At 41.1% G+C, this 241,116-nt stretch overlaps 19 protein-coding genes across 30 annotated transcripts; 6 read left to right on the forward strand and 13 right to left on the reverse strand.

Annotated features, from left to right (window-relative positions):
• Positions 1 to 265: 265 nt before the first annotated feature.
• Positions 266 to 14,898, reverse strand: LOC124997417 (transmembrane protease serine 9-like). The gene is made up of 10 exons (XM_047571090.1): positions 14,828 to 14,898; positions 13,029 to 13,049; positions 12,595 to 12,757; positions 4,956 to 5,224; positions 4,545 to 4,690; positions 3,920 to 4,445; positions 3,516 to 3,687; positions 3,105 to 3,358; positions 1,323 to 1,423; positions 266 to 1,231 (listed from the first exon to the last, which is right to left on the reverse strand). Exons 1-10 carry the CDS (start codon positions 14,880 to 14,882, stop codon positions 905 to 907), a joined length of 2,034 nt encoding a protein of 677 aa, XP_047427046.1. The 5' UTR covers positions 14,883 to 14,898; the 3' UTR covers positions 266 to 904.
• Positions 8,546 to 22,021, reverse strand: zgc:100868 (uncharacterized protein LOC554458 homolog). The gene is made up of 11 exons (XM_047571094.1): positions 21,952 to 22,021; positions 21,440 to 21,460; positions 21,084 to 21,246; positions 20,679 to 20,947; positions 20,260 to 20,405; positions 20,148 to 20,160; positions 11,362 to 11,646; positions 10,388 to 10,559; positions 9,988 to 10,241; positions 9,777 to 9,877; positions 8,546 to 9,615 (listed from the first exon to the last, which is right to left on the reverse strand). The coding sequence occupies exons 1-11, from the start codon at positions 22,004 to 22,006 to the stop codon at positions 9,280 to 9,282; spliced, it is 1,815 nt and encodes a 604-aa protein (XP_047427050.1). The 5' UTR covers positions 22,007 to 22,021; the 3' UTR covers positions 8,546 to 9,279.
• Positions 22,022 to 23,473: 1,452 nt separating this feature from the next.
• LOC124997418 (transmembrane protease serine 9-like) lies at positions 23,474 to 36,699 on the reverse strand. 2 transcript variants are annotated; one of them, XM_047571093.1, is made up of 10 exons: positions 36,226 to 36,699; positions 35,445 to 35,465; positions 35,012 to 35,174; positions 34,600 to 34,868; positions 31,308 to 31,453; positions 25,834 to 26,248; positions 25,431 to 25,602; positions 25,031 to 25,284; positions 24,820 to 24,920; positions 23,474 to 24,658 (listed from the first exon to the last, which is right to left on the reverse strand). In XM_047571093.1, exons 1-10 carry the CDS (start codon positions 36,278 to 36,280, stop codon positions 24,323 to 24,325), a joined length of 1,932 nt encoding a protein of 643 aa, XP_047427049.1. In that variant the 5' UTR covers positions 36,281 to 36,699; the 3' UTR covers positions 23,474 to 24,322. The 2 variants fall into 2 exon arrangements, with proteins under 2 accessions (XP_047427049.1, XP_047427048.1); XM_047571092.1 differs by lacking the exons at positions 31,308 to 31,453; positions 34,600 to 34,868; positions 35,012 to 35,174; positions 35,445 to 35,465; positions 36,226 to 36,699 and adding exons at positions 26,349 to 26,494; positions 26,759 to 27,027; positions 27,164 to 27,326; positions 27,431 to 27,451; positions 28,690 to 28,783.
• A 17,235-nt stretch (positions 36,700 to 53,934) lies between these two features.
• Positions 53,935 to 66,997, reverse strand: fus (FUS RNA binding protein). 2 transcript variants are annotated; one of them, XM_047572526.1, is made up of 15 exons: positions 66,847 to 66,997; positions 66,089 to 66,113; positions 65,696 to 65,871; positions 65,409 to 65,589; positions 65,011 to 65,204; positions 64,680 to 64,875; positions 60,306 to 60,340; positions 57,702 to 57,743; positions 57,138 to 57,247; positions 56,711 to 56,840; positions 56,512 to 56,610; positions 56,201 to 56,357; positions 55,925 to 56,022; positions 55,478 to 55,610; positions 53,935 to 55,091 (listed from the first exon to the last, which is right to left on the reverse strand). In XM_047572526.1, exons 1-15 carry the CDS (start codon positions 66,857 to 66,859, stop codon positions 55,052 to 55,054), a joined length of 1,629 nt encoding a protein of 542 aa, XP_047428482.1. In that variant the 5' UTR covers positions 66,860 to 66,997; the 3' UTR covers positions 53,935 to 55,051. The 2 variants fall into 2 exon arrangements, with proteins under 2 accessions (XP_047428482.1, XP_047428481.1); XM_047572525.1 differs by having other exon boundaries at positions 64,981 to 65,204.
• A 1,023-nt stretch (positions 66,998 to 68,020) lies between these two features.
• On the forward strand, positions 68,021 to 70,206 carry LOC124998111. Its single transcript, XM_047572306.1, has 4 exons — positions 68,021 to 68,228; positions 68,502 to 68,672; positions 68,878 to 69,070; positions 69,179 to 70,206. The coding sequence occupies exons 1-4, from the start codon at positions 68,097 to 68,099 to the stop codon at positions 69,283 to 69,285; spliced, it is 603 nt and encodes a 200-aa protein (XP_047428262.1). The 5' UTR covers positions 68,021 to 68,096; the 3' UTR covers positions 69,286 to 70,206.
• arl6ip1 (ADP-ribosylation factor-like 6 interacting protein 1) lies at positions 69,605 to 76,531 on the reverse strand. The gene is made up of 6 exons (XM_047572305.1): positions 76,360 to 76,531; positions 75,415 to 75,548; positions 74,581 to 74,700; positions 73,086 to 73,203; positions 72,589 to 72,673; positions 69,605 to 70,577 (listed from the first exon to the last, which is right to left on the reverse strand). Exons 1-6 carry the CDS (start codon positions 76,393 to 76,395, stop codon positions 70,459 to 70,461), a joined length of 612 nt encoding a protein of 203 aa, XP_047428261.1. The 5' UTR covers positions 76,396 to 76,531; the 3' UTR covers positions 69,605 to 70,458.
• Positions 76,532 to 76,963: 432 nt separating this feature from the next.
• Positions 76,964 to 84,958, forward strand: srrm2 (serine/arginine repetitive matrix 2). 2 transcript variants are annotated; one of them, XM_047571703.1, is made up of 14 exons: positions 76,964 to 77,156; positions 77,994 to 78,245; positions 78,393 to 78,488; positions 78,749 to 78,934; positions 79,109 to 79,192; positions 79,281 to 79,349; positions 79,439 to 79,471; positions 79,566 to 79,676; positions 79,780 to 79,918; positions 80,022 to 82,189; positions 82,934 to 83,635; positions 83,721 to 83,795; positions 83,891 to 84,013; positions 84,545 to 84,958. In XM_047571703.1, the coding sequence occupies exons 2-14, from the start codon at positions 77,998 to 78,000 to the stop codon at positions 84,597 to 84,599; spliced, it is 4,089 nt and encodes a 1,362-aa protein (XP_047427659.1). In that variant the 5' UTR covers positions 76,964 to 77,156; positions 77,994 to 77,997; the 3' UTR covers positions 84,600 to 84,958. The 2 variants fall into 2 exon arrangements, with proteins under 2 accessions (XP_047427659.1, XP_047427660.1); XM_047571704.1 differs by having other exon boundaries at positions 79,284 to 79,349.
• Positions 84,959 to 86,215: 1,257 nt separating this feature from the next.
• si:dkey-16l2.16 (ras-related protein Rab-35) lies at positions 86,216 to 94,057 on the forward strand. The gene is made up of 7 exons (XM_047571022.1): positions 86,216 to 86,374; positions 87,791 to 88,604; positions 90,649 to 90,699; positions 91,135 to 91,258; positions 91,357 to 91,481; positions 91,699 to 91,823; positions 92,987 to 94,057. The coding sequence occupies exons 2-7, from the start codon at positions 88,550 to 88,552 to the stop codon at positions 93,131 to 93,133; spliced, it is 627 nt and encodes a 208-aa protein (XP_047426978.1). The 5' UTR covers positions 86,216 to 86,374; positions 87,791 to 88,549; the 3' UTR covers positions 93,134 to 94,057.
• A 748-nt stretch (positions 94,058 to 94,805) lies between these two features.
• Positions 94,806 to 99,699, reverse strand: anapc2 (anaphase promoting complex subunit 2). The gene is made up of 14 exons (XM_047571019.1): positions 99,328 to 99,699; positions 98,584 to 98,833; positions 98,176 to 98,491; positions 97,958 to 98,090; positions 97,659 to 97,878; positions 97,444 to 97,563; positions 97,164 to 97,281; positions 96,855 to 97,033; positions 96,634 to 96,775; positions 96,433 to 96,508; positions 96,140 to 96,343; positions 95,767 to 95,899; positions 95,448 to 95,689; positions 94,806 to 95,356 (listed from the first exon to the last, which is right to left on the reverse strand). The coding sequence occupies exons 1-14, from the start codon at positions 99,424 to 99,426 to the stop codon at positions 95,147 to 95,149; spliced, it is 2,442 nt and encodes an 813-aa protein (XP_047426975.1). The 5' UTR covers positions 99,427 to 99,699; the 3' UTR covers positions 94,806 to 95,146.
• A 1,474-nt stretch (positions 99,700 to 101,173) lies between these two features.
• rnf25 (ring finger protein 25) lies at positions 101,174 to 105,211 on the forward strand. Its single transcript, XM_047571021.1, has 10 exons — positions 101,174 to 101,372; positions 101,633 to 101,704; positions 102,740 to 102,836; positions 103,078 to 103,145; positions 103,226 to 103,295; positions 103,381 to 103,452; positions 103,551 to 103,697; positions 103,795 to 103,884; positions 103,958 to 104,095; positions 104,219 to 105,211. The coding sequence occupies exons 1-10, from the start codon at positions 101,353 to 101,355 to the stop codon at positions 104,885 to 104,887; spliced, it is 1,443 nt and encodes a 480-aa protein (XP_047426977.1). The 5' UTR covers positions 101,174 to 101,352; the 3' UTR covers positions 104,888 to 105,211.
• Positions 105,212 to 105,864: 653 nt separating this feature from the next.
• kat8 (K(lysine) acetyltransferase 8) lies at positions 105,865 to 109,667 on the forward strand. The gene is made up of 11 exons (XM_047571020.1): positions 105,865 to 106,274; positions 106,744 to 106,818; positions 106,918 to 107,096; positions 107,176 to 107,229; positions 107,349 to 107,513; positions 107,758 to 107,847; positions 107,952 to 108,092; positions 108,204 to 108,297; positions 108,592 to 108,742; positions 109,181 to 109,335; positions 109,465 to 109,667. Exons 1-11 carry the CDS (start codon positions 105,932 to 105,934, stop codon positions 109,527 to 109,529), a joined length of 1,512 nt encoding a protein of 503 aa, XP_047426976.1. The 5' UTR covers positions 105,865 to 105,931; the 3' UTR covers positions 109,530 to 109,667.
• Positions 109,668 to 111,233: 1,566 nt separating this feature from the next.
• On the reverse strand, positions 111,234 to 139,970 carry LOC124998475 (xylosyltransferase 1-like). The gene is made up of 11 exons (XM_047572913.1): positions 138,650 to 139,970; positions 128,280 to 128,832; positions 126,654 to 126,820; positions 126,164 to 126,366; positions 122,754 to 122,834; positions 122,376 to 122,592; positions 122,042 to 122,218; positions 119,586 to 119,854; positions 117,641 to 117,836; positions 117,077 to 117,413; positions 111,234 to 115,005 (listed from the first exon to the last, which is right to left on the reverse strand). Exons 1-11 carry the CDS (start codon positions 138,935 to 138,937, stop codon positions 114,683 to 114,685), a joined length of 2,811 nt encoding a protein of 936 aa, XP_047428869.1. The 5' UTR covers positions 138,938 to 139,970; the 3' UTR covers positions 111,234 to 114,682.
• Positions 139,971 to 141,823: 1,853 nt separating this feature from the next.
• Positions 141,824 to 167,635, reverse strand: sun1b (Sad1 and UNC84 domain containing 1b). Of its 9 annotated transcripts, none has more exons than XM_047572073.1 (23): positions 163,856 to 164,157; positions 161,573 to 161,670; positions 151,794 to 151,997; positions 151,136 to 151,371; positions 150,684 to 150,935; positions 150,431 to 150,565; positions 149,872 to 150,000; positions 149,108 to 149,185; positions 148,375 to 148,485; positions 148,126 to 148,245; positions 147,939 to 148,032; positions 147,715 to 147,773; positions 147,149 to 147,339; positions 146,799 to 147,074; positions 146,626 to 146,718; positions 145,828 to 145,919; positions 145,588 to 145,732; positions 145,185 to 145,499; positions 145,018 to 145,102; positions 144,193 to 144,308; positions 143,946 to 144,113; positions 143,762 to 143,854; positions 141,824 to 143,667 (listed from the first exon to the last, which is right to left on the reverse strand). In XM_047572073.1, exons 2-23 carry the CDS (start codon positions 161,653 to 161,655, stop codon positions 143,551 to 143,553), a joined length of 3,192 nt encoding a protein of 1,063 aa, XP_047428029.1. In that variant the 5' UTR covers positions 161,656 to 161,670; positions 163,856 to 164,157; the 3' UTR covers positions 141,824 to 143,550. The 9 variants fall into 9 exon arrangements, with proteins under 9 accessions (XP_047428029.1, XP_047428028.1, XP_047428027.1 ...); XM_047572072.1 differs by lacking the exon at positions 163,856 to 164,157 and adding an exon at positions 162,044 to 162,598; XM_047572071.1 differs by lacking the exon at positions 163,856 to 164,157 and adding an exon at positions 161,932 to 162,598.
• Positions 167,636 to 168,503: 868 nt separating this feature from the next.
• LOC124998476 (centriolar coiled-coil protein of 110 kDa-like) lies at positions 168,504 to 177,319 on the forward strand. The gene is made up of 14 exons (XM_047572914.1): positions 168,504 to 169,002; positions 169,619 to 169,831; positions 171,253 to 171,381; positions 171,961 to 173,161; positions 173,427 to 173,548; positions 173,727 to 173,904; positions 174,218 to 174,327; positions 174,569 to 174,685; positions 174,782 to 174,883; positions 174,964 to 175,080; positions 175,865 to 175,938; positions 176,039 to 176,104; positions 176,211 to 176,270; positions 176,356 to 177,319. Exons 2-14 carry the CDS (start codon positions 169,667 to 169,669, stop codon positions 176,429 to 176,431), a joined length of 2,517 nt encoding a protein of 838 aa, XP_047428870.1. The 5' UTR covers positions 168,504 to 169,002; positions 169,619 to 169,666; the 3' UTR covers positions 176,432 to 177,319.
• Positions 177,320 to 187,656: 10,337 nt separating this feature from the next.
• Positions 187,657 to 196,722, reverse strand: LOC124997834 (nuclear GTPase SLIP-GC-like). The gene is made up of 18 exons (XM_047571843.1): positions 196,315 to 196,722; positions 195,586 to 195,667; positions 195,206 to 195,360; positions 194,062 to 194,091; positions 192,809 to 193,090; positions 192,079 to 192,306; positions 191,607 to 191,813; positions 191,324 to 191,493; positions 190,567 to 190,660; positions 190,406 to 190,496; positions 190,135 to 190,256; positions 189,726 to 189,899; positions 189,490 to 189,644; positions 189,260 to 189,377; positions 188,562 to 188,670; positions 188,285 to 188,418; positions 187,922 to 188,003; positions 187,657 to 187,831 (listed from the first exon to the last, which is right to left on the reverse strand). Exons 2-18 carry the CDS (start codon positions 195,650 to 195,652, stop codon positions 187,758 to 187,760), a joined length of 2,292 nt encoding a protein of 763 aa, XP_047427799.1. The 5' UTR covers positions 195,653 to 195,667; positions 196,315 to 196,722; the 3' UTR covers positions 187,657 to 187,757.
• A 668-nt stretch (positions 196,723 to 197,390) lies between these two features.
• Positions 197,391 to 207,302, reverse strand: LOC124998227 (nuclear GTPase SLIP-GC-like). The gene is made up of 24 exons (XM_047572475.1): positions 207,278 to 207,302; positions 207,046 to 207,128; positions 206,875 to 206,956; positions 206,476 to 206,588; positions 206,343 to 206,387; positions 206,194 to 206,232; positions 203,643 to 203,667; positions 203,446 to 203,523; positions 203,257 to 203,350; positions 202,483 to 202,699; positions 202,112 to 202,366; positions 201,540 to 201,746; positions 201,288 to 201,463; positions 200,483 to 200,570; positions 200,280 to 200,367; positions 200,059 to 200,174; positions 199,597 to 199,770; positions 199,361 to 199,515; positions 199,124 to 199,238; positions 198,820 to 198,928; positions 198,594 to 198,718; positions 198,255 to 198,336; positions 198,078 to 198,155; positions 197,391 to 197,959 (listed from the first exon to the last, which is right to left on the reverse strand). The coding sequence occupies exons 3-23, from the start codon at positions 206,939 to 206,941 to the stop codon at positions 198,082 to 198,084; spliced, it is 2,442 nt and encodes an 813-aa protein (XP_047428431.1). The 5' UTR covers positions 206,942 to 206,956; positions 207,046 to 207,128; positions 207,278 to 207,302; the 3' UTR covers positions 197,391 to 197,959; positions 198,078 to 198,081.
• A 2,010-nt stretch (positions 207,303 to 209,312) lies between these two features.
• On the reverse strand, positions 209,313 to 219,618 carry LOC124998224 (nuclear GTPase SLIP-GC-like). The gene is made up of 24 exons (XM_047572469.1): positions 219,602 to 219,618; positions 219,356 to 219,438; positions 219,185 to 219,266; positions 218,760 to 218,872; positions 218,568 to 218,612; positions 218,420 to 218,461; positions 216,639 to 216,663; positions 216,428 to 216,514; positions 216,239 to 216,332; positions 215,903 to 216,119; positions 215,572 to 215,835; positions 213,807 to 214,013; positions 213,513 to 213,688; positions 213,060 to 213,153; positions 212,873 to 212,954; positions 212,572 to 212,693; positions 211,759 to 211,932; positions 211,514 to 211,668; positions 211,251 to 211,368; positions 210,922 to 211,030; positions 210,695 to 210,828; positions 210,242 to 210,323; positions 210,064 to 210,132; positions 209,313 to 209,939 (listed from the first exon to the last, which is right to left on the reverse strand). The coding sequence occupies exons 3-24, from the start codon at positions 219,249 to 219,251 to the stop codon at positions 209,899 to 209,901; spliced, it is 2,517 nt and encodes an 838-aa protein (XP_047428425.1). The 5' UTR covers positions 219,252 to 219,266; positions 219,356 to 219,438; positions 219,602 to 219,618; the 3' UTR covers positions 209,313 to 209,898.
• Positions 219,619 to 221,401: 1,783 nt separating this feature from the next.
• On the reverse strand, positions 221,402 to 226,754 carry LOC124998228 (nuclear GTPase SLIP-GC-like). The gene is made up of 16 exons (XM_047572477.1): positions 226,670 to 226,754; positions 226,270 to 226,480; positions 225,928 to 226,161; positions 225,622 to 225,828; positions 225,348 to 225,523; positions 224,394 to 224,487; positions 224,120 to 224,207; positions 223,889 to 224,010; positions 223,381 to 223,551; positions 223,145 to 223,299; positions 222,878 to 222,995; positions 222,580 to 222,688; positions 222,365 to 222,498; positions 222,090 to 222,171; positions 221,916 to 221,993; positions 221,402 to 221,816 (listed from the first exon to the last, which is right to left on the reverse strand). Exons 1-15 carry the CDS (start codon positions 226,729 to 226,731, stop codon positions 221,920 to 221,922), a joined length of 2,037 nt encoding a protein of 678 aa, XP_047428433.1. The 5' UTR covers positions 226,732 to 226,754; the 3' UTR covers positions 221,402 to 221,816; positions 221,916 to 221,919.
• Positions 226,755 to 230,447: 3,693 nt separating this feature from the next.
• LOC124998226 (nuclear GTPase SLIP-GC-like) lies at positions 230,448 to 240,033 on the reverse strand. Its single transcript, XM_047572474.1, has 24 exons — positions 239,835 to 240,033; positions 239,665 to 239,746; positions 239,169 to 239,278; positions 239,015 to 239,059; positions 238,879 to 238,908; positions 237,686 to 237,715; positions 237,363 to 237,387; positions 237,174 to 237,251; positions 236,987 to 237,080; positions 235,795 to 236,011; positions 235,389 to 235,673; positions 234,791 to 234,997; positions 234,533 to 234,705; positions 233,906 to 233,999; positions 233,745 to 233,832; positions 233,540 to 233,661; positions 233,076 to 233,246; positions 232,830 to 232,984; positions 232,596 to 232,713; positions 232,230 to 232,338; positions 232,000 to 232,133; positions 231,680 to 231,761; positions 231,523 to 231,593; positions 230,448 to 231,319 (listed from the first exon to the last, which is right to left on the reverse strand). Exons 2-23 carry the CDS (start codon positions 239,729 to 239,731, stop codon positions 231,523 to 231,525), a joined length of 2,505 nt encoding a protein of 834 aa, XP_047428430.1. The 5' UTR covers positions 239,732 to 239,746; positions 239,835 to 240,033; the 3' UTR covers positions 230,448 to 231,319.
• Positions 240,034 to 241,116: the final 1,083 nt, after the last annotated feature.

A 241,116-nucleotide genomic window follows, 5' to 3' on the forward strand; every position in this document is an offset into this window, starting at 1 on the left:
CTCATGCAAAACATTATATTACTTCAACTACTACGCAAATACACTTTTTAGAGTGTTCTTTCTCTGCATATATTCAAACCACGCGGGGTTCTAATAGTTCATTCAATGCTTCAGTCTCGTTGTCTATATCCAAATGCCAAATGTTCATTTGGATGTATTTTCCAGAAACAGGGTCATGATTCTTTTTAATTAAACCCCCAAAATATTAAATCAGTGTCTCAGGTGACCAACACCAATTATTGTTTAAAAAAGAGACAAAAAGAAGTTTTGTTGAAACTATTGAAGGCGTTTAATCAACATGTTAGGTGCATATATATTCCCTTCTTTCTTGAGTCTGTTTGCTGATGCAAAATCAGCTGCGACTAATATAGATTAAAAGTGAATAATTTATAGGTTGGCCTTTGTTTAGTTTACTGTTGTAACCATTAACGTACATTAAACTAAGAAAGAAGAAATATGAATGGCAACCCTACACCATGAAATCTTGTACAATCCAAGATAGAAGCCAATGATAAGCAATATTCTAGTACAACAACATAATATTGTGTTTACAGTAAGTACAGAACATTTAACAGTGCGAAAATTTGACATTTTTGTCAAACAGCAGAGCAAAAGCCAAAGGGGCTCATGGTTAAGCCTACTGTCCTTCACACTAAAAAACAGCAAGGAATCACTCTTCCTCAGCACAGACTGAGCTTTAACAGGTATCTGTTGAGTCAACTGAAAAAGAACCACACAGCTACCCTTTGGCTCTTACTTTTCACAGCTCTGCTGCTAGTAGTCAACAGATAGAGGGACAGTCAAGTCAACCAATCACAGCTAGAGTTTTAAGTAACAATGCTTCTTCAAGTTTGCTCACATTCATTTGTGCTCACCACATTGTGTAAATCATTTAAAGACATTTCTATAAGAAGAGTTGGAGACAAGAAAAGAGGAAGAGGACATGGAAGAACAAGAAGAAAATGGATCGATTGGGTGTGCCCCCACTGGTAGTGACGGCATTGGAGTCAGTGGGGGCTGAGGTAGTGACGTTTGTGTTGTTTCTGCCTGAGTTTGGAGACAAGAACGTCCCCAGAGTCTGAGTCAGGAAGGACTCAAAGCGACTCAGTCTTGTGAAGACCATTGGTGGGTCTGCTCGTGTTCGACTGGTGGAGTTATTTTCAACTGATAAGACGACCGCCTGGAACCAAGAACCGTCTTGCTTACACATCAACGGACCCCCAGAGTCACCCTGAATAAACAGACAGCAATGTTGTTTTCAGGTATTTGACAAAATTCCACCAACAAAGTCAGGCATTATACAGTAACTAGTAATCATTTACCTGCTCCAGCGTGAAAGCTCCCACACAAATATCACTGTCACTCGTTGAAGCATTGCCACAGTCAACCACTGAGGTCTGGAACTCCTGCAGGACTTGTTCTTCTAAAGTGGAGAAAAATAACAAAACTGTAATGTCTAAAGCCTGGAAAGAGTATTGCTTCTCTGGGAGACCTCCTGCCTAGTTCCCATGCCCAAGAAGTCATCTCCTTCTGGTTACCATCAAGTGGCCCTTACGTCTCATGTGATGAAGGTGCTGGAGGGGTTGGTCTTGGCCCACCTAAGGCCACATGTGACATTGTCATTAGACCCCCTACAGTTTGCCTACCAGTCGTGTTTGGGGGTGGGTGAAGCTGTCATCTATTTGCAGAAGTTGACTCACTCACCCCTGGATGGTGGTGGAGGCTCGGTCAGAATCACATTTCTCCAGTGCCTTCAACACCATTGCTGGATGAGAAGCTGTGGTTGATGAGTGTTGTGTTCACGGTCTCCTGGTTCACTGACTACCTGACAGACAGGCCACATTTCGTGTGTTTGGGCCATGTCCTGTCTGATGTGGTTGTGAGTGGTGAGGGAGACCCACAGGGAACTGTACTTGCTCCGCTCTTGTTCCCTTATACACCACTGATTTTCAGCACAACTCAGAGTCATGTCACATACAGACAATTTCTGATGACTGCAGCTGTAGGGTGTATAAGTGGTGGGTGGGACAAGGAAGAGTATAAAGAACTGGTGGACAGATTTGTGAAGTGGGCTGGAAATGGTCACCTACTGCTTAATGTGGACAAGACCAAAGTGATGGTGATTGACTTGAGGAGCGGGGAACAGCTCCTCTGGCCTTCAGCATCCTTGGTAGGGACGTGGAGATGGTGGAAGAGTACAGATACATGGGAGTGAACATCGACAACAGACTAAACTGGAGGACCAACAGTACAGCTGTGTACAAGAAGGCCTGCAGCAGACTCTACTTCCTGAGGAAGCTGAGGTCCTTCAATGTGTGTATTAAGATGCTGGAGATGTTCTACCAGTCTGTTGTGGCCAGTACCCTTTTCTCTGCTGTGGTCTTCTGGGGGAACAACAGTGCAGCCAGTGACACCAACAGACTGAATAAACTGATCAGGGAGGCTGGCTCTGTCATTGGCTGTAGGCAGGAATCTTTTGAAGTGGTGGAGAGGAGGACACTAAACAAACTGTTATGGTGTGGAGTTTTTGCCTGCTTCTGTCCAGTCTGCCAATACCCTTACCGCTTTTAAAACCTGCATTAAGACCCACCTTTTTACCCTAGCCTTTGGCTGAGTGAGTCACCCATTTTGATCTTCTATCTTTATTACTTTACTGTTTCTACTGTTTTGCTTTTATCGTTTTTGTTGTTGATTATTTTATACTGTTAAGCACTTTGGTTGGCCATAGGCTTTTTAAATGTGCTATATAAATAAAAGTGACATTGACCCTCTCCATCTCCATCAGATAATAGACAGACAATGGAACACCTTCTCCAAGAGACTTAGACAATGTTGTCTCATAGAACACTACAGGAAATCTGTCCTGGCTCAAGCCCTCCACCTGTGCAATTCTTAATCTGTATGTGACAGATAAAACTCTGGACATTCTTTTTTTGTATTTACTTGTTACAATTCACTTAATTTATAATTCTTGTAAATATTGTATGAATATATAAATATATATGCAGTATGTATTTTGTTTATGCATGTGACGAGTACCCACCTATCTATAAAAGTACACTGGTTCAAGATGTGGCATTACCGCCACTGTGCTGTGGACTCACCCCCTCCTCGTCCGGAGCTCCATCCAGCAGCCCAGCATGTCACGCCCCCAGCGAAGGTCCGTCTGTTGTCCAGGCAGATGGGTTGGATGTAGTTGGACAGAGTGGGTTTGGTTGATAGATGCAGCACGGCAACATTGGACGCAGTCAGGTTGCTCAGAGTGACATTTATCACATTCACTGTCTCCTCAAACCGGTTGGCGCCATTCTGCTTCAAACGGCCCAACACAACAGTCCACTCAGACGCTACAGGGGAACTGTGGAGATTAAATGAAGTGAATTAGATGGTGTTGATTTATAAATGATGTCCAGATGTTGAGTCATTTCAACAGCTGTAAGACCTGAACTACCAGTTACTGGTTATCAAGTAAACAGTCAAGTCTAGTTAAAATACCATCACCCCAAGTGTCTTACCTTGAAAAACAATTGCTGTTGCTTAGCACAGAGTCCACACCCACCAGAGTCCCACCACACACATGTCTCCCATTCTTCTGTAAACTAGCCATCCATGGCCACACGCCATCTGTTGCCACCGAGCTTCCGCCAACAATACGAGAATTCAAGGGGGCTTCTCCACAGACCACCGCTGCAGAGAAAATCCAAAGGTAGATTATGATGAGACTTATTTTTTAAGAATGCATACAACTCCATCACTGCAGGTCCAGGCCAGACACACAACTTTAATTCAAGCTTCCAAATATGCCAGGCTGAATTTCAGGGAGGTTTGCACAGATATCTGGGATACGTGTGATACATCAGCTTCAACAGAAAGATGCTATTATGAATCTGAAAAGCATCTGGATATGACAGATACTCACGTCTTGGTGTGGTGGTTGGAGGGACGGTGGTGGTTGTAGTGGTTGGACGGAGGGTGGTGGTGGTTGTAGTGGTTGGACGGAGGGTGGTGGTGGTTGTAGTGGTTGGAGGGACAGTGGTGGTGGTTTTAGTGGTTGGAGGGAGGGTGGTGGAGTTTTTAGTGGTTGAAGGGACAGTGGTGGTTATAGTAGTGAGGGTGATCGTAGTTGTTGGAGGGAGTGTGGTGGTTGTAGTGGTGGTGGTTGTAGTGGTTGGAGGGAGGGTGGTGGTGGTTGTAGTGGTGGTGGTTGTAATGGCTGGCAGGCCTGTACAGGTGACACTGAGGTCACTGTTTGTCCCAGTGGATCTGAAGGAGATGAAGCCCGGCTGGTTGCTGCTGATTTGACTGTTAATCCATGAGTTGTACTGGGACACTCTGGTGTAGACTCCTGGGAAGTTAGGCTCAGCACAACCTTTTCCAAAACTCACGACTCCTGCCTGAATCCAGCGATCGTTCTGCTTGATCACAAGTGGACCTCCAGAATCTCCCTTTAAGACCGGAAACATTTAGTTGTAGAGTGGATGAGGAAGAAGAAAGAAGCTGTACAGGAGGTAAAACTCTGACACAAACACAGGTAAAATGATCACCTGGCAGGAGTCCTTCCCTCCTTCACGTAACCCAGCACACAGCATGTTGTCAGTGATGGAGCCCACTCCATAGTCGCAGTTACACTGTCTGTTTCCCACAATTGGGACGTTCACCTCCATGAGGTTTTGTGGGGAAGGAAGGGGAACTAAGATCACAGAAAAATGATAAACACACAGCTCATTAATGATAAAAGCAGTAACACCACCACCTTCAATCTGGTAGGTCAGGGACAAACACTAAATTCAAGTAACAAGACATTACTGAGCTCATGCTCTTTTGAGTGTTTACAGTGTCAACAGATAAAAAGGACCTAACTAACTGCTCTTAACAGATGTGACATATCTGACAAAGTAGTGCTGTAGCCAGGTCTTCTTTGAGCATAAATATATTCTGGTTTCTTTTTGACCCACCTCCACTTCCAATATTGCCCCACCCAGTGACCCAGCTGTTAACTCCGGCGAAGAAGGTGCTGTTTGTGGCTGCCAGGCAGACAGGTGAAATGTAGTTGGTGAAAGTAACCGGTGAGGAGAGTTGCAGTAGGGTGATGTCGTTGTCATTAGTGACGCTGTTGTAGCTGGGATGATTGATAATCTGTGTTACCGTCTGAGACACCTCGTTGGGGTTGGATCCCTCTTGTCTCTGACGACCCAGATACACAACCAGGTTGCTTGTAGAGGAACTAAATGCCACAAAAGAAACAAACATTACTCATTTTTTTCCTCACTTCAGTGATTGGTGCCCTGTGGCGACATGTATCTGTATTTCTATAATCCTGGTTATAGGTCTGGCTAAGTAGCATGATGGTATCCACTCACCTTGGGAAGCAGTGAGCAGCGCTCAGCACCCATTGATTGTTAATGAGGGATCCTCCACAGAAGTGACCTCCATTTCTGTGCAGATCAGCCTGCCAGGGCCAGCTGCCTACAGGGGCCTCCTGTCCTCCAACTATCCTGGTGTTGAGTGCTGGCTGACCACAGACTGAAGAGTATCATTAAAACACATGTCAGAACTATAAACTACTGACTGAAGACGCAGTGAGGAGAAGTTCAACTAATGTCAGTCAATTGTTTATTAAAAACTTCTTTTGTTTTTTAAGGCTATGACTCTGCTAGTATCAAACTGTACACATTTCTAAATAAATAAACATAAATCCCCAATTACGTGTTAAAATTGTCTCAAATCACATCAGGAAGGAAGTTAATAATTATGCATGGAAATCTAACTTACCAGATAGCTGTGACACTGACTCTGGAAAAAGAAAACAATAAAGGGTTGGTTCAGCAAAACAGTATTCATAACCTCTGTTGTTTTCACAGGTTCTGCAATAAAAGCAGAACAGAAAGTACACTTACTGAAGGTAAGGGGAGCTTACTTAGCTGGAGGACACCTAACACCAAGGCAAGGAACACCCCATAGCAGTAGCCATGGGGAGGTACATGGTCTGTGCCAATTTTAGGGTGGTGGTCTGTAACATCCACATAAATGATAGGCCCCATTGTAATGTTTAAGAACATTACATCATAATAAGATCATCAGTGTTCTTCACTTCACCAGCTGATGGCTTTAATGTGGTTGATGTTTATAGTGTAGCGTGTAGACACATTCAGATCTCATAATTAGCATCTCAAATACATAAAAATAGAAGTTAAAAAAATGCAATTGTTAATATTATTCAAAGCGTCTTACAAAACCTGGAGTGGTTTGATAGTATGAAGATATTATTTCACCATCAGTAAACCATTTAGTTTCACAGCAATTTTTACTCTGAATATAAGCTACTAAATGAAGTGAAATAACTTAAGTTCAGGATCAAGACCACACCTCAAATATCCGACTACCTGCACCTGTCTGTACAGGTGCATCTAACCTTTCCTCGCCCGTTTGGCTCGGTTCCATGTCCTACCTTTCCCTCCCCTTTTAACCTGATCAAGACTTGATCAAGTGTGGTCTTGGTAGAGAAATGTTTGGTTAAATTAAATTAGAGGTTTGTAAATCAAACAGCAATAATGTAACATGCTGTGATTATTTCACATATCTACTCGCAAATGTAATTAGTATTGTTTTTAGATTTCACAATGATCAACAAGTAATATCTAAATCTGTACAACATTTTCAAGAGCTCTTACCTTGTATCAGGAGAATCAGCACAGCAACAAAGACATGCATCTCTTTGTGGAACGCCATAATTGTTAAGTACACCTGTACAGATCTGTTCCAGTATAAATATCTTTCTTTACCCTCCCTGTCTTTTAAACACACCTCTTTGTTCCTCGCTATTCAAAGCTATTAAATGCAAGACTGAGCATGGATAATGCTGCTGCTCAGACCTCACATCACCCATAAGTGGACGTGATTATTTATGTTTTGTTTGTCTAGTATGTATTCTTCCAAAGTTTTGGTATTTTCATTCAGCCACATATTCTCCAATTGTAGCATGTCACAATTAACTATTAATTACAATCATGAATTATCACTTGTACATTGCAAAACTGTCTATTCAATGCTTCAGTGTCCTTGCTTATATATAAAAGCCAGTTCCAGAAATGAGCAGCATATTTTTTAAATTAAAGCCCCAAAACATTAAATCAGTCTGTCTGAGGTTACTGACACAGACATACTCTCTGGAGACAGGAAAATCAATGTTTTAAACAATCAGATTGTCATCCTCACCTGGCAACATTCCTGTACTGTCTTGAGGAATGCAACACTCTGTGACTGCTGCCATTTTCTGTCAGACACTTCAGTGTATACCTTGCAGGTGTTTTCATGTGTTGTCGTTAATTTCCACTTATTCTTATGGAAGTCAGATAAGATTTGAAACTTGCCATATATAAATAGTCATCATATTTAACATCAGACTATGGTCACGCAATTTAATTAGGTTTTCTTCAACTGAAGTTTACAAGTTAGATTAGCACTTTAAGTTCAAAATTTGAGTGCTCTGAAATCGCAGTTTACATTAATTGAACTTAAATTTAAGGCACATCCACTTAGAAATGTTTAATTTTTCTACTCAGTTATTTGTAAAATAGTGTTGCTTAACAGCCTGATAGTAAGGACAGGTTGGGACAGGGTGTGCTTCCATGCCTCCATAACATGGCACATTGCCTAAAAAAAAATCAGAAAAAAACGCCCTGACATCCGACACACAAAAATAAAACTGAAAGAAACTTATATCACACACTTGGATAAGAATAGAGTGTATGAAAGTGACATCACCGCAAGCGAAGACTCCAAGGTTACGGCCGCTGAGTGGCAAAAAGTGACATTTGAACAGGGAGATTAGCAGCATTAGTTTGAATTATAGGCTTTAATAGCATCTAAATTGTAAAACTGATTTTAAAAAAGCGAAGAGTTATTGCAATCAGTCAGTCATTACTAAGAAAACAACTGGAATCCAGGCACAGAAACCTGGTGTTGTGGTTCACATTTAGTGTCAGGTGATATGGTGGTAATTAATTTATGCTGTACTTTTTAATGAAGTCAACCCTTTTTTTTGAATTAAAGACTCAAAACGTTAAATCAGTGTCTCAGGTGACCAACACCAATTATTGTTTAAAAAAGAGACAAAAAGTTGTTTTGTTGGAACTGTTGAAGGTGTTTAGATGTTTGGTGCATATATATTCCCTTTTCTTGAATCTGTTTGCTGATGCAAAATGAACTGTGATTAATATAGACTAAAAATAATGATATTAAATGGTGACTGATCAAAATTAAGCACAGCAAGCCAGTGATTAATATTATTAAATTAAATTAAATTAAATTTAAATTTTTATTCTTTGACAGCACTAATTCTTATGTAAGATAAGATTTGAAACTTGCTGTAAATAAATAACCATCATATTCACTAACTTGTTTAGTAGACTACATCTACATCTATTTGAACCATTTATCTAGTAGCATACTGTTACATTATTAGCCTATGTTGGGTTAATTTTTTAACTAGTTATCTTTTTTCCTGTGTTTAGCTAAGTATCCCACTCGTTATCAGTAAGCATCCGTGTAGCTAACCATTTCATTCATTTGTATCTTTGCCAGTGTTTAGCTTGCTATTGGAACCATTGACATACACTAAGAATTTTATGAATTTATGGATAAGCAAAGTTTTTGCTACTTCAGTTTGTCCTTCACATTACTTTTAATAAGAATAACAACAAAAATGAAAAGCAACCCTACATGATACCCCCATGAAATCTTGTACAATCCAATAAAGCTAAAAATAATCCAATCCACTTAGCAATAAGCAATATTCTAGTATGACAACATAACATTGTGTTTACAGTAAGTACAGAATATTTAACATTGCAAAATTTGACACATTTTGTCTCTGTAGTGATTTTAAATCTTCATAATAACTAAATGTTTGAGTTCATCTTCATTTCCACACCCTTCAAATTAATTCCTTGTTGGCACATTGCAGCAGAGCAGTAATAAAAGGGGCTCATGGTTAGGCCTACTGTCCTACTGTCCTTCACGGTTAAAAACAGTAAAGAATCAGTCTTCCTCACACAGACTGAGCTTTAACAGATATTTGTTGAGTCAACTGTACAAGAACCACACAGCTACCCTTTGTCTCTTACGTTTCACAACTCTGCTGCTAGTGGTCAACGGATAGAGGGACAATCAAGTCAACTAATGGTAGATATAAATTTTAAGTAACAATGCTTCTTCAATTTAAGGTTTGCTCATATTCATTTGTGCTCATCACATTGTGTAAATCATTGAAAGACATTTCTATGAGAAGAGTTGGAGACAAGACAAGAGGAAGAGGACATGGAAGAACAAGATGAAAATGGATTGATTGGTTGTGCCCCCACTGGTAGTGGAGTTGGTGGAGGCCGGGGTGGTGATGTTGATGGTGTTGTTGACATTTGTGTTGTCGCTGCCTGAGTTTGGAGACAAGAACGTCCCCAGAGTCTGAGTCAGGAAGGACTCAAAGCGGCTCAGTCGTGTGAAGACCATCGGTGGGTCTGCTCGTGTTTGACTGGTGGAGTTGTTTTCAACCGTTAAGACGACCGCCTGGAACCAAGAACCGTCTTGCTTACACATCAATGGACCCCCAGAGTCACCCTGAATAAACAGAGAGCAATGTTGTTATCAGGTGTTTGACTAAATTCCACCAACAAAGTCAGGCAAACTCAGCTGCTAATGAGGATCATGTGATAGATGTATCAAAACATAATAATAGTAGTATAATACTGCATAATAATAGTAACCAGGTCCTCATTTACCTGCTCCAGGGTGAAAGCTCCCACACAAATGTCACTGGCACTTGTTGAAGCATTGCCACAGTCAACCACTGAGGTCTGGAACTCCTGCAGGACTTGTTCTTCTAAAGTGGAGAAAAATGACAAAACTGTGACGTCTAAACAACGTTGTTTTATCTGAAGATGTAGAATGATTCAAAGATGTGGCATTACCGCCACTGTGCTGTGGACTCACCCCCTCCTCGTCTGGAGCTCCATCCAGCAGCCCAGCATGTCACGTCCTCGGCAAAGGTCTGTCCGTTGTCAAGGCAGATGGGTTGGATGTAGTTGGACAGGGTGGGTTTGGTTGACAGATGAAGAACGGCAACATTGGACCCAGTCAGGTTGCTCAGAGTGATATTTGTCACATTCAGTGTCACCTCAAAGGGGTTGGAGCCATTCTGCTTCAAACGGCCCAACACAACAGTCCACTCAGACGGTACAGGGGAACTGTGGAGATTAAATGAAGTGAATTATAGGGTGTTGATTTAGAAATGATGTCCAGATGTTGGGTCACCTCAACAGATGTAAGATCTGAACTACCAGTTACTGGTACTGAAAGTCTAGCTGAAATACCATCACCCCAGGTGTCTTACCTTGAGAAACAGTCAGCGTTGCTTAGCACAGAGTCCACAGCCACCAGAGTCCCACCACACACATGTCTCCCATTCTTCTGTAAACTAGCCATCCATGGCCACATGCCAGCTGTTGCCACTGAGCTTCCACCAACAATACGAGATTTCAACGGGGCTTCTCCGCAGACCACCGCTGTAGGAAAAAATCCAAATTTTTAAAGACGTTATGTAGCTCCATCATTGCAGATCCAGGGCCAGACACACAACTTTAATTCAAGCTTCCAAATATGACAGGCTGAATTTCAGGGAGGTTTGCACAGATATCTGGGATACATGTGATACATCAGCTTCAATAGAAAGCTGCAATTATGAATTTTAAAAAAGTCATGACATGACGGAGGGTCAGTGCTATAGGGCTTAGAGCCCCTCCCAACTTAAAGATGTGAAGGTCAATAAAGATGAAGACAGCATCATTCTATTCGTGGACTGAACGGACCTTCGCCTCCTCACCTTTTTGTGCTTGACTCTCTCAACCACCTCTTTTCTTAGTGGACATCACAGCTAGGTGCGGAAGCCAAGTATGTTTAGCTTACAGGCAGTATAGGTCTTACACCTTGGCTTTGCCATGAACACATATGACTACTAAAAGCTTAACAACACAATAACTCCAATATTATCTATGGATAGCAAAACCCTAATGTACTGGTGCTCAGTGAGAAAGGGCTTCGTGGGGGAGGGAGGGGTAAATGAGAGAGGTGGATCTGCAATGTAAAGGGGTGCTGCATTTCCTTGTTTAAATATTATGTTTAGACTACATACTTTATACTATTGTGCTGATTTTTTTTTGTCATTTTATCATAGAGAAGTATTTAAGTGTTGTTGTTATGTATTGTTATATATATATTGATATAAATGTATATAAACAATAACCAAAAACATTTTATTTTTTTTCAATTCCCAATTTTTAGGGGTAGACGCCTATGACAGACACTCACGTCTCAGTGTGGTGGTTGGAGGAAGGCTGGTGGTAGTGGTATTGGTGGTAGTGTTGGTTATAATGGCTGGCAGGCCTGGACAGGTGAAACTCAGGTCACTGTTTGTCCCATTGGATGTGAAGGTGATGAAGCCCGGCTGGTTGCTGCTGATTTGACTGTTAATCCATGAGTTGTACTGGGACACTCTGGTGTAGACTCCTGGGAACTTAGGCAGTGCACAACCTTTTCCAAAACTCACAATTCCTGCCTGAATCCAGCGATTGTTCTGCTTGATCACAAGTGGACCTCCAGAATCATTCTTTAAGACCAGAAACATTTAGTTGTAGAGTAGATGAGGAAGAAGAAGGAAGCTGTACAGGAGGTAAAACTCTGACACAAACACAGGTAAAATGATCACCTGGCAGGAGTCCTTCCCTCCTACACATAACCCAGCACACAGCATGTTGTCAGTGATGTTGCCCTCTCCATAGTAGCAGCGACACTTTCTGTTTCCCACAATTGGCACATCCACCTCCATTAGGTTTTGTGGGGAAGGAAAGCACTCTAAGTTCACAGAATGATAAATACATAGCTCATTAATGATAAAGCCAGTAACAACACCATCTTCAATCTGGTAGGTCAGGGACAAACACTAAATTCAAGTAATTCATCTTCTGCAGCTGCTCATGCTCCTTTGAATGTTTACAGTGTCAACAGATAAAAGGGACCTAACCAACTTTACCTTAACTGCTCTTAACAGATGTGACATATCTGACACAGTAGTGCTGTAGCCAGGTCTTCTTTTAGCATAAATAATAATAATAATGATCTGGTTTCTATTTGACCCACCTCCACTTCCATTAGTGCCCCACCCTGTGACCCAGCTGTTAACTCCGGCGAAGAAGGTGCTGTCTGTGGCTGCCAGGCAGACAGGTGAAATGTAGTCGGTGAAATTCACCGGTGAGGAGAGTTGCAGTAGGGTGATGTCGTTGTCATTAGTATCGCTGTTGTAGCTGGGATGATTGATAATCTGTGTTACCGACCGAGACACCTCGTTGGGGTTGAATCCCTCTTGACTCTGACGACCCAGATACACAAGCAGGTCGCTTGTAGAGGTACTAAATGCCAGAAAAGAAACCAGCATTGCTTATTTCTTTCCTCACTTCAGTGATTGGTGCTCTGTGGCGACATGTATCTGTATTTCTATAATCCTGGTTACAGGTCTGGCTACATGGCATGATGGTATCTGCTCACCTTGAGAAGCAGTGAGCAGCGCTCAGCACCCATTGATTGTTAATGAGGGATCCTCCACAGAAGTGACTTCCATTTTCGTGCAGATCGGCCATCCAGGGCCAGCTGCCTTCACGGGCCACCTGTCCTCCAACTATCTTGGTGTTGAGTGTTGGCCGACCGCAAACTGAAGAGTATCATTAAAACACACATGTCAGAACTGTAAACTACTGACTGAAGACGCAGTGAGGAGAAGTTCAACTAATCATAGTCAGTAGTTTATCAAAAACTACTTTTGCTTGTTTGTTTTTTTTAAGGCTATGACTCTGGAGTTGTCCGAATATGAACAGAATCAAACTGTACACATCTCTGCCCAATAGAAAGAAACATAATCCCCAATTATGTGTTAAAATTGTCTTTGTCTCAGCAGGAAGGAAGTTAAGAATTATGCAACTTACCAGATAGCTGTGACACCGACTCTGAAAAAAGAAAACAATAAAGGGTTGGTACAACAAACATGTATAGAGTGATACTGTGTAGAGTGTTGACCCTTGTAAGGAGCATTGTAAGGCATTCAGGCACCATACTGACAGATGGTTAGGGACATAGTCAGAGGCTTAAAGAGGTTAGAGAAAGAAGGGTGAGCACAGCAGCTACCAGTGCTTTTCAATTGAGTTACCAAGAGTTGATTTAGCCTCAGTTACTCCTACTTACTTACAGTAAGTAGAGTAGTACTGTTACTTCTGTTAATAATTTTTGATTGTTTTTTTTTTGTTTGTTTGTTTGTTTAGCACTGTAAATAAAATGTCCACCAATTAGGGCTTAAGTTATTTGCATGTTACTTATACAGTCTGACAAAAATGGAAAAAAAAATTTACACTAATAATGCCATAGTAAAATATTTACTTTAACAATAATGATAATAATAATGATGTATTGGTTTTATATTGCGCTTTTCTATTTTTAGATGCCCAAAGCACTTACGATTGGATGCATTATTCAATCACTCATATAGTCACACTCTGGTGGTGGTAAACTACCTCAGTAGTCACAGCTGCCTGGGGGCAGGCTGACGGAAACATGGCGGCCAAACTGCTCCTACGGCTCTACCTCCTGAGACTACTACTGCCAAAACCAAACCTAACTAATTATACCCTGCGCAGTCCATCTAACCTGTTCTGTTGGGGCAAGGCCGAAACACCAGCATGTACTTTGTGCCAAGGAAGAATGCTGGAGCATGTTCTCAGCTGCTGCCCCAAGCCACTAAATGAAGGACACTATCACTGGCACCACAACCAGGTGCTGAAGGTGGTTACCGAATCCATCTGCAGTGCCATTAACCAGAGCAAGCACTTCCAAACATCAAGACACCAGATTACATTAGCGGGAGAACATCCCAAATGCCAACCAAAAGTTCAAGCTGGTCTCCTGGGAACGGCACATGACTGGCACATGAGGGTAGACCTGGGAAAACAACTAAGGTTCCCGCAAGTCAAATCAGAGTTGAGCCTTGTACAAGACATTGTGTTGTTCTCCAAGAAATCTAAACTGGTGGTCATGCTTTAGCTCACAGTGCCTTGGGAAAAGAGGATGGAGCGGGCCAGTAAAAGGGAGAAGGGGAAATATGCTGAGCTGACAGACAATTGGGCAGAGAGGGGTGGTGTGCATAGTGTTTGCCCATTGATGTCGGGAGCAGTGGCTTTTCTGAAGATCATTATGCAAGACCTACGGTCTCCTGGGTATCACTGGAGTATGCAAAAGAAAAGCCATCAGTAGAGCAGCGGAAGCTGTGGAGAAGGCTTTAAGATGGCTGTGGATTGGACGGGCCAAGGAATGGAGTAATGTCTCTTGGACAGAGGTCGGGAATTGGTCAGTCCGGGTCATGTCGTGTGGGTGAGTGGGTCTGAAGTTGAAAGACCCAAAACGCTCTATGATCCCAGGTACTTCAATGAAGATCTGTCCATGTGCATTAAGAGATGTATGTAACAACCATACCCGGTGTATTATTATGACTGTATGTGCATCAACTCGTGTTATAACTACAAACGTTATGACCACAATAAACATTTTCCAAAACCTGAAGTAGGGGTGCATTAATAGCCATTTTAAAAAGTGTAAAATACTCATCACTGATCATTTCAAGCTGCTTTCCAAACCTAACAAGTATTTAATGTCTTAAGTCCTCAGGACAAAAACAAACAACAGGTCCTGTCCAAATCAGTCCGTCTTTCTGTGCACCATTTTCAAGAGCTCTTACCTGGTATCAGGAGAATCAGCACAGCAAACACACAAATCGCTCTCTGGACAGCCATAATTGTAAGTCCACCTCAACAGATCTGTTCCAGCAGCCTTCTGTCTTCTCCCTTTCTCTCAAAACACACCTCTCTGCCTCAGTGACAGTCACCTGTCTAAATACACACCCAAAAAGTACACCTCACAGCATGATCTTTCTGTCCTTGTGTATAACATCAACAGCTCTTCTGGTGCTACTTCACTTCAGCTTCAATACACATGGAATCATTAGCTGGCTTTTTCTGACACCTATACTAAACAATAACTTTCTTTTTAGAATCATGAATTATCATTTGTACATATGAAAACATATTAGAGATGAAACCATCGTCTCTCTGGGCTCTCAGCCCATTTGTCTAGTTGGGCCTGTTCTCCACACCCACATCAAAATGTTTAATTTGTTTTCACTGTTAGAGAGTTACGTAAGGCAGTTATCCAACACGATAACGTATGGCTGTAAAAGTCATGTACTGTAGTAGTAGTTTGAGTATTACTGTAAAAATCACAGTAGACAAGAGTTATTGTGAAGAAAATCACTGTAGCCAGAATAGTACTTAAATAGTAATGTACTGCATTTTTACTTTATTGTGTGTCTCATAATATAAACGATGATTATCTCAGAATTTTGAGTTTTGATTTTGTTATCATAGGTTTCACCCTTCATATCATATTTATGTCTTCTTAGCTCATAATTGTGACTTTATGCTCATAGTGACTTATTATTGGACTAATAATTTGTATCAAGGCCCCCTTATACTGCTGCTACCCATTGGACAATGACTGTTTGGTAGCGTGCTTTTAGAAAGATCAAAGAGGATCAAAAGAGCTTTGAAACAGCCATGTTCAGTCGAACAAATCACATTGCTACAAAACCGGACACAAACCGTGCAGCCACAGCACCTTTAGTTCAGGGCAAGTGACAGTATAGCCCTGTCTGTGACTTATCGGTAGCACACAAGGCTTTGTCTTGTGCTTGTGTTTATTTTTGTGGTGTTTTCCATGTGCTTCCATAACATGGCAATTTTTTCCATAAAAACATCATGACGTCAGATGCACAAAAACAAAATCTAAAGAAACTTAACCGACACACTTTGACTTGAGTAAGAATAGTAGGTTAATCAAACTAAGTGTAATTTCAACTTGATGCATTCTTCTTGCTCTGCATATAACAGTTCATTCAATGCTTCAGTGTCGTTGTTTATATCCAAATGCCAAATGTTCATTTGGATATGTTTTCCAGAAACAACCAGCAAAGGTCATGATTCTTTTTAATTAAAGTCCCAAAATATTAAATCAGTGTCTCAGGTGACCAACACCAATTTTTGTTAAAAAAAGAGACAAAAAGAAGTTTTGTTGAAACTGTTGAAGGTGTTTAATCAATATGTTTGGTGCATATATTCCCTTCTTTTTTTAGTCTATTTGCTGATGCAAAATCAACTGCAACTACTATAGTTTAAAAGTGAATCATTTATAGCTTAGCCTGTGTTTAGTTTACTAATGTAACCATTTACGTACATTAAACTAAGAAAGAAGAAATATGAATGGCAACCCTACACCATGAAATCTTGTACAATCCAAGATAGAAGCTAACAATAAGCAATATTCTAGTACGACAACATAATATTGTGTTTACAGTAAGTACAGAACATTTATCAGTGCAAATTTTTGACATATTTTGTCTTCATAGTGATTTTAAATGATCATAATAACAACATTTTTCCAGTGCATCTTCATTTTCACACCCTTCAAATTAATTCCAGGTTGTTCGTACATTACAGCAGAGCAGTAGTAAAAGGGGCTTATTGTTAAGCCTTCTGTCCTACTGTCCTTCACAGTTAAAAACAATAAAGAATCACTCTTCCTCAGCACAGACTGAGCAGGTATCTGTTTAGTCAACTGAAAAAGAACCACGCAGCTACCCTTTGGCTCTTACTTATCACAGCTCTGCTGCTAGTAGTCAACAGATAGAGGGACAGTCAAGTCAGCTAATCACAGCTAGAGTTTACGTAACAATGTTTCTTCAATTTAAGGTTTGCTCACATTCATTTGTGCTCATCACATTGTGTAAATCATTTAAAGACGTTTCTATAAGAAGAGTTGGAGACAAGAAAAGAGGGAGAGGACATGGAAGAACAAGAAGAAAATGGATTGATTGGGTGTGCCCCCACTGGTAGTGACGGCACTGGAGTCAGTGGGGGCTGAGGTAGTGACGTTTGTGTTGTTGCTGTTGCTGCTCTTTGGAGACAAGAGTGTCCCCAGAGTCTGAGTCAGGAAGGACTCAAAGCGACTCAGTCGTGTGAAGACCATCGGTGGGTCTGCTCGTGTTCGACTGGTGGAGTTGTTTTCAACTGATAATACGACCGGCTGGAACCAAGAACCATCTTGGTTACACATCAATGGACCCCCAGAGTCGCCCTGAATAAACAGACAGCAATGTTGTTTTCAGGTATTTGACAAACTTCCACCAACAAAGTCCGGCATTATACAGTAACCAGTAATCATTTACCTGCTCCAGGGTGAAAGCTCCCACACAAATGTCACTGTCACTCGTTGAAGCATTGCCACAGTCAACCACTGAGGTCTGGAACTCCTGCAGGACTTGTTCTTCTAAAATGGAGAAAAATAAGACAACTGTAATGTCTAAAGCCTGGAGAGGGTATTGCTTCTCTGGGAGACCTCCTGCCTAGTTCCCATGCCCAAGAAGTCATCTCCTTCTGGTTACCATCAAGTGGCCCTTACGTCTCATGTGGTGAAGGCGCTGGAGAGGTTGGTTTTGGGCCACCTAAGGCCACAGGTGAAATCATCATTAAAACCAATACAGTTTGCCTACCAGTCGTGTCTGGGGGTGGGTGAAGTCGTCATCTATTTGCTGAAGTTGACTCACTCACACCTGGATGGAGGTGGAGGCAGGGTCAGAATCACATTCTTTGATTTCTCCAGTGCCTTCAACACCATCCAGCCTTTATTGCTGGGTGAGAAGCTGTGGTTGATGGGTGTTGTATTCAGGGTCTCTTGGTTCACTGACTACCTGACAGACAGGCCACATTTCGTGTGTTTGGGCCATGTCCTGCCTGATGGGGTGGTGAGTGGTGAGGGAGACCCAAAGGGTACTGTACTTGCTCCGCTCTTGTTCACCTTGTACACCACTGAATTCAGCACATCTCAGAGATGGTGATTGACCATCAGGAGGAGGGGAAAAGCTTCTCTGCCCCTCAGCATCCTTGGTAGGGACGTGGAGATGGTGGAGGAGTACAAATACTGGGAGTGAACATTGACAACAGATTGAACCGGAGGACCAACAGTACAGCTGTGTACAAGAAGGGCTGCAGCAGACTCTACTTCCTGAGGAAGCTGAGGTCCTTCAATATGTGTAATAAGATGGTGGAGATGTTCTACCAGTCAGTTGTGGCCAGTACCCTTTTCTCTGCTGTGGTCTTCTGGGGGAACAACAGTGCAGCCAGGGACATCAACAGACTGAATAAACTGATCAGGAAGGCTGGCTCTGTTATTGGCTGCAGTGGTGGTGGAGAGGAGGACACCAAACAAACTGACAAAGTGACATTGACATTGACCCTCTCCATCAGATAATAGACAGACAACAGAGAACCAAGAGACAACGTTGTCTCAAAGAACGCTACAGGAAATCTTTCCTGCCTCATGCCCTCCACCTGTTCCATTCCTCATCTGTATGTGACAGATGACATGCTGGACATTTTTTTTCTGTATTCACTTATTTCAATTCACTTACTTTGGAATTCTTGTAAATATTTTGTATATAGTTTTGTTGTGCTTTTTCTGTTATATAGTATGTATGTAAGTGTCAAGCACCTACCTACATACTTACCTATCTATAGATCTAGAATGATTCAAAGAGGTGGCATTGCTGCCACTGTACTGTGGACTCACCCCCTCCTCGTCCGGAGCTCCATCCAGCAGCCCAGCATGTCACGTCCTCTGCAAAGGTCCGTCTGTTGTCCAGGCAGATGGGTTGGATGTAGTTGGACAGAGTGGGTTTGGTTGACAGATGCAGCACAGCAACATTGGACCCAGTCAGGTTGCTCAGAGTGACATTTATCACATTCAGTGTCACCTCAAAGGGGTTGGCGCCATTCTGCTTCAAACGGCCCAACACAACAGTCCACTCAGACGCTACAGGGGAACTGTGGAAATTAAATGAAGTGAATTAGATGGTGTTGATTTAGAAATGATGTCCAGATGTTGGGTCACCTCAACAGATGTAAGACCTGAACTACCAGTTACTGGTACTGAAAGTCTAGCTGAAATACCATCACCCCAGGTGTCTTACCTTGAGAAACAGTCAGCGTTGCTTAGCACAGAGTCCAGACCCACCAGAGTCCCACCACACACATGTCTCCCATTCTTCTGTAAACTAGCCATCCATGGCCACATGCCATCTGTTGCAACCGAGCTTCTGCCAACAATACGAGAATTCAAGGGGGCTTCTCCACATACCACCGCTGTGGAGAAAAACCAAAGGTAGATATGATGAGACTTGTTTTTAAAGACAGCATGCAGCTCTATTATTGCAGATCCAGGCCAGACACACAACTTTAATTCAAGCTTCCAAATATGACAGGCTGAATTTCAGTGAGGTTTGCACAGATATCTGGGATACATCAGCTTCAACAGAAAGATGTGCCTATGAATCTGCAAAACGTCTGGATATGACAGATACTCACGTTTCTCTGTGGGGGTTGGAGGGATGGTGGTGGTGGTTGTAGTAGTGGTGGTGGTTGTTGTGGTTGGACGGAGGGTGGTGGTTGTTGTGGTGGTTGGACGGAGGGTGGTGGTGGTTGTAGTGGTTGGAGGGAGGGTGGTGGTTGTTGTAGTGGTTGGAGGGATGGTGGTGGTCGTAGTGGTTGGAGGGAGGGTGGTGGTTACAGTAGTGAGGGTGGTCAAAGTTGTTGGAGGGAGCGCGGTGGTTGTAGTGGTTGGAGGGAGGGTGGTGGTTGTGGTGGTTGGAGGGACGGTGGTGGTTGTAGTGGTTGGACCGACGATGGTGGATGTAGTAGTGGTTGTTGTAGGGTGTGTGGTGGTTGTAATGGGTGGCAGGCCTGGACAGGTGACACTCAGGTCACTGTTTGTCCCAGTGGATGTGTAGGTGATGTAGCCCGGCTGATTACTGCTGATTTGACTGTTAATCCATGAGTTGTACTGGGACACTCTGGCGTAGACTCCTGGGTTGTTTGGCTCAGCACAACCATTTCCAAAACTCACAACTCCTGCCTGAATCCAGCGATCATTCTGCTTGATCACAAGTGGACCTCCAGAATCTCCCTTTAAGACCAGAAACATTTAGTTGTAGAGTGGATGAGGAAGAAGAAGGAAGCTGTACAGGAGGTAAAACTCTGACACAAACACAGATAAAATGATCACCTGGCAGGAGTCCTTCCCTCCTTCACGTAACCCAGCACACAGCATGTTGTCAGTGATGGAGCCCACTCCATAGTCGCAGTTACACTGTCTGTTTCCCACAATTGGCACATCCACCTCCATGAGGTTTTGTGGGGAAGGAAGGGGAACTAAGATCACAGAAAAATGATAAACACACAGCTCATTAATGATAAAAGCAGTAACGCCACCACCTTCAATCTGGTAGGTCAGGGACAAACACTAAATTCAAGTAATTCATCTTTTGCAGCTTCTCATGCTCTTTTGAATGTTTACAGTGTCAACAGATAAAAGGGACCTAACCAACTTTAACTTAACTTCTCTTAACAGACATATCTGACAAAGTAGTGCTGTAGCCAGGTCTTCTTTGAGCATAAATATAATCTGGTTTCTTTTAGACCCACCTCCACTTCCAATATCGCCCCACCCAGTGACCCAGCTGTTAACTCCGGCGAAGAAGGTGCTGTCTGTGGCTGCCAGGCAGACAGGTGAAATGTAGTTGGTGAAAGTCACCGGTGAGGAGAGTTGCAGTAGGGTGATGTCGTTGTCATTAGTGATGCTGTTGTAGCTGGGATGATTGATAATCTGTGTTACCGTCTGAGACACCTCGTTGGGGTTGGATCCCTCTTGACTCTGACGACCCAGATATACAACCAGGTTGCTTGTAGAAGTACTAAATGTCACAAAAGAAACCAAAATTACTCATTTCTTTCCTCACTTCAGTGATTGGTGCCCTGTGGCGACATGTATCTGTATTTCTATAATCCTGGTTATAAGTCTGGCTACGTGGCATGATGGTATCTGCTCACCTTGAGAAGCAGTGAGCAGCGCTCAGCACCCATTGATTGTTAATGAGGGATCCTCCACAGAAGTGACCGAACGCATTGTGCAGATCAGCCTGCCAGGGCCAGCTGCCTTCAGGGGCCTCCTGTCCTCCAACTATCCTGGTGTTGAGCGCTGGCTGACCGCAGACTGAAGAGGACCATTAAAACACACTGTCAGGCCTATAAACTACTGACTGAAGATGCAGTGAGGAGAAGTTAAACTAATGTCAGTCAGTGGTTTATCAAAAACTTTTGTATTTGTTTTTTAAGGCTATGTGTTAAAATTGTCCCAAGTCTCATCAGGAAGGAAGTTAATGATTATGCATGGAAATCTAACTTACCAGATAGCTGTGACACTGACTCTGAAAAAAGAAAACAATAAAGGATTGGTACAACAAACAAACAGGACTGAAGGACTGAAGGTAAGGGGAGCTTACTTAGCTGGAGGACACCTAACACCAAGGCAAGGAACACCCCATAGCAGTAGCCATGGGGAAGTACATGGTCTGTGCCAATTTTAGGGTGGTGGTCTGTAACATCCACATAAATGATAGGCACCATTGTAATGTTTAAGAACATTACATCACAATAAGATCATCAATGTTGTTCACCTCCCCAGCTGATGGCTTTAATGTGGTTGATATTCTCACAACTGCTTTTACTCTGACTATAAACTACTAAATTTATAGTCAGACTAAATTAGAGGGTTGTAAAATCAAACAGCAACAATGTAACACGCTGTGATTATTTCACATATCTACTTCAAAAACCTAATCAGTATTTAATGTTTTTAGCTTTCACAACGATCAACAGGTCCCGTCCAAATCTGTACAACATTTTCAAGAGCTCTTACCTTGTATCAGGAGAATCAGCACAGCGAACACACGCGTCACTTTGTGGAAAGCCATAATTGTTAAGTGCACCTGTGCAGATCTGTTCCAGTATAAATAGCTTTCTTTACCCTCCCTGTCTTTCAAACACACCTCTTTCTGCCTCGCTATTCAAAGCCATTAAATGCAAGACTGACCATTGATAATGGTGCTGCTCGGGCCTCACGTCATCAATGACTACACAAGCTTATTTATGGTTTGTTTGTCTAGTATGTATTCTTCCTAAGTTTTGGTATTTTCATTCAGCCACATATTCACCTATCATCGCATGTCATGGTTAGAATCATGAATTATCAAATCGAAAATCAATGTTTTAAACAATCAGATTTTCATCCTCAACTGGCAACATTTGTGTACTGTCTTGGGGAATGCAACACTCTGTGACTGCTGCTGTTTTCTGTCCAACATCTTTGTGTACACCTTGCAGGTGTTTTCAGGTGTTGTCCTTAATTTCCACTTATTCTTATGGAAGTCAGATAAGATTTGAAACTTGCCGTGTATAATCATATTTAACGTCAAACTATGGTGAGGATGTATTATCAGCAAAAGAAAAGAAAAATATAGCCTCTAGTTTTGCAGATTTACTGGCAGTAAAAGAAAAAATAGTAGGATGATGCCACTTGTAATGGAGAATGTTCATGATGTTGATAGTTTTAGACTAAAATGCTTCACTGAAAAAAGGAAATTGTTGCATCAACTTAAAAAAATGACTTCAATTCAACGCAATTCAGTATGTTTTTTCAACTTAAATTTACAAGTTAGATTAGCACCTTAAGTTAATAACTTGAGTGCTTTGAAATCAACAGTTTACATTAATCCAACATAAATTCAAGGCACATCCACTTTCTACTCAATTACTTGCAAAAGTTTTCTGATATTGTTGCAGCCTAAAAGTATGGTTTCAAAAAAGGTAACTTTTATAGTCATCAGAGTCCACAGGGCAGGGCTAACACAGAGACAAGTAAGAATCACCAATCAACCTAACCTAACCTGACAAACATGTCTTTGGAGGTGGGAGTAAACTGGAGTACCCAGAGATAACCCATACAGACACAGGTAGAACATGTAAACGACATCCAGAAGGGCCCAAGTCGGACTAGAACCCAGACCTTCTCGCTGGGAGGCATCAGTGTTCTTAAATTAAATATAATGCCCAAACTTCTGTATTTGTTTCAGTACATCCCATCGCCACCCCCTGTTGATTTATTCCCACTCCTAAAGAAAATTTTTGTATGTTTTTTGTGGAATAATAGACGACCGAGGCTACGTTTATCACTCATGTACCTACCATATGATCGAGGAGGCCTCAAGTGCCCCAATCCACTTTGGTATTATTGGGCAGCCCAACTGAGGACTATGATGCATTTTTTTACAGATAAGTCCCTCCCACCTTGGATGAATATTGAAAACTGCTCAGTCCCTCTCCCTCTTCCTCAGTACATATACTCAAAAAACATCGAAATGGCAATAATGCTGGATGTCTTCTTTGATGTGACAGTACTCTTATCCGTGTTTATTTATGTAATTGGAAACATTTTGAAAACTCAATGAAGATAATGTTGGGGGGAAAAAATGGTTTTCTTTTTTTCCTGTGTTTAGCTAACTATCCCACTCATTATCATTTGGCATGCTTGTAGCTAACCATTTCATTCATTTGTATATTTGCTGGTGTTTAGCTTGCTATTGGAACCATTGACATACACTAACAATTTTATAGATTCATGGATAAACAAAGTTTTTGCTACTTCACTTTGTCCTTCATATTACTTTTAATAAGAATAAAAGCAAATATGAGGGACAACCCTAAACCTTGAAAACTTATACAATCCAATGAAGCTAAAGATAAGCAATATTCTAGTATGACAATATAACATTGGGTTTGAAGTGAGTACATAATAATTAACATTGCAAAATTTGACACATTTTGTCTTTGTAGTGATTTTAAATCATCATAATAACATTTTTCCAGTGCATCTTCATTTTCACATCCTTTAAATTAATTCCTTGTATATTGCGTATTGCATATTACAGCAGAGCAGTAGCAGAGGGGGCTCATGGTTAGGCCTACTGTCCTACTGTCCTTCACGGTTAAAAACAGTAAAGAATCAGTCTTCCTCACACAGACTGAGCTTTAACAGGTATCTGTTGAGTCGACTGCACAAGAACCATGCAGCTAGCCTTTGTCTCTTACTTTTCACAGCTCTGCTGCTAATGGTCAACAGATAGAGGAACAATCAAGTCAACTAATGGCAGAGTAAATAATGTTTGTTCAATTTCAGGTTTGCTCATACTCATTTGTACTTATCACATTGTGTCAATCATTTAAAGACGTTTCTATGAGAAGAGTTGGAGACAAGACAAGAGGAAGAGGACATGGAAGAACAAGATGAAAATAGATTGATTGGTTGTGCCCCCACTGGTAGTGGAGTTGGTGGAGGCCGGGGTGGCGATGTTGATGACGTTGTTGACATTTGTGTTGTCGCTGCCTGAGTTTGGAGACAAGAGCGTCCCCAGAGTCTGAGTCAGGAAGGACTCAAAGCGACTCAGTCTTGTGAAGACCATCGGTGGGTCTGCTCGTGTTTGACTGGTGGAGCTGTTTTCAACTGTTAAGACGACCGCCTGGAACCAAGAACCGTCTTGCTTACACATCAACGGACCCCCAGAGTCACCCTGAACAAAGAAACAGCAATGTTGTTATCAGGTGTTTGACAAAATTCCACCAACAAAGTCAGGCAAACTCAGCTGCTGATGAAGATCATGTGATAAATGTATCAAAACATAATAATAGTAGTATAATACTGCATAATAATAGTAACCAGGTCCTCATTTACCTGCTCCAGGGTGAAAGCTCCCACACAAATGTCACTGGCACTTGTTGAAGCATTGCCACAGTTGACCACTGAGGTCTGGAACTCCTGCAGGACTTGTTCTTCTAAAGTGGAGAAAAATAACAAAACTGTGATGTCTAAACAACGTTGTTTTATCTGAAGATGTAGAATGATGCAAAGATGTGGCATTACCGCCACTGTACTGTGGACTCACCCCCTCCTCGTCCGGAGCTCCATCCAGCAGCCCAGCATGTCACGCCCTCTGCAAAGGTCTGTCCGTTGTCCAGGCAGATGGGTTGGGTGTAGTTGGACAGGGTGGGTTTGGTTGACAGATGCAGCACGGCAACATTGGACCCAGTCAGGTTGCTCAGATTGATATTTGTCACATTCACTGTCACCTCAAAGGGGTTGGCGCCATTCTGCTTCAAACGGCCCAACACAACAGTCCACTCAGACGCTACAGGGGAACTGTGGAGATTTAATAAGGTGAATTAGATGGTGTTGATTTAGAAATGATGTCCAGATGTTGGGTAGCCTCAACAGATGTAAGACCTGAACTACCAGTTACTGGTACTGAAAGTCTAGCTGAAATACCATCACCCCAGGTGTCTTACCTTGAGAAACAGGCAGCGTTGCTTAGGACAGAGTCCACACCCACCAGAGTCCCACCACACATATGTCTCCCATTCTTCTGTAAACTAGCCATCCATGGCCACACGCCAGCTGTTGCAACCGAGCTTCTGCCAACAGTACGAGAATTCAACGGGGCTTCTCCACAGACCACCGCTGTAGAGAAAAGCCAAAGGCAGATATGATGAGACTTGTTTTTAAAGACAGCATGCAGCTCTATTATTGCAGATCCAGGCCAGACACACAACTTTAATTCAAGCTTCCAAATATGACAGGCTGAATTTCAGTGAGGTTTGCACAGATATCTGGGATACATGTGATACATCAACTTCAACAGAAAGATGCTATTATGAATCTGAAAAGCATCTGGATATGACAGATACTCACGTCTCGGTGTGGTGGTTGGAGGGACGGTGGTGGTTGTAGAGGTTGGGGGGAGGGTGTTGGTTGGAAGGACAGTAGTGGTTGTAGTAGTTGGAGGGACGGTGGTAGTTGTAGTAGTGACGGTGGTCATACTGGTTGGAGGAAGGCTGGTGGTAGTGGTATTGGTGGTGGTGGTGGTTGTAATGGGTGGCAGGCCTGGACAGGTGACACTGAGGTCACTGTTTTTCCCAGTGGATGTGAAGGTGACGAAGCCCGGCTGGTTGCTACTGATTTGACTGTTAATCCATGAGTTGTACTGGGACACTCTGGTGTAGACTCCTGGGTTGTTAGGCTCAGCACAACCATTTCCCAAACTCACAACTCCTGCCTGAATCCAGCGATTGTTCTGCTTGATCACAAGTGGACCTCCTGAATCTCCCTTTAAGACCAGAAACATTTAGTTGTGAAAGTAGATGAGGAAGAAGAAGGAAGCTGTACAGGAGGTAAAACTCTGACACAAACACAGGTAAAATGATCACCTGGCAGGCGTCCTTCCCTCCTTCACGTAACCCAGCACATAGCATGTTGTCAGTGATGGGGCCCACATCATAGTCGCAGTTACACTGTTTGTTTCCCAAAATTGGTACATCCACCTCCATTAGGTTTTGTGGGGAAGGAAGGGGAACTAAGATCACAGAAAAATGATAAACACACAACCCATTAATGATAAAACCAATAACGCCACCACCTTCAATCTGGTAGGTCAGGGACAAACACTAAATTCACGTAATTCATCTTCTGCAGCTGCTCATGCTCCTTTGAATGTTATAGTGTCAACAGATAAAAAGGCCGTCACCAACTTTAACTAAGATGTGACATATCTGACACAGTAGTGCTGTGGTCAGGTCTTCTTTTAACATATGTATAATGTGGTTTCTTTTCGACCCACCGTCACTTTCAATATAGCCCCACCCAGTGACCCAGCCGTTAACTCCGTCGTAGAAGGTACTGTTTGTGGCTGCCAGGCAGACAGGTGAAATGTAATTGGTGAAATTCACTGGTGAGGAAAGATGCAGTAGGGTGATGTCATTGTCACTGGTTACGCTGTTGTAGCTGGGATGATTGATAATCAGTTTTATCGACCGAGACACCTCGTTGGGGTTGGATCCCTCTTGACTCTGACGACCCAGATACACAACCAGGTTGCTTGTAGAGGTACTAAATGTCACAAAAGAAACCAAAATTACTCATTTCTTTCCTCAGTTCAGTGATTGGTGCCCTGTAGCGACATGTATCTGTATTTCTATAATCCTGGTTACAGGTCTGGCTACATGGAATGATGGTATCTACTCACTTTGGGAAGCAGTGAGCAGCGCTCAGCACCCATTGATTGTTAATGAGGGATCCTCCACAGAAGTGACCGAACGCATTGTGCAGATCAGCCTGCCAGGGCCAGCTGCCTACAGGGGCCACCTCTCCTCCAACTATCCTGGTGTTGAGTGTTGGCCGACCGCAGACTGAAGAGTATCATTAAAAAACACATGTCAGGACTATAAACTACTGACAAAAGACGCAGTGAGGAGAAGTTCAACTAATAATTATGCATGGAAATCTAACTTACCAGATAGTTGTGACACTGACTCTGAAAAACGAAAACAAAAGGTTGGTACAACAAACGTGTATTTGTAGCTACTTTTGTTTGTTTATATTCAAGACCAACAAGACCAGCACGAAAAGTACACCTACAAATTCAAAAAGTATTAGGAGCTTAGAAAGTTCTGTATTTTTTAAATCTTCCATCTGGCTCACATCTCCTCCTGTCTTAAACATTGTGTTGTTTTTTATTGCCACAATCTGCATATTGTTGTCTTCCAACAGCCATTTTACATACCAAGAAAGGTATAGACGTGAACCTATAGGATTGCATTAGTGCCAAAATCCACGCGCATAAAAACCATTATCGGCGTGCATTAAGGTCACTCTCTGTACGCACTCCCTGAAACTTTCTGTGCCTTCTATGTGCTCGGCTTTGCTGGCTTTTGGGCACTGAGTAGAGCAACGCCCCTCATTTCTGATTACTTTAAACGCTGCTGTCTCCAGGTCAGAGCCAGTCTGAGGCACAGTAGAGCAGGTCATCATGGCGGCAGAATGACGTACTCATTTACTTCTGGTGTCATCCTGTTTAGTGTTTGATTAGTGTTTCTCAATGTCGCTACCATGTCTCTTCCAACAATCCAACAAATACAGCTGAGTAGTAGTAGCTTTCAAACATTTCCAACTAGGCGGAAATGTATTACCGCTATCCCTCAAAATACTTCACAGTCAGTCACCACATGTGTTTGTAGCTAGTCTGCATCAAAGATACCGTCCCTCCTGACCAAGATTATGTTTCATCTTCGGGTCCTGCTGGGTCCCATTGTAATGTTTAGGAACATTACATCATAATAAGATCAATGTTTTTCACTTCACCAGCTGATGGCTTTAATGTGGTTGATATTTATAGTGTAGTATGTAGACATATTCAGATCTCATAACTATTAGCGTCCAGTTACAAATACGTAAAATTAGAAGTTGAAAAACTGTTAAAATTGTTACAATTGTAAAAAAGTATCTTATAAAACCTGGAGTGAGGGTCCATCATAAAGACATGTCACCATCAGTAAACCATTTAGTCTCCCACCTGCTTTTACTCTAACTATAAACTACTAAATGTTCAGTTAATTTAAATTAGAGGTTTGTAAAATCAAACAGCAACAATGTAACACGCTGTGATTATTTCACATATCTACTTCCAAACCTAATTAGTATTTTATGTTTTTAGCTTTCACAATGATCAACAGGTCCCGTCCAAATCTGTGTAGTATTTTCGAAAGTTCTTACCTTGTATCAGGAGAATCAGCACAGCGAACACACGCGTCACTTTGTGGAAAGCCATAATTATTAAGTACATCTATACAGATAAGCTCCAGCATAAGTATCTTTCTTTTCCCTCCCTGTCTTTCAAACACACCTCTTTCTTTATCACTATTCAAAGCATGCAAGACTGATCATGGATAATGCTGCTGCTCAGACCTCACGTCACCAACAACTGGACATAACTATTTATGTTTTGTCTAGTATGTATTCTTCCAAAGTTTTAGTGTTTTGATTCAGCCACATATTCTCCAATCCTAGCATGTCACAATTAACTATTAATTAGAATTATGAATTATCACTTGAACATTTCAAAACAGTTCATTCAATGCTTCGGTGTCCTTGCTTATGAAAGAATGCCAGTGTTTTTCCAGTTCCAGAAACAAGCAGCGATGGACATGTTTTTTGTTTGTTTGTTTGTTTGTTTTTAATTAAAGCCCCAAAACATTAAATCAGTCTGTCTCAGGTCACAAACACTAACAGACTCTCTGGAGACAGGAACCTGGCAACATTCCTGTACTGTCTTGGGGAATTTGAGTGTGACTGCTGCGATATTCTGTGCCGTATAGTTATCATATTTAACATCAGACTATGGTGAGGATGTATTATCAGCAAAAGACAATAAAAAATTTAGCCTCGAGTTGTACCAATCAATGGAACAAACATGTCTTTGGAGGTGAGAGGAAAATGGAAAAACAAAACAAAGCCTAAAGAAACTTAAGTTACACACTTTGACTTGAATTAGAAAAGTAGGTCAATCAAACAAAGTGTAATTTCAACTTGATGTAATCCACAAAGGTGCACTGCCATGACTAAAGCAGAAAACTGAGTGAGACTCATGCAAAACATTATATTACTTCAACTACTACACAAATACACTTTTTAGAGTCTTTTTCCCTGCATATATTCAAACCACGTGGGGTTCTAACAGTTCATTTAATGCTTCAGTGTCGTTATTTATATCCAAATACCAGTTTATTTGGATGTGTTTTCCAGAAACAAGCAGCAAGAGTCATGATCTTTTTAATTAAAGCCCCAAAATATTAAATCACTGACTCAGGTGACCAGCATCAATTATTGTTTAAAAAAAAAGACAAAAAGAAGTTTTGTTGAAACTGCTGAAAATGTTTAATCAACATGTTAGGTGCATATATATTCCTTCTTTCTTGAGTCCATTTGCTGATGCAAAATGAACTGTGATTAGTAAAGATTAAAAATGAATCATATTTAACTGTGATTGATCAAAATTAATCCACAGCAACCCTGTGATTAAGCTGGTTAAAAATTTGAATTGTTTGACAGCACTAATTCTTATGTAAGTAAAATAAGATTTGAAACTTTCTGTAGATAAATAATCATCATATTCAATCAGTTGTTTAGCAGGCTACATTTAGCTATTTGGACCATTTGTCTAGTAGCCTACTTTTACCTGTATATAAACTGTATTAGCGTATTTGTGGTTAATTTTTCAACTAGTTGTCTTTTTGATTGTGTTTAGCTAACTATCCCACTCTGTTCTCATTTAGCATGCTTGCAGCTAACCATTTAATTTATTTATAGCTTAGCCTGTGTTTAGCTTAATACTGCAACCATTTATGTACATTAAACTAAGAAAGAAGAAATATGAATGGCAACCCTACACCATGAAATCTTGTACAATCCAAGACAGAAGCTAATGATAAGCAATATTCTAGTGCATAATATTGTGTTTACAGGAAGTACAGAACATTTAACAGTGCAAAGATTTGACATATTTTGTCTTCATGGTGATTTTAAATCTTCATGATAACATTTTTCCAGTGCATCTTCATTTTCACAGCTTTTAAATTAATTCCTTGTTGACACATTACAGCAGAGTAGTAGTAAAAGGGGCTCATGGTTAGGCCTACTGTGCTACTGTCCTTCACACTTAAAAACGATTAAAGAATCACTCTTCCTCAGCACAGACTGAGCTTTAACAGGTATCTGTTAACAGGTAACTGAAAAAGAACCAGGTAGCTAGCCTATGGCTCTTACTTTTCACAACTCTGCTGCTAGTGGTCAACAGATAGAGGGACAATCAAGTCAACTAATTGCAGCTACAGTTTTAATTAACAATGTTTCTTCAATTAAAGGTTTGCTCACATTTATTTGTGCTCATCACATTGTAAAAATCATTTCATTTAAAGGCGTTTCTATGAGAAGAGTTGGAGACCAGACAAGAGGAAGAGGACATGGAAGAGCAAGAAGAAAATGGATTGACTGGGTGTGCCACTGCTGTTGTTTGTACAGGTGACATTCAGGTCACTGTTTGTCCCAGTGGATGTGAAGGTGATGAAGCCCGGCTGGTTGCTGGTGATTTGACTGTTAATCCATGAGTTGTACTGGGACACTCGAGTGTAGACTCCTGGAAACTTAGGCTCAGCACAACCTTTTCCAAAACTCACGACTCCTGCCTGAATCCAGTGATTGTTCTGCTTGATCACAAGTGGACCTCCTGAATCTCCCTTTAAGACCAGAAACATTTAGTTGTAGAGTAGATGAGGAAGAAGAAGGAAGCTGTACAGGAGGTAAAACTCTGACACAAACACAGATAAAATGATCACCTGGCAGGAGTCCTTCCCTCCTTCACGTAACCCAGCACACAGCATGTTGTCAGTGATGGAGCCCACTCCATAGTCGCAGTTACACTGTCTGTTTCCCACAATTGGCACATCCACCTCCATGAGGTCTTGTGGGGAAGGAAGGGGAACTAAGATCACAGAAAAATGATAAACACACAACCCATTAATGATAAAAGCAGTAACTCCACCACATTCAGTCTGGTAGGTCAGACTATTCTTCCAGACACCATATACATGGCCTAGTCTGCAGCAGGAGGTAATGAGAGGTGGTGGGACATGCGACTACACTTCAACCAACACCGCTCCCTTCTGCTGGATTAGAAATAGAACACTAGACCAGACACCAGCTAACTAGCCTAGCCACGGAAATAAAACATTAGAAAGCACCAGCTAAATAGCCTAGCCATCAGCAGTAGGTAAGAAACAATGGGACATGCAACTATACTTCAATCAATATCCCTCCCCTCTGCCAAGATCAGAAATGATACACAAGAAAACGCCAGCTAACAAGCCTAGCCAACAACAGTAGGCAGTGTTCGGATGCCAGCTCCGTGTATCTATCTCTCTTGCACTCACTCGCCTCCTCAACTCTGTCTTCCAACGGGACAGTTAATTCCACAAAATACACTTTCCTTTCGATCTCGGACCACAGCAGCAAATCCGGTCTAAATCAGACCTCAGCTCCCAGCCTCCGCCCACACTTAGCTGCCCCACACTGTGCCTGATTCTCGCTGGTCTGGCCTTATCTCCCTCCCGAAGAAAACATAATATGCCTATTCTCCTTTCTAGCAGATGAGGAATTTGCTTCAATCCTTTTTACCTCAATTGCAGCTGCTAAGCATTTCAGAACCTGGTTGTGATGCAAGGTAGAGAGGGAGAGGTAGGCCCTTGAGAGAGGCTAACCCTGCAACCTGTCACAATGTGGCTAAGCGTATACACAAGAACAAAGTGGGCAGGCAGCATCCTCCCCTAACCACTGGTTTAGGTCCTGGGGAGATGGCAGCACATCATAAATAGCCCCTATCATAAACCTAATCCTACTAGCCTCCATGCTTCACAGCTCTCCAAGACAATTTCCCTTTCTCTACACTCTCCCAGTTCACCCACTGTCCTTGCTTAGCCTTAATGATATATTTAATAATAATAACACATTAGAGTTTATTAAATGTCACTTTTATCATATTACTGATGTTTTACTAACAAAAACATATTTTTTTTCTTATCCTTACATAAGCTAATAATTAACGTAAGCCTTAGAGATACATTTAACGTGTTCATAACAGTCAAATAACATAAAACATCTTCTCACTTGTGAAATGGTATTCCCTGTTGCGTGGTGTTTGGTGTTTCTTTCATTGGCAGATCCGTTAACGACACAAAAGTCTGTCATTTTAGTCAGTCAGATGCACTGAATACAGTCTGACCGCTGGTAACAACCCCTGCTCAAGATGGCGGCCGACTACCTTTCCTTTAACAACTGAGATACTCCGAGACTTACTCGGCTTCACTTTCATTTTAGCCCACAGCAAGTTACTGTTTAACTTATCCAGCAGTCTGCTACTAAATGGAGCAGTTGACATCACAGTTGTCATGTCATCCATGAAGGCCCTAATTGGGCGGAGACGAAGCCCTCCATGCAGCTTTTCTCCACTTACCACCCATTTTGAGGCCCTAATAATCACTTCCATAGCCAGTGTAAAGGCTAGTGGAGAGATTGTACACCCTGCCATGATGCCCACCTCCAGCTGCTGCCATGCTTTAGTGTACTACGTTGTAATAAAGCAGAGCTGTATATCTTTGACCTTTGATACTGCCTGGGACTCATAAAAAAAAAACTTCCCATAAAGCTTCCCATAACATCTAACACATACATTATTTGTTGTCTATTTGTCTGTGTAAAATTCAGGTGATCCAGATTTTGTACATGAGATGAAGAACTAGACTATCAGGACTTCAAATCTGGACAGAGAACACTTTGAAAGTCATCACTAAATCACCAAATTTTATTACAGCTCAAATGTGAAATGTGACTCATAACTTGTAACAGAACTCTAACTCTAATATATAATTAAAATTAAAGACATTAATCTCTAAATCATAACTGTATTTAATGTGTTATATATTATATTTTAGTATGGACAATAGCATCAAACCAGGAGCGAAGGCACCGTGTTAGCCGGCTGCCAGCACCTCGGATAGCAATTAGCCTAGCTACCCCAGCAGCGCCAAGATGGGTGGGTGGGTTTCAACGTTCAGGCTGATTTAGTCGCCCAACAGTACCCCATTAGTCGTCAGATCCTACAGTGTGGACCGTAGGTAAACTGCTCAATCCAACCCTCCTACCACGGGACTACGCCCAGACTTACTCGGCTTCATTTCATTTTCAGAATCCACGCAGTTACGTTAACTTATAGAGTTTATCAAAGATTACATCAGTTGTCAGTATCCTGGATGGCAATGCATACAGTCAATGGTCTCATACCACCATTTGCAGGCCTAATACTCATAGCATTGAAGCAGTGGGTTGTTACCCGCCTGATGTCAGTGCTCTGCTTATGACTAAAATAAACAGACTTTTCTTGCCGTTATATGCCTGGACCATAAAAAATTTAAACTCCATAACGTATGCAACAGAATACCATTTTAGTGAGAATTTTTTGTATTATTGTGATCTGTTATATGAACGGTATAGACTTAATCTGGCAAAACCTTTGAAGTCAACTAAACTACCAAATTTGTTATTAAGCTCAATGTAATGGACTATAATGAAGAACCAACAAAAATATATTTTTTGTTAGTATATGTATTAAATAATTATAAATGGACATTCATCAAACCAGAGTCGTATGTCTAGTTTGATTAGCGGCAATTCCTGCTTTTATTGTTAATATCAATCAGTTTTGACAAATACCTACAAGCCTTTCAATGGCGTTGCACATTATCTGTATTTTTAATTCAGACCAACCCAACAACTTTTTATTTTTAACTGTGTGTCAACTTTGATTCCTCAAGAACAATAGCACTTAGAGTGATTATGACTTTTGTGATAGAAACTCTAGAGTCTTAGCTTTCCAAAGAGACCAAGACCATGAATGAGCTCCAAACTGTTGAACAGCATTCAATTTACTTTGGGTATGTCCTAAATAGGCGTTTTTCTGAGAAAAGCCCAGAATGTAAAGGGGTTAACAGATAACAGAGTGACATATATGACACAGTAGTGCTGTAGTCAGGTCTTCTTTGAGCATAAATATAATCTGGTTTCCTTTTGACCCACCTCCATCTCGAATATTGCCCCACCCGGTGACCCAGCTGTTAACTCCGGCGTAAAAGGTGCTGTTTGTGGCTGCCAGGCAGACAGGTGAAATGTAGTTGGTGAAAGTCACCGGTGAGGAGAGTTGCAGTAGGGTGATGTCGTTGTCACTGGTTATGTTGTTGTAGCTGGGATGATTGATAATCCGTGTTACCGTCCGAGACACCTCGTTGGGGTTCAATCCGTCTTGACTCTGACGACCCAGATACACAACCAGGTCGCTTGTAGAGGAACTAAATGCCACAAAAAAAAAAAAAAAACAACATTACTAATATCTTCCCCCAGTACAGTGATTGGTGCCCAGTGGCGACATGTATCTGTATTTCTATAATCCTGGTTACAGGTCTGGCTACATGGCATGATGGTATCTACTCACCTTGGGACGCAGTGAGCAGCGCTCAGCACCCATTGATCGTTAATGAGGGATCCTCCACAGAAGTGACCGAACCTACCGTGCAGATCAGCCTGCCAGGGCCAGCTGCCTTCACGGGCCACCTGTCCTCCAACTATCCTGGTGCTGACTGCTGGCTGACCGCAGACTGAAGAGGACCATTAAAACACACATGTCAGGACTACAAACTAGTGGCTGAAGACGCAGTGAGAAGAAGTTCAACTAATGTCAGTCAGTGGTTTATCAAAAACATCTGCTATTTGTTTTTTAAGGCTATGACTCTAGAGTCATGTGAACAGAATCAAACTGTACACTTTTCTGCTCAATAGAAAGAAACCTAATCCCCAATTATGTGCTAAAATTGTCTCTAGTCTCATGAGGAAGGAAGTTAATGATTATGCATGGAAATCTAACTTACCAGATAGCTGTGACACCGACTCTGAAAAAAGAAAACAATAAAGGGTTGGTACAGAAAATGTGTATTTATAACCCATTCTAATGTTTAAGAACATTACACCATAATAACATCATCAGTGTTCTTCACTTCACCAGCTGATGGTTTTAATGTGGTTGATGTTTATAGTCTAGTGTGTAGACACATTCAGATCTTACAATTATTAACATCTAACAAGTTACAAATACATAAAATTAGAAGTTGAAAAACTGCAATTGTTACAATTTTTAAAAGTATCTTACAAAACCTGGAGTGAGGGAGCATTATGATTTTTACCATCAGTAAATTTAGTCTCACAACTGCTTTTACTCTGAATCTCTCATCTCATCTTCCATATCACTTAATCCTCACTAGGGTCACGGGGCTAACACAGACAAACAACCATTCGCACACACTCACACCTAGGGTCATTCACCAGCCTAATGAGCATGTCTTTGTAGGTCGGAGGAAGTTGGAGTATCCGAAGAGAACATGCAAACTCCACCCAGAAAGGCCCTAGCTGGACTTGAGCTGGGATGCATCAGCGCTAAACACCGAGCAACTGTGCCACCCTCACTTAAAATATAAACTACTAAATGTTTAATTAAATTAATTAGAGGTTTGTAAAATCAAACAGCAATAATGTAACATACTGTGATTATTTCACATATCTACTTCCAAACCTAATCAGTATTTAATGTTTTTAGCTTTCACAACGGTCAACAGGTCCCGTCCAAAATTGTACAACATTTTCAAGAGCTCTTACCTTGTATCAGGAGAATCAGCACAGCGAACACATGCGTCACTTTGTGGAACGCCATAATTGTTAAGTACACCTGCACAGATTTGTTGCAGTACAAATATCTTTCTTTACCCTCCCTGTCTTTTAAACACACCTCTTTCTGCCTTGCTGATCAAAGTCCAGGAGTAAGCATAATGCTGCTACTCAGACCTCACGTCACCAATAACTAGACGTGATTATTCATGTTATGTTTGTCTAGTGTTTATTCTTGCAAAGTTTTGGTATTTTCATTCAGCCACATATTCTCCGATCCTGGCATATAATTAGAATCATGACTTATCAGTTGTACATCTCAAAAAATTACTTCAATTCAACAGGTAACATGCACTTTAAGTTTTTTCAATTTAAGATTACAAGTTAGATTAGCACCTTAAGTTAATAACTTGAGTGCTCTGAAATCAACAGTTTACATTAATCCAACATAAATCTGAGGCACATCCACTTTCTGCTCAATTATTTGTAAAGGTTTTAGAATACTGTTGCTTAACAAACTAATAGTATATTTTCAGAAAAGGTAGCTTTTGACCAACACCAATTATTGTTTAAAAAGAGACAAAAAGAAGTTTTGTTGAAACTGTTGAAGGTGTTTAATCAGCATGTTAGGTGCATATATATTCCCTTCTTTCCTGAGTCTGTTTGCTGATGCAAAATGAACTGTGATAGATTAAAAATTAATATTTCATAGTGACTGACCAAAATTAATCCACAGCAACCCTGGGATTAATCTAATTCTAAGCACTAATTCTTATGTAAGTAAAATAAGATTTGAAACTTTCTGTAAATAAATAATCATCATATTCAATCAGTTGTCAAGTAGGCTACATCTAGCTATTTGGACCATTTATCTAGTAGCCTACTTTTACCTGTATATAAACTGTATTAGCATATTTGTGGTTAATTTTTCAACTAGTTGTCTTTTTGATTGTGTTTACCACCATGAAATTTTGTACAATCCAAGACAGAAGCTAATGATAAGCAATATTCTAGTATGACAACACAATATTGTGTTTACAGTAAGTACAGAACATTTAACAGTGCAAAGATTTGACATATTTTGTCTTCATAGTGATTATAAATCTTCATGATAACATTTTTCCAGTGCATCTTCATTTTCACATTAAATTAATTCCTTGTATATTGCATATTGCATGTTACAGCAGAGCAGTAGTAAAAGGGGCTCATGGTTAGACCTACTGTCCTACTGTCCTTCACACTTAAAAACAACAAGGAATCACTCTTCCTCAGCACAGACTGTGCTTTAGTAGGTATCTATGGAGTCGACTGCACAACAACCACTCGGCTAGCCTATGGCTCTTACTTTTGCTGCTAGTGGTCAACAGATCGCAGCTAGAGTTTCAAGTAACAATGGTTCTTCAATTTAAGGTTTGCTCATATTCATTTGTGCTCATCACATTGTGAAAATCATTTCATTTAAAGGTGTTTCTATGAGAAGAGTTGGAGGCAAGACAAGAGGAAGAGGACATGGAAGAGCAAGAAGAAAATGGATTGACTGGGTGTACCCCCACTGGTAGTGGTGGACGTAGTGGTTGGAGGGACGGTGGTAGTTGTTGTAGTGGTTGGAGGGAGGGTGGTGGTTGTCGTAGTGGTTGGAGGGATGGTGGTGGTTGTTGTAGTGGTTGGAGGGAGGGTGGTGGTGTGTCGTTGGGAGGGTGGTTGTGAGGGTGAGGGGGTGGTGGTGGTCGTAGTGGTTGGAGGGAGGGTGGTGGTTGTAGTGGTTGGAGGGAGGGTGGTGGTTGTTGTAGTGGTTGGAGGGAGGGTGGTGGTGGTCGTAGTGGTTGGAGGGAGGGTGGTGGTTGTTGTAGTGGTTGGAGGGAGGGTGGTGGTTGTTGTAGTGGTTGGAGGGAGTGTGGTGGTTGTGGTGGTTGGAGGGAGAGTGGTGGTGGTCGTAGTGGTTGGAGGGATGGTGGTGGTTGTTGTAGTGGTTGGAGGGAGGGTGGTGGTTGTTGTAGTGGTTGGAGGGAGGGTGGTGGTTGTGGTGGTTGGAGGGAGGGTGGTGGTTGTTGTAGTGGTTGGAGGGAGGGTGGTGGTTGTTGTAGTGGTTGGAGGGAGGGTGGTGGTCGTAGTGGTTGGAGGGAGGGTGGTGGTTGTTGTAGTGGTTGGAGGGAGGTTGGTGGTGGTCGTAGTGGTTGGAGGGAGGGTGGTGGTTGTTGTGGTTGGAGGGAGGGTGGTGGTTGTTGTAGTGGTTGGAGGGATGGTGGTGGTTGTTGTAGTGGTTGGAGGGAGGGTGGTGGTGGTCGTAGTGGTTGGAGGGAGTGTAGTGGTTGTGGTGGTTGGAGGGATGGCGGTGGTGGTTGTAGTGGTTGGAGGGATGGTGGTGGTTGTTGTAGTGGTTGGAGGGAGGGTGGTGGTTGTGGTGGTTGGAGGGAGAGTGGTGGTTGTTGTAGTGGTTGGAGGGAGTGTGGTGGTTGTGGTGGTTGGAGGGATGGTGGTGGTTGTTGTAGTGGTTGGAGGGAGGGTGGTGGTCGTAGTGGGCGGAGGGAGGGTGGTGGTTGTTGTTGTGGTTGGAGGGAGGTTGGTGGTGGTCGTAGTGGTTGGAGGGAGGGTGGTGGTTGTGGGGTTGTGGATGGTTGGAGGGTTGGAGGGGGGGTTGTGGTGGTTGGAGGGAGGGTGGTGGTGGTGGTAGTGGTTGGAGGGAGGGTGGTGGTTGTAGTGGTTGGAGGGAGTGTGGTGGTTGTGGTGGTTGGAGGGAGAGTGGTGGTTGTAGTGGTTGGAGGGAGGGTGGTGGTTGTTGTAGTGGTTGGAGGGAGGTTGGTGGTGGTCGTAGTGGTTGGAGGGAGGGTGGTGGTTGTGGTGGTTGGAGGGAGGGTGGTGGTTGTTGTAGTGGTTGGAGGGATGGTGTGTGAGTGGTTGAGGGTGGTGGTTGGATGGTGGAGGGTGGTGGTGTGTTGTAGTGGTTGGAGGGAGGGTGGTGGTGGTCGTAGTGGTTGGAGGGAGGGTGGTGGTTGTTGTAGTGGTTGGAGGGAGGTGTGTGGTGGTTGGGGGTGGTGAGTGGAGGGAGTGGTGGTTGTTGTAGTGGTTGGAGGGAGTGGTGGTGGTGGTAGTGGTGGTGGATGGGTAGGGTGTGGGTTGTTGTAGTGGTTGGAGGGAGGGTGGTGGTGTGTTCGTAGTGGTTGATGGGATGTGGTGGTTGTGGTGGTTGGAGGATGGATGGCAGTGGTTGATTTGTTGATAGGTGTGTTGTTGTAGGTTGGATGGTGTCGTTTAGTGGTGTTGTTGTGAGGTTGGAGGAGTGTGGGTTGTTGTAGTGGTTGGAGGAGGGTTGAGTGGTTGGAGGGTTGTAGTGGTTGGAGGGAGGTTGTGGCTGTCGTGAGTTGTGTGGGGAGGAGGTGTGTGTGGTTGTATGTAGGTGGAGGGTGGTGGTGAGTGGTGAGGGTATGGATGGATGTGTGGTGTAGTGGTTGGAGGAGGGTGGTGGTTGTTGTTGTGGTTGGTGGGTGTGTGGTGGTTGTGGTGGTTGGAGGGAGGGTGGTGTGGTGTAGTGGTTGAGATGTGGTGGTTGTGAGTGGTGGAGGGATGGGTGGTGGTTCGTATGGTTGGAGGGATTGGTGGTGGTTGTTGAGATAGTGTGAGGAGGAGTGATGGTGGTTGTGTGGTTGGAGGGAAGTGTGGTGGTTGTGTAGTGGTTGGGGAGAGAGTGGTTGTGTATGTATGTGGTTGTGATGGGAGGGTGGTGGTTGTTTGTGGTTGGGGGAGGGTTGGCTGGTTGTTGTAGTGGTTGGAGGGTGAGGGTGCGTTTGGTTGGAGGGAGTGGTGGTTGTTGTAGTGGTTGGAGGGATGGCGGTGGTGGTCGTAGTGGTTGGAGGGATGGTGGTGGTTGTTGTAGTGGTTGGAGGGAGGGTGGTGGTGGTCGTAGTGGTTGGAGGGAGTGTAGTGGTTGTGGTGGTTGGAGGGATGGCGGTGGTTGTTGTAGTGGTTGGAGGGATGGTGGTGGTGGTCGTAGTGGTTGGAGGGATGGTGGTGGTTGTTGTAGTGGTTGGAGGGAGGGTGGTGGTGGTCGTAGTGGTTGGAGGGAGTGTAGTGGTTGTGGTGGTTGGAGGGATGGTGGTGTTGTTGTATGTGGTTGAAGGAGGGTGGTGGTGTTCGTAGTGGTTGGAGGGAGTGGTGGTGTTGTAGTGGTTGGAGGAGGTGGTGTGTTTAGTGTGTTTGTTCTGGCAGGCTGTAGGTTGAACTGAGGATGCACTTGTTTGTTCAGTGGATTGGAGGGATGAGCGGTGGTTGTGTGGAGTTTGGTGTTAACATGAGTGTGATGGGACAGTTTATTGGTGTAGTATCTGGTGGTTGGATGCAACCAGAGTGTCATACTCGTGTTGTCTGGAAGCGATTGTTCATGTTGAGTCTGTAGTGGACTGGAGGATGTCTGTTAGTTACGAAATGTTGGAGGGATGTGTTGAGGAGGGTTCGTGGTAGGACTTGAACAAGACGTAAATGAGATTGGCAGTGGTTGTTGTAGCACATGTTGTAGTGATGGAGATAGTAGTGGTTATGTGTGTTCGGAAGAGTGGCAGCGTCACCATTGATGGTTTTGGGGAAGGGGGGACTTGGAAGGAGGAGTGTCAGACGCATGTTCATTAGTGTATTGAGTGCAACTTGAAGGTCTGGTTAGGTGAGTGGATACACTAATTGTCAGGCAGGATGATCTTCTATGTGTTTGTTTGAGTGTCAGAAGATGAGGGTTTGGACAATTAGTTATTGCTCCTAAGTCCGGAGGATGGTGCGGTTCAGTAGTTTTTGATGAATATCGAGAGCTGTGACGTGAGTTGTTGATGCAAGTGGTGATAGTGTATTTTTTCATTTGGCATTAAATTAGTAGTATAGGTCAACAGGTAGGAACTATGTTAGCACACATTGGTGTTCATATGAGTGTGAAATGAAGTATCGAGAAAAGAGATTGAACACGAAGTTATTATCGATCAATAAAGTTTTATCGGTAAGACTATTTGTAATAAGTAAAAGTATATTAGTATTGTCAAACTTGCAAATGTATAGTTGCAGGGTGTATGGTTTCTTTGGGGAAGATCACTGTGAACTTGAGTTGTTGTAGTTGAATCTTGAACCTTGGACACTGTGTCCGTTGAAGCTCTTAAGTTTGGAAGGAGTGTGTTTCTTTTGTAGTGGATTTAGCGTGATTGGCATTGTCATGTAGTTATTGTAGTGCTCTGGACAGCGATTGCGGATGCATTGTATAGTACTGAGGTGAGGCGCTTAGGTTGTCTTGAATCAAGTGAAGTTGAAAAAGTGATACGTTCAGAATGGTGTGTATCAGATTAGTTTAATCATTCTGTAGTTTTCAGGAGTTATGTTTTGAGTTTAAAAGGATTAGTGAAGGCCATTGAGTGCTTGAGGATTTGTTTGGTGATGTTGTAACATGATGGTGAAGTCTGGCTGTAGACTTTATGGAGGATAATGCTATGTGATATCGTCTGTTGAAGTGTAGTACAACAAAACAAGTAAATAACATAGTAACAGCGTTAGTTTTGTAGGGTCTGTTGTCAAGGAGATCGTTGTGTAGTTGCAAAGCCTAAGTATTAGTTGTAGTAAGTCGATGGGTTGTTGTATTGATTTGTTAGTCGTTAGAGAGGAATCTTGTTGTTGTAGGTAGTGGTAGTATTGAGTATGCGCATGGTGGTGTTTATGTATGCTGGTTCTAGTCTGTTGTATCAGTTATGAATTTTGATCTATGGTTGAAGGTCTGTTTGAGGGCCAGATGAAGGTTAAGGATGATGAGTACTTGCAAGTGTGCTGGAGTCAGGTTCTTGTATATCTGGTTCTGTTACCTACATGTGCCACCCAGTGACCCAGCTGTTAACTCGGACTAAGGCTATACCTTCTGCTGCTGGGCTGTGATTGATCCGTTGTAAAGTAGGCAGAGACCATATTCTTCAAAACTGCGATAGTGCTGATATAGATCGTGTTTGCTGAATCACATAGTGGAACCTCTGACTCTTTAAGACCAGATCAAACATGTAGTTGTAGATAATTGCTGAGACAAAAGAATATGATACATGTATCTAGGCAGTGACATAATCTGACAAACAGTATATAATTTATACATGGCATTAGTGTCTTCTCCTCCTTAAGCAGTAACCCACACAACGTAATGGTCTATGATTGACAGTGAAAGGACTCACCATAGCTGCCTTAACCACTGTCGTCCACTACGATTTAGGGACGACACACAGTCCATAAAAACACATTCAGACTTTAAACTACTGGATGAAGAGATAAGATCCAACTAATGAATCATGTTTATTAAAATCTATCATTTATTGATTAACCAGTATGACTAACGTTTCAATTAGCAGATCAAACTGTATTTTCAAAAGAATAAACATAACAAAGATTAAATGACCATTCTGACAGTATTCATGTTATAATTAGAATGTAATACTAATTACAGGTAGCTGTGACAATCTCTTAAAATGAACATCCATTAATGTTCTAGCAAAGTGTTGCATATTGTATATTTTATTTTGAACATGAATTTATAAGACATTCATATACATGATTTGCATTGACAGTAATGGTGTAATGTGCTCTTTAATCAGTTCTCATATTCATTTAATTATAGTCATTATCAATTAAATTAAGACAGTGACACAACTGCAATTGACATTTTTCAAAAAATAAAAACTGGAATGGGAAAAAGACATTATATTCACTCAGAAAACTATACTACGATCTTTATGATTAAATCAATAATGTTAATTAACTATTGATCATAAGGGTCTAATATCAAACACACAGTAACATGCGTGATATTTCATCATACTTCCAATAACTTGTAATCTTATGTATTTTATCAACAACAGTCAACAGGTCGTCGAATCTGTAAATCATTTCAAGACTCTTACCTGTGTTTTGAGAATCAGACACATGCTTTAAACCAACGATCACTATGTGAACCATCAAATGTTAAGGCACTTACAGAATTGTTCAGTATAAATAGTTCTTTCCTCCCTTCTTTCAGCCATGTTTGCTGATCAAATCGATTAAGCAATTGCATGTAGATGAATGTCACTAAACTACATTGATACAGATTATGTTCAGCATTTTTGCAAGTATATTGACTAGATTGGAGAATTTCACCTGTGTAAATAGAATCATGACTATATCAGTTGTTTGTACATTTTCAATGCTTCAGTAAGCCATTTCATTAAAACTGTGATTTGTCATCTTTGTTAACTTAGTGTTTTCAGATGTTCTTAATTTCCACTTTCTGTTTATGGAAGTCAGAACAGATTTAATGTATTAACTAGATGTGCATATATGTAACATCAAATCTGTAGCGGTCATTTATTAGGAACTTAGAACTATAATTCTGTTTCTTTTGTAAGTTCCATTCAATGTTTGCTCACCCATGTGACATGTTTAAATAAAAGGTGCTTTTAGTTAAGGTGGAGCACAGGCAGTAAAAGGACAATTAGGATGAAATCACTAGCAAGAAATGCTTGGAGTAGGACTGGAGTGTCACTCCAACAAGTGGTTGCTATGTTGTGCATGGGAGATAGTGTGACAAGATCACGTGTTGCCGAAGTCAGGACGATTACGCTTAATTTTTTGGGGTTGACCTCTTTTGAACTCTGACAGACCACAGATGACAACCAGGTTGTTTGTAATGGATAATGACATTAATAATGAACGTTTTGCTAAATTTCAACTTAATCTTGAGTATTTAGGATGGACACGTTGTGATTAGGCAAAGGAGGTCCAACATTCTCAGGGTATTATACCAGCTCCGCATCTGCGATATCTGTTATCAAGTTGCTACATCTCATGTATGGTCATATGTTACTAAAGTGAGGCAGCAGTGAGTGAGGATATACACAATTGATCTCGATTAATATGATCACTCACAGAAGAGATTCGGCCCTTCCATACACAGTTGAAAGTTGGCTAGGGAGCTCCCTCAAGGCCTGTTGATTCTTCCAACATTCGTCGTGTTTTATGTGGGACTGTAAGCGAACTCAGACAGAGGACAAAAAAACAATTAGTGACTATAGCGGACACTGCGATTAGGGGCAGTGGAAATCCCAATAAAGTCAATGTCACTTTTGCGATTTCAGTCTTTTTGTTTGTTAGCTTTGGGCATAAGATTATAGGGTCATTATGACTTTGCGTTTTCAGAAAATTGAAATGACTCAAAAGGTGTACAGTGTTTCTATCTCCTAGACAGTAAATAACGTTTTCCCAATTAATCAGTGCTAAAATTGGTCCCGTCTTGTTCTCTCCGGAATTGATGTTAAGTCCAGTATGACATGATTGTAATCTGAGGGTTAGGCTGCTGTCCCACTGTTCGATAAACTGGAGAAACAAGTTATAATCGCTTGTTTGCAGATCAAACGTTACGTTAAACTGTACATTTTTTTATTTATAGAATGTTAGTGTTACAGATGTAACTGATATAGATCTCTATGCACATTCTACTGATGCAGCCAGCCAGGCATTGTAAGGTAGGTCTGAACGTTTATAGTAATAGTGTGTCTGTGTCCATGTCTGTATGCAGATCATTAAATACACATTAAGTTGCATGCTGAATGAAATAATTAGACACTGAAAAGGCATTGTCTTTTACATAGTTCTCTTTAACATCCAGTCACAATAAGCACATTGACAAAGGAAGCAATCAGGCATCACAGCTAAAAAAGACAAGTACTTACCATGACTGTAAACTCAGTTTACTCAGGCAGAACTAAAAGACTGTTACTACTGTAATCATCTAAAGTTTCAGTGTTTATTCAGTTAAATTTTAATTTAATATCTAAAAATACAGGAAGTTGTATTCAAGACAACAATCAATCAGTAGGAATGCTTGTATACTTACATAAAGTCTAACTCATTCCAAAATGACACCTGACATACAGTAGTTAATAAATGTATTTAAGTGTTTGTTGTTTGATTCAATTCGATCAACAGGATCTGATCCAGATCTGTATCAAATTGTATCAGAGCTTACTATATGTTTATGGAGAATCCAAGTGAAAGGAAATATGAACCATACAGACATTTGTGGGTATGCCATGAATTGTTAAGTGTGTTACATTGAAAACTATTGTAGACAGTTCCAATAATCTTTTTTTACATGAAATTTAAACTTCATGTCATTTTCCAAACAGCACATTCATTCTCAAAAATACTTTTTCTTAAAAGTGAGCTAAATGGTCTTCAGGAAAAATTAATTGATTAATGATGTAGATAGATGTGTAATCAACATGAATACAAAGTACATTGTGCATATACAAATAGAGACTTGAAAATATACACATACTTTGTCTAGTATCTTATTCTGAACAAACCACGTGTTCTAAATTATTATGCTCATATTATCCAATACGTTATTTGTTGTTTCTGAAACAGCAGCTCATGATTTTAATTAACAAAACATTAAACTCAGTCAACTCAGTGACCAATCACAATTATGTATAAAAAGAGTCATAAAAAGTTGTTAAACTGTAAGTTTAAATCAACATGTTAGTCTAGTATTTTTTTCAGTTTGCTGATGCAATCCGCATTAATCAAAATGATTGATCATTTATGGATGACACAGACTCCTGTTGATTTCTGATTAAATTTGTGTTTGACCACTTGTCAGGTAGTTAGATGTTTTTTCCTGTTAATTTCCAATTCTTTGTTTTATGGTAAGTTAGCATAGAATTTAATAGTATTTAATAACTGTCATAAATGTATTTGCCATTGGTGAATTTTTCAAGTGACTTTTATTGGTACAACATCCACATTCTTTATTTATTGTTATAACATTTTTTATTATATTGGGGCTTAACAACCCATTTACTAGTTTAAAAAAAAGTAGCTTTTTAAGTAACAATGTTTTTCAATTAAGTCTCATGGTCAGGGCTAATCAAAAATAGGAAAATCATTCATAACAACATGTTCTATTTGGGAAGGTGGAGGCAAGAAATGGAAGTACCGGAAGAAAAGAATAGAATGGTGCCCAGGGTTGACCCACTTGTCTGGGAGGCTTTGTTTAGTGGCTGACGAAGGAGTCTGGCTGGTGGTTTCAAGAGGTCCAGGACAGCTGTTAAAGTGCTTAAAGTTGTTGGGGTTTCATGTTTTTTGCTGGCAACTCTAACATACACATCAGTCACTGCAATAAAAACTGAAGCCGGTGGTTTGTGATTGAACTATTAATCCATATTATACACTTAACTTGTAAGTTTGTCGCCTAAAGTTTCCTAAACTCATAATTTGGGTTCCGCGATCATTTGTTGATCAAATGGACCCAGCCCTCTTTGTTGAGTATGAGGAAAGAAGGAGTGTCAGCAGGTAATCTGAGACAAACAGACAAAAGATCACCCAGGATCCTTGCCTCCTCACAACCAGCCACTGTTGTCAGTGTGAGCACTCCAAGGTGAGTTACTGTTGTTTCCCCAAATTTGGCTAAAGTCACACCTCCATGAGGTTTTGTGTGAGGAGGATATACAGAAAATGATACCCTCTCTTATTTTAATAGCTGAACACCCCTTATTTATCAGGGACAAACACATTCAGCCCTTGCATACACAGTTTTGAAGTTTGTGTGATAAAGGATTCCTACCAACTGTCCTGAAGTTCTTCAGATGCATTATCGTGTAAATTGTATTTGTAGAGGCTCTTGCATAAATATAATGTTCTTTAACTCAACACTCCCAAGAAACCAATATGGCACACCAGTACCAGCTGCAACTCGGCGGATTCGCTGGGCTGCAGGCAACAAAGTGAAAATGAAGTTGCGAATTTGAGAGGTTTATATGTCTTGTTACTTTACGCGTTGTGCTGGATGATTGATATCAGTTTAGGAGTCATCTTGTTCTCTTATCTGACGACCGTTCACACCTTCCTGTAGAGGTATAAATGTTTAAAAAGACCAAAAGACCAGTGTTGTTTCTCATGGTTTCCCGTGGCGTCTGTATCGCTATAATCGCGTTAACGTCTTTACATTATATCATGCTACCCTAAAGCATGTGCACGCTCCCGCCCTTGTTCTGTTAATTTAGTTAAGTCCGTAATGCATGCGTGTAACTGCAGGGCTTTCAGGGCTCCTGTCCTCCCACTTGTTACCAGGCACCCAGACTGGAGGAAAAATCAGAGGGCTACAAATATACTCGAGGTGAGTGAATTCAACGTCATCGTTATCAAAAACGTCTTTTGTTTTTAAAGGCTATGTGTTAAAATATCCCAAGTCTCATCTGGAATTAGGTTAATCATTATACATGAAAATCTAACTTACCAGATAGCTGTGACACTGACTCTGAAAAAAGAAAACAATAAAGGGTTGGTACAACAAACGAACAGGACTGAAGGACTGAAGGTAAGGGGAGCTTACTTAGCTGGAGGACACCTAACACCAAGGCAAGGAACACCCCATAGCAGTAGCCATGGGGAGGTACATGGTCCGTGACAAATTGAAGCTGTTACAATTATTAGTAGTATCTTACAAAATCTGGCATGAGGGAGCATTATGAAGATATTTCACCATCAGTAAACCATTTAGTCTCACAATTGCTTTTACTCTAACTATAAACTACTAAATGTTTAGTTAAAGTAGAAGTTTGTAAAACAAACAGCAATAATGTAACATGCTGTGATTATTCCACATATCTCCTTCCAAACGTAATTAGTATTTAATGTTTTTAGCCTTTACAACGATCAACAAGTCCCGTCCAAATCTGTACAGCATTTTCAAGAGCTCTTACCTTGTATCAGGAGAATCAGCACAGCGAACACACGCATCACTTTGTGGAAAGCCATAATTATTAAGTACAACTGTACAGATCTGTTCCAGTATAAATAGCTTTCTTTACCCTCCCTGTCTTTCAAACACACCTCTTTCTTCCTCACTATTCAAAGCCACTAAATGCAAGACTGACCATTGATAATGCTGCTGCTTGGGTCTCACGTCACTAATAACTAGACGTAATTATTTATGTTTTGTTTGTCTAGTATGCTTGCAAAGTTTTGGTATTTTCATTCAGCCACATATTCTCCAATCCTAGCATGTCACAATTAACTAGTAATTAGTATCATGAATTATCACATATTCATTTAAGATTGAACCCGCCAAGTTATTAAGTTGGGACTGGTCACCCTCTTTAACAAAGGAACATTTCATATCAAAATGTTTCTTGTGGTTTCATTGTCATAACTGCCAGAAGACCAAAGAGGGCAAATTATCCATTGTCTAGTTGTGCATTTTGCAGATTTACTGGCATTAAAAAGCGTAAGCTTCAGCATAAGGCTTGGTTAACTTCATTCATTCTTTTGTTCATTCATTTTGGTTTGTTTTTGAGATCAAGGTACACATTAATGGGTACACATTAATGATAGATTGTTTACATAAAATTTTAACAAACGTCAAAGAGGGACACTTTTCTGTGGATGAATATTAGTTACATGTTACATCTAAATGACGCCGATGAAACACGTGACCAGCTGAGAACCAGTCAAGCTCAGACCGTCCATTCCCTAGTTGTCCAGACTCTCTAATATACGGCTCTGGGTCACTCAACGGGTTGTGGGCATACCATCATGCATTGCATCTCTAGTGGCACTGCTGTTAATGGCTGTTATCGGTCATAGATATATACATAGAGTATATACACTCACTGGCCACTTTGACACAAACTCTTGAACAGGTGTACCTAATGTACACCTGTTCACTTGCCTGTAAACACAAATAGGTAATCAGCCAATCACATGACTGCAATTCAATGCATTTAGGCATGTAGAGGTGATCAAGACAACTTGCTGAAATTCAAACTGAGCATCAGAATGGAGGAGTAAGGGGAACGTGGTATGGTTGTTGATGTCAGACAAGCTGCTCTGAGTATTTCAGAAAGTGCTGATCTACTGGGATTTTTACGCACAACCATCTCTAGGGTTTACAGAGAATAGTCCGAGAAAGAGAAAATATCCAGTGAGCTGCAGTTATGTGGATGAAAATGTTGATGTGAGAGGTCAGAGGAGAATGGGCAGACTGGTTGGAGATGATAGAAAGGCAACAGTAACTCAAATAACCACTCGTTAACAACCAAGGAATGCAAAATACCATCTCTGAACGCACATCATGTCCAACCTTGAAGTAGATGGGCTTCAGCAGCAGAAGACCACACCGGGTGTCACTCCTGTCAGCTAAGAACAGTAAACTGAGACTACAGTTGGCATTCAGATGTCAGGGTGAGAATTTGGCGTAAACAACGTGAAAGCATGGATCCATCCTGCCGTGTATCAACGGTTCAGGCTGGTGGTGGTGTTTTAATGGTGTGTGGGATATTTTTTTGGCACACTTTAGGCTCCTTAGTACAAACTGAGCATAGTTTAAATGCCACAGCCAACCTGAGTATTTATGACTCTTTTCTGGTTATTTCATGTTACTCGTGATGAGTGACAAAGTAATTTCCCTCGTGGATCATTAAAGTCTGTCTAAGTCTATTCATCTCTTACTAGATATTAGGCTTTTAACCGTTTCACTCAGTTATATATTATTCTTGTTTTAGAAAAACTGAAACATTTATGTTCACTAACCTCCCTAATTGCTAACTAATTTATCTAAGAGTTTCATAGATTCATGTGTAGCTCAGTTTTCCCATCACATTACTTTTAGTCAACTGTAAACATTAAATTCATCGAGATTAGAAGAATCTATTTTGTTAAATTAGTTGTGTTGTGATAACATATAAAACAGTAAATGTGATGCTACTATCTATGTCAAGAAATTATTAATATTATGAAGTGATGTGCAATATATTTTATTACCTTTAAGGAAACTGAATTCTTAAATGATTACTGAGACTCTATAATCTCAATAACACACACACACACACGACCATAAACATTGTTAATCCCTTTGTTTTTGTCCGCCCGTGTCGCTGTGCCGGCACTGTGTTGTCTTATAAAAAAGATTACTGAGATGATCTGGAGCATTAAGTTGTTGAGGTTTTCACACGAAAGTGAATGTGAGAACAGCCTCGGTGTTTCATTAGGGCCACGGAGCAACGCCCAAGTCACTGGACCCTACAGCTATGCTGTAGGGTCCAGTGACGGCATTATTGTATACCGCATTGCTTCTTATTATTTTTAGGGCCACGGGGCAACGCCCGAGTCACTATTGTTATACCGCGTGCTTCTTCTTATTTTTTATTATTATTAGGACCACGGGCAACACCCGAGGCACTATTGTTATACCTTGTGTTTCTTCTTCTTATTAGGGCCACAGGGCAACACCCGAGTCACTGGCCCCTACAGCATAGCTGTACTATTGTTATACCGCATGTTTCTTCTTATTATTCTTCCTCTTCCTCCTTTCTTTCGTCCCAACGTAAGTCGCGAAAAACTGCGAAAAATTTCCCATTGAAATGAATGGGACGGGTGAAAGAAAAAATGAAAACATTTTTTCAGAGGTCTGCTGCTCAGGCATACTTTCACCTAGAGGCTTCATTTAAACTTTTAGACGTAGACACGAGTCTTGTGTATTGGTGTATTAATCCACGTTTTGATAGGTTTTATAGTGTTTGATCAATCACTGTTCAATGACCAAGATCATTTTTGTAGAAATTCTGACTTTATAATGGATGTGTATTGCACTGTACTTGCTACAGTGCGTGACCTCATCAGTTAGAGTGGGGGACTGTGTCTGAAATTACCTGAAACTTTTCTCTTTCCATGCTTGTCCCGTCCACAATTTACACGCTAGACACGTGGTTTTTCCCACAGTTGTACGCAAACTTGTTCTGTCTCTCACATTGTGCTCGGCAAAGCCTCTGCCTCTGTTCGCGGTCACGTCCCTCTGTGTTCTCCATTGGCTATAATGCAAAGATTTTCTGAGAGAAACACAAGGGACCCCTGTTTTAAACTCGCAAGTGTCTCCAAAATATTTACTCTAGAAAGACAAAAAACATATTTAAGTCTTCAGGAAGGTCTTACAACGCCCTCGGTCTGCGTATTTTTCAGATAGGAGCATGTCTCTCTCTGTCCCGGCCCAGCACACTTCTGTCGTCATTGACAACCACCTCAAGTTGCCATGGCAACCCACAGCTGAGACCAATTCCAGCTGAGACCAACACACACTCCTCCCCCCACACACAGGTAACTTTATGTTATTACAGTTACAGATACACGTGTATTGCACAGAATGGTCATGACCAGTGTTGGATGATTTTTCACGAAGGCAGGTGTCTGAAATCGCTTGAAACTTTTATCTTTCCACGCTTGCCCCGGGCCACAATTAACAAACTAGACACATGTTTTTTCCCCGCAGTTGCAGACAAACTTGTTCTGTCTCTCACAATGAGCTCGTCAAAGCAGTTATGCGTACAGAATTTAAACAGCGATCCTGTTTGCGGTCACGTCCCTGTCTATTCTCCATTGACTGCAATGCAAAGATTTGATGAGCGAAGCAGAAGGGACCCCTGTTTTTAACTCGCACGTGTCTCCAAAATATTTACTCTAGAAAGACAAAAAACATATCAAAGTCTTACGACGTTCACGTTCTGCGTGTTTTTCTGATAGGAGCTACCGTTTTGTCACAGTAAGGCCAAATGTGAGACTTCGCAGGCCAGCGCGGTTCTATCGTCATTGACGACCACCATGAGTTGCCATCGCAACCCTCACCTCAGACCAGAGCCACAGCTGAGACCAATTCATTATTCAGGGACTACTCTGATACCTCTGCTGTTAATACTGCTGACCCCTGTCTCCCATACATTTATGTTACAACACACAACAGCACACACTACACTAGTAACTTTGTGATTATAGTTACACACACACACAAACACCCACACACACACACACACACACACTCCTCCTCCTCCTCTCACCAACATCAGATAACGTTATCTTTATGTTATCACAGTTACACACACACACACACACAAAAAGTTGTAGGAGACACACACGCAAACACATTGCGTTCTCACACACAGGCTACCTGTGCTAACCGTAAGCTAACTGTGCCAAACATATGCTAACTGTGCTAAATGTGGGTTAACTGTGCTAAGTGTAGGCTAACTGTGCTAAATGTGGGTTAACTGTGCTAAGTGTAGGCTAACTGTGCCAAATGTGGGTTAAGTGTGGGAACTGTGCTACATGTGGGTTAACTGAGCTAAATGTGGGTTAACTACCAACTGTGCTAAATGTGGGTTAACTGTACTAACTGTGCTAAGTGTGGGTTAAGTGTGCTAACTGTGCTAGGTGTAGGCTAACTGTGCTAAATGTGGGTTAACTGTGCTAAATGTGGGTTAACTACCAGCTGTGCTAAATGTGGGTTAACTGTACTAACTGTGCTAAGTGTGGGTTAAGTGTGCTAACTGTGCTACATGTAGGCTGACTGTGCTAACCGTAAGCTAACTGTGCTAAATGTGGTTTAACTGTGCTAACTGTAAGCTAACTTTGCTAAAGGTAGGCTAAGTGTGCTAATTCCTATGTTGTCAGGGACGGTACCTCCGGCAGTAGCCCCTGGGCCTTTCAAAATTTCCTATAGGGAACTTTTTAGTTTATTAATACTATACTAATTCTAATATATACACAGATCTATTCTTGGAAGTGACACAGCGTAAGAGACACAACACAAGAGAGTCTAACAATGGGCTGACTGACTGCTCATGAACAAACAGGCCATGGCAGCTTATTCTTGTTGGTTGCATCAGACCTGTAAAGTACCTTTGCGTCACAAATGTATCTCTCAGCAGATCTTTAGTTTCTGAGAACCAGAAAGATCTATTAATAGCGAACACACCATGTTCAACCTGGTGTATTTGTTTTTTTCCTTTCATTTCGTTTACATACAGTTCACACTGAATGAAATTGGTTTTGATGGGAGTGGGTTTTTTTTACGCTAATAAACACATGAAGTAAACATCAATGTCACATGGTTCTTGCTTAAACTAGTTTAATATATAATAAAACAAATTCAAAATAACCAACTACTACAGTATTATGAAGAACCATCCATTAAACCCTGGTAAGCATGTCAGCAGTCATTTCAGTTCATTGCTAGCAATTTGTTCGTTCGTCAAAAGTCTTCTAAAAGATTTTCTAAGCCAGTGTGGCATCTTTCATTCACCTGAACAACATGAAACACAAGAGGCACTATTGCATCACAACCTTGTGCGTACTCCCAGCTCTGACACAAGCAACAAGTTACTGTCACAGGTTTACAGCTACACTGATGTTACAAACATCCTACTTCTCAGAGGAAAGTGGGCATAAGATCAATATAAAAAGAATCATTTAAATTGTGAGTCATGTGAAGCCATTTGTAGTAGGAAATATGTAACTATAAAAAGCTGAAGTTGAGTTAAACAAGAGTTCCTTCTGGTCAATGGTTCAGTGGTGAATATGAAAGAATGAGGAAATTAAAATCCTATACTGCTAATCAGGAAGTCGATCTGTAAACCTGAGCAGGGTGACACATTTGAAGCGAACTGGCAGCCAAATGCTGGCAAGAAGGAAACAATGATACACCCTGAAAATCTCTTTTTTTACATTTTAAAATGTAAAGCCTCGAAAAACAAGAGTCTTTCAGAGAATTACGAGCCCTTAAAACCTCCTCCAAATAACCTGAGTTCCCAAGCAGGTGTTTAAAGGTTTATAACTTTGACGGCAGCACGAACAATGACGAAGCACATTCACAGGCGGCAAGAACCACAGACACCCACATTGTTTTGTGAATACTTTCATTTGGAAACCAGCACAATACAAAAACAACTCATAAGTAATAAATATACAGTTAAACAGTTCTGACGGAACGGATATACTTTAAACACGACTGTAGAAACGAGGCCTCAGTTTCTACACTGTGTTTCTCTCATCACAGTCAGTTGGATTCATTTCAATCACCTGACGGGTGTGTCACTGTCATGATCCAGGAAATAAAAAGACATTGATCCTCGTCCCTTTTATCCCTTTATCCCCTTTATCCTTACAATGAATGAACATCACTGAGCTCATAGTTTTAATGACAAGGTGAATTCCCCCTGTCATACTGCTGAGCTGACCAGTACAATTTATATCAGATAAGGAGCTCTAACAAAAACTGAACAGTCTAAAATTGTGAATCTAATATGTGCAACATAAGGACAAATTAGTAGGAGTGGTTCTGCAGCGTAAAGAACTTTACATCCTGCAGTGTCACATTTAAGTCTGTTTCTTGAATGTGGGATTGAAGCAACCATGATTTTATTTCCACATTTCTGGTCATAATTAATCAGTTCTATCTTCAGACGTCTGAAGATGTGGTAACCCTCGGAGCAACACATGTACAAAGGAGCACAATGGGATTACCAACAAGAGCTGCTCGACAGGTTTTTAAGTCCTCGGTGGAAAACAAATGATGACTTAGAAAGGCCGACACTGTGTGCCAGGGCTCTCTGTTTTACAACCAGCTATGAAAAATGAAGTAGCTCTGAGGCAGCTATGCTTTGTTTTCTACACTACAACATAATCCTCCACAGTTCTTTAAATGGAAAAATGTCTCACCTCTGACAAACACACACAACCTATTTCTGTCTCTCTGTCACGGCAGGTTGAGAGAATAATATTAATGACGACTGCATTGTTTCCAATGACATCAGTGGTGACAAGAAATGTAATTCCCCCTTTGCTGAACCCTAAGTTTTCCTGAGGCCCCGCTCGGCAGAACAAAGTTAGACACAAGAGCAAACACAAAAACAGGAATGATCACATTCTTCTGCATTCTGAATGAAAATGAATAAAGAGTTACATAAAAGGTGAAAGGTGAGAGCTAGGCTCAGCAGGAACAAGGACAATGTTCGAGTCAATAGGGACGCCCCCGCCGCTCCTGTCTGCGGTCACCCCTGCAGACAAAACCATACAGAGAAAGTTGGAAATGTTAAAATGTGAACCTATGACTCATGATATTGCAGCTTTATAAATAAATCTGATTGAATCTACTGGGCCAAAATAATCAATCTGTAACAATTCATCTATTGCCACCTTAAAACAAGGCGTTATTCTTTTATAATGTTGATGCTGGCAGGCAGACAGGCATTTTCTTTTTGTGTATTCTTGTTTAGTTTCAGTGCAAACAATCTGTTTACATTTTTGTGAATGCACGGCGCTTGAGTCACAAATATGAGAACATAACATCATTAAATAGGGTAAACGTGACGAGGTCTGAAATCTTCCCGAAGCCACTGCTTCTCCACCACAGAGTGTGGTGGTTTGCTCAAGTGTATCTGACCTCGTGTCCATCTTTCCGGGACCGTATCCTCCCCGGTCGCCTCCTCTACCGCCTCTGAAGCCGCCGCGGTCGCCGCCTCTGCCCCTGAAGCCGCCCCGTTCAAACCCTCCCCTTCGATCTCCTCCGTAACCTCCTGAGAACACAAGGAAACAACTGCTTTTTGACTCCTTGGTGAGAATGTGGCCTGTCGACATATGTGTCAGAGTTGCAACAATAACACCTCTGTAAATGTCTCTTTGTTAATCCACAGCGTGTGCATGACTCACAATAGTAAAACCTTTCTCTTTTGTAAAATAACAAAGTACGTTGTAGAGTGGCAAATTGAGAAATAGCAAAGCATTACAAAAATAAACAATGGTCTGCTTTTAAATAAACAGATAAATATAAATGCCCTAGTTAAAAGAGTTTGATTAAACACATCAGCTGGTATAAAAGGATGTGTCTAACCTCTTTCCATAGGGGGCATCCCATCAGCCTCTTCAGGTTTCGGAGCCTTGCACTGATTACACTCGTTGCGCCATGAGAAGTTCAGGTTGCCGCAGTTACTAAAGAGAAAGGTGCAGAAAGATTAATAGTTAGTAAAAACTTTCTGGACAATTGGCTACAAATTGTTAGGAACTACAAACTACAAATTGGCAATAAGTATGTGCAATTATTAATAAGCCTTTCAATTATCCAAATCCTTTCTATGGTGATGAGGGGAGTCGCCAAATCCCAACTCACGGGTTTGAACATTTCCAGTCTCCTGCTCTCTGTTGTCCTCCGCCTCCTCCACCTGCGCCTCCTCCTCCTCCTCCTCCTGCTGCTCCACTGCCTCCATTGCCCCCCGGGAAACCTCCGCCCCGACCCCCTCCTCCAAATCCTCCACGACCCATCGGGCCTACACAGATCAAACAATGGAACAGTCGTATATCATATATCAACGTGATGACGCCTAACGTCTACAGTACGTCACAAACATTTATGCCGCCAAGCTGATGGAGAAGAAGACATTTAATTAATTTTATTACGGAAATTTAAAAAGAAATGCGCACCTCCTCGTCCCCGACTTCCCCGCATGCCCCCTCGGCCTCCAAAGTCAGCTCTGCGGGTGGCAAAGGACACCTTGATTGGGTTTCCATTGAAGTCCTTACCTGAGGAGGAGCGACAGACACCAATGGACATAAGCCAAGGCAAGAAATGAAGATGAACTAAACGTCAAATCCTTTGGCAAATGAGAGGATATGAACTCACCATCAAACCAGTCGATGGCTGCCTTAGCTGAGGGGGGGTCATCGAAGGAAACGGTGGCCTCCCCCTTCAGCTTACCTGTATCTCTGTCTGTGTACAGGTTTATCATGGGCAGGCCCGTCTTCTTGTTGACCTACAAAGACGGACGGAGCAGACGTTGGTTATGGTTGGATTATGTCTAACAATGGGACAATTCAGGGAAATGAAAATGAGAAGTCCAACGCCATGTACAGGCATTTGTATAGGATGTACAGTATTTGACTGCTGATTGTAACGATAAACAAATTAATGACTTCTTTTGTTCTTTCGAAGTACAAAAGCAGCCAACGTCCATTTATCTGATGAGTTTTTATCATGCGCCTGCATATTGTGTCTCATAACTCTACGCAAGTCCTGACACCAACATGAACATGAAGCACTGGAGAGTCACCTTTATGATCCCAATCTGCTTAAAGAAATCAGCCACTGATTCAACCGTGTAGTCGTCTCCCAGGCCTTGAACGAAGATGGTGTTATTATCAGAGTTATCCTGGTCTTGCACTGTTTGAAGATAACATGAACCGAGGTTAATAGAGGCAAATGGAGCACTTGATTTTACATGTCAAAGTATCACAACATGAAGATCGATTAGTGGTCTACAATAAATTATTAAAGCCTCTGATGGTGACAGAACAAATTACGCACTGATAATCCAGCTTTCATTTGAGGGTTTATTCAATATATTAGATCTAGGCTTTATTGATACCATGCGAAATCGTGATCTCGAGGTTAACAAATCTTTGTGAACACAAATGTAAGAGAAGATGTTTGGATGGGATAAAGTGTGAACGCGTGTCAACATGAGTTCAAGAAAATGTGACTGGCAGTTCTTAAGCAGTCGAGAGATAATCATGAGGTTCATCAGACTGTAGGAATGTGTCCATGTGTGCTTGGTTTGACGTTAGGACAAAGGCAAAAAACAAAACGAAAAACACAACAATCCGCACACACTTACTGAAGCCGGGTCCTCCATGGCCATGTCCTGGCTCTCGTGGTCCTTCGGAGGACAAAAAAAACAAACAAACATCAGTTGTGGAACAGAAATGTTTCTACACATCACACAACAAACAACCTTCCAACCACGACCTCTGGCGAGTACCATATGTACACATTTTATCTTGTGATTCCGCTGTGTCATGATTAGTTGCGTCTTTCAATACCCTGAGGGCTTTCGGTCATAAGATCTGTACTTCCCAAAACAAGACTGTCCACATTTTTGAGAAACAGCCTTCCAGGTGATGGGCCTGCATGCCAAGGTACGCTATTTAATTGGTTTCTGTTTGTTTCTTTATTGCTGAGGTATCACTTCCTCCAGAGCCATATGTGTCAGGCTCTTGAATCTCATGTTTGAAACAGGTCACTTCATTTACGCTGAACCATTTCTTGATTTCATTTCCCTTCACACGAATTTTACTGGCTCTTAAAACCTAGGAGATGCATTAAAACACACCCCTTTTTCCCCTGCATGTACACTCTCGGTTGAAAGTCCATGTCATTCATTAATTCCTTTGTCAACTTCAGTTTTCACACAGCTCAACAAAGGTTCTTGGAAATTATCCCAGCTTCCAACTTAGGAACAAGAACATCATGTTTGCCGACTGAGAACTTGACTGAACACTTTACCCGCTCATAAAACAACTTCCATTGTTTATGTTTTCAGGGACTAACTGGAAAACCATAGAAGTTCTTTGGTAAATCAAGTACCATTCAGTTTTTTTTTTTTTTTTTTGAAGCAGGACATTTCATTGGCAGCGTGATTAAACAGAGCTGGAGCTGGACAGAATGCTCCTTTTGTAAAGCAAACGAAACGGTGCGTTGTCCACAGAAGACAAACGCCTTGCAGCAACAAGGAAGACAATGATGTCAGCTTTTTTTTTTTTTTGGTTTGTTTTTTGTGCCGCATGTCATGTTTTTGTGCAGATGTCAGCACGCTGGTGATCCATCTTTAAGGAATGTGACTCGGTGAACTGACCAGTTCACCGAGCGCCCGTCTCATGACGCATGACTTCAGATATAAACTGCTTCAGAAAATGACATACCTGTTTTGTTTTGTTTCACTCTGACTAATATGTTCAGGTATTACTCCGATGACTTACACTACAATGGCACGTTTTCTGCTTTAATCCAACTAAATATTATGGTGCAATGGTAAACTTGAACTCTAGTTGAGACACTATTTGAAAACATTTGCCCTAATTTTTTTTTGTTTTTTGTTTACATTGAACATTATTTTGCGATTTCTTGCTCTTCATTGGCGATATTTGTGTGACGTTCGTGTGTCTCTTGGGGTGTTAAATGACAATCAGAAAATCAGGAAGCATCACCAGCTGGTTTAAGAACTGACTGGTCTCCCATCAGATCTACATGGGTCTGTTTGCAGAGAAGATAGAGAACCAGAGCTCAGAGGATTATGAAGGGGCTCCTCAGGTCCAGTCTCTATGCTCAGAAGCCACAAGCTCAAAGCAAACAATCTACCAAAAAAAAAAAGCTTCCTTCCTCAGGCCATCAAGATAGATGGTGAACTCTGACCTCAAGATTGAGGTCATGTATCACATTCTTATCAGTTTATTTTTGTTATCAAGTTTATACTGAGCAAATAAACCTTTCAGTCAGTATTACTGCAGGCAGTTCTTAACCAAAACTGCACAAATGTGTTCCCAGCACTAAACCCTGTTACACAACTGTAACTTAAAACACCCAAACAGTGTACTGTGAAACATTATAATTACCACCATGACACCACACTTCACAGAGAGTGCGGTTAAGCTTTAATGCTGCTTGCACTTTGATCAAGGCAGCCTCCAATGTAGTTGTCAAAACACAAACTCTCGTGCAGTGTTGCCCCAGATCACATTACTGGTACTCGATAACTTTCCATGATGGTGGAATCCAACCGGTTTTCACATTAAACTCTTTGAAAAGTACAGAACATCCGAAACTTTGGTGCCAGTTTCATCTGAGAACATAAATAAATGGTAATTTCATCCATTTAACCTGTTGATTATTGCATTTCTTTTGTTGTTACCTTACAGGCTCCACTATGCATCCTGCAGTTCTTTTTTTTTACATTTAAAACAACAGACAAATCTCTGAATGCTTTTTCATCAAACGCCAAAGAACTACGATAGAGGAGCAGATGAACTGCAGGTACAACTATGATGTAGCATGTAACACCCTCTGCTGGAAAGTTTCAGATTTAAGTACAACTAAAGCACAACGAGTGTTCTTACCTGTACAGCAGAGCAATAGAAAACATGAGGCATCACTTGTGTAGCACATAGAAAGTCTAATGAGTCTAAAGTTTAACCTGCACTGCAATATGATAAAATATCCAATAAATAATCGTGTTTTTTTCTTCTTTGGAGCATCTGTGATATCAGAGAATCAGTGCAATAGTATGAACTACTGAATTTGAATCACCTTAAAAGCAAATGCTAGTGTTTTTTATCAGCTTCATGGTTTAAGCTCTGATGATGCTTCCCATTAGCTTTGACTCCTCAAACTCAACAAACCTTTTTGCTGAGTGTTTTTTCTTTCTTTTTTTTGTTTTGTCACTTACCACCAAACTTATTGAATCCTCCACGATCGCCCATTCTGATGAAGAGGAAGAGAAAAACGACACGCTTTGAAGGCTGGTGCTGACAGCGATTTCTCTCAACGGGTTGTGGGTAATGCTCACTCTCGCGGTCTCGTCCTTAAACCCACCCCTCTTCATTAGCTCTTGACCTACTGACCCCCTACTCAATCTTTTCAATCTTCTGCATATACCTCAAGGTCGAGAGGCCACTTTAAAGACCTTGTCTTTGTACTTTTACAAGCAGCTGTATTTGGACTGTATTTTTATCCTGAAGTTCTATAAATTGGTATTTACCAATTAACCAACCCAAACATCAACACCTTTGGTCGCAGAAGGGGTGTTGTGTACTTTGTAGGTCTTAGGCAACCTTTAATCTTTACACGAACTCCTGCAAATTCCAGATATTTGAGGGTTTTCCCCCAAACTTATAGTATTTTAATCGTTCTTTCCTCCAACTACAAGAAGACTATTTACTGTCTATGAATTGCCCCCAAATTGAAATTTCCCAAATGATGGCTTAAGAGCAGAAAGCCACCCTGGAGAGAAGGTAAAAGCCTAGGAGAAGATTCAAAGATTGATTAAAGCAGAGTATGACAGTAAGTGATCCTGTAAGGGCTGCTTGGGATTGTGGTGGGAACAGGTGAGAAAGGCAGGCGATGGTAATATACTGTGGCGTTAGTTTGAGAGTCAAGACCAGCGTCTATTTGATACGGAAGTGTTTTTGGGTGTCGTTGTAGAGAAAGGTACACCAAACCAAATATCGCCAATCAAACCCCAATCAAACAAATGAAAAAAATCTGGGATTTGCCACAGTCTGATCTGATTTTTGAAGACCTCAGAAAAAAGTGTTGTCGCATTCTCTAAAAAAATTAGTAATCCACAAATCCATAGTCAGACAGATTGTGAACAAATGGAGGAGATTTAAGAAGACTGCTGCCCTCAAAGATCTGAAAGCAACAAGCCTAATGGTCCGAGAGGTCACAAAGAAACTACATTGATTAAAGTTAATGGTTAATGAATCCACCATCAGGAGAACAGTGAACAACCCTAGTGTGTATGGATGGCACAGTGGCAAGGAAAAAGCCACCGCTCTATAGAGAAAAAAATCTGTTTTCTAAACTTCATATGGACAAGACTATTTTGACAAATGAGTCCAAAGTATTATTGTTTGGTTAAAATGAGAGGATCACGTCTGAAGGCAAAATAACACCGCATTCCAGCATTGGAACCTCATCCCGTCCATGAAACATGGAGGTGGTGACTTAGTGGTTTATCTGTACCTGGGCCAGGACGACCTACCATCATTGATGGACCAAGGAATCATTATACCAGAGAATTCTAAAACAAAATATCAGAACCTCTGCCTGTGAACTGAATCTTAAATGAAACTGGGTCATGCAGCAAGACAACGACCCAAAGCACACAAGTTCTATAAAAGGTCAATTGAAGAAGTACAACATGAATGTTTTTTAGATGACCAAGTCAAAGTCCTGACCACGAATATCTCAGAACTGAAGTGGTTCTGTACTGAGAAATGGGCTTAAATTCCTCCCAGCCGCCGTAGACGACTGATCAGACGTTACCAGAAACATTTAGTTGCTGTAATTGCTGCACAAGTGGGTCACACCAGATATTGAAAACAAGGGTTTGTCTACTTTTATAACTCACGCGTGTAAATAATAGGTTTACTCCAATAAACAAATGCACATATTTTTGCTTCAGTTCTTTCACCATGCCGTACCAAAACATCTGGTGTTAATACAACCCGTGCTGCCCAGTCAATACTGGATTATGTAGCAAGTTACATTTTAAAATCATACTCACCTTCATCGTAATGGGTCAAGTCGCATAGATCTATCGGATTTTATTTTATAAATTTAAAATTAAATCAACAACAAAAAGTTTTCAAAAAAAATGAAGGGATCCACATACTTTCTGAAGCGATATTTGGTTTGGTATAAAAAACACTGGTGTGGCAAAGCAAAGTCACCGGTAGCTTTTTCTTTCCACACGTACACATTCCTCCACTCTCAAATCTTAAACCAAGATAATCAATTTTAACTCTTTCCTTTGTTAACGACAAACAAACGAACACATGACTAATCTTCTTTCAGACTAAAGGACACTGTGATAATCTATGGGGGAAGGGGATTTAAATAGAGCACGTAATGAATGAGAAAACACAAAATGAAATGGCAAACTAGTTTATCCGAGTCCATGATCAACACTTTTTGGGTAAAGAACCTTGATAAGAAAAACAAAAACTCAACTTACCATCCTGGTTTCTCTGTATTTTTGCACTTTCTTTCTTTCTAAGTTTGCACAGAAAACCAGTTTGGAGAAGTGTCATAGGCAGCGTCTTGCAGCTCACACAAATTAATTCTTTTAGTAATATTATTTACTTTCTGTGGTTATTTCACAAATATTGTTTATCGCCTGTTTTTTTAAACAATCAGGATTTTTTTTTTTTTAAATGTCTGTATGAACGAGCCAACGAAAGTTTGGGACCCGACATTTAGTTTGTTATTGTGTGGATCAACGTACCGGAAAAGGAGAGTCTGCACAGGGTTAAAGATGTTTTTTGTGTTTGGTGAAAAGGACTTGGTACTGTAAGAAAGCTCAACTTGCACCATGTTCAGTCCAAACACCGTGACAAAACACCAAGGTATTCTTTCTCTAGATAGTTTTTAAGGAAACATTGGCCTTCATTGTGTTTTATGTATTCCTCATGAACACTTGTTTTGCATCCTCTTTTTCTGCAACGGTATCAGGATACAACTGAAGAATTAGCTCCACCTTCTGTTTAACAGGATGCATCAGGTATTCATATGGTGGATGGAAGCAGGCGCCACTTCACTTTGTCCATTTTTATTGATATTAAAAGTTTTTTGCTGTTGGGGATATATCTTTGAAGAAAACTCTGTAAATCATTTGTAGTATTTGAAACAAAAGTAGAAATACAATCTGGCATATTTACACGTTTCTGTTCATTACTATGTACTGTCCCAATAAAGAAATAACAATATATGTTAACCATGTTAGGCCAGCCCAGCTGTCTGGTGCATAATGCAGCACTTAACTCAAGGATCCGTTTTAATGACTGACATGAGTCAATATAGGACAGTAGCTGACACTTTGAGCATTTGGTGGTTATAATCATCACTTTGATGATACGTTTTCTGATCAGCTCTGAAACACAAGGACCTTGACTTGAAGATCCCAACAGAGAAAACTCTAGACTCCACACATGACTCCCAAGATTATATTATAAGTAATGAGAACAATAATTAAAATTAGGATTTTCTGACCTTCACTGGACCATGTTGTTCATACTCAATGGGTTTTGCATAACAGATTATGCAGGAATTGTTCACAATATTGCAAAATAATATAATCAAAATAAAATAATGGTTTCTACCACATCAACCAGTCACAACCCAAACCAGTTAATAACTAGGGGCATCCTGTTTAGTATCAGGGCTGATACAGGCATTTTTAAAATGACCAGATCGGTGTAGGGCCTCCAGCCAAGCCCGATCTCTGTAGTCATTTATTTTAGGATTGCCATAAATGAAAACAATGTCTCTGTAGCGTGAAAATGACTTATTCGTCTTCAGCTTTTACGGCAGTTGACTAGTGGCAAAGAAGCCAAAATGGAAACGCAAAAACAAAGACGACTTCTTCTTCTGTTTCAGTGGCACTTGGTCAGAGAAAAGAAGAAGATGATCGGAAACCACGTGACTGAACATGTCTGCTGTGTGGAAGGACTTTACTATGGAAAATGAGGTCAGTCACGGACATGCCATTATAAACATAAAATCATTTTCAGACAAAGACATAATGATGAATTGACCTTATGAATAATGGCACACGGCTTCACTCATACTACTTAAGCAGCTTGTGTTCAATTTAACTTTCAGGTTTGTGATTGAGGATTCTTGCTTTCATCAGAAAGGATTTATCCACCAACAGAGGTTATAAATGCAGAAATGCTGCACAGGAGTTACACCGTTTCTACATAAACGTGTTCACCTATGAAATGTAGATGTATGGGGTACGACTATGACAGAAAACGCAGACCTGCACAATTGGCACTGCAGACAGCAATTATTAGTGGTAACTTAGAAACACCCCACATTACTTTCCCTAAACGCAAGTGTACGAACACATGTCCTCTTGATGACTTTCTCTTGCAGCTACAAACATGAGATGACGACCTTTCTCTCATTTTATGCTTCTACGTACACGGTTACATGTGAAACCAAAGGGAACGTTCACATCCATCACTGTACTGAGGTTCAGCGAGCTGCAGGAAACTCACACAACACGAAGACTGGGTAACTGCTTAACACTTACCCCATTCCTCCTCTTCCTCGTGGTCCACCTCGGCCACCTCGATCAAAACCGCGGTCGTAACCGCCGCCGCCGCCACCCCGACCTCCAAACGCTCCACCGCGGCCCCTGCCTCCACGGCCGTCCTGACCCCCATAACCTCCGTCAGGACCACCATATCCTCCACCTCCGCTCATTGGCGGGCTTTCGTCTCCATATCCTGGGGGGGGGGGGACGGTTCGACAGTGAGACCTCAAGAGAGGTTTTAAAAAGCGGGGTTTGACTAACAAACACCTTAAACATAAGAGGTTAACTTAAACCCCACCTCCACTCTGAGAATACTGGCTCTGCTGACCATAGCTCGGTGGAGGAGGGGAGTTGTAACTTGACGGCTGGTTGTAGTGACCTCCTCCATGTTGAGGGGGTTGCTGGTGGTTTCCACTGCCCCCATAGCCGCCAGACTGGACTCCACTGCTGCCATAGCCACCCCCACTCTGTCCAATGCCCGGTGGCTGGTTATAACCAGAGGCCTGTGAGTTACCGTCATAGCTGTCAGAGGCAGACAGAAGATTAGCATTAAAAGACAAGGAAGCACCATGTCTGCAGCGCTGCTACCACAAATCAATGCAAGAGAAAACACATCCAGTGATTATATCAATCGTCTTTTTTTTATTTTTCGAAAGCCAATAGTCAAACTGAGGTTTAAATGAATAAATAAAACACATGGTAGCTCAGTAGATGTCGGCGTCCTACCCTGCAGAGGAGGAAGGTGGAGGCTGCTGCTGCTGCTGACTGTAACCAGAGAAAGATGACTGTTGGTTGTAGCTCATGTTGGATGGCTGGTTGCTGCTGTTGTATCCTCCAGAGCTATAGGACTGACTGCTGTGATTATAACCACCGCCGCCCTGGCTTGAGGGCGGAGAACCATATCCACCTGGGAGAAAGCGGATTAGAGGAAATGTAGTCGTGGACAATTACAATGCAGCGTGAAAAATGAAGGACGACGACTGTCGTTTCGGAGCTGCTGAGTCTTCCTCTACCTGACTGCGATTGACCGTAGCTGCTGTAACCTCCCTGGCTGTATGAGCTGGGGCTGCTGTCAGAGCTTTGGTTGTAGCCTCCGTAGCCCTGCTGGCCATAACTCTGACCTGATGACGGACCATAGCCTTGGTTAGGGCCTCCACCACCTCCACCACCTCCACCATAGGACCCATAGCTGCAAACAACAATCAGTGGTACACCACTCAGAAATATCATCTCCAAGAGTAAACATGATGACTCAATTTTATGCTACTTAACCTCGTATTGATGACTGATACATTTCTGTAAAGGACTTTTCTTTTTTTAATTTGCTTAAAGCTAAATGTAGGAGCGGATAAATTACGTTTATGAATATTACAAATGCATTAATGAAGGCTGAATGCACATCTTACCCCTGGCTTGATGCTTGGGAATAATCTGTGTGAGAATGTAAAAGCACAGCGTTAACATTAACCAGAAATGTATTTTAATAATACCAACAAAGAGTTTCAATAAGCAGGACACTTATCTTTGTTCAGCAAACATAATCTACAACACAATTAGATGCATTTGACTCACTTAATCACAGGATGTTGCACTGTCTAATACAATAAATACAATAGAATGAGCAATTAGCTGCTAAACACTGTAAGTAATATGCTGTTTGTCTTCCTTTATAAATCAATAAAAAAATAGATTTCAGGTATTGTTTTGCTAATACCCGGTATAATTATATGATCAGATTCAGATTAAAAAAAAAGCACACATGCACATTTGAGAAGTGCACAAAGGGTGCTTTTTATGGTTTTTTTTTTCTTTTTCTTTTGTGCAGATCATATCGGACCGGACTGACAGGTTGTGTACAAAGAGGAGGATCCGCATCACAAACTGGGTCAGTAGCACAGCTGAGCTAACAGCAAGCTAAAGGCTAACCAAACAAATACAAAAACAGCAGCAGACGTGTTCAGTGAAAACAACGTGCGTGTCAGTACTAGCTAACGTTAGCTGACAAAGACGGACAAACGATGCTACGAGGTCCTCATTAACTGTGATGTGAGAAATTGACAAAAGCATCACGCCTTTCCTGCAGGATATTAGCAGCTAACCGCTAACTAGCGCCTCGACACCGGCAGCTTGTGAACACTACAGAGATGCTAAATGCTTTTCTCACCGTTGGACGCCATCTACATGAGGAAAGAACAACCTTTAAGCGTAGAATATTCCTAGCTGCGTTTGCTAAATGAATGAACCGGAGAGGAGGACTCAAGACGAAGATGGATGAACGAATGTACCAGCGTCCCGTTCACGCAACTCCGCCACCCACCACCAGGGGGCGCCTTAAGTAATGCAATAAAAATGTATTGTTATTTTTTTTCTTTTTTAAAAATATATTAACAGAAAAAAAATAAGTTCATGCACCATATGTCAATAGAAATGGGTATTTTAAATAATAAATGTATCACATGCACCTTTTATAATAAAGGGATTGTTTGTATTAAAAGACAGGAAACAAAAACAAAGGCCTTTACATTTCATTTTGCATAAGATCATAAAGGCATTCGTACAGCAAGAGCAAATAAAAGAATAAAGATCTGTCACTGATTCGTGTAACTCTCATAAAAGAAGCTTAATAGAATCTCAAATGACAAGGAGTAACTCTAAAAAGGTAGAAGGAGAGCGCACACCAGTGTTGGTGGGGTGCAAAATGGTGAAACAAAGAAGGTTTGTTACTTTCTTTGTTTTAGCAAGGGAGCGACTGTAAACCATTACAGACAAGGACAAACACATGGTCAGGACTAAGACAGAGCAGCGTTTCACTCAAATCGTTTTGAGGCCTACTGTATATTTGTGCACCAAGTACATCAAAACTGTTCGCTCCTTTTCTTTGTCAACATTCACAGTGGCACAGGACAGAGATGCAATGAAAACACAGCTCAACACTCAACAACGTTCTGAAAGTAAACTCGAATTTAAAAGTAAACTTCCGTTTCCAAGTGTGTGAATGTAAGAGCTCAGAGTGTGAAATCACTCTGCGCTTTTCTTGTTTTCTCATTACCATGACAGCAGTCTACACAGAAACAGTTCAGCACCTCTCAGGTGAGTAACAACTCTGTGCTCTGATTATTGGTTTACTGTCAGTGTTTCCCTCAGTATTCTATGACTGTGAAGAGCATTCGTCCAGATTCGTGTTATATATCAGTCATTGTAATCAGATAAATGTCAGATCCAAGCAGGAACTCTGCGCTACGAAACCAAAACACATATGGTTTTGGTTAGATTTTAGGTAAAACTATCATTATGATCCAAGATAACTAGTTTGGCTTCTCAGATTTTTTCTCTGTAACTCACTGACAAAAGAGTACAATAAACTGTAATAGTTAGAACAGAGTTGTTTTCCTGGTTTTCTGCTGTAGTGACGTAATGGACGGAGAGATTTCAGCCCCATGTCCTCACTGTCGAAATAAAGCGAGGCGCTCCAGACCAAGACATCTGCACAAGAGCACCCTGAGCTTTGGAGACGCCCCGTCCATCTACACCACCACCCACACACAGGTCAACCATCACAGGGTCATTTTACTCCATCGTTTCGTAGTTTTACTTGTTTTTGTTTACCTTTCACATATATTTCGTGGAAAGTGACACAAACAGTTCTCTTAAATCAGTAACAGAGCCGTACACAGTCTGGTTTAGGTCTCTTTAAGAACCTGGTAAATAGACCCAGGTCTGGTTTTATTGTATTGAAAACGTAACCTACAAAATAAAAGAACTGTTCAGGTTATTATTAATATTAAATTATCTTTTTGAATCGATCTCGTCTTTCATCAGAGTTTTTCCGGGCGGTCCGCTGATGGACGTCCTCTCATCTTCCAGTTAAGGGAGCCCAGCTTCCCCTCTCAGCACCAGAGTCAACTGGATCTTGGTTACAACATCACACAGCTGCAGAGTGTCCTGTTGTCACACTCTAAAGAGGTGCACGGGCCCAAACACGTAACTCTGGTAAGGCGGGACGTGATGTTTATTTCCTTTTACAATATTGAGCACTTTTAAAATGTATAATTTACCTATTTGTAGCTTAGAAGTTGACAAAGTTTTATGATACAGACATTAGTTTTCATAGTGAGCTACGTCTAGTTAATGTTAGCTCTTTTATTAGCCCCCAGGATGTTAATGATTACTTATTTTTTTTACCAATTATCTTCAGAGAACAGACCCAAGGCTGGAAAACTGGGCTCGGTATCGCAGCCGCCAAACCGCCAGGGAGATCACCAATCCTCAGGATTCATCCGAGACCTCGACCACCTACAAAACAGAGCACACAGTCCCAGTAACGGACACGTCGCCACAGCAGGCCAGCGGCAAACCAACCCGGTGGCACCAACACAACATACTGACGGGTAGCGTGAACTCTGCAGAGAAGAGAGTTGGACATTACCTTATTATTATTATAGTTTCCTTACATCTTCTTTTTTTTGAAAATCAATCACAACTCACCTGGTTTGCAGGTGAACAGAAGCAGACTGCAGGTAAACCCAGCAGACGATCCAGGAACAAGGCGCTGTGGGCGTCGAGGAGCAGGGAGACGGACTGCTGTGCACTCAGACTCTACTGACGACTACACAGTTACACACTGCACATGAATCCCCTCATCAAATATATGAAACTTGTAGGACACCTCTCTGGTTTGTCTCGTCCGAAAGGAAAAACCTCGGACAGTAAAGCGTTGGAAGTGCTCATGAATAGGTGCAAAGTAAAATTCCTTAGAATATAATGTGCTAAAGTTATGATAAATATCTAATGTTGCTTAAAATGGTTTGTGTTTAAATACTAGTTATTTAACAGCAGGACCTTGGTTAGGATTCCCATAAATATCTCAGGCGCAGTCAAGTCTTCTAAATTACCTAGAAATGATCTACAAAGGCTTGTGCGAGTAAATTTAAATGAAACTTTATTCATTTTCTTAAAGACCGCCAGTAAAGACAAATAATGAAATGAGTGTAAAGACCAGAAACGAGGAGACTGAAGAGGAAAGAATACATAAATAATAAGAAAGGACGACAGACGGGGGTAGACTGAAGGATAGGCCTATTTACACTGAGACACCCCACACCAGTAACAGCCTGTGGGGGGTTATCAAAGCACTAATAGACTTTGAGAGTCCAGCTAGCAGCGGTACAGCAGTAGGTCTGTCTCTAGAAAGTCCTGATCACCTTTAAATCCAGTTTCGTTTGTTTTCAGCACTACATTTAAATACAACCAAAGCAGAATAAGCACAAAAAAAGCCCTCATGTAACATAAAAAAAAAAAAAAAAATACTGTGAGGAATCGGGTTAAAATGATGCAGTAATGCTACAATAACTATTCAGTAGTCGATCTGTCTAACAGGGAATGGCATAAAAGCATTACTGGCAACTTAAAACAAAACACAGCTGATCTAAGAAACAGTTTAACTCCGTGAACATCTCGTGTTGATCAAATTGTCTCGTGATAACCACCATTTCGTGACCGCATGCGTGGCAGACACATTTAAAAAGAAAAAAAAAAAAGAAAATATATAGCTAGTGGGTGACGAGGTTGAAATTTCACAATGTGGGAAGAAGAAATTAAACTAAACCAATGTGTGGAAAAAGAAAACAAAAGTGCGTCTCGTTGTGAGGCAGCGAGAGTCTCTTTGTGGCTCTCCTGCTCCGTTTTCTTCAACTTTCTTCAACAAGCTTCTTCCACCTTCCACTTCCTGTTGTGGTTCGTCTCGCCCGAGACTCCCCTCTTCATCCAAATGTCCCGTCTACTCGTTCTTCTTCTCCTTCTGCTTGAGCAGTTTGTTGATCTCCCTCTTGACCATGGAAGCGTACTTTGTGATGACGCCGTGCTGGTTCAGGCCGGGCAGCAGCAGCAGGAAGTTCACTGCGGAAAAACATTAAGATTTCAATCTGCATCATAGCTGGAGGAAACCGAGGTAACCAACTTAAACATGACTGACAGGCAGTCGAACAGAGACACTTCTAGATTAATCCTAGAAAAATGACACCTTTTTTTTTAATGTCCGGTTGACTTTTTATATATATCTTTAAGTTATAATTAAATTTATACATTTTGTACCCAGAGCACTGGTGCAGGACGACAGTCATTTAAGGTCACAAATGATTAATAGCATCAAGTTACAAAGCGTGTTGATTTCTACTTTCTCTACAAGTCAGAGCCAATGTAACGATGATTTGCAGCCGTTCATCAGATCTTCTGAGTTACAGCTTTTTTCCCCCTGAGGCGCTGCTGTGCAGCTGTAAGGTGTGTTCATCACTTCTTTTTTTTAATATTAACAGCAGTTAAGCAACGGTTTCAAATTTTTAGTCTTAGCACTGCAGTGCTAAGACTAAAATGATATAACTTCCTCGATGTATGTGATTAATAAGAGTAACAGCGCTAATTCAATACCCCTCTTACTCTGTGTACTGTCTCAGGAATTTAGGTATTGCTTTACATTACTGTTGCTGCAATTCTGAGTCATATTATCAGGAAGCCTGATGATGAGCACACAGTGACAGGAACAAAGCAGACGTGCCAACACATGCCAAGCGACTTCAGATGAAAAAAGCTTCGCGTCAACTCTGGTGAGAAACCAGAGTGTAATACAGTTAATGCACCCTTGGAAAAAAAAAAATCTAAATGAATCGGCCGTTACTGATGACAGGGTGCGACTTTCAAGTTACTTTTAATTCAGCAACATTTCCAACTGCTGACAAAGTTCATCACTTCTTCCTGTTTCCGGGTCATGTGTGAATACTGGACTGCAAAACCACTGCAGCCACGTTCAGATGGTCAACTTCCACATTCAGCAAATGCATCTGAAAGTGGACATTTCCTCACCAAGGGAGAAAAAGTTTCCGTTCTTACTCTGTGCATTTACATGCGCAATTTAATCGAGAATGTTCAATATACCTAGGAATTTTACCTGGTGTAACAGTGCCTCATAACATTAAATAAAAGTCAACTTAGCGAGAAATATACACAATGTTGACCGTAGTAAATAGAGGCAAGACATGGTTGTTGGTGTGAATGGTGCATGCAGAAATGTGGGGCGTGTTCTACTGTTTTAAGTGTCTTTAAGTGTCGGAGTTGGGGTCTGGGAGGGTTTGCTGGAACATATCCTCCTCCACACTAGGTGGCGATGTGCGTCTTTTCAGCTGGTTAATATGGCCCCTTTTCGTTCGACCGGACAATTTCAAACAACAATAAGATGAATATTAGAGCTTTTTTAACTTCGTATGTAATGTGTGCGGTGTTTAAGGTGCAGATAAGGTGGCGTTATCCCTCAGGCGGTTGTGGAGCATGCGCACATGCGTTATCCAGTTCAAGTCAGATAAAGGGGAAAATGAATTTCCATTGGCATTATCTGGGTCTCTCAATCAGATAAGGAGAATTCAAATTTTAGTCGGATTAATGCGTTTACATGCACTTACGTTGTCCAGTTAAAGTCAGATTAAGGCAATAATTCGTTTTTTTACATATACATGTAAACGTACTGACTGATTATAATTCAATTTCAAATAACCACATGTGCAGCTCAGTAAATCAACCACAGCAAATATCACATCTTCTTGTTAAACCACTAGCAAGATGCTCTGAGGGCAGCTGTCAAAGGCTTTACCCGGTTTAAAATTGGCAGCTGTGTGTACGTATGTAGTTTGGGGAGCCATTTTAGGAGAGCAAGTGATTATATTTTGTATGAGGAGGTGACCTGGATCCCCGATATATAAAACAAAATGTTGTAACATGAAGCGCAAAAGGGAAATGCACAAGAGTCCAACTCATGAGTCAAAATGTTAATAAACAATTATACTGTTACCGATAGAAACCAGAGTATTTCATTAATGCACAAAGAAAAGGATACATTTACTGCAAGTTATAATGTACTCACCAATCAGGTAGGTGAGAAACAGGTTGTGCACCTGCTGTCCGATCCAGGCCACTGCCAGCAGACTGCTGATCACTGAGGCAAAGTACTGTGGAGGTCAGAGAGGCCATGTTACAGTTAGCCTGCAAACTGGCATCGTTTAATACGTTTAAAAGGTCCCTTCCTCACGTGTGCTGCCACATAACACAGGTTCATGTCAGCGGCAGAAAAGATGCAATTTTAAAGGGTGCAACAAAGCGGCAATTGAGAGAAATGAATGTGACTTTATGAGTTTATCAGTCACGCTGCGATAACAGGAGTTTTTCGCTGCCTCTAACCCAGTTTGCGACCTGCTAAGTGGAGCAACGAAGCCAGATCAGCTGACATTTTTAAGTGGAGCACAGAGAAAGCTCCCCGTTGTAATAACGGACATAAAGGCTCCATTTACTGTAGCCGGCTCTCAGGTCCGTGTCTGCAGCTAATTCGCCTTGTTTAGCGTGTTGGGATTAACTGCATTGTACCATTTTGGGCTTCTCTTCCTTGAGGGCGCAGAGGCGCTTCCACCAGCCGACGACCCTGCGCTGGGTCTTCACCAGGTTACCGCAGATTTCATGGAAACGCTGCTGCTGCTCAGTGGTCCTGTGCAGAAGCAGAGGTGGAGGGTTGATTACAAAGACAATCGAAATAGATATTCGCAAACGTTGGTCCTCAAAACCCTAGGTTGGATTTTCAATTTTCAGAATGTATTTCTCATGTTTTCACTATACAAATGAAGAAAATACTTTTAACAATAAAGCATTCACTACAGTTCATCCTGCAGTTCTCGACAACCACATTTCGTTAAGGCAGAGCTGCCAGGCAGACGACATAAAACACGAGGACAGAGACGTCTCATTTAGATGAGGGAAGAGGGGACAGCTGCGGGAAAGTTGTCTTTATTTTGTGCTTAGCCATCGTTCCCTATTTCTGTCCTTGTTGTCAGGGAGCCAAATGGGGACCAGACTCCGATAGCTCCTTTTAACCTACAAATAACTCTCCGGCAGAATCTGCTGCAGTCCAGTTGAGCTGCAGCACAAGCACACGACATAAGCTCAAGGGATGTGATCCACGGTCGCTCATCCTTGGGATACAACTAAAATTACACGGCAAACTACAAGCCTGCATGAGTTCATAACCGCCTCTCTAATTCAATTTCTCCATTTTCTAAACCCTGTTTGAAAGCATGTAAGAACACATTACTCCCCGCGTTACCAATTATTCAAACACAGTCACTGGTGGTTCTTGCTGAACAGGCCCAGCATGTCTGCTGCTGCTGCTGCTGCTGCTGCTGCTTGAGGAATGTTCAGCACAGGTCACGCTTTGCTGATGCAGGGTTATATATCGAGAGGCTGAAGGCGTCTGGTGGAGGACGGACGTCCAACACAGTGTGCCAACTACAGATCGTTACTCAATCCTGTCCTAGGTGTCTGGTTCTCAAGATCTAACGCACACAGCTGAATCAAGAGGTTGTAAAGACGGAGCAATGTCAAAGCTCCATGAAGCTCTGAGGCTCCCTATAGGGCCAGTTTCAGGTGACAACATATTAATATGGCAAAAAGACGTCTGCTGTGGAGACAAGACCCCCAAATTTCTCTCTCTTCCACTTTATTGTTTTTCATGCTGTTTTGTGCTACTAAGTCTTCAGGAATTTCCATCTCTAAACTTCAATACTGATCCATAATTTCCCAGATCAGCACAACACACTTAAATCTTGCAGGTTCAGTTTTACAGCCCAATTTATTCCAACTTTTTGGGACATTTTAAGGAAAATGACACCAAGGTGAGAACAATAGGAATGAAACCGAGTTCAAAAATCTTATTGTTTGTCCAGCAAAAGTTCATGTTGGCACCCGAGTGAATCCTTGTGTAAAAATTAGAGAAAATAATCCACACCAAAGCAGGAGAATATATCATTATAAGAAGGCAAACGAGACTTCAAGGTCATGAGTCAAAATGTCTTCATCCTTAAGCTCTTACCACTTATTGGAGCCAAACACTCGGGGCGCAAGGGTGGGCACAAGGTAGTCAGCCAGGCAGAGCAGCATTACGGTGCAGGAAAGTCCAGTCAGCACTGACGGGTCCAGGTAATAAATGAGGCTGAAGGGGAACGACAGACATTGTTAATTACGCATTTCACGTCAGTTGCTTGAACTGGAGCAAGTGCTTTGTGTTTGAGTTGCTTGTTCTGATTGAGAGATTGTGCTCAAGTGTGTCGAAGTTGCAACATTAAAAATTATCTGCAAATAAGAGGGAACCTCTGATTAAGACATATGGTGTATGCAGAAGTGATTACTGAACAGGAACGCAGTGTTTACAAAAAGGCATTCAGTTAGAGAAAACACTAACATGACCACTGGAGTCTGGATTCTCCAACAATGTGATTGAAGACACATTTTCAAAAACCAAAGAATGTCCCACGCGAAGCACGTTTAAAACAAAATCTAATCTGATGTCCATGTGCTTGTTTCTGCAACGTGAAAATGTTAATCACAACCACGAATCTTTGCGCCACACTTTTTACTAGCGCAGTGCAGCTCTGTTTCAGGGCGTCTGAGGATATCGATATGACTTCCCCAGTAATGACAGGCATCTATAAAGATCACGATTATACAAAAATGATTAGAAAATAATAAAGATTAAGCAACAAACTTTAATGTTTCCTGGTAGTATAGACACTTGAACATATAGACACTTGAACATTCTGTAGTGACATATCTCTTGTTGATCAGAGAAAGGAAATGAGCACTATGGACGCTATGTACTCAGCTGTGGGCAGCCTCGTGATGCAGACACACAGTAAAACGAACTCACAGGAAGAGCACAGTGGTAGCGGCCATCAGAGCTCCAGGGAACCAAGTCTTCTCCCAGCGCAGGACGCGGTCCCCGGCCAGGATCACCTCGCCCCAGCCCTGCAGCTGCTCCTCCAGCTGGGCCGTTTCCTGAGCCTGAACACAAAAACGCAGCACAAATTAACACTGGTCTGTTCTCCTTGAAGAAGCTTGGCAAAAATGTGTGTAATGTCAGTGAATCATTTGGGAGTAAATGGCACGAATCTGCCCTCATAAATCAAGGCATGCAGTGGTGACAGGGTAGTGGATTGACGACACAAGTGCAGTCCCCCAACAGTAGTTTTATTCCGCTAGATTTCGACCTTTTGCAGCTACTGTTTTAAATTAAACACATTTATTTCCTTCGACAGATCCGTTCTACTGTGTGTGTGTGTGTGTGTGTTTAGCGATAAGAAAAGTCGATGATAACGGAATTCATTAGTATGACAGTGCAGTAACCGCGAAAGACCAGTGGAAATGCCTACATATGAACCTATGAACACACATATCTCGTAAAACTACGCCATGTGAAAATGCGGCGTAAATGTCAAACTCGATGTCAGGTTTAACATTTCGCTTCTGCTGGTGGTATCGCAGAGAGGAGGTTCTCTGCTGATGCTAAGAGCAGGAAGCTAAGTGGCTAGTTAGCCAGCTAGTCGCTAGCTGCGCTCACAGTCACAGTCCAGCGACGGGGACTTGGATCGATTTGTCGAATAACCACTCAGAGCTAAATCGCAAGAATGCTTTTTAGATGTTTGGTGCTTGCAAATTCCGTACTAGCTAACTGAATACATCTCCAAACATCCTCGGCTGCGTGGGGTGAACGCCACCAGATTAGCAGCTGCGCTCTACGCTAACGTTACTGCTGCACGCACACCCACAGCAGACACATTTAAATCCCCTCCTCAATAAATTCAAATGTACTCACCAGCGTGTTAGCGCTTTTGTTGTCACCTTCAGACATCGTTACTGGATCGGTCGGTTACGTTTCTATCGTGAATCAGTTTTATTTTTTCGGATAAACGACCCGTAGCGTGAGTGACAGAACAGACTCCCTGCACCAGAACCCACTGCTGCTTTCAGCGTCTCTAACGGTCGAAAAGAGGCAGGATGTTTTTAACTCAAAATTGGACCCGGTGGCATTCTGGGAGGTGTAGTTTTATTTCCCTGTAAAAATAAATAAATAAACAAAATAAAAGTAGATGAAAAAAATCCTCTGCACAAAAAAATAACCCAACAGCGACTGTAACTGTATATGTTTCGGGATTTCTCGGATACATATTTTAATGTCTGCTATTTCAAGAGTATTTCATTTTTTAAATGTCGGTGCACAGGTTGAATTTGGCGATATTTCTATAAACATTATTAGCATTATCTCGACTCACCAATGTCTGTGGGTCTTATTTTAAACTTAACGTTTTACGGGTACGCTTTCTTTTGATAAAGGGCGAATTATTTAAACCAGCTTTCCTTCTGCACCTGAACGCATCCCCTTTTAAACGTGCGAAGCCTGCGCGATGACGTCACTTGGTTTTCATCTCGTTTCCTGTGGTTGGAGACCAGATCAGAGCTACAAGCTAACTGAGTTAGCAGCACTTCTTTATTTTTCACACTTTCAAATACACGACACTTACGGCGTTAGTTTGGCGTGTACTTCTACAGGACGTCATTATTCGCCAGTTTCATTCCGACACCATCTTCTCTTCGCTCCCAGAGGGACGGCTGGTACGTAACACATACGTTAGCTAGCTAGTTTAGGTGGGAATAATTCGGTACGCACAAGTGTGGTTGGGCCTTGAGAAAGAAATACCGTGAAATCCAGCCGTTGTGAATAAAACTGGATTTTTGGGCACCGACATTTCGACCTGTTACTTGTAACATAGTTAACCTTTTCATTGTTGTGTTGATGTCTCTCGGCGTTAGTCATCATAAATTTGCTATCTTACAGACAGACTTAGCAACAGGCCTGTTCTGGCGCACGTGTTAATGCGCGATAAAAATCGATGTAATTTGAACAAAAATAATTTACGGATAAAATAATTTACGCTTGAAGGTGACTCGAGCGAGAGAGGCCCACGCTGTGTGGCTCAAGCCTTTCAGGGACTGCAATGTACAAACAAATCTGTGTCAAACTAAATGCAACATGAATTATAATCGTTTCTGATTTAGTGAAATTACAAGGTTGCGTCAGCGTTTCTGTCAGTTTTGTCAACCTTTTCCAAAGAATTAAAGTCAAATCAATGATCCACTAGACTAGATCATTGTCTTGACCAAAAATGTCTGCCATTTTTTCCATGGTAACTCGGAAGTAGCAAAATAAATAAGTATGCAGAGACACTTGAACAATATACAGGTTAAGTTCGTTGGTATTTGCTTTTAGTCTTGTTGGTCGGTTGTCCCTGTGTGGTGGAGATATTAATGTTTAAAAAATTGTGTTAGCGTGAGACTCTTTTTAGCTTCATGTAGGAATATTTATAACCAAGTTGCTGCCCTCTATAACACTTGTACAAAAGTGAATGACTGAATGAAATGAGGTTGTTAAAAATATCCTTGTCTTTACAGAGCCATGTACAATGGGATAGGCTTGACGACTCCGCGGGGTAGCGGGACCAATGGCTACGTGCAGCGAAACTTGTCGAGCCTTCGAGTCAAACGTCCCCGGGATGAGCGTGGCGGCGAGCGGGACGAGAAGGACCGGGAGAGGCTGGAGAGTCAGCTCAACAGGCAGCCGAATGCCGACATCCTGGAGCACCAGCGGAAGAGGCAGCTGGAGGTCAAGTGTGCCGAGCTGCAGGACATGATGGAGGAACAAGGGTAAAATACGTTGTCATGTGTGGTTTTATATGTGAAAATACCCTCCCATGTTGCAACGGTGGGACGAGAAAGACGAATAATATATAATAGCCCTAAATGTGAGCACAAGCTAGATTGTTAATTTCTCGTCTTCGTTCGCATGCTCAGATATTCTGCTGAGGAAATTGAAGAGAAGGTGAACAGTTTCCGTATGATGCTACAGGAGAAGGAGGAGCCGGCGCAACCCACCTCCGAGAGACCGACGTAAGTACAGCAACATTAAATTGCTCAGTTTAAGACTTTGTAGAATTTGGAAAGTTTGTGAATATCAGATTTTCTTGATTATATTTTCCACTTCACACGATGGCAACGTCACAGCACCAGAAATGTTGTAATCGTTATAAATATAATTCATAATATCATAACATTTGATGCAAAACCTAGCAATGATGTATTAATCACTAGTACATCTCACTGGTTTACACTGCACTGTGCTGGTAACGGTTTGTTCTGGTTTCTTCCAGGGTAACAGAGACTCACGCCCTGGCTGCGGCCAATCAGCAGAAGAACGACCGCCTCCGTGCTGCTTTTGGCATCTCCAGCGACTATGTGGATGGATCTTCTTTCCACGCCGACCGTAAGGAGAGAGAGAAGGAGAAGAAAGAGCAGGAACGGCTCGAGAGGGAAAGGATGCAGCAGCAGAAATATGCGTGAGGAGAACAAATGCAAAACACACCGTACAGACTCCATATCTAAGATATTGTTCTATTTAAAGTGACTCTAACCTCGATTGATATTCTGCAAATGTATTTTTTTTTTAATAAGGAAATACCATTGTGTTAGTTCTGTCAGTGACTCAAGTTCTGTTGCCTTTTGTCCTTTAGGTTGTTGGAAGAGCCGGAGCATTCAGATTCTCCTCCGAAGAAACGCAGTCGAAAGAAGAAAAAGAAAAACAAGACCAGAGACAGGTGAGGAAGTGAACATGGTTTGATCAGAAAATATGGACAGGAGATAGGAGGTCTCATCTTTTTTTTTTTTCATCGTCTACTCTCAAAGCAGCTCAGAGAGTCCGTCCCCGTCTCCCCACAGAGAGAAGAAGAAGTCCAAAAAGAAGAAAAAGAGACGGTATAACACCATCACACTCCTCTTTTGTTCTTGTTTGCTTATTGATTTTAAGTCAACACTGATTGATGACTTGAAAATATATTTTTCAGTGAGGTGTCAGAAGAGGAGGAAGAAAAAGACAGGTATGTGTTTTAAAGTCAGACTTTGGTATTTACTGTTGTTTAAGTTATATCAAATTGTGAGTTAATCACCTGTAAATTTATTTCCTTCATTAAGCTCGTCAGATGAGAAGCAGAAGGTGTCAAAGAAGACAAGCAAAACAAGCCAAAGTCCTCCCAAAACGAAGACAGTGCGTCACAGGAGCGTCTCCTCTAGCTCTGCTCACAGGTCTCATATTTAACACGTTTTTGGACAAACTAACAATTTTTTTTTCCAGACTGCGAATATATCAGTTGTATGTATTTATTAATTTTTTCTGTGGTTTCAACAGCCAGTCTCCACCTCCGCTGAGATCACGTCACCAGAATCAACCTGCTAGAAATGTTGATGAAGGTAGAAAAGGCCGATCGCCAGACAGGAGGAAACGAGGCTACGACGAATACAGCCCACAACGGCAGGGAGGCGAAGGGGTGAGTTTGTGTGCATCAATCCAATAATACTGAACTCGTTGCTTTTGCTTCAAGTAAAAGGAAAAAAACTAAACTGACAGAACAAATATTCTTTGTGATCTAGAAGAGGCCTAATCTGGAGAGAGAAAAAGAGCGGCCGCGTGAGACGGAAAAGACCTCCGCCAAGAGGAGGCACGACTCCTCGTCCCCGTCTCCGCCGCCTCAGGCAGCGAAAAACGCGGAGAGGGAGAAAGGGAGGAGATCCAGAAGCAAAGAGAAGGAGGGCGATAAAGGGAGACGCTCCAGGAGCAGAGAGGCCGAGAAAAGGCGGCGTTCGCGGAGCGTAGGGATGGACAAGAGGAGGCGCTCAAGGAGCATGGAGACAGAGAAAAGGAGGCGTTCGAGAAGCCAAGAAAAGGAGCGGGAGAGACGAAGGCGTTCCAGGAGTAGAGAGATGGAGAAAGGGAGGCGATCAGGGAGCAGAGATATGGAGAGAGGGAGGCATTCAAAGGGTGGAGAAAACGAGAGGGAGAAAGGGAGGCGTTCCAGGAGCAAAGATGTGGAGAAAAAGACGTCTTCAAGAAGCAGAGACATGGAAAAGGGGCGGCGCTCAAGGAGCCGAGAGGTGGACAAAAGGAGGGGTTCAAAGAGTAGAGAATTGGACAAAGGTAGACGTTCAAGGAGCACAGAAAGGAGGGACAAAGGGAAGGAGAGCGTTCCTCAGAGGACCAGACACGATTCCTCCTCCTCATCGTCATCATCCTCTTCCTCCTCATCATCCTCCTCCTCATCTTCCTCCTCATCCGCTTCTCCTCCACCTAAACAGGAGATCAGCAAGGAACGGAGCAGAGACGCCGAGTGGGAAAACGACCGGAACAAACGGGACAAAAAGACCAGACCCGACTCTCCATCTCAGTCGCCCCCTCCTGAAAAGGGAAGGCCGAGGAGGGAGAGGAGCGTAGAGAGAGATCCGCACTCGAGAGCGACGAACGAAAGGGACAGCAGGAAAGATGATACGAAGAGGCAGGAGAGAGAAGCGTCCCCTCATCAGCAGAAAAACGACAGGAGGAGGGACGGACCTCCACCCCGCGGCTCCCCGTCGCCCGCCTCCCGCTCCCCCGTTACCAACGGGCGTCAAAGAGAGAGGCAGAGGGAGAGTGAAAGGAGACAGGAGACAGACAGAGAGAGTGCGAAGGAAAGGGACAGGCCTCAGAACAAGCAGAGGGAACCAGAAAGAGATAGGAATAGAGAGGAGGTTGCCCGACAGTCTGCGGAAAGTCGGCGAGATGGGTCGAGACCCGCCGAGAAGACGAGGAGCAAAAACCCAGAGATGAACGAGCGGCAGGAGAAGGCGAGAAGCCCCGCGAGAGAGAAGACGGAGGAGAAGGCGAAACAGGCCGATAAAAGAAGAGACAGCAGCAGCAGCAGCGGCAGCAGCGGCAGTAGCACCAGCGACAGTGACAGCGATAGCTCTTCGTCCTCGTCGTCGTCCTCCTCTTCGTCCTCGTCCTCGGAAGATGAGGGCACCGCGAAGAAAGTTGAATCTGCGGGGAAGGAGAAGGACAGCCCTGCGAAAAGCGCCCCGTCCGCCGTCGGGGCAGCGGTTCAGAGGTATTTAGCTAATGGCAGAAAAGAAAGTTCTGCCTCTGCATCCGAAGGCGATGGAGCCAAAAGAACCCAGAGGGAGAAAGACGGCGGAGGAGACAAACACGACCGAGAGAGGCCGTCCCACAGAGCTCCCGCGGAGGATCACCTGTCCCGAACAAAAGGCCAGGAGCGCTACAGCCCCACTCAGATGGACAGCCCCAGTCCGCCTCCTTCTCCACCCAGAAGACCGGACAACAGGGGCGGCAGGAGATATTCTCCCCCCGAGTCTAGTGCCGAAAGGAGGAGAGTGGAGGTGAAAAGTGGAGAAAGAGAAAGGGAGAGAGGGAGGGACAGGGACGCGAGCAGAAAGACCACGAGGTCAAGTCCGTCGGCCAGGAGCTCACGCTCTCCGCCACCAAAAACCTCCCCAGCCCGTCGCACTCCACCGAGGCAGTATCAGGAGCCCCCGTTCCGGTCCAGGAGAGCTTCTCCTCCTCCTCCCTCTTGGTCAGACCGGGACAGAGAGAGACAGAGGGAGAGGGACAGAGACAGAGACAGAGAGAGGGACAACAGAGAACGGGAGAGAGTTTTCAGGAGGAGCAGGTCTAGAAGTCCAAGAAGACGCAGCCGGTCCAGATCCAGGAGTCCAAGGAGGCGAAGCAGCTCAATTTCCAGAGGTCTAAGAAGACGAAGTCCTCCCAGCAGGTAACATGGGAACCTTGTGTTTACATGTGTTTATGATGCAGCTTTACACAGGATCATACCTAAGCAGGGATTTATGTCACACTGACACATTTATTGTCTTCTACCCAGTATTTAGTGATTTTTTTTTTATTTGACCTAACCTTACCTTTCCTACCTCGATTTCAATTTTACTACATATGTTAGCAAGAGAGATGGAAATTAACTATGTTTGAGGTTGAATGAGGTCTGTTAATTTACACAAATCTGAACGGATTGATCATTTTTATTGTGCAGGTTCCATGTTTTTTTTTGTTTTTTTTAACATTTCTTTATTGATTTTTCTTTTCCAAAAACTGAATGCAAGTATATTAAAAAGAATCAATGGAAAAGACTTAATATACTTAAAAAAAAACAAAAAACAAACACAATACAGGCCCCTAACTATAGTCCGATAGAGCGGCAATCAACGTTCCTTTAGCATAGAGCTAATGACAAAGCAGACAAACGTCAACCATTTTCTTTTCTGTACTTGATAATGCACAATTCCTGGAATATAAACCAAATATATGCACAGTTTAGGACAAAGTGGCTTTGCAGCACCACAGACAACGATAACGTGTGCCCTTCTATGGATTATTTAATTTTTCTTGGGTGACATACGTTCTCATGCAGGTTCCATTTTTGTTAGTTCTTATATGTTGAATCCACACAACACGCACTTGATCTTAATGCCAGACGTAAAAACAGGGCTTCTGTGTTTTCCAGGTCCCGCCGGTCTCCTTCTCCACCGCGGCGAAAGAGGGCCAGTCGCTCTCTCTCCAGAGAAAGGGAAAGAGAAAGGGAGCGTGATAGAGCGAGACAGAGGGAGGTGGAACAACGGGAACGGGAAACGGCAGAACGGGAACGAGAAAAGGAGCGTCTGCTCCCGAAAGATGTTCCTCAATCCCGCAGGTCCTCCTCGTCCTCCTCCTCGTCTTCCTCCAGCTCGTCCTCGTCCTCCTCGTCCTCACCTTCGCCCACGAGAGAGAGGGAAGACGCAAAACCGCCGACGGAGAGAGACAGGAGAGGAGAGCAAGAGGACAAGAAGCGAGAGGACAGAGAACAGGGTCCCTCTAGAGACTCCTCCCACGCTCCTGCGTCAGGCAGGAGAGGCTCTCAGCCCGACTCGCGCCGCTCCGCTGACGCGACCTCCGGAAAGTCTCCGGCGGCCGGTGGCCAATCGGACGCCAAGCAGCCGTCACGAGGTCCGACCAGGAAGCAGGCGTCACCAGCAGCCCCCGAACCCGCCCCTCCTCCCCCCCAGTCGGTCCGAAACGAGAACGCCGTGAACGGGAAGGAGGCGAACAAGAAGGCTAACAAGAGCAGCAGCTCCAGCTCATCTTCGTCCTCCTCTTCATCCTCCTCCTCTTCATCTTCCTCCTCCTCCTCCTCGGACAGCTCCGACTCCGAGGCGGAGCAGGGAAAAGGGTGAGCTACGGCAACAAACTTATCATATTAATTGATTCATATGTTAAGCTCTATACTCATTACAGTCTTTCTTTGGTTTGAACAGGAACCCAGTCAAAGCTCAAAGCTCTCCGTCTTCATCCTCCTCCTCTGACAACGAGAAGAAAACTAAGAAAAGGAGGTAAGAGAAGAAGAAACACTTACACGTTATGGCTCAAGGTGACAAGACCAGGTTTTATTGCTCATGTTTTTTTCCTTCTGTGTTTCCCCTTTAAGTCCCGTCCGGCCTCAGCGGGTCGCGGCCGATTCATTGAGGGATTCTCGCTCGCTCAGTTATTCTCCTCCCAGACACATGAGAGCAGCAGCAGGAACAGCGGCACCGTCCTCGCCCGGCCGCAGGTCTGTAACCACCGATTTAAAACGGCAACGAGGCAGCAGTTGCGGTGTTTTTTTTAAACGTCTGAATGATAAAATGTTTAAACCGAACCGTGCAGTGAGGGGAGATGAGTCACGGTCATTAAATGTCTCTAAAGTAGAAGATTCGAGTGAGAATTTGCTGTATGAATCAGGACTCTGGCATAAAAATGTATCTTTCAGGAAACCGCTGTCATAGCTGATGATGCAGTTATAAGATTTGCCCTGAAACATAACATATATATATATATATTTTTTTTTTCATTTATTTTATGCTATATTTAAAATTGTTCTCATCCTGGCTGCAATTCATGACACAAACACAAGATGCCAGTACCCATTTCTGCCACATTTTGTCGGCCGTCTCTATCTGTTATTTAGACCCACAGCGACACCTCCCCATCACGCTGATTAGCTTTTATTATACTATTTTTATTTATTTATATATATATATAATTATTTGTGGATGATGCTGATGTGAGGTTTAAAAGCGATGATGTGCTGGTGTTTCGACAGGAGTGGCAGCAGACAGTCGCCGAGCCGCTCGTCAAGCAGCAGACGAAGGAAATGAGCGGACAAATAAACTGGAGACGCCTTCGTCCTCTGTGTTTGAACTGGACTACGACATGGACTGCTAGCCAAGGCGACACCTAACGTCTTGTACATTCTTTTTCTTTTCTTTTCTTTTCTCTCTCTCTCCTAGCTGAATGAGAAACATCCACAAACAGTTAAATGTCACTCTAACAACGTTTCCTCTCGACTCGTACTGTTTGTCGGATTCTACCTGTAGATATGAGCTGTCTGTATTTTGGTTATTATGATGTGACGAATACACGGTTTCCATTTAATGTGAGCAGAAACTATAACATGTGGCGAATTTCTTTGTTGAAAATGATTAATAATGACAATAAAAGGTAATTGTACATTTTATTCGTGTGGATTTGTTGTTTTTTTTAGCTTGATTGTTGTGGCTATCATGCTTTTTACTTTTTATTTCCTCACCCAGCTGGTGAATTCATCCTTAAAAACGCATTTAATGTGGACACATTTTGTAGAAACCATAAACATTAGATCTATTTTTTATATATAGTGTGATATACATGACAAACATTTTCAAGAAATTAGACGATAATCGTGCTGCTCAAATTAATATATGACAACCTTTGTGTGGAATCTGGTCGGTTCAATTCATTTCATACATCTGAATATATAACGGACACTCGATGGAATTAAAAAATGTAGCTCTAATGAAATTGTAGCATTTTATTATGTTATATTTTGTAAGTGAAATGAAAATCAAATTACACAAGAACCCATTTCTCAAACAGCAGTTGAACCTTAACTAGGATTCCTGACGCCTTTGCCGTCTGCTTTTACTCCCCTCCCGAGTGAGACAATCTGCACAATCTGTTGATGGAAATGTTACTCAACTTAACTGACAAAGGCACAAGATGGCTGCTGTCGCAATAATGAAACTGGAATGGCCACATCAGCATTTGTCTTTACCGGTAGTTTCATATCACTCTAATCTCTGACGAGCAGTCCCACTTCAGGTTTTCAATTACTTTGCTTAAAGGTCAGACTGTGAAGTGGTTTTTATGATTTGCATTTTTTTGGTGCCAGTGATTTATCACGTGCAATTAATGGCCATGTTTCCAAATAGTTATAGCATCAATTTGGAAAGGACTTGACAGACACACAGTGACAACAAATGTGCATGAGTTTTCAGTGTCTTTTCTTTTTTAAGTGGTTTACATCCCCTTGTAGTCATTTTTCTTTCTAGTTGTGGTTTGTCTGTCTCGTAGTGTTTTTTTTTTTCTTCTTTTAGTGGGTTTGTAGCTTTTCTACACATGTTTGGATCTCCTTGTGGTTGTTTTTTTCTTTGTAGACATGCATTCTTTGGGACATTTTGACTCATTTGGCTCTAATTTGGTTTCTTTGCATGCCTTTTCAGTTCATTTGTCTGCTTTTCTATTAGTTTTGAGTCATTTGGGTGGTAAATGTTTTAATTTTTTTTTTTTTATTGTAAAATCTGTAAAATCAATGTGAAAATTCTCATGATTATCATTACATCCACCATGGAAACACAGGATACAGAGATGCACTATCGCACATGCAAAGTGATGTCGTAATTGACCCGGCCCCCCCGGTGTGGGCACGGCACTTCCACGGTGCAGTTTTTTCCCACATGATGTGAACGCGGCATCAGATGATGAGAGTGGGTCATCAGGTGTGGTCGGCCAGGAGGGGAGCGGGGATCCAGCACACTTCACCGGGAAACGGCGTCCACCTCGGCCCTGTAAACATGACCCACCGACCGAGCACCGAGTCTACCAGATGACCAAAGTAAGTTTTTCCCTTTATTCATACAGTGTCTGGCTCAAAGTTTCCCCGAGGAGGAGTGAGAAGTTTCCTGACGTGTTTGTATTCGTAGGCCAGGTTCAGGCCCAGGCGCCGTCACTCCAAACTGGATAAACAAATCTGGAAGTTTTAACATTTTCTCACTTTTTCGGCAGCAGTTCGTGCCCTACCACAAAGTAACTGCATTCGTATGGTTTATTTACACTTCTTTGTCTCTCCGGTTGGACTGTTCAGATAAAAACGACTTTGTTATTTTATTTATTTCGCTGTTTCGTTTCGCCCCTACGTTGCCTCCTGGAGACTAACTGTTTCGGGAACTAAAACTTGTGACCGTGGGAACAAGCGGTTGTTTCACGTCGCGAGGAATCCACGGTATGTTATTTAATCGGTGCCGATATGAACAACGTGTTTAAATGATTATTTTAGTGCTGTCACTAATACTTTAATGTGTAGAGTTTCACTATTAAAATGTAGTTTCGTGAGGAAGTATAGTGTTTTCCTAGGAGGTTCGGTGTACCGTTCCTTCGAATCTGGAATAGCCTGGGCAAGGAAGATGTTGTCATAGCACTGGGTCACAAACTGTTCCAATTTTATTTTAATTTTATTTATTTTTATATTTTTAAGGGCACTAGAATAAAAACCAAGCTTGAAAATAGACCTGTAGCCGTCCTTATACTTTCTCCTCACGTCCGAATGAATTCTACGCCGAACTGCCTTCAGATTTTCTGCAAAACATCATCGAAAATGGTTTTTCACCACATTACACGAGACTGTGGATCACACCTGCAACCGTTATGTGTTAAACTTCAGTTCGTCTTCCGTGGATGCGCCAAATTAAACTTATAAAATGCATTGCTGTGCACTCGGATGAGTGTGGCGCAAACTGTGCGCATTCTCACGCGTGTCATGTGTAATGGATTAATTATCTGGAGGATTTGATGTGTGCCGAATGAAAGATGACAAATACAAATGTGCCGTTTTATAGTTCTCCTCATGAGACTGAGATAACAGACACGGTCTCTATCGACTCGCATTAACAAGGTCCCTGCATTTCCTGTTTTTCATGGAAAACTGTCCCAGTGCCAGGTCGCTAATCTCTACTGTTTTTGCTTCATGACTTCAGTCCGCAAATGACAATGACTGCCACATCTTGACAACCAGGGAGGTTTTGTTGTTTCTACCTAGCGATCTAAGCCAAGCTATAGGATGGGGGTGGATAAAGCAGGATGAGGAAGTTATATTTAGTGACTCAGCTGTTGTTTGAGGAGCAGGGAAGGTGAAGGAGGGGCACAGGCCACACACACAGCAGTCAGAAATTACCTGATAATGACCCGAACCCCTCATTGATGTGATTTGGGTTTGATCACGTATCACCTTCTCTTTTCTGTGTTTGTTCTGCAGCTTTGCATCCCTCGGCTCGTGAGTCCAGAGGCGTCCTGTTGTGATGAAACAGGGAACGGGCGACTTCTCCGCCGACCATCAGAGGAACTGAAGTGACATAAAGGGATCGCACTGCTGCAAAGAAAAAGCGGAACATCTCAGTGTCTCGCTTCTTCTTGTAAAAAAAAAAAATAAAAAAATAAGGCATGGGAGTATAAGTGAGCCACGAAAGGATTTCAGCAAAAACTTGCAGTTGCCGGATTAACGGTCAGCGCGACCATCGGAAAATGCCAAGCCGCTCCATCGTGGAGCTCTGGATGTGAAGACGTTGCACTTGTCGAAAGGAGGGAGTGTCCGGGCTGCAGCGACAGAACTGTGAATGAGTGGGGAAATCCCCCGCGGGAGTCGTGGAACTGGGTGGAACTGGAAATAAGGTGGAAACGCGCGCCGGATCTCGGCTGATCAAGCATGAATCATAGGTGCAGGGCTGTCGAGAAAACGCCACGAATTCCGCCGGCTGCTGTGGTTTCACTTTGCAAACAGGATGATCTGAAGTGAAACTGTGGGTAAAGACAAACGTTAAAGAAAGCAGAAATTCAACTGGAAATGTCTCCTCGTTCTGGCAGGATAAGGATACCTGTGATTCGTGGAGAAACTCTCGTGTTACTGTGAGCTGGTAGCTTTTAGAACTGAAACACTGCATGTGCACTTGGATAAAAGGAAGATCGCCTCCTCCTATGAAACTGCTTTTTTTTGGAAATTCAGCGAGAGGCCATCCAAATGGCAGGGAAAGACTACAATCATCTCTTTAAGCTGCTCATCATTGGAGACTCCAGTTAGTACATTTTTACTTAATTTAAAAATGTATCCGTGTGTTGTTTTTATGGTTTTATTGAAGAGCCATGTGACTTTAATCCTTCCATATTTACACTGGTGTTTAATTATTATTATTAAGTGCCTCTTTAATGCCTAGCAACAGAGGTAGATAGTTCAAAGTCATAATTAAACAAACTAACAATTAAATATGTCCTATAAACCTGACTTTCTATTAATAGACCGCCTGACAGATTTGTTAGATTTGCTCCACTGTGTTGTCCTGATTCTGTAGAGGAACCTTGGTGAAGTCATTTTATTATAAATCCATTTTTGTTTTTTTGTAATTAGCACCCACACAAGTATATTATTATCTTTCTGATGCCAGAGACATTTGGGCATTTTTTGCGTAAAAAGGTGACTTTCTACAATGAATCAATCATCATAAAGGTTGCGTTGAATTTACCGTCCGATGGTGAATGAACTGACCCAGACCAGAAGTGAAACCATCAGTTGGTGATAATCATGGTTGGTTTCACGGTGCCTGAGGAAATAATGAAAGTGTCTTCTGTAAACGGAGGTCAACAACTTCTCACTCTGCTGCTGAGGAACATTAAGTCAGGACTCAGAGTCTTTGCTTTCAGATCTAACTCCGACTGCTCTCAGGTTTTCTTTCGGGAATTCTTTAGGTGTTGTCAAACTTGATTCACATACTGATTCTTATCAGTTTCTGACTGATTCGCGATGTGAAAAGTCGCAAAACATCTGAACTTTTTGGCTGTTTTCCATTTGGAGGTGGAGACTTCAGCTGATGTCGCGTCATTATGACTTTGTTAAGCTCAGAGCTCCTGTCGGCCTCGACTGTCTTCTATTTCCTGACATGTCGCACTAAAATAAACAAGTGACTGTCGTACATATTCAGAATGAAAGTAATAGTTGGTTGCGGTTAGGATTAGTTATCTGCGTGTGTCTAAATGAAATTATACGTTTGCACAAAGCCTCATGATACAAATTTCAAATCATTTTAAAATAGCGCAGCAGCAACAATTCCTTAATTTGTACTAAGTGTGTGAACACAACATAACGTTTTCTACTCACGATTAAGTTAAAATAACAAATGAGTTCAATATAAACTTCATAGATATTCTACTTTTATTATTTTATTATTACTGTAATCCAGAGGCTGTTGGGGCAAATAGTCCATCACTGATGAACATAAAAAAACAAAAACATTTTAGGGCTGCAGGACATGCTCAGTCATTGTGTGTCACCTTTGTCCCTGCACAAAAGTATTTTTGTAGACCGATTAGATTTCATTGTGTCACTGCAGCTGAGACACACGTCTGGATGGAAACATTGTTTCAGGAAGCTCCCGCAAGTTCTCATAAATCTGGAAATAATTCAGTGGTTTTATTGGACAAGTTTAGCCACATTTCCTTAAAGTGTGGTTCCTATTATTTACAGGATCGTTGAATCTTCGATCATTTGTGTTGAATCATGCAAAGGTTTTAATGATTCATCGTGCTTGTCAAGTCTTGTTCTAGCACTTATCATTCAACCCACCCTTTATTAAAAAAAGGCTTCACTCATCAGGTAGATTGGCATTTTACCTCTGGGGGGAAAAAATGTGTTTTGTTTTTCTCCAGGAAAATGATTTTGATTTTCAGACTCTTAAATCTTAAAAAGCAACATGTTTCCCTCTGACAGCTTGTTCAGAGAAAGTTCTCACTTTTTTTTTTTTATGTTTATTTTCATCTGCAGTTCCAGATTATTATTATTTTTTTTTTTGCACGTATCACATATGATGTCTGAAGGATGAAATTCCTTCATTCTGCTCAGCCACGTCTTTAATGAACATGTCGCGTCTTGTGATTTTCTGCAGATAATCGCAGGACGTGATTTCAAGGATTTAGCGTATTAGCGCACATGTTACCAGCGTGTGTTCAGTCTCTGCCCTTAATTCACGCTTTCCTTGTGTATATATTTTAACAGAAGGCTGAAGCGAAGCCTTGTTTGTCGGGATTACATGTTGGATTTCACTAATCTGGTCTCTGTTTCCCTCTCAGATGTGGGGAAAAGCAGCCTCCTGCTCCGCTTTGCAGACAACTCCTTCTCTGGTGAGTTAACGCACCAGACTCTTATTCTAAGAGGGGAAGGCATTTTATCACGTTGAGACATCTTATCGCCAGAGTTTATCAGAGCTGTCCTAACGTGTTGGAGGAGCTCCAAGTGCGGGGTAGATGTTTACAGACGTACTTCTTTGATGCATCTTTCTCGGAACGCACTGTTACTTTACATCTCACATGTGTTATCACTTTGTGAAGATTCGCTAAACAGATTTCGCTACGTTGTAATTAATACAATGATATTAATACTGTCTGCATCTGGGAGGCAGGCCTTCAGTGGACAAGTCTAAAAATAATTAAGTGAATGGATCTATTTCTACATTTCTGCACTAGGATTTATTGTTGTTGACAGTCATAAGACGCGAGTCATGATCCCGCCGTCTCGGACGTCGCGGCGTGTTTGTCTCATTCTGATCTTCTCTGCAGGCAGTTACATCACGACCATCGGCGTCGACTTTAAGATCCGGACAGTCGACATGGACGGGGAGCGGGTGAAGCTGCAGATCTGGGACACAGCCGGGCAGGAGAGATTCAGAACCATCACCTCAACGTAATACTCTCCGGAGTGTTTTATTTTTCTAAATACAGCTGTGATTACACGACCGAGACCCTCAGTTTATTCGTCTGCTTCGTCTTTCTTTCCTTCAGGTACTACAGAAACACCCACGGTGTCATTATTGTTTATGATGTGACAAACCCAGAGTCATTTGTGAATGTGAAGAGGTGGCTAAACGAAATCTCCCAGAACTGCGACAACGTCTGCAAGATCATGGGTAGGTCGGATGTATTGAAGCAGAAGTTTGTTTGATCACTACCGGGCACATTTATGACACTTGAGCCAGAAACTGCTTCACCTCCATCAGTGCAAAAGTAACAGTTCGTTGTACTAAAATAATCAACATTCATAGTATTATTATTATTATATGGATAGAGTTAAATATGTCTATAAACTATTTCAGCACTGTGGGTAAATTTCCTTTTTTTTTGCAGTGGGAAACAAAAATGACGACCCCACCAAAAAGCAGGTGGATACCCAGGATGCTGTGCGTTTCGGGGAGTCGGTCGGCGTTCGTGTTTTCGAGACCAGCGCTAAAGAAAACATAAACGTGGAAGAGGTGAGCTACGGCACCTGGGAGTCACTTCTTGTGCAAAAAAAAAAAAAAAGAAATCCCATTTTCTTTAACACTGAGGATGACGGATCTGCATGTGAAGATGAATCGTGAGTTTCTGCCCTGTTGGTGAATCGGATATCGAAAAGCAGAACCAGGCCACGACAAAGAAAAACGCCCACGACACCCAAGTCCGTTAAAGTTCAAAGATAATACCAAGATAAATCTCCCTGACTTCCTCAGCTTTCTCGACTCTACAAACAAACGAGTAGTGATTCAGGGTCACTCTGCTGGAAAAGGTTGGTTTTCAGAAATTGGAAGAGAAGCGGTAACTTCCAGAAACTGACGGAGGCTCTAAAAGTTTTTGGTTTGAACTTTCAGCTAAAAGGTCCCTCGTCCCTTCATCCACAGCACTGTCACTAGCCACCGACTGGAAAAATGTCATAAATTATCAATATAAAGGGCACATAAAACACTTTTATAGGTATAGACCCCTTCACAATGTGTAAACAGTGTGATGTATTTTGGGGGGCGGGGCTTAGCTGGAGGCAAAACATCTCACACTATAGCCTGTAAATGACCATTAGCCATGGACTGTTTTAGCAAGAATGGACGAGAAAAACTCATATTTTAGAGAATCTACGAATACGCTCACTCCCCGAGACCGTGAGTGTTTTAAAAAGTTGACCCTGATTAATGGGGCTACATTCACTGACCCCTACACTCACTAAATGGACAATTTGACCATTTGATAACACAGAGGGGACGAAGTCTGGTCTGTCTTTATCAAGTGAAGCCTCTCCAACAAAGATATTACAAGAATTAAGCTGAACCACTGTGGAGGGTAACGTACTAAAAGCAACTTCTGCTTGGAAACCCCTGAAACATACAACTAATGTTGTGTTAGCTAGCCTAGTGGTTAGCATTAGCATTAACCTGCAACAAGAATCCGCCAAATAATGATTAACGTAACGTAATTTCGGTCAAAATTTAGTCTAACCCATAACATTATCCAGGCAAAAACTGATGATCTGTTAGATATTAATCGTACCTGATATCAAGTGTGTGACAGTAACAGCTGATGTTGTGACATCACAATGACGAAGGACTTGAAGGCGTCTCTATAACACTTTTTTTTTTTTTTTTTTTAATTCTTTCTTGCCGTTTAGATGTTCATGGCCTTCACCCGCATGGTGCTCCGGGCCAAGAAGCAGAGTCAGAACCGAGCAGAGAGGGAACGAGAGCGAGAGGACACGGTCAACATCAACGCCCAGAGAGACCGAGACCGCAGGAAGAGAGGGAAGAAGTGCTGCTGAGACGCCAAAGCCACTTATCGCTTACACAAAATAAAAGCATTTAGACAAGATTGGGAAAACCGTGCCTTAAGAGACGAACGTCTCAAACGGCAAATATGAATGTTAGAAGCTGCACGGTTTCATTATTTACTGTGCCAAGTCGCAACAAGACGGGCTGTAGGGTTTACGGCCGGTTGTTGAGGTAGCTGAGCGATTTACAGTCTACCAGCACTGACTGCATGTAGCAGCCACATGAGTTAAAGGGTCATTCTGGTGTTTTTGCATTTCGTTTTATTTTAACACGTGATGCAGTATTTGTCCTGCTGGTAGTGGAACCTGCACATGGAGCATTAATGTTTTAATATTTCCGTCCTAAACGTTCTCGTGCTGTTCCCACCCCCTCCGACGTGGCCTTCAGGGGCCTCGGTAGAAATCAGACCTCATCCTGATAATCAAACCCGAGGTGTCGGTGACAATTCAGACGTCTAAAATCAAACGAACATCCCACTCGGACACGAATAACATCAACTGAAGTCAGACCTGACGTCTCATCACGTGTCTGTTAAATATTACTGAAAATATGGAAAACGTTCAGAAACCGTGTGTGTGTGTGACTGTAGTGAAACTAAAACATGTGAAGACACCAGTATAGTCCTTTAACGTTATCCTAGAACCACTGTTATGTCTAATGTTTAATACTGAACAAGTATTTAACCTCTAAAAGGGATTTTTTTTCTTTTTTTTTGTTGTTTGTTTGACGTTGTTACTAAAATTGTAACCCTAACAGGTGTGAGGAATTTGCCTTATTTTAAATGAGGCCAGTAATCCGAGACGTGTGTATACTCCACAGTATGACTCCAAGATGTTTGTTTTAATGTAAATCTCTGTTGCCTTGCAAATGTCTCCAAATCCAAATAAAGCAATAAGTCCAATGACTGTCTACTACAGATGTGATGATGATTCATAAAAGTCTCGGAAAGAAAAATAAGATTAAAAACATGTCAAAGTGGAGTTTACTAAATTTAAATGTACATTGTGGATCGATAACTTCGGAGGATTTTAAAATGTCAAAATAAAAGCAGGGGGAGATGCTTCAGTTTTGGTAAAAGTAGCAACAAAATATACTTTAACGTCATTATTACTGCAGTTAAAAATGTAATCTGAATGATTATTTGTAGGAGCTCATTGTTGTGGTTGTTTCATCTACAAAAATGCATCATATTTTTGCCAGATATAATGAACGCAGACATTTCCCTCTGAAATTTAGTGGCGTAAACAAAGGAAAATCACATTTAAATGAATCAATTCAAATTATCTCGACACCTAGAACTAAGGTGATGATGGCAAGAAAAAACTATTAACAGTAAGAACATGTAGCTAACAAATACAAAATGTAAGTAAAATAAATATATAGATTAGAAGTAAAGATTATGTGGATTTTACAGTTTTTGCTAAAATCACACGCATAAACAATTTGTTTTGGAAAATATATTTAAGACTTTGAATTAAGTTCTAAGAGACCAAGGTTCATATAGATTATCAATGTAAATAACAAATGGTTTTAATGCTGCAGAGAAAATGCAACAATGGTGTGGAAACTTTATTCTTTTGGGAACTGACGCTACATCGTTGAAGATGTCGCACTGTGTAGAAATGTGTCCTGGGCTGAAAAAGTTCACGCAAACACACATAAGAAACTACAGAGCTTTTATAAGTGTAATCGATACATGGGCGTGTAACAACGGCAACCTCGACAACGTTGCGGCATTAATAACGGTTCAGTCCCGACACTTAACGGGGGAGTGGAAGTGCTTTTACTCTGAAAAGTATCAGAATCATGCACCATTCAAGTGACATGGGAACATCCAGGGCCCCTCATCAGCTGACAGCATTAAATACCTATAAACAAACGTGTTTTCACTGGAAGTTAACGTTTTCCCAGTTAATCCCACTGAAAGCCTTGTGATCGCGTGGAGCGCCCGAATCGTCCGTTCTCCTCGGCGAAACTCGAACGCGGCCCCGACGCCGCCTCCGTCAGTTGGCTTTGGGCAGCCTGTAGACGCCCGCGGACACCATCAGCTGGTGCTCCCTGACCTTCCTCTGCAGGAAGGCCTCCAGCTCGTTGACGTCCATCTCCGTCACCACGGGCCCCGTGGCGACGAACATCCGCAGCATGGAGTGGATGCGGTCCAGCGTCATGCTGTCCAGGTTGGTGAGCATGGCCTGGATGTAGGCCCAGAACAGCTGCGGACAGAGGGCGAGACATTTCAGACGCTTCGGGAGGAGTCACGACGTATTATTTTTCATTTTTTTTTTTAAAAGAACCCGCGTGTACCTGCAGCTTCTCCTCCCTCTGCTCAGACTGAGTGGTGGTGTTGGAGTCCCGCTCCTCGTCGCTGTCGATCAGCATCACCCCCCTCTCCAGCTTCTCCTTGGACGAGCCCGTCTCCACCACGTAGTAGCGGCCTCCCGCCTCCTCCCTCAGCACGCCGTGCTGCTGCCACAGCGCCAGCTTCCGGTGCACCAGCTCCTTCGGGGCGCCCAGCTTCACGCTCAGCTCCTCCAGCGTCCACGAGCCTGGAGGACGGGGGGAAGACTTCACGTGACTCGAGGCGCGAATGGATGAAATCGATCTGAGGGGAGGGAGAGCTTACTCTTTTCCTGGAAGTGCAGGATGATGGCGGCGTGGATGGGGGAGACGGTGAGGTTGGTGAGGGTGCGGTCCTCCAGCTCCACGTCCAGAGTGACTGAGCCCAGATGAGGCTTCCAGCTCAACGTCCTCATGGCCTGAAACGCGGAGGACAAGTCGACATAAAAAGCCTTTTCACATCCATCTATAAATCTGTCTATCTACAGATAGTAGTGCAGTAAAGTTGCGTTCAGGGACAGTAGGTTTTTCCGGTATTTAAAAGCCTCCTACCGAGAAGTAATTAGAACCGAACTTTCTAATTATTTCTTAAGTATCAAACAAGACATTTGAACTCATCACAGAGCCACTGAATGGCTTTGAATTCCCAAACAAACAACCTTGAGCTTTTCGTAGCGGTGCGTGTACGCCTCCATGGCCTGACACACGACGGGGGGCAGCTCCAGCTTCTCCTCCTTCAGCGGAGGCCAGAACTCTGACGACAGGATGATGGCCGACAGCGACAGCGGCGGCTGCTCCTCCTCGCCGAGCCTCGACTCCTCCTCGCGGATGTTGCTGTTGATCCTGCGGGAGTCGGCCATGTCCTGCGGGCAGACTGGGACTTTAGTACGACAGCGGCCTCCCCCCCTCCTCACCGATAATCAAGCGGCGGCTTTGCCTCCGCGGCGTTAACCTTCAGCATGACTTCGCAGTAATGCATGTGCGACTCTCCGAACCGCAGCTTCAGCAGCTCCACGTTGCGAATCTCCCTGGAAACACAAGACAACTCTCAATGAACGTAAATGAAATCAAAATAACCGATTCAGTCCATTTCACGGGATATTAAAGTTACAAGTTTCCGATCCTAAATGTGATGATTATTTCCGGCTTGTACCTGGCAGTGTTGTAGTTGAGCTGGTGCAGCAGCCTGTCTGCCAGGACGGCTCTGTACTCGTCGATGAAGATGTCCTTGCTGCCGTAGATGCTGACCAGGAGGCTGATGATGTCTGACGAGCGACGCTTGGAGCCCATTTTATCTGGCGGGGGCGTTAAGGAGAAACACGTGAGCTTACAAGCAGCTTAACTTAGCCGCCGACACGGGACGCGTTCACTGACCGGGCACGGCGTCGGTCGGGTCCGGGGTCCAGTCCTCGGGGTCGTTGCCTTCTTCGTCGCTGTCCTGCATCTCCAGAGTCACAGGGTCTCCTCTGGACAGCTCCGAGGCCAGGTCGGTGCAGCCCTCCGCGTCCCCGGTCAGACCGGCGACGATCTGCCTCACCGTGTCCTCCCGGGTCCTTAAACACATCACGGGAGCTTCGAGCTAATTCCGCCGACTGACTGGCAGCTGCCTTCGCACGTAAACTGTTTCACTGACTTTTTCTTGTTGTGTTTTCTATTTATTAAAAGTAAATGCAAATGACTCACCTGAGGTACTTTCGGATGGGCTGGCAGGCGACCTGCAGGATGACCATGGACGGATCCAGCTCTCTGAGGGCTTTGATGGCGGAGATGTAAACCGTGAGGATGTCGGACGTGTGGACGCCTGAACGCGAAACAAACAGACAAAATGGAACTTATTTGTTAGACGGCGCAGTTCAAAGCTTGATTCTCTTCTTAACCTTGGTCATATTAGCCAAGACCCCGAACTCCTGGTTTCTGTTCTGAGTGCCTGCAGAAAATAAAAAAACGCTGTCCGGGAACTGACCGGGGTGCAGCAGGCGGCTTTCAAAAGCGGATTTGAGCGAGGTGAGGAGCTGCTGCCTCTGGTTGGTTCTTTCCAGACAAAACTTTAGATCCTCAATAGCAGCTTTAGATTCTGGGAAATCTGAAAGAGGCCGAAGGAAGAGGCTCGGCGTGATTACTGATCTGATTAAAGGCTCGTTTTTTTTTTTTTTTTTTGATGAATTATACATCTCCCACCTCTGATGATGCTGAACAGCTCCTCTATCCTCATGTTGACGTAAATCCTGCAGAAGAACTGATGCATGTGGCACCTCCACTGCTTCAGGATGGAGCTGGCGGGCTGGACGCTGGAGTTGCAGGGAGCGCCGGGGACGCTGAGGGCCGCCGGCGCCGGGGCGCCTCCGTCCGCCTCGCTGGCGAACACTTTGCTGAGCCAACCCAGCACCAGCTCCAACCACTGTTCACGAAAAAACGCACGTTTAGGGAGAGGACGGGCAAAGCTTGCGGTAGGACAATAGATAACAGAGATAATTCACCTCCTGGAACTCCAGCAGGAAGGAGCGCTCGTACTCGCCGCGGCAGTGCTGCTCCATCCGCTGCTCGATGAGCTTGTGGAGGATGGAGGTGACGGCCTCAGAGCTGACCCACTGCAGCAGCTGCAGCTTGGACCTGCACGGAGACACCGACTTTAACGATTGACGCCCACTGCTAAATCTACTACGTCATTGTTCCTCCTTTTCGTGAATCCACTCACAGGATGTGGCTGAGCTCCTGCAGTTGTTCCAGGGCCGGCTGGCACCAGCACCGCTGGGTCGGGACCCCGCACCCGGGGCAGGCCTCCGGGCCGTCGGCGGCCTCGGCCCCGTCCTCGTCGCCGCCCTCCTGGTTCATGTAGACGGAGAAGGTCCTGCTGTAAAACTCGAGCACTCGCTCCTGGAGGACCGGGGACGGCGAGAAAAGGAGGAGGGCTCTGATGGTGGTGAAGGCCCGCTCCTGGAGGCCCCCGGGCCCCGGGCCGCACAGGCCGCTGCGGCCCTCGTCCTGCCACGTCCCCAGTCTCTCTAAACCGTCTGCGAGAAGGAAAAGAGAAAATGTTTTAAAGCTGCTGGCTTTAACACATTTAAATAAATTACAAGGGGAAACTGCTTATTTTTCTACTTGCCCAAGAAAGGTTTGAGCCGGTCCAGCAAAGTCCTGAAGGCGGTGAGGAGGACCCAGGCCCTGTCTCTCTCCTCCAACTCGTTCTCTGGCTGTTTGAGTCCGGCCCAGAACTCGGGGACCACAGAGGATGAGAGATGCATCTGCAGAGTCTCCAGCAGCCAGCCGCCCAGCAGACGGCCCAGGCCCTGACTGCACAGCAGGGCCAAGGAGTCCAGGAGGCTCTGGTCGGACAGCGAGGAACCAGGAGACACCTAAACAGGACAAAAGGACAGAGGGTCACACATTGTGCACATGGTACAGACTGTTTGCATCTCTTGTGTTGGTTTTACACCTTTCTGCAGTTGTTTTGCACACGTCTGTGGTCATGTTGTGTCTCATTTTGGTTGCTTACACCTCTTTCTTTCATCTCTTGCCTGAATATTTCTTTTATGTCTCTCCGTCCGAGTTATTTTCCATCTTGAATGTTAACTCCCTTCAAGCACAGGGGCCCTGACCCTGATAACAACCTGAATCATTAAAATTACTACAATAAACACAAACGAGGAGGATAGAGAGAGGTGCATCTATGCCGAATTTAAGTTAACACTCCTACAGATTAGCTTAGTGTCACACATAGTGTCACACTGAGGAGAAACCATCCCTTCTGTCAGAAACACCTTAAATCGTGAGATATTTGAATGCACTTTGGCCACATCGCTCCACTCAGTGCGGGCTCCTGTGTCTTTAGCTCCACGGGTCCACTCACCAGAGCTGCAGTGACAGTTTCCCAGGCATCCGCGACCCCGTGATGCGTTTCAGGTCCTGACATCTCCACAGAGTCCGACTCCATCACAGTTTCTTCCATTTTTTCCGAGACTTTCTTCACACACGACGAACTAGCTTGCGTAAGTGTAACATTTAAACTTCGGCTCAATGTGTCGTCTTAAAACGTCACGCGAGGAAACGCACAAACACGCATTATGTCTTAGTTGTTTTCTTATTAATGTCCTGCAATAATAATTAATAATCAGTCACTCTTCTGTTATTAATCTGAAGTAAACACTGCATGATTCTTCCTCTCACATCGCGCGTTAACTTCTTCTGCTTCTTCTTCGTTGACACTTTCTTTCTTCTTCTAATGATTTTTATCCACAAACGCTGAAGGCTGCCCTCTACAGGCACGTAGTGGTCATGGTTTTATTTATTTTTTTGGAACCTCGTCTGCCCTCTGGTGGCCACAATACGGAACTGCTCTACTTCTCACTCTTTACAAGTGGTTATGTACAAACACATTACGTATACACTTGCATGTTGATCTATTTTCTGTGGCAGAAATTCAGAAAAATTATTATTTTTAAATAATAATTAATTACTTAATATTATTTATTAACCTCGAATCTAGTCTCCACATCCAAACTAAACACTCAATTAGCCAATGCCGACGGCATAAATCACGTAGGTATATTCGAAGCAAAATAAAAATATATATCTTTATTACAGATGAACAGATCAACGATATAATTACATATTATATATTAAAATATGTAATTATATCGGTTCACCTTAAAATTGTATTAATCACACATGATAGTTTGTATTTGCAATAGTGGAGTATTTCCGCCCTCTAGTGGTCATATTTGGTAACTACAGCTTAGTGTCAAGCTATACACAGTAAGTATGGTATTCTACTTCCTATTTGACCTTTCAAAATAAAACATTTCCAACAAATGTACTTGCGCACTTCGGCCACCAGGTGGCAGAAATTATGCAATGAATTGGGTTTCCCTTGTGGTTGGCCACAAAGCGGAACTTCACCACTTTTTAGTATCACTGTTTACAAATGATTGTGTTCAAACATTTTAGTTATAGACGTCTTGTCTCTTGTCTGGCAGCAACTGAGTAAAACTAACAACTGATCAGCATTTATTAGCCCCAAATCCAGTCGCCATAGTTGAAGTACACATCAAAACCAAACCATTTTAACCCAATTTATTTATAATCGAACCAAATCATCAGACGTCTAACTACATTGATGCTGCTATTCTGCCTATTCTTTTATTGTTTGTTTGTTTTGTTTTGTCTTTTTTTTTAACGTGTGCAATACACGTTTACACTTTTACCACTGGTGCCTTTAAACCACATTATATATTTTATATAATGGGGGCAGTAGAAAAGCAAACTAAAGACTGATAAGTAAAATAATAATAATAATAATAAAACAAACAGATGAATAATGAACAAATATGGAAAAATACTATGAATAGGGACACTTTGTGACCACTGGACGGCAACGCTGTGCTAAATTATGTTCAGTCAAGTCAGGCATAATAGCATAAAGACACTTCCGGTAGAGATATTCAAAATAAGATTTTCAAATAAAGTTAAATGAACATTTGCGTTGTGACGACATCAATATGTCAATGATATAAAATATGGACGATAATCTGTTTGTTGTCTAACGTTTTCTTTTTTATTTCGAATGAAACGAGCTAATCATACTTTGCCACACTGATGTTTTGAAGAACATCCGGTTAGCAACAGTTCCTAGGGACTCGCACAGGGGCATCGTGAACATTATATTTAGACGTTTTGGGTTTTCGGGCCTCAATAATAATAATAAAAAACACCACTTCAATCAATGTGTAAACAGTTGTACAGTTTCTGCATGATTCTGAACCGTATATCTGAAATGGGGTCATTATAAAATAATCATATCCTGCGGAGGGCAGTAAAATGCACCAGTAGCGTCAGAGCTGCCAAAATATCCCAGAAGAAGAAGAAAGGCAACATCATGATGGCAGCGGAGAGCGAGTAAGTAGCCTGTTGACAAACATGTCACAGTTTTCCCAACACACTTTGAAACACTTGGTGACAGCCTGTAAATGTGATTACTCCGGTCGATCCTTCGGCGCTGTGGGTGAAAACAGACGCGGTGCCACAGGTTCTGATGTAGTTAGCTAAGCTAATAGGCTAACGCTAGCTTCATGTGTTTTTTAAGGCTGGCCGATCCAGGTCAGGATTCTTCACAAGTTAACGACGTCGTTTCTCTTTTTTTATTTTTTTTTTTGCAGCGTGCAGTCTGAAATCGAGGTGCTTCAGTCCATCTACCTGGACGAGCTGCTGGTTAAAAGGAGGGAGGACGGGTGAGGAAACGAGTCGTTGTTCATTTCATCAGCTTCAGTTTAGGCTCCGAGTTTGGATCATTTTTTTTTTATTTTTTTTGGATGGCAGTGAAATAAAGACTAAAGGAGCAAGTCAAACGAGACACACAATTTTGCGTGTGATTTGTAAAGGAAAACAACATCCAATCATAAAAAAAATGCACATATGCATAAGATGAGGCAAAACATTATGATCACTGACAGCAGAAGCAAATTACATTGATCATGTGGATGTTACATAGTTCATGCACCACCCACCTAGACCAGACCACACCCCCACCCTAACACAATAACACTCCTTCATGGCAGCACGATGCAGCCTGACACAAAAACATGACAAGCTTTAATCCGGTTCTGTTAAAAGGCAGTGTTGTATGTCTTACAATTTATTGTAGTATCTTTTCCCTACTCTGAACAAGGATCAACCAGATCTAAAATAGAGTAAAGTGCACATTATGGGCTTCTTGTGAGATAAGATGGGTCTACATTTTTTAAGGTCAGCATGTGCCCGATAGTCGACTAATAATAGAAGCGCAGACTGAATCATCGTCATGCATATTTTAAAATCCTATTATTCTGCACTGCTACACTTTTTTTTTTTTTTTAGTCAGCACCAGCTGCTTCAGCTGCGACTCCACATTCACTTCACTCTGCTCACTAATTCTTAGCCACCGTTAATATTGAGCCTGGTATCTGTGCACAAAAGAAGCTTAAATCTATATGTGTGTATGTATATGTTGTCTCATGAGGAAGAAACGGCGAATCCACAGAAAGAAGTAATGTTAAGCACGAACAGCCGGTGGTTCTCTCATTTTTTCTGTTAATTTGAGAGCTTGAGGCTCTTCGTCATACTTTGCATTTAATGTTGGAAGGTCAGGAAAGACAGAAAACCCCCCAGGGTTTAGTTGGAAAGGTTCCTTAACTCTTCTGTTGTCACTGTGCAAGGAGAGGCGATAATTAGGTTTTCTTGACGAGTGCTGTTCTTTTATTAAAGCTGCTGCTGTGTTGTTGCTGCAGGGGCTGGGAGGTGAGCCTGGTCCTGTACCCGTCCACAGCCGAGGACGCCGTCTCTCAGTTTGTTCGACTCACACTGACTTTGAGCCTCGACCAGCAGGTACCCTATTAATGGATGGTTTTATGACCCGCTGTTTCTCCTTCGCTGCATATTTTCCCTCCCACGCAAGCAGTCGAACCTGTAGAATCATTTTCTGATTACTCATGAGTCGTCTGTCTCCTCAAACACGTCTAAAAAGTGAAGGTTTTCTCACGTGTTCTCTGTCGCTTCTGGATTTGTTTCGCTCTACGCCCCCAGGCAGCTTCTTAAATCAGCTCTTTTCTCTCTCCTGTGTTTGCAGTACCCCTTGTCTCCTCCGGACATCTCCATTCAGAACCCCCGCGGGCTTTCTGATGATAAACTCAGCAGGTTAGAGGACTGACTCATTCACTCGCATTTACGCTGCTTCGGTTCTCAGCGTTGTTTCATTTCAGATTTGTCTCTCTTAGTGTCCAGAAGTGTCTTCAGGTGGAGGCTCAGTCCTGTCTGGGCTCACCGGTGTTGTATCAGCTCATCGAGGTCACTAGATTCAGTGTTTATTTACTCTTATTTACAGTATTAGTGAATGGAATATATCAGATCGCTAATTGTCTTTCTCCTCCAGAAAGCTAAAGAAATCCTGACTGAAAGTAATATTCCTCACGGAAACTGTGTCATTTGCCTTTATGACTTCAAGGTAAGCTCTTTGTCCTGTTGGTTTCTTAATTCTTCTACTTCTTCTCCTGCGATCTGCTGAAAAATCTAACAAACTCATCCACGCTTCTGGTTTTTCAGGAGGGAGAGACTTTCACCAAGACGAGCTGCTACCACTACTTCCACTCCCACTGCCTCGGCCGCTACGTCCGCCACTCTGAGCGGGAGCTCCGGCGGAGGGAGAAGGAGCTGGAGGAGGACAAAACGCGAGACAGGACGGACTGTCAGGTCAGTCAACAGCCGCCGCCGCCGCGCTGATGTTCAGTCGCTCCGATCAGAGCCGTCCTGAATCCCGTCCTTGACTCCCCCCCCACCCCCCTCGCAGGACCTGACCGTGGTGTGTCCGGTGTGCAGAGAGACCCTGACGTACGACGTCGATCAGCTTCTGTCTTCGCCTGCGCCCAAGCTGCCCGAGGTGAGACCGGCTTGAGACGGTCTAAAGGAGCCGAACGGCTCTGAACAAAATCAAACTGTCGTTTGTCTTTCAGACGGACGAGGTGGCGATCGGCTCGGACTTTCAGCAGAAGTGGTGTGAACTCCAGAAGCTTTTGGAAAGACAGAGGTCTAAAGGAGGAGTCATCGACCCCGAGGTGGAATCAAATCGCTTTCTCATTCATATCAATGAGGTAATGATCATGTTGGTTGCATTCGTGTAACAGTCTTGAGACTCAAAGGGGTCGTGAGCTGCTCAGCAAGGGGAAAATGAGCAAAACGATTAACTATTTATTTGATTATGTCAACTCCCTCAGACTCCACCTGTTTCTGAGAATGGATTCCTGGAGGAAGACGTCCCCCCTGCTCCCCCGACGTCCTCCGCCTCTAACGCGCCCCCTGACGACGGCGTCAGAGCGGACCGCTTCGTTCCTGGATTCTCCCACTACAGAGGCGCTCAAGGCCAGAGGCGTCAGCACCAGCCGAGGGGACAGAGACGGGGCGGCAGGTCCAGACACCCGCACTGGAGAGCCACCCCGGTCGCCGAGCACCTGGACAAACTCTCCCTGTCCTCAGACGGCACCGAAGGACCAGCTAAAACCAAATCTCAGGGTAACCGCGGCCAGCCCGTGCAAAGCAACCCGGAGTCGTGTCAGCCCAAGACGGGCAGCAGTGAAGTTTGCTCAGTGGAACAAGATTCCTTAGGCGACCCGCCCTCGTCTCAGCCTGGTTTGGAAACTGAGCCGCCAAAAGACGCTGTGGACTCCGCAGGCTGCCACGGCCGCCGCGGAAGGAGGAGGGGCCCTTGCCAGCCCGCCCCGCACACGGGGGCGCCCGGACCCGCGCGGTACTACTGGGACGGTCGGGCTTCGAGAAACAGAGGAGGAGCCGGTGGTCTGTGCAGCAGAGGAGGGGGGCAACGCCAGGGTCACGGCAGGGACTTCCAACAGAAGGTCGTGGACAGGGGACGAGAGGAGGTGCTATGACAAAGGGCAACAGGAGGAACAATGAACAAATGTGTGTGTGCCTCCATCATCAGCCTGCACGGATTCATGCCCTGCACCAGAAATGACATTCGCTGTAGTATCCTGTGCTCCTTTCCATCGCCATCGTCCCAGTTTCTGGCACTCGCCTTCATACACACTGATATCAGACGTAGATGGTTGTTGCTTTCTGTTGTGAGGCTGTATCATTTGAAAGAACCACGAATTAAATTTTCTCTGGACGGCACCCTGTTTTGCAGCGTGTTTGTATTTCCAGTTGAGCTGAGATGAAGTGATTGTTGCCGCTTTAATAAATCTTTAACTGACCTGCAGAGTGGGGATTCTTACTTTAATGTAAATTCTGCAAAATTACGAGACTGTGTTTTTTAATTAACTTCATGGCTACATATACAAAATCACCGTTTAATTAGAGCTAGAAATTTGTTTAGATTTGTTACTATTCTTGCATAAAATCATTGCCCTGTCTCGCAGAAATACCTCAATGTAGATAATGTTTGTGCAATATTTCGTTAATAATGTTAATGGTGGTTTTACGCATATATCCCTAAATAAGAATCGGAATCAGAAAAAAATTTATTTATCTCCGAAGGGCAATTAGGAGGGCGAAGATTGGTACATAAAATTAAACTGTAAAACAGCAGATAAGGTATGACAAATAAACAAATAAAATAAATAAAGTGAGGCGTGGTTTAAAAACAAAAAAAAATAAAAAATTTAAGTGACATTGTAGTTAAAGTGTCAAAGTAGCATTGCAATCTACTTAACAGATATGCAACAAATATGTATTTTTATTTAGGTGGGTGAATTTTTTGGTAAAAGTACGCAGTTTATAATTTGGAGTCAATGGGAGTTTTGATGACAAACAGAAAAGTGGCGCGCAGACTCATGGGAAATGTAGTTATCGCACATTATAGGAGGCGGAACGGAAGCGACGGTCCACCGCCGCCATCTTTGATTTTTTTTTTTTTACTGTTGTCGTTGAAGACCAACCCCTCTGTTAATTCGGAGGTTCTCGGAGGCGTGTGGATGTTTTTTAAAACGACCGAGGTGATGACTGGCGGGACCGACTTTCACAAGAGCTTCAATAACAACAAAGACTCTGAGCACAGGATGGACGTGGACATGGATTCGAGTCATAACGAAAGTGAGCGCGGAGAAATGGACAGTAGTATCCCGGCTGCGTGTTCTTCCAACGGCAGTGGCGGGGAAGAGGACGAGGCGGAGGGCCTCGGCCGCCAGAGAGAAGCCGGGGGCTCTAGTAGTCAGCACACGCCGGACGGAGGGGGTGGTATCGGCGGCGGCAGGGAGCAAGAAGTGTCGGTGGAAATCGGAGAGACTTATTTATGCCAAAGAGCTGACAAGACGTGGCGTGAGTGGACTGCCTCTTTCTGTCTTGCTCAGTTAGCTTGTAGCTTGTAATGCAGACCTTTGCTTCTTGTTGATTCACACCAAACTCTCCTTACAGTTATGACGCACTACTAATTTTCTTGCAGGAAAGTGGACATTAGACCTAATTCAGTAGTGTATTATATGCTATGCATCACTGGAGCTTTCTGGAAAATTCGGTATAGGCTAAGTACTACGTCGTAACAGCGTAAACAGACAAGCCCCCTATAAAAGTTGATATATCATTGAAGCACATACATGGACTATACAGTATGGATGCCGATGTGTAGTCAAATATAAAATCATAAATCAGATGAAAAAAAACTCTTAGTGTGTTGACTTGTTAGCTGAAGATGATAAAAGTCTACGAAATCTGAATGGAGTTTGGTGCTTGCATATGTACTGGAAGTATTTGCTTGCAATTCCTGATGGATCCTGTTCATTTTTTCCAGACACGGCAGAGGTTATTCAGTCCCGTCTGAATGAACAGGAGGGCAGAGAGGAGTTCTACGTTCACTATGTGGGATGTAAGTGCACTGTTTTATCCGTCTTAAGCTCCGTCTTTGTCATCTCTGTGCCACGCTCATCATCACAATGGTCTTCACCTCACTCTTGCTGCCATGCAGTCAACAGACGCCTGGACGAGTGGGTGGGAAAGGCCCGGCTGGCGCTTACCAAGACGGTGAAGGATGCTGTGAGAAAGAGCACCGAGATCGGAGGCGTTGGCGATTTGGGTGACCAACCTGAAAGGAAGATCACTCGCAACCAGAAGCGCAAGCACGATGAGATAAATCATGTGCAGAAGGTAGAATAACAGAGGTTTTCCGTGCTGTGGTTACACTGTAATGCATCATACATGTGTCTTATGGAGGTTTCTTTTGCAGACTTATGCAGAGATGGACCCAACAACAGCTGCGCTAGAGAAAGAGCATGAGGCGGTGTGTTATCTACTATTTCTAGTATCATATGCACTAAATGTTCATTACGTTTATGCATTTTACGCTGTTTAGTTTCCAGACGTTCAGTCATTCCCCTGTCTTCCACATCCCTCCCTCAGATCACAAAAGTGAAATACGTGGATAAGATCCAGATAGGAAACTTTGAGATCGATGCCTGGTACTTCTCCCCGTTCCCTGAGGACTACGGCAAGCAGCCCAAGCTGTGGATCTGCGAGTACTGCCTCAAATACATGAAGTACGAGAAGACGTTCAGACATCACCTGGTCAGTTTTTACTTTTACTTTCATTTACGGTATGGGCAAGTCTTCTCCTGGAAAGATCGATGGTCACATGTCAACTTCTGTTGTGTCAGTGGGTCAAAGAATGAAAAGGCTAAAGTGGGTAAATGTTAATTTGGAGAAGAGATGTAAATGGTAATTCGTGTTGTCCATAAACCTTAAGAAATCTTGTTTGTGAATCCTTCGCAACCTGAGTTCAAGAAGTAATCATTGACCTTTGCCCCCTCAGTCACACTGCCAGTGGAAGCAGCCTCCAGGCAAAGAGATCTACAGGAGGAGTAACATATCAGTGTATGAAGTGGATGGGCGAGACCACAAGGTGAGCACATGTGAATCATTTACCATGTAAAACCATGGATACACCTGCTTCTAGTGTTTCAAATTACAAGAATATGTGGTGATGTTGTAATTCTCTGTTTACAGATCTACTGTCAGAATCTTTGTCTACTAGCAAAACTGTTCCTTGACCACAAGACGCTTTACTTCGACGTGGAGCCCTTCATCTTCTACATCCTCACCGAAGTCAACAAACAGGGAGCGCACATCGTCGGCTACTTCTCCAAAGTAAGCCTCGTCATCTGGGGCCGTAACATGGAGTTTGTGTTTTACGGCGCAGTGGGCTCACACGGAGAACTGGACTCATGCTCGTCTGTTGCCTTGGCTTTTGTGTTGCAGGAGAAAGAGTCTCCAGATGGAAATAATGTGGCCTGCATTCTCACACTGCCACCGTACCAACGCAGAGGCTACGGAAAGTTCCTCATAGCTTTCAGTAAGCATCTACATCTAATGTGTGTGTTAGCTGATAAAAAACTCGAATGTGTCTTAATCGAATCAGTGATACGTTTGCAACGAATTTGAGGTTTTCTTTGTCGACTATGATCAGTTATGAAATATATTTGCTTTTTTCAATTGATGCACATTTGAAAATGTCAAACTGGGCTGCAGCAAGATTGTATGTATGCATGTGTGCGTTTTAACATTTTATAGACACCACAGTCTGCGTATTTATCGATGGCAAACATTTTCGTGGGTTGAAACGTTAATTTATGTTACATGTGTGCAGGTTATGAGCTGTCTAAGCTGGAGAGCACAGTGGGTTCTCCAGAGAAGCCCCTTTCCGACCTGGGGAAGCTGAGCTACAGAAGTTACTGGTCCTGGGTTCTACTAGAGATTCTGAGGGACTTCAGAGGAACGTTGTCCATCAAAGACCTCAGGTAGAGACACACAGTGACACCCCAGAAAGCTAGGGAAAGCCCTTGAACCTTTTGACATTTATTATGAGGACTTACTTCCCACACAGCTGGCCGTAATAGCATAGACCACAAGAGCTGTGATTGGTCCGCTTGGTAGTAGCGTGTTTTGCTGTAGTATTTCCGCCTGCTTCTCTGTCAAATTAATTGTTTTTTGATCAGTAAATTTAACTGAGGAGGTTTGGGAATATAGACATTTGTGTGACTCATGTTCAGCAAAATTTCAGACAAATTTCACTGAAACTTTGTCATTGTTTTTAGTGAAGCAGGAAGTAGAAACAAAAATTAACCAGACTGGCAAAGAAGAAGCTACAGCGCCCACTAGTGTCTGGGTGGGGTTTCTACACTTTAGTTCGTACTGTTGTCCCTGACGGCTCTGATTTTCATGGTTTCTTTCTGCAGCCAAATGACAAGCATCACACAGAGTGACATCATCAGCACGCTGCAGTCGCTCAACATGGTGAAATACTGGAAGGGTCAACATGTCATCTGTGTGACACCCAAACTTGTGGAGGAGCACTTGAAAAGTGCCCAGTACAAGAAACCACCAATCACAGGTATATATCTATATATATATATCCCAAAGACATTTTTCCCACTGTGTGTTTGACTTCTGTTTTTTTATTTCAACCTTGCTTTCAGGTTGTAATTTGATGTGTGTTTTGTCTTTTTTGTCTCGTTCACAGTGGACACTATGTGTTTGAAGTGGGCGCCTCCGAAAAACAAACAAGCCAAGTTGTCCAAGAAGTAAGAGATGGACGCCGCAGCCGTGCATCAGTCAACTTGTACATATCGCCTATTTTCTCCTCTGCTGTTATGAAAACACATGTATATAGTAACTAGATGCATCTGTCAGTATTTTCTTACAATAAATGTACATATAAAAATACACGTGACTGATTCTTCCCTGTGTAAAAGTATTTGAATGTGAACGTTAATAGTCACCTTTCAATCACCTTATTGTAACTTCATTTATAGAGAAATTATGAAGTTTTTAGTTAGAGTTGGTCTTGAAATAGTAATTTAGATCATAAACATTATCTTGATGATTAAATGACAAAGCTTTTTAAAGTTGAGTTATCTTCATAAAGGTGTCACTAAATAAGCCTTAAGCTACCAAGGCTCATGAGAAGTGATAAATCTTGACACCATCTTTGTTAATCAGTTACATCTGAGCTACTTCCTGCTTAGAGAAATGTTTAATCATTATCACAAACATGACAAACATAACGACAAGCAAACTCGTGAACAACTTGTGATGCTGCGCCTTCATTAAACAGGTGATTTGTGCACAAATAAATTACAAATGAGGACGAAAAGACAAAACGTATTTGGAAAAAATGGGAATTTAACAAGAATAACAAATATTACAATGTCAAAGAAATGTGTCATTTGGAGATTTAAGATATAAATGAATTAAAACATGCTGTGATGGCTATGGTATGTTAGCTGTTTAGCTAACCTAGTTAATTTCTCTTCAACGACTCAGATGAGATCATATTACACATAAAAGTACAGAAATTGCAGCATTTGATTAAAGGATGTTAAGCTAAATGCTAAATATATCCCAGTTCAACATAGGAGGCCAGTAAAGTAGATCTAATTGTACAGTTATGTTATTCTACACGCTATATATATTTATATAATGTGTATTACACTATAATTTAAAAAGTATATTAAATTGTTTCCCCCTTTATCAGCAGCAATATCAATGCTTACGTAAATCCATCAATAACTGTCACTACTATTAGAAAATCTTCAAGTATTCAAAATGTTGTGTTGGTCTCCAGAGTAGACACCGATATTCTCATTAAACACGACCGAAGATGTGTGATTCATGTAAAACTGGCTGTGACGTAAATGCGTTTCCAGTCACGGGGATTGATGTAATAATTAGATTAAACACAAGAGGGCAGCAGGTCTCTGGGTGTGTTGTTGTAGGGAACTGTTCCTCATCTGAACCTATATCACAGCTGGTTAGACGCACGCGCGCACAGACATATATGATAATTAGCTCTGTCCTCACAAGTTTGTGTCATCGATCATCTGTATTGATGATTCCATCACCGCTCGCTGTGGAAAGTTACACAAAACATCACTGCAGATATGAAATCCTCAATGTAGTTTTTTTTAGTATTGTAAAGAAATGGCCCCAAGTAAAATGGACTCTAGTATTAATAACACTAATAACTGCTCAGATGACATTACTTAAATAAAAGTAAAAGGTAAATCACTGTATCTGTGGCTAAAGAAACTAAATTCTAACTCATTGTTTCCAAAGATCCAGTAGAGAACAGTATTTTTTTTTACTATCAATAATTATATTTTAATTACATCATATTCCATAAAATCTAAATTTGCAAACAGAAGAAGCCCAAGTCAAGATGCTGCTAGTAATTAAAATAATTGTTACATTAATACGCTGGTGTGAAATAAGCTTCACAGACACAAAATATAAGGAGATCCAGTTTTATTTTCAAAAATTGTACTTCAAAACCACTAAGGTAATTTATAAGGCATTCACAACAATTTCGTTTTTTGTGTTTTTTTTCCCCCCTTGTTTGGTTTTTGGACATTTCAGACAGTTTGTGATGCTTTCAGAGAGGGTTTCCTAAGACAGGAGTACAGGTAAGGCACGGCACAATTCCCAGCGAGAGACGACGACGAAGAAGAGCCAGTGACTGTCACATACGAAGGACAAACAGGCTGCTACTGGATATGAAACAGACGTGTGGAGGGATAATAAAACAAACAAACAAAACAAAGCATAAAAATGAAACCTCTCAGCTGGGATTTTCATCCAGAATCCGAATAATATTTTCACACACAAATGTCTTTAAAAAAAAAAAAAGTCACATGACTTCTGTGGCACCATCACAGCAACTGCGTCCAAACATCTGGACCTTGCTAGTCATTAATTTAAAATCTGTACATCATCTAAGTACTTTTTCTTTTTTTTTTTCTTTTTTTTACAAAATACTACTTTACACGGATTCACTCATCATATGAGAAACACACTGGAGGTAAAATGGCCCTGAAATTTAAATTTAAAATTAATTTGGCGCACAAACAAAATAATAATATAATTAGTTTCGTACCTTTCGCAACTTTTTGTTCGATGCAGTGTCATTTACTAATGTTCCAGGTCTCTCTCGTGGTTGCGTACGCTGCTGCTTTAGTGCACGAGTGGCTGAACGTCATTTAAAATTAAAACTATGTATAATATTTACAGAGTAAATCTCTCACTTTGAGTCCTGACTGTCACAGTTCATTGAGAGCTTTACCCTCGTGATTAGGAAAAAAAAATAATAAACAGTCTGGTCTCCAGTTTTGGTCCAAACAATAATATCCTAGGCCTTATGGCAACTTAAGACCCTGGAATAATTTATTTAAAAATGGAAATATATGTTGTCTTTTTTTGGTAATGAACAATATAACTGAGCATGAATTGTACAGAGGATATTAAGTTTAACACTGATCTCAGGCATCAAGATCCCATTCTGATTTAAATGTGTTGTTCGTGTTCAGTGTTTCTTACGACAAAATAATTCAAAGGGCTCAAATTGATCTTTTTCTATCAGTTCATAAAACGAGATTTTGAGAAACGTAATAGAAGCTACATCTCTGGGAAGAGCTGGACAAAAGCAAACCCACATCACACACTACGAGTCTCCAAAGCAAAAATAGTAAAAAACCGCAACATCTCAAAAATGAACTGATTTAAAACCTTGTGAATTAAATTCATTCAGGAAATCAGTAGCGATACCCGACCCTCAAATTAAAACCACGCTCATAAAACCAAGAGCAGGGCTTCCAAGTTTGCTTTACTGAGAAAGGATTGTTATGGATTGGTTGGAAAAAAAAACAAAATAAAAAAAAACCTATAAGCCTTTATCTTTACTGGTGCAGTCCAGCGCTGGCATGACATTTTACTGAGTCAGTTGTTTGGCACGTCACTGAGCAGCATGGAAAGGTGCTTCTGAATGTCTTGGGTGGCCTCCTCCTCCTCCTCTTCTGCTTTATCCAGAACAAGTGTCACGAAATGTTCAAGAACTTATTTCTGAAATATGATGATACAGCTTTAAGTGGAGGCACAGTGTCATTTAGATTAAATGCACCTTTGATGTGCACTTACTCACACTGCTTTTTATATTGAACATCTTACAGATAAATGATCATAAAATATCTTAAATGTTACCCACTGTCCCGGATATATGGGATGATTTTAGTTCTGGGAGAAGGAGGAGGTGAAGGAGGAGGAGGCCACTCAACTCCAACATTTACCATCAGCCTTTAGAAACAAAGGCAAACATTTTTGTCCAGAAAACAAATCTCAATGCGCTGCACCAAATATCAGCGTATCAAAAATTAGTCATTGACTAAAACAGAAAAAAAAGTTTTATATATATGTTTTTTTTTAATATATATATATAATATTCTGAATAAATTATTCACTTAGCTGTTGTACACTTCGCACCAGTTGTACAGCAGAGAGCGGATTAAAAAAAACAAAAATGTGCAGGGTAAAAGGGAGAGGGAAGAGGAATCTCTTCCAGCGTGGCAGATGTTAGTAGCATTCAGACAGAAAGAGAACCACATGACACACAGAGCTGATCAGTGTCGAGGGAAAACACGTTTGCCTGGTTGTTGGAGGAGAGGATCTTTACCAAAGCACTGGAGAAACACTTGATTTAGAGACAGTTTACCTCATTATATATATGCATCTATCTGACATGGTTCCTACGCAAGTACGGAAAAGTATGGAATATTATTTAATAAAATTAAAAGAAATCATGGATGATTCATGTTCAACTTACAATAAAAAAAAACTTGCACTGAATTTATCTGGGTTTGATCTTCAGTGACATAACAGCATATATATTCAAACGATTAATTCCATGATTTATTCACACGATACACAACTATTTACTCAAATGCCATAAATTAGATTTTTTTTTTTTACCGTATAGTCTGGAAATTAAGATCTGGAACAAGTATGGAACTTTGAATGTGCAGGAACCCTGATCTGACAGCAGTACTGCCTGTTACTTCATCTAACCACACAGATGAGTAATAATAGAAAGTTATTGAAATAGTTTTATAGTTTACACTGTCCGAACCTAATGTAGTTTTTTTTGTATTGTCGTAGGCTTTCACTTGAGTAAATAATCTTCTTCCACCACTCTCCAACTCTCTAATTTTCTAATTTCACTGATTAATGAATTATTACGGAACGCTCTCCTTTCAGAATTGATCAGATTAGGTCGGCCAGGTTCGGATAAACACCGAGGATAATTAATTCAGCTTGAAGCCGTATCAACATCCAACTAATCAAGAGACTCTCCTGTTATTAGGCATGTGACAGTTACAATGAATTACAGGAACGCAGCAGCTACGGCAGCAAACAATGGCACCTTGGTAAGAGTCATTATTATCTTTTTATCCGTCTTTTTTTTTTGGTTCAGACAGAATGAATGTCAAATTTCGGAGTCTGGATTTCAAAAATGTGGGCTTTAAACAATGAGCCTTAAAATGAGCGACCACGTCCATTTTGAGCTTGCGACCATTTAAAGTATGCCCTAAATTAGGGGGAGGGGTGGGGGGGGACACTTGACCAGCAAAGAGGTATAGAGTTCATCCTTCAACACACATTCCTTCATTCACTCAGGCACACACAAACTTTGTAGTCCCAAATAAAAAATGAGAGCAGGCCGAAAGAGAACATTTTCCTCAGCATTTGAATCCGTTCCACCTCTTTCCACCATTCCATCTGTCCTTCTCTTTCGCTCAAACTATAAATAAATAAATAGCCGACACAAAACGGGACATCAGCCCCGTGCCTTCTTCCTTCATTTGTCTCCCTCCTCTGTCGTCCGCTCGTCGTTCCTAAAGTCGGGCGTACTGCTACCTTATTCGTCCGTTCTCTCTGGGTGGGGCCAGTTCAGATTTGGGGTCGGGGCTGGCGGAGCTCCAGGCCGTGAGGCGGCAGCGCTGCATGACGGGACAGGCGCTGGGGCCCATCGAGCAGACGTCCGAGGCCGACCAGTGGCCCTCCAGCAGCCCGTCGAACCAGCGCCGCAGCGGCACCCCCGTCAGGCCGGCGTTGGCCTCGGCCTCCTCCACGGCGCCCAGGCTCACCGGCAAACGCAGCACTGGATTGAGGCCGTGGAAACTCTGCTCCATGTAGGAGTTCCTAGCTGGGCCCCCGTGCAGCCGTAGAGCGTCCTCTGCGTCCCAAACACAACAGGTCAGGATTCAATTTTCAACAATCAACAAAAAAAAAAAAATGTTATGAGTGACCCCAACTTTCAGCTCACCTAAGAATAAATAAAAATGCAAAATCTGTCGCTTACATTTAGGATTAGAGTCACTACAAACAAATAAAATTATTTTATATTAAAGCTGAAATATAACTTGGATACATGTGTCATTTCATTTTCATCCATATGGTGAAAAGAGTCGGCAAGAGTTCTGGTTGAATTGGTGTGTGGTATTTTAACACGCAGGCCCCAGTTATACCTGCAAAAACATCAGATCACATTACTCTGTCACCTTTTAGCTTTACAGCATCATCCAATAAAACCTCTATTCACGCACCGGGCTTTACTTAGTCCTGTAGTTATCCCCTGTACAGCCACACATGGCAGAGGGGAGGTCAAACAAATCAAACGGCAAAGCGGCGGCGGCTAATTCAGACAGAGGTGACCCTGTGTGTGCACGAGAGAGCGGCTGGATACCAGCACTATAAATATACGTATGCATGGTGTTGACAGCTGTGACAGGGGGGCCTCTGCTCTGTGTAATTTAAGTATTAGCTATTATCTGCTTTTGACATTTGAACTAGTGATCCCTCTGAGGATCTTGAATATCATTGCGACAGGTGTTTCAAGTTCCTGAAGGGTGATAATCAAAGTTTGGGATAATAGTGCAATTAGTCAATGATATATTTATTACTGACTGTGAGTGGGTAGGTGATTCATTATTTCCTCACAGGTAGAGCTGGCTATCTTCAAAACCTAAACAACCATCACTGCAACATTTGAAAGGTAATGTTAATGTTGGTCGTTAATATTTCAGAAATTATTAAGACTGGGTCAAGTTGTGGATTGACTCTGGACATCTGAAACTCTTTGCAGCATGTTTTTGTTCCATTGTCTTGTGAGGCACCATCCAATCACCTTTGCTACATCTAGCAGTATGTCCCTTGTCCTTCAGATAAGACGGCATCAATTCTTCTAGCTACTTGCACAGTTTTTGAAGGAACTCGGTTGGTAGGTTGTTCCAAACATCTTGGAGAACTAACCACAGATCTCCTGTAAATGTAGTGTTCCTCAAATCCTTCTGTCTCTTCATATAATCCCAGACACACTCGATGGTGTTGAGATCAGGGCTCTGTGGGCACCATGTCATCACTTCCTGTATGTTTGGGGTCTTTGTCATGCCGCAGAATAAACTTGGGGCCAATCAAACACCTCCCTGATGGTATTACATGATGGATAAATATCTATTTCTATTTCTCAGCACTGAGGGCACCATTAATCCTGAACAAATCCCTAACTCCATTTGCAGAAGTGCAGCCTCAAACTTTCAAGGAGCCTCCACCATGCTTCACTGTTGCCTGCAGACACTCATTACTGTAACACAAACAAACTGCCTTCTGCTACAGCCAAATATTTCAAATTTTGACTCTTCGGTCCAGAGCACCTGCTGCCATTTTTCTGCATCCCAGTTCCTATGTTACTGTGCATAGTTGAGTCTCTTGGCCTTGTTTCCATGTCAGAGGTTTGGACGTTTGGCTGCAACTCGTCCATGAAGACCACTTCTAACCAGACTTCTATGTCAGCAGAAGCTTGAAATAAGCATCTGCTGCACTAAGTTTCCTTGGCCGACCACTGCATCTACGATCCTACAAAATCCTTGACTTTGTGCAAGTGTACATATAAGGATTTTTATTAATTATGTAAATTGGGAAAAATAAACAATCAGTTTGAAAGCATACTTAGTTTACGGCACTTTTTCCACACCTACCTAAAACCTTTGCACAATACTGTAGGTGGACAGCCAAGCCCTTTTCGGACCAGTTAACTCTCCTGTATTGTTCCCACTCAAACAGAACCAACTTCACTCTAGCTCTGTTTGACCCCTGCCTTACTACCACCCATTTCAAATACAATAAGGCTTTCTATAGACGAAAGAACATCCTCAGGTCAACACCCAGGAGTCCACCTACATCTGGTTGACAAGAGACAAGTGCTGCTATTTTCTTGTGTACATGTTGGCAGTGTTTGGGTCGCCCACCTTGCTGAATGGGCTGTTGTCGATGAAACTCTAGAGGGGCTACGACGAAGCTGGTCTGGCCCAGTGGATTCCAGTGATGCAGCACCCTCAGTGTCCAAACGCCAGGCCTCAAAGGGGAGGTGAGCGGCGGCCGGTAGTGCGTGACCTCCGCCGAGGCGTCCACCAGGATGTCGTAGGTGGCAGCAATGACGTTGGTGGGGTCGATCCACACTATGGTGGCAGTCAGGTTGCTCTGGCTACGGCTCCAGCGCTGAACTGCCACCGGCTCGTCTTCGGGTCCCAGCAGGCCCCCCCAGTTCCTGAAGAGACGCTCTTTGGGATCCCAGTCTGTCCCGACCTGAAGAGGAGAATATCGGATTGGACTCTTTAGCTAAAGTTCCATATTTGATATCGTGAGATATCCTAAGGAGTCTAAAGTGATAAATTATTTTATGCAGTTTCTCTTCTGTGGATGCTTTTTAAGAATTCAAATTCAGGTGTAAATGAGCTGCGAGATTCATGTTTGGTTTGTGTCCTGGGAACATATTGAGACGATGGAAGTACAAATGTGTGTCTGTCTCTGACCTGGACATGCTGGAGCCTGTTGGAGGGGTGTGACGGGCTGGCCAGGCTGAAGTGGTCTTTGGGAGTCACCCAGGTCTCCAAGCTCTCCAGCTGCGTGGAGGCTTGGTTACTGGCCTCATGACGCACCAGGTACCCCTGGAACTGGTCTGACAGGAAGTAGAGGTGCACGGACACCGGGTGGTTCACGGCGACGTACCTGAGGAAGGAAAAGCGCTTGCGTCATGTCTGCTGTCATGTCTGTCTCATGACAACTGAAAATAAATGTTCGCTCCCCTGCGTGGTAATTTAACACAAAGCACGTGTTACGTTAGCAGTATCAAAGTGTAGTGAGGTCAGTCTGTCACTGCTCCTCAGTGTAGACCGAAATATCCCAGCAACTTGGATGGATTGCTGTGAAATTTGATTCAGACGTTAATTAGTCTCACAGGAATAGCAATATAGACCTGTTGTTTTATTTTCTGCAGGCTGCACAGCATCAACCCACCACCCAGAAATCTATCCCTAGCCTTTAAAACATGTCAAATGTTTCCTCTGATCTCTACAATGGAGCTCACCGTGAAGTAGATACCGACCAGGGAGTACACCAGACTGGAATAAACTGGAATTATCCATGAAATAATTTAAGTATAAAATCACAGTGGAGGGACTGAAATCACAGGTTAAAGCAAACACATTAGCTCTTTTTTACCTCCCCTCTCTTTCTCTCTCTCTCTCTCTCTCTCTCACACGCACACACTTACCATAATGCTGCCCCCACCCATGCTAGCCACCAATCCCCATCCAAACTCCAGCAACAAGTACCTCCTTGTACATACAGCGGGTCTCCACCCAACACACACACACACAGCTGGAAAAATCCAGCCTGCGCTGAAACTGAAGCCTGATTGTACCCCGGGACAAACTCGCCTTATCTTCACAGTTAATTTGGACTACACAAACACCAGCGGTTCCGAGTGTGTTGGAAAGATACATTGCATCGTTCCCTATAGACAGAGACTGTGCTGTTAACGATTTACTGACCCGACCCACTACTAAATGATGCATACAGTCAGCTCATTCCGCTCACAGCGGGTGAAATGACACCCAAACGGAAATCGTTTTTATTTTCTCATGGTTGTTATTGCGCTGTGCATTTTGTTAGTTTTTAAAGTTTGCTTTTAAAACTAAACTGTTATTTGACTTTTGTCGTGTACTCCAAACAGAAATGAGGGAGTTAATATTAGACTTGATTTTCCTTCTTGCTAATGTGATTAAAAGTGTAACGAGTCAGACGTATTTTCCTTCAATAAATCCGTAAGAAGCCAACATAAACCTCTCTCACAGGGCCATGCATCATTACGACAACCTGGGACATGTTCAACACAAAACTTTCTTTTGGAAAAACCTCGTGCTTCAGCTCCAACTTCAGCGGACAAATGCTCACAGATGAATTCAGGTGACATACCTGCGTCATAAAGTCTGAAATTAAATCTGAACATTGGTCCAAAGTCATGTCTGACAAACAGAAAAAACATCGCCTGCTGTAAACAACTTCCGCCACCGTCACTCTCGTCTTTACCTACAAAAACTTTCAGTTTTACATGAAGCAAATAGTTACATTTCTTTTTTAGTTCTCTTTCTGTTTTCTCATTGTATAAATTTAAGGAAGACGAGTAAATTTACTTGTTTAGCACTTATTAATTTTTTATTTTTGAGTCTAAAACCAAACTTGAAATACTAATAAATGCACAGGCCTATTACACTCTTGAAATGACCGTTTAAATAAATTAAAACCACAAATTTGAATGTGCTTTCTCTTCTAATAACACTATTGTTGTGAGTTTGTGGATTGTGAGTTTCATAAATGTTTCCTGTTTTTAGTACTACTGCTGGCCACAAGGATGAAAGCGTGGACAGACTGCGCCCGACAGATTCCAGCTCTCTTGGCACGCGTCTTTGGTTTTACCTGCAGCTGTTGTCGTTGGGATGCCCTTGCAGTGAGCCGGCGGCACGTAACAGTCCCATACGAGCAAAGGCGTGGTAGTGGCTGAGCGTGGAGTCCGAAAGGCTGCTGGGACTGTCCGTCTCCTGCTCGTAGATATTTTCCCAGTACGCCTGAAGGCCCGGGGTGCCTGAGGCATGTGCTCCAAACAGGTACGTGTCTAGTTGGCTGATGATCTCCTGACTGACGCTGGCCTCGAACTTACGGGCGAAGAAAGTTGGTCTGGAGGCTTGCTGTTTCCAGGACGACAAATGGAGACAAAGAGGGACGGTTAAAAGTTGTACCAATCAGATTTTTAATAAAACATTAGCAAAGAAGTAGGACAACACAAATAAGAAACGGCTTGAAATTAAAACATTTATCAAGGTGTACAGTGGTTTAAATAAAATTAGAAGGAACAGACTTCAGCAAAAGGTTAATCCTTCCCAGAAGTCCTTCATAAATCACTATCCTATGTTTATGTCCCTCATACCCACATAAACGCTAATCTTTACCAAAGAATACATCAAAACAACCTCGGAGCACCGCGCACAATCGCACGCTTAATCCAAACTGTGTGATACTGTAGCAACCACAGCCATAATATGTTAATATGGTGCATTCCCAGTCTTCTGAACACGATTCAAACCCAAACCCTAAAATCAAGCCTGGAAACCAGAAACCAGCACTTCTAAGGTCTGTCCTGACGGGAAATTTCCTCACTTTCAAATAATGTTGTCAGGCTCTAAAACTCAAACACACACACACACCGACAGATCTATGGCCGGCATGCTGGAATATCAAAGGAGAGTAGGGAAGAAAAAAAAGCTTAACCTGCTGCAACAACAATAAATCTTAGAGCTGGATGTAAAATAATATAATTTATATACATCAGAAAGTCAAACATGGAGTCGAACTGTCTAGTCTATGTTCTTATTATTATGTATTTATAAAAAAAAAACATAAATACATGTCTGAGAACATGGCAGGGCATTCAGGAAGGAAGGGGCATGGTTTATGACATCATCAGGAGGGTGTGACCGCACCGCACCACACCACACCACACCACACCACACCACACCACACCAGTTCTTGGGCTTCGGCAGCACCAGCGAACCAGGAAACCTGAGCCTAATGAGAAGCATGATGGATGACTGGGTAGCCTGCAGTGGATTTCCATATTCAGTTTGATCTGAGAAGTTATTCTGGGTGTCAGCAATCTGTCTCCTGACAGCTTAAGACAACAGTGGAAAGCAGTAGTTTCAGAGTCGCAGAGGATTTTTGCTTTACTCAGGAGAAGATCTGCCTCCACTGTATGTTCTGTACTCGGTCCGACAAACCTCAAGCTTTATTTTGTCAGTATTAAGCTTATTTTAGCCTTGATTTTTTTTCCTTTTACTTTCTTTAGTGGTTTATGTATTTCATTATTCATTAGACTTTATTTAAAAGCGTTTAGCAGGTTTTGCATTTTTATTATCAGTTTAAGGCCTAAAAATTGCAGAGTGGAAAGTATAGTTTCAGCATTTTTTGTTATAATTAACCTGTAACATTTATCAAAACATTTATTTTAATAAATCTAAAGCAGTCTGTGAAATGTTCACGTATCAAAACAGGTGATTCATTTCCTTGTGGCTGTAATCACTCCAGTGTGTTCAAATTCAGTTTCTTTCTAATAAAAATGTAAAGTGTGCATATCGTACTGTGAAATCTGTACGTGTCCCTGACCTTTACATTCAGAACTCATTCAGTTGCCTTTGGAGTGGGCGAACCCCGACATTATAATAATGACAACCTTCGAAACCTCGGCGGCAGCGAGCTACAAAGCTCTAAAAATACTTGCTGCCTTAAATATAAAGCTGTTTCCAGGATCAGCTCTGCATATAGAAACCATCAGCAGCCACAGACACTGTGCCCAGGTCTGTCGTTACAGGGAGTTAAGGACCGCCCGCTCGAGGTAAAAGCGGCACTGCTAATTTGTGAAAGTGAAGCTATTCTTGTTCACCCGCAGCTCAGAGAGGAGAGGAATAGATGGACTGACGGAAAGAGTGAAGGATTGACATGGAGATGTTCTGGCTGAGCTGGAGGAGGTGTACAACATTCCCACATAAAATCTTTATATACTGTCATTAGTGACTTAAAATGAAACCAAGAAAGATATCATGGTCACAATATGGGGCAGAGACCTAAAAACTGACACCACATCTGTCACTGGATAGGCATAATTACATGTCCTCCTCGTAGGATCGAGGCTCTGCGAATGTCTCCTGCTTTACTGAAGAGTCATTTTTTACTGCTAGTACTAGTTATTTTTAAGCGTCAGCCTGCACGCTAATGAGCTCTCAGCCAGTTCACAAATACGTCTAAAGTGTTGAACTAAGATTTAAGGTGGAATCAAGAAAAGTACTTTTCATGAAAGACAAACATTAAATACATGGTCTCACCTGGAAGCGTGGCAGATCTGAGGGCTTGAAGTCATTTGGCGAACAGCCGCACCAGTCCACGATGTGCTTGTACTGGCACTTACAGCCCAGTTTGCGGTTCCAGTTGGTGAGTCTCAGGTTGTTGTCCACCATGGTCTCGCAGTGGGCGCTGTTCTCCAGCACGGTGTGGAAAAACGACTGGAGGCAGGGGGAAGCACAAAAAAAGAGATTCTTCAGCTTTATCTTCCAACTTCAGCAGGAACTATTCTCTTATTGGGCCAATAATCCCCATATTTGTATATCTATGTAGAATGAGTTCATAAGGGCTATCTGAGTACTTGTGTGTGTCAGGTACCTCGGCAGGCAGCAGAGTGTAAGTGTAGAAGCGCTTCATGCTGCTGACCAGCTCGTCCCCGGAGTTCACAACATAATCCACAAAGGGCCTGTTGAGCAGGAACCAGTCAGAGCCTCCATCCACGGAGATGCCTTCTGGGATCTTACGGTCTCCAAGACGCCACATGTGGGTGTCGCACTCATAGAAGAGGCGGTCCAGACCCTGCTTACGGATGAAACTGAGAGGATATACACGAGAGGTCATTAAACAAGCAAGACTTTACGGCCAGTGTTTCTAGTACGAACTATGAACAAATAAGATTGCATCATCGTCGTCGTCGTCTTCATAAGAGCAAGAGGAAAAGTTGGAGATAGTGAAAGGAGACAGTGACTGACTAACCGTGCATTGTCTCTGCCGTGAGATTTAATGAAGTTCATGTTGCGGTATTTGGACAGGAAAGACACCAACTGTTCATTGGTCCTGAAGAAAGAAGACAGCTGTTAGTCCTCAACTTTGTCAATAATCAGACAGACTCAAAGAGACAAATGCATTTCCAGCATTATGCTCTAAATTGTGGTAAGATTTTACTTTCCTAATCTTCATATTAGGTCTGATCTTTATTTTGGCATGGATACCAACACTGCCTCTCCTTAATGTTTCTGAACACAAACACACAATCTGTCCCAAAAACCGATCATAAACCAGTCTAAAGCTAGTGCAAAACCAAGTCTAAGATCAGCCCCAAACCAAACCAAAGAACTCCAAAAAGCAATATCTAAATCTGTATGAAAACCATTGTAAACATCCAAAACAGAGCCTGAAATCAGGCTTCAAACCAACCAGGTCCTACGACAGTCAGGACAGAGACAGAAGACACAGAGACAGTTTGATTTAGTTTGTTGGTTTCTATCGTGTAATTTACTCCATTTAGTTGTGATCATGTTTCTGAAACATGTTACACTTTATAAACACGTGTTTGCCCACAAAAAGAAGAAAAATACCACCAAACTTTAGATTGGGCTTGTGCAATCTACATTTCATTTGTTCAGCGGAGTTTGTCCTTTAATGGACACACGTCTAAGCAGGATACGATAACATTTTTTTTAATGATGCGTCCCCTGTTTTAAACAAAGCAAAACAATCTTCCATTTAGGGGAATCAGAGCACATCCACGTAACTCGTTGTTTGGGACAGCTGGAGCAGTTTATTTAGCTGCCTCTTTCAGCAGAGGGAAAGCGGCTTCAGTGTGTGGCCTGAAGCAGAGGCAGCACATTCAAACAGCCACTCCCTGCACGTATGATAAGCTGTGAGAGCACAGGTCGAGCCTGAAGAGCAGACAGGACACCAGACAGACGCATCGCTTTGATTGCATTTGATTACAGTCGTTAAGACAAACCGCAGGCGAGCACGTGTGTGTGTTTGTGGGCCCGTTTGTGTTGCCATTGTGTCTTTGCACAACTGGTTATAATTCATTTAAGATGTTTCTCATGTAAGACTTAATTAAGTAAGTTGTGATCATCACAGTTGTTATAGCTGCATTTAATCCACAGATACTTAAAGGCATTTCATTTTAACATCTCATGTCATCTAAAATCTTGTTTGGCGTCCCTCAGGGATCACTCCTGGGCCCTTATTATTTTCAATCTGAATAAATGAGTTGTCATGTACGAACCTTCTCCCAGTATTGTTCGCGGACGACACAAAGCTCATTGCTTCTCATGAGGATTTTAACGCTCTAATTAGAATAGTTAATAATGAACTAGCAACTTTAGCGGAATGGTTTCAATAAAAATCAAATCAAATAAAACAAGCTAACCTTCAATGTGCAAAAAAGCAACTTCATGGTGTTTTGTAATGTTACTTCTTATCATCCGAAAGAGCAAGCTAAAAACCTTATCAATAATGTTGAAATTTAACTTATTTTTAGGAATAATCATTCATAACAATCTGGTCTAATCGCATTAACCTAGTATCCAAAAGATCTTCAAAGCTGCTGGACATATTGAGGAGCGTATGTCCCTTAATTTATTCCTCAGCTTATCTTTATACTATAGTTTTTTGCTGCCATTTATTAACTATTGTAACATTGCCTGGGCGGCAATTAAACTAAACTAAACTTATAGACTTGTCAACCAAAATAAAGCCAAATTTATTTTATTATTTTTTGCATTGTTCCTCAACAAATAAAAAAAAATACAGTTTACAATACATCTTCACCCTCACGTCACTGAAGCTCTATATTTCTATGCTACACAAATGCTTTTGAACTGAACTGAGTTTGTGTGACCTCCTACTCCTGACAAACGGAGTAAACAAAACTACCATCACACAGTGTTCCATTGACTCATACTCCATGTGCCTTAACAACGTCACGGCTATTGATGGATGGCATGGTGCTAATGCTGCGGCTGTGCTATGGATTTTAGCTGGAAGCGTGTTCGGACGGTCGCTTTAAAGGGAGGGCAGTGGAGAACAAATCAGTATGTGTGTGTGTGTTTGTGTGTGTGTGTTCTCGTGTGTCCTTCTCAAGGATGGAAAGATGAAGAAAAGGCCCAAAAATGAACATATTTAATCAGAATGGATAAACATCGACTTTAGTAAAAGATATCCGGTCAGGCCTTTGAGATTTTAATAAGGCAAATAAGGCTTATTATATCTGAAAGCCATTTCAAGCCGCTGTCCAAACTCCAGAGTGTGTAAATCTGAAAACGCTGGCTCGATGTTTTAGTGTGTACAGGATAAACGATGACCTAAGCTACTCAGCAGTGTACCAATAAAGTTTAAACAACCTTTAGTCACCTCCAACTCTCATTTTAAATGCCAGGATCAGTGCATCCACAGTTTTATTGTGCTCCAGTGGTCTGTTTATTTGATGTTTGGTCTCATGTTGCCTTGAATAAAAAAGACGTCTCTATCAGATTGGCATTAAGAATCTCCCAAACTACTAGATGGTGAGGAAAGAACCAGCTGGACCTCATCCTCCTTCAAGAATGGATGGATCGCTAGATACTCGATTAATCCCGCGGGGGAAATTATTGTGTTACAGCAGCATCACAACGTCTCTGCACCAGTTAAACACACTGATGAGCTGTGAGCCAAACCGGAGACTGATCTAATCCTCCACAAGCCTCTGTACGTGACCTCCTATCGTTCTTGGTGCAGCAACAGTGACTGAGTCATCGCTCAATATCTCCACTAACCACAGCCAAGCTCTTCCTTCAACAAAACAGATCTCCTTAAATCCCAAGGAAAGCAGTCAAGCCATTAAAAGAGCTATGCTTCAAAGATATAGACTCCAAGTGCACCCTGAGTGGATCCACTTGTGGTTTTATTGCTGACTAGATCCATAAGACTTTAAACAAACCAAACAAGGTTTGTAAGGGCACTGGTTAGTGGCTGTTCGCTGACACGGACCTTTAACAAATTAATGACGTGATCGGTAAACCCTCTACGGTCGTCTGCACTGGTTAATTCTGATCTGGTATTACTGGTATAAATGCTGAACCTATTTTAAACACATGATTCCTGTGAATCTATCTATTTCTTACATCTAAGATTCAGCCTGTCAGACCACATTTGACGGTTTCGAAACTTGCCTTGTAATCAGATCACCCATCTTTATCAGAGCACAGAAAACTTAACCTGTTCATGCCAACTTGAGCAAATTTACACATTGTGATCAGCCTGAACTGTTGAGTCGAACCAGCAACGGCACATTTGACACCAGATGGGAACAGCTGGCTGCATTTGCCACCGCAAAGTAAAAATTTGTCCCAAAACACAGCTGACTCTTCCATCCAATCTCTCACCTGATGGGGTAGTCGGCCGCGCTGAGATTGATGAAGAAGTCCCAGGACCAGTCAGCCATTCTGAGGAGGTCCTCCATGCTGCGTAGGTACATGGTCAATAGACTGGCCCCGCCCCAGATGGTGGACATCCTCCAGGGAGTCACTCGGACATTTGGGTAGCGGCTGGCCAGAGACAGCACCTCTCTGTGGAGGTAGTTGGACCTCTGAGACGGAGAGGGATAATTTAGTGGTAATAGCAGTTGTGTGTGTTTGATCCACACACTCAAGGATGCACAGTCCGCTACTTATTGTACATTATTTTACTGATGTGGGCAGTAACATGCTAACACATATTTAAGATATTCAAGAGTTCTATGAGGAAGGGAAGACTTTTGATATAATCTAAGAGCAGGTCAAAGACCCACTTTCCTACCCAATTCCTTTTGCTCCTGTTCATGTTTTTAAAAAATAAAATAAAACACTCAAAAGAAATACTTATCAGTGACCTCACCTGGTCCACGTGGATGTAGTAGTAGTGCGACGTGTGGAAGATGGCTTTGAAGAGGCGCTGGAACTGACGCGAGGCGCGGCCGTGGATGACCAGGACGAAGGCGATCCGCACAGGCGGAGACGCATCTGAGACACCCTCATCCCACTGTACATTGATGTTAGCCTTACCTGGATAGAGAGGTGGTCAAATGATTCAATAGGCAGTTAACAAGATTTAAATTTAAATTAATAACGGGTCATGTGAGCACCCAAGAACGTGGAGCTAAAAGATAATCAGTTTGTTAAAAAGTATTATTAATTATTGGTCTATTCTGTTGGTTAACTGCAATCCAAATTGTAGTTTATACCTAACCACCCAGTATTGGCTGATATTACATACTTCTAGGTTTTGAGGTCGCTTTTGGACCCATTCTTTACTCCAACTCTCCATTTTCACTTCCGCCTTTCCTGGAATCACTCCGTCTGGGCTGGCAGAGTTATATGCGCCTCTTATATACACAAACCGTCTGACAGCCTAATGTTTCTCCATCACCACGCTCACTCTAAAGATGCTGCGGGTCGAGGCCTGCTTGGCCTAATTAGTGACCTCTCCGGGTTGTGGGACATGCTGGCCTTGGAGTTTGAGGGGAAATGACTGTAATCACACGGCTCATTCGGACACAGACAGAGCGTTGGAGGTTGTGCACGCCCAGGGAAGCGCACGGTTCTCCTTGAAAGACCGAACACATGTCCGTCAAACTCAAACCGTACTCCTGCCCGGCTTCAGTCTGTGGATATAATGACTACTGTATCATCAAAGCAACCTATAATCATATAAATTAAACCTCAAGCGGCCCTGGGTGGTTCTGAGAGCAAGACTACGAGTAAATCATTAGTCAGCTTTTCTAAAAATAAGACTACAAACTGCTTGTTTAATTAGGGTGTAATCAAGCTGGTCGAGGATCATCCGAGCTGTGTCCCATTCATGCTGCACGTCCCTGAAAATAGAACTGGCAACCACAGGGATGCCTCTTCACATCAACGGCACGTGCCCAGTTAAAAATGTTCGTCAAGGGGTAAATTTGGAAGAAAAGAAAATCTCTCTTTGACTTTCTGCAATCTGCCACTTCAAAGCAACCATTTGTACATGCCGTTGCTTTCTGTCTTTCAAACGGTCACCCATTCATTTGCCCATTACAGGAGCACTATGTTAACACAAAGGGATATTTCAGTCCTAGAATCATACATTTAAAATATGTAAAAAACTTTGCGTGCTCATACATGTGGAAATACAGGCCGCCGATTTTCAGAGGAGACGGTTAAAGCTTATGTGTTCCAGGAACAACCCTGTCTGTAATTTAAATGTATAAGTATATAACAATAGTTGGACCAACTTCTCTCCAGCAGCGAAATATGGTTGTTCAGTCCTTCTACAAATCGGCAGTGATCAGTTCCAATCAGAGTTGTTGAGACATGCTCTCAGTTTTCTAATATTTAAAAATATAAATGTAAAATTTAATATAAATTTAATTGTGTGTGTTTTGCAATTGCATCTGACAAGTACAGTAGAAGAAAGTGTGAAAGATGGGAAATATTAACGATATATAACCAGTTTGCTGCAGAAAATACACTTCACACTACTCCTCACCTTCCATGGGGCAGTATCGAGGCACTTTCTCAGGCATCAGCGCTCTCTCTTTGTGTTTGCAGTACACCTCTACTATCTGCTGCCGACACTCCCGGCTCTTTGCTCTGGACAGAGCTGAAATGGCCTCTTTCCCGCTGATCTCACACTGCAGCTGCTCCTTCCTTGACCCCAGACCGGGTGGCATCACAAGAGAGGCCGGCTTCTTCGTCTGGTAGAACGGGGGATCCTGATTGGAGCCCTGAGCGGGTGCTGGGACGGTCGGCAGCTTGGGGTGAGATTTACGGATGTGGCTGTGGTTGTGATTGTGACCCACTACTCGGGGCTGGATGGGGGGGTACTTGAGGACCTCGTTGGCAGATTTGTCCAGCATGTTTTGAGCTTGGGCCTTATCCAACTTGTGTTTGGTGTTGCCGACTGACAATCGCTGACGTTGCAGTCGCGCCCCCAGGTTGCTGTTGCTGTCGATGGTGTCAAAGTCTTTGGGGACGGAGTTTTCATTATTGTTGCTGTCCAGGCGAAGTTTCTCTTTAGGACGGTGGGAGTGGTACACATCCTGTGGGGGACAAGAAAATAACATCCTAAGGAGAAGATAACACTGGCAACTTTACAACAAACATGAAGCTTGAACATCGCAAAAACTACTGCTGTGACATTTATGTTCCCATGAGGATAAACAAATAGCCCCTAAGAGCTTCACACAAGGCATGAGAGCTCTTTTATTTCTTGTGGACATTAAACATTAAACCATTCAAATTGAAAATTAGTTTCGGTCTGGGGTTCTTCTTCCTCCAAAGGCAAGAGGGGCTTTTACTTGGCTATGCACCAGTGTCCATTGTGTCATAATCCGTCCTTGCCTATCAGAGCTGGTTGGCGATGTGTGTGTGTGTGTGTGTGTGTGTTTCAGCAGCAAAGCCACATGACCTCCATGAGTATTTTAATCCCACAGATCTCCCCATATCTGTCTTTTCCAGGGATTGAGAGTGTGTTTCAGAGGGTGTACGTACATGATCCGAAGCCAGTAATATCAGCCCTTGCCACCTGCTCCTCAGGCAACCTTACATTATCTCATCTGTAATATCAGCTTAGAGGAATGTGTGTATGTGCAGAACCACCGTGCATATTTTCAGTTTTCCCACTAATGTTGTGCGAGCGTAACAGTGCAAAACCAGGAATGAAATCTCCAGTGTACGGGAGCAGATAAACGGCTCGCACACACTGTGGACCGAATTAACATACTGAGGATTTATCCTTCTTTTCTTGGAGCCTGTGTAATAGTGGCGTTAAAAGACGAATGTCTGACCTGGAGGTTTGTGTTCCATTTTTATGTAAAATACTTTTGTTTTGACCAATACCGGCCAGTTATTCTCCATCATTCACAAAACCACGACATAGTAAATGCAAAGTGGGCAGAGATATTCTCACACTGAGAAACAAAAACAAGCACAGAGACATGGAATGAAAGCAAAAAGATTCAAAATTACCACACAATGACTCAAAAGTAGGGGATTTCACGATACGATACGTATCGCGATACTTAAGTCACGATACGATGCATTATTGCGATATTATGATATTGTGATATATTGCAATATTCTACATAGTTAACTGAGAAATTTCATTTCAATGCAGCTTAAAATACACATTGTATATATGTACATCAGATAACACTGATAATTTATTGGACAAATTGAGTCCAATTTATTGCACTTGCACAGAAAAAGTGGTGGTGGATGTGTGGAAGTCGATCTGCCCAAAACATTACCTTTTATTTTTATTTTAAAATCAATATTAAGACATTCAAAATTGATATTGTATCAGAAAAAAAATGTTGCGATATATATAGCGATATTTTTTTCCCACCCCTACTCAAAAGACCTCTGTCAGTCTGAGGGTCTCCCATAGGAGGGGGATAATGATTTTTGCTAGTTCAGACTCAGGGACCTTTTGGCTTATAATCCTTTCATACCTGGACGCAGATAAGCAGCACGCAAACTGACAGGAGGATTAACCTATAAAGTATATTAAATATTCAAGGAGGTTGTAACTGAAATGTCAGACGTCTTGTTTTTGAGGAAGGTGAATGAACATTTTAAAGGTTTTCTCAACTTCCAGACTCTCTGGAAAATGTCCTCGGGCAACTCTCGCTGTAATTTTTGCATCAGAATAGCACACGACTCCCCTTCACACACAGGTCTCTCCAAAGAGAAAAGCTGTGCGTTTTTTCCCAGAAGGCCGTGCATTCCATGGAGACCGGCCACAGCTAAAATACCACCGCTTACCTACAAAGACATCATTCTTTGTACTCACGCACACACACAGGGACTGAGTCATTGCTTTCTTGCTCGCTGTGTTCTTGTGTGAGTCAGTTTGCTCTCTGCCGCTCTCGTCCTCAGCAGGTTGTTATTGAAGTTGTGCTCGCTGCCTTCAAACCTCCTGCTGCTCCACCATAAAGGCGACAGAAAAGAGACAAGAGAGCCTCCTCCCTCGGGCGCCCAGGGTGAGAGACATTAACAGAGGACAGAGGAGAGAGGGGAAGAGTGGGAGGAGAGAGACCCGTTGCTCTGACATCTGTTGATTACAGGCGAGGATCTTAAAATGCTAGCAGTTTGTGTGACAATAAAAATGTTGATCACACCCGTGTATTCGGTGCTGCTATTTGTATGTGACCTAACGAGTTGTAGACTGGAAGCCAGTCCAGACGACTTCACTCATTCACAAAATGTTTGAGGAGGAAAGACACTCCAGTGGGAACTAAACATGCTCCAGGAGAGACGACGGCCAATGAAATGAATGAATATATCTTCCGATAGATTTTGACTGTTTTAATATATCGATTTTAAAAGAAAAAGTAAATGTAATGTTTACTGTAATGTTTTTATGGTTCAATCGTGAACCACTTACGCGCTTCCACCACCACTTTTCCTAATAAACTGGAAATGGATCCTTTAGATTAATATTGTTTTTTAACTCGATTTGTCTAATGAATTATCACTGTCATCTGATGTACATATATACAACATGTATTTTAAAATTTCTCAGTGAACTATGTAGAACATTGCAATGTATCACAATATCATAATATCGCAATAATGTATCGTATCGTGACTCAAATATGTGATACGTATCGTATCGTGAAGTTCTCACCAATCCCCACCTCTTAATGAATTCCCAGTGTCGTGTTACCAAACTCTAGCTACACTGGGCTAGAATTTTGATAAACATTACCAAGTCCTAATTTCATCTCTTTCATCTTAACACGTTTCATGTGTGGACTGAAACCAAAAGTGAACGTATCCTTCTAATATTTATAATGGCTCTGAATCAATCAATAAATCTCAGGGATCAATTTCTGGTCCCCTTAGGACAACTGCTTCATCATTATGTCTTATTTTTTTTGTGGTTTTATTCCTTCACAAATCTTATATATTTGTTGGCCTGTTTGTGTTGGGATCGTTGGCTGTTGAAAATCTACACAAATAAATAAACAGAGCATCCATTGTGGATTAATCTGCAGCTGAAAACAGTCCCCAACAGATGGACTATTTCGTTTTTCTTTGTCCGGTTAAAAATAAGGTGAGTATGTGCGCTGGCTGTTTATCGCTGGATCACACACAGAGCGCTAATAAAATTTCTCGAAGCTGGAAGGCACATTTTTGGCAAAGTGTGACGGCCTGAGACAAGCTCATCCTTCGCCAATATTGCCATAAAAATAAATAGCATCTTTGGAGCAAACAAACATAATAATCCTTTTCACTAGCCAACATCAGCAAATGTTAGTGTTTAAGCTAAATCACGCTATCAGGTGAAGAAAAACCCCTTTACAGAGGAAACACATCAATCTGAGGATTCTTTTTGAAAAGACTGACTATCAAAGCAAAGACATCGAGCAAATTGAGATTTCTTCAACTGTGGACAGTTCCGTCCACTATGAGGAGTTGCTTCCCCGGAGCAATAGCGTGGCTGCACTGACTCATCATATAAGAAAAGCAAAAGGCTTTTCTAAGAATTAATACGGGATGACAAATCATGCATTCAGACTGACTGACAGTTTATTTTCACTTTTAAGCATTTAGTTCTCTCATGTTTCGCATAAAGCACACTTATTTATAAATGTACACTGTAGACAAATTGCTAATTCAGCATTTCCTTCACCGCATAGAGAAAGTGGTAGAGGAGAGTGGCCGTCGTCAGTAATTATAAATTGTAATAAGTGACAGAAAGATGGTAAAACGCCTTCACATGAAGCAATAAAGAGCTCTTTCACTGCACTCTGCATCTGTACACAGCTCTGGTTGTGCATTAATCAGAAACTTGTGTAGGTGTGTTTGTACTGCGTATACCTTGCAGACTGTAGGCAGTAAAAGCTTTATAGGTTTTAAAGAAAAACACCCTTGATTTTTCCATGTTTACAAATCCATGCAGGAAGCCAAAAAAGGGTTGGGAAATGCAGTATGACAACTTTTTAACCTGCAACCCCACAAATGGAACATTTAACATCCCGTAAAATTGTATGTGGCTCAAGAGAATACTTTTATTTTGGAAGGTACAGATTGTCAGTTTTAAATTCCCCATTTTGTCTGCGTTTTTAATAGTGATGCCAATGGAAACTGCACAGACCTCTACAAAGACCAGCTTCTGAAATGTTACTACCTCCATCATATAGTTAGTACTCTACACTTCGCCATAGCCTGCAGCCATTTCGGAGACAGTTAGATTAGTTAGTTAGTTAGACAGTGGCTAACATTTAGACTTGCAAATTTGGTATCGATAGCTTTTGATGCTGGTACTTACTACCAAACTTCTAGAAAATGAAAACCTGCTTAAAACACCCATAAACAACAGACTAGGCAGAGACCAAACATTGCATACTATGAAGAGGAAAGTCCCTTTCTTAAAAATACCAACACTGATTATGATCTCAGCGCCTCATGATCCCAGGAGCAGATAAAGTAAGTAAAAAATAAGCGGTTGCTGTCATTTGCACATCAAGCTGAATGGCAGCTTCATTTGAAGTGCAAGGGGGAAAGTTTATGTCTGCAGACTCTGCTGAGAGAGAAAAGCAGGAGCACCCCCTACAAAAGAAAATGAAGGAAGTTCTAAACAACAAAGGAAAAACAGAGCCAGATGGACAGAAAGTAAGCTAAATGGACTATTATGGGGGCTGAGACGGTGCTGTAAAACCTGGCTGAAGCAGCCCCAGCACCCACAGGACCAATCAGGATTATACCGGGGATTTAAATCCATCCATGTCAGATTTAGTAAGAATTATCTCAAAGAGAATAGAAAAAAAAAACATAAAGCAGCTTTATGGTTTTAACATCAGTCCGTCATGCTAAATCATTAAGTGTGACAGAAGCAAATCATTACTTTTATATCATATCCAGAGGGTGTGTGTTCGTTCCAGATTTGGTGGCTCTGTTGACCCACAGCCTCAATTTAAAACGAGAAAACATTTAATTAGTATTTTAGATGTTTGTGCATCACAACCGGGACTGTCACAAATTCACTATACAACTGGAAAACAAAAGCAGACACCCACTGGAAAAAACAAGGAAGTCCTTCACACTTGTGGATGGTCTGACTCCAGCATCAGTCCTGAGGCAATAACCCAGACTAAACTAGTCTAAAACCAGAGTCCTGATCTCAACAACATAGACTCAAGAGCCAACTCGTAACCACCAGTCGCAGATAAAACATCGTAAAAGACCAGTCTAAAAGCAAGACTGAAACCAAAGTCAACATCTAAACATCATGGGTTAGGGTTAGGGTTAGAACTTATTCTGGGATTACAATAAGAATCATCAGAAATACACAGAGTAACTGGTTCTCCAATTAAAGAGGCTCCAAAAACTAAACCAATCCAAGACTGGTCCGAAACAATTATTGGATACTTATTTATAAGTAATGCTAGTCATCAGTAACTTATTTTAGCATTTAATGAATCAGTTCACTTACATTTCTCAGTAATTTGACCTTTAATGTATTTTTTTAAAATACATTTTTCTAGAAGACAACGCTGGTATGACTCATAGTGCATCATCACCAACATTCGGTGTGTTTCCAGCCCAGATACAATCATCCTGTCATTTCATCTCTGGTCCCTTAATGTGATTTGTCACTGAACAGGGAGAGAAACGGAAATATTACACACCAGTCTGCGCTAACCATTCCTTCAACGCTCGCATAAAGAATATCTTACATTTAAGACACATTTCCTCTCACTTTTATGACGACGCACCCAACAGATCAGCCTGGACCAAAGTCAAGGACACTGCTTTATCCCAACACTCACTCACTTCCGTTAGCGCTCCGACTCTCGGTTTATAAAAATTAGCAGAAATATAAGAGCGCATACACACACAAACACACATGCACAGAATTTGGGGATTATCGAAGAATCTAAACAAGATTATAAAATATAAATCCCATCAGAGAAACCTGATCCAAACCAATCCCCTAATCTGATCTGACCTGGCTGTGAGGATGCGAATCCCCTGCGATACACATAGCCAGCACTCTGTGTGTGTGTGTTTGTGTTTGACTGCTGCAGCTTCCACAGTACTCACATTCATGTTACACTAACGTAAAAAACCCCTAGGGTTTGGCTTTCGAGCAAATTGATGGCAGGAGGAGAGTGTTTATAGGTGTGTCTGTGTGCATCGTACCGCAGGACCTAGAGTACCGACTGTTGGTCTCCAGTTCAACGTGTTTATTGGAGTCACGGATGGCGCCACAGCAGTACAGCTCTCACATTCATCACACCTTTGGGTGTGGGGGGGCGGACATCTTTCTGTCTTCCCATCTCTCCAATTGTGAGGACAGTAAGTATTCTGAGTGATTTTCCATAAAGTATTTTGGCTATTGAATCAGGTTTTAGAAGGTCTCCTGTTTTTGTGTTTGCTCATTCAAACACCAGAAGACACCGGGAGAAGATCGTACCTCAATTTTAATGAACCAGGCTATGCGAGCCATCTACACATGCCATGTTTTGTCTGATGACAAACACTCAAAAACACAAAAGATATCAAGCTTAGTGTCACAAAGGTCAAAAAACAGAACGAGACGTTCAGATATTCTACTGGAACTTCTTGCTAGTTCAATCCAACCTAAACAACAACAAAACTAAATGGGATGCACAAACAACGTTTTGAAGGACCCCTTCACGGCTTGTAAACAGTGTGACGTATTTTGAGGGGCGGGGCTTAGCTGGAGGCAAAACATCTCAAACATTCTAATCTATAAACGCTGGTTAGCATAATTCAACAGACTGTTTTGGCAAGAATGGACAAGGAAGACACATATTTTAGAGAATAGGCTAATACACTACACCCGAGACTGGGAGTGTTATTAGGTTAAGTTAACTCTGACTGATGGGACTATATTCACCAACCCCTACACTCTCACTCACTGGATGGACAATTTGACCAAAGGAGGACACAGAGGGGATGAAGTCTGGTCTGTCTTTATTAAGTGAATCCTCTCCAACAAAGATATTACAAGAAGTAAGTGGAACCACTGTGGAGGGCAACGTAGTGAATGCAACTTCTGCTTTGACACCCCTGAAACACACAACTAACATTGCGCTAGCTATCGGTTAGCGTTAGCATTAACATGTAATAAGAATCCCCCAAATAATGATTAATTTCATTTCAATCAATCAATTTTAATTTCGGTCATAATTTGGTCCTAATCTTACCTCATATCAAGTGTGCGCTGCGAGCGTTGTTGATGATAGCTTTCAAGAAAAGTCTTCCCTCTGTTTTGCCTCCAGCTAACGTTGTGACGACACAGTGACGTAGGCCATGAAGGCGTCTATATGTCCTCACTTGCACAGTGTGAAAAAGTCAAACTGGCCCCACACACAATGACAGAAGCACACACACAGACCTTTTGCGGGGGTTGTTTCAGTATTATTGAGCTCCTTTTCGAATGATCTTTTATTGGAAATAGGATGCTTCTTCCTGCCAATAAACACACCCACACACATGTAGTTTATGACACCATGGGAACCAGGCAGCCCTGAATGCTGGAGGTTATCTGTGTGTGGAAAATGGAAGGGCCCTACATTTTTATGAGCTCTGTCATGCATTATTCCCAAACTTAATTAGTTTTCAATACATTACTGCAAATCAGTTAAATAAAACCGGTCCTGCACTACATTTTAATTTGCAAAATATGCACAAATCAATTACAACACGCCGTTTGGATTTCATTAGGGGGCATTTTAACCGATGCAGAGAAAATATTCTTCTGCACGCAAATGGACAGTCCTACAACCAATGAGAGACATTTTGTTGTCAACAAATTTAGCTCCACGGCGCTCAGATGTCTGGTATAACTACTCGCTGTTTCTGTCTATTGTTGCACAAACCACATCCAAAACACTTTCACTGATTCGGCAGATCTTCGGTGGAGCATAACCAGTTCCCAATTATGAGACTCCAGATCAACTTTCCAACACAAAACCTTCCTGAGCGGGAAAAGGCAAGACTAGGAGAATGCACATTAGATAAAAATAAAGCTTGTATTCATCACCAGAGGAGGAAATTTTGTTACAAAATAAAATAGTAATAAAAAACATCTTTGTGCTTGGGTTGAATAATTCACAGGAATCCCATCAGGAGATAAAATATTTGATCTCTCTGCCATCTCTACCAATGACATAGTCAATACAGATAGCGTTCATTATTAAGGCACAACTGCAGACTGAAAATACTAAGAGTTAAACCGTCATTTCCTTCAATTAAAACTATTTAACTTAATATCAGAGACTTGTAAGGAAGCCCGAGAGTAAACCTAATTAGTTTTGACTAATCAGTGTCTAAACCCAACTCATAATGTCATGGAACAAACTTCGCAGCCTCCATGCATCATCCCCATCAAACACTTCATTTCCATTCATACAATTCTGACGCACCTGAGTCTGCAGAGCTTCGTGAACACAGGCCATGCTCTGTATCCAAACATGCACGACGCACACAGACTCCCGTCCAGCCGGTCTTCACCGACTAATAACACGCTCCTCTGATTCCCCCGCTCAGCGATGTCTTCACCGCTTTCTAATAACCCACTTAGCTCTCATTCATGGCTGCCTTTGTTTCAATTCATACAGTTTTCCTTCTCTCCTTCCTCTCTCTTTTCACCTTCGAAACTCTTGTCCTATTATAAGCTCTGGTATGCATCTCCGCAGTTTTAAAAGCCTATAACTGTCAGAACACACCGAGGGAAGATCACAGGGCATCCGGTGACTGTAATGAAAGGATGTAAAAGTAGATCCCGCCATTATAACCAGTGTTTTTGCTTCTCTTTCACACACACATACACAACATATACAGTACGTACATGTCTTAACAATGTGTGGGAACACCTGGATCCCAACATGGTCTCTCATAATAACACGGCGAAATCTCTTGCAGATCTCAACAGGTAGAAATTGACAAATTTCAAAAGGATGCACACGCGGCTAAGGCTGGAAATCAAACCACAAATGAAGACTGGACGAGCACTGAATGAAGCTTTAGGGTGAACCCTTTGAACTGTGCAAAATTACTTAAACAGTAAAGGCTAAAATGTGGGTAAAGGTTAAGAATGAAGGGTTTTAGCCTCACTGTAAATATAAACTATCAATGAAGTTTTACAGTCTACAATTACAACTGGCTAGTCATAAATAGGTTTATGATGATAGCAGCCACTCTTTTGTGCAGAATGTGTATAAAAGTATGTTGACATTTAAAAGTGAAAGCAACAGAAACCTTTTAAGAGCAACATGCCGGAGTGGAGAAATGTCACACCAAACTACATTAACAAATCGGCTGTTTGTGTGCTGTCTTTGTCTCTGACAGTCAAATCTATACTGGGCAACAAGACTGAAGATATAATATTAGAATATCTGCATTGCTCTTTAATTCTGCGCGGATATTATATTCAACTATTAAGAAAGCAGACATGTTTGTTAATCCTAATTGTGGCTATTCAGGGTGAATGGAAACCGGTTAAAACAACTTTAAGTGATAATGTTATTAACTGAACGGATCCACGCACAGACCGTGGACACAATTTGTCGCTTATTAAGAATGGGTGTCGTTTTTAATCCAGACATTAAAATTGACACGTTTTGACATGAAGTTTGGCCTACAGAGCCATCTTTCCGTGTAACAGACGCAAGCGGGCAACGCTGTTGATGCACAAGCCAAAAAAACAAAAAAAACAACAGGCAGCAGCTGCAGCCACTCAGCAGCATCTTCCCGTCGCTGCCATGCGGCTTCCCCCGGGGACAGACGCTTGTTTTCCAGTCAAGAGAGGAAACACGCGTGTAAAAAAAAAAAAATGAAGCAGCACATATATACACGGCGCGTATCAATCAAACTCACCGCCTGCAGCTTGTGTCGCACAGCCGCCTTCCCGAGCAGCGGCGGCGGCGGCGGGTCGCCCTTCCTCTGCAGCCCCCTCCGCGGGTTCTCCCCGTCGGCTTTGTTGAGCCCCCCGTTCCTGTCCTCTCTCTTGTCCCGGCTCCTGCCGCCTCCGTCCCCGCTGCTAGAGTCCAGGCTGCTGAAGTTCCACACGATGAGAGTCTGGACCAGCAGGACGGCCAGCGCGGCGACCAGCAGGGCGGACTTGGAGCGCCGGGCCAGCCTGCGGGCACACGGGTTACCGTTCATCTTTCTCCTCCTCCCTCCCTCCGGTTCAAGCGGAGACTGAGAGCCCCATCCGCTAAACGCCGCCAGCGGGGTGTGAATGCTCCCCTCCGCGGCCTGAGCGGGGCTACTGGCAGGCAGAGAAGAGGAGGAGGAGGAGGAGGAGGAGGGAATTTGGCACAGGCTCGAAATGAGGAGAGAGGTTTGGAGGCGGCGGAGAGGACGTAGGGGCCCTCATGTGGCCATTAACGAGTCAACAGTTCGGAGAAAGCATTTATTTTGTGATCCCTGCAGGGCCGGAGCCCACGTTTCTACGGCCCCGATCTGCTCAAAAAAAATGAAAGGAACATTTCCAGTAGTCAGTGGTATCAATTCCTTCATCCTCCAGGAACTGTTTGCATACTTAAATAATTGGTCCAAAGCTTTTATCCCGATACCTTATGGCAGTCTGGGTGGTGTTGTCTAGCTTGTAGAGTATCAGGCATGCATATAAGCCTGAGGGGGCCCTACAAACTACCAAGTTGCTGCAATGAAATTTCAACAAAATGGACTAAAGCATCATTTCCCCATCATTTTCATTTCCATCATGCAATGTGTTTTCATTCCTAGCACATTACCTGATGTGTTTTCAAAGTGTTCCTTAACTTTTTTGAGTGGTAAGTGTAGTTTTTTTTTCAGTAAAATTTTTTTTTTTGAATCAATTAACTTAAATATAACTTCTCACATTTCATCATGTTGTTGTTTAAATATTATTGTCAAATGTATTGAATATAACTGAAACCTTTCCCAAAGTTCTTCCGGTTTTAATTACTGCTATCAGCCACAACATTAAAACCACCAACCTGTGAAGCGTTGGAAGACTGATGATCTCATTATGATGCAACGTTCTTCTGGGAGACCCGGGTCCTGGCATTTAATGGGGATATTACTTTGATACATATTACAATACCTGAACACTGTTGCAGACCAAGCGCATCCCGGTACCATGTGCTTCCCCAGATGAGGGACCAGCCATTTATATGATGTAAAAGAAAACATGAAAGCGCTGAGGTGTTCTGGTGTTTCCAGGCCACCTCCTTCAAATAACACCTACGTAAGAACAATCAACAGTGCACAGGTTTTGCTGGACACCCTGACTGGTCTGTTCATGAACTTATTCAGCAGTCTGAGCTGCAGTATCTTGTGAGTTGGACCGACGACTGCAGAACGGGACCACCCCACAAGACCTGCAGTTTGGCTGCAAAGCAAACATGAGAAAATGAACTGATATTACAAGACACACATTACTTACGGTGTTCAGTATCCTGCAGGATTTTGCCAGACCACCTTTCCCTTTGATGCAGCAGCATTTCTTAGCATTTATCAATAATATTTAGCATTTTTGGTGGTTTTCTTTACCACATGTCGGCATTAAAAAAAAAGTACTGACCACTTCTTGAACTTGGGTTCTATGTCCTCTGTCTTGTAGATGTGTCAGCGTTTATTTTAGTTTAGAGTTTATTTTTCAGTGCCATGATTAACAAAGAAAACCAACAAAACTCCCCGGCAATAATAAAAAGAAAAAATGATGAGTCACGTGGCATTTATGGTAACGAAATGAAACATATAAATGATTCAGCGTGATAAATTGTCCTCCTTGCACGAACGTATAGCACACGCTATGTACGCATCCAAACAAAGCCTCCTCTATAGGCTCCAAAGAAATGGTAATTTCTCCAGACATTGCACGTCTCCAGCCATGCGGTAAACACACTCATAGATGCAGCAGCTCTGCTCCATCACGGCTCGCCTCCTAATACACTTTCCACAAGATTAGTCTAATTTCATGCATGTTACAGTGACGTACCAGTGATCTAATTGAACAACAAGCTAAAAATAGAGAGCATTTCTTCCCCTTTCACCGCTTTGCCCTCCGTTTCTTTGCAGACATCGTCAAAAAACGCCGAATCACCAACCAGGCAACAGCCCAGAGGTCCCTGGGTAATGACCGCCGCAAAGCTCCAGATTTACTTTTTGGGTAATTAAACTAATATCACGAGAACGTGAAACACACGTCATTTCATCTAAGGTGGTCTCCTCGTTGTGTCTCGTTGAGTTTTACTGTCCCTCTAGGATGTGACATGTTCAAAGGGCAGCTGCCGCTCCAATAAAGGAAAAAAGAAAAGCCATGTCACGGGTGAAATACCAACATATCACCAGCAGGTTGTGCTAAAACACCACTAATTAGATCCATTCAACACCAAAAAAAGATCAAAGTTTTACCATTGACTTGGAATAAGGAGAAGGCCTTACCACTTCCTGAAGACATGGTATTGTGGTAACAAAAAGTAACTAAATGACCACAAAACTATCCACAATGACATAGTCAAAAAAACAAAAAAAAAACATACAAAGGGATGATGTGTTCAAAACCACTAAAAAAGAAAAAAAGACAAAACATGACCACAAAGCTGACAATAACAATGTCCATGATTACATGAAGATCAAAACCAAAAACTACAACAAAAATGACACTTCACAACACAAAGAGGCTTAAATGGACGAAGCTGGACACAATAGCCATAAAGACACAGACAGACACAGATGAACACCGAGGTATCCACTGAGAAACACTAAATGAGGTAGAGGTTAGAGGTTAGAGGTAGTTGTCAACATCATCCAACATGTTTTTTATTTGATGCAAGGGATTTTTAAATCCTTCGAATGTTTTTCAATTAATAATGTATTAAATTAGGCTGTAGTGCTGATCACCACAAACTAAATATGAATGTTTCATAAGATACGTTTCCTTCTGGGTGTAATTCTGTTACAAAACAACGTTCCATTACGAAAAGCATTTTTTTTTTTTTAATACTCCAAATACAAGGAAGCAAAACTGACTAAAATAACGTTTAGCCATGATTGCGTTACTCAGAATTTCTTCAAAATTAAAGTCTTTATTGGAATATATTCCAAAGCAGTTAAGTCATCTCATGACTGAACAAAAATAGCCATTTATCTTAAAAAAAAGTCCCAAGATGGTTCCAAAATGCACTGAAGAGCTTTCGACAAAATATACATTGCATTAACTCATATCTTGCAGCCACTAATTGGCCTGTTAATAAATAAGATCGTGAACAAAACATCTTCTTTACATAGAACATTTTTGACCCACGTTTGCAACCAAAATTGACTACACACCCCCCCTCCCCATTTTAAACAAATGACCCCCCCCGTGAGATCCCTTGACCCGTGCCTCAAACATTTTGTCTAACAAGTTGTTGCAGTGCGTCTTCTGGTATCATCAACAAGCCCCCAAAAATAAAAGAAAAAAAACACAAAGAATAACAGTAGAAATAATAGCAATACAACAATAATAAAGAGAATTATGACAGGATGATTTTTTCTTTTTATATAAAGCAACACTGACAAATCTAGATATTAGAAAAGGACCAGCTATCAACAATGAAATATACAGATTACATTCCTTCGGGGTTTAGTGGGAGCCCATGTTAGGAGGACGTTTATCTGAGCTAGGAGGAGACAAGAGAACTTTGTATTGATAGAAACAGGAGAGGAAAACGCTCTGGTCTACTAGAGTAGTTCTACTTTTCAGTGTTAAACATCGATTGGTAATCTGACATCCAAGCAAGGGACTTTCAGGGAGGACACACTCTGTATGGTTACGGTAGAGTGACATGCTAGCATTAATCCTTGAGTTCATTCATAATCAGACGTGTTTTGTGTAATGTACAGAGTGAAGAGCCTCCTAATACTTGAGTCGCGCAGAGCTCAGGTCAGTGGTTTTATAGTGTTGCCGTGCTTAAAGGAAACTTGCGTCAAGCCTCCACTTCCAGAAAACATTCAGAGCTTGTCCGTAGGCAGCATTTTAATTTAAAAAAAAAAAAAAAAGTCATTGTTATGGCTATGCAAGAGAATAAAGCCAAGCCTAGAATGTAGTGAGTCTATTCATGCTGAGTGACAACCAAACAGTTCAGTTGTTGCAGACTTGATAGAAAAAAAAAAAAAAAGGAGTGACGAGCCCGGAGAGCATCTCGGGCAAAGGTGCAGTGGTCTTGATCCTAAAAAATAGTCAAAACTGATGGAGAAAAAAAATGTACAGAGAATTAGGAAAAACAACGAGAATTTAAAAAAAAAAAAAAAAAAATCAAACGGAGATACAGTGTGTGAAGAAGTGGTAGAGATGATTCTGCAACCCCTTCATTTCAAGTGTCCACCTTCTTGTGGGAGTGGAAGGTGTCGAGAGAGGGGGTGGGGGTGGGGGGTGGGGTGAACTAGTCCGCTCGGGGGGGAGCCCGGCGCCCTCACGGGCTGCTTCAGTGCAAGAGGCTTTTAGTGAAAAGGGAACTGGGACTTTTAGCTTCTTCCGTGGTTCGAGTTCTCTTCTGCAATCCTCGACAGTCCAGGTACAGACTTCTCTGTGATTCTTCCGATAATACAAAATCGCGTGTTCATCATTCAGTCTTTGCACGTTGCTTTAACAGTCCGTAACTTCTGTGTCTTCATGTCTTTCGATAAAAAAAAAGAAAAAAAAAGAATCCCCTCCATTTCAAAGAAGTTGTCGCGAGCTATGTACAGATAGTGACAGTGATATGTTGTAGAAGAGCATGTCTGGTGGTGGTGGTGGTGGAGGGGGGTCACTGAGGCCGAGGTTCTCCGTGGACTCTGAAGCGGTACAGACAGGTGTATTCTGGGTGACCCCAGTTTGACAGTACCCGCACCTCAATGATCTGGAAGGCCTTGTCGTTCTGCTCCTGAAAAAAAAAAAAAAAAAAAAGGACGGCAAATATTCAGCAACTGCTTGCAGACACTGAAAAGATCTTTTTCAGGAAGCGCCTCTGAAGTTACCTTAACGGGGAAGGTTTGGAGAGACTCCCCGTCTTCCTGGTAGGTGTAGTGCCCCAGCAGCTTTCCTTCTTCTTGGTGCTCATCATCAAGACCCTGAACATAAAAACAAAACACGTTTCAACATTAGATTAACTGAACTGATTAATTAAGTGTCTCATTTCATGGCTTCATGCTCGTTTCGTACATAGACTGTGAAGTTGCGCGGGGCGCTGGTGATGTTTCCAGTCGGGGACAAGGCCTTGGGGATGTGCTCCACGCAGAAGGATGTGGGAAGGATCCTCAAAGACAACCGGATCACCAGGTAGCCCTGAGAGCCTTTAAACGCCCAGCAGTTACCCGGATACACGTCAGGCTGCAGGAGAGGAAAACGGGGGCAATTAGGCGAGACTTACTCCTTCTGTATTCCTTAGACGTCTCAGGGTGAGGCTCACCTGGATGACAACGCGTGGAGACTGGGAGAAGTACCAGAGTGGCAGGCCGAACAGACTCATCAGGGCCGTCTTGGTCTCGTACGTCTCAGAGCAGCGGGTGCTGAGAATGCTGCCACCTGAACGTGCACACAATTCATTTTCAAGGCCTCAAATGATGTAAAATAGTCATTAAAATGACTCACAAGACTAATATACGTCACACAATATATTTATTTTATTTGAACGCTGTGTGTTTTTACTGCCTCATTCATTTCATTTCACTTTTGCAATCATGCAACGTCGTTAATCCAGTGCATCAATGCAAACTGTGAATGAAGGTAGAAATAAAGGTATGCTTTCCTCACCTTCTCATGACTTACAGCATGAGTCATCAATGTTCAGACAAGTCAAACATTAAGTTTAATTTATAAATGCAATTCAAAGATATATCATTCAGCCCTACTGTGTAACCTTTAAAATTTATGAATGAAAGATGTGGAGCGGCAGTAAAGCTACATCAAACATCAACACCGAACCAAAGGGCACCGATTTATTATATGTGTGTTTATAACCAAACTACCAGGAGCGCTCAGTCAGAGCCAGACAGACAAACTATTCAGGTCAACAGCCTACTCAGTAACACACTTGATAATGAAGCCAGAGCTTTTGCCATTAATACCCTGTTGTCCTCCGGGTTTCTAATACGTGCAACCTCGTTGCATAAGAGGCATATATTAGAGCACACTACTGAGCAATGGAACAGCTATCTCGCTAATCCCCTCTCACCACTGTGAGGTTGACTACTGACTTGTATAAAGGCTCGACACGGAAAGGCTCTCTTCTTACCTCCAGACTCCAGGGCGTAGTCCACCAGGCCCGTCCGATCCTGGGAGTAGAGCTTCAGAGCATTCTGGACAATCAGCTTCACTTGCTGCAAATCAAAAAAAAAAACAAACAGTTCAGACATACAGATATTATTTATGATTATGAGCAAGTGAGTGAACACGATTTACCTCTTCTGTCATCCCCTCAGTAGTGGACGTGTGCCGGACGGTGCCGGTTATCGTCTGAACTATGGTCTTGGCGTTGGACTCGGCCTCGCCCAGCGTCTGGGCTCGGTTCTGCTCCAGCTGCACGGATATGTTTTTCAGGATGCCCAGCTCCAGCGCGACCAGCGAAGCCTGCAGGTCGGCTGTGCTCACGTAGCGTTGGGACAGCCACTGTATCAGAGACTCGGGCACTTCTCCCTGCTCGTCTCCCGACGCACCACCTCCAAAGAACAGAGCCCGCAGCTCCTGACGCAACTGGGAGGACACTTGGGCCGATATCTAGGGAAGGGACAGGTGTAAAAAATAATATGGATTAAGTTGACATTAACTCGGAGACTAAAGAGTTGTCAGTATTTGTGTTGCTTACCGTCTCCTGCAGCGTATCCAGCTGCTCGCATTTGCCCTTGCATCCCACAACGCCCTGCAGCTCCTGTCTGATTTTACTCAGCTCCACTTCAAGTCGTTGCACCTCTCCTAGCAGAGCGTCATGGTCCTCCTGCTTCACACCCACACTGCACAGCAGGAGAGACGTCTCGTCTCACATCAAACAGAAAACGATGACATAGAATCAAGTCAACGTGTTGATTTGAGGGTTTGCTTTTCATACCTGACGGGAGCCGTGTCTGTCGACGGAGTGACGACCTCTTTCGCCCTTTCCTCCTTCTCATGGTCAAACCGCTGCTGCTTCTGCTGCACCTCCTACCACACACAAGTACAAGTGTTTAATGAAAAGAAAGTATTAAACGGGAAGTTTTTATTTTCGAGTCAGAAAGTCGCTATTGACAAAAACAGTGAATGTGCCAAGTTAAACATTCAAAACCACGTTTTGTTAATTAATAATAAATGTGAAGTCTTTCATTATGTTTTACTTTGAAATTGATTGCTTTCTTGATTTATGCGAGTTGGAAAATACAGGGAGGCCCTGAGCAAACCCGTTATGAACATGCTTTTGAATGACTGGGTTTTGTCATCACATGTTTCTAAGTACTAATGAAAAGTAAAAAAAACTTCGAATGCATTTGTTGTGCACACAAAAGAGCTGCTGCTTTTTCTTAAAGATGATGCAAAACGTGCAAGGCTTATGCTAGAGCACATCAGGTGAGTGGGTGGTCCGTCAGCGTGCCAGGATGTGCACAAAGCTGAAAGATGTGCAGCACAGACGACATCCAAACGTGGTTTGAATGACCTGAAATGCACCCTGGATATGTTATGATGCTGATAAAAAAATTGTCCATAGGCAATAAAAGCTAATAAAAGGTGTGAACAGGGCCAAGGTGCCGCTTAGACAGACAGCACAGGCACATTTATTGTAATGTAAGTCAACATGTGCTTAGCTGGTAGGGGAGCATGTTTAGGCTTGTAAGATGTTTTCTAGGTGGAAAATCCGAGAATCAGCTGTACACACCTCAGTCTTGGCAGCCAGAGTGTTCAGCTGCAGCTCTAACTGAGCCAGTCGTGTTGCCTGACTCTCTTGGTGCTTATTCTGCTGCTCCTCATTCTGCAAAAAAAAAAAAAAGATCAATCATCCTTGCACCTCAAGAACATCCGAAACAATCCACGTTATCTAAATGTTTATACCTGCGCTCTGTGTGTGTTCTCTTTCTCCAGCTCTTCTCGGAGGACACCGAGCCTCTGCTCCAGCAGAGAGGACACCCACAGCCCCAGAGTCTCCCTGTCGGTCTGAGTGTGGAGCTGCTCCCTCAAGGTGCCGTAGAGGCCGAGGACGTCCCCGTGCCGTTCCTCCTGCTTCCGGTCGCCCTGCTGGACTCTCTCCCACAGCAGCGACAGTTGGCGCTCCACGCGTTCGAGGCGCTCCAGGTCGACGGCGGACACCGCTGCAGGAGGGAGAGTCGGCTGAGGAGGAGATAAATAAATAAATAAACAGCAACAGATACGGGTAAAAATACAATCGGACGGCGCGTTCCTACCGTTGCCTGTGAGACTGGGGTGGCAGGGGTCTGCTGCAGCGGAGTCTCTGGCGCAGGAACAGGAAGAGAAGCAGGAACTGGTACCAAGTTAGATAAGAAGGTGATGGGTGACGACGGACGCCACTCGGTCAGGTTTATGGCCGGGAGGTAAGCAAGCAGGGCAGCAGTGGACGGACCCCAGAACCATAACCCTGCGTAACAAGGACGACGGATTTTAGGGTTAAAACTTACTCAGGTGCTGGTTGGTTATTAAACTTAACATAACATTATGTCAGGAAAAAAAAAATATTTCTAAATTGACAAAATTAAGAACGCTGCAACGTTTCTGCTAATAAACAAAGAATTATTATATTAGTTTATGTATAGTAATCTTTATCTGAACAGAACTGAACCACAACACCTGACCTGAATATGGAACTGGATTTTGTCAGCGCACCCCGGGGGAAGTGTGCCGCTTATAACATCCACCGCCTCTCTACAGACTGACTTTTCTCTGTGTGTGCTTCCTAAATAGGTTACATCTGTGATCAAATAAGAGGGAGCGAAACTGGCTCTTATACACTCACAGAGGAGGAGCAAGAGGGGCAAAAGGAGCAACAGGAGCCTCCAGAGTTTGGGCAGGCACCTGAAACACAGAACGACGCATTTGTCAAACAGCCAGAAAAACGATTTTTACAGAAAAGAGCCTATTTCTGTCATTCAGCTGACCCTTCATTATCAAGAACACTACTAGATATTATGGCTGTTGGAAACAAGTCTTTGTTTTTTTCGTCATCTGCTGTGCTCTCACCGTGTCAGAAAGAAGACATTGAGGAGGGACATGAGAGACACCAGCTGGTACCATCCTTTAGCGAGAAACCACAGAAGTCCTTTGCCTGCCTTCACTGCGCAGATAGAAGACAAATGCAATGTGACTATGTTCCAAAGAAACGAGTGAACACACCTTCTTATGAAGATGAGAAGAAAGCGCCACCAACCTGGAGCTGCCAGGGACATCCAGAATATCGAGAGCAGCCTCTGCGCTACCGTCCCGACCCCTGACGCCAACGCTTTGCCTGCGCCCAGCACGCAGTAACCCGACTGGAGGAGGCAGTGACCTGGAAGACACGGCGGAGGAGGGAAAAAATTTTTGATTCAACCGGAGCTGAACACACGGCATCTTCCAAAGCGCACGTGCGACACAGGCAACATTTAGACTGGTGACGTTAATAGAAGTGCTGGTTAACCTCCAAAAACTACGAAGTTCCACAGTGCGGCCGCCAGGCGCCGACGCCTGGAGGACTGTGTGAGGAGGACGGCGTGCGTCTCCGAGTACTGCTTCCCTTTACAGTCGTCACCTGCGCATGCCGAAATGATGGACAGCAGGCAAGCAGAACGCACAAAAACAAAAAAAAAAAATGTGTGTTACAATTAAAACAATAAAAAAACTGAATTTCAAATGATAAAAGTGGAACAAAAAAAAAAAAACAATCAATGCATATGATGAAAAAACAAACAACAAAGCTGCAAAATGCACAATTCTGCAACGTGTATGATGATGCTCCATGTGCACCTTAAAGAAAAGCTTCAGTCTGTGTCTATTACAACTTCACGTGTTTAATGTCAGTGTTTTATCACACGGGGTTAAGATGAGTCCTCATCTTACGCCACACGTGAAAATGAAACGAGAAGCTTTTTAAGTTGTGTTTTGTCAGGGCGTTGATCACTTATGTAGCGTGGCAGTTTTTAAGTGTTAAATTAGACTCAAGTGAAAAAAAAATAGCATCTGTGGGTCACTACGGTCAACGTCCTGCTGACACTATGAGCAGTTCACACAACCTCTGCTCGCTGATGTCGACACAGGTCACGCATATCATTAACTCTGCCAATCACGGCTGCACACAAGAAAACAAGCATAGACAGATAAAGAGAGAGTGTGTGTGTGTGTGTGTGTGTGTGTGTGTGTGTGTGTCTGCTTACACAGGGAACCATTGAGATGAGACGTGTCTTCAGTCACCAGATCCTTCACATTCATGCTCCCACAGAAACTCGAGTGAGCTGAAACATTTATTTGTAGAAAAAAAAACACGTTAGTGTGAGAAACAGGATGAAAAGAGCTGTGGCTTATGAAGATGTGAAAAATGCACATATCGCTGACGTGACAGCTGGAGAGATCTGCGACATCGTGAAGGAAATAAGAAGAGAAGCACACGAACATGAATGCACAGTGATAAATGCGGAGAAACTCCACCTTCAGAGTTGGTAAAACTCTTCTGCGACTGTGGGAAAGAACCAGCTCAAGTCAGCAGGAAATAAAAGCTACTGCTGTCAAATGGTAGGTGAACGCTGAGCGGATCTTTTTGAGTTTCGAGAGAAACGCTGAATAATTAAGAGGTGGGAGTCGACGAGTCGGTTAGTTCTGCTTGATTTGTCACTTAAGTCCACGTTTAAGTCTTCAACCTCAAGTGAACTGAAGAACTTAGAAAAAAAAACTTAGAAAAATCTAATCTCTCAAGCTTTTTTTTTCTTTTATATGATGTGAAAAAATAATGTATGTGAAGGTGTTAAAGCAAAGGCTTGGTGGATGACGAAGATATTCTTCAAAGTCAATCCCATGTCAAATGAAATTCTACATATGAGGCTTATTTTTCTTTAGACAAAAGGAGGAAAAGAGAAATTATAAAAGGAAGAGCAGTCAGAAGGGGTGACCCTTCACATACGGCCTTTGTAGTAACAGCAGGTACCTTGTCCTTCATATGCATTAGCCCTGAAGCCCATCATCCTTTGGAGAGTGGTCTGCTTAAACAACCACAGCTGGGACAAACTGGAGGACGCCGCCCGTTTAACTGAGTCCGAAAACGATGAAAAGACACCTGGTGACACACCCGTCCATATTTTCACCAGTTAGTTCAAACTCACATGTGTGTCGTGAGCACAGACGATTAAAAAAAAAAAAAAGCTGCAAGTGAACGTTCGTGAAAGGATGAGGAGGAAGTGAAGACAATGATAGGAAAAAAATCCCCGAATGAACCCCAAGAGAAAAACACGGAAAGCCGTGGCAAAGCCTTCCTGAGAGAAAGATAGTGAGGCTTCGTGTGAAACACCCATGGAGTGAAAGAGCGATGGCAAGTTCGTTCGACAGAAAGCAAGTGGGAAAAGAGGTTTCAAATTAGCTGCTCGGCCCTCTAAGGGCTCTTCAAGCCGCACGTCAAGATCACTGAGCAGAGTGACTCTGGAAAGCTGAAGAAAAACAGTGAATGATGGGTAAAGAGTGAAGACCAAAGAATATCTCCTGTTTTGTACCTTTTCCTGGAGGGCTCTTGGCCCTTGAACCCAGCCACACCACACTGTTCAAGATCAGGGTAAAAAAGGACACTACGGGGGCCACGGCGCGTTTGCTGTAGCGTATACACGTGTTGGACACTGACACCAGGACACCTGGAAAGACACACCGCTACCGATTACTTTCATATCATTACAGCTTAGTGAAAGACATGGGACACTAGCCTTCCATGAGGTCTGCACTTCATGAGGTGACACAATCACGCGTTCTCACCTTTCTTGTCCCTCCGACTCCTTTCTTTGGTGTATATCGTGGTGAAAGGTGAAGATGAGGACGTGAGGCCGTCAGTGGAGGTTTCTGCTGCTTGAGACGACAATGACGAGCGTGTGACACGGTAGTCCGACGTCTTCTGAGAGTGCGAGGAGCAGTCTTTGCAGATGTAACCGTTAGCGAGTGGCGTGTTTGCTATTGACGCGCTGGTGCTGGCGTCGCCGTTGATTCTCGCTCTCTGGCTGGAGCCGTGTCCTGAGGGAGGACAGCATGAACACAAGTTAAGACGCCTGGTGACTTTGGTTTAATTCAGCCTGCAACCGTGCATTTTATTCCATGCTGATGCCATTTTCCTTCTGCATCTTCCTGTGCAGATCAACTATTTAGCTTTGTCTCATAGCATACGCTACATTTTTGCAAAACTGTGAACAGGCACAGTGGATTTTTCAACTGACCCCAGTGTCCATCCACAGACGTAGTGACGGTGGTGGTTGTGGTGACGGTGCGTTGCCTCAGGTCGGACTGGTCGTGGATGGAGGCGCGTTGAGAGGCGTCCGACGCCGTGCTGCTTTCCTGAAAGTTGCTAATGGGGGTGCTAGCGGCTAAGAAGGACAGGGCTTTCTTCGGTGTGGCGACTTGGCTCAGGGATAAAGACAGGGAGCCCGTGAGCTGCTTTCTGCTCCGTAGTGTCCTGTGTCAGATAGAATCAAGCACAGAGCTCAAAATAAAATAAAAAGTATGCATGCAAGACTTGTCGCAATACTTCAGTTCCAGCATTGAACACAATTGTGACGTAATCTCTTCTTGCAGTTTGTATCATGATGAAAATAAGAAATATTGAGTAGTTTATGTCATGTGGGATTCAATGAACTGTGCACATAAAAACCTCTCTTCTTGTGTCTTTTATATTTAGTCATGAAGTGCACTATTATTTGTTTTACTGTTCTTGGCTTCTGATCAAGCCACGTACTTGACCTTACAAGTCCCAGTGAGCTCACCTCCCATCAGTGCCGTCTGCATCTTGCAACGGTGTGTGTATCAGAGAGGACGTACAGACAACACTGAGGGAGATTTACGATAAACGCTTCCCCTCTCAGAGTCAAAGAGTCTCACCGCGTCTCTCTGCTGGTGCTGGTGTAGCTGCTGTGGTTCTGGGAGAATTCGGCCTGGCTCTCGTTACCATAGTGACCGGCAACGGCGCCGGCGCTGGCGCCGGTCTTCAGTCGCAGGCTCCGTCGTGACATCCTGGGAGACTCATACACCGGCGCGATCTGGTGCTCCTTCTCAAAGTCTAACGCTGCTGTGGAGTAGCTCGAGCTGAGAGAGAGAAAGGAGGGAGGGAAGAAGAGAGAGGGCAGGAAAATAAAGTTGGGGATGGAAAGGGAGAGAAAAAAAAGTTTAATAACAGGAGGGATTGCATGGCAGTCAATTACATGCTGTGGCTTTTCTTATATCGGCTGAACGGACATCCAACTGGAGACTGTAAACCAGGCTTGAGTGACTCTAAACCGCGAATCAATACAGACCAGAACACGGATATCTTTGCCTGATGCACGTGCTTCCTGTTTGATATATATATATATATATATATATTTTTTTTCCTAAATTGAAAACAAACAGCTGCTGCTCCCAACAGGAAATGACTCACTCACAAGGGAGAGAGAAAAACGAAAGACAAAAGGCACAGCGTGTCCCTGAAAGTAAAATTAAAGCAAACAACAAGTATTAAAGTGAGCTGGAAAAACAAAAAAAAAAATAAAAAATTCTACTCTACTCACAGCGATTCAGAACCAACTGTGAGTGGAAACACACCATCGGTGTTCGTTCACATGCTTTACTGTGACTTACAGGGCCACACCCACCGGGCAGAGTGAGCGCTCAGAGCCAAGGCTGACATTCATACATGACTAACAGGGCAGCAATTGCAAAATTCAAAATTAAACGGAGCACAGTTGACGTCTCTCAGCTGGTACAAACAGATAAAAAAATATATATTTTGATTTATTTTTACAATACTGCCATTGTCAACAGTCCCTAAAGGTCTGTTTGCGAGGTCGAGTGCCTGTCACTGGTGCACAAAGAGTAAAACTTCCTGTTACACGCCTTAATATGAGTAACACTCGCTGTTCAAACAGGAGCTGCCGTCACAGGGCACGGCCGCACCGGCCCAGCCGGCCATCGGACCTCGTAAAAATGATTTCAGGAGAGCGTGCAGTAAACTGTCTGAGAATCATCAACAGCGCGAGCGTGCACGTGTGCATGTTACTCTTTCGCCCTAAACCCCGAGGATTACACGCTCCCGATGAGAGCCAATTATGTGCTTTGGTCCACGCTCTGCCTCCTGCCTGCTATTCCGAATGGCTCTTCTCTTAACACATGACCCGGGCTGTTCTATTCCCCCTGTATCCTGTTGGGTCTGAAATTGAGTCAAGCTTCTGCTTCCAGGCATTTGCCAGTGACTGAACAGTTTCTGAGGATGACAGCCCTTGTTTACGCGAACGTTTATTTCAGAGATTTGCTTTCGAACTATTAGCAGAACTATATTGCTCTTGTTGCAATACAGGTAAAGTGAGACTAAATGAGAGGCTACACTGATTTAAAATCTCACAGCAGAACGGTAACTCTTCTCTTTCAGTAAACACGAACGCACTCTTGCTCAAATACCTACAAGCAAAGCTGTGAAAAGAGACTCTCACGCAGAAGGAATGCAAACACACAGCGCTACCAGATGACCACCAAACTAATTCAGTTCTGACATTTGTGCGCTGCTACATGCAGAAGCAATATCAAATTATAGGGCAAAATGTGATCCATGTGTCACTTGACTCAAATATCTGTTACTACTACTATACTGCTACTATGTGCTAGATGTGTGCTGTTCGGTATCAGAAACTGGGACCAATAAAAAGGAAAGAAAAATTAACTGAGCATGTAGCCACGCCTGATCTTGTGTTTTTTCCTTTTTTTTTTTGCTGTAAACCAGAACCAAGAGTTAAAGAATGTGACTAAACGTGTCTGCTCACTGCAGGGTTTTTACAGAAACGAAAAGAGAAACTTTGTCATGTAGTCAAAGTTGATTTGTGATTAAATATTTCAAGTTGCTTGCTATACACCAGAGTCATTTAAAAAATATAAAGTCTGTTAGCTGCTTATGAATATACTTTTTGTGATATGAACCATAATACTTTTAGTTTCTCTACTCTAATTATGGCTATTTTGCACAATGAAGAAGTCTTGCTTGTTACAATGTAAAATGAAAGAAGATCTTTGGTGATAAGTTTTTTTTTTGTGAAAGCAATTCTTACCTTTCTGGCATTTTTACATTTTTCTTTTATAATCTTAAAAAGCTCATAATAGGTGAAGAAAGAAAGTCACCAGGTGTTGAAACTCATCATTATTTAATTCTCATATTTCTCATTTTGTTCATTCCTCCACCTCTACCTGCACGTAGTCAGAGGAGCAGAGGAACGTCAAACGTCAGGTCAAGTAGTTACGCAACAGGCCACAAAGGTAAGAATTGCTTTAATGCACCGCAGAGCAATTAAACTGTCAAGCACACAGGCCAACACTGAATTGTGTATTGTACCCAGGACAGTTGCATGTAGCAGAAGCAGAAGAATGAGAAAACAAACGTGGGCCTGGCATCAACAGGACGTCTGCTTCCCTGCTCCTTTAATTACACTTTTAAATTCATATATCGGGAAACAGCTCTGGGGCGATGCAGAGGCAAACGTTGACAGTTATAATCACTGGAGTGTTACGAATTAGCCAGAAAGCTGTGCGGTGACAGCACCGCAGAATAATAGTTTACCGACGTAATTAACTACAGATACAGAGTTACCAAAAAAAATGAACGACGCTAATTCCTGGGATATTTCAAATGCCAAAAAAAAAAAACGTAAATCTGTGGGTAAAGAATGCGCAGCTTTGGCTTGTCACACTAGGATGTGATGATTCAGGGTTTATCGCTAATGTCATCAAGTGCTGTTTCAGGGCAGGGCGAGGGGTGTGTGAAAGAAAGAAAACATACCTGTGTGTCTGTGTAGCCTGGAGCCAAGTACAAACATTCTGCTCTACCCGGTAACTCGTGCACATATAGCAGCTTTTACTTGAACAACCACCAATCCTCTGTTTGAAGCTTGTATTTCGCTACGCTCATCCACGAAATCGAAATAATGATTAAAAACCAGAGTGGAGCACTCGGCCTGACACATCAGAAGCTATAAAAAACAAAAAACATTTAATTAGTTTGCAAACTGTTTTCACTCGTATTCAAACGGATCCGTGCGCTGCCCTCTGCCAGGCAGCTCCCACGACCCACAGCAGCGATATAAATAAGCGAAGAAGACACAGACACACAGGAGAGAGAAGGAAGACTATTCCACGCCGACATTGTGCTTCCTGGAATCTCTCCTTACATAACGCTAAAGCTTTGATTGTCGTCCCACATTCAGTGGGCACAGGCAAACCTTAAAACACAGCGTTAGACGCGAGCTGATGTGAGCTGAGCAGACGCTAGAACGCAGAGTAACAAGCAACAAGGAGGCAGTGATATATGAGGAATATAATATATAACTGACAATAAAAGACCATTACATTACTTCTCATTACTTCAAGGCATATTTGCACTATTTGCACGGGGCTGGATCCTCCAGACAAGGATGTGGACGGAGTGACAGGATCTCAGTCAGTCCCTCAGGTGTAAATGCAACATGATGAGCGCGTTCACATGACTGAAAATATCTACCCATGGGGTGAAAGAAACCTGTCAGCGTCATCAAGATAACCTGCTCCAGAGGAAGCAACACACTCTTCCAGTGTCTTGCAGCGGCTGCCAAAATAAACGAGGCAAAACCAGCCTGACATCATCTGTCGACCTCCTCTCCAAAAGAAACAGGACTTTTTTTTTTTAACGTTTTGCTCCTGAGGACATCTACCACCCACGTGCTGGTTTAGACTACAGGATGCAAACAAAAAAACTTCAAGTAAACATCCTGTTTAGGAGCAAGGATAATGATATTGTTCTTTACCACCTACTAGGGGGACATCAGATGACAGTGATAGTTCATTGGACAAATTGAGTCAAAAAACACTTGTACAGAAAAAGTGTTGGTGGAGGTGCAGAAGTCACCATCGGCCCATAACATGACTTTTTCCTTTTAAAATCGATATAAAGATATTCAAAAATTGGAAAGGATATCGGAAGAAAAACTATTTTGCCATATCTGTATTTTTTTCCCCACCCCTACCATCGACACAGGAAATATTTACATTTGAAGAGTAATGTTTAGATCCTAAATCGCATCCGTCGGGTCTGCTGGAGAAAGTCAGCCTTGAAGGCAGCTGTGTGCAGAAGAGAAACAGCCGCAAAGTCATAAATCACCCGAGGCTCGATTTTATTTGGGGAACCGCGATGTTTAGATTCAGCTATCACGTCTGTTGCAAACAATACTGAAGGGCAAACAGTTTAGGAAAGGAATTAACGCATCAAGAATAACACTTTACATTATGTGTTGCTCTGATTGGTTGCTATCCAAATATCAAGTTGGGTGTGGAATTATTTTTTTGCCCTGTATCATTTTAAAAAAACAACGTGATTAAACCTAAATGGGGGTTTAACCTCAGCCTAAGAGAAAATAGGTGTAATATTATTTACTTACTTAAAACCTTGTTCGGAAAAACACAGCACAAATAAAATATAAACGTCATAATTTCTTCCAAGTGTAGAAAAGGAAGAATGTAAACTGATCTGAGAATAGGACCAATCTCAAAACAAGAGTAGCAGCTCTACTGCGCTGAGCACAATTAGCAACACACTTTCCCCCGAAAAGATGGTTCCCATTTGTGGTGTTTCTCTCCCTCTCAGAAACACACTCCTCTATCTGTGCCAGAAATTATAGAAACCATGTGGGTTGTAAACTCCAGCTTCCAAACCGCGAGCCCGGTTACAAAAGCTTTGTGGAGAGTTTGCCAGAGGATCCTGAACCTTCACATGCAAAAGAAAACGAGTCCTAGGCGGGAAATTTGCTCCCAAATGACCCTGTGCTTTAAGTAACTCAACAAACTAATGTGTGTTCATACTGCATGTCTCAAGTAAGTGAGGTTATCGTCCCACTAATGATGCGACACTGTTATGTCAGACATCAGATAGTTAATGTTTTCTACCGGGGAGTCGGTAGCTACAATCTCATGAAGCGGACTTTGCTTGGTCGGTTTTATTTTTAGTTACACGGAGGGTGTAATATGGAAACGCTACAGGCCCAGGCAAATTTTTAGAGAGATTGCATCTAAATCTGTTCAGGTTAGGTCTGCATGAACTACAAATCATTACAGAGAATTGGGCCGCAGTAACTGAACAAGACTGATTTAAGTCTGCTCCCTTTAACACTGAGATAAAGTTATGTTTAATGAAATTATATAAATCTCAGTTTTTCCTACTAGCGCGTATGAAAATCTGCAGGGAGGAAAAACGAGAAAAAAAAAAAACACACATAGGACGCTCTGACTTCCTGTTTCCCTGAACTGTGACAGAAAGCGTTTTACCCCTTAGCGCTGAGGCCTATATTTACCAGGGGTCTGGAATTGGGAGGCTGGAACCAAGCGGAGAGCCTTCGAATTTCCATCCCAGTATCTCTGGGTGGGTAGGACCTGACGCTGCGATCAGGATCGTTCCAGCCCACCCTCATTTCCCCTCCCACGGACGGCACCACTCGCTCCGCGGTGTCCTTCGCGCTCGGGGATGCGGCGCTATAGTGCGCCGAGTTATTTTGCTTTGGTTGCCGTGGAGACCACTCCAAACAGCCCCTGGCCTGGAGGCAGACTGATCAGTAGCAGAGGCCGGACATGTAGCGCTTCCAAAGACAGATGCTGTAACACAAACGGACACGAGCCAGCTTTACGCTCCCCCAGAAAAGCTCCTGGCGTGTAAAGTAACTCAAAATAACGACGACGTTTAAACGCACCACCGATAGCTTGAATTCTCTTTTCGTCACTTTAATAAGAGGTTTAAAGTGACGGTTACAGAAAGGTCCGCGTGGCTGTGAGTTAATGCTCAGAGAGAAATAACTTTGCCGTGTCTGGAGACCACAGCTGTTGTCGTTTGGTTGACCGGCAGTGCGTGCACCGAAACAAACTCACAACCTGTGTCAAAACAACTGCAGCAGCATCTTGAACAACAGCTGTCCAGCTGGCACATGCAGCTCGCTTCAGTTGCATCCATGAAACCTTGTGAAGCGTTACTCGAGGTCAATGCGGTCTCACCGATTTCATGTGGTTTCTCAGACTTAGTCAAATAAAACAATTACACCAAGTAAAGGCTTGAAAAAAAAACTACTTCTCCGACACTTCTTCAGAATGTAGATAGGAGGATGAGTCTTCGCAATAATTTTATCATTTACACTAGTTTTCTGTAGCTGCTGTTCATAGATGGCGATATACATTATCAGCAATCAACACTGTCGCTGCTGTCGCACTTCAAATATCACTAGCGTTGGGGAAAAAAACAACAACGAGAGGCCCCAGCCTCACTGACCCACTTCCACCGTCATAAAATATGAAGGACTCCAAGTGTGTGTGTTTGTGTGTCAACGCTCAGCACACACACACCTGCTCCCAACGCGTGCACTGGAGTAGTCCTCCTGTTTTTTTTTTTTGAAGTGGAGCAATATACAATAGAGATACAAATCACAGAAATGTTTCAATCCAATGCATCGCAACCAGTTTTCTGCAGTGAAGGTGAATCGAAGAGCTTGAAGGGGCGGGTACTGCGAAACTATCTGCAGAAGAAACTTATGTGACATATGATTCAGATTGTTCCAGCATTTGAGGACAAAAAGAGGAAAATTAAATTAAATCAATTAAAAATGTAACTTTTTTCCAAAATCTTGGATCTGATTGAGAATTAGTTACAGAAAAATATCATTTGTAAAAAAATTAAAAAATAAATAAATAAAAACTATAATGACCAAATTCTTGATGCAATCCACATCTAACTTTATTGTAAAGACTTCAAATTAAAGTTGGCATGAAAAAGGCTTATGATTTCAGGAGGCTTAAGTGTGTGGTTTGTAGTAAAAGCTGTTCAGGAATGACACGAAACACCAAATAAAATAACAACGGCAAACTTACGCATGTTGCTTTTTATCCACTAAAAACAGACAGGAAAGAAAGTGAAAGGAGTGGTGAGGAAGTAGGCCGGCACAGAAAATCCCCAATTCTCTAATGAAAGTCTTGTGAGGTTATAAGTCTGTTTAGAAACGTGTCTGAATATCGGTTACATTAACACAGTGGCCCGTGTTGTAGCGCTCTCCCCCTGCGCCGTTTGTCGCTGCTCTTTTGAGCTTTGACAACAGATGGTCCAACGGTTTTGGTCACCTGACCCCGTCCGTCTCTGCATTGCTCCCTTGTATTCACTGTAAACCCATTCACACACCTTCTAATGCCTGACAGCAACTAGCAAAACAACATTTATTGCCAACATGTCTATATATTTAATAAAAGCCAAGACAATAAGATGTAACTGCATTGTGTTGGCTAACTTACAGTTCAACAAGTTACACCAATAGAGCTGAGAATGATCAGCCTCTCAGCCGTGGTGGACAAAGGCAAATGAAAAGCATGGACCTCTCAACTGGTTCGTCAAGAGGCATAAACTATTAGCGTAATCCTGGGATCAGAGCCACAGTTGTGACTGAGAGCTTCATTAATAGCTTCTCAGCTGACTGTGTTCAAAGAAACACGATTAGCTTGTTCCAGTCTTTCGTCTACCTGGCAAATTCCAGAGTCAAACAAGCTTTTGTACATTCATCTCACTTTGCCCGAGTCCACACAGGGTGACTCCTACGACTGGTTACTGAGGCGGGATTTCACGGTGCTCAGATTCATCCCGTGGGCCACGAAGCTGACCTGACATCGTGAGAACATTAGGAACATTAAAGCAAGCCATTCCAACACAATAAGCTTTTGTCATATCTAGGGAATATCTCCCCGTGGGCTGCTAGACGTTGGGTCTGTGGCTCCAGTGGCGCTTCAACACAGCCCTGGAAATGGGAAAACAGCAAAGTGGCTCGGAGTAATCAATAAAAAAATGTTTTAGCCACTGAGCAATAAATATTATGAGCCAATAGGAACTATATTAAATCCTGCATTAGATGCTATGCTTTAGTTGATAGGTGGGATATGTTTTTCTCTGATCCACAGACACAAGACAGATGATCAGCTGTAGAAGCAGGAGACATGTGAGTATCGCCCAGAGCTTGTGTGCTTCCTCGGAGAAACATACCAGGAATTGAGCTTTTAAACTGAAACTGCAGCTAGTTTTAAAAAGTCTTGTCCATATGAAAAAACCATTCACTCGTCATCAGCGGCTCTGTTTATGGCAGTGGACATTCCAGGGTTTATTTTCAAGTGAAACTATCTCAGCACCAACGTATCACTAGCTAATGGGCGGAACCAGTTCCTCTTGCAACAGCCGCCCTCTGTTTGCCACTGTCCTCTCCCGCTATCAGTTTGGTGATATGGACCCAAGTCATGGACGAAAGGGTTTGGTGAACTCTGTCTCAATCAGGTCACCTCAAAGCTGACACTAGCTGAACTCACTGGATTTGGTCTGCTCTCACAACAAGATCGGTATCATAGAAAGCATTGTTCGCATTAGTACTGCGTGTCTATCTATTATGAAATCAAAGATTCCGACTAAGTGCTAAAGGGAGGGGTGCTATAAACCGGCATAGAGTAAACGTTAACAACCTTCTCCGAGCAATGGTTCGCTGCACCTTTAAGTTAGAATTCTGTCCTACTAATGCCTCCATGCCATTTCCTTCTAAGAGCAGCCGAGACACAAGATACAGAACACAACTAATGCAATTAGTGCATAACATGAAATGTAATTACTTAGAGAAACTGGGTGGGAAAGTGTGCAGTATTCAGACGGTACTTTTCCCACTTAGCTTCTGCATTTATGTAAGAAACAGCTGTATACCCGGGTCTTGGTTCAAACTTGATTTTTTACGAGACACTTTCACAGTCTCACTTGAAATACAGGAGGCGTCTGCAGCTAAAAGTCATTCCGTCTTCTTTTCTCTAGCCAGAATGCGAGCAAAGTGCAGGGCAAGGTGATATTTCATTTTCTGACCCACACGCCCAGATGCCTTTCTCTTTTCGCTAAGAGCAACAGTGACAGCACTCAAAACAACAACATTCCTGCACATGCATGAACCTCCTGTCAGCCACGCCTACGTTAAGCTGCGAGGATGAGTAAGACAAGAACCGGCGCATGGATCAGGAGAGGCTGGTGTTACAGGAATGATACGCGTTTCCAACTAAAATCAAACAACGAATGAGACTCCGCTGAATTTTCACGGAAAGAAAGTCGGATGACACACCTTGATTCGGTACTATAGTACAAGTGTGTAAACCAGTTCAGAGTACATCTGTCTTTAATCTGTGCAAGGCTTCCTGATTCCCGACTAAGCATACAAAGACAGCCCAACCAAATTCTGCGGCTGACTCATCAAAACCACAACCACAGGGTATTTTTAAAGTAAGAGATTGAAAAATCAGCTATGTGTTTGATTGTAAAAAAACAACAGCTTGCATAATAAGCACACTAAAAACGATCTAACAGTGGCATTGAGCATTAATATCACTTAATAACATACTCGGTCCAAGGTTAACTGAGCCAAAAGGAACATGGAGCAGCTGGTTGACATTACCCTCGCAAAGTCTTCAAACTGATTACAACGCGACAGCAGGATCTCAAGGACAAATGCACACATTTTACATGGATTGTCTGTGTTGCCCGGGGCCACAGATAACACGCAGGGTAAAACCGAAATAGCGTGGAGCTGAAAGTTTGATGCTGCAGTCTGCGTACGGCAGCACGGAGGTCTCACCTGAGAGAGTAAGTATAGCCGGTGTTCTCTGGAGCACACTGTGGCGGTGAGTATGTGTGCAGCTGGGAAAAATCCATGTTCATTCTCCTTTGTTTAGACTGCAAGAATCAGGATGAAAAGCACAGGACCGTTTCAGCCAAAGCCGACATGCTGAAGGAATAACACACACACACATTCACTCTTAAAAACGCATGCACTGCCGTGTTCAGCCCGTCTGATGCACAGATATTATTTCTGCCGATGAGCTCAAGTTCTGCCACAGTTTAACAGTATTTCCCCTAAATAATAAAGCAATTCTAGCACTAAAGACTGAGTTATTCACCAAGAAAACACAACCACTAGTAAGTTCTATACTGTACCACCAGGTCAGAAAGGCCAGAATGAGCCATAATGAGAGCTGCTGGACATTCCTTTTCCTCAGTGACACAACAATGCTACCATGGTTCTGCCCGTGCTCGACAGTTGGCCAACCTCTTCCTGCATGCTGGCTCAGGCTGGTGGATGACGGAGGACACCAGTAAAGCTCCAATGAATGACTTGTCTTTTCTCCTCTGGTCAGAATCCAGCCTCTTAGAAATTACTGGCAGGGACAGCGCTGAGAAAACGTCGATCCCCTCTCTCTCTCTCTCTCTTTGTATCCGGGCAGCTACTGCTCCTGTGCCTGCTCGAGTAAGCTAAGCATTATGAAACCTAGTAAAACAGAAAGGGGTGGGGTTGGCTTTTTAGGCAATAGGCGGGAAGCAGCTGGCCCGAGGGCTGAACTTCTGAGTGAAACCTGTATAATGTGCGAACGCTATCCAAATACCATGCTGCCATAAACCACCATTGTTGGCTGGATGTTTAGATACGCCTACTTAAAACTGCTGGAAGATGTAGCTACAGATGTGGCATTGACACTAGTGGGTTTTTGCACATCTCATATACTGTACATCTGGATATACAGTCATAGTGGTGTGATTTATTGTTAAATTAGCCTGTATTTTTAGCTTTGTATATGGGCTACTGAATGCATGCCTGCAGGTAATGTCCACTTGTATACTAGTGTGCAAATAACGCCAGTTTTTAGAATGGATTTAAGCCACGCGACGCACTAATTTGCTGGTACACTGTTACCAGCCCAGCACTACATCACCCTAAGTGGGTTGTTAAAATTCTCAGTTTACGCGGGGGTGGTAATTCAATTGCATGTTGTAGCTTGTGCTGCTGTTAAACCAAGATTAAGATTTTTTTTTTTTTTTATAAGAATAGTAATACAATAGTTGTAACCCATGCTCTAAATTACTAAGAGTCTTAATCAAATTTCTTCTCAGTTTTTCCAATCAGTGCAAAGATGGAGCAGCACACAAAAATAAAAGCAGCTTTTACCACCAAATCTCAACTCATAATCTTAATCTAGTTTCAAATCCGCACCAAGTCTCCAATCCTTAAAGAAGGATAAACGGAAACAAATACCCAAAAGCCAAGGGAGCTACTAAAATTCAGACAGAATTGATTTTTTTTTTCCAACTGTTATCTAACAGAACAAAACATATGTGGGCACTGATATTAAAAAACCCAACCTGCTAAAGCGCGTTCACAGGGCAACAACTATTTACTATAAACCATAAATAAGGGTGAAGATGGTTTGGGGATCTTAACCATTAAGAGCAATGCGTGTTAGAATATGACAGAATCTGTTTAAAAAAATTACATTTAATGCTTGAGCTCATCGATCAAGAAACAGGCTGAACCTTTCCCACAGTGCTTCATTTCACCTCACATCACACCTTTTTGCTGCCTCCTTTACGCAAACCAGCTGCGACGAACGAACCGCGACTAGTTATAACGTCAACACACTCACGTGAACGCAATTTAAATAGACGTTAAGTTAAGCAATGGCCGCATGTAGTGTCCGGCCAGATGACACATAAGCCCCATTCCTCGCTCCCCGTGAGCTAAATTTAGACGGTCGATGTATTTAGACGACGCCGTCACTCAGCGGAGCAATGACTTTACAGGCTTGTGCGACGACGCGCAGTTGCCATTTCTCATCATATGCAGTCATTTAACATTGCCCAGTCGAAACAGTAGATAATAATCACGGATAACACGTGTGGCGGTTGATAATATTGAAGATGTGCAGAAATTAGCTTAGAAAATAAGGCCTGCGCTCGCTGTCAAAACAGTTGTTGGTGAAGGAGCCCAGCAAAAAAATAATGCATTTTATGAAGGTGCAAAGACGCGCTCGCAAAACGACAGTGCAGCAAAAAAAAAGGTGTCGTTCTATTTATCATGTCAACTTGCCCGCGTGGGTAGAGTCCATGCTATGTTATTATTCTTTATGAGCGTAATCCAAAGGTACAAGGTCCACACATTACTTCCACTGAGGATGCGCAAACTTCTACCAGCATTCCGACGCACGGAATCCCAAAACGGTCATTTGTCAACGCGAATGATAAAAAAATAATAATAATAACAGATCCGATACGTTGTTCTCTGGAAGAAATACACACAAGTTTACAAGTAGCGAGTCACTGTTATGCTAGAGCACAACAAGCAGATTTCCAAAATGGCTTCCCGGGCTCAACAAAGCCAGAAGGAGAAGGATCGGCACGGAGCTGATCCTCCCACCGCCAGGCCCTCTATTGTAGGCCAGGGCGCACACTTTAAATCTGTTGGAGGAAAGCTGCGCTGCGACGGCATGCTCCCAGCACTGACAGGACTCGTTTGGCACTATTGTTTGAAGCTGAAGCGCTGGAGGGGACCACGACAAAAAACAAAACAAAACAAACAAAACAAAACAATGGACGGTTTCTGCGTAACATCTGCAACTGAAACAACTTCACACACAGATGATTAAATGCTAATTATTTATATTATTATACCAGAAAGCTCACTGAAGTCACGCTCATGATAATAGAAGGGATGGTATTTTTGAATGCCTTAATATCATATCATTCACTTCACTTTATTGTATTAAAACACTAAAGTGTTTTGTTATTTAGCCGGCTGATTAAATTGCCTCATCAGAATAATAGAAACATGTCAGTACTGGGTGTGGGTACTGGCAAGGATTTCACAATACAATATGTACAATACTTGAGCCACAATGCAGTAAATGATTGCAACATTATGACATTACTGAGGAATATTAAACGCAGCATAAAATACGTATGATACGCATATATCTACACATCAGATTACACGGATAATTCATTGGACAAATTAAGATAAAACACATTAATCCAAATGATCCGTTTTCAATTTACTGCACTTACACAGAAAAAGTGGAGATGCAGAAGTCGTTCGCGATTGGCCCAAAGCATGGCATTATTAAATCGACATTAAGACATTAAGAGAGAAAGAATACTGCGATATATTGCCATGTTTATATTTTTTCCCAGCCTTAGTCGGCACAACACAATCGATTCAAGAGCACCACAAACCACAGCCTCCAAAATGAAAACACAGTTGAATTAACAGCTCTCACAATTATTTGAAACAAATGCTGAGCACCACAGCCTTCACGAAGCAGGACTGTTCAAGTAGAATGAGCTGTCCAGTGAGCATACACGTGCAACGTCGCAGTTACTACGCACATTTTAAAGTGGGAATTGGACGATAAACAATTGAAGAATAGAGCTATTGTTATTAAAGTGGTCTCTCTTTTCATATTAAATATCACTGCTGGCAAAATGCGGTGCTGAGTTTGGTAGGAAACGATGTAGCGTTTAAATACTGAAAGTGTTCACGTGTAATCTGGAGTTTGAGTTCTTTTAGCATATACTACCTTGACTACAGGAAATCAGATTCTCTGTTTACTATTAAACCTTGTGATCTTAACTGTCAGGAAACCACATGTCAACACATTATTATATCATATAAGAATATTGTTATTATTCTTTAGGAGTCTAATCCAAAGGAACAAGCTCCACACGTTACTCCAGTGGAGGATGCACAAACTACCACTATCATAACATTGTTTTTTCTTTTCCATCAACATGTTTGTTGTGGATAAATGACAAAATGCTAAGAAAGGCATAAAAGCGCACAAAAATTTCATTCAACCATGCATTTTCCAGACAAAGTCACTCCTATTTCCACATATTCCATTTTTTTTTCCTTTAAAAGAAAAAGGAAAATAGAGTTTGGGAGGTTTGCGAGACCACACAATCCGAATGCTTTAATAAAAAGAGATGTCTTGAAATACAGCTGGCAAAACAAAGCTTGAAGTATCTGCATGTAAAGCTCATTTCTCTTCAACTGATGCTTCATTTGTGGCCAAAAAAATCCAAGCAAGTCTAATTTGTACCTGACAATTGATGGCATCAAAACAGTTCATATCACTGACATAGAATGAAATGTTACTAGAACACTGCAGACGGATGCGGCTTTATTACTGTACCAATAATCCAGTCACATGTGCCAAATCACTCATTTACAATCAAGTCCAGATTAGGAATAATCACACTGCTAAGAGCCTCATTACCTCCTAATTTAGCCTGTAACGAACAAATACGACAAAAACTAAAAAAAAATCATTGTGAGGTGAAGTGAACAGCTAGGAATAAAGTAAACAGATTTCGTTTTATATTGCCAAAAGTTGCAATATTAATCTTAGCGGGTTTGGCAATCTATATTACAACGTAATCACAGTCTAGCCCTGCGCAGTCTTTTGGCATACACACTTAGACAAAACCAGACAAGGAAAAAAACATTTGGAGACTAATTTCACTCCATAGAAAACTATCTAGAAGAGCAAGAGCGGCACACGTGGAAAAGAGAAAAAAAAATCCCCTTCATGACTGTTCAGTTCATGTTGAAACAGCGAAAGAAAGGTGGCAAATTAACTGACTTAAATGGAGCAGTCAAAACTCTAACACAATACAAACCACAAGCTTTCAATATGAAAAAACATAGTTGAATCAATAGCTCTCTCTGTTATTTTATACAAATGCTGAATACCGTAACCTCTGTGGAGATATTTAGTGCTTATCTGTTATACTCATTTTACTTGTTTAACCAATGAACTGGCAAGTGAGAGGAGTCTATTGCACAAAAACCTACAACATACTTAAATAAGAAGTCATGTGGTGGAGGGCACATAAGGTCTCAAATGAGGCGCCACCTGCTGGACAGCTGTCTGTAAACTTCTCCGCGCTCAGCCACAGATGGCTCAGTCAAAGACTGAACAGCAGCAGACTATTCTCACCACGATTAATTTTGATTAAATCCTCCTCACGTACCATTAGTCACACAGGTGTGTTTCAAACTACCACGTCAACGTCTGGAAGCCAGGGTGTGGAGGAGTCATGCACACATGCAAGACACTGGCTACTCCTGGAAATAATCCATTTTGAGCACTGAAAACACTTTCGAGTAAAAAAAAAAAAAAAAAAAAAAAATAAACAAACAACATAGCTTTCAAATACAGTTAAGAAGCACTGTTACATAAAAAAGGGGGAAGTATGTAGAGAAAAGAAGCTGCTCGCTTCACGTGGATGCTTTGGCTTTGCAAATGCGGAGTTCAAAGAATATATTCACAGCAGTCATGAGCTGAAAGATAAACTCGTACCGCCAGCAGAGCAAATTAAATAAGGGTTGTTTTTACAGATGTAAAATGTGATTAATTAGTGGACAGACTGCATCCAATCACATCATGAAAACAAACTAGCCTAGCTTGCTACTGCGCTGCAAAGCCGGACACAGCCTTTCGCCTCGTAGGATTCATTATGTGTTTTTTTTCCCCCTCCCTACTTTATTATGTTCAAGTTGAGTAAGTCCCTAAACAGCACACACAAAATCCAATGCGAAACGGAACGTGCCACAAAATGTACTGCCCCCAAGAAGAAACAGTAACATGGCACATTCAACCTTCAGTTCTTGACAGCGTGAAATACTTGCTACATAAATAGCGACGCAGGCGTTGGTCTACTCACATGTCGAAGGTGACAGCCGCTTTTCGGGATAACCTTGTGGTCAGTAAGACACTTACTACTTTGCTCTATAAAGAGGACCTCGTTCTAACGTTCGCCTTTTCCCGCACACGGTCATATTTTCCGTTTCGACACACGCGTCAGTCCTTATTTGGCTATAATGACCATGTATGGGCGACCACTTCCAAACTTTTTGGATGTAAAACAGCACCGCTCAGTGGCCACAGGTTCAAATAACAACCGTGATGTAGAGAATTGAAGATGAAATCGAAGAAAAACGTCCATCTCCTATGTAAAACCATGTGGAGTAAGTCATGCTCGCACAAATTCAGCCTTCAAAAGCCCAAAACTGTCAGTCATGAAAAAAATGCTTTAAATTCCACAAATACTATAAATATGTTTCGTAGTCTTGTGTGTCTTCAGTATTTTACAATGGCCTGTACAAAGAATATGATAACCTTAATTTCAATCTCAAATTTATTTATTTATTTATATACAATCCAGGAACGATTGAATTCATACATATATCAGAATAAAGCAAACATGCCACATTTAAACATGATACAGACAAGACTGCAACATAGTGTAGATTATGCATGTCACGTGTGTGTTATAGGGATAAACAAGAGCAAGAGAAGATGGAGAGAAAGTCACACAGCTAATGAAATACAATTCTAGTTTATTGTGGATATTATAGGGAACAAATGAAGAGAAGTAAAAATTGGAGTAATATGATCTCTCCTGCAAATTCCCGTCAGCTTTCACATCTGATGGCCAAGGACGTCCCAGGCAAATAAGTCTAAACTAACGAAATCTGACATGCGTCAGATAGAAGTATGAGGGGTATAGTCAATGTACTGTAAGACCTTCATGGGTTTAAGGGGGTTTATGGTAGTCGTTGCAAAATATGCCCTCTTTTTCTCACTCCCCCCCCCTCCTTCCCTTCTCTCCCACGCCCACCCTGAGGCCCACCCCTGGGATTCAAACCCACTCTCCTCTGCGATAAGTACGTCTAACTGCACTATCACAACCACGACGCCGCTTATAAATGAAGACACAAGGGTTTACATGTTAATCTGCCACAAATTATGCGATTCTGTTAATTGTACAATAGAGGACTCGTTCCATTTTGCTTCATCGCTACATTTGTTTTCATTTTCATACCTCGCAGCATGCATCCATGGCATTCATTCTGCAGGCGAGCCGAAGAAAAATATACAATACAAGTAGCGAGTCATTACACACGGAATGAAAAAACGGAATGAAACGTTTCTAAAAGAAAAGGAAACGTGGCCAGGTCGCGTGGAGCGTAACGGGACGCGGCCCGCGTGCAGCTGCTGGGAGGAGGCGCTGCCGGAGCCGGAAGAGTTGAAGCGATGATGATGATGATGGACAAACCGGGATTGAGATGAGAAACGTAAGGTTATTTCTGCCGAAGTGAGCGCTTCCTCGTGGCAGTTGTCCGTCTCGTCGGTGGGAAAACGAGAAGAGGATATTTTTTTCTCCATTGTGTAGGTAAGAATAATGAGAACAAGCCTGGGCGACGCGGTGTCACCCTTCATTCTGCTGGGAACATCTGTACTAAAACGTTTACGGCTTCAGAATATGCCAAAGCGAGGTCATTTCTTTGAAAATTACGCTTGCTCTCTTTAACAGCCGAATACAAAAAGAATACTACTGTGCTGTCTCCTGGCTGTATGTATATATGTAATAATAAGGCGACTGAAGCCCATTCTCTGTAGCAGCAATGACCCCTGGTTGAATTTATAACAATAAATATATATTCGTTGTCGTTGTTTTAATATCAATCATACAACTAACGTCCAATATTACCTGTCCGGCAAAAAGGTCTGTGCCATCATTTTCCTGACAGACATTACAGAAATAGAAACTGTATTGATCAGACTTCCATGAGACACGGAAACGGAAGACAGCCACCAAGGTCTGTTAGAGAGGAATGGCAGGAATGTGATGAGTGCGAGATAAACACTAAGGGCAGACAAGCCCTCTTTTGTTGCAGCCACTATTTGTCCTGCTCTACCACTTCATACCCCAGCTGCCTTCCTCTGGCGAATCAGTTCAGTCTAACCTCACATCTATTTCCACCACATCCTCTTGTTTCATTGAACAGCTGGGCCGACGGGAGCTACATGGTGTGCGTTTCCCACCCTGAGTGCGGATGTGTGGGTGTCCAGAGATGGAAAGCTACGAGGACTTCTGCCTGCGGACTTTGGCTGCGCTGCAGGATGGCGAATTAAAGAAGGCGACATGTGAGCCGCTGCTGTCTTCCCTGAAGGCCCTCTCTGTCATCCACTTTCACGGAAGGGCCGTGCTTTCACCTCTGGTAAGGAGTCACTAACGAGAACTAAGAACTGACCCTGAAGGGACAGCACAAGATGTACATCAGCTAAATCAATTAAAGCTTCTCCGTCCTGTAAACAGAAGTCTGCAGTGGACTCAAGTGTTTAATGATATTACTTTTCTGTTCTGGTGAGTGCTGTCCCTTTAAGGGAGAGGGTTTTTTCGCTTTTGTAAGATAAGCAGGGGTTACAAAGAGGGATAAAGGGAATTTTGATGCTGCATGCTGGACGTCTGCTTGAGATCTTTCACGCTGCTCGAGTCTTGAGAGTCGCCAGCCTCGGTTCGTTTCGATCCGGTGGATGCTGGGTTTGCATTAAGAGACGTCACTGCAGACTCAGCAGTGCAACAGCAGCATGCTTCTGCTCCTCGGCGCCCTTCACCCCCGGATAACAACATGGCAACGTGGCCTCACACAGTTTGATGTCCTCCAAAGATGGATACCTCGAGAAGTCGAAATAAGGGATGAACTGTCCACGTGTGCTCTTCTAGCTCTCAGGTTCTGGGAGCTTGATTTACCCAGACAGATGCCAAATTCAATCACTAGGAGACCCCACCTCGCGCTCAGCAGTGCAACAGTGCAGGACTGCTGCCGTCAACAGACTTTTCCTCCTGGATAACTCCAAAGATTTTTGCACTAGTCACTAATTCACAGCACGGCCTCCGCGGTCTCATGTCCTCCCCAGGTCTATTGTCAGCGGCCCACGTTTTCATCCACTACAGCGCCCATGTGAGCCTCTGCAACTTGTCCCGGAGGCTGGGGGAAAAGCACTTTGTTTTGGTCATTGGCATCAGATCAGGGCACATTACTGTGGACTGCCTCAAGCCGGCACCCATGGACTTTTTCTTTTTTTTTTTTTATCACCAGAAGGTGGCTCTACTTTTTAGTTACAAAATGCTTGGATACTGCTGCATTTAACACAGCAATAAGTTCCTAAACTTGTCACTAGCAGTTGATTGGATGTTATAATACCATAAAAACAAGCACACGACTGATTAAGTAAAATACGTGTTTATTGGACCTTGATAACATATAGATTACTGGAGCAATTAGTGGAACTGAGCCATCATTCTGTCAACCTGCCTCGCATACGCACTTCTCGCAAAGACGAGCCAAAATGTCTGCCATGCAAAATGTCTATTTGATCAGCAGCTGGCAGAGAGGGTATCTGAACATCAAGGCTGTTTGACGTCTGTGTGAAACAGAGGCCACTTGTTTTACATTCCTAAATACAAAGATACAAGGTAACTCTAGACTAACCCCATAAATACAGTTAGTGTTTTTTAAACCATAACACACTAATCTTTTCTCATTTGTGACGACACGGCTTGAGTCTGTAAAGTGCTGAAGAGGCGCAGCCCTTTTTTTGGATCGGTGTTAAATAAACGCGTCTTCTCATTTTCCAGTTGAGTGCGGAGCAGCGGAGCGAGATGTGCGTCTACAGGCAGAGGGCGGTCCAGCTGGAGTTGGACAGACAGAAGCGGCAGAGAAACAGGCTTTTGGCGCGGGTCCAGGACATACTGGACCAAACCCAGGTCAGTGACACAGCGCGGTCCTGGTCACAGACCTGGGTGTGATGCGATAGCTGAATCGAGTGGAAAAAAAAGGGGGGGACGATATGTTTTGTGAATGTATGTCATCCAAATGGTCATACGGCATTCATTTTATCCCATTTACAAGCATAAAAATATACCGTGCTTTTGATATTTTTCTTTTAATTTAATTTTAAGATATAAAAGAGGCCTGTGTGCCAGTCCCACGGTGTAACACAGAAACTAAATTACAGCTTGCGCCACCGTCTCTAGTGACATTTGCAGATTTGAATAAAGTTTATCTGACAAAACAGCTGCTCCAGTAGGCTGCGCTATTTTTACCTAATGATGGCCCTGTTTTGTCAAGTCAGTGTCCACAACAGTATTACACATTTGCACATCTGCTCCACTTATGAAATTTAAAGTCTTTGCATAAATGTGATTTATCTTGGTCTGTTGCCACCACTGCCCACTTCTATATGGATTTTTACTAAGCCATTAGATGAATATCTGACCTTTCTTTTCTTTTAATTGTTTGCCACTGATGAATAAATTCAGCCTCTATTTTCATCACTTGCGCAGGTACAGAAAGTGCAGAGTGAAGAGGCTGACAAGCTGCCAGTTTCCAAATGTGCGACAGTCAGTGGCTACACCCTGGTCACTGATTCTCCCGGGCTTCCCAGAGACTCTGGATTCGGGCTTGAGACGAGTGATCGACCTGTCACTCCGCGCTCCGAGACCCCCGTCCTTAACGGTTACGTGGCGGCGGAAGCAGCGAGGGCGGAGAGCCATGAGAGGAGCGAGGAGGAAGAGGAAGAAGATGAGGAAGATGACATTAGTCTGGACAGCCTTCTCAAGAGATCAAGGGAGTATGTGAAGCGAGAACAGAATCAGCAGGGATCAAAAGTCGCCCACGCAATCGCCCGGACTCCCGAATCCGAGGCCGTCGAGGAAGAGGAGAGCTGCAGCCCCGCGGGGGACGCTGGCGTCGAGTTTGGATTCAGTCTGCACCACAGCCCCGTTGGACCACCTCCGATTAAGCATCAAGCTCTGTACGACCCTCAAAAGCCTGCCCGCCTCTCGCCCGGTCTGCCGGAGCAGCGCGTTTGTCTGCCCAGTCCGGAGCCTAGCGTCGTCCGCCGTCCACAGAGACGCCACAGGCCGCGCCCGGTTTCCACAGGGAACATCCATATATCATTTCCCATCGGCCCGTCGGACCTTATCCCCCGAAGCCCGGGAAGGTCGGGGGAAGGTGTGGGCGTGGCGGATTGGGCAGAAGCTCTCTCACAAGCTCACGTGTCCGCGGATCACTGGGGTTCACCGATGGGTGAAGGCGGGCCCGGCGGTAGCGCGAGCGGCAGTCGTCGATCCAGCCACTGCGGCACCAGTCCGCTGCAGGAGACCTGCAGCCCCGTTAGCGCGTCGGTCCCCAGCCCGATAGGACACCGTGACCATCTGGCGACAGGTTTTCGCAGGCGCTGCCATACCTTGGACAGCCAGCCTCAGACCTACCACGCTGGAGCTGAGCACATAGACCGCAGCCAGGAACGGGTCCCCCGCTTCATGGCCGGCGTCACGTGGCTGGGCCCGAGTCGCCGCACCGCCGCAGCTCCCTTGAACCAATCTTACGAGGTGGAGGCTCCCTCGCCGTCTCTGCTGAAGCCCAGAGCGACTCCGGACTTGGCTCAGGTCAAACTCAGGATGGAGCCCGATGAACCAAACAATGGCAGGAAAACACCGGCTGTCCTCAGAAATACAGCCGAGACACAGGCCACCATGACAGGTGATTACTTCTTGAATTTTTTCTTTTTTTTTTTTTCTTTTGTTGCAGCACTTTGACTAAATTAATTTCAAATTACTAAAGGAAAATTTAAAAGAAAAGCTATTAGTAAGTATGTATGTAATGCTTATAATTTTATGTAATTTTCACACTTTGCGAATTCATGCTCCGGGCCAGATTTCACCCTCTGACAGGCCGCCGTTGACCCGCGGGCCATATGTTTGACACCTGTGTTCTACATCATGTATTTCTATGTGCATATGGACAGATGAGACCCAGTGGCGAGCGCAGACTCTGGAGGACATGCAGAGATGCCTGGAGCAGGAGCACGCCTTGCAAATGTCGTTGCTCCTCGCTGAGCAGGAGAAGGAACAACAGCGCCTCCGTCTGGTCAGCACACAGAATCACACAATGCATATTATAAACAGTTTAAAGAAGGAGTATGATAAAAAAAAAAAAGGATGTTCAGCTGTTTACAATATACGAAGAAAAGCAACATCAAAACATGCTGCATTTATGCTTTTTAGGTCCTAAATTAATTAAAACAAATGCATGTATGTGTGCGTAGGAGCTTGAGGAGACAGAGAGAAGACTGAAGGAGCAGGGCTGTGTGCGTCCTCTAAGTGGAGATGCTGGTAAATGGAATCGCAGGTCTGTGAATGACATCTGCCCCGTCATGAGCCCCTCCTGCCCGGGTCTAAGCCCGAGCCACACGCCACCCGACAAATCTCCTGGACACAGTATAGGTACCACCTCATTTATTACCGTGGTTAAAGTTTGGTTACGAAAGAGATTTTATTCAGAAATGGACGAGCGTCACAGTGCATTGATTCCTGAGCAATCACGTGGTAGCCCTTTATCTAAATGAGTAAACACTATAAAACATATATGCAACATTTACAGTTTGAAAAGGAAGCATGACTGATAAGAAAGTGCAAACCAGACAATTTTTTTCTTTTGGATATTAGTTTTAGAATGTTTTAATTAGACAAAACATATTTTAATCATTCCTTAGGTACTGTAAAAAGTATACTCACAAACCTCTGTTTGTTCCTCCAGCTTTTCCTGGTCCAGTCCCTTGTACTGTTTCTTCTACCTCTGTCCAACCTCCGGTTTATCTGTGGGGCTCCACTTGGGCAGCTAGCAAACCGCAGGCAAGGCTAAGCCTGGTGGGTATATCCTAGTACGGGAGGGAGTTTGTATCTGTGGCCAAATACAAATGTCGATGATAAAGTAATACATCAAATTGTCAAATATCCCTGAAGATATTTCTATTTCTGTTTCTACTCTGCACACCAACCAGACTTTTGTAACAGTCCTCAGAAAGTCCAACGTCGAATATTTATTGAAATTCTCAAACCTTCTCTTCATGTTCCCTTTTTGTCACGTCCTTTCTTTTGTGGTATCCAGGTTCTGACCACTGAGCAGCAAAGAGGCTTCTGTCGCATTGGCGCCATCATTCGCGGTTTCCTTACGCGAAGGCTGCTCAAAACAGAGAAGATCAAACACCTGCGCCAAACCATCGTGGTACGATTACTAAAAGTTCATATCGAACCAAACACAACCACAGTGTTTAGTGAACATGTAAAAAAACTTTATGAATATGTATTTGTGTGTCCTTAGGATACGCAGGAGTTCATCCGTTCGCTTCAGACTGAAGCTCCACAAAAAAGAGGCACCTACTCAGCACAAGATCTCTCTCTGCAGGAGAGAGTTAAAGCCCAGGTATGACTGTGTAATACCGTCTATTAACAGCAGAGGTCCCTCTTACTTTGTGTTTATTGCACGCTTCTTTTTTCCCTCAGCTACGTTCGGCCCTTTATGACATCCACGACATCTTCTTTGAATTGCCACTCGGGGATCGACTGGCGTTGCTGGAGCAGGACAGGGAGCTCCGCGCAGAGAGGAAGCTACGAGACATGGTAACCTGAAAACGTGGACCATATTCAATCAGGAGAAAGTCACATTTGTGGCCCTTCTTTTAGGATCTGAATGCAAAAGTCAGGCATCATTTCATTTATCAGTCTATGATCACGAACTTACTTTTTTTATTTGGTGATCATTTTTGTCTTGCAGGGTGTAGCATGAATTTTTGCAGGAACTTTTCTTTTTAGTCAAAATGATGAAAACCAGTTGTCTTTTACTCTCTCATATACATGTGCAAAAAACAAAATCATTAACATCTTTTCTGATTTATTTTTTATAAATCAGTTAAATAACTTCAAACCTGTTCAAACATACCAAAATGTCAATAGTTTTCAGGATTTTAACCCTTTAAATGTCTGATTATATAAAGTATTGTTGTTGTTTTTTTTTACAAAACCCTCCACAAAAACTGAATTATTTTGCGTAAAATAAACATTAAGGGGGTGATTGGTGGTGATTAGAGTCTTGGATATGTCAAAGATTAATAATAAAATTGATTTTATTGCATTAGTATTTTTTATGTAGCATCAGATACTCCCTCTGATCACTTTTGTGGAAAAAATGTCCCATTGACTTCCATTCAAACCTAATTTTTTAATCTCACTGCCATTAGAGTGTAAAACCATGCATTTTATTCTGTTAGCATGTCATGTAGAAGTAATGATATTTGGCATTTTTACAGAATTTCACCACATTCAACAGTTTCCTCCCACACACATGCACACACTTGTTTATATGGGTGTTTCTGCTCTCAGTTAAAAACCGTGTTCTCTCTACCAGGAGAAAACCAAGTCCCATAAAGAGAGAGTGGGTCTCTCTGCCGCCACACAGAGGTCTCTGGACAGGAAAAAGAGGTGTGACGAGAAAGAAAACACACACCGCGCATCATATCCGATATGGTTTTAGATGTTTTGGATGAAAGATATATTTTTATATAGTATGTAACTCTTTCAGGGTCGGTGAATCACCAGCGCAGGCCAGGAAAATGTCACAGAAACCAAAGAGCCCCACTACCAACAGGTACCAAACGCAGCAGTGGGATTTGGAACACAATGTATTTTTAATTAATTTATGTAATTTTTTAATTTTAACGGGCTTTGTATTTTTGCTGTGTCAAAACCCTCAGAGTCCTGAAGCCAAGTCAAGGCCAAAATTCTCCTGTCTCCGGCCAGCTGAACCGCCAGGGGTAAGTCTAAACCTCCACTGCTTTTCATAATTGTGTCTTTTACCTCTGAAGTCATCACAGCGTGACAGTGGCTGTTTTCTCTCAGGAGCTGGTACAAAAAGACCCCGGAGGAGAGGGTGCGGCGGTCGGACAGCCTGAAGAAGCAGCACTCTCTGGGTTAGCGCGTCACACCGCATCTTCAGACCTGTGAACTTGAATTTTTAGTCTTATGTCACAAACCTCGCACCATGGAAACTTTAGTCGCCGCTGCTAACAATACGACTGCGTTTAATGTACTTTATAGAATTTATGAAAATGACTGTATCCACTGCAACACTTTATGCCATGTTTGTACGTCATCACAACACTGTTGGTTTTGACTGTAAGTATTTAATGCAGAACCTTGAATGCAAACTAGAAGAAGATTAGAGCTTTATGGACATTAGTTAACGTCGTTATCCGTGCCTATAAGAACTATGCCTTTGCTATGTGTCATAGATTAGCATGCATTTATTTTCTGTTTGTAAATGTGAAGTGCTTTTAGCCGTAAGTGAATTCGCAACCAGCAGGTTCATGCTGACAGTATTATTGTATTAAACAATTGTTTTTGGTTTTTTAAATTGTTTTTCCTCAAGGGCTTTGAGTACCTATTTGTGCTTATTTTTATTCACTGGTGCTGAGTTTATAGTACTTTGTCTCAAGATTTGGCTGAAATCATTGCCTAATTGAAAAAAAAAATAGTCTAAATGTATCTGTTTACACTAAGCTGTGATGTTTGTGGCGTTCATCTACAGTAGCTTCACACGACAGACCGTTCACATTAGGAAATGTTGAGCACCATAAAATTACTAGGAGCAAAAATCAAGTAGCTACACAAGACATTTATGTAAACATGTTATCTAACCACCTGTTCACCGTAATGCCACACTGACCTAATTCAGTATGTTGATGTTTTTCACTGTGAGATTTACTGTGTTCTCTTAACAAATATTGTTGTTGTTTTTTTTTTTAATAATTTATTGTCATGTTTTCTATGACCATAATAAACATTTGAAACATTTACAATGAAACTGGCTTTACTTGAGGACTTTATTTTAAGATTTCATGAATATTATTACAATTGTATATAAATAAATATTACTAAAATATTAATAATATCCCATGAGGCTTAATATCCTATTGTATCGTGTAGTAATCATTTTGTATTATTGCACATTCTCAGTGTCCTAAGAATCTGCAGTGGGACACATCTCAGTATCACATGGCGTAGGCCTCATCAACACTTTAAGCAGTGCAGTAACAGTTTAGTTTATTTCAAATATGTAAAAAGCAAACAAAAAAAACATACAGGAATGAACAAAAATAACCCAAAATGAAAAAATAAAATAAACATGAACTGAATAATCCATATTCTACATATCTTAAAAGGAGTGGGAGGAAGTACTTTATTACAACCCTTTTTAACAGTGTCAGTATATATTAACTCTTACATTTCACTCATAAGTAACAACAGAAAAATTACAACTATTTTGGGTAGTTTTCTGTAGAATCACAATGCATATCAATCTAGACCGACTAGTCAAAAACAAAATAAAATGACAAAAAGGTTGTATCTGACCAAAATCACTCTTCTATGACAACTGTTTTGGTAAAATTCAGACAAAGATACATAAATATATGATAAGACAAAAAAAAAAGATACAATTTGTAAAGCTTCTTTTTTTCTGAAATAATATATCCTTAAAATTCCCAGAAAATGTCTCTGTAATTGTTTCTACAATTGACAATGAACTTGTAACAAATGATTGTGGTAAACTACCTACAGATATAGACAGACGAGTGACATGCTATACAAAACAAAGACTTCCTGCTGCAGTTGTAGCTGTGCAGTGATTCTAATACCTTTCACACGTGTTTGGTAGAGTCACAAGCCATCCATCCACGCGCATGCATTTACATTCAATACTACTTAAGTAGAACGCTTTGAGTTGAGATGTCCCTTCATACCTGATGAAGATATTCTTCGATTCATTAGCAGGGATCACTTTGCTGAACCGTGGATCGGGCCTGGTATCATACAGGTTGACCATGATGACTTGAATTGGCTGGCACAAACAGTTGAAAATGCAAACACAGTTTATTTTAAAAAGCAACAACTGCTGTATTTCTCCATAGCGGCCATCTTCCAGTTTAATAAAACAGTCAGTTTGGTTTGACTCTTTACAGCTGGCAGAGTGGTAAACCGTGTTTCTGAAAATGAAGCTGTCAAAGGCTTCTAATGATCCGATGCAAACTGGTTGTCCTAAGAGTTCTTCTATCGCTAGTTCGAAGGATTCTGTGATATCCACATGGTATGATTGCCCAAGAGGTTTGAAAGAGCGACTGCCTTCATTTACTGGTGAGAGTTTAGCTAATAACTCCCCAAAATCAGTATCTTTGTTGAACACCAAAGAGTCGAGGTGTCTCGGTATGTACTGCCAAAAGATGAACCTCTGGTAAATTTGTTTATAGTCGAAATCAACGCCCTTAAACAGAGACCTTAAATTTCCATTGTTAATTTCAAACCTGAAAGCTGATGTTGCCCAAAGAGGCCCCCAGTTACGTACACTCTCAGTTAGATGGATTAACTGATGACAGTTGAAAGTCACGTTTTCTTCACCGTAAAGTTCTTCCATCTTAACTACAAAGCGTTTTAAGTAGTTATGAGCCAGCTCAAGGTCTTGCTGGGATATTGATTCTTGGAGCAGAATGTGAATGCTAAATGACAAATGGAAATAATGGTCCAGAAATGAAGCATGCAGGATACCTGGCAGAACACTAATAGAATGAAATAGAAGGAACGCTCGCCACTGTGATGCTTTCCAAGACTCCCAACACTTCAGTGACCACGGACGTCTGCCCAGTTCTAATGTTGGTTTTAGACTGAGAAGTCGGGAGTCCATCTGTGAAACCTTGTGACCTATATACCACGGTTTCTCAGAGTTTCCTTCTTCCAGCCACAGAGACATGAGTTGTTTGGTCACACCAACTAGAACTGAATGCATGTACTCAGGGACAAATCCAAACACAATGTCAAAAAAGGGAAGCTTGGAAAGAACAGAGCCTCCTTTGACTCCATACGTTTGCAGAGAGCTCGCAGAGTTTCCAGATTGCCTTGCATGCTCCTGAAACATTGACTTTGACCTTGGTGCTTGTTTCCTTTCATCGTATGTGTACGACCTCATGTGTCCACTGCCCTTTTTGACCATTGTGCCAGGATGTAAACACCAGTCACAACCATATTCTCCATTGAACTTCTTGCAGTTCCTGAGAAGAGGCCTCGCCTCAGCATCAGAGGAGCAAACCAAGGAGAAGACTTTTGAATTGCGAATTGTGCCACTACTGTCTCTCCACTGGAGTGGATTTTGAGCTAGATCACGACATTCATGAATGAAAGGATTCAGGAATGTATTAATCGTAGGGGGGGTTGGGCCAAACCAAAGACCTGCAACTACTACATTTTCCCACCTTAGTTCGTATGGAAGTTCATTAATAGTAAATTGAAGGGCCCAAACTGAGTATTTTGATAAATAATCGTTGTTTGAAATGTTTAGGCCATCACAATTCCATGTCAGTGTGATGTCATCTGCTGCCAGCGTACCATTTTTAATCAGATTCTGGTACATTGACCCATCCATGACATCCCTAATGTGATCACTGGATTTGACAGTTTTAGTTATCAACTTATCGCCATGCATCTCAAGGATGTTTTTCAGAAGGTCTTTCAAGGAAACAGAGAAAAAGAACCTTCCATTTCGAATGTTGCCTGCATCATTGAACACTTCGTTGCAGTGTGAACAAGAAGCAACATGCTTTTTTCCAAAGTAATTTTGAGAGGATGGACAGCAAAACACCGTAGACACTTTTGGAATGTTGTCGGTAAGACACTGGGATTCAACGAGGTCAGGGACAAGCAAATTAGGGACAAGAAAATTCAGCAAAGCCATTAAGCTATTTTGCGCTGCAGTTAGGCGATGATGCAGAATGCAGAGTATAGTAGCAAGTAGGCCTTGTCTTCGAGTTACTGGAGCACCAGGGTAAATTGGATCCTCGCTCTGGAAAGACAAAATATTAACATTTGTAACAAACTGATTTCAAGTCAATGTTGTACACTATCGTTGCATGAGTTTTACTCGACCTACATGAGTGCGGGATGATTCTTCTCATTCATCTTTTAGCAAAAAAAGTGGATAAGTGTGTTTCTAAAAATACTGAGCTACTCACATTTGTGATAACAGAAGCAACCATTTCCTGGTTTTCCTCTTGGTCAGAATCTATGACCATTTCCTGGTTTTCCTCTTGGTCAGGATCTATGACCATTTCCTGGTTTTCCTCTTGGTGTGAAGTTGCGGCCATTATTTGAGGAGTGGTCTGCATTGAAGTACATGCACAAATGTAAGACTTGCAGCACTGGAGACTCAGGAAAATATACTGAAATAAGTGTGGCCAGCATCTTAATATCTATTCAGATATACGTGATGTCAAATGTATCGTTTCAGTTTTTATTTGTTCTTTGTAACTCAACTTTTCATAGCTGTCTATATATATTCATAGCATTACTTATCACGCAACACATATTTTGAGAAGCAATGTGTCATTACTTAGGACAATAGGTATCCACTTATGTATTTCAAACAAACAAAAGAAATAGGTAGGTTCAGACAAAAGTCCAAGGTTGACAAAATAAAACAAAACATAAAATAAAATAAAAAAAAGTTGCGTGTGGCAAAGATCACAGGCAAGTGATAATTAAAACTGGATTAATATCAGACCCAGTGCTATTTACTTAGTAATATTTATTTTATTTTATAATAATTATTCCCCTTTTTTTTTATCTTCACAGTGCAGAACATTACCTTTAACAGCTCGAGTTCCTTCTTTAATTTTTCTCTTGGTCCCACTATTGGGATCAAGTTGTCAATGTCTTGATCGTCAAGATAATACAGAGTTTCCTCATCAACACCTTGTTCTGTAAATAAAAAAAGCAATTAGAGTGGTAGTATCAGCTGACTGTGTTGCCAACAAGCATATATAGTGATACTTTACCTCTAAATGTATGAATCAACTCTCTCAGATCCCATTCTTCTAGTTGGTTACAAACAGAATCATCCATGACCAAGAACAGCAGCTGAAAATGTAAATAGTTAACAAATCAATATTTATTATTATTATATATTATGAATATTATAGGTTATTTATGATCAATTCAGATTACACATTTTAACAGTTCACCTGGTTTTAAAGGTCCCACAGGCAGGAGCAGGTAAGTGTTGAAAACTTCAGGTCGAAAACAGAGCAGGATAGTCCTTAAGCGTCAACAGGAAGCCAAAAACAGTCAGGTTAAAGAATGTTAGAATGTTATTCCCTGGTTTGGAGATGAAGAGGAGTTGAATCTGTACATATAGAGGAAATAGTGAACAGAAGAGCAGGGCGTATGGAGAATCAGCTGATCTAAACAGGGCTTTAGGCCAGGAGGTGGTGGCTTCATCCCATATGACACAGGAGTAAGTGTGCATGACAAGAGCGAGCAGTAAAAATGAATGACTGAGTTAATAAAATGAGATAAGATCATTCTTTTCTTATCTCAAGATCGGCGGCTGATGCAGGTGCTACGCAGAGTAATTATAGTGCCATTAAGGAGGAAACTGTTTTTCCATTATGGATGGAACCCTTAGGGAAGAACCCTCTGTGCATGGTGAGGAACCTTCTTGTTAAAAGTTAAATTTTAAAATATCACAATCTACTGGGCATCTAACAATAGATTTAGACTGACCGAGACAGGGAATGGATTGTTAGAAATACCCAAAAAGAATTTTACCTCATTTTTAATTACGATGGTGCCCATCAGAACCAGTTAAATTTTTCAAAAGGACATTCGTGACAACTCAATATACTGATACTTCGTAACAGTGAAACCTAGGTTCTTGACCTGATTGCACACTGTAGGGCCTCACGCAAACGAAACCAAGGTGGCTTTTCTGGAGGTAACTGAACCTTGAACAGGGCATGGCCCACTTCAAAACCATAAACATGTCAGTCTGACACGCTATACAACCACAGCAACAACGTGGACAAAACAGAACTGAATAAAAAACACATTACAAGACACAGCTTATCAATACCGTGTGCTGCAGATATGTTATAGCTTAGAGCTGGGGCAGCTGTGGCTCCCTAGGTAGAGCAGCTTGTCCACTAGGGGCTTAGCGGTTCAATCTCCGGACGTACGTACGGAAGCGTCCTTGAGCAAGACACCGAACCCCCATTTGCTCCCAGTGCGTGGCGCTGGTGTGTGAACATGTGTGTGCTTGTGTGAGCGAATGAGTAGCTGTAGAGCGAGAGCTAGCAAGCTTTACTAGCTAGATTTGTTATTTATTACCTTTCTTTAATTTTCCTTGGCGACAAAAAATTTAACTGATCCCAGTCGTCTCAGTATGCGTTCGACCACAGATTCTTGACCTGTTTCTTGCAATATTCACTTTCACTTTCCACTTTATAAAAAGTAGGCAGGGAGTGGCAGCAACATAAAAAGTATTATAGAAGAATCAAACTATTTGAAAAATATAAAACGGATCGATCGATCAATTGATTGATTAATATATCAATTATTTGAGTGATGTAATTATTTATTAATTGACATAATGATAGATTAATTGACAATTATTGATTATAAAAAAGTGAACATCCAACATTTTGAAGTACAATTACAGTACGATAAGGCTTGTATCACACTAAAGTTAAAGCTACATAACTGTTTTCTCACTGCACGGAAATGCAGCCTAATCTGTAATCTGTATGCAAAGAAAATCTCTCGGTTAGCTTTAAAGGAAAAATTATCAAACAAGAGCTCTCTCAGCCAATGCACTATTCACTATAGCGCGCATCAAAGCAGGCAAATTTATTCAAAATAAATCCTCCATCATTATCTACTAGAGAGAACTGAAATCCTTTGTTTCATTGCAGTATAAGGTGTGGGTGTTCACCTCAAGTCAAACCACTGATCACAACAGTTTTATTGCGATCGCTCTTGTCCTCATCTTTCAAGTTACTGAGTTTGGAATTCACTGCTTCAGAGAATAAGTACACAGTAATAAAACTGAACGTATAAACTAATTATAAACATTCAGACCGAAAAACTAGTTGAAACATATCCTAATGAAGTCCATGCCCATTTATAATTCGGTGTACTGCTTTGTTTTAGGAAACCTACATTTCAGTTAAAGAAATAAGCAATAGACATACACAAGGACGGAAAAATGGTTTGTTTCCATCTTAGTTTTCTACATTTCTGATATAAACACCCATAGAAATATTTATTTTTCTGTGAGCGAAAATTTTTAATTAAAGGTCATTTTCTCAAACCCCTAGAGTTCATGTCAAATCAAACTCAAAATGTTCTTATTCAAAGGTCAAATCACAGAAATTGCAGAGCTCTACTCTCTCAGTATTGAATAATCCTCATTATAATTGTCAATAGAGCTGTTTTGTCAAATTAAATTATTTCTGCCTTGAAAACAGATGAATAAACGATATAACTAATGAGATATTGTGTATCTCACTATGGATGGGATATGAATAATGTTTGAATTTCACAATATAAAATGAAATTTATGGTCACATCCAATCCAGGATAGCATTCTTCTGATTTAAAGTGTTGCATATATAGCATCACAGCTTTAGTTGTATTGTGTGTAAGCCATGGAAAATTCAAATAGTTTCTGTATCACATGTACAGATCAGTTATAATGTAACTTTCAAGTTATCTTTCAGAGCTTATCACCATTGTCCTCAACAAGAGTAAGCAAATTTATGATAAACAAATTTAAATATGGCTCTGCATGGATCTTAAAGAGAAACTAACTTAAGTTTAGCACAAGATGTCTCACTGGAGCATCATTTGTTTGTGTTTGCCTTAAGTCAGACCTCTGATATTCTGTATATTGTTGAGATTTAATGGAGTCCATTGATGTTGTTTTTGTTTCTATTGCTCCGCTTTTCACATTTTTTGCTATTCGCTATTTGCTATTTGCATAATGAACAGATATAGGAAAACATTGTCATGTTCTGGTGAGGTAGGACTCAAACACACACAGAGTGAGGCAGAACCAGGAAACAAAGTGACTTTAATAAAAAATACTACAAAATCTGGAACAAAAGGCATTGCAGGGAAGGCAGGTAAAATCAAAAAACACAAATCTAAAAACAGGTGAAGACCAGAACCAAAGTCAGGAACACGAGGACCTGAACTAGGGCAAACATCACAGATAACCTGGTAATGGACAGAAGTAAAGGCACGGATATATCTACACACTCACACACATGGGCTGATGGAATAACAAGAGACAGGTGAGACCAATGACACATACAAAGGACACAAGGTAAGACAGATGAGGGGAATCACAGGCTGGAATCGGCAAATATCCAAACAAACAAACCACAAAATGAAGCAGAAAAAACAAGAAACATCAAAGAACAACTCAAAATTTGAAACCATGACAAATACACCCCTCCATAGTTTGTAAACCATGTGACGTTTTTTGAAGGGTGGGGCTTAACTGGAGGCAAAACATCTCAAACACAATAGCCTGAAAATGGCGGTTAGCATATTTCAATTGACTGTTTTGGCAAGAATGGATGATGAAAACACATATTTTAGAGAAAATACTAATACACTCACTCTCCGAGACTGTGAGTGTTTTTCTTAAAAAAGTTGACTCTGATGACTCTGACGATGGGACTCTCACTCACTGGATGGAACCACTGTGGAGGGTAACGTAGTAAATTCAACTTGTAAATGAAACATAGAACTAACGTTGCTTTAGCTAGTGGTTAGCATTAGCATTAACATGTAACAAGAATCCCCAAATAATGATAAACTTAATGTAATTTCAGTCAGGATTTATTCTAACCCAATAACATTTTAACATAACATGCATTACATATTAATCTGACCTGATATGATGATATGAAGTGTGCACAACTGGCAGTGTCTGGTATGTGGTAAAACTTCAAGTTAGCATCTTTGGTTTTTCGGTTTTCATCCCCAAAAATACAACAAGACAAAATTTTCATCTTTGAAAGTAACAGTGTTTGCCTCAAGCTAACATTGTGATGTCACAGTGACATAGGCCATGAAGGGGTCTATATACTGAACCATGTGCCACAGTGGTTGTGTAAAGCACTTTGGTACTGCAGTGTAGCTTTGTCTCAAGAAACTTCAAAATAGCAATAATAAAATTAAAAAATAACTGTTAAGATCTTACAAATAAAACTGATATTTGAGAAAATATGAAGCAATAATTAGCTACTTTCACAAGAAAGGAAAGGTACTGCAAGGTTTATTAGCCTACTGAATCACATTTAGAATTAGTAATCAAGGCACAAAAACAAAGCAAATAGTATGTAACAAACACCCAATAGAGATTAGTGTCCAGTAAGAAGGCACCTATAGAAACCATTACTTTGTGGTAATTCAAAATTTGCCCTACACTACCAGTCAAAGGTTTGGACACACCTTCTCATTCATTTCAGTGAGAAGGTGTGTCCAGAATTTTGACTGGTGTACAACTACAGAAAGTAGTTACTCCAGATCATTTTGTCCGTACCCCAAAATTGCAACAATCCAAACCCAATGAACCCACACTAAACTCATGAAATGAAAATATTAAAGCATAATACAGTGTATATAGTACAGTAAAACTGTTACATCCTTGCACAGTGGGAGGATGAAAATCCCAACATCCTCTGTTTGAATCAAACCAAGGACCTTTGCATTTTATCCTAAAATTCTAAATTTGTTGAAAACTCTAAACGAAACACCATAACAGCACACATCAAAAACACACTGGATAGCAACCTCCCCCCCAAAAAGTTTGAGATTAAATTCAGAGAGAGACTTTGTGTCTGTAACTAAAGAAGTTTCCCTCAGGGACGTTCTGTAGCAGGTGACCTTTCCTCTGCTGTTTCTCCACATAACTGAAATCTAATCTAATCTAATCTAATCTAATCTAATCTAATATATTCTCTAAAAATGTGTAAAAACATTCATTTTTATTTAGTTTCTATAATCTTAGTAATGGTAAAAATATGCAGATTCTCCCTTTATATTGCTTCTAGAAGACGGAGAAGAGTAGGACTTCATTTTCCGCAATCCTCTGTGTTTCCAGTTTTGCGACAGTTATGTTTAAATTAATACTGTTCATATATTAACTCTGTAATTCACGTATTATATTGTTTAAAAAATATTCTATGGTCTTTAAAATGATAAAGGTTTTTTTTTTTTCTGTTTGATAAAAACTATTGTATTTCCGCGGGAGGAAGTATCCCAGAGTTCCCCGGGACAGTGGAGAGCGGGCTGTGTTTTCTTCGGCAGAGAGAAAAAAAGTCAATGTTTGGAGACTCGAACTTAATGTTAGCCTAAATATTGCCCTGCCCAGAGAGCCTTAATCGGTCAGAGTACTTTTTTCACGAATCTCAGTCGACTGTGCGTAGTCTAAACGACGGTGAGGTTTTCCGAGCCGCGACAGCGTAGTCTCCGTCACTAGCTCCGACATTACTCGCGTGTTGTGAGTTAGCTCGGTGGCACGCGGACACAAGGAAGTCTTCACACGACATTCGTGCGGACGAGGTGACTGCAGAGCACGAGGACGTGTCGCAGGTAGCCGGAGCCACGGGACGTGTCGCGGAAGCAGTCTGGATATCGCTCTACGGCCTGGCTGGCTGCAACGCCATATTGCATCGACAACGAGAGGTTGCGTGAGTACTTGACGTTTGAACGGAACCGAGTGCAGGATACAGGCACAAGACTGGGTTAAAGCAGATAGTGTTTCAAAAGTTAATTTCTTCTCATAATTGGATATAACTTCATGTGCACCAGCGCGACGAATAGGCGAATAGGGAAATTATCCAAGCGCTTGGGTTAAACTTTTCATGGTACCATTATCATTCATCTTTATTTCCATGTGAACTGTGAACATATATTGGTACAGGTGTGGGTACTATTATTGTGTTTTGAGTACACAAAAGCACTCGGCTGATATTTCTATTCCTATGTGTGTTGAAGTTATATTTTGAACATTTAAGCTCAAGCTAAAAATCCCATCTCATAGGTTTATTTTCATTAAAAAGGTTGAGTTTGAGCTCAAAAAACAAAACAAAAACAATATTATTTCATTGGTTGCAGGAAACTTAAACTGTTCTATTGATTTAAAAGGGTGAAAGAAAGCATTTTGATGCTTCAGGTACTAGTGTCTTGATTTAAAGTATACATTATGTGTTTTATTTGTTGTTTTTTTTAGGACCTGTTTTTTTTATTATTGGGTGTGACCTCAGTGTACATTATAAACACTAAGGGAAAGAGGAGTTACAATAAAATCGTATAATATAACTGAATCGTTATTTTACAAATTTTCTGAAAAATATGTGCATGCACATCTGTAGCATAACATGTCGTCATTTTAAAAAACAGAGTAGTTACTTTTCTTCGTGTAGGTCGCCTGTCAGTGCATCATGAAGTTTCTTGACCATTGCAAGCTTATCTGAAACATCTGGAAATAGAATAATGTGGATTTATTAACATATTTACACAATTCTTTGCACTCTATATGAATGCTTTAGCTTTCATGCATTCCTTTTACCTGGTATTAAGCAGTCACCTGTCGTAAGTGAAAGCTCAATTGATTCCTTCATGGTTTTCTCCAGAGTCTCCAAGACATGTTCCTAAATCACCATTAAAATGTGAATTATCACTTATCTCAGAGGAAGAGTATGTGTTCAGACTTTAGTGAATAAAATATGACTGTTTAGATGTGTGCCCAGAGGCTGCTGAGAGTAGTAAAAAACATTTTCGAATTCATAGATTTCGGTTTAAAATGACTGATAATCACTGTCATATAATTAGTGAAAGATGAAAATGCCTGCAGTTTGTTTTAGTAGTAAGAACTTTCACAAAACACAGGTCAGCACAGCGTGTTTTACAGTCTTATCTTAACGTGACAAACCTTCAGTTCATTCAGCTGGCCCAACATGACGTTTTTAGCCTCCTCAAACATGTTGTTTTTGGAATCGTATACATGTCTCATAACCGTAGTCCTCATGTTCTTCAGTGTGTCCTTCCCTCTGAAGTTGAATGCTCCTAAAATTAAACAGAGAATTGTTGCATAACTTAATTTTTATGCTCATTTACAATTAATGTACACTACCAATCATTCAATTCAGTGAGAAGGTGTGTTGACTGGTAGTGTATATTATTGTGGTGATAGGCAGTGTCTTACTAACTCTGATAGGTGGCGCGCATGTTTTTTTCAGTCGTCTCTATCAAACTGCTGTAGATAATTTTCTTTTTGTCCCTGATGTATTTAATCACCTTGGTCTTCATGTTTTCTTCCTAAAAAAACAAAATAAAAAAAAAAAACAGTGTAACATTTTAAATTAAATAACAGTGTGTTTACATGCACAGCTTAATTATTCGACTTTCTGAATGCAGTCCTTGTCCCAGTTTACATGTGTTTATATGTCTCTTGACCTAATACATCATATATATATATATATATATATATATATATATATATATATATATATATATATACACACATACACATATATAACAAAGAAGAGTTGTTCATGCGGCAGGCCGGCATTTCAGATAAAAACAAGATAGATAATAGTTCAGCTTGTTTAATCTTGTATGTAATGTGCGCCCTACTTATGATACATGTACGATGCACGCTATCCCTCAGGTCATTCTTCTACCGACTCTGTTTACCTTTTTCTTTTACGGCTGATGTCATGTAAACATACTGAATGACATTAAAAGCACAATTTTGGACTTTACTCAAAAAGTAGTAAATGATGGCTAAACAGTGTCAAGTTTAGTTTTGCAGCACAACTTGCTTTATCAAAGCCTATCTCAGTTTAAACCTACAGAAAACTTCAAAATAACTGCTGAACGGGATGGTTTTATCCTCATTCTTTACCTCTGTCTTCAGAAATCTCAGCAGCAGTTCCACATCTTTGTCCTGTTGAATGAGCTTGTCTGTGTTGAGTGAAAACTCTCTGATGAACCCACCAAATGGTCCAGTGTTTCCATCATTTCTGAAACGTTAATGCATTCATGAACATAATACATCTGTATAATTTAGAATTTGTCAGTGCTATACTGTCTGGGTTGACACAAATTTTTAAGTCCTCATTAAATGCTTCTTACGGGAAGGTCTTCCTGAATTTCTCATCAATGCTGTCTGTCAAGAATGAAGTCAGTGTCATGTTGAGATTTATTTGTCTTCCCCTCCTTGGTTTGTGGATGCCATTGTTCTTTACAACACTTTTTAGAGTCCTGTGAAAACCCGAACTGCGTTTTCTCTGGGACAAAAACAAAATAAAACAAACAAATTAATCAAAAGAAGTCTGAAGTGACTTTTTGTTTCCAATTAAAATACCTACAGGACTTAAAATGGCCTCCAGTTTCTGTTCACAGCAGCGTTTGGACATTTCAACACCCTTATCAAGGCACATTTCAAAAGCCTTGTTCGCGTCTTCCACCACTTTTTTGACTTTGTCAACTTGAAGGTTCAGGGTTTTTTTGAGGTCTTCGCACACTTCAGTTTTTCTGCTGGTCTAAAAACAACACATCAATTATTCAAAGCAAAAAAAAAAAAAAAAATCCTATTGATCCTGACTCATGAAATTGAGCGTATCCATCATTTTATATCTATTTTTAAAGCCAGTCACTGAGCTCTACCATGTATTCACAGAATCTGTGCACGGTTTAATAAAACATACTTATCTGAAATGAATATTTCTATTTTCTGTAAATGTTAATGTCGGTTAAGAAAGCATTCATTGATCTTACCCCTTCTCTACAGCGGGCTCCTTGAATCAAAGACAGAATCCCATAAGCTCCAGACACATAGTTCAAAGTCTCTGAATGACTGTCGTTGAGATTCTTTAGAAATTCCTTAAGTTTGGGTATTTCTGTAAAAATAGTTTGTATATTACATATTTACATTACAATACATTTAATTTTAATGCCATACAGATAAAACAAAACCAAAAGTGAAACTAAAACTGATACTAATTTTATCTTTTATTCTGTTCATATAATTTGGTGATACTTGACCTACCAGTGTCCTCCAGCTTCAGAGGTTTATTTTCTTTCAGAAACTCTTTGGAGCTCACCGTGAATACTTTGAAGCAGTCACTGCTGAAATGTTTCTGGGGGAAAGAGTTTTAATTTAAAGTCATGCTTGAAGTTGTCAACCATATTTGTGTCTGTCAGACTCACCATAATCCTGCTGCGCTTTTTGAATTCACTGTTCACCGCTTCCTTGGCTTTCATGTTTCTTTTCAATATGCTAGCATACACCTCATCTGCTGAACTGTAACAAGAAGTGCTTACAGAGGTTAACTTGAAATTGCAGCTGTAGCCATTTACATCATTTTACATGTTCACATTTTCTTACAACTTTTCTTGATAGAATGTTAAAACAAGTCAGAGCCACTTCATTTCACTTAGTTGTGTGTAGTTCACTTGGATGTTTATTTGTAGGACAATTCCAACAGGAGAAACTGGAGTAAAAGACTCATAATGGAGCACAAAAATGGGCAACCTTACAACATTCTGCGGGAGGAGGAACTATTTGATTTGGAGTGAGTACCATCCGACAGACGCGGCCAGAGGCTGGTCAAGCTCACCAGGATTCAGGTAAGGCCTTGATCCTTCGAGGCATTTTATTTGTGTTGTGGCCTTCAAGTGATTGGCAGAGCCATAAGGGTTTATCGTAATTAAACTGGGAAAAGCTCACAAGTCCTTCAGGTTTCAGGTGCACTTACAGATGGATAGCATCTTGGGTCAAAGATCAATGGTTAAAAGGTTTTGTGGTCATAGGAGGTAGGAGTCCTCGACATAAAAGTATTTTACAAATATAGTGCCTTGACACCTATATGTATACGGTACTTTCTGCATTAAATTCTGTTGTGCTCTTTTCATGCACCCCAGGGTCGACTGGAATGTTTTATTCTCATGAAAGTGATTTACTTACCCATTATCATCAATCTGATCAGACTTGGTGCAGATGAAGTGAATGTGCTGACACTCTCCACCGTTTCCAATACTGCTACTGGCATTTTCCAGGATCTCCCAGGGTTCTGTTTCTGCTGCTGCTCGATTAATGTCAGTCACAATCCACACAGTGGAGCAATTTACAATGACCTGAAATTGTAAAATAAATGTTGTATATGCAAAAAATAATCATCAAAAGATAATGTCAGAAGTTGATATTAAAATTTCGCAATAACACAGCGCTCTACATGTGCACACATTACCTCTTTCCACATTTTGTCTCTGCTCTTGTTACAGTCTCCATTTCCAGGAAGGTCCACGAGTGTCACATGCTGGAGAAACTTATTCTGTGGCACCCTGACAGTCACACACTTCACTAGTGGCCAATAAAACCTTCTTAAGTCTTTCCCTTCTCCTTGGTTTGGGTCGCTTCTTGTGTATTTCGTGAATTTTGCGGATAGCTCTTTAGCCTGTAACAAATAAAAATGCAAAGCATGTAAAAGCATTAGCATCAAATAGCATCATTTGGGACAGACCAGGTGTCATTGAACAAATAATCATACGTAAGTGCTCTTTTTTTTTTTTTTTTTAAATAAACATTAAATAAAAATTTTGTTTATCCAGTTACTATTGGACTAATCAAAACTGGAAAGATTTGTCTGTATATAAAAAGCTATAAACGAGTTTATTGCAGTTTATGGCGAGAATTGTTTCAGATACTTTATTTTCTCTTACTGATTCGCCCGTCAGAGTCTTTGTTGCAGATTTTAAAAATTCTGGAATTTCCTTGAAATATTTCTTGTCCATGAGTTCTTTGGGAGTTTTTTGATTCCATTCTTCTCCATACAATGCTGACAGCTTCTCATCAATGTCGTCATCAGTGACATTGTAATCATCTCTATCTTCCTGATCTCCATCATCCACATGAAATTGATGCGAGGGCCACAATTCATCTTCCCACTCCTAAAAGACAAAAAAAAAAAATATTACATCTAGGAGTCTTCACCATTTTTTCAGGCCAAGGACCTCCAAACTGATGGAGAGATTAAATAGGAACCCCCTACCTACTATATGTGTTCTATATTAAACGTGACCTAGTGCTATTTACAAATATACATTATTATTACCATTTTGTATTCAATATCAAGCTGTTCAAATAATACACATTCTCAAATATTCATTTTTTTTTTATTTCAAACATGCAAAAGTAGGGTGGTTGTGCAACTGGGGACTGAATAGGCTCTTGGTCAGTTGTGGGGAACCTGACAGTCAGTGTGTAATATGCAGCCTTGTGACTGGCTCAGCAGCAATAGGCAATTTAAAAATATATATATACATATATATATAAAACATGTCTAATCAAACAAAGATTTTGCGGCCTCCCTGCAGTACCTTCGTGGACCCCCTAAGGGCATACTCTGTACCCTCGATTAGCTTCAAGATGAACATATCCGTAGCTCTTTACCTCTTCTGGAATGAACTCGATCTCTGCTTCATACTTGGAGTTGTGCATGTTGGCCTCGACTTTAATCATGACCGTGGTACATGCATTGATGCTTCCTGTTAGCAGAAGATCCCTCTCGCCAATTATGGCATTTATCAAAGAGCTCTTTCCGGCCCCAGTTTTACCAAAGACACCGACCAGCTCCCTCTTGTCGGTTTCCAAATCGTCAATTTTCTTCCTGTTGTGCAAGAGACAGGTTTCAGGTTGCGTATTAATAGTGTCTCCGCTTGTATATGAAAGAGTATATAGTTTGTATCAAGTGCGTTATGGCCTTGGGGTGCCTGTTATGTTGAGGATGCCAGTTATGTTGGTGCTGGTGCAGTGCTGTTGCAGTGTGATGACTTGATTTTACATATAGGCGGCCATTAAATTGGGATACCGATACGGAATTTGGAAAATGTAATACTCACGTCAGAAAAGTATGGAGCTTTGTTTGGCTTTGTTCGTGTAACCTTTTAAGGACAGATTTCATTTCACGTCTTACATCAGACATTATGAATTCTGTTGTCATAAAAAAAAAAAGAAAAACAAAAACACTGTTTCGCATAGACAATGACCTAGTGTAGTAACTTAATTGAAAATGTGGTGCTATTACATTTACACTTTACCTGATTCTGGTAGACGAAGACATTGTTGTTTAGTTGGTGATAGCCACTTGCTGGACTCGCCCTGAAGGTCCAATTTTCTCTTAACTTATTACAAAGTAAAAGATAAAGACATCTTTTCAGGTATTGTTTGTTCATGATCAAGATATTAACGATACAACAGCAATACAACAACACAATAGATAGTTATTCAAGTAAGCCCAAGTCAATAATATTGCTGACTTGAAAACAGGTTAATATTAGATGTAATCAATTAGATAGTATGTATCTCACCTTTAACAGCTGAGGATGGCAAAACCTTATAATGAAAAGAAAGATTTGTCTTAATGCATAATGCGTTATGATACAAGAAATTATCTGATCGCATAGGCTTTAATAGGGTTGTGCAGGTTTGAGCACACATCTTCACAATCTTAAGCACAATAAAATATGCATTTATATTCTTATTCACTCCAGAAGAGCTGGAGGTCAAAGTCTGCGAGGTTGAGGTTCATCACCCTTATTGTTCAGTGATGAATCCTTTAGGTAAAGACGACTTTATCAGGAGACACTTAAGTATCTCAAGTGCATGAGAAATAAATAAAAGTCCACTCATTGTCCGGCCCTTACCTGAGGGGAATCAGCTGCTTCGTCACGTTCCTGTTGACACAGACCAAGACTGTAAAACTTTAAACAGATACTGAAAACATCATTGATATTAAAGCTCATATTTAATAATCAGATTAATGTATTCCATTTTATGGATTTGTGTTTTTAGTAAGGCTTGGCTAGGCTAGTTAGCTGGTGGCTTTTAGCGTTTTACTTTCGTTCTTAGGTAGAGGGGGAAGTGTTGGTTGGAAGTGTAGTCGCGTGTCCCATCACTTCTTACCCAATGCTGTTGGCTAGGCTAGTTAGCTGTTGTCTTCTTGTTGGTTGCTTGTTGGTAGCTGACTGCTAGCCTCCTGGTTGGTTTCTCAGTTGGACTAGGCTTCTAAATGTGTTTTTGCCTGAGATTATGGCACAAGGGACTGTCCTGTGTATTTATGAATCTTATTTCTAGAAAATATTCGTAATTCTGTTGGATCCTTGATCCAAGATGGTGCCGTGGATGGTTTCCTGGGTACTAATACTTGTAGCTTGTTGACTTTTTATTGTTGTTTTCTCCCAGCTCACTGTGCACCCCTCAACTTGTTGGTGGATCTCCAGTTTCATGACTGACGAGAGGCAGCAGGTAAAACTGGGAAGATTCATATCCAGCTCCTGGACTCAGCACTGGCATCCCCAGAGGTTTGTTCTCTCCCCACTGCTCCTCTTCTCCCTTAACACCATTGCCTCCACATCAGGGGACGTTACACACCACTATACACCAAAACCACCCACCGCAAAGACAGTTTCTGTCACTGGGCCGTCTCTCTGACGATCTCTGAGCCGTCGCAGAGTGTGAGACCATTCACATGATCAATAACTACATTAAATGTACATACTCTCTCTATATTTTTAAATTTTTAAATTTCTAAAGTCTAATTTATGCTGTACAGTGTAACTTTTTACACTTTTACACTTATTTACGTTCTGTGTTTTGTGGTGACTAAAGTGACCGGAGTCAAATTCACAAAAATGTGCACAAATACTTGGCCAATAAAGTTGATACTGATTGTGATTCTGAAGGATCGATCAATTCAAGTAAAAGCCCGGCAGCTGTATTTTAGGATCTTTTTGCTTGTAGATGCCATTTTATTTTGTTCTTTTGTAACAACAGCTGTCCGTATGAGACCAATTGCAAATATTTGCAACGTGTCATAGCGCAGAACATTACCTTTAAGAGCTTGAGTTCCCTCTTGAATTTCGCTCTTGGTCCCACTTTTGGGATCAAGTCCCTAATTTCTTGATCCTCAAGATAAAACAGAGTTTCCTTATCAATACCTTGTTCTGTAAAAAAAAATAAAAAATAAAAAAATAGCAATTAGAATGGAAGTATCAGCTGTACACATACAAAGCCTATAAGAACTTGTAAGCACTGATCTCTCCCAAAACAGCTTCACTACAATTTGCCAGTGTTGTACTGCAGAAAAATTATGTTTATTCCTATAGATTAGTAAATGTTATGTTTCAGTGTTGCCAACAAGCCAACAAGCATGTATAGTCATACTTTACCTTTAAATGTATCGATCCACTCTTTCAAACCCCATTCATTTAGTTTGGTACAAACGAAATCATCCATGACCAAAAACAGCAGCTGAAAATATAAATGGTTAACAAATCAATATTTAATTATCATGAATGTTTAATACGAATAATTACTGGTTACTGGAGATGAAGAGGAGTTGAATCTGTACATAGACATTGGTCAGGAAATAGTGAACAGAGGAACAGGGCGCATGGAGAATCAGCTGATCTAAACAGACAGGGCGGGCTTTAGGGCAGGAGGTACTGGCTTCATCCCACATAACGCAGGAGTAAGTGTGCATGGCAAGAACAAGCAGTAAAAATTAATGACTGATTTAATAAAATGCGATAAGATAATCCTTTATTTACTGAGTGGCTGCTGCAGGCCACCCACCCTGGATGACACCTTTGCTTTCATCTTCTTATGTACTCCAATAAGTACTAACCTTTTTCAAAAATGTATTACTTCTTTTAAAAGCCCAGAGTTCATATCAAGTCAAGCCAAGTATCTATCCTGTCAGCCAACTCATAAAATAAAAAGATGACAATATAGTTTTAAATATAGCCCAATAAATACAGCCCAATAGATCCAATGCTATTTACTCAGTAATAATTATTTTCCAACTCAGCACTTTAATGCCAGCTTTTATAGTGAATATGCCACACACAACATGGTTCCCAATGTTGGAATGAATAGAATGAAACACATATACATACCTTAGAGTAATGTCAAGACAGATAAGATCGGAAATGCGCAATACATAGCACACGCTGTGCACTCAGCAAAGAATGGGAGCAGGATAAAACAAAAATCCACAGTTGTCAAAAGCCCTCTACAGAGTACAGGTGAAGTACAGTAATCAGGTAAGTTCTCAGATGAAATGAAACTTGGAAACTCATTGACTATGTATGAAAGGAACGGGAACAGGTGAGCACATTGAGGGCGGAGCAGGAAACTAAATAAGAGGGATCAAAACCAGCGGGCATTCAGTGGTTATTGATTAATATGAAGGGCACTGGACTATGGTCATAATGCTATGGCTGTTTTTGTTTTTTTTCAAATCCAACAAATCTATGTAAAACAAATGCATACGTGGTTATCTAGACGAAGAGACAAACCTTAACCTTCTTGCCGAACACAACACTTTCACTTTCTTTTCACTTTCCACGTGCTTAACTTTGCAGTAAATTTACTACATCTGAGAATAATTAGAATTCATACTGTAATAGTTGGTGATATAATCTGTATTCTCTGTTTCTACAGTCAAAACCGAGGTGAATGACACTTTTAAAGACCTTTTACAAAAGAAAAATGTTACATTTTTTCTATCTTGGAATCAGAACAGATGCTAGGAACAATCTTAAGTCCCTTTGTAAAGAAATACTGTCATGGTTGATTCACTTACGTTTCACATTGCGTGCCTTACGTGCTCCCCTTTTTATATTTTCTCCGTAATTGTTGGTTGATGTACACTTTCTATTGTGTGTGTGTTCGCCTGAACTCAAACCACTGATAGTTTTGTTCTGTCTCTCTCCAAAGTTTTGTTGTGATTGCTTTAATCCTCATATTTCATAGTTTATTTCATAGATAAATACACAGTAATAAAGCTCAACTTATGAAGTAATTATAAACAATTATACGGAAATGGATCCTAATGAAGTCCACGGCCATTTATAATTTATAGTTGTGAAAATCATATATGGTCGTTTTGTGAAGTCATATGAAATTATGTTATATTAAGTTTATATTTAGAACTAGTTCAGATAAGACAAAACAAGTAAGAAGCCATTGGTGTATTTATGACCTTTATTTCTCTGCATTTCTCATAAGACATTTATTTTTTCCAAATAATTGTCGAAGAATTTTAATTTAAGGCCATTTTCACAAAATCCTACGGATCATCTCAAATCAAACTAGTAATGATCTTATTCAAAGGACAAATCACAGAAACTGCAAAGCTAATATAATTAAAACATACAGTAGTGCAAATGTGTGTGTGTGTGTAATGAAAACTTAAACTGTTAACATGAAAATATGAAAATATTACTGGGACATTATTGTGGGGACATTGTGCTGTGACGCATTTCAATCTGACCAGGAACCTTTGCATTTCATCCCTGTCCTTTTTCGATACTACAGGCAACATGTCCTAAGAAAAAATGTAAAAATCCCTCCCTCCACATGAAATTCAAAAAACAAAATCAAATCACACATCAGAAATCAAGAAAACACAGGTAATAAACTGACAACAATGGATCAGGCCAAAATCCAGAGGCCTCTTGTCTTTAGTCATCTTTCCCTTTTGGATGTTCAGACAGTGACCAGGCTTCTGCTCCACACAGAACGAATATGAAACATCTCCTGGAGAAACAAACAACATACGTATCGTGTCAGCGATTAAAATGACTGTTAATGACATTGACAACAAAACTGTTCATAACCAAACAACATAACATTGATATTTTATCAAATATTTTACCTGATTAGCCGCTTCTCTTCTTGTGGGACTTCAGTTCCTTGTAGATTTTCTTCACCTCTGCAAGCTCTGCTGAAACATCTAAAATAAACCAAAACAATTATTAATTGTTGATTTATTAATGTTGTTTTTTTGTTTGTGCTCTTTAAGAATGACCTCATTTTTATGTGTGTCTATTACCTGGGCATGAGGAGTCATCTGTCTTGAGTGACACTTCAGTAGCTTTCTTCATGGTTGTCTCCATTGTCTTCATGATGTTCTCCTAATGCAGCATGAAAATTTATATTATCACTTGATGAGAGGAAAATATTGTGTTTAAGCTTCATTGATGGTCACATGAATTGACTGTTTAGATGTGTGTGTGCACTGAGGGAAAGGACTCACAGCTAAATAGATTTTTGTGTATGTGTGTTTGTGTGTCTTAGATTAGAAATATCCCAAAACTCTTAAGCACCTTACAAAGAGAGATATGCAGCTCAATATGTTTTACAGTCTCATCAAAATAAATTTTATACAAACCTTCAGCTGATTCAGTTGGTTCAACATAGCATCTTTAGCACGATCAAAGATGACGTCCTTTGAATCCTGTACATGTTTCTCAATAGTGTCCCTCATGTTTTTCAGTGTGGGCTTTCCAGCTGCACCTAAAATAAACGAGAAAATAATTGCTCAAACATGATAAATGTGTGTGAATGTATGTGTGTCTGTGTATTATTATGGTGACAGGCAGTCATGATTGTCTTACTTTCATAGCACTCTCTCATGTACATCTCAATTGTCTCTGTCAGACTGCTGTAGATGGCTTTCTTATCGTTTCGGATTCTTGATATCAGCTTTGTCTTCATCTTTTCTTCCTAAAAGAAAACGGTTCAGGATAACACATTACTACTACAAATAATAAGAACACAAGACACTTAGTCTTTTCAATGTCAGTTTTACTAAGCGATAAAGTGATTTTTAGGTTCAGCTTTGCAGAGAATATCTCAGTTATGTCAATAACCAGTGAACCAGATCCAGGTGCACTGGTTATTGGATTTTTCAACCTTTACCTCTGTCTTCAGAAAATCCCACAGTGCAACATCTTTGTACTTCTGAATCAGCTCATCTGTGACGAGTACAGTCTTACCGATGACCCCATTGAATGGTTCACACTCTCTTTTATTTCTGAAACACGTTAAAAACATTGAAAGTTGAAAGTGTCCTTAAAGGTACTATTAACACTTGCAAGATTTTTTTCTTAAAAAAAAATAGTGGTATAATATAGTCTTTAACTAAACAGTTCTTACGGGAATGTCTTCTTGAATTCCTCATCAATGCTCTTAGTCAGGTGTGAAGACAATGTCATGTTGAGATTTATTAATTTCCCATTTTTTGTTCTGTAGACTCCACCGTTCTTAACAACACATTTCAGTGTCTTGTGAAAACCACGGCCGTCTTTTTTCTGAGACAAAATAGAATAAAATAAATTAAACGCATATTCACAATGTGTCAACACTGACTTAATGAAAATTCAAAAACGTACGAGATGTAAGATGGGATTCAGTTCCTCTTCATAGGAATGTTTGGACGCTCTGACACCCTCAGTGAGGTGTTTTTCAAAAGTCTTGTTAACTTCATCAATTTTTTCTCGGACATTGTCAAGTTGATGATTCATCTTTTTTTTAATGTCTGCGCACACATTTGTTTTGTTGTCAGCCTGAAAAAAATAGACATTAATTGTAGCAATAAGTAAAGTTCTATTGATGCTGACCATGAGCTATTCTAAGCAATGAGTATTCAAGTGATCAACTTCTGTTCTGGCTAAAATACTTTTTAGGTGTCACTTTTCAATCAAAAAAGTGATCCACACAGATGTGAGGTGTCAGTGATCTGATTTCAGCATGTTGTCAGTAAAACTGAGCAGAAAATGTGAACGTGATTACAAGTAAATATTAATGACAGTGCAGACAACAGAAGACAATGAGTGAAGTTACACTGATCTCACCCCTTCTCTATGGCGGGCTCCTTGAATCCAACAGAGAATCCCATAAGCTCCAGACACATAGTTCAAAGAGTGGTGATCATTGAGATCTCTCAAGAATTTCTGAAGTTTGGGTATTTCTGTAAAAATTAATTACATAGTATAATTTCATCATCATCTTTCAATAAATCATTCTTGACTGAATAAAGTTAAAACAAGTATGAATTTAGTGTGATTCAACCGACCAGTTTCGTCTGTCTGCAGATATTTTCCTTTCAGGAACTCTTTAGAGCTCACTGTGAAGACTTCGGGGCAGTTGTTACTTAATTGTTTCTGAGAAAAAGAAATCTCTAAACTTACATGAAGTGATAAAAACATCACTCATAGCAGCTTGTAGCCTTGATCAAGGTAGTAAAAAAAAATAAAAAATAGTGCCAAAGAAACTCACCATGGTCTTCTTTAGCTTTTTGAATTTAGTCTCCACTTTTTTCTTGGCCGCCTCGTTTCTTTTCAATATGTGAGCATGAACATCTGAACTACGAGAACAAATATGGATAATGTTACACCTCATATAATTTTAAAATTTAATTTCAAACATTTCAATTTTAGACTGTCAGGGTGACAAGTGAAGTGACAATGAAGTCTGGTAAAGATCACCAAAATTAAGAAGGGCCTGCAACCTTCAAGATAGTTAATTTATGTTGTGGCCTTTTGGTGATTCACATAACTCTAAGGCTTTATGCTAATCATAGTAGGTGCCAATACTTATTATGTAGTCCAGAGTTGTATTATTATAAGCGTACCAAGTACTGGAACACCTTGAACCAAAAATGTGTTTTGTGGTTACAAGAGACTTTGCAGTGTGCTGTTTCAGTGAAACAATAGCATCAGAAAGGCGTTAAACTGGATTAAACTAAACCTAAAATGTCAAAAGTAATCGAAATGTGTGCTGATACAACACAATCCAATAGTACTACAAACAGTAGTACTACATAATGGTACATAATAATACCACCGAGTTGAATCAATAGCGCTCTCAATTATTTTAATGAATGCTAAAACCATAACCTTCATGAAGGTAAGATTTACGTCAGGACTGTTATACCAGAACTTCCTGTTTTCACGAGTGTACCTAATGAACTGACGAGTGAGTGTATGTACAGTTTCTTGCATTTACTCTATCACATGCTCCAATATCTCATCTCAATGTTTTTTTCAACTGCACTTCACTTTTGGCACCTTTATTCACTTACTCATCATCCAAATCATCAATCTGATCAGACTTGGTGCAGATGAAGTGAATGTGCTGACACTCTCCTCCATTTCCCATGATGGTACTGGCATTTTTCAGGATCTCCCAGGGTTCTTTTTCTGCTGCTGCTCGTGTAATGTCAGTCACAATCCACACAGTGGAGCAATCCCTAACAACCTTAAATGGCATAGAAGCATATTAAATATGAATAATTAGTAATCAGCTACAACAGCAGGGCATGTGAATAAATTACCTCTTTCCACATTTTGTCTCTGCTGTTGTTACAGTCTCCATTTCCAGGAAGGTTCACAAGGGTCACATGTTGGAGAAACTCATTATGTGGCACCTTGATAGTCACACACTTCACTAGTGGCCAGTAGAACCTCTCAACAGCTTTACCTTCTCCCTCCCCTGACTCATGTCTTGTGTATTTGACCAACTCTGCAGATAGCTCTTTAGCCTGTAACAAATAACAAAGGTAAATTAATGCAAGAATTTCACTTGGTCAGTCAAAACGCCTTCTCTTAAGGTAAAAGAGCAACTGAGAAACACTGCCAGTAAAAGTTGAAATTAAATCCAGACATTGTAAACAGTAAAACCAGATTTTTTTTTTCAAAGAATTTTCCAACCAGTCTAACCCTGCCAATGTATCACAGTTAGATTTGATTACATGTAAATGCATTTACAGAAAGCAGAAAGGTTTTCCTATAAAGGGTAAATTGGACATTGTGCTGTGCCACTGTAACAAGAACAATAATTTCAAAATATAAATATTTCAAGACATAAAACTGATAAGAGTTATTTCCATTCACTTTTTTGTCTTACTGATTGACATGTGAACGTCTTCTTGCTGGATTGGAGAAAGTCTGGGATTTCTTTGAAATATTTCTTGTCCATGAGTTCGGTAGAGCTCTTGTTTTTATATTCTTGTCCATACAGTGCAGACAGCTTTTCATTTAAGAGATAACCATCATCATCATCATCATCATTATCACCATCATCATCATCATCATCTTCGCTTTCCTGATTCGCATTATCCCCAGGCAACTGATCCAAGGACCTTAATTCCTCTTTCCACTCCTGAAAGACAAAAGTTATTACATCTGTAGCCTTAAATGACATGCAGTACAACCATTAGCATTTCGTAGCTATAATGTAACTTCAATTAGATTCAAATAACACCTTCAAAGTTTTACCTCTTTTGTAATGAATTCAATGTCTGCCTCATACTTTGAGTCTTGCATGTTGGCCTCGACTTTAATCATGACCGTGGTACATGAACTGATGCTTCCTGTTGGCAGAAGATCCTTCTCTCCAATGATGGCATTTATCAAAGAGCTCTTTCCAGCCCCAGTTCTACCAAAGACACCGACCAGCTCCCTCTTGTCTGTTTCTAAATCATCGATTTTATTCCTGTTGTACAAGAGTTTAATTGTTAGGACTATTGAGTTTCACAATTGTATCCTTGAGATAAATAGAGATCAAATGTACGCTGTTTGATATTCTAAATACTTACAGATAAGAATATAGACTTATACATGCTACATAACCGTGACATACTATATGTCGAATAGCAACAGCTTGTGCAGTCCGTAGTCTATGTATAAATACAAAACATAAGCTGTTGAGACGTGGTACTGCATGGACAAATGAATGTAATATTAAATAAAGCATCAGTGAATGTATCATATAATAAACATGATACGTATCAAGTCTTTTCCTCCAGGTTTTAACTGGAACTCTCTTAAAATCATTTAAAATCTCCATGTTCAAAAAAAAATCAAGATTCCAATCATCTGGTTCAGTAGTGAACCAGATAAGTGTGGAAACATAGATTTTTATCAGTAGTAGTAACACAACTTCTCCTCTTGCTACATGAGTTGTCTAGGTCCATTCTTTGTGTTGTCTGGCACTGCTTTCACTCCTGACCACGTAACAGTTTCACAGACTATGGTAAACGTAATACTCACTTCAGGAAAGCATTCAGCTTTGTGTTGTCTGGTTTGTTTAGTCTTGAATGGACATTTCCCATTGTTTTTTTCACTTGAGACAGTATGTTTTCTTCTGTTAGTGTAAATGTAAAGAATTGTTCAGCAAGAGCCCACAGACTTAAGGGAAACTTGTAAAGTGTGAAAATGAACAGAGAGAAAGAAAAATACCTGAGTATGAGCCACGTTGTCGTTTAGCTGGTGATTCCTCTTTGCTTGACTCACCATTAGGGTCCAGAGGTCTCTTTGCTTAAAAAATGAGTTTTGTCATTGTTATTAATGCTGCATGGAGAACTTTAACATATTATATACAGCATGTATAAACTATTGAATTGAATCAATGACTTTTGTAGATCTGTGTATCTCACCTGTGACACTTGTAGATGGCAAAACCTAAGAATGAACAGAAATGATTAATTGACTCAAATAACACTTGAATATACAAGAAATGGTTTATTCACAGAAGCTTAGAAAGTGCAACTGTCTTGAACACTGTCAAGTGAGTTGAGATCTCGAATAAACAGCTCATTGGCGCAGAGGTACTGTGTGCAGATCAGAACTTGAGCTTAACTAAATTAAAAAATGGTTTGAACAGTATTGATTCACTTTGTTGAGTAACAATGAACTGTAGCTCGGATAGGCTTCAGCACCCCCACGACCTTAGTAATGATGAGCAGCAGTAGATTAGATGAGAAGGGATGACATATTCATGAGAATTATGTGATTATGAGTTGCTCGTATGTTGCTCAGTCATGATGATGTTTGATTGTCTTTGAGTGTTGAAAGTATAAGAGAGTAAATGCAGAAGTACATTTTGGGATTTTCACATTGGACACAGACTGTGCCAGACTTAGCCACCTCTTATGTGGCGCTATTTTGAAATTCTGAAAAAGTTCTGTCTGCCAGCACCGTTTAGTGGGTGAAGTGTACAGTGCCCATTTTCTGTATCTGGACTACTACTTGGATTTTGTACTGAGTCAAGGAGACTTACTGGATCAGAGTGAGGATTTTTTCCCAGAAACGACTGAAACAATGTTTACTGGGGACTTCCTTACTCACCACCAACTGGCTTCGGCAGCAACAGATCGGGTGTGGCTGCATTGGCCATGTGGCTCACTCGACTCCCTTCCCCAAAGGATTTTGAACAGAATTGGATATTTTCCCCCCTCTACCCAGACAGCTCATAAGTAATATTTTCTATCTGAATTTGAACAATTTTAATGATTCTTGACAAATAGTGAGGGTCTGCTGGAAATGCTTGCCAGAAGAGCCTGTCAAGATGGTCTTCAATTCCGACCTCCAACAGAGCTTCAACCATGTCCCAGCGGCAGTGGGGGACATTGAATGGGCCAAGTTCCTGTTTCGAGTTGTAGTTGCAAGGTCGCTGGTGCTGGTCGTGGCGGTAACCCGCTGGTGGACAACAGAGGTGAGGGGAGCTGTCAAGCTGAAGAAGGAGGTCTACAGGGCATGGTTCCAGGGTTTCCGGAATGTGTTGACCGGTACCGGAGTGTGCCGCAGCTGAGGCAGTCGCTGAGGCAAAGACTCAGGCGTGGGAGGAGTTTGGTGAGGCTATGGAAGAAGACTATCACTCGGCTCCGAAAAAAGTTCTGGCAAACCGTCCAGCACCTCAGGGGCAGTAGGCGACAACACGGCCACCTCGTTTTTGGTGGGGAGTTGCTGACATCACCCGGGGCTGTTCGGCGGTGGAAGGAATACTTTGAGGAGTTTGTCTATTCCACCAACACATATTCCACAGTGGAAACAGAGCCAGAGGGCCTGGGGCTGGGCAGTCCAGTCTCTGGGGTCAAAGTCACTGAGGTAGTGAAACAACTCCTCGTTGGTGGAGCACCAGGAGAGGATGAGTATCTTAAGGCTCTGGATTTTGTAGGGCTGTCCTGGTTGACAGACCTCTGCAATGTTGCGTGGGCATCAGGGGCAGTGTCTTTGGGGTGGCAGACCGGGTTGGTCGTCCCCATCTTTAAGAAAGGGGACCAGAGGGTGTGTTCCAACTATAGGGGGGTCACTCTCCACAGGCTCCCCCGGAAAGTCTACGCTAAGGTGCACGAAAAGAGGGTCTGATCAATAGCTGAACCTCAGATTGAGGATGGGTGTGGAACCATGGACCAACTGTTTACCTTCACTTGGGTGCTGGAGGGGAGATGGGAGCCCAATCAGCCCACATGTGTTTTGTGGATTTGGAGAAGGCCTACGACCATGTCCCCAGAGGCATCCTGTGTCAATTTACCGGTCGATCTACGTTCCAACCCTCACCTATGGTCATGAACTTTGGGTAATGACCAAAAGAACAAGATCGCAGATACAAGCGGCCGAAATCGTTTCCTTCACAGGGTGGCTGGATTCCTCCTTAGAGATAGGGTAAGGAGCTCAATCACGCAGGAGGAGCTCAGAGTAGAACTGCTTCTCCTCTGTGTCGAGAGAAGTCAGTTGAGATGGTTTGGGCATCTGGTAAGGACACCTCCCATTAGAGGTGTTTTGGGCATGTCACACCAGAAGTAGGCCTTGGGGTTGCCCCAGGACACGATGGAGGGATTATATCTGTCATCTGGCCTGAGAGCACCTGGGGATTTGCCCCGCGACCTGGACCCGGATAAACGGAAAACGATGACCACCATGATGATTGATTTTTGAGTCAATATGATTTTTTTCTGGGATGTAACAACACATAGGTTTGAAATCAAATTCAGGACAAGTTCTCAATAGTGTCTGGGAGGTTGAGTGCAGCAAATGGCTCAAAACTGATCACATTCATCATCCTTGTTCGTAAGTAAACAACAGTAAATAATTTTCCAGGGGAAGACGACTTTATCACAGGACACTTAAGTGACTCAAATGCACACATGCACAAGGATTAAACTGTAATGTTCACTTATTACATGTCTATAAATTCAATATCCTTACCTGAAGCAACTCTGCTTCTTCTTCAGGCTCCTGTTTACACTGCAGATAAAATACTCTAAGTTCAAGGTCATGAACAACTTTGAGTAGACACTGACAATATAACCTCTATCATAGATGATACATTCAGCATGAAACTGTATCTTACTTACTTGAACAGAGACATCATTTGTTTCCTGAGTTGTGCTTTGTTGTTCCTAATGACAAAAAGAACATATATATGTGTGTCCGTGTGTTTGTTCACTTACACCAGCATGAATCCATATTCACAGAGTAAAACATTACCTTTAATGATTTGACTCTCTTCTTAAATTTTGTTCGTGGCCCAATTTTTGTGATCAATTTATAAAGATCTTTATCTTCAATATCACAGAAACTTTCTTCATCAATCTCTTCCTCTGTAATAAAGACATACAGTATTTAGTTCAAAGTTGTCTTCCAGAAACAAGAATTACTATCTATTGCAGAATGTAATTTAATGACAATTTCTTTTTGTTTTACGAAAAAAGTCTGTTGTTTTTGCAGATGTTTTACTGTAAGTGTTTTGATACTCTCTGTAGAGAGATGAGACAAGAGAAGTGGCAGAATTTGTCTGCAGATTAGAAGAAGTTGTTTCAGTTTGAGTAAATCATCTGAATACTCTATAGTGTCTGTGTCCCACCAGTATGAGTGTTAATACTTTACCTTTAAATCTGTCGATCCACTTGCTCAGACCCCATTCAGTTAGTTTGTTACGAACAAAATCATCCATGACCAGTAACAGAAACTGAAAAACACATTGTAATGTTCTAATCAGTCACACCAGATGGCATTTTACACAGTGATTCATTCATCTTAAAAGTTCAAACAGCTTACCTGTTACTGACGGTGATGCAGACAAGAGTTCAAGGTACGTTGTTAGAGAGGACTGAACTCAACAGGGAGGAAAAATCATCAGGCTAGAAGAGACGTGGATGAAGGCAAGGAACAAACAGGAAGTCAAAATCGTACAGTTAACAAATAATGTATTAAATCTTAATCTAAGGCTAAAAAGCTGCTTCTCAGTGGAAACAACAGACCATCTGACAGAGAGTCAGTAGAGTCAGACCTGTTCATGTAGAGGCTGATCAGGAAATGGTGAACAAAGGAGGTGGGTGTGATAGTGCTGAGGTTACCGCGGGGCAGGTGGATGTGTCTTGACGTGTGCGTATGGAGAGGAGCAGCAATAATTAATGAGTAACCCCATGAAGAAATCTTGACTTTCAGTTTTGTAAAAACGAAACAAAAAGCACACACATTAAAGCTTTGACTTTCACGGTTGTCTTGACGATTACAATGTTTCAGGGTTTTTGTTAAAAATCTAAAACATGTATGTGACTGAAACATTAATGCAAAATAGTGAGAAAACAGCACGGCAGGACTCTCCATACTAACTGTTTAACTTTGTATTTCCATAATATAACATATTCAGTTTTGCATGTAGCTCATTACAGTTACTGACAGCTACTTTGTTTTTTGTTTATGCACAAAAATGTCTTCACTTGATCAGTATTATTCTGTCTCTAGTTTCAACCAGAGTATGTTGTTTGTTTTCCCACAAAACAAAGGTGAACAAGGTTCCATTACATCAAACAAACATCAATAAAATGTGTTCCTCTGAACCGAACAAAGGTGGAGGTTTATTACTTAAGTGCCATTTTATTATCCTCTTATTGTCTTACCGCCATACTTATTGTTGTCCCACAAAACAAGAGTGAGTTAAAGATCATATTAACTGTGGAGCTACAGTGCAGGAACATGTTTGATTTAATACACATCATAACATCTGAACCATTGACCAAAAAAAGATTTAGACAGAAGTCTGTATTTTACATTTGTTCTTGCTTAACATATTTCAAATATAAAGAGCCTTCTTAAATTATGTCTTCCCTCTCTTAATTTGAAAAACATCATCAAGGAGGCTTTTAACCCTTGCTCAAGAAGTTATTTCTAATATTTTTTAATTGAACTATAGCCAAGAATTTTAAAGTGCCACATTCAATAAATAATCTATTACTTTAACTAACCCTAACCCTAAAAAACTCATATTATTTATTACTCGTATCTTTTTTGTGGTTTAGTTGTGTAATCATAAGCTTTTCTTAGTTAACAAGTTCTTAAAAAAAAAAGGAAAAAAATTGCAATTGATACGTAATTTCTGTTTTACATATTGTGGTTTCCCACAAAGTTTGTGATCTATTATAGTTCCTAAAAACTTTATTTCTTTAACTTACACTCTATTATTTTACACTCCCTTTAAATTTAATTTTATGTCACATTTTTTTCTGGCTCCACTAAACATGACTTTTGTTTTAATTTAATTTAGTGCCAATCTACTGTGATTAAACCAATGTCGGTTCCCTTTCTACTGTTCTCATTGGTTCCTGCAGGTCGTGGTCCTGAGCAAAATATATTAGTATCATCTCAAACATCACCCAATGTAATTTATTTGAAACCGTGACAATATGGTAAATGGTCTTGCTCTTATATAGCGCTTTTCTACCTACTCAAAGGTACTCAAAGCGCTTTTACAGTCAGAGACACATCCACCCATTCGCTCACACAAGCACACCCACATTCACACACCAATGCCAGTTGCACTGGGAGCAACTGGGGGTTCAGTGTCTTGCTCAAGGACACTTCGGCAGATGGCACACTCGGGGGATCGAACCGCTAACCCTTCAGTTCATGGACAACCTACTGAGCCATAGCCGCCCATCATATCATTCAGATAAAGTGTGAATAACTTAAGTCCCAATACTGACCCATGTGGAACCCCACAAGTTATTATTCTACAACTGGAATTACTATTGTTGATATTCACATATTGACTCCCATTATTTAAATAACTTCTTAGCCAATTGTGTGCAACATCCCTAATCCCATAATGTTCTTACTTGTACAGAAGTAGTGAATGATCAATCGTGTCAAATGCCTTATATAAACTGATAATAACCCTATCTTAGGATCAAAACTGATGATAGAAACAACCATTAACTCCCTTTCTAAAGAAATAAAAAGTATTGCCCATAAGATTTATAGAACTGGTTAAGTGCATGGAGAATGAGACAAAAAAAATATACAACAAATAGCTGAATTTTTGATAAAAAGTAAGAAGTTTATTACTTCTATTACTGATGTGACCTCTGTCATACAAGGTGATGATTAAAAACAATACACAAAAACAATGCTGGTATAAATCAATAGTCCTTTCTCAGTGAATTTTCACTTTTTGTGTACATTTAGATCTGTGGAGAATTGTGTGAAAAATTATTTGACAAATAACTCAACAATAAATATACATATAAACCACTACATTTCTTATGTGAGCAGACATTCTTATAAAAGTATAGCATTTATTTGAAATTAAACTAACAATATGTTCAAAACTAAAATAGAAATTGCTGAGTTGCTTTCCCATTTAAACCATGCTAAACTGATTAAAAAGAAAACCCCATAAAATGAAATCGTGAAAACATGGTATATATAGTTAAAGTTACAGTTATACTGTTCCACCTCTGAATTACAAACAATTTAAAGTAAAATGACTTAAAAACATCTAAAATTCTACACAAAAATTCAGAAACAAGGACAAAGCCCATGTCAAAAAATCACACGAGCAAATGTCTAACAGCTTGGCTAAAATAGCCGAGAAAATCCAGGTGCCTTGTGTCTTTAACCAGGGTTTCCTCAGGGATGTTCAGTGAGAGACCAGGCCTCTGCTTGCAAATCTAAAACAACCACCAGATAAATAAACAGCAACAGCTTTGTAGCACTTGACAAATCAGCATAAGTGAATCAATTGTTAATAAAAACAGTTCAGAATTCATGAACATAATATTGACAAAAAGTTACCAGATTCATTTTTGTCAACTTTAAGTTGATCGCAGTACCTCTTCACCACTGCAAGCTCCTTTGAAACATCTGAAAATCACAAGTGTTATTCGGAAAGTATGAATAAATTATTTACATTACACTGGTTAAATGTTTAAGAGATCTACACATCATTTTACGGTATCGTCCTGTGCTTTACCTGGGATCGAGGAGTCATCTGTCTTGAGTGAGAGCTCAATGGATTTCATCATAGTTGTCTCCAGTGTCTTCAGGACATAAATCTAATTCAACATCAAAATCTGTATTAATTATCACTCATCACAGAGGAAAATACTTTGTTCAGTCTTCATTGAATCACACATGAACTGTTTGGATGCGTGGGCAGAGACTTCACTGAGAGTAAGCTTTCCTAAGTACTATGTTTGTTTCTGATTCTTTTTTAAGACCCAAAAAACATCTTTCAGGATGAAACAGATTCTACTTAAACACAGGAGAAGCCTTGTGACTAGTGAATGAGAGAGATGTGCAGCACAACATCATCAGTGCTTTAAGTGGGCTGGTACCTCTCTTATTTTTACACTCTGCTGTACTCAGATTTTTCCTATAGTAACAAAACACTGAATCATATTTCATGTTCTCAAATGTGACAAACCTTCAGCTGCTTCAGCAGGTTCAAGTGAGCATCTTTAGCCTGATCAAACATGACGTTCTTTGAATTATACACATGTCTCTGAATTGTCTCCCTCATCTTTTTCAGTGATCCCTTTCCAGTAAATGCATATGCTTCTAAAATAAAACAAAACAAAACAAAATGATGGTCAGCCACAATGAATGCTGTGTATTATTATGCTGACAGGCGGTCATGATTGTGTCACTTACTGTCATAGCACTTTTGCATGTTTTCCTCAATTTTCTTTGTCAGACTGTTGTAGATTTTTTTCTTACGGTCTCTGATGTCTTTCTTCAGTTTGGTCTTAATTTTCTTTTCCTACGTGAAGTAATAAAAGTATAGTTTAATATTTTAAAAATCAGTAATGGTGACAGAATAAATCAGATAATTTTTTAAGATTTTGCCTAAAGACAGGTGAATTATATATGTTAAAGATATTTTAATCTTTAGCTTTGCAACTTTTATTTTAGTTTTAATCAGTTGATTTTATTTTTGTAAATAATCAATGAACAGGTTGGTTCTAATGTTCATTCTTTACCTCTGTCTGCAGAAATATCAGCTGCAGCTCCACATCTTTGTATTTCTGAATGAGTCTGTCTGTGTTGAGTGAGAACCTACTGATGACTCCTTTGAATGGTTCACACTGTCGGCCATTCCTGAAACATGGTGACACATTGAAATTCGAAAAAAGGAAATATTAACAGATAAAAAGATTAACAGATTTATTGCGTAACTTAATTTGCTTGTTCTGTACTTTTAGGGTCAACAAATAGTTTCATGTCCTCATTAAACAGTTCTTACGGAAAGGTCTTCTTGAATTCCTCATCAATGCTGTCAGTCAGGTGTGAGGACAACGTCACGTTGAGATTTATTTGTTTCCCTTTCTGTGTTTTGTGGACGCCTTTGTTCTGAACCACACATTTCAGAGTTCCATAAAAACCGCCACCACCTTTTCTCTGTTACACAGCAACACAACATTTGTTTTTTTAATTGAACACACTAACAGGAATCAAAAGTGTCTTGATGTCTGTAATCCAAACACTTACAGAAAGTAAGAAGGACTTCAGTTTTTTTTCACAAGAAATTTTGGATTTTTCAACCCCCTCAGTGAGGCATTTTACAAAAGCTTTGTTGGCTTCATCCATTGTTGTTTTAACTTTGTGAAGATGACGGCACATGTGTTTTTCAAGGTCTGCACACACGTCTGTTCTGCTACCAGCCTGGTAAAACAATAACAGCATTGTTAAAGCAATAAAACAAAAAATTCCTCTAATTCTTTCTCAGTTTCCTCCTTTAAGTAATGTTAGTTGTTATTCATGGTCCTGTGGTTATCCTTGGTTTCCTGTCTAGTGTTACTCTCTGTGTTTCCCACTTTTGGTTGCTTCATTGTTTCTCCTTGTGTGCTCTGCCCTGATTAGTTTCATCTATGTCTCATCACCCCTCTGTCCGCTTGTGTGTATACCGTACATAGCCCTGCCTTTCCCTTTGTTCTCTGTTGTGTTATTTGTCATTCTCCTGTATTCGTTCTTCCATGTGGTTTTTCTCTTTCTCTCCAGTTTTTGATTTACCCGCCATCTCTGCAGTGGCTTCAGTTGATGTTGTTGTCATTAAATACTTTTTGTTTAAACTCCTGCCTTATCGCCTGGTGTCCTGCACTTGGGTTCTACCCCACAACCAAGAAATCAAATTCCATAATGGCTATAATTCATGTGGGAGTCACATTTTATAATGACCTTGTCAGGTTTTGTATTGCCATTAAAATGTAACTCCACATAGATTTAAGATGATCTGACACACTGATCTGTGAATATGATTATACAGATAAGACAGCAAGAAACAATGATAAATGTTGATCTTACCCCTCCTCTACAGCGGGCTCCTTGAATCAAAGAGAGAATCCCATAAGCTCCAGACACATAGTTTAAAGTCTCTGAATGACTGTCATTGAGATTTTGAAGGAATTCCTTAAGTTTTGGGATTTCTGTAAAAAAACAACAAACAACAACAAAAAACAGTTTTTATATAATATTATATATTGACCTTACATCTAAATCTAAAATATTGTATTTCCGTCTTAACTAAACAAACTAAGACAAATATGAACTTGGTCTATAAATAGTTTGTTACTCAACAGTGATGATATACACAGACTCAACCTACCAGTGTCTACCAGAGGCGTTCTTTTTAGAAACTCTTTGGAGCTCACAGTGAACACATCGAAGCACCTGTCACCAAACAGTTTCTGGGGAAAGTTAAGTTTTGGTTGTTATCATTATTATTCTTGCTGCTATATTCAGAAATTTAGGTCAATTTAAGGGTGTTGATGTTTTTCAGTCATTAAACTCACCTTAATCTTGCTTTGCTTGCTGAATTCATTTCTCACAACTCTTTTGGCTTGATTGTTTCGTTTCTGAATGTGAGCGTGAGCCTGAGCTGCTGAGCTTGAAGGAAAAATATATATAAGTGAACCTGGAGCTCCATAACCTGAAATTTCAACATTTTCTCATGCAGGCCATTTCTGTAAAATAATTCTTCATCTATTGTCAAACCTGTGGCCATTAATAAACATGCTACCGTTTACATTACTGGATTAAGTCTAGGATTTACTGTGTAGGTTTGCATCCTTCTAGGCAGGTTGTTCATGTTGATGAATAGCCTTGAGGCTACATTAAAAATAAATTAGTGGATGTGTTTCAAGTAGTTTAGCAGTTTTACCTGTGCCATAACAATCACATGCATCAATGCATCTGATTCGGATGTTTTATTTTACCATACACTTTTGACACCTTCATTCACTTACTTATCATCTAAATCTCCAATCTGATCAGACTTCGTGCAGATGAAGTGAATCTGCTGACACTCGCCACCATTTCCCATATGGCTACTGGCATTTTTCAGGATCTCCCAGGGTTCTTTTTCTGTTGTTGCTCGATTAATGTCGGTCACAATCCACACAGTGGAGCAATCACTTACGATCTTAAAGGGCATAAAAGCATGTTAATTATGAATAATTAATAATTAGCTTATGTTGTAAGATGTTTGCAATACAATAGCATTGCATGTGAATAAATTATACAGATTATACAAATTATACCTCTTTCCACATTTGATCTCTGCTCTTGTTACAGTCTCCATTTCCAGGAAGGTCCACAAGTGTCACATGTTGGAGAAACTCATTATGTGGCACCTTGACAGTCACACACTTCACTAGTGGCCAGTAGAACCTCTTAACAGCTTGACCTTCATCCTCCCCTGACTCACTTCTTGTGTATTTGAACAGCTTTGTAGATAGCTCTTTAGCCTGTAACAAATAATAAAGGTAAATTAATGCAAGAATTTTACTTGGTCAAGATTTATGGGAAGATTCTACAGCGAAACCCTATGAGGCGGATGTGCTGTGTTGAAATAAATTCCTTATTTTCACCAGTAACAATCCTATAAATGTTATTGCCAACGTCTGTCAATATGTAAAAGACCTCACTTAAATATCCCAGTGTCTACTTAATTCAAATATCTGAAATGAGCCTGTAAAATACTTTGTAACCCAATGGCCTCATCAGTCACGGAGCTGTGTTTACCTTCTCCTCAGTCTCCTGTGTTCATTCAATATTAACAATTTGAAATTACTCATAAAATACTCATAAATAGTGAAAATTAAACTAGACTTAATGTTATATAGTATTATCGTTAGTATTATCACTATAACATTAGCACGCTAGCTATAATAACTTAAAAGTAACCCAGGCAAAGTTACATGTCATTTAAATCAACATAAATTACAAGCACACATGGGTTTCACAGTATATATGTGTTAGAAAGGCTCCAGATGCTTCAAGTTAATTGTTATTGCCTGTTGTTTGGCTTAATAGTTCCACAATAAGTGTTGCCTTTGTCATCTGTACGAACTTAAGAGCCAAAAGGTATTCTGGTCATTGTAGTAGCGGTGGAGAAGTGACCAAGTTCCGTCAAGTTCTTTCATTCCCCTGAACTTCCTTGTTGTGTATCACTGCCGTTTAGTGTGCACCATTGTTGACTGTAAGTACATTATTTCAGTTCGGTAATGTGTGTTTACTTGTAGTGAGGTTTATTTAATATACCGTCATAATGGATTCCCTTACGTTCTTGTGAGTTTCACAGTTTGAGTTTGCATGCCTTAAGTGCCACCCTTTTTATATTTTCTCTGTAATTAATGAGGTTGATGTGTGCACTTTTCTGAATGTAAAGTACTTGTGCTGCATCGGGTCTGTGTGGCAGACCCTTGATCTCTCATTAAACTATTCAACACTGTTTAAGGCTGTAGAGGCCTTAATGGTTATTGTTTACCTTAACTGCAGGTTATATGAATGCTGGTATGGTAAAGAGTGTGGTGAAGTTATTGTACTAATTGAGATTGCTATTGATATCTGTTTACTGATTTACTGTAATAACCTGTGTAGTGTAAATGCTACAGTATTAAATACTATATTATTGCAGTTATGTGATATATTGTAGGATGGTATTTGCACTTATGCTCATTTTTTTTTTTTTTTTAAATTCTTTCCTGTTTGTATTCTGCAGAACCACACACACACACACACACACACACACACACACACCTATTCAGTGCTAGTACAGTTTATTGTCATTCCATCCAATCCCATGCCGGTAACTCACCTGTGCCTACATCTGTCAAGTAAACTGCCTAAACTTAATTACCACCCTCTATTATGGTGTCCTAACGGATGCCCCGGGGGAGAATGAAGCTTAAACCCACAAAGAATTAACCCCATACAGTCCTTTACCACAGTGTTACCAACAGTGTGAGTAGTAATATACAGCTCTGGTTCACATAAGTCAAAAGTCTGAGGTGGAACACTTACTGATTGGCATGTGAACGTCTTCCTGCTGGAATTGAGAAACTCTGAAATTTCTTTGAAATATTTCTTGTCCATGAGTTCCTCAGAGGTCTTGTTTTTATATTCTTCTCCATACAGTGCAGACAGCTTTTCATCAAAGTCATAACTATCATTATCATCATCATCATCATCATCAACTTCTTCTTCTTCATCTTCATCATCATCCCTTTTCTGATTTGAATTATCCCCACGTAACTGATCCAAGGACCACAGTTCCTCTTTCCACTCCTGAAAAACAAACATTAATGTAACTTCAGTTAGCCTTAAATAAGAATAAACATATTCAAAGTTTTACCTCTTTTGTAATGAACTCAATGTCTGCCTTATAGTTTGAGTCTTGCATGTTGGCCTCGACTTTAATCATGACCGTGGTACATGCACTGATGCTTCCTGTTGGCAGAAGATCCCTCTCTCCAATGATGGCATTTATCAAAGAGCTCTTTCCAGCCCCACTTCTGCCAAAGACACCAACCAGCTCCCTCTTGTCTGTCTCCAAGTCATTAATTTTGGCTCTGTAATAGTGTAAACATGGGTTAACTGATTGATTATATCAATCACCGACTCTGATCTTTTTGTGCAGCTGTAATATGGTCAGGAGTGAAACACTGAATATAGAAAATGTAATATTCACTTCAGGAAAGCATTCAGCTTTGTGTTTTCTTGGTTTTGAAGTCTCTGTTGGACATCCCTCATTATGTTTTTCACTTCAGACAGCATGCTTGCTTCTGTTAGTGTAAACATAAAGAACTGTTTAGGAAGAAACTGCAAACTATAGTGAAACATAACGCATGAAAATGAACTGAGAAGGAAATGTAAATACCTGAGTATATGTCACGACAGTCACGTTGTCGTTTAGCTGGTGGTTCCCACCTGCTTGACTCGCCATCATGGTCCAGAGGTCTCTTTACTTTAAAATGAGTTGTTTGGTCATTGTTATGTTTGAAAAAGTCTATGCAGTACAAATATACTATATAAATATAGTATACGATTATTAATTATCATAAATGAGATTATGTATCTGTGCATCTCACCTGTGATACTTGTAGATGGCAAAACCTGAACAGAAACAAATGATAGACTTGTTGATACAAGAAATTGCTTATTCACACAAGCTTAGAAAGTGCAACAGTCTTGAACACATGGTGGAAAAACGTCTTAGGACACTCTTAAAATTCTACAATTTTGTTTGTGTTTCTAATGGCGTGACTGCATTAGAGAGGCACATACAAATACAAATTACATTTATTTTGTTTATTGTTTACAAGAAAAACTAAATTCTTGACAGCTCCAATACGCAAGTTTTTAAAATTGTCGGCATCAAAGTCAACGAATTACAGGGAATGTGTTCAAAACTGAACAAAAAAATAAATAAACCACCACATCATTAAATTAATATTTAGTACTCGTGCCATTAGCATGCAGTAGAGCTTTAGTCCTGGCTGGCATGTTCCCACGGGGCTTTCACACTGTTGAGGGGTAATCTTTGAAACAGACCTTTTGATAATCCACCACAGATTTTCAACGGGACTCATGTCTGGGGATTGATCTGGCCACTTTAAGACCCGGATACTGTGTTCCTGCAGTCAAGTTCTACTGGCCCTGGATGTGTGCCCAGGGGCATTATCTTATTGAAACCTCCAGTTTTGACCTCGACGGAACAGTGAACGTGCTGAAGGACCAAGAACCAAGATCATGTGGGTTTGGAGAATGGGACAATATTTGGCAGAATTCAATGTGCCATCACAGACAGTGAAATGACCAACACCAGTAGCACTCATGCATCCCCAAACCATGATACTGCTTCCACCATTTTTGACACTAGGTACTGTACATGCTGGAGATAATGGTCCGCCTGAATTTCTGTGTACCCTCACATTAGAAGGAAGAAGATGAAGCTGGAAACTGGACTCATCTGACCACAGAATCTTCTTCCAGTTCCTGACTGTCCAGTTCTTGTGTGCTTGGGCTAACTGCTCATTTTCATTGTCTCTTATTATCAGGGACTTCTTGACACCCTTGTAGGACCTTAAGTCATGATCTCAAAGTCGACCACATACAGTGCTGCTGGAACACTGGACACCAGTTTGGTTTGACCACTGCTATTGGAGCTCCCGTGATGTTATTCTGTGATTTTCCCTACACATGCAGATCAGGATATGGTAATTTTTTGCTGAAAAAACCTTTGGATGCCCAGATCTTGGTTTGTCTTCCAAGCTGTTGGTTCATCTGTATCGCTACAGAGCAGATCCAACTGCATCTGCACTTCCTGGTGATCTGTCAGCAGCTGTAGCCTTCCTGGCTGAGAATCTGTATCTTCTGGCATATTTTCAACATTAGGTGCCTTGTTTTAGTCATTATTGTCTCTGAAGAACTTTCAAACATACTGGCTTTATATAGACACTTAACACTAAAAAGTATATAAACACTAAAAATTATTTTTATGGAACCAATCAAATCAATTTAAATTTTTAATGGCTGTTTTAGGATTTGTTTAGTATATTGTCTGTGACTGAACTAAAGGAAATTAAAGACCTAAGAGTGATTCTTAATGCAATATTTCACAAATGCCACCACTTTTTCCACCACTGTGTGTTTCGAATTGCCAGACTGAAGTAGCAACTTATGGTCTCATCAAATTCAGGACGACTTTAACAGTGTCTGATCACGTTCATCATCCTTATTGGTCAGTAAACAACAGTCAATAATTACCCACGGGAGGACGACTTCGGCATGGGACACAAATGCATGTGTATAAAGATTAAAGCAATGTTATTTGCTTATTACACGTCCATAAAATCACTGTCGTCCTTACCCCAGGCAACTCGGCTTCTTCTTCTTCAGGCTCCTGTTTACACTGCAGATAAAATATTCTAAGTTCAAGGTCATGAACAACTTTGAGACGATCCTGACATCCATCATAGAACATGTATAATCAGCATTAAAAACTGTATTGAACTTACTTGAACAGAGAAATAATCTCTTTCCTGGGTTGCTTTTAGTTTTCCCTAATGACCAGAAAATATCAACATGTCTGTTATATATAAATAGAGAAATATATGTATTGTAATGTTTTATTTGTGGATATCAGATTTATCTACCATTTCTTCACTTGCACCAGAGGCCAAATGTATAAATTGTCTTCACAACATTACCTTTAATAGTTTGAATCTCTTCTTAAATTTTGCCCGTGGTCCAGACTTTGGAATCAAGTGTTTAAGTTCTTGGATATCAAGACAATAGAAACTTTCCTCGTCGATGTATTCATCTGTTATAAAGACAAATATTTATAATATTTAATATAGACAAAAAGGTTTCATAAGAGCAATTAATCATACTAAACATCACAGAGCTAATTAGTGGTTGAATGTGTTGAACATATGTTCATTCTCTTGTATTTTGTATTTTCTGTTCTGTTATGCAGATGTTTTACTGCAAGTGTTTTTATTCTCTCTGTTCACAGACGAGAGACGTGTCAGAATCTGTCTATAGATTAGTAGAAGTTGTGTTTCAGTTTGAGTAAATCATGTGAATATTTCATAGCGTCTGAGTCCCACCAGTATGAGTGTTAATACTTTACCTTTAAATCTATCAATCCACTCGCTCAGACCCCATTCAGTTAGTTTGTTACGAACAAAATCATCCATGACCAGTAACAGAAACTGAAAAACATATTGTAATGTTCTAATCAGTCACAGCGAATGGCATTTTACACAGTGATTCATTCATCTTAAGAGTTCAAACAGCTTACCTGTTACTGACGGTGATGCAGACAAGAGTTCAAGGTACGTTGTTAGAGAGGACTGAACTCAACAGGGAAGAAAAATCATCAGGCTAGAAGAGACGTGGATGAAGGCGAAATCTACCAAAAAGCGGGAAGTCAAAATCATAAAAAAAAAAAAAAAAAAAAAAAAATTACTCAACTGGTTATCTAAGGCTAAAAAGCTGCTTCTCAGCTGGAACAACAGACCATCTGACAGAGTCAGTGGAATCAGACCTGTTCATGTAGAGACTGATCAGGAAATGGTGAACAAAGGATCAGGTGGGTGTGATAGTGCTGAGGTTACCACAGGGCAGGTGGATGTGTCTTAGTGCGTATGGAGAGGAGCAGCAATAATTAATGAGTAACCCCATGAAGAAATCTTGACTTTCAGTTCTGTAAAAAAGGAAACAAAAAGCAATCTGAATAAACATCAATAAAACCGAACAAAGGTGGAGGTTTATTACTTAAGTGCCGATAACACAATGCATAATATAGTCAACTGTCAAGTGTGTTTGTTTTCATTTAAAACCTTTGACTCACAACTGTAGCTGTTGTTACAAAGTTAAAAATACTATGTAATGGATTAAAAAGTTCATGATTTAAAAGCTGATGTGATTAAAAGTTAGTTAAAAAAAATTAATAGTATAAAATTTATGAAAGATTTTAAAAAAATGTGAGTCATGATTTAAGTTTGAACTTATGATAAATTAGGACTCCATATTTTTTCGGGATTTACATTTCATCACAAACGTCTTAAAAATGTTACTCAGGTTGGTCGCTCGAGGATGCATACATCGCGCTAGGGAGGTTAACAAATAGAAAAAATGAGACACGCCCCACCACAGAATAAATTCTATGGCGAAGCTGCTAATGTGAGCTCTTTGTATGTGTCTTGTTTTCAACACTGGATTCATTCTCACATACCCCCATTTGGTCAACGCTAGGCCACGGGGCAACACTGTACCTCAACACTACTCGTCAGTTTGATTCAACTTTCTAGTTTTCACTTCAAAAATGATTAACTAGAGTTCTTCTGACTGTACACGTTTGGTGATATGAATATCTGTCTGCTGAGAGTTCACACAGAAACCTTTGGATGCCCAGACGCAAACTTCATCTGCATAGTTAAAATGCATTGTTTGACTATAGTATTACATTTGACATAATAATTAATAGCTGCCCTCGAAGCTAACATTAGGGTAACTACTGTTTTGCCTCCTCTTTTGATTAAATATGAGGCCGTGTCAAAATAGCAGCAGACTTTGTGGTGTTTTCAGTAACAACACAAAGTCTGCCAGTCGAAATCTTTCCCGTCTCCATGTGGTGGATTATTGTGTGTTTGTCCTTAAGTTAACCAAAGGGAAGTAGCATCATCAGTGGCAGCCTATTCAATATTGCACACATTCCAATCCAACAAACAGACTTAGACAGACTTTAATGATCCACAAGGGAAATTACTTTGTCACAGTAACAAAAATAAGCATGATCTAGCAAAATAAAATAAACAGTGTAATCAAAACATTTACACAACAAATATACAAAAGTAGTTGGCACGACAGTGTCCAAGGTGATGTGGTTATTTGGCCTGTTGCATAACAACAGCGGCCTGGATCGCATGTCATGGTGTTTCCTTCTATGCAAAATAAATGCATACATTGGTTTTCTAGTAGAGAGACAAACCTTAAGCCCCTTGCTGAACACAGAATTCTTCACTTCATTTCAAATCCATCGTGATGGTTTATAGAGCGAAAAGATGAGAATTGTGTTGATGTCCAAATAGTAAACACCCATTGAGACAATACACTAAACTAATACAATTCAAACATACATAGTGTATATGTGTGTGTGTGTGTGTGTATTTGTACAACTATCTCTCTGAGGACCAGTTTAAGTTTTCACACCATATTGCTTCACATTTACGAGGCTGTTTGCGGTTCCTCACATATGTTACGAGGTATGTTTAGGGTTAAAGCTCAGTTTATAGGAAAGTACATTAGTTTTAGGTAAGGTTGGAAGGTTATTGAGGTTATGGTTAAGGGCTATGGAATGCATCATGCTAATGAGTGCCCTCACAAAGATAGCCATACAAACATGTATGTGTATGCATGTGCATATAGTGAAATCTTAAATCCTTAACATGAAAACACAACTGGGACATGATAGTAACATTGTGCTATGATGAAAACCTCAGCATTCTGTATTTCATCCCTGCCTTTTTTCTACACAACAGACAACCTAAAAAAAAAATCTAAAATTCCTCCACATGAAATTCAAAAACAAATTGAAAGCACACATCAGAACAGCATTCAAAGAAAACACTGGTAATAAACTGACAAAAAATGAATCAGGCCAAATCAAGAGGCCTCTTGTCTTTATTAGTCATCTATCCTTTTGGAGGTTCAGACAGTGACCAGGCTTCTGCTCCATGCAGAAAATAAATCTGAAACATCTGAAGAGACAAACGGCATGCATATCATGTCAGGGATTCAGTGCAGCTGCTGGATTAAAATGACTGTTAACATCATTAACTAGCAAACAACTGTTTTACCTGATTAGCTACTTATCGTCTTGCGGTCCTTCAGGTCAATGTATCTTTTCATCACTTCTCCAAGCTCTGCTGAAACATCTAAAATAAACCAAACCAATTATTAATTGCCGATTTAATTATGTTAATTACATTTTCCTGGTGCTCTGTGATCTCACTTTAATATTTTTCTATTACCTGGGAATGAGAAGTCATCTGACTTGAGTGAAACTTTCATGGCTTTCTTCATGGTTGTCTCCATTGTCTCCAGGATGTTCTCCTAATGCAGCATCAAAAACTGCATTAATTACCACTTACACTCATTTGTGTATGTGTGTTTGTATATCTTAGATTAAGGATGTGGGTCAAATAATTGTTTGAACGTAAACAAAAAATACCCCTTAGTGCCTTATAAAGAGAGATGTGAAGCTCAACATGCGTTTTTATATGTTTATATTACATTTTACACAAACCTTCAGCTGATTCAGTTGGTACAACATAATATTTTTAGCGCGATCAAACATGACGTCCTTTGAATCCTGTACATGTCTCCCAACAGTGTCCCTCATCTTTTTCAGTGTGCCCTTTCCTGTAAATCCAGCTGCTCCTAAAGTAAACCAGAGAATAATGCTTAAACATTAATGTATGTGATTATTATTATGGTGAAAGGCAGTCATAATTGTCTTACTTTCATAGCAGTCTTTCATAGTCATCTCAATTGTCTCTGTCAGACTGCTGTAGATGGCTTTCTTCTCGTTTCGGATTATTGATATTAGGTTTGTTTTAATCTTTTCTTCCTAAGAGAAACAAAACAGTTGAGTGTAACACACTACTACTACAAATAATAAGAAAGCAAATGACACTTAACCATTTGAATTTCAGTTTTACTAAAGCAATAAAGTGATTTTTTTAGGTTCAGCTTTGCAGAGAATATCTCAGTTATGTCAGTAACCAGTGAACCAGATGGTTCTTTTCTCAACCTTTACCTCGGTCTTCAGAAAATCCAGCAGCATTTTCTCATCTTTGTACTTCTGAATCATCTCGTCTGTGACGAGTAAAGTCTTACCGATGACCCCATTGAATGGTTCACATTCTCTGTTATTTCTGAAACATGTTGAAACATGTTCAAAATGTCACATACGAAAAGCACCATTGATGCGTATGTTTTTAATATTCTAGTCATATAACATAGCTTTTAAGTCTATAATTTCAAAACTAACAAATAATTTTATCTCTAATTAAACATTTCTTACGGGAAGGTCTTCTTGTATTCCTCATCAATGCTGTCAGTCAAGAACAAAGACAACGTCATGTTGAGATTTATTGATTTCCCATCTTTTGTCCTGTAGACTCCACCGTTCTTAACAACACATTTCAGTGTCCTGTGAAAACCACGGCCGTCTTTTTTCTGAGACAAAATAGAATAAAATAAATTAAACACACATTCACAATGTGTCAACACTGACTTAATGTAAATTCAATAACGTACGAGATGTAAGACAGAATTCAATTCATCTTCACAGAAACGTTTGGATTTTTCAACACCCCCAGTGAGGCATTTTTCAAAAGTCTTGTTAACTTCATCAATTTCTTTTCTAACGTCGTCAAGTTGATGATTCATGATTTGTTGAAGGTCCGCACACACATTTGTTTTGCTGGCCTGAAAAAACAACAACACAAAACCACAACAATTAAAACAATAAATGCAACAAATTATTCATCTGTTGATGAAGTTCTATTGATGCTGACCATGAGCTATTTTAAGCAATCAGTATTCAAGTGAACCCTAGTGCAGGATTAAGTGGTACGGGAGATGAGATGAAATGATCAACTTCTGTTCTTGCTAAAATACTTTTACCGATGTGAGATGTCAGTGATCTGATTTCAGCATGTTGTCAGTAAAACTGAACAGATTTTAAGAAAATGTGAACATATAAGTAAATGTTAATGACAGTGCAGACAACAGAAGACAATGAGTGGAGCTCCATTGATCTCACCCCTTCTTTACGGTGGGCTGCTTGAATCCAACAGAGAATCCCATAAGCTCCAGACACATAGTTCAAAGTCTCTGACCGACGGTCATTGAGACCTCTCAAGAATTTTTGAAGTTTGGGTATTTCTGTAAAAATGACGTTTAAACATTATGTATTTACATAATTTTACCACCATACTCCATCATTCTTGACTGAATAAAGTTAAAACTGTGTTTATATGGGGATGTAACCCACCCGTTGCATCTGGCTTTAGATATTTTCCTTTCAGGAACTCTTTGGAGCTCACTGTGAAGACTTCAAGGCAGCTGGTACTGAAATGTTTCTGCCGAAAAGAAAATAGATTTTCAAGCTTGGAGTTTTAACACAGTATTTGCATTAGATTTCATTTCAGTCTAAAAAAAATTAAAACTCATAACATTACTTAAAACGTGATCAAAACATCAGTCAGCAGCTTGTAGTCTTGATCAGGATAATCAAAAAAAAAAAAAAAAGTGCCAGAAAAACTCACCTTGAGCTTCTTTTGCTTTTGGAATTTAGTCTCCACTTGTTTCTTGGCTGTTTCATTTCTTTTCATTATGCGAGCATGGACATCAGCTGCTGAACTACAAGAGCAAATATGGAGAACATTACACACAATACAATGTTTAGAAAGCTGAACATTTCATTTTTTAAAATTATTTCATTTGTAGACTGTCGGGGTGACAGTACGTTGCATGTGAAAAAAACAAAAACAAAAACAAATTATTGCCTTAATCGGACTATAACAGGAGAACTTAAGTGCATGTAAACACGTTATGTTTACATATATTAACATGTTAGATGCCCAGATAATGCGATTGAAATCAGAGTTTTTAATCAGATAATGCGTGTGCGCATGCTCCACAACCACTACGCTGGTGTGTGACCTCGGAACAAAAACGCCTAAGAAAGCCAGTCACAGAAAAAGAAGAAGCTAAACGGAGCTGCTAGAAGAACCATCTGAGGGATGGCGCAGATCTTACCTGCACCAGAAGTAGCGCGAACATTATGTATGAGATCAAAAAATGTAGTATTATCCGTCTGGTTGTTGTAACGACCCTTGTTTATTATATCACGTAATGGGTCAACTGGAAATCGGGCCATATTAACGTGGTATTATCCCGCTGAAAAGACACGTATCGCCACCTACTGTGGAGGAGGAGGACAGTTATTCAATTTTCTTGCGCTGCTTGTAAACTGGGACAAGGACTGTTGTCAGAGAGGCGCAAGAAAATCTAATAACTGTTCTTCCCTTCCTCTTCCACACTATTGAATATGTTGAAATCATATTATCAAAATGTATGTAATGTTTTCTTCACCAAAAGTCACTCAGTGAAAGTTATGGTCAAATCACGAGGAAGAAATGACCCCTAGTGGCTGTTTTCATCCCCAACCGGCTACAAAGGTTAACTACACTTCACTTGTGGCACCTTCATTCACTTACTGATCATCCAAATCTCCAATATTATCAGACTTGGTGCAGATGAAGTGAATCCTCTGACACTCTCCACCATTTCCCATGAGGCTACTGGTACTTTCCAGGATCTCCCAGGGTTCTTTTTCTGCTGCTGCTCGATTAATGTCAGTCACAATCCACACAGTGGAGCAATCCCTAATGATCTTAAAGGACATAAAAGCATGTTAATTATGAATAAATAATAATCATTTCATCTTGTACAATGTTTGCATTACAATAACGTTGCATGTGAATAAATTACCTTTTTCCACATTTGATCTCTGCTCTTGTTACAGTCTCCATTTCCAGGAAGGTCCACAAGCGTCACATGTTGGAGAAACTTATTATGTGGCACCTTGACAGTCACACACTTCACAAGTGGCCAATACAACCTCCTTACTTCTGTAACCTCTCCCTCCTCTGGATCAGTCCTTGTGTATTTCACCAACTTTGCAGATAGCTCTTTAGCCTGTTAATGAAAAGGCGTAGACAAAACAATCGCAAATGTATAATATTTCACTCCATCAGACTGACAGAATTCTTTCTTTGAAGTTTATTATTCTCTTACTGATCCACATGTAAAAATCTTCTTCTCAGATTGGAGAAATTCTGGAATTTCACTGAAATATTTCTCCTGTAGGAGTTTGTCAGGGGACTTGTGTTTCCATTTTTTTCCATACAGCGCTGTCAGCTTCTCAACAATGTCACTACTGTCGTCATCATCATCTTCATCATCTTCAACAGTATCACCAACTGTATTATCCCACAGACACTGATGGGAGGACACCTCATTTTCCCACTCCTAAAAGACAAATACTTCTTAAAAATGTATTAAGAAAAAAACCAACACCTGCATTTTTGTGTCTCCAATGTGACTCTTTGATTAGTGAAAATTAACAGTTAATTTTACCTCTTTTTTAATGAACTCGATCTCTGCCTCATAGTTGTGCATGCTAGCCTCGACTTTAATCATGACCGTGGTACATGAAGTGATACTTCCAGTTGGCAGAAGATCCTTCTCTCCAATGATGGTATTAATCAAAGAGCTCTTTCCAGCCCCAGTTTTACCAAAGACACCGACCAGCTCCTTCTTGTCTGTCTGTAAACCATCAAGTTTCTTCCTGTTGTGTAAAAGTTTTAACACAATAAAATAAATATCAATCAACTGACATCAAATACCCTACTAAGTAAAAATTGACTAAGCTTAGACCTTTTACACAATTACACTGCACTTTTTTAAGCTGGAACCTGGTTAAGAATGGAGCCCATAAAGCCCATAAGACTCAGAATATCAAAAGCATAACACTTACACGAGGAAAGCGCTGATCTTTGCCTTGACATTGTTTTTTAGTCTTTCACGTACAGACTTCATTATCTTTCGCACATCTAACAGTATTTCTTCTGAAAGGAAGAATAGGGACATTGTGAGTGTAATTTTCTCTGCAAGGTCGATTTAGAATACCTCAGTAGATCGGGCAAAAACCGATGAATAAACTCAAACGAGTTAAATTAAGATATGTTAATGTTTTGACCGCGCAGCCCCTTCTATGTCCCAACCCAACCCCAAACCTCCACACCAAAACAAATAAAATAAAATAAAATAAAAACACAAGATAACAAGATAATCACGATCACAACAGTGCCCTCTCGTATTTGAATGAAACTGAAACACTGATTCTCACTCACGTTCTTTCCCCTTATTTAAATCAGCTCCACACGTTCATGCTTGATTTAGTGATATGATTTTATCTGTCTAATAGGCTGAATGAGTGTCGACTTTGCACCCAAACATCGGTCCAGACTTTGATTTACGGCTCATCCCGCATAAAGCGTAAGTGAGACGAGACAGAAAAAAAAAGCCGCGAATCAAACAAAATTCTTGAAAAAGTAAAAAAAAAAAAAAAAAAAACACTGCCACAAAGTCACACAGACGCGTATTCGTTTCAACACAGGACATCTGCGCTACGAGTAATAGAGTAGGTAATTTGCGGTTTTTTTTTTTTTTTTTTTTTTTTTTTTTTTTTTTTTTTTTTTTACAAATTACCGATATGTACGATTCGCGCGGCCATACGATCTCAGAAGACCTCCGTGATTATTACAAATTACCACAGGTCCCCACGTAAAAATAGTCCTGTTCGAGTGGTAGTAATAATGTAAATACCTGTTGTTTTACAACGCTGTCGTTTAGCAGAGGACTCGTCCTGGGTGTCTAGCTTTCTCTTTCTTTCCATCTTAAAAGAGACAAACAGCGTGATATAGTCATGTCTGTTGCATGGCATCTATGCTCAACAAGTGTTAGTTTTAATACATTACCTTTAAGTCCACTTGATCAGACTCCTTTCAATTAGACTCCTTTCTGCCCTTATGGCAGAATGTTCTGTCTGACAGAGGGCAGGTGGGAAACCAGGTGATCTAAACAAGCAGGAGGTAGGTGGAGGAACATCGAACTCCTTTGAATTGATGGTCAGAAGTCATGGCCAGCCAATAAGTGAAAGTAAATGGCTTTGTTTAGTTAATGTTGAGTAGTGATAGTAAAAACAGCAGAAGACGGTGAATGAAGTTTTATTGGTCTTATTCCATATCTTGTAAGTTGCTGTTGTTATCTTTAAACCACAGCTATTTACCACTCAGATCACAGTCAGAGGAATATTGCTTTAAATGTCATAATCGAAACTAAAAGTCGTTCAAGAATCGATCATAAAAGAGGGGACAAAGGGAAATGTTCAGTTGTTAAGATGCGTTGGGATTTATCATCTATAAAATTGGTTGAAACTGTTGAGTCAAGATTTGAAACAGTAAAACGGAAATTTAAGCCTTTGAACCTTTTATTTTATTTTTTCTGAAATGAAGCATTTATTTTAAAACAGAGTCCTGCATTTATTTAGTGATCTAATCAAAAAGTCTTTGAATCATACTTAATTCATTTGATTTGTCAGTCAGTCATGTGTATTTGTATTTATGTGAGTCACGAGGGATGCCATTTTAAATAGTGATTCATTCATAAAATTTACCTGTTACTGATGGCGGTGCGGACAGGAGTTCAAGGACAGAGTTAGCAAGGAGATAAAAACATCAGACCAAAAGATTTTTTATTAAACTGAGTCAGTGGAATCAGACTGATCAGGAAATGGTGAACAAAGGAACAGATGAGTGTGATAGTGTATGTACCTTGACTAGTGAGTATGACGAGGAAAGCATCAACAGTTAATGAGTAACCCCATGAATGAATCTTGACTTTCAGCTTTGAGAAAAATGAAACAAAAAGTAAAATCAAACGCTTAAAAGCTTTGAGTTTCACTGTTGTCTTGATGCACCAAAAACATATCAGTGTTTCTGTTAAAAATCTAAAATGTGCAGGTGACTGAAAAATCAATGCACAATAGTGAGAGAATAGCACAGCAGGCTTTTTCATTTTATTTCAGCGTTTACCTTTGTAAAATAATATAATATATTCAGATGTGGATGTAGTGCGTTGCAGTTACTGTCCGCTACTTTATTTTCTGTTTATGCACAAAAACGTCTCCACTTCATCACTTTTATTCTGTCTCTAGTTTTAACCAGAGTACGTTTCTGTTTCCCCACAAAACAAGAGTGAACAAAATTCCATTACATCTGAATACACATCAATAAAATGTGTTCCTCTTAACCAAACAAAGGTGGAGGTTTATAACTTAAGTACCAATAACATAATGCCACTTTATCATCCTCTCACCGTCTCCACCTCAAACCGTCTGATGTATTATTTTCCCACAAAACAATAGTGACTTCAAGATTATTTCAACTGTGGAGCTAGAGTGCAGGAACATCTCATGACTTTTATGGGCCCTTGACCAATGTGTACACTTTAAAGACTTTCAAGCTGTTGCTATGGAAACTGGTTTGGATTTTAAGTCACGCCTGCAAAGTCTTTGGGATAAATTATTTACATTGAGGACAAAATGTTTACTTGCTGCATGCTGTGACTTAAAGTTCCTGAAAAATCATGACTTTAGGGTAACTTCTGTTTTGCCACCTTTACGACTAAATATGAGGCCGTGTTCAATCAACACAGAGTTGGCCAGTCGAATTCTTTGCTTCCCCCATGTGGTGTAGCTGAAATATAGTCAAAAGTGATAAAAACTAAATGAATAATATTAAAATTGGTACTACATTTTACACTCATTGTTTTTATCACACCAAATAAATGTTATAAACTGTCTCTCACAAAATTATTATTATTATTTTTACTAAAGTCAAAGTATGTTTTTTCCGTCATGCCAAGGTTATTATTGTAGAGTTTTCCTTTTTGTTTCCTACTGAATTTCTCACAGTGTCATTGTTCGCACTGATGTGACTTCTCAAGTTGTTTCTGTTAGTTGCTGGATCCCATACAGCTCCTCTAAGTGAAGCCTAAGCAAGGAGAGCTCCCCCTGGTGTCCGGCTGCAGTATAGGTCATAAGCTCCACCTCCTCCATGTTAGTGGATGGGACCAAACTAAAACACTAAAATACACCTCAAATATATGTATTTTTTCCAAGGATGGTCATTTTAGATAGTTTATTAAATTTTGTGTCAATAGGTTGCATTTATTAGATAAGTTTCGTTTTAGTCAGTTATTTGATGCGAAAAAAAAAAGAGGATATGACATAATGGTGACTAGTTGCGATAATAACGCTTTGCAGGAATTGTAAAAAAAAAAAATGTTTTAAAACAGTGTATAATCCAACATTTCCTTGTAACTGGTGGAGGTAGAGCGGAGCTAGTAGTCTGGCGGAAGTGGTTGTTTGCTTATCAGTATCATGAAATAATGAACAAAATCACACTGTGCTCCATATGTAAACACACTGCCTCTTTCTTTTTTAAAATACAACTTTATTGAGATCTTACAACATAATTACAATACAAAACTTAGGTCTTCAAGTTTTTCAGACCTCCAAACTGATGAGAGATTAAGTAATGACCCCCTACTTACTATATGTATTCTATATTAAACTCAACCAGTGCAAATTATAGATGTGCATTATTATTAATTTTCTGCATTCAATATTAAGCTGTTCAAATAATACACAGGCTCTATGTGCGCTGCTGAGGCAGCTCCTGTATCGCTGAATGCGTGAAGTGCTGACTAAAAAGATGACGTCTTCTGCCTCCATTTATCCCTTTACTAAAATATATTGGATTCAAGTTAATGTGTATGCAAAGAAATTTATATTTGTGGACCCCCCGTTGAAGACCTAAGGCTAAAAAGATAACATACAGATAACATACAAAATGACATTTCCTCGCAAAATTAAGTGCACCACAATTATTTCACTATATTACTTGATTGTCTACAAAATCAAAGAAAAAGTTGAGAGGTGACCATGTCTTTTCAGTCGCTTCCCTCAAACTGTGAAACAGCCTGTCTTTGCAAATCAGGCAGGCTGACTAACCGCTTCTTTTTTAAATTTTTTTTAACATCATAAACACAATCACCTATATATATCAGCACTGTCAACAAATAGTACTTCACAGTGTGTTGTGCGATAATGTAAGGTAATGGTTTTGCATAGCAGGTAAAGGTCTGACAACAATAAAATTCACCAGCAAAATGTGCAGCCTCCTTCTCTCTGTTACCACAGGTCGTTTGGTGAAGTTGTTAACTGATTGCGGTTGAGAGGATTTGGATCAGTTTTGCTGGTAACCAATGTGAGTTAGGAATTGCAGCACCCCCCGTCCCACTGAACCCACATTAAACTCAAATCCATGCAATGTAGAAAAAATCTGTGTAAAAGTCATACAAAATACGATACAAAAGTTGATGAAATGAAATTCACAATCAAACCACACCTCAGGACAACACCTGAAACATGGACAAAACATGACAAAATGACTGAGACCTAATATAGAGGCGTCGTGTCTTTGATCATCATAACCTTACGGATGTTCGTGAGTGACCAAGCCTCTGCTGTTTGTCCTCATGAACAGCACAGGAATCAGACCTTAATATTTTTCATGAGAAATATGAGGAAAGCTGTTAACACCAGGACACAATATCTCTTTGTCTGTTAAAGACTCAGTTTGAAGCAGCTCCTTTGATAAAATGCAATGTTTATTATGGCTGGGTCCATCATGAAATAACATTATTCAAAGAAGTTCTGAATTCATTACAATGATATTATTAACATGCTAAGAAATGTTTTACCTAATCAGTTTTCTTCATGGCTCTCAGTTCATTATAGCGTTTCTTCACCATTTCTAGTTCATCTGAAACATCTAAACAAAAAAATGGAATATCATTGATCTATAAATCTCATATTTACATTATTCTCATGGTTCTAAATTAAATATTTTCCTTTTACCTGGGATTGAGTGGTCATCTGTCTTCAGCGAGAGGTCAATTGATTCCCTCATAGTTGTCTCCAGTGTCTTCAAAATGTATTCCTAATTCAGCATCAAAATCTGTATTAATTACCACTCATTAAAGAGCTAACTACTGGCTTCAGTCTTTATTAAACACACACATGAATTATCAGCTTAGCTCACAGTGTGAGAAAAAAAAACTAATGTCTTCATAAACTTTTGTGTCTTTCTGACACTTAAATATAGAAAAAACTTTCATGTGAGCAGTGGATAAAGAGACATGTCTTACAAGCTCATTATATGATCAAATGTGACAAACCTCCAGCTGCTTCAGCTGGTTCAACATAACATTTTTTGCCAGCTCCAACATGATGTTCTTTGAATGGTGTACATGGTTCTCTATGGTCTCCTTTATGTTTTTCAGTGTGCCCTCGCCACTGAAACAAGCTGCTCCTAAAACAAAGTAGTTTCATGGCTTAATCTTTAAACTGGTTGCATATATGTATGAATATTACCTGGTGTGTTGCTAGGTAATTCCGATTGTCTTACTTTCATAGCACTCTTTCATGGTCGTCTCAATCGTATCCGTCAGGCTGCTGTAGATGGTTTTCTTCTTGTTCCGAATGACTGATTTTAGCTTTGCCTTCAATTTATCTTCCTAAGAAAGATAAAATATTTTTTTAAATTTTATTTTTTACATTACAATAGTATGCACATGCATAAGAAAATAAGGCTCATCCTTTTTATTATTATTTGTCATTTTGTTGTCATCTGTTGTGTGTGTTTAGCAGGTATATTCAGATTTACCTGAAGAGGAAAGACTCGATTTTCCAGGAATACCTCAGTTTTAACTGACATAAAGTCTTGTACTGTAAATAACCAATGAACAGGTTGGTTCTAATGTTCATTCTTTACCTCTGTCTGCAGAAATATCAGCTGCAGCTCCACATCTTTGTACCTCTGAATCAGATCGCCTGTGTTGAGTGTGAACCTACTGATGACTCCGTTGAATGGTTCACATTTTCTGTCATTTCTGAAACATGTTGACATGTTTTAAAAATACAATATAATTTGATTACTGTAGAATTTATCTGTTCTGGACTTTTGGGTTCAACAAATAGTTTTATGTCCTTATTAAACAGTTCTTACGGAAAGGTTTTCTTGAATTTCTCATCAATGCTGTCAGTCAGGTGTGAAGACAACTTCATGTTGAGATTTATTGGTGTCTTTTCCTTTGGTTTGTAGATGCCATTGTTCTGAACTACACATTTCAGTGTCCTGTGGAAACTATGGCTGACTTTTCTCTGAAACAAAACATTTTTTTTTTTTTTTTTTTTTTTTTTAATATTCACATCAATTCAAGAGAGACTTAATGTTTGTAATTCAAATACATACAGAAGTTAAGAAGGACTTCAGTTGTCTTTCACAAGAACTTTTGGATTTTTCAACACCTTCACTGAGGCATTTTTCAAAAGCCCTGTTAGTTTCTTCCATATTTATTCTGACTTGGTCAAGGTGATGGCTCATGTTTCCTTCAAGGTTTGCACACACATCTGTTCTGCTAGCCTGAAATCAAAACATTATTAACAACACATTAGTTAAGGCGATAAAACTACAAATGCTACTTATTCTCTATAAAGTATCTGTTGATTTGTTGAAAGAAAACATCTTTAAATTAACAAATATTACACCAAATAGTTGTTCCTACCTACTTCTACAAACTTTTCACAATAGTTTAAATGTAGCTCCACATACTGTAAATCTGATTTCCAATGTTTTCGTGTCACCTGATTGTTAAAACTAAAAACAGTAATGGCAGTGAAGACGGGAGCAGAGAAGGAACGTTGCTTTGATCTTACCCCTTCTCTACAGCGGGCTCCTTGAATCAAGGAGAGAATCCCATAAGCTCCAGACACATAGTTTAAAGTCTCTGAGTGGCAGTCATTGAGATTTTGCAAAAACTCCTGAAGTTTTGGTATTTCTGTGAAAAATGATAAAACAAAATAAATGGAGTTTTATGTTTGATCTATACATAGTATCTTAATGTATTGAGGGTTGACGTACCAGTCTCTACTGGCGTTAGATATTCTCCGTCTTGAAACTCACTGGAGCTCACTGTGAACACTTCAAAGCAGTTGTCTCTGAAGTGTTTCTGGGGTGATAGGTTTCAACTATAAGTCATGCTTGCAGTTGTAGGAATTCATTTTGTTAGATATATAGATTACCTTAATCTTGTTTTGCTTGTTGAATTCACTCATCACTTTTTCTTTGGCTTCCTCGTTCCTCCTCAATATAAGAGCACGAACGTCAGCTGCTGAACTAGAAGAAAGTGATGGTGTCTCAAATACAACGTTGCATCTACAGTGCTGATAAAATTTAAACAACACATCTTTTGTTGAACTTCTACCCGTCAGCAGATCATCTAAAAGAATTATTTCTGCTATATAGTATAGTAGTATAGTAATGGCAAACCAATTCAATTTATTTCACAAAACACCAAAAAAAATTGTCTATGACTTGTGTTGTTTGTTAGCTGCTCAAGTATAGTGGACTTTAAAAGTTGTAATTCATTATAAATAAATAAAAATGAAACTTGAAATCATCCATGAATAGTGACTCTGTTATTTATCTTTACTTTATATAAGCTGGGAAGACCTGTCCTGGTAATGGTTACAGACAAATCATTAAAGGCATTTTTGTTGAGGCCTTTTAGTGATGGGTGTAGCCATAAGAAATCAATGAAAGTCTAAACAGGGCTAATAAATACCACAAAGTGAGTCATAAATGTATAAATGTATTACATGTATCATGTTGTGTTAATATTGACCAGTTTGGCCTTTTAATTTACTTACTAATCTGAATAATGAATCTGATCAGACTTGGTGCAGATGAAGTGAATGTGTTGACACTCTCCTCCATTTCCCATGATGCTACTGGCATTTTTCAGAATCTTCCAGGTTTCTTTTTCTGATGCTGCTCGTGTAATATCAGTCACAATCCACACAGTGGAGCACTTTCCAACAATCTGGAAGGTCATGAACGCTTTTTTTTTTTTAAAGGAAAAAAAGTTGACAATGCTGATAACAACCCTCTTCATGTGAATAAATTACCTCTTTCCACATTTCGTCTCTGCTCTCGTTGCAGTCTCCATTTACAGAAAGGTCCACAAGTGTGACATGTTGGAGAAACTCATTATGTGGCACCTTGACAGTCACACACTTTACCAGTGGCCAATACAACCTCCTTTCTTCTGTGCCTTCTCTTTGCTTTAAGTCATTTCTTGTATATTTGACCAACTTTGCAGATAGCTCTTTAGACTGTAACAAATAACAAAAGTAAAATTAATGCAAGAATTTCCCTTTCTCAATAAAAATGCATTAAAGAAACCAAGAAGAATATGATGGGGTATAAGAGCAACCTAGAAACACAGTCAGTGAAAGTTAAAATTAAAATTATTAAACCAAAATAGAGTCAAATGTTGAAAGCTGACTTTTCCAACCTGTCTAACCAGTAGATGTGACCAGCTGGCCATAAACTAGTAGTGAGAGCCCAATGTCATTTGGAATGTCAGTAAGACTTGATTATGTTTAAATGCATTTACAGAAAACAGAACGGTTTCCTTATGAAGGTTAAATTGAATATGGTGCTGTACCACTGGAACAAGAACAATAATATTTTATGACGTCAAACTTGTAAGATTTCTCTTACTGATTGACATGTGAACGTCTTCCTGCTGGAATGGAGAAACTCTGGAATTTCTTTGAAGTATTTCTTGTCCATGAGTTCTTCAGAGGTTTTGTTTTTATATTCTTCTCCATACAACGCAGACAGCTTTTCTTCAAGGTCATAACTGTCATCGTCATCATCGTCATCATCATCGTCATCATCGTCATCATCATCATCACCACCAGCAGCACCACCATCATCATCCATTTCTTGAGATGTACAATCCCCATGCAACTGATCCAACAACCATAGTTCCTCTTTCCACTCCTGAAAGACCGAAGTTACATCTTTAGCCTTAAATCACATGAAGTGCAACCAGTAGCATTTCCATAACTACAATGTAACTCCAGTTAGCTTCAAATAAGAATAAAAATATTCAAAGTTTTACCTCTTTTGTAATGAACTCAATGTCTGCCTCATACTTTGAGTTGTGCATGTTGGCCTCGACTTTAATCATGACCGTGGTACATTCACTGATGCGTCCTGTTTGCAGAAGATCCTTCTCTCCAATGATGGCATTTATCAAAGAGCTCTTTCCAGCCCCACTTTTACCAAAGACACCGACCAGCTCCCTCTTGTTTGTCTCCAAGTCACTAATTTTTGTCCTATTGTGAGAAAGTTTAAGGGTTAGGACTATTGAGTTTTACAGTCGTATCCATGAGATAAATGGAGATCAAATATATGCAGTTTGACATTATAAATACTTACAGGTAAGAATATAAACTTGTACATGCTGCATAACTGCAACATACTATATGTTGAATATCCTGCTTTATTTTTTTTTAAATATGTAAGTCCTTTGGAAACAGTCATATTGTGTAATTGCATTGAGGAGATAATCTGTACAGAATATGAAATGTGTGTGTCACACCGTGGTGAGGGTGTCTCGTCTTGGGGTTGTTTTGTCCTGTCATTTCCTCTTTTATTTTGAAAAGTAATTCTCCTCTCGTTTCAGGTCACTTGCCCTTCCTCATGTGTCACCAGTCTGATTGTCTTCCCTGATTCCTGATTGTGTCCACCTGTCCCCTATTTCCCTCCATGTGTTTAAGTAGTCTGTGTTCCCCTTGTCTCGTGCCAGAGTGTTATCGTCCTCAACCTGTTCTCGTGCCTTGTTTCATGTCTTCAACCAGAGAAGTTTTCAAGTAAGCCTGTGATTCCTCTCGAAGAGAGAGTTTTTGTTTGTTAAGTCTTTTCTTAGTTTAGATCCTTAGTCCTGAGGTTTTCCTCCATTCGGAGTGTTTTGTGTTTTTTTTTATTTGTTTCTTTGATTTGTGTTTTCCTCCTTCTGGAGAGTTTTTTTGTTTTCAGTAGTCAGATTAACGTCTAGGTTTTTTTTGTAGCCATTTGTTTGTCCCTCTGTGAGGGATCTCTGAAGAATCCAAATAAAGCCTTTTGTCATCTCTGCATTCTGAGTCCTGCTTTGAGTCTCGGCCTGACAGTGTGCACATAAAATCACGCGTTTTGTATCAGTCCATCATTAATTTACTTTAAATTAACATGGGCATTGGATTTAGTGACAAACAGCAGCAGCCTGTGCAGTCCAACCTTGTTTCACAGACTGTGGTAAATGTAATACTCACTTCAGGAAAGCATTCAGCTTTGTGTTGTCTTGTTTGTGTAGTCTTGAATGGACATAGCTCATCGCTTTTTTCACTTCAGACAGTATGTTTTCTTCTGTCAGTGTAAACGTAAAGAACTGTTTAGTACGGACCAGTAAACTTTAGGGAAACTGTGTGAAAATGAACAGAGACAAAGAAATGTAAATACCTGAATATGAGTCACGTTGTCGTTTAGCTGGTGATTCCCACCTGCTTGATTCGCCTTGAATGTCCACAGGTCTCTTTGCTTAAAAAACAGGAATTGTTTTGTCATTATTATTAATGCTGCCTGAAAACTTATATGCAGTATAAATATACCATAAAAAAATATAGTTTGACTATTAAATCTGCGTCTCACCTGTGGCACTTGTAGATGGCAAAACCTGAGAATGAACACAAATGAATAATACAGAAATAATACTTGATTCACACAAGCTTAGAAAATCCAGCAGTCTTGAACACACATGTTTGGAATTCACAGACTGAAGTATGCACTTATGATCTCATCAAATTCAGGATGAGTGTGACAGTGTCTGGGAGGTAATCACATTCATCATCCGGGTTGGTCAGTAAACAACAGTAAATAATGAAGGATGACTTTGTCACGGGAAATTTAAATAAAGCAAAAATAAAGAGTAATGTTCACTTATTACATGTCTATAAAATCACTGTCGTCCTTACCTCATACAACTCAGCTTCTTCTTCACTCTCCTGTTTACAAATGCGAATAAAATACTCTCAGTTCAAGGTCAGTCAAAACTTTGAGTAGAAACAAAACACAATATAACCTCTACCATAGATCATATGTAATCAGAATGAAATTGTATTTAACTTACTTGAACAGAAACACTGATCACATTCATCATCCTTGTTGGTCAGTAAACAACAGTAAATCATTTTCCGGGGGAGGATGACTTCATCAGGACAATGAAGTGTCTTAATTATACAGTACCGTGCTAAACTTTCATGTAGGTGTGGAAAAAATGCTGTAAACTGAGAATGTTTTTAAACATGTAATTATTTTTTTTTATCAGAAATGCAAAATGAGTGAACAAAAGAAAAATCACATCAATATTTGCTGCTACTATCCTTTGCCTTCAAGCCAGCATTAGTCCTTATAGGTACACTTGCACAAAGTCAGGGATTTTGTAGGATCGTAGACACAGTGGTCGGCCAAGGAATCCTGTCTGCAGGCAACAGTGAAGCATGGTGGAGGCTCCTTGGAAGTTTGAGGCTGCATTTCTGCAAATGAAGCTGGGGATTTGGTCAGGATTAATGGTGTCCTCAATGCTGAGAAATACAGTCAGATACTTACACATCATTCAATACCACCAGGGAGGCGTATGATTGGCTCTAAATTTATTCTGCAGCAGGACAAAGGCCAGACCAGAACAAGAAGTCCTGGTAGCGATGGCATGGCCCCCACAGAGACCTGATCTCAGAGCGTGTCTGGGATTACATGAAGCGACAGAAGGATTTGAGGAAGGATATGTCTGTGAAGGTTCTCAGTCATCCAGGTCGTGGTAATCCAAAAGACGTTTCAAACGTCTTCAAGAAATCCTACAAGTCCAGTTGCCTTTATTCAAAGCCTTTTGGATTGAGGAAGGAGCCTACATCCACAGAAGATCTGTGGTTAGTTCCTCAAGATGTTTGGAACAACCTACCAGCTGAGTTCATTCAAAACCTTTGTGCAAGTGAAGAATTGAGGCTGTCTTGATGGCAAACAAAGGGTCACACCCTTCCATTTTTAAAGGTATTCTTAGTTTACAGCATTTTTCACACCTGCCTTTAAACTTTTGCACTGTACTGTATGTGCCTGAGGATTAAAGTAATGTTCACTCATTACATATCTATAAAATCACTGTCGCCCTTACCTCATGCAACTCGGCTTCTTTTTCAGGCTCCTGAACACGGTAGATAAAGGTCATTCAGAACTTTGAGTGATACAGTACACATTACAACCTCTATCACAGATTATACACAATCAGCATGAAACTGTTTTTAACTTACTTGAGCAGAAACATCATTTCTTTCTTGAGTTGTGTTTTGTTTTCCCTAATGACAAGAAAATATCAACATGTCTGTTATATATTTATTTGTGGATATCAGTTTTTTCACATAAGAGAGGCCAAAATGTGCCGGTCTTCACAGTGCGAAACATTACCTTCAATAGTTTGAGTCTCTCCTTAAATTTTGCTCTTGGCCCAGCCTTCGGGATCAAGTGTTCAAGCTCTTGATCAAGATAATAGAAATTTTCCTCATCGACCTCTTCATCTGTTACAAAAACAAATATCAAGTTTAACTTTGTCCTACACAAACAAGAATTCTTTTCTGCAGCTGAACTCAAGTTAATTAAAGTTTACATAATATTTGTCATATCAGTTAATCATTATACGAAGAATCACAGAGCTGTAGAGTTGTATGAATTGAATGTATGTTCATTCCCTTGCATTTTATATTTTCTGTTTCGATTTAACTAAGCACATGTTCATTCTTGTTTTGTGTGAAATGCAGATGTTGTACTGTAAGTGTTTTTATTCTCTCTCTACACAGACGAGAGAAGTGTCTATAGTTTAGTAGAAGTTGTGTTTCAGTTTGAGTAAATCATCTGAATACTTTATAGCATCTATGTCCCACCAGTATGAGTGCTAATACTTTACCTTTGAATCTGTCGATCCACTTGCTCAGACCCCATTCAGTTAGTTTGTTACAAACAAAATCATCCATGACCAGTAACAGAAACTGAAAACATATTGTAATGTTCTAATCAGTCACAGCAGATGGCATTTTACACCGTGATTCATTCATCTTAAGAGTTCAAACAGCTTACCTGTTACTGACGTTGATTCAGACAAGAGTTCAATGTACGTTGATAGAGAGAACTGAACTCAACAGGGAGGAAAAATCATCAGGCTAAAAGAGACGTGGATGAAGATAAAATCACACAGTTGTCAAAAAATTTATTAAACTGGAAATCTAAGGCTAAAAAGCTGCTTCTCAGCTGGAACAACAGACCATCTGACAGAGAGTCAGTGGAATCAGACCTGTTCGTATAGAAACTGATCAGGAAGTGGTGAACAAAGGATCAGGTGGGCGTGGTAGTGCTGAGGTTACCACAGGGCAGGCGGGTGAACAAGACAGCAACAATTAATGAGTAACCCCATGAGGGAAACTTGACTTTCAGTTTTGTGAAAAATGAAACAAAAAGCAAAATCACACAGTTAAAAGTTTCACTCAAATTGGTATTGATGATCCAAAACTGTATCCGGATCAGAATCACTGAAATACACAATGGTGGGTGGACAAAAGCAGCACATTGTGTGCGATGGTACACCTGCTGCCAGTTTTCCACAATATAATATATTCATTTGTGGATTTAGTGCATTGCAGTTACTGTCAGCTTTGTTTTTTTGTTTATGCACAAAAATGTCTCCACTTGATCAGCTTATACTACCTTCCCCTCTCACCATCATACATATTATTATCCCACAAAACGAGAGTGAACAAGATCGTTTAACTGTGGAGCTACAGTGCAGGAACATGTCATGACTTTTATGGGCCCTTGAGCAAGAGTTGTACCGTAGTACTATCCTACCAAATACTTCTAGTGAACCATGTTTGTGGAAGATTAGTCTGCCAGCAGGTGTATGACTCTATTTAACAGCACTGTCCTGATTGAATAATCAATGTTTCATTGATTCTACCTCTTCTGTCATTTGGAGACTTGAATCAAAGAGATAAACTCTTAAACTCCTGACACATAGACACATTTAAAGTCTAAGAAGACTTAACGTACCAGAGTGACGGTTTTAGACGTCTTCCTTTTGGAAATCCATCAACTCAATCTGTACACTTTGAAGATCTTACTTTCATACTGTTGCTGCAGAAATTGGTTTTGATTTTTTTTTAAGTCATGCCTGCAGTTGTAGACAGTCTTTGAGACAAATTAATTACACTGAGGACAAAATGTTTACTGGCTGCCTGATGTGAGCTTCAATTCCTGAAGAATCATGACTTTCAGTTTTGTGAAAAGGAAACAAACCTGTTCACATTTGCATTTCCATAATACAGTACATTCAGTTGTGGCTGTAGTACATTGCAGCTACTTTGGT

Source organism: Mugil cephalus, chromosome 20 (genome assembly GCF_022458985.1).
Source record: "Mugil cephalus isolate CIBA_MC_2020 chromosome 20, CIBA_Mcephalus_1.1, whole genome shotgun sequence".
Lineage (NCBI taxonomy): Eukaryota > Metazoa > Chordata > Actinopteri > Mugiliformes > Mugilidae > Mugil > Mugil cephalus.

Excerpts from the sequence above, each read along its gene's own strand:
- LOC124997417 (XM_047571090.1), bottom strand. The coding sequence starts at position 14,882 with ATGGCTGTCCAGAGAGCGATTTGTGTGTTTGCTGTGCTGATTCTCCTG. Across the intron at positions 4,691-4,955 it reads GGGCAATATTGGAAGTGGAG|TTCCCCTTCCTTCCCCACAA; the intron begins GTGGGTCAAAAA and ends CTGTGATCTTAG. Across the intron at positions 3,359-3,515 it reads AACAGCAATTGTTTTTCAAG|TTCCCCTGTAGCGTCTGAGT; the intron begins GTAAGACACTTG and ends TAATCTCCACAG.
- arl6ip1 (XM_047572305.1), bottom strand. The coding sequence starts at position 76,395 with ATGTCTGAAGGTGACAACAAAAGCGCTAACACGCTG. Across the intron at positions 75,549-76,359 it reads ACAAAAGCGCTAACACGCTG|GCTCAGGAAACGGCCCAGCT; the intron begins GTGAGTACATTT and ends TTTTGTGTTCAG. Across the intron at positions 72,674-73,085 it reads AGGAAGAGAAGCCCAAAATG|TACTTTGCCTCAGTGATCAG; the intron begins GTACAATGCAGT and ends TGACCTCCACAG.
- LOC124998228 (XM_047572477.1), bottom strand. The coding sequence starts at position 226,731 with ATGAAGTCTGTACGTGAAAGACTAAAAAACAATGTCAAGGCAAAGATC. Across the intron at positions 223,552-223,888 it reads CAGCCCACCGTAAAGAAGGG|GCCAGCAAAACAAATGTGTG; the intron begins GTGAGATCAATG and ends TTGTTTTTTCAG. Across the intron at positions 222,499-222,579 it reads TATGAAAGACTGCTATGAAA|GAGCAGCTGGATTTACAGGA; the intron begins GTAAGACAATTA and ends GGTTTACTTTAG.
- LOC124998224 (XM_047572469.1), bottom strand. The coding sequence starts at position 219,251 with ATGGATGATTTTGTTCGTAACAAACTAACTGAATGGGGTCTGAGCGAG. Across the intron at positions 211,669-211,758 it reads TGAAGTCCTTCTTACTTTCT|AGAAAAGGTGGTGGCGGTTT; the intron begins GTAAGTGTTTGG and ends GCTGTGTAACAG. Across the intron at positions 209,940-210,063 it reads AGTTGACAAAAATGAATCTG|ATTTGCAAGCAGAGGCCTGG; the intron begins GTAACTTTTTGT and ends TGGTTGTTTTAG.
- LOC124998226 (XM_047572474.1), bottom strand. The coding sequence starts at position 239,731 with ATGGATGATTTTGTTTGTAACAAACTAACTGAATGGGGTCTGAGCAAG. Across the intron at positions 237,252-237,362 it reads GCCATCTACAAGTGCCACAG|CAAAGAGACCTGTGGACATT; the intron begins GTGAGACGCAGA and ends CTGTTTTTTAAG. Across the intron at positions 234,706-234,790 it reads GAGACGAAATGTGGAAAGAG|ATTGTTGGAAAGTGCTCCAC; the intron begins GTAATTTATTCA and ends ATGACCTTCCAG.
- anapc2 (XM_047571019.1), bottom strand. The coding sequence starts at position 99,426 with ATGGAAGAAACTGTGATGGAGTCGGACTCTGTGGAGATGTCAGGACCT. Across the intron at positions 97,564-97,658 it reads GCTGTTCAGCATCATCAGAG|ATTTCCCAGAATCTAAAGCT; the intron begins GTGGGAGATGTA and ends GGCCTCTTTCAG. Across the intron at positions 96,776-96,854 it reads CCCGACCGACGCCGTGCCCG|ATAAAATGGGCTCCAAGCGT; the intron begins GTCAGTGAACGC and ends CGCCCCCGCCAG.
- fus (XM_047572525.1), bottom strand. Across the intron at positions 65,590-65,695 it reads CTACGGTCAATCGCAGTCAG|GTGGATATGGTTCTCCGCCC; the intron begins GTAGAGGAAGAC and ends GCTTTCTCCCAG. Across the intron at positions 56,611-56,710 it reads AGCCATCGACTGGTTTGATG|GTAAGGACTTCAATGGAAAC; the intron begins GTGAGTTCATAT and ends GCTCCTCCTCAG.
- LOC124997418 (XM_047571092.1), bottom strand. The coding sequence starts at position 28,759 with ATGTACTTAATAATTATGGCTTTCCACAAAGTGACGCGTGTGTTCGCT. Across the intron at positions 27,452-28,689 it reads GCTGATTCTCCTGATACAAG|AGTCAGTGTCACAACTATCT; the intron begins GTAAGAACTTTC and ends TTCGTTTTTCAG. Across the intron at positions 27,327-27,430 it reads GTCAGTGTCACAACTATCTG|TCTGCGGTCGGCCAACACTC; the intron begins GTAAGTTAGATT and ends GATACTCTTCAG.
- srrm2 (XM_047571703.1), top strand. The coding sequence starts at position 77,998 with ATGTACAATGGGATAGGCTTGACGACTCCGCGGGGTAGCGGGACCAAT. Across the intron at positions 82,190-82,933 it reads AGACGAAGTCCTCCCAGCAG|GTCCCGCCGGTCTCCTTCTC; the intron begins GTAACATGGGAA and ends TGTGTTTTCCAG. Across the intron at positions 84,014-84,544 it reads CCGTCCTCGCCCGGCCGCAG|GAGTGGCAGCAGACAGTCGC; the intron begins GTCTGTAACCAC and ends GTGTTTCGACAG.
- si:dkey-16l2.16 (XM_047571022.1), top strand. The coding sequence starts at position 88,550 with ATGGCAGGGAAAGACTACAATCATCTCTTTAAGCTGCTCATCATTGGA. Across the intron at positions 88,605-90,648 it reads GCTCATCATTGGAGACTCCA|ATGTGGGGAAAAGCAGCCTC; the intron begins GTTAGTACATTT and ends TTTCCCTCTCAG. Across the intron at positions 91,824-92,986 it reads AAAACATAAACGTGGAAGAG|ATGTTCATGGCCTTCACCCG; the intron begins GTGAGCTACGGC and ends CTTGCCGTTTAG.
- rnf25 (XM_047571021.1), top strand. The coding sequence starts at position 101,353 with ATGATGGCAGCGGAGAGCGA. Across the intron at positions 101,705-102,739 it reads GTTAAAAGGAGGGAGGACGG|GGGCTGGGAGGTGAGCCTGG; the intron begins GTGAGGAAACGA and ends TTGTTGCTGCAG. Across the intron at positions 103,146-103,225 it reads TCTGATGATAAACTCAGCAG|TGTCCAGAAGTGTCTTCAGG; the intron begins GTTAGAGGACTG and ends TGTCTCTCTTAG.
- LOC124998475 (XM_047572913.1), bottom strand. The coding sequence starts at position 138,937 with ATGAACGGTAACCCGTGTGCCCGCAGGCTGGCCCGGCGCTCCAAGTCC. Across the intron at positions 122,835-126,163 it reads GCGGCCGACTACCCCATCAG|GACCAATGAACAGTTGGTGT; the intron begins GTGAGAGATTGG and ends TTCTTTCTTCAG. Across the intron at positions 119,855-122,041 it reads CAGATCTGCCACGCTTCCAG|CAAGCCTCCAGACCAACTTT; the intron begins GTGAGACCATGT and ends TCCTGGAAACAG.
- zgc:100868 (XM_047571094.1), bottom strand. The coding sequence starts at position 22,006 with ATGGCTTTCCACAAAGTGACGCGTGTGTTCGCTGTGCTGATTCTCCTG. Across the intron at positions 21,461-21,951 it reads GCTGATTCTCCTGATACAAG|AGTCAGTGTCACAGCTATCT; the intron begins GTAAGAGCTCTT and ends TTCTTTTTTCAG. Across the intron at positions 20,948-21,083 it reads GCTGCTCACTGCTTCTCAAG|TACTTCTACAAGCAACCTGG; the intron begins GTGAGCAGATAC and ends TGTGACATTTAG.
- LOC124998227 (XM_047572475.1), bottom strand. The coding sequence starts at position 206,941 with ATGGATGATTTTGTTCGTAACAAACTAACTGAATGGGGTCTGAGCAAG. Across the intron at positions 203,524-203,642 it reads GCCATCTACAAGTGTCACAG|CAAAGAGACCTCTGGACCCT; the intron begins GTGAGATACACA and ends TCATTTTTTAAG. Across the intron at positions 200,368-200,482 it reads AAAAGCTAAAGAAGACCATG|AAACAATTAAGTAACAACTG; the intron begins GTGAGTTTCTTT and ends TCTTTTTCTCAG.
- LOC124998111 (XM_047572306.1), top strand. The coding sequence starts at position 68,097 with ATGGACGGAGAGATTTCAGCCCCATGTCCTCACTGTCGAAATAAAGCG. Across the intron at positions 68,673-68,877 it reads GGCCCAAACACGTAACTCTG|AGAACAGACCCAAGGCTGGA; the intron begins GTAAGGCGGGAC and ends AATTATCTTCAG. Across the intron at positions 69,071-69,178 it reads CCAACACAACATACTGACGG|GTGAACAGAAGCAGACTGCA; the intron begins GTAGCGTGAACT and ends CCTGGTTTGCAG.
- LOC124998476 (XM_047572914.1), top strand. The coding sequence starts at position 169,667 with ATGTGTGGGTGTCCAGAGATGGAAAGCTACGAGGACTTCTGCCTGCGG. Across the intron at positions 174,328-174,568 it reads CGCAGGCAAGGCTAAGCCTG|GTTCTGACCACTGAGCAGCA; the intron begins GTGGGTATATCC and ends TGTGGTATCCAG. Across the intron at positions 176,105-176,210 it reads AAGAGCCCCACTACCAACAG|AGTCCTGAAGCCAAGTCAAG; the intron begins GTACCAAACGCA and ends CAAAACCCTCAG.
- LOC124997834 (XM_047571843.1), bottom strand. The coding sequence starts at position 195,652 with ATGGATGATTTCGTTTGTACCAAACTAAATGAATGGGGTTTGAAAGAG. Across the intron at positions 195,361-195,585 it reads GTGGATCGATACATTTAAAG|AACAAGGTATTGATAAGGAA; the intron begins GTAAAGTATGAC and ends TTTTTTTTACAG. Across the intron at positions 190,257-190,405 it reads TCTGAAGCTGGAGGACACTG|AAATACCCAAACTTAAGGAA; the intron begins GTAGGTCAAGTA and ends CTATTTTTACAG.
- kat8 (XM_047571020.1), top strand. The coding sequence starts at position 105,932 with ATGTTTTTTAAAACGACCGAGGTGATGACTGGCGGGACCGACTTTCAC. Across the intron at positions 106,275-106,743 it reads AAGAGCTGACAAGACGTGGC|ACACGGCAGAGGTTATTCAG; the intron begins GTGAGTGGACTG and ends CATTTTTTCCAG. Across the intron at positions 109,336-109,464 it reads CAAGAAACCACCAATCACAG|TGGACACTATGTGTTTGAAG; the intron begins GTATATATCTAT and ends TCTCGTTCACAG.
- sun1b (XM_047572071.1), bottom strand. The coding sequence starts at position 161,961 with ATGGCTCATTCTGGCCTTTCTGACCTGGTG. Across the intron at positions 148,033-148,125 it reads GATGTCCCTGGCAGCTCCAG|TGAAGGCAGGCAAAGGACTT; the intron begins GTTGGTGGCGCT and ends CTATCTGCGCAG. Across the intron at positions 145,733-145,827 it reads ACAGACACGGCTCCCGTCAG|TGTGGGTGTGAAGCAGGAGG; the intron begins GTATGAAAAGCA and ends CCTGCTGTGCAG.